The sequence below is a fragment of the Pleurodeles waltl genome, chromosome 8, assembly GCF_031143425.1.
Source record: "Pleurodeles waltl isolate 20211129_DDA chromosome 8, aPleWal1.hap1.20221129, whole genome shotgun sequence".
In the NCBI taxonomy this organism is placed as follows: domain Eukaryota; kingdom Metazoa; phylum Chordata; class Amphibia; order Caudata; family Salamandridae; genus Pleurodeles; species Pleurodeles waltl.
In genome coordinates, this window is record NC_090447.1 from 1,531,712,713 (window position 1) to 1,532,001,070 (window position 288,358).

General features: G+C 50.3%; 1 protein-coding gene and 1 long non-coding RNA gene across 2 annotated transcripts in view; one reads left to right on the plus strand and one right to left on the minus strand.

Moving 5' to 3' along the window:
- The first annotated feature begins 52,567 nt into the window (after positions 1-52,567).
- LOC138248933 (cystathionine beta-synthase-like) lies at positions 52,568-204,068 on the plus strand. Its single transcript, XM_069202963.1, has 13 exons — positions 52,568-52,779; positions 86,376-86,677; positions 108,844-108,950; positions 123,454-123,588; positions 125,250-125,329; positions 132,935-133,066; positions 140,800-140,869; positions 145,411-145,502; positions 173,648-173,773; positions 181,361-181,445; positions 187,743-187,848; positions 192,249-192,320; positions 200,342-204,068. The coding sequence occupies exons 2-12, from the start codon at positions 86,382-86,384 to the stop codon at positions 192,295-192,297; spliced, it is 1,278 nt and encodes a 425-aa protein (XP_069059064.1). The 5' UTR covers positions 52,568-52,779; positions 86,376-86,381; the 3' UTR covers positions 192,298-192,320; positions 200,342-204,068.
- A 75,678-nt stretch (positions 204,069-279,746) lies between these two features.
- LOC138248934 (uncharacterized) overlaps positions 279,747-288,358 on the minus strand; it is a 10,142-nt gene continuing 1,530 nt past the window's right edge. Inside the window, exon 2 of the long non-coding RNA XR_011194665.1 lies at positions 279,747-280,387. This is a non-coding gene — a long non-coding RNA (uncharacterized lncRNA). The remainder of the gene's footprint in view (positions 280,388-288,358) is intronic.

The following is a 288,358-nucleotide window of genomic DNA, read 5'->3' on the forward strand; positions in this document are numbered from 1 at the left end:
CGTTATATTATTTTTACAATAGCCACATTTGCGGTCTTGTTTTATTTTCTGTATCTCGCTGTTCTTTGCCTGGGCCAGCTCTGCGTTCTTAAACAAGACATTTCTTTCCGTCTGTGCTTTTCTCAAGGCTGCAGTAAGATAGGTTGCCAGCAAACGTGGTAAAGCTTTGTCTCTAGTGTTCATAGAAACATTCACACTTTTAAGTAGGGATCCTTTCTTGGAACATCAGCTGTTTTATTATAAAAACACTACTTTGACCCATGCATGTTAGAGGGAGATTCCAGACAGATGACCACAACTGTATGCTGATTGCTGAACGCTTCGCTACAGATGCTTATGCAGACTTCAGGCCTTTGCAGGTGTGGGGGATGATGTCTTCCCAGGGGGAACCTGAAGAGCAGAACTAGAGCTTATCATGCTGTGCTCTAGCATAGTTTAGATAGGAACTATCTTTAATGTTCTTAGTGACAGTATGGTAGCGTTATTTTTATGTTTTACTCTCCTTATCACAATTTTAATCCTATTGTGCTTCATCGTTCTTGTTATTGCAGTACATGCCTTATTATATAAGATGCAGTTACTTCAATAAACCTTACTGAACTATACTCTGCCTCTGATTGTCCTTACATATGTGAGACTAATGTAACTGAGAGAAACGGATGAGATTTGAGTGACCACGATTCCCCTGAGGAGTCATTTATGTCATGCGTCTGGTTGCTCGTGCGTGGAGATGAGGCACTGCTAGTTAGCAAGAACAAACCCGGATTAGGCCGACAGGTGTGACCTGCTGTGGGTTCGGACTCAGACCCCTGCAGTGCAGGTAATTCTGCCGCCCAAATCCAGTAGTCTCATTAGGATAATGAGAACCTACGCGACACACCCAGAGGGCACCTTAGAGGTGCCCCCTGATAATCCTACCAACTGCTGGTGAGCTCACTGACCTGTTTTGGCCAGTTTGCCACCAACAGATGAGAGTCTGACCTTCAAGGGTGAGAGTATTTTCTCTCTGGAGGTCTGAAACAAACCCTGCTTGGGCAGGGGTGTTGCCTATCCCTCCCAACAGGATGGACTGCGTTCCAAGGCAGGGGTCTTCAAAGAAACCCACCGCATTTGGAATGTAGATCTGACCTTCCTCAGCTGAAGATGTCGATCCCCTGCCCCAGGGCCCATCTGGCATGGCGGGAAAATTGCAGGAGGCTTGTTGCATTTCCAGGCTGGGCACACCCCTAGGGTAACCAGCCTGAAACTAACACAGCCTTAGGAATTTTGCCATCTTGTGGGTGGCTAAATTAGGAAATCTGGGACCGGGTGTTGCCCACTTCCAAAAGGAGGTGGTCATCTAGTGGGCATAGTGACCCCAGGGGTCAATAGCCCACTGGCTATAAGGCTACTACCCTACACTCCCCTTAACACCCCTAAATTGAGTATTTAGGGGGCCCTCTGATACCAGATCCTCAGATCTTTACTGGACACAAAGGAAGGAGAGGACTAGAAGCCTTCTGAACCCGAGAGCCAAGGAGTAAGACGGGATTGATGCCAACCCTGCTAACCTTCCTGCTTCACCCCACCCTTGAGGGGCAACTCACCTGTCCTGCCGTTGCAGACTCCAAGAAACCGGAAGAGCTGCCAGTGCTTCAAACATCACCAAAAAGAACTCCCTTGGAGCAGAGGAGCTGCTTCCCTGCATCTGCAGGCACCCAAAGAAAGAACGGTGATGACCTGGACCCCCAAAAACCTGCAGCCGGACATCATCACTGCACGCGAGATGCCTAGCTCAAGCTGAAGTGAGACAATGGTGTTAACATGGTTCCCAGGGCCTTCAGAGTCAAAGCCCACCTTCAGTTTGCCCACTTTGGACTTCTCGATGGCATCTGCAGCCTGATTCTGCAGACCCCCTTTTACCATGACGGCCTCTGGAGATGGAGACCCAATGGTCAGCTGAACCACTGCACCTAAATGCCCTGGACCGAGGAGAACAGGAGCACTGGTGCCCCAACCTCCCCATGCATCTCAAGAACAGCACCCTCTTGGTGGTTCACCTGGATTGGACCCTCAGTTCCCCCCAAGGTGACCTGTTGCTGTGTCCTTAGACATTGCCCCATATTTACCCCAAGTCCAGGAGAATGCTCCTGTAAGTTGCTGTACCATACCTGTATGCGGTGTTTGCTCTTCTTCCATAGGATAACATTGCCAAATCTGAAAAATGAACTGCGTCAACTTTTGCAAACTCTAAAAATTCATAACTCATAAAGTACTCACCTGATTCGAGTGATCTTGGTATTTAAATTAATGTAAAAGTATTTGTTATGTTTATAAATAGGAGTCGGATTTCTTTATTGAGTGTGTGTCTCACTTACTGTATGAGTGTGTGGCTGACATGTTTAGCACCACCCTGATTCCAGTGATCTTGGTATCTACATTTGTACAGAAATATGTGTTATTTTTATAAATTGGTGTCGGATTTCTTTATTGAGTGTACGTTTCAGTGTATAAGTGTGTGCCTTACATGCTGAACACTACTCTCTGATATGCCTAAATGTTTGATCACACTAACACAAAAGAGAGCATTTGAGATAACTTTGGGGTTTGTCATACTCGTTGCACGATGCATCTCTTTTTGGTCCACTAAGCGACAGCTTCCTGCACACTGGCCCAGCGGTCATCGCAGTACCGTAGAGGTAAACAGCATCATGGCAGTTCCCTTGAGGGAAACTTTTACAATATCTTTATTTTTCAAAAGCAAACTCCTGAACTGGGAATATGTTTAAAAAAAAAAAAAAATTAACCCCACACCTGTAGAGTTTTCTCCCAGGCTGTGGGGGTTCATTATTATTTTTTCTGTCCCTCATTACTAGTTTTTTCCTGGTGGTGATGGACAGGAAAAAAGGAGACCTGATCATCCTCCTTAAAAAGGAAGAGTTGTGTAATGCGCTTCCTCCGATGACCTCTACTGTGTTGGGTCACTGTAGGAAGCTCTCCATCGACAAAGCCAGCAGTGGCTACATGAGGCGGGAGGACCAAGAGTTTGGAGGACAGCAGTGCTTAATTTGAGCCAGTGGTTTCCAGTGCTTCACATCGGCACCTGATTGCCAACACCGACACCTTTGACAGTCTGCCACATGGTGGCGCTGACTTTGATTTAGAGGTGAGCACAACAATAGCTGTTTATTTATTCTATTTACTTTGGAAATTACTAATACCTGCCGCTCAAGCCACACTTACAGCTTTGGGGGCCTGGAAAATTCTGAATTGTCACACTTGCAAGAGTTTGATGGTCAGTAGTTGTGTTGGGTCTGTCATTTGCAGAGCTGGTGGGGATAATGAGTGGTGCAAGCTGAAATGGGCTCCTGACGAGGGGCCTGGCGCTTGGGTCCTGATTATGACTTCAGTGGATCGAAAAGCCCGTCTGCTGAAGTCCTGACGCGTAGGTTGCCGCCAGTATGGCAGCCTCTCCTCTTGGGCCATTATGAGACTCCTGTTGGGTCAGCGGGTGGAAACACAGTTTACAGCATTGTCTCCGGCTCATAATAGAGCTGGCGTCAAAGCTGTGGTGTGCAGGGTGCACCAGCAACCGTTGCAATGTTCACTGTCTGCAAAGCATTGCGACGGGGCTGGCCAGGGGGGCCCCTGCACTGCCAAGTGCATGGGCAGTGCAGGGGCCCCCTGGGGCACCCTGTACCCCGTCTCCGCCAGCCTTTTCTGCTATGAAACCGCTGCCCTGGCAAATTAGGAACACCAGCACTGCCAGACCGCCATGTAGGCGAGATCTGTCAGTGCTGGCGGTCCGTCCTCAGCGCTACCGCCACAGTCGTAATATTGTGGTCGGATCACTGCATTGGCGCTGGTCCGAATACAACCGCGACCCCGGGGGTCTAATGAGGCCTTTAATTTTTTACAAATAAAGCACTGGCGGACAGGGCACTTTATCTCACTAATTAAGGAGTACCCGGTCCATCAAACTGTAAATCAGGTGAGCAAGCTTAGTAGGTGAAAGGGGAATATATTCATTTAAAGGTTTTAGATATATGTGGAAGTGATGACTTGAGTAATAAAGAGACAGGTGTTGGCAGTTTTCTGTTCGAGTGCAGAACTTTGGAGTCACTTTACAAGGGTAGTTTATTGTTTGTGTAAAAGTATTTTTATTCTTCTCTTAAAGGCGTGCCAAAGACAAGTCAGTCTATGCCCATCTATAGCCCGTTCCCACCAATCCGTGCCCTGTTTGTGACTGTAGGCAGAACCCTTGGCCTAGTTCATACAGATCACCTGAAATATTCCTGTGATGACCTTTTATCCCTTGCCCTGTGACTGCTGGTTCTCTGGGTAGGAACCCTCATTTGCAACGCCCTTCCTTAGAGTCCTAAAAATCTAGGAGGCTGCATGTTGTCCTGCTTAAGCCTAGGGATACACAAGAGGTACTCTGTTGACGTACAAAAGAATGAATCTGTTAGTATCAAGTGGAAAAATCAAGTAACTCGTCATACATTTGATAAAGTTTAACAAATGTATCTTAAACTAACTGTACCAAATGTATATTAAACTAAGTTTAACGAACATATATTTAACTAAGTTTAGCAAATGCATATTAAAGCAAGTTTAACAAATAAACGTTTAATGAAGTTTAACAAATGTGTACGAAACTAAGTTTAACAAAAGTACATTTTACTAAGTTTAACACATGCATATTAAAGCAAGTTTAACAAATGTATATTAAATTAGGTTTAGCAAATATGTATTGAAGCAAGTTTAACAATTTTTTATTAAACTAAGTTTAACAAATGTGTAAGAAACTAAATTTAACAAATGTATATTTTACAAAGTTTAACAAATGTATATGAAACTAAGTTGAACTAATGTATATATAACTAAGTTTAACAAAAGCATATTAAAGCAACTTTAACAAATGTATATAAAACTAAGTTTGACAAATATATATGAATCTTAGTTTAACGAATTTATTTTTAACTGAGTTTAACAAATCTATATGAACCTAAGTTTAACGAATGTATGACGAGTTACATGAATTGTTCACTTGGTGTAAAGAGATTGATTCTTTTGTGTGGCAGCTGAGTATCCAGGTAAGCGAGGTAGGCATGTCTTGTGCATCAGATCATAATTTCAGGTCCAGTCTCTTCCACTCTTGGAGGAGCAGCTCTTTCTGTTTTGTTTCTTAATAGTAAGGGCCTGACACAATGGTGACGGACATCCCATCCGCAAAAATATAAATCCCATTATATCCTATGGGATATATATTTCAGTGGACAAAATATCCATCACTGTTGTGACGGAGTAACTCATCCACCAAGATGTAAATCAGTCGCTAAATTGCTTTTTCAGCACCATTATGAGATACATCAGTAGTAATCATGAGCTGGACTTCTTGTTCTTAACCCCAAGACCTGGGATAAAGACACTTCCCTGGCTGTGCTGTTCGCCGTTCCTATGGATCATAAACGTATCTATGGCACTAGGAACTCTGGCTTGGGAGGAGGGTTAGAGATTATTTATCAGCAATGCTTTAAGTCCAAATTTGATGGTGAGTGTCTACACTTCTATACATACCTGTTTGTTCCTGAGAAGTGTTATATGACATTTAGGCCTCTGCCCCTCTGGTCCCACAACTCTAAGTTTTAACATCTGAGCCCGTCTCCCTCAGCTACCAGCCACTAGCAGGATTTTGGAGACGTGTGTGGCCCTAGGCCTTGGACAATTGATAAATTACTTGGATCTACTTTTGTCCTCCAGCTATTTTATTTTTAAAGTAAAACCTCTCCCCATCCTCTGGTCTGACCATATGGTAATATTCCTGCTCTGCAGGTTGCCATCCCTACTCTGACCAATCAATCTGCCCAACTAACTCACAGCCTTAGCTTGACTTGAGTGTAGAATGATGCCTCAACTCTTCCAGACTCTTTGACCACTACTAATGCTGTGATTGCAAATCTCCGGTATAATATGAGCAGCTTCAACAACTTGCTACCAACAGCCTTTGACATTACGGCCCCAGTTAAGGAGCATATGCCACTGAGACAGATGCTCGGTCACTGGTGGCGACTAGGCATGAGTGCAAGCTTCTGGAACTGATGAGGGACAGGGATTATCCAACAGCTATGAAGTGTTAATATAATGATGCACTGACACAAGGGAAAAAGGTAATTGTCAGTTCTAGAGTTCAATATTGCACATCCTCATTTCTCTAAAGCTAACTAATCAATCAATCAGGGACTTATAAAGTGCAGTAAATCACTCATGAGGGTCTCTAGGCACTGGAGGTCCTAAATGCTTAGAGGTGATGTCCTCATTCGAAAGCTAATATTCTCTCCCAGGAAATATTTCAAATAGGGTGAGAATTTACACCTCCCCAACTGTGCTCTGAAAGCCACTTTTCAGTCTTTGGAAATTTGTCAGTTTCTTTTGACCTTATTCAGGGATGAGGCTCAGGCTAGCAATTACACTTTTTAAGTTTTTGACTCGTTGGGTGATTCTTTTTTTGATGTAGCAAGTGCTGTTCTGGATTTCGATAATTTTCTTGATGAATTTGAACTACTATCTATAGACAGCGCTCCTCATCTGATAAAAAAAGCTAAGGCCCTCAAAATGAACACAGCGGTAAACACCCCACCGGCAGAGGTGGCGGTAACAACCGCCAACAGTCGTGCAGTCTTGACCGCCAAACAATGAACCACCTTAAACACAGGCAGCCTGAAAACCACTCACCGCCAGCAGAGGAGTGTCCACAACGAGAGCAGAGCCCGCCCAGAGTCCGACGGAAAGGCCCTACCCGCCCATCAAATAAGGAAGCACTAGACCACCGTCAGTTCCGGGGTGGGAACCACTGCCACGCAGAGCCAGGTGGAAATGAACCTAATATAAGGAAACACTCACCAGAGGCCCACTCAACGCGCCAAAGCAGACATGGATAGAGAGCTGCAGATCATGCCAGCCCTGCTCCTTGCCATATACCGCCACGACTGAGACTGCCGACAAAGACGACTACGGTAAGTACCACAACCTACTAAACAAAGGAAGAAAGGGTACAGTTACATACCCACCCACTCCACCCACCCCGCAATGCACCCACAACCCTTCACAGCAGCACAAGCCATACACCCCACAGCAAGAGGTACTTGCCCGACACAAGGCAAATCCAACCTGCCCAAAGTACACACATGTGCCCAACACCCCCAAACAAAAAAACGATGAACCACGGATCCTGAGTGTGCCGTAAACAACACTGGCCATGCATTAATTTTTATTCAGCTCAATGAGCAACATAAGTGCAACATAAGGCCAATGGCCAGTCCAGAGTACATAGTCAGATGGCCCAAATTGGCCCCAACTTGACTCCCACAAGTGCAAAGGTACTCATGGGGGCAACAATGGGGCATTCAGGCACCTCAGGGAACAGGGGCAGGGGGTGGTGGGGATGGGGACTTACCACTGGGAGGGGGGGCTTGTCCTTACGTTTGGATGGTGGACGGGGCTTGGATCTGAACCTTGAGGCGGGTGGAGCAGACTTGGCCTGGGGTGCGGCAGATGTTCCAGGGCCAGCACAGGGTCTCTTGCTCATAGGGGAGGTAGCACAGGAATAGGAAGGGCGGACAGGGGCGAGCTGTGACGTGGGAGGAGTAGACAGGGCAAGGAGGTGGGCACGTTTAGGGATGAGACGGGGTGGGCCAGTGGGTTCGAATAGGTCTACGCTGGATAGGAAAAGTTTCTCAGGGACAATTGGGGTGGACCTGGAGGAAGGCATGGGAGTGGAGGTAGAGGGAGTGGTCATGACAGGTGTAGGTGTGCGTGACGTGGGTGCAGGTGACTGGACAGTATGCTGAGGTGTGGTGGATGTATGATGGGTGGGTGTTTTGGTGCATTTGAGTGTCTTGGGAGGAAGGGGGGTAGACACAGTGGGACAATCAATCAATCAATCAGTTATTTGTAGAGCGTGCTACTCACCTGCTAGGGTCTTAAAGCACTGAGGGGTAGAGGGGCGGAGAAAGTGCTACTGCTCGAACAGCCAGGTCTTGAGGTGTTTCCTGAAGGTCAGGAGGTCCTGGGTCTGTCATAGGTGGACGGAGAGGGAGTTCCAGGTCTTGGCGGCGAGGTGGAAGAACGATCTGCCGGCGACTGTAGTTCGGTGGATGCGAGGAGCGGTGGCGAGGGCGAGGTTGGCGGAGTGCAGTTGACGGTTGGGAGTGTAGAAGGTGAGTCGCTCGTTGATGTAGCCAGGGCCGGCGTTGTGGAGTGCTTTGTGAGAGTGGATGAGGAGTTTAAATGTGATCCTCTTGTTGACGGGACGCCAGTGTAGATCTCTCAGGTGGGCTGATATGTGGTTGTGGTGTGGGATTTCGAGGAGGAGGTGTGCGGAGGTGTTCTGTATACATTGTAGTTTTTTCTTGGGCTTGGCCATAGTTCCCGCATAGAGAGCGTTACCGTAGTCCAGTCTGCTGCTGACGAGGGCCTGGATGACCGTCCTTCTTGTTTTGGTGGGATCCACCTGAAGATCTTTTGGAGCATGCGGAGGGTGATGAAGCAGGAAGATAAGACGGCATTGACTTGCTGGGTCATGGTGAGCGATGAGTCTAGGATGAAACCAAGTTGCGTGTGGGGCTGGTGGGCGTTGGTGCGGTTTCTAGGGTGGCCGGCCACCAGGAGTCGTCCCATGCGGAGCGGTTGGAGCTGAGGATGAGGATCTCCGTCTTGTCTGAGTTCATTTTCAGGCGGCTATTCTCCATCCAGTTGGCGATGGCCTTTATTCCGTTGTGGAGGTTGGTGTTGGCGGTGGCGGGGTCCTTGGTGAGTGAGAGGATCAGCTGGGTGTCATCGGCGTAGGAAATGATGTTGAGGTTGTGGGATCGGACGATGTTGGCGAGCTGTACCATGTAGATGTTAATAAGGCTGAGTGAGGATCCTTGGGGAACGCCACAGATGTTCTTGGTGGCTTCAGAAAGGAAGGGAGGTAGGCGGACTCTCTGAAAAGACAGGCTGGCAGTGTAAATGTATGTTGTCTGCAAGTCTGGTGAGTGTGCTGCATGTGTCAACTAAAGTCGTTGTGGTGAGTGCAGGTGTGGTGTCTGGGTGCATGAATGGATGTGTGCTATTGTGGTGACTGCAAGAATGGGACCAACAACATCGAATGAGGGTGCAGTGCCTGTGAGTGTGCATGCAGAGGTGACAGACAGGGAGGCGGAAGAGGTGGACACACTGGGGGAAGTGGATGTTGTTGCGTGTGCATGTGGTGTATGTTGGCTGTATGTATGCTTGTGGTGGGAGGTGTGGTGCTTGTGTTTTGAAGTGTGCTTCTTGTGTGTGGAGGTGTGTGCCTGCGTGTTAGAATGTGTGTTTTGGACGGGTGAAGGGAGTGGGGTGCTGGAAGGGGTAGAGGTTGTTGGAGGGGGGCACAGAATGACCAGGGACACTGGCTGCCGTCAAAGAGGAGGCCAGAGCCTGAAAAGATCTCTGTAGGCCAGACACGGCACCGTGAATGACATCCAGATAGGCATTGGTCTGCTGCACCTCTGATGCTAGCCCCTGGATGGCATTGACAATGGTTGTCTGCCCTACAGAGATGGTTCTCAGGAGGTCAATAGCCTCCTCCGTGAGGGCAGCAGGGCTGACTGGGGCAGGGGAGGAGGTGCCTGGGCAAAGGAGACGCCCACCTTTCTGGGTGGGCGAGCACGGGCAACTCGGTGGGGATCAAATGGGAGGGCTGTGATGGTATGGGGGGTGACGGAAAGATGACACAGAATGGGTGGGCCCACTAGGGTCCGCCACCGCCAGGGAGCTCCCATCAGAGGAGGTATCAGAGTCACTACCTCCAGTGGTAGTTGCCTCCCCCGTGGTACTCCCCTCGCCCTCCAATCCACTGGTCCCCTTGGCATCGGATGACTCTGCCTCCGTGGAACCGCGGGCCGCTGCATCCCCACTCGCTAGTGCCTCAGCTCCCTCGCCTGATGATGCTGATGTACACAGACAACACAAGAGAACAGGGATGGGGAGACAAAACAGGAGAGACACTTGTAAATAGCTGAATGGAGGTACATAACTGGTTCACACCAACACCCACCCTGAAATTATTCCACCAGGCAGCACCAAGCGCTATACACGTGGCTATGCCCCTGACTAGTGGCCACAACCCTGCTCTACAGCCATCCCCCACAGCACTGAAGGGCCTGAAGTCCTGCAGACCTGACCCTTATAACCCTGCTCCACAGAGGGGCCATTATATAGATGGACATCAGTCAGAGTCCCTGCCACTAGACAGCATGCATATGACCGCACACACATCCATCAAGGAGCCAAAGTATGGTTTTTGTACTCACCCCCTTGTGACTGCTTTGTAGCCTTCAAGCGCCCATCCAGGTCTGGGTATGCCACTGCCAGAATGTGTTGCATAAGGGGGGTCAGTGCTCGACGGGCACCCCTTCCTCGTTGGGAGGACTTTCCCAGCTTGGCCTCGCAGATCTTCCTCACCGAGCACCACAGGTCCTCCACCGCTTCCTGCAATGGGTGCTCCGCTAGTTGTAGACCCCCAGGGTCTGCACATCCCTGGCGATGGCCTTCCGAAGACCCTTCTTCTGATGGGTGCTGACCTATATGGGACACACAGAAAGGGAACACAGAGGTCAGACAATGGCCATTACATACAGCTGGCTATACGTCCACTATGGAACGGACATATATGACAGCATAACAGCCTATACACATGCAGCATGTCAGGAAGCCTGGACTTTACAGTGTCACACGTGCACACATGTTTACAGCCATCTACCACCATTATACACATCCATACCCCCCAATCCTCCTACTCACCTGTACCTCTGGCCGACCATAGAGCTTGGCATACAGGGGCAGGACCCCGCCCACGAGCTTCTCCAATTCGTCGCTGGTGAAGGCTGGGGCCCTTTCCCCTGCCACACGTGCCATTTCCATGACCAGAGGCAGGACACAGCAGCACACTCAGTGGAGTACCTGCATGCACGAGATCCAGGAGTCAAGTGAAGTTAGGGTGACGAGTTAGCGTATGCACTGCGGCGGTGTGCACCGTCACCGACGGCGGCGATTCTGATACGCTAAGAATACCCCTTGACAACCATGTTAACCAATGAATTGCCGCACAGCGGTAAACACCGCCTTACGCTATTACGTCAACTGCTAGCAGTATGAGGTCACTTCCACCACAACACTTCTGGATTACAGGGGGCAGACATCATGGCCTTAACTACGCAGCTGTAAAATCCTCATCTGCACCATGCAGGCCCTATTGTCCCCAAACACCCATAGGCATGAACCAATATACATTTGCTCACCTGAACAGTCCTGATGTACCATTGTGGACATGTTGCTACAGTGCCACACATACTATGCATATGTGTCGTCGACAATCATGCCAGCAGTGCTGAATAGGAAACATTGGGTGCAGATGTATGTGTGTTCCTCACATGTGTTCTCCACTCCTCCTAGGTACCGACCCTTGTGGCAAGGAAGGGCCCCATTAGTGCACAGACCACTTGTTGATTTGCGGACCATGGTGGAGCGTCACATCATTGTCAATTACAGACTCACTCGTGCTGCTATTCATGAACTTTGTGCATTACTGTATCCAGCACTGAGACCGGCTAATCGTAATCCGCATGCCATCCCTACTGAAGTGCAGGTGTTCGCTGCACTCCATTTCCTGGCCACGGGCTCATCTCAAGTGACAGTGGGCATGGGTGCAGGTTTTTCACAGCCAATGTTTAGCATTACACTGACAAGATTCCTGAATGCATTTGTACGACACCTGCAGTCCTATGTGAGGTTTCCCCAAAGTGCTGACCTTCCTGCCATCAAGTCGGACTTCTATGCCTTTGCCAACATACCCCATGTGATAGGTGCCATCGATGGAACCCACATAGCTCTCATCCCCCAAGAGTCAGTGAACAGGTGTACAGAAACAGGAAGAACTTTCTTTCCATGAACATTCAGTTGGTGTGTACTGCAGACCAGTACATCTCACATGTGAATGCCATGTTGCCTGGATCAGTCCATGATTCCTTTGCCACACAAGATGGAAGAACTACAAGGGGACAGAGGATGGATCATAGGTAAGTGTGTCTGACACTTTTTGGCACATAGCAGACAGCCAGGCTGTCTGCCACTGAGGGTTGTCATTGACAGTCCTGTTTTGCCCCCTTTCTCAGGTGATTCTGGCTACCCCAACATGCGTTGGCTTCTGACACCAGTGAGGAATCCTAGGACAGATGCTGAGAGGAATTTCAATGAGGCCCATGGACGTACTAGGAGGGTAATAGAGCGTACTATAGGTCTCCAGAAGGCTAGATTCCGTTGCCTCCATATCTCTGGGGGATCCCTGGCATATGGCCCTGAGAAGGTGTGTAGAATAGTGGTGGCCCGCTGCATGCTGCACAACGTGGCTGTGAGGAATTCTATCCCCTCTTGGAGGAGGAGGGTGCTGTATATCCACACCTGCTTCCTCAGAGAGGGGATGAGAGTGATGGTGATGATGAGGAGGGGGAAGATGTACATTCCAGGAACCATCTGATACAACTCCACTTCCAGTAACTATGTGGGACTAATCGATGAGATTGCTGTCTGTGCAGCATACTGTCAGTGTGCCTTTTCATCTAGGGGGGTGTTGGGTAAATGAACATTGCCACTGTGACCAGGTCTGCATAGGACATGTAACATTATGGTAAACTTTTTGACAATTCTGTTGGCACTGCCACATGTTATGCGTGGGGTGCAATTCCTGCTACTCAGATAAGAATAAATGATTTAGAAGACAATTGCATCCATACTTCCGTTTGTTTCGACATAATGACAGGGGACATTGTAATTGGTGAACTGGTGTTTTATTTGGTGCAGGGATTACATTGTGCAGTTTACAGTTATGGGAGTGGGCTACTGGTGGTTGTACAATATGGCTACATGGTCGCAGCATTTGTTGGCAGTAGTGGTATTTCCATCTATCATTTCCAGTGTTTGGTGTTGTTTTTACACGGTTTGGTTGTTGGTTCAGTGGGACACTTGGAGGACAGTTCTTGCCAGAGTCACTTCTTTGAGGGAGCCTTGGTCTTGGCAGGTGTTCCTGTGCTATATCTGGGCCTGAGGGACCATTTGGGTGTTGGCCTGTACAGGTTGACATGCAGGTCTCCTGTGTGTCCTGAGATGGTGGCACAAGTCCAGTTGCTGCTCCTGATGTTGTTGTCCGGTCTGTAGGCTGGCCTGTAGTAGGGGCTTCCTGGTCTGTGGGGGCCTCAGGCTGTGTTGGGACAAGGTGCAGCAGCGCACCTGCTATGCTGGCCATTGTGGCATTGTGCAGTTTCCACTGCTCCATGGCCTCTTGGTGGTGTGCTACCTGCATCCTTTGACTCTTCTCCAGGACACTACCTGGGCCAATCTGTCCTGGGTATGGTGGTATGCTCCCAGGACCTCAGAGATCACGTCCTGGGCTGCAGCATCCATCCTGTGTCCTCCCCCCCTGGGCCACTGATGCCCTCCCTCTGGGCCTACCCCCGTGTGCCTGTGTCCCCTGCACAGGTCTGGTGGTACCACTTGTACTGGGGCCATCGTCTTCATGCCTGTTGATAGGGGGTGACTGTGGGCTCTGTCCATGTGTTCCACCAGTCTGTGGCCTGGATACACAGGTGTGGGGACGGTTGCCCTGGGCTGATGTTGTTTGCTGGGTGGTAGGGGTGTCAGTGGTGTCCTGGGTGGGGCTTCTGGATGGTGACAGTCCAGGACTGTGTGAGGGGCCACGGTGTTCGTCAATGTCCAGGGTTCCATCACCAGTGTCCTGTGAGGTGCCTCTGTCTCCCTGTGGGGGCACTGCCACTCCTTGTCCTGTCCATCAGGGTGGCATGGGTGGTGGTGCCTGTTGGGGGGAACGGACATGTCTGTTACAATTGCATGATCGGATGGAATGCACAGGTCTGGGCTGTTTTGTGCAGGTTTTTACATTTTGGGGCCATGCAGGGTGCCTTTGTGAGGTTTGCATTGCATTTTGCTTAGGATGTGGAGGTGCATTGTGGGTGGTGTAGTGCCTTTGTGATTCCTTGCAGGGGTAGGTGGCTGTGCACAGGGGAGGGATGTGGGCCTGTTAGTGGGTTTGTGGGCATGCAGGGTGACTGGGTGTTGTGAATGTGTGCTGGGAGGGGTAGTGGTCCTGGTGGCTGTTAGAGGGGTGGGGTGGGGCATGCATTACAAGTGTGATGGATATGGGGTAACTGTAGATGACTTACCCGAGTCCATTCCTCCAGTGAGTCCCTCAGGGTGCAGGATGGCCAATACCTTTTCCTTCCAATCAGTGTAGTCGGGTGGTGTTGGTGGAGGTCCTCCCCCAGTCTTCTGGACTGCAATGTTGTGCCGGGATGCCATGGACCTCACCTTTCCACGCAGGTCGTTCCATCTCTTGCGGATGTCGTCCCTGGTGCGTGGATGGTGTCCCACTGCATTGACCTTGTTGACTATTGTCTGCCATAGCTCCATCTTCCTGGTGATGGGTGTGTGCTGGACCTGTGCCCCGAATAATTGACCTTCAGGATCTCGTCCACCATGGTCCTTAGCTCCCTTTCTGTGAAGCGTGGGTGTTTGGGGGGTGCCATGGTGTGTGTTGTGAATGGTGTCTTGTGTGGATCTAGGTGAGGGTGCTCTTGTGTGGTTGGGTGTATGTATTGTGTATTGTGGTGTTCAGTGTCTGCTTCTGGGGTTCTCTGTATCACTTGTCCTAATTTCGTTGCAAAGGATTGTGGGGTGTGTCTGTGAGTGTTTTATAGTGTTGTGGATGTGTGTCAGGTGTGTGGGTTTCGAACTTGCCAATGTGTGCATTTCTTACTGTTGGGTCCACTTGCCTGGCGTGGCGGTCTGTACCGCAATGGTCGTTCGGCTTCCACTGACCGCCGCAGTGATTTGTGCTTCATTATTTGGAGGGCGGGGAGTTTGTGTGCCCAGTGGTGGCGGGGTGGGAAGTCCAGCATTTCCGCTGACAAGGTCCTGGCGGTGACTGGTGGCAGGGAGATTTTTGTTGGTTTCAGATTTTTCTATCATTACATGGTGGGTTTCTGTTCACCGCCAATGGTGGTCTTCTGTTCGCCGTCACCACAGCGGTCGACGGTGTTTACCGCCGTGTTCATAATGAGCGCCTACATCTGGCTTGCTGCATGATCTCTGTCCCACCAGAAATTTTCAGCACCACCTTAGTGACTTCTCAGATTCAAGAGTTAGTCAACTCTCGTTCCTAGCTGCTTCTGTCCCCACTGAATGAAAATTAACCTGCCCCCTTCCTTTTCTAATAACGTATCCCATCTCGCTTCTTCCATTTATTGCTAAAAATAGCAGAGAAGGAAGTCAATTCCCAACTTTCCCCCTTTATTTCTTCCATTCCCCTTCCCGAGACGGCAGAGGCTGAATTTCGTCCAGCCCACAGCTTTGAGGGGACTTCTACTGCAATACAGAAAGAGCTTTGCTTGATCGATTTGTCCACCACCATCCATGCTATACATCGTGAGATGCTGGTCTCTAGGCTATGTGAGGCTAGACTTTGGACAGTGGATAGGGTTGGACATGGCCCTTTTTGCAGGGTCATCCCCAAACTTTTTGTCTTCTTCCTCCTTTTTTTTCTGATCTGTTTTTGTTGGCTTTAGGACTCTGGACAATTTACCAGTGCTGACCAGTGCTAAAGTGCAAGTGCTCTCTGTTTAAAATGCATTGGTGATTCGTTTTTCCACGATTGGCATATCTGATTTGCTAGTAAGTCCCTAGTAAAGTGCATTTTGTGTGGCCAGGGCCTGTACATCAGCTGCTACTAGTGGGCTTGCAGCACTGATTGTACCACCCATATGAGTAGCCCTGTAAACATGGCTCAGGCCGCCACTGCAGTGTCTTGTGTGCAGTTTTAAACTACATTTCGACCTGGTAAGTATACCCACTTACCAGGCCCAAACCTTCCCTTTTACCAAATGTAAATCACCCCTAAAGTAGGCCCAAGGCAGCCCCATGGACAGGGTGCAGTGTGTTTAAAAAGTAAGATATGTGATAGTGTGTTTTACATGTCCTGATAGTGAAATACTTTCAAATTTGTTTTTCGCTATTGCAAGGCCTATCTCTCACATAGGACAACATGGGGATTGCCTTGAAATATCTCTTAAGTGTAATTTACCTTTGAGAGCAGATAGAGATTTTGTGTTTGGGGTCTCTGAATTCACAATTTAAAAATACATCTTTTGGTGAAATTGATTTTTGAACTATGGGTTTGAAAATGCCACTTTTAGACAGTGGGCATTTTCTTGCTTAAACATAATATGCCTCTTCCTGTTTGTGGAATACACGTCTGCGTCTGGATGACAGTTGAGCTGTTTGTGCATTCACTCTAGACAATAACAGAAAGGGAGCTGAGGTGTGCCCTGTATAGCCTGATGGCCCATCACCAGGCTGATGGGTCTTCCTGAGCTAGAGTGGTGGGAAGAGCTGACACTTACACCTGAATAGGGCTGCGCCTGTCCTCACACAAAGCAGTCTCCAACCCCCGGGAGTGTGTCTGGGTCCAGGGCAGGGAAGGCAAGGCCTTGTACACTACAAATACTTCTCTTTGAATTTTGCCTACTTCAAAGACAGAAATGGGTATAAGTACTGGACCTCTGACACCAAGTTAGACTATTTCTGGACTGAGGACATTCTGCCAGGAAGAAGAGCTAGATGCTGTAGGAGGGACTGCCAATCTGCCTGATGCTTTGCTGTGCTGGCCTGCTTCTTGCTGCTTCTGTCCTGGGAATGAAAAGACTGGACCTAGCTTTCTACATACTGCTTTCCAAGGTTGTCCAAGGGCTTGAACTAAGCTTGCCTCCTATTAAGAAGTCTCAGAGCCATCAGAAGCTTCACCTGCCAATACCTGGGCTCTCTGCTGAGAGTCCTGATTTGCCAAGTGGTGCCAAATCCAGATCCTGGGCCCTTGGACGTGAGCTATGGTGCAACCAAGAAGAAACTAAGCACACCTACTTCAGAGTGACTTTGGAACCAGTGTCGCTGTCTGACTCCGCACCGCTGCCTGCACCTGAGCTGTGGTCCCCACTGAGTGCAACGACCATGACCTGCAACACAGGCCCGACACCGCTGCAGTGCCTCCAAAGTCCTGTTGCCATGTGAATCCTGAGCGCCGTGTCACCAATGTCCGTGACACCCGACTCCACCGCAGCACTTGTGGCCCCATGGTGTCATTGTGACACCACAAAGTTGACGCCTTGCATTTTGACCTGCTGGATTCATTGACTCCGTCTTGTTGTAAGGAACCAATGCTTCGCCACGAATGCCGCATCACCTCCCCTGCAACCATAAGGAACCAGCACCTCACCTCCCCTGCCTAACAGTAGGGAACCAATGCCTTATCTTCCTGATAGAAGAAAGAATCTGACGCCGCACCGGCTCCAGCAACACCTCACCTTCCCTACTCCTTGCAATATCTTGTTTCCTCATTGTTTTCCAAGCCCGCACTCCCTCGCGAACGATGTCAGACTGTTGGGAACGACTCCTTCAAGACGCAGTGATAGCCCCAGTTGGAGCTATTGTGTTTCTAAGCACTTTACTAAGAGTTAATCCTTGAAAATGCGTATCTTTACTGGAGTATGTTGGATTTTTGTTGTTTTGATCATGTTTTACTCAGATAAATATTGGCTATTTTCTCTAAACTGGTGTGGAGTACTTTTGTGGTGTTTCCACTGTGTTACTGTATGTGTGTATGAATACTTTACAGATTGCCTCTGAGATAAGCCTGACTGCTCGTACTAAGCTAATAAGGGGGTGAGCAGGGGTTATCTTAGCTGTGTGACTCCGCTACCCTGACTAGAGTGAAGGCCCCTACTTGGACAGGGTGCAAACCACTGCCAACTAGAGACCCCATATCTAACAGATAGCCTCTTTGACTACTGGTTTAAAAAGTGCTTTTCTCTCCAAGAAGAAGGTTTCAGCTTTTTTGTACACCTGCCAGATGGTGTGTAGAGGTTGTATGAACTCACAGTTTCATTCGTTGGAATTCCGCTGAGTTACATAAAAACTCCATGAGATTATGTGGAGCTCTGTGGGTGGGTGGAATTCGGGCTCATCACACTCATCTTTAGCCCGGGAGCTTGTTCCACGCTGTAAAATGAGCACCACCAGCAGCATGCAATGCCCCAGAGGGTGCTGCTTCTTTCTGCCGCTTGAGTAAATATTCTACTCAAGTGGTAGCTTTCTCAATAGGAACAGCTGAAAATTGCCATGACTGCCAGCATTGAGCAATCTTGCCTGGGGGTGTTCTAGAGCCAACAATTGTAGTGAATCATAGTTTGTTTTAAATGGAAACTGGAGTTAGTTTAGCCTTTGGCTTGCAGACCCGTGCCCCCGTCACCTGGGGACTTTTACCCTACTTAGCTTGCTGTGTTTTAGCCCATTTATTTAATTGTATCTTTTCAGATGGCTGCATTGTTTTAGTTAAGGCCTGTGTTTTAGTGTACTTGATCAGTGCCACCGCGCTAAGGCATCAATATCAAGCGACAGAGGTAAACAAACTGTAGGTGTTCACATTAGGTACTTTCCCTCTTCACGCTTTCGAGGAAATTGTTTACTTAAATTACCGTCCCAAGCATGTCTTGTTATCTATTGTTTGGGAACAGAACTACGTCAGGGGTCCGGGCAGATCTGTATAAATGCACCTCATTTAGACAGATAGTCAGAGGGATTCCGACCAGATGCCATCGCTGCTATCAATGCTGCACGTTGCCTTGACGTTGACCCAGTCTTCGTGTCCCTACGTAGTCGGAGCTAGAGACCTCATTCCAAGGTAACGAGGGTTGGGGGGCTCTTCTCATGGACATGGCATCAGCAGATTAGGTTTATTACACCTAGCTCTCTTCTAGGTTAGAGGCTAGATACATGAAATTAGGGTATTAGGAAATATTTCACACTTCATGTCATTTCATGTCATTGAAAGATGTTGGGGGTCTTTGTATTAATGACTCTTGTCTTTACCATTCTGTTTCTTGCACTGTTCATTATGCTAATCATTGCAGCCCATGCAACTTATCGTAGATTGCAGTTTTGCTAAATAAAACCTATTGAAACTTTACTGCATCTCCTTCATTGCCTGTGTTTGACTGAGACATGTTGTTTATGTGAGAAAAGGGGTCATCTCTGTTTAACCACGACACTCCCTGAGATGTCGCACTCTTGAGTCCATGCGTAAAGGCTGCCACAAATCACCTTTTACTGTTTGGGTTTTTGGGGAGGTGCTGCTTGTGAGCCGGGAGGGTTGGGACGACAGTTGCAATTTGTTATAGGATTCGCATAGTCGCCTACAAACATAAGTACTGTCATCCTTAAACCAGCAGTCTTGCCTAGAGCAAGATTCAAACTACGACACAATCATACCAGGGGATGCAAATTTTTTCTCACTAAGTTAATGTTGGTGAGCCGCATGGGAGAAAAACACTCCACCACACAGCAGTTGGCAGAGTTTTTCCAGACCTTCACGCTCCAAGCAGAACGTGAAGTTGGCAAAAGCTCCGCAAATTCCGTCAGCAGAGTGGAAGTTTTCACCCACCCCAAATGTTGTGATACTTGATGGGGAAAATGACAAAGCGTTGAGGATTCTCTCTAAGCAGTCGCTCGTCCCTCACCTCCGTTTCCTTCACGCCTTCACTGAAGATGTGTTGTGCTGTCTTGGTGAGCAGTTCCCAAGTGCTGCTGAGGGTGGGCGTTTTTTCTTTATCAGTTAAAGCCAAAACCTTAGGAGGGGACAGGCTCAGTTCTTCATTTTCCACAGACAGCGGGTTGGGGGCAGAGAGTGCGTTAAGATTAATGTTTGCTCAAAAAAGCGAGGGTGAAAAAACCAGAGAACCACAACAGCAGACGCGCTGGGCAAGAAGGCCATTGAATGGACAGGCAGGGCCTGATTCTGAGTTTTTTCAGAGGGGTTTCTCCGTCACAAACGTGACAGATATCCCGTCTGCTGTATTACAAGTTCCATAGGCTATAATGGAATTGTAATATGGCGAACAGGCTATCCATCATGTTTGTGACGGAGTAACCCCTCCGCGAAACTCTAAATCAGGCCCACAGTTTTTAAAGTAAATATCCAATACGATGTCTATCCCTTTTCGTTTAACTGCGCGTGCTCAATGATGAACCTCATGAGATCCAACACGCCATGTCCATGCTCTATACAGTGGCACACAGGGTGGGTCGGTCCATGCTCTATACAGTGGCACACAGGGTGGGTCGGTCCATGCTCTATACAGTGGCACACAGGGTGGGCCGGTCCATGCTCTATATAGTGGCACACACGGTGGGTCAGTCCATGCTCTATACAGTGGCACACAGGGTGGGTAGGTCCATGCTCTATACAGTGGCACACAGGTTGGGTCAGTCCATGCTCTATACAGTGGCACACAGGGTGGGTCGGTCCATGCTCTATACAGTGGCACACAGGGTGGGCCGGTCCATGCTCTATACAGTGGCACAAAGGGTGGGCCGGTCCATGCTCTATACAGTGGCACACAGGGTGGGCCGGTCCATGCTCTATACAGTGGCACACAGGGTGGGTCGGTCCATGCTCTATACAGTGGCACACAGGGTGGGTCGGTCAATGCTCTATACAGTGGCACACAGGGTGGGTCGGTCCATGCTCTATACAGTGGCACACAAGGTGGGTCGGTCCATGCTCTATACTGTGGCACACAGGGTGGGTCGGTCCATGCTTTATACAGTGGCACACAGGGTGGGTCGGTCCATGCTCTATACAGTGGCACACAGGGTGGGCCGGTCCATGCTCTATATAGTGGCACACAGGGTGGGTCGGGTCCGTGCTCTATACAGTGGCACACAGGGTGGGCCGGTCCATGCTCTATACAGTGGCACACAAGGTGGGTCACTCAATGCTCTATACTGTGGCACACAGGGTGGGTCGGTCCATGCTCTATACAGTGGCACACAAGGTGGGTCGGTCCATGCTCTATACAGTGGCCCACAGGGTGGGTCGGTCCATGCTCTATACAGTGGCACACAGGGTGGGTCGGTCCATGCTCTATACTGTGGCACACAGGGTGGGTCGGTCCATGCTCTATACAGTGGAACACAGGGTGGGTCGGTCCATGCTCTATACAGTGGCACACAGGGTGTGTCTGTCCATGCTCTATACAGTGGCACACAGGGTGGGTCGGTCCATGCTCTATACAGTGGCACACAGGGTGTGTCTGTCCATGCTCTATACAGTGGCACACAGGGTGGGTCGGTCCATGCTCTATACAGTGGCACACAGGGTGTGTCTGTCCATGCTCTATACAGTGGCACACACGGTGGGTCAGTCCATGCTCTATACAGTGGCACACAGGGTGGGTCGGTCCATGCTCTATACAGTGGCACACAGGTTGGGTCAGTCCATGCTCTATACAGTGGCACACAGGGTGGGTCGGTCCATGCTCTATACAGTGGCACACAGGGTGGGCCGGTCCATGCTCTATACAGTGGCACAAAGGGTGGGCCGGTCCATGCTCTATACAGTGGCACACAGGGTGGGCCGGTCCATGCTCTATACAGTGGCACACCGGGTGGGTTGGTCCATGCTCTATACAGTGGCACACAGGGTGGGTCGGTCCATGCTCTATACAGTGGCACACAGGGTGGGTTGGTCCAAGCTCTATACAGTGGCACACAAGGTGGGTCGGTCCATGCTCTATACTGTGGCACACAGCGTGGGTCGGTCCATGCTTTATACAGTGGCACACAGGGTGGGTCGGTCCATGCTCTATACAGTGGCACACAGGGTGGGCCGGTCCATGCTCTATATAGTGGCACACAGGGTGGGTCGGGTCCGTGCTCTATACAGTGGCACACAGGGTGGGTCGGGTCCGTGCTCTATACAGTGGCACACAGGGTGGGCCGGTCCATGCTCTATACAGTGGCACACAAGGTGGGTCAGTCAATGCTCTATACTGTGGCACACAGGGTGGGTCGGTCCATGCTCTATACAGTGGCACACAAGGTGGGTCGGTCCATGCTCTATACAGTGGCACACAGGGTGGGTCGGTCCATGCTCTATACAGTGGCACACAGGGTGGGTCGGTCCATGCTCTATACTGTGGCACACAGGGTGGGTCGGTCCATGCTCTATACAGTGGCACACAGGGTGGGTCGGTCCATGCTCTATACAGTGGCACACAGGGTGTGTCTGTCCATGCTCTATACAGTGGCACACAGGGTGGGTCGGTCCATGCTCTATACAGTGGCACACAGGGTGTGTCTGTCCATGCTCTATACAGTGGCACACAGGGTGTGTCTGTCCATGCTCTATACAGTGGCACACAAGGTGGGTCGGTCCATGCTCTATACAGTGGCACACAAGGTGGGTCGGTCCATGCTCTATACAGTGGCACACAGGGTGGGTCGGTCCATGCTCTATACAGTGGCACACAGGGTGGGTCGGTCCATGCTCTATACAGTGGCACACAGGGTGGGCAGGTCCATGCTCTATACAGTGGCACACAGGGTGGGTCGGTCCATGCTCTATACAGTGGCACAGAGGGTGGGTCGGTCCATGCTCTATACAGTGGCACACAGGGTGGGTCGGTCCATGATCTATACAGTGGCACACAAGGTGGGTCGGTAACTTCTTAGTCTGCATTGCTGATTTATGTTCCCCCAAACCTAATCCAGAATTACTCTAGATTCTCCCTCAATCAATCAATCAGGAATTTGTAAAGTGCACTACTCACCCGTGAGGGTCTCAAGGCACTAAGGTGAGGTGGGGGGAGGGGACATATCAAAGATGGCAGGGACACAGGATACAGTATACCACGTTACCACTTCTGCAGTTTGTTACTTCTTTCAATAGTATATTGTGTCCAATGCAGTGCTAATAGTCAGTAAGAATGGTCACCTCACAGGTTCCCTTTTGAGCCTGTTGTGTAAGGTCTCATAACCTGATGTCTATGATATTGACAACAATGCCTACGTTTGTTCAAAATATAAAACAACATTTTAAAAAAGCAATGGTTCCTTTACCAGGAGTGTCACCTCCCAAAGCCCTCTGGGTAGGTGGATTGTCTCATCTGTGTACAAACTGATTTGTATCTGAGATTAGCATTTCTCCTGAATCCAAACATCCTTAATATAGGATCTTCATCGTTGGCATTATATACCAGATGGCATTAATGGCCCATCTGACTCTAATATTGAGGTTTGAATGACTAGTGACACACACAAGTTTTTCCCCTTCATGTTTATTTTATACTTGAAAGAGAGCAGTTCTGTCACAATAGTTAGCACTCCTATATGCATTTTTTATCAGCCGTTTAGGCTATCCTCTCTGTACAAGTTTACGCTTTTGCTCTTCTGAAATTTTCACACGATCCTCCATCATTCTACAGTTCCTCAGGAGTCTTTCTGATAATTCAGGTGAACACTGGAAAAGTTCACTTAGGTGCTCCAGGCCCTTAATGTGATAAACAGGTCAACATATATCTGCCCTTGTGAGCCAATGATCCAGATAGCCAGAAATTCTGCTGTGAACTTTAAATTTTGATTGCATGCATCCCATGAAAGGGATTCTGTAAGTTGTTCTGTTATTCCTTCCTCCACCATATGAACAACATATCGTCGATAAATCTCAACCAATACTCAATGTTTTCTGAAAAGGGTGCTGTGTCATTATATGTATACTTTTCTTCAAATACTCGAATAGAGATGTTCGCTAGTTTGGGAGCGCAGGATGCTCCCATACAGGTCCCTTTGAGTTGTTGGGACAGGTCTCCATTAAATTTGAAATGGTTGTTCCTTCATACTAACTCTGAACATTCAATAAGGAAGTAATTTGGCATTTCACTTGAAGTCCTCTCAAACTCTTCTCTGATAGTATCTATAGATTTTCTCTGAGATATGTTCGTTCGTTACTTTATTTCGGCAAATATTGCCATAAAAGTCAAGACATGAAATAAATACAACATACACATATACATTTCACAATTAAATATAAGATACAATACATACAATTAGCAAGAAATATATGGATGTCTCCATGATTAAGCAGTACCGCATATAAAAATATAAGTAACAGTTTATAAATTAATTAAAAGCCAGAACTAAAAAAAAAAAAATTAACTTGGATCGAAGAAACAGTGCATCATATACCTATACAAGGAAGGGAAAGATCGGGCCACCTAACAAAATATTATAGTTTGTGACCAAGTCGTTTTCTAATAAGGTACACATTGAATAAGAATCTACTCGTGCCAAACACCACTAATTGTGAAGTATTAGACTGGAATATGCGCTCTGCTTCTTTGTAGGATCTAACCCCCACATATTTACAAACGGGTTTGATCCAACAATCCCTTGGTTTCTTGTATACTGGGCAAAAGAAGAGTAGATGAACAACGTCTTCTTTAGCCCCTAAAGTACAGAGAGTGCACAATTCACAACCTTTTACCCCTCCCCAATTGCATGTGTATGCATTAGTCTGTAAGACCCCATACCTAAACTGTAAGTATAGTGTTTTTGCCAGTGGAGGACTGATCTCATCCAAAAATTGTTCGAAATAAGGTGTATCTTTTATGTTCAAAAAATTCAAAGTCAAAGTACCAATCGATGAACTATTCAGTAGCTCTCCGTTGACATAAGACCAAAAGGTGTCCTTTACATATTTCCTAGTACATGTTGTCATATTCTGAGGAACTTCCCATAGGTGTGATAAACCTAATCTCTCATACCACTTAGATACATATTTTAACCAAGGGGTATTCATATGACCATCTATCTGAGTTAATTCAGCCAATCCACTCTTGTAATCACTCAACTCCGGGGTTACCCATAACCTAACCCAATACAGCAGTGGTCTTAATAATGCTTGATAGTCTGCTCTTTTAAGGTTAATATCCAGGAAAACAGGGACTAGAGGAGTTCTTGTCGGTATTTTGAGTAGCCTTCGTACAAAGTGGTTTTCCGTTTTTCCAAAGTTATTGTTACAATAGTAGCCCCAGAGTTCAGCACCATAAAGGGCGGCCAATTGGGCCTTCGCTTTATATACTTCAAGTGCCGGTGAGATTGCTTTAGAGTAACTAGCTCCGTGTACTTTTAAAATAGGCATTGAGTTTTGTTTAAGGGATAAGATGCTTTTATCCATCTGTCCTTTCCAGGACAGGTTACTATCCAGCATTAACCCCAAATAATTAAAACTCCCTACCTGTTCCAGTTTTTGATTCTCCAAGGACAGATTATTCCTGAGGGATTTCTTGGGGTTTATGGACATATACTTAGTTTTGGTAGGATTTATTTCTAACCCCTTCCCCACACAGTACTTCTGGAAAGAATCCACCAAATTTTGCAAACCTCTCGGAGTTTGAGAAATAAGGATGGTATCATCGGCAAATAATAATGCCGTAACCGGCTCACCACCTAGCTTCGGGGAGTCATGTACACAATTCCTTAAATAGCTCGGAATATCATTAACATATAATGAGAAGAGTGTAGGTGCTAACACGCAACCTTGGCGCACACCACGGTCTACAGGTATGGCTCTTGAGGTTTCACCTTCTTTTCCCCATCTAATTTTTGCATAGTTCCCTGTGTGTAGCTTGATAAGTTCTTTAAGTAGTTCCCCAGGGACCGCCATGTTCCTTAGTGTAATCCACAACAAGTTGCGAGGAACAAGATCAAAGGCGGCCCTTAGATCCACAAATGCCACATAGAGACTACCCTTCCTTACATTTATGTACTTCCAACAGATGCACATAAACCTAAAAACCTGGTGAACCGTACTGATTTTTGTTCTAAAACCAGCCTGATATTTGGTTATTATTTTAGTCTCTTCAATCCAATCTAAAAGCCTATTTAAAATGTGTCTGGCATATATCTTTTGAAAAGTGTCTATTAAACTTATTGGGCGATAATTGCTTGGATCATAGCAATCACCTTTTTTTAAAATTGTTGTAATTTCTGCCCCTTTCCATGAATCGGGGATCGGTGTGCCTGCCGCAATGGAATTACTCAGGTAATTTATATAAGGCCCCCACACATCCACATCGTATTTTAGTAGATCGCCGGGAATTTTATCAGGGCCTGGGGCTTTGCCCATTTTCACAGCTAATAAAGCCTTATTAGTCTCTTCTAGACTAAAAGATAATGGAGCGATACTCATTTCTAAGTTTGTCTCATAGTCCCCGAAGGGCAAACTCTCCTTTTTGTTAGCATAGAGCTTAGTGAAGTGATCACACCAAGTGTTTTCATCTAAAAAAATATCCTTTGTTGATCTACCCTGCTTATTTCCCTTAGCGATTAAATTCCAGAACATGCTCTGATCCCGTAACTTAGCTGCACTCAAGAGATCCTCCCAAAGACTTTCATCCCATACTTTTTTAGCTTGGCCCATAGTGTTTTTGTAGGTTAGTCTACTGCTTTTTATATCCAAACAGTTCCCGGATTTTACTGCCTGGATCAGTCTTGATTTTGCTATTCAACAATCTTTATTATACCATGGGGTCGCTGTCTCAAGATGGTTCCTTATCCTATTACCATCTTTTTTATAAATTTTACTCACTAGTGGAGTTATTGCATCTACCAGCTTAAGATGTAAATCAAGAACACCTTGTGTTCCCACTAATGCTGACTGTAAGTCTCCTACCGTTTCAGCAAATACATTGTAAATATTTATCAGCGTCTTTTCTGTTCCCAAGATATATGGCCATCTTAGAGCACGCCTGTTATTGGTTACCTCTAGCTCCGCGACCGTGGTATTTAATAGGGTCTCTTCTTCGGATCTAATAATAAATGGTTGAGAGTCTAGCCATAGTTGGAGGGGGAAATGATCACTCTCCGTCCTATGGTCTATCTTGAAATCAGTTATTTGGTCCCATATATTCCGGGTAGCCATTACAAAGTCTATATGTGACTTGAAATTTCCCTTAAAATAGGTTGGAGCTGCTGGTCTGTCTGATCGAAATCGACCATTACAAGCCCTTAGATCATGTACCACAGTCAACTGTAAAATCTGTAAGGCGGCTTTTGTGCTTTTAGCTGGACTTGCAGATTCTAAGGGCAAGATATCATTAGCAGCATCTTGTTCATCAAGCAATTTTTCCAACCCCAAGACAGGCTCATATTTACAGTTAAAGTCCCCACCAACTAACACCTTTACATTATCTCCTAATGAATCTAAAAAGGAATCCAAGAGTTCTACCACCTCTGATTCCTTGCTAGATGAGGACGGTCTATTATATATATTTATTAAATATATAGTTTCTTTCCCTCTTGTATCAATTTTAAGGCCTAGTAGGTCCGGAGAGGGGATGGATAATTGGGTGACAACTATTTCTAGAGTCACTTTAACCCAGATAACCAGCCCCCCTGAGGCTCTACCTCTAGTTGATGGAATAGCATAAGAACAGTATGTTTTATACCCCAACCTATGGGGGGTTTCTACCATCCAAGTTTCCTGTAGGAATATGATATCATAATTTTCAATATAGGAACACCATACCACGTCCTCAAGATTCCTGGCTAAGCCAGCTATATTCCAAGATATCAGTCTAATATTTGTTTTCCCTTTTACACAGGGTGAATCTAATACTACAGGTAAGTTATATTTTTCTGTAACATCCTCTAGTTCGACTAAAGGATTTAATTCTTTGCCTTGGTTATAGTTTTTACTAACATCATTAACCTCCATTGACACTGCGAGGCACTTATCAGGTACGCCCAAACTGATTGCCTCACTCAAAATAGAATAAGGGGATTTAACGCTATTTACCAATTTAACTGTCCATGAGTTTCTGGGGCTCGAAGGTACTAAAAGTTTCGGTTCTAAATGTTCTATACTCTGTTTTTGCTCCCACTTCTGGGTATATACTAACATTTCTGTGATAGATTCCCCTGCTCGTGGGAGTCAATCGTTTTCATCCAAAGTACTCAGTACCGAAAATCTATTTTCAATTGGAATATAAAAGTTTGTGTTCCTTCTATTAGTCAAGAGTCTGTGTTTTTTAGAAAATTCTGATGTACTGGCTAGATGTCTATAAAAATAACCCAAAGGGTGCACACCCACATCAGACTCCTCTACATCCAGAGAGGCTGCTCTAAGAAGAACAGTCGCAACATGTTGAGGGTGCCTAAAATTAACAATTACACAATCCCCCTTACATTTTTTCCTCGCGTTTCCGATCCATGATACCCGTCTAGTAGACAGTATATGGTCGGATAAATGTGGGGGGAAACCACAATTTTTGTTTAGCCAAGCAACTGATTTCCGTTTGAGAGAATCATGTGATTCCTCACGGAAATTCATTGCTGTTGGGTCTAAAGGAGGAACATTCGAGAGGACTATGACATATGGTTCACAATCAGGTGGGAGATTAATATGATTTGGCCTGTTCTCGGGAGTAGTGTACCTCACGGTATTGGATGCAGCTGCTTTCATATGAGAGGTACTATCCACCATACATGGTTGCTCCCTAGATTCTGGTAAACATGGCCTCTGTGCTACAACCAATTGTGCAGAGTTACCAGATTGGACGGGTAGCTCAGGCTGTTTCATAGTCTGTTCCTTACACATCTTATCTAAAAGACCACCCAACCTAGATACCTCCGTAGATAACAATTCAATTTTTTCCATAAGAGGTTTAGTCATATGGTCTAGTTTTTCCTCAAATAGCTTAGCGATGTGACCCAAGAGATCACAATTCACATTGTCCTTATTGATTATAATCTCGTTATTAGCTACATTACTTCTATGACCATATTCTGTCGTTGGTTTAGGATGTATGTTCCCCTGCTTTATTTGCGTTTTTCTGCATTTTCTAACAGCTCTCTTAGGAGAAGAGTGAGACAATACAGACTCACTCGAGGGCTCCAATGGGTCTTGAATTGGTGGTTCTAAAACTAAGGACAAAATGGCTGAGTTTTCCAAAGGGAAAGCTTCAATATTAGGGGGATCCGCCATAATAGAACCGCTACCATCGTCTACAGAGGAAAACATTTCTGAGGTGGACTCCTTCCCTAAGGATTTCCTTCTATCAATGTTTATCTTGCTCACCATTTTAACTAAGTAATTATCCAGGGTGGAAATATTTTTAGCCATTCTACACCACCCTCACGTATATAACAACCACTACTAGTATTGATAAAATACTCAATGGACTGTCTAGTATTTTATAGCCCTGCCCTACACAGAGCTATTATATCGCAACAAAGTGTAGGGCACCTACATATATCAGTTAGTTATATATGTTAGTATAGAGAGCGTCTATGACTAAGGTGATCGCTTGCTCCTTGCAGAATGGCTCTACTTCAATCTTTTAATTGTATCTCCCTCAAACTTTGTCAGTAGTAGGTGTAAACCCACATCTATATATTAAGACAGGTGTTCTGTGTTTGCATTGATTGTCCAGGCATGGTCCTTAACGGTAGGTCCTTGTTTTTATGTGTCTTAGGGACACCATAAAATGCTAGTATAACTGGCTTATATAACATAAATTCCTTTTCACAGATATTAACCCTCTTGATTTACATTGTGTAGAAGACTTCGGTGATTCTTTCTTAGTTTTCTTGTGGTGTTCAGGTATCACCAGCTTTTCATTATATTTTGTAATAATATACTGGTTAGTATGCATGAGCAATAGTCCTCCACCCTTATCACAAGGCTTAATAGTGATATGTGTTTTATTTTGAAGGGCATCCATGAAAGATAGTCGCCTTGGGACAAATTCTTGATGGCTGTTGGTATGCACTTGATCATTTTATCCTAGAGTCTGAGTACCTCGTTCTCAAGGTCCTGACATCTCTACGTTCGGTGTAAACTTAGAAACAGGTTTTCATCCAGATCTATTTTCACCTTCCATATCTGTAGCCTCACGATGTATAACAAATTCTTTCAGGTGGTGTTGTCACTGAAAGCCGTGTACATCTTTGTATAAATGGAAGGCATTATCCTATTGACTCGGTACAAATGATAAACCTCTGGATAGTAACTTTATGTCATCTTCCATCATGGTTTACTATTGGGAATAAATACAGGTTAAGCGGGATGTTCTGTGCTCTCCAGACACACCTGTTGTGTAAAGTGATGCTTCTCACAGCAGGTACACTGGGGCTGTCTACAAGATGAAGCACCCACAACATGGGCCAAATGAAGTGCACGTTTTCTGCTTCTGGCTGTCACCGGCCATCCTGAGGCTAATCAGGGACAGATAAAAGAGCAGGTCTGATCTAGAAACTTCCACCTCCTAAAAAACATAAACTGTAGCCCTGCGCCTCACCCTTACCATCAACCACATGGCAGTGCTGAGGAAAAACTAATCAGCAACCCCTTGCTAACAAAGCCTTCATGAAATTTTTCAAGGCAGTCCTGTCTTCATTCTCCTCACTTTAGTGTCTGGATATCCACCCTGCGGCCTAAGACATACAGGCAATACGCTAACACGGGTTGGGGAAGCTAGCTTCACCCTCCATCTAGTGCCATGCTGAAAAAGGGGCATCCAAAATTGATACACACATGCGCACACACACACACACGCACACCCACACTCACACAGAAACACACACGCACACACACACACGCACACACACACACGCGAGCGCATACACACACACACACACGCACACACACACACGCACACACGCACGTGCACACACACACACATGCATACACACACAAACACGCACACCCACACACACGCACACCCACACACAAACACGTGCACACACACACATGCACACACACACGCACACACACACACACGTGAGCGCACACACACACACACGCACGCACACGTGCACACACACACAGATGCATACACACACAAACACACACACCCACACACACGCACACCCACACACAAACACGTGCACACACACACACACACACGCATGCACACACACACACGCACATGCGCACACACGCACACACACACGCACACACGTGCATACACACACACACACACACGCACAGACACACAAACACACACACGCACACACACACACTCTCTCTCTCAGTGGCTTATTTACAAGCCCCAAGGATTGTAAATAAGCCACTCAGTTTCCTACCATAATGCATGCATTAAACATAAATAGACACACACACATAAACACACCCACACACAGACACACAAACACACAGACACACATCCACACACATACAAACACACACACATACTGACAGTATCCTACTACAATGCATGTATTACACACAGAGGACACTTGACACACATATAGGATGTCAGCGCAAGTTTCTGGGTTTTAAATAATAGCAGAACTTCACAGGTGAGGGTGCAGGTCTGGTCACACTACGTAAGCACAAAACATGATACGCTGACATGACTGCTTTATGTGCTAAACCCAAGGCAGGGACAGTAGTGCTCAGACCACCATGAGGGCACACTTGGTGTGCTCTTCCAGGTCACAGGACAGGTCTTGGACCTCACATTGACAGGACAGGAATTGGCCTCTGCACCCTTGGTTAGTGTGACACTGGTCCCAAAATAAAAGTCAGAATACAAGCTACACCAGTACTCGGGCACTCCGGGTCCGTGTACATGATCACCATGCTGGGAATATACACGTCCATATATGGGAAGAAAGACCACCCATGCTCTGCACAGCACCCTCAGCACCTTAAGGCACTAGGACCTATAGGTGCTAGGTGCTGTGAAGGGTTAGAGACTGCAGTCCTTGGAGCCCATCCCTCAAGAGACTGCCACGTGTGCTTCATCTGATCAGCTGCTCACCCCTCACCTTCGGTTGTGTTACTAGTGAGCGGCCGGACCAACTCAATGTAAAGCCAGCGTTCTAGACTCTAGCAGGGCACCCCTAGCGCTCGGAGTACCCCAATATAAAGCCAGCGCTCTAGGCTCTAGCAGGGCACCCCTAGAGCTCAGAGTACCACAATATAAAGCCAGCACTCTAGGTTCTAGCAGGGCACCCCTAGGACTCAGAGTACCCCAATATAAAGCCAGCACTCTAGGTTCTAGCAAGGAATCCCCAGGACTCAGAGTACCCCAATATAAAGCCAGCACTCTAGGTTCTAGCAGGGCACCCCTAGGACTCAGAGTACCCCAATATAAAGCCAGCACTGTAGGTTCTAGCAGGGCACCCCTAGGACCCAGAGTAACCCAATATAAAGCCAGCACTCTAGGCTCTAGCAGGGAACCCTAGAGCTCAGAGCGCCCCAATATAAAGCCAGCGCTCTAGGTTCTAGCAGGGCACCCCATAGAGCTCAGAGTACCCCAATATAAAGCCAGCACTCTAGGTTCTAGCACGGCACCCCTAGGACTCAGAGTACCCCAATATAAAGCCAGCACTCTAGGTTCTAGCAGGGCACCCCTAGGACTCAGAGTATCCCAATATAAATCCAGCACTCTAGGCTCTAGCAGGGAACCCTACAGCTCAGAGCGCCCCAATATAAAGCCAGCACTCTAGGTTCTAGCAGGGCACCCCCTAGAGCTCAGAGTACCCCAATAAAAAGCCAGCACTCTAGGTTCTAGCAAGGAATCCCCAGGACTCAGAGTACCCCAATATAAAGCCAGCACTCTAGGTTCTAGCAGGGCACCCCCTAGAGCTCAGAGTACCCCAATATAAAGCCAGCACTCTAGGTTCTAGCAGGGCACCCCTAGGACTCAGAGTACCCCAATATAAAGCCAGCACTCTAGGTTCTAGCAAGGAATCCCCAGGACTCAGAGTACCCCAATATAAAGCCAGCACTGTAGGTTCTAGCAGGGCACCCCTAGGACTCAGAGTACCCCAATATAAAGCCAGCACTCTAGGCTCTAGCAGGGAACCCTACAGCTCAGAGCGCCCCAATATAAAGCCAGCACTCTAGGTTCTAGCAGGGCACCCCCTAGAGCTCAGAGTACCCCAATAAAAAGCCAGCACTCTAGGTTCTAGCAAGGAATCCCCAGGACTCAGAGTACCCCAATATAAAGCCAGCACTCTAGGTTCTAGCAGGGCACCCCCTAGAGCTCAGAGTACCCCAATATAAAGCCAGCACTCTAGGTTCTAGCAGGGCACCCCTAGGACTCAGAGTACCCCAATATAAAGCCAGCACTCTAGGTTCTAGCAAGGAATCCCCAGGACTCAGAGTACCCCAATATAAAGCCAGCACTGTAGGTTCTAGCAGGGCACCCCTAGGACTCAGAGTACCCCAATATAAAGCCAGCACTCTAGGCTCTAGCAGGGAACCCTAAAGCTCAGAGCGCCCCAATATAAAGCCAGCGCTCTAGGTTCTAGCAGGGCACCCCTTAGAGCTCAGAGTACCCCAATATAAAGCCAGCACTCTAGGTTCTAGCAGGGCACCTCTAGGACTCAGAGTACCCCAATATAAAGCCAGCACTCTAGGCTCTAGCAGGGAACCCTAGAGCTCAGAGCGCCCCAATATAAAGCCAGCGCTCTAGGTTCTAGCAGGGCACCCCCTAGAGCTCAGAGTACCCCAATATAAAGACAGCACTCTAGGTTCTAGCAGGGCAACCCTAGGACTCAGAGTACCCCAATATAAAGCCAGCACTCTAGGTTCTAGCAGGGCACCCCTAGGACTCAGAGTACCCCAATATAAAGCCAGCACTCTAGGTTCTAGCAGGGAACCTTAGAGCTCAGAGCGCCCCAATATAAAGCCAGCACACTAGGTTCTAGCAGGGCACCCCCTAGAGCTCAGAGTACCCCAATATAAAGACAGCACTCTAGGTTCTAGCAGGGCAACCCTAGGACTCAGAGTACCCCAATATAAAGCCAGCACTCTAGGTTCTAGCAGGGCACCCCTAGGACTCAGAGTATCCCAATATAAAGCCAGCACTCTAGGCTCTAGCAGGGAACCCTACAGCTCAGAGCGCCCCAATATAAAGCCAGCACTCTAGGTTCTAGCAGGGCACGCCCTAGAGCTCAAAGTACCCCAATAAAAAGCCAGCACTCTAGGTTCTAGCAAGGAATCTCCAGGACTCAGAATACCCCAATATAAAGCCAACACTCTGGGATCTAGCAGGGCACCCCCTAGAGCTCAGAGTACCCCAATATAAAGCCAGCACTGTGTGTTCTAGCAGGGCACCCTTAGGACTCAGCGTACCCCAATATAAAGCCAGCACTCAAGGTTCTGACAGGTCACCTCTACTGTAAGGCTCAGAGTACCCTAATATAAAGCCAGCACTCTAGGTTCTAGCAGGGCACCCCTAGGACTCAGAGCGCCCCAATATAAAGCCAGCGCTCTAGGTTCTAGCAGGGCACCCCCTAGAGCTCAGAGTACCCCAATATAAAGCCAGCACTCTAGGTTCTAGCAGGGCACCTCTAGGACTCAGAGTACCCCATTATAAAGCCAGCACTCTAGGCTCTAGCAGTGAACCCTAGAGCTCAGAGCGCCCCAATATAAAGCCAGCGCTCTAGGTTCTAGCAGGGCACCCCCTAGAGCTCAGAGTACCCCAATATAAAGACAGCACTCTAGGTTCTAGCAGGGCAACCCTAGGACTCAGAGTACCCCAATATAAAGCCAGCACTCTAGGTTCTAGCAGGGCACCCCTAGGACTCAGAGTACCCCAATATAAAGCCAGCACTCTAGGTTCTAGCAGGGCACCTCTAGGACTCAGAGTATCCCAATATAAAGCCAGCACTCTAGGCTCTAGCAGGGAACCCTAGAGCTCAGAGCGCCCCAATATAAAGCCAGCGCTCTAGGTTCTAGCAGGGCACCCCCTAGAGCTCAGAGTACCCCAATATAAAGCCAGCACTCTAGGTTCTAGCAGGGCACCTCTAGGACTCAGAGTACCCCAATATAAAGCCAGCACTCTAGGCTCTAGCAGGGAACCCTAGAGCTCAGAGCGCCCCAATATAAAGCCAGCGCTCTAGTTTCTAGCAGGGCACCCCATAGAGCTCAGAGTACCCCAATATAAAGCCAGCACTCTAGGTTCTAGCACGGCACCCCTAGGACTCAGAGTACCCCAATATAAAGCCAGCACTCTTGGTTCTAGCAGGGCACCCCTAGGACTCAGAGTATCCCAATATAAAGCCAGAACTCTAGGCTCTAGCAGGGAACCCTACAGCTCAGAGCGCCCCAATATAAAGCCAGCACTCTAGGTTCTAGCAGGGCACCCCTAGAGCTCAGAGTACCCCAATAAAAAGCCAGCACTCTAGGTTCTAGCAGGGCACCCCTAGGACTCAGAGTACCCCAATATAAAGCCAGCACTCTAGGTTCTAGCAAGGAATCCCCAGGACTCAGAGTACCCCAATATAAAGCCAGCACTCTAGGTTCTAGCAGGGCACCCCCTAGAGCTCAGAGTACCTCAATATAAAGCCAGCACTCTAGGTTCTAGCAAGGAATCTCCAGGACTCAGAGTACCCCAATATAAAGCCAACACTCTGGGATCTAGCAGGGCACCCCCTAGAGCTCAGAGTACCCCAATATAAAGCCATTACTGTGTGTTCTAGCAGGGCACCCTTAGGACTCAGAGTACCCCAATATAAAGCCAGCACTCAAGGTTCTGACAGGTCACCTCTAAGGCTCAGAGTACCCCAATATAAAGCCAGCACTCTAGGTTCTAGCAGGGCACCCCCTAGAGCTCGGAGTACCCCAATATAAAGCCAGCACTCTAGGTTCTAGCAGGGCACCCCTAGGACTCAGAGTACTCCAATATGAAGCCAGCGCTCTAGGTTCTAGCAGTGCACCCCTAGGGCTCAGAGTACCCCAATATAAAGCCAGCACTCTAGGTTCTAGCAGGGCACCCTTAGGACTTAGAGTACCCCAATATAAATCCAGCACTCTAGGTTCTAGCAAGGCACCCCTAGGGCTCAGAGTACCCCAATATAAAGCCAGCGCTCTAGGTTCTAGGAAGGAACCCCTAGGGCTCAGAGTACCCCAATATAAAGCCAGCGCTCTAGGTTCTATCAGGGAACCCTAGAGCTCAGAGTGCCCCAATATAAAGCCAGCACTCTAGGTTCTAGCAAGGCACCCCTAGGGCTCAGAGTACCCCAATATAAAGCCAGTGCTCTAGGTTCTAGCAAGGAACCCCTAGGATTCAGAGTACCCCAATATAAAGCCAGCACTCTAGCTTCTAGCAAGGAACCCCCAGGACTCAGAGTACACCAATATAAAGCCAGCACTCTAGGTTCTAGCAGGGTACCCCTAGGATTCAGAGTACCCCAATATTAAGCCAGCACTCTAGGCTCTAGCAGGGCACCCCTAGAACTCAGAGTACCCCAATATAAAGCCAGCACTCTAGGTTCTAGCAGGGAACCTTAGAGCTCAGAGCGCCCCAATATAAAGCCAGTGCACTAGGTTCTAGCAGGGCACCCCCTAGAGCTCAGAGTACCCCAATATAAAGCCAGCACTCTATGTTTTAGCAGGGCACCCCTAGGACTCAGAGTACCCCAATATAAAGCCAGCACTCTAGGTTCTAGCAGGGCACCCTAGAGCTCAGAGTACCCCAATATAAAGCCAGCACTCTATGTTTTACAGGGCACCCCTAGGACTCAGAGTACCCCAATATAAAGCCAGCACTTTAGGTTCTAGCAGGGCACCCCTAGGATTCAGAGTACCCCAATATTAAGCCAGCACTCTAGGCTCTAGCAGGGCACCCCTAGAACTCAGAGTACCCCAATATAAAGCCAGCACTCTAGGTTCTAGCAGGGAACCTTAGAGCTCAGAGCGCCCCAATATAAAGCCAGCGCACTAGGTTCTAGCAGGGCACCCCCTAGGGCTCAGAGTACCCCAATATAAAGCCAGCACTCTATGTTTTAGCAGGGCACCCCTAGGACTCAGAGTACCCCAATATAAAGTCAGCACTCTAGGTTCTAGCAGGGCACCCTAGAGCTCAGAGTACCCCAATATAAAGCCAGCGCTCTAGGTTCCTGTAAAGCACCCCTAGGACTCAGAGTACCCCAATATAAGGCTAGCACTCTAGGTTCTAGCAAGGCACCCATAGGACTCAGAGTACCCCAATATAAAGCCAGCACTCTAGGCTCTAGCAGGGAACCCTAGAGCTCAGAGTGCCCCAATATAAAGCCAGTGCCCTAGGTTCTAGCAGGGCACCCCCTAGAGCTCAGAGTACCCCAATATAAAGCCAGCACTCTATGTTTTAGCAGGCCCCCCCTAGGACTCAGAGTACCCCAATATAAAGCCATCACTCTAGGTTCTAGCAGGGCACCCTAGAGCTCAGAGTACCCCAATATAAAGCCAGCACTCTATGTTTTAGCAGGCCCCCCCTAGGACTCAGAGTACCCCAATATAAAGCCAGCACTCTAGGTTCTAGCAGGGCACCCCTAGGACTCAGAGTACCCCAATATAAAGCCAGCACTCTAGGCTCTAGCAGGGCACCCCTAGGACTCAGAGTACCCCAATATAAAGCCAGCACTCTAGGTTCTAGCAGGGAACCTTAGAGCTCAGAGCGCCCCAATATAAAGCCAGCACACTAGGTTCTAGCAGGGCACCCCCTAGAGCTCAGAGTATCCCAATATAAAGCCAGCACTCTATGTTTTAGCGGGGCACCCCTAGGGCTCAGAGTACCCCAATATAAAGCCAGCACTCTAGGTTCTAGCAGGGAACCCCCTAGAGCTCGGAGTACCCCAATATGAAGCCAGCGCTCTAGGTTCTAGCAGGGCACCCCTAGGACTCAGAGTACCCCAATATAAAGCCAGCACTCTAGGTTCTAGCAAGGCACCCCTAGGACTCACAGTACCCCAATACAAAGCCAGCACTCTAGGCTCTAGCAGGGCACCCCTAGGTCTCAGGGTACCCCAATATAAAGCCTGTGCTCTAGGTTCTAGCAAGGCACCCCTAGGGCTCAGAGTACCCCAATATAAAGCAAGCGCTCTAGGTTCTAGCAAGGCACCCCTAGTGCTCAGAGTACCCCAATATAAAGCCAGCACTCTAGGTTCTAGCAAGGAACCCCCAGGACTCAGAGTACCCCAATATAAAGCCAGCACTCTAGGTTCTAGCAGGGAACCCTAGAGCTCAGAGTACCCCAATATAAAGCAAGTGCTCTAGGCTCTAGCAGGGCACCCCTAGCGCTCAGAGTACCTCAATATAAAGCCAGCACTCTAGGTTCTAGCAGGGCACCCCCAGGGCTCAGAGTGCCCCAATATTAAGCCAGCACTTTAGGCTCTAGCAGGGCACCCCTAGGACTCAGAGTACCCCAATATAAAGCCAGCACTCTAGGTTCTAGCAGGGCACCCTAGAGCTCAGAGTACCCCAATATAAAGCCAGCACTCTATGTTTTAGCAGGGCACCCCTAGGACTCAGAGTACCCCAATATAAAGCCAGCACTTTAGGTTCTAGCAGGGCACCCCTAGGATTCAGAGTACCCCAATATTAAGCCAGCACTCTAGGCTCTAGCAGGGCACCCCTAGAACTCAGAGTACCCCAATATAAAGCCAGCACTCTAGGTTCTAGCAGGGAACCTTAGAGCTCAGAGCGCCCCAATATAAAGCCAGCGCACTAGGTTCTAGCAGGGCACCCCCTAGAGCTCAGAGTACCCCAATATAAAGCCAGCACTCTATGTTTTAGCAGGGCACCCCTAGGACTCAGAGTACCCCAATATAAAGTCAGCACTCTAGGTTCTAGCAGGGCACCCTAGAAATCAGAGTACCCCAATATAAAGCCAGCGCTCTAGGTTCCAGTAAAGCACCCCTAGGACTCAGAGTACCCCAAGATAAGGCCAGCACTCTAGGTTCTAGCAAGGCACCCATAGGACTCAGAGTACCCCAATATAAAGCCAGCACTCTAGGCTCTAGCAGGGAACCCTAGAGCTCAGAGTGCCCCAATATAAAGCCAGTGCCCTAGGTTCTAGCAGGGCACCCCCTAGAGCTCAGAGTACCCCAATATAAAGCCAGCACTCTATGTTTTAGCAGGCCCCCCCTAGGACTCAGAGTACCCCAATATAAAGCCATCACTCTAGGTTCTAGCAGGGCACCCTAGAGCTCAGAGTACCCCAATATAAAGCCAGCACTCTATGTTTTAGCAGGCCCCCCCTAGGACTCAGAGTACCCCAATATAAAGCCAGCACTCTAGGTTCTAGCAGGGCACCCCTAGGACTCAGAGTACCCCAATATAAAGCCAGCACTCTAGGCTCTAGCAGGGCACCCCTAGGACTCAGAGTACCCCAATATAAAGCCAGCACTCTAGGTTCTAGCAGGGAACCTTAGAGCTCAGAGTGCCCCAATATAAAGCCAGCACACTAGGTTCTAGCAGGGCACCCCCTAGAGCTCAGAGTACCCCAATATAAAGCCAGCACTCTATGTTTTAGCAGGGCACCCCTAGGGCTCAGAGTACCCCAATATAAAGCCAGCACTCTAGGTTCTAGCAGGGAACCCCCTAGAGCTCGGAGTACCCCAATATGAAGCCACGCTCTAGGTTCTAGCAGGGCACCCCTAGGACTCAGAGTACCCCAATATAAAGCCAGCACTCTAGGTTCTAGCAAGGCACCCCTAGGACTCACAGTACCCCAATACAAAGCCAGCACTCTAGGCTCTAGCAGGGCACCCCTAGGTCTCAGGGTACCCCAATATAAAGCCTGTGCTCTAGGTTCTAGCAAGGCACCCCTAGGGCTCAGAGTAGCCCAATATAAAGCAAGCGCTCTAGGTTCTAGCAAGGCACCCCTAGTGCTCAGAGTACCCCAATATAAAGCCAGCACTCTAGGTTCTAGCAAGGAACCCCCAGGACTCAGAGTGCCCCAATATAAAGCCAGCACTCTAGGTTCTAGCAGGGAACCCTAGAGCTCAGAGTACCCCAATATAAAGCTAGTGCTCTAGGCTCTAGCAGGGCACCCCTAGCGCTCAGAGTACCTCAATATAAAGCCAGCACTCTAGGTTCTAGCAGGGCACCCCCAGGGCTCAGAGTGCCCCAATATTAAGCCAGCACTTTAGGCTCTAGCAGGGCACCCCTAGGACTCAGAGTACCCCAATATAAAGTGAGCATTCTAGGTTCTAGCAGGGAACCCTAGAGCTCAGAGTACCCCAATATAAAGCCAGCACTCTAGGTTCTAGCAGGGCACCCCTAGGACTCAGAGTGCCCCAATATAAAGCCAGCGCTCTAGGTTCTAACAGGGCACCCCTAGGGCTCAGAGTTCCCCAATATAAAGCCAGCGCTCTAGGTTCTAGCAGTTCACCCACTAGAGCTCAGAGTACCCCAATATGAAACCGGTGCTCTAGGTTCTAGCAGGGCACCCCTAGGACTCAGAGGGCCCCAATATAAAGCTAGCGCTCTAGGTTCTAGCAGGTCCCCCCTATGACTCGAAGTACCCCAATATAAAGCTAGCACTCTAGGTTCTAGCAGGGAACCCTAGAGCTCAGAGTACCCCAATATAATTCCAGTGCTCTAGGTTTTAGCAGGGAACCCTAGAGCTTAGAGTACCCCAATATAATTCCAGCGCTCTAGGTTCTAGCAGGTGACCCCTAGGACTCAGAGTGCCCCAATATAAAGCCAGCGCTCTGAGTTCTAGCAGTGCACCCCCTTGAGCTCAGAGTACCCCAATATGAAACCAGTGTTCTAGGTTCTAGCAGGGCACCCCTAGGACTCAGAGGGCCCCTATATAAAGCCAGCACTCTAGGTTCTAGCAGGTTACCCCTAGGACTCAGAGTACCCCAATATAAAGCCAGCACTCTAGGTTCTAGCAGGGAACCTTAGAGCTCAGAGTACCCCAATATAAAGCCAGCACTCTAGGTTTCAGCACGGCACCCCTAGGACTCAGAGTACCCCAATATAAAGCCAGCACTGTAGGTTCTAGCAGGGCACCTCTAAGGCTCAGAGTGCCTCAGTATAAAGCCAGCACTCTAGGTTCTAGGAGGGCACCCTTAGGACTCAGAGTACCCCAATATAAAGCTAGTGCTCTAGGCTCTAGCAGGGCACCCCTAGCGCTCAGAGTACCTCAATAGACAGCCAGCACTCTAGGTTCTAGAAGGGCACCTCTAAGGCTCAGAGTACCTCAATATAAAGCCAGCACTCTAGGTTCTAGCAGGGAACCCCTAGGACTTAGAGTACCTCAATATAAAGCCAGCACTCTAGGTTCTAGCAAGGCACCCCTATGACTCAGAGTACCTCAATATAAAGCCAGCACTCTTGGTTCTAGCAAGGCACCCCTATGACTCAGAGTACCCCAATATAAAGCCAGCACTCTAGGTTCTAGCAAGGCACCCCTAGGGCTAAGAGTACCCCAATATAAAGCCAGCGCTCTAGGTTCTAGTAGGTCACCTCTAAGGCTCAGAGTTCCCCAATATAAAGTCAGCTCTCTAGGTTCTAAAAGGGCACCTCTAAGGCTCAGAGTACCCCAATATAAAGCCAGCACTCTAGGTTCCAGCAGGGCACCCCTAGGGCTCAGAGCACCCCATTTTATGGCAGCAGTAGAGAATCCAGCACTGCAGCCCTAATGCTTGAAGTACCCCACGATATGCCAGCACCCCCCTTTACATCCTAAACTATCACTTTCTCCCTTCACACACCACATGTTCCAACCGGAAATTGCAGGCTGGACTTGGAATAAATTCCATAGAGGACTCACATTATCTGTACTGGAAAGACTAGAAGAAGCCCCAGGCTCAGAAGCTACACACATGTTAAATGTGTGCTAACTAAGGAAACATCCTCAGTAAAGAAGTATCCAGAACAGTGTCCATAACAAATCAGGGAAAACAAATACTAGCCACAGGTGAATGGTCTTTAGATGCATGAATGAATCATTGCAACTCAGACTAGACAACTTGTCCCCCAACTATTTTATGAGATATTTTAATAAAGATATCTGCGAACCTGATTGATCACAGGTCAAGCCTGTTTGTGATGTACGTTGATTAAACAAACCGCTGCAATTTAATGTGTATGCATTATCTCCCTATACGTAAATTGTGTAAAAGAATGTTGAGTGTAAGCAGGTTCTCCCTATAGAGAGAATGTTTAGAAGAATGTTTAGCATATGCAGGTTCTCCCTATGGAAAGAATGTTTAGAAGATTGTTGAGTGCATCCATGTTCTCCCTGTAGACAAAATGTTTAAAAGAATGTTGAGTGCATACACGTTCTCCCTATAGAGAGAATGTTTAGATTAATGTTGGCCATGTGTAGGTTCTCCCTATGGAGAGAATGTTTAGAAGTATGTTGAGTGCATACAGGTTCTCCCTACAGAGAGAATGTTTAGAAGAATGTTGAATGCAAGCAGGTTCTCCCTATGGAAAGAATGTTTAGAAGAATGTTGAGTGCATGCAGGTTCTCCCTATAGACAGAATGTTTAGAAGAATGTTGGGCATGCACAGGTTCTCCTTATAGAGAGAATGTTTAGAAGAATGTTGAGCATGTGCATGTTCTCCCTATAGAGAAAATGATTAGAAGAATGTTCAGTGTAAGGAGGATCTCACTATAGAGAGAATTTTTCAAAGAATGGTGAGCGCATGCAGGTTCTCCCTATAGAAAGAATGTTTAGTAGAATGTTGGGCACATGCAGGTTCTCCCTATAGAGAGAATGTTTCGAAGCAGGTTCTTCCTATAGGGAGAATGCTTAGAAGAATGTTGAGCGTGTGCAGGCTCTCCCTATAGAGAGAATGTTTAGAAGAATGTTGAGCACATGCATGTTCTCCCTATAGATGAATGTTGAGTGCGTTTAGGTTCTCCATATAGAGAGTATGTTGAGTAGAATGTTGAGCAGGTTCTCCCTATAGAGAGAATATTTAGAAGAATTGTTAGAAATTGGGTCTTTGGTTGACAGTCAGGTTACCCCCTGTTCAAGCAAGGACCCTCACTCTAGTCAGGGTAAAAGAGAATCACCCTCAGCTAACCCCTGCTTACCCCCTTGGTAGCTTAGCAGAGCAGTAGGCTTAACTTCAGAGTGCAAGGTGTAAAGTATTTGCACCAACACACACAGTAACTTAATGACAACACTACAAAATGACACAACACCGGTTTAGAACAATAGGATATATTTATCTAAACAAAACAAGACCAAAACGACAAACATACGACATACACAAGTCAAGTTATGAATTTTTAAAGATTAAACTCAAAAATAGCGCTTAGAAACAAAAATGCTTCGATGAGATGTTAACACGGCGTCGTGACGGAGTCGTTCCCAACAAACCGACACCAGCGGCGCCGGACACGGAGTCGTGTAGACTCCCAAGTACAGTACCTTTGGTGAAGAGTGAAAACAAGCCGATGCGCAAAGTCGGGGATCGCGGCGTCTGTGCGAAACGTTGAATCCACGCACTTCGAGCGGCGTCGGTCACGACGTGGTGCGGAGACTTCCATGGAGTCGCGGACTTCAGCGGGGCTGCTGCGGCGTCGGGCCTGTGAAGAGCGTCACGTTCCAGTGAAGATAACGGCGTGGGGTGCAGGCGCCGTTACGGGATTCAGCAGCGGCGTCGGTCCGGAGTCGTCCGAAGTCGATTTCCTTGGATTTCCACCAGCTTTCCTTTCAAGGGCCCAGGGACTGGATAGGGCACCACTTGTCAGAGCAGGAGTCTCTCCAGAGACTCCAGGTGCTGGCAGAGAGAAGTCTTTGCTGTCCCTGAGACTTCAAACAACAGGAGGCAAGCTCTAAATCAAGCCCTTGGAGATTTCTTCACAAGATGGAAGGCACACAAAGTCCAGTCTTTGCCCTCTTACTCTGGCAGAAGCAGCAACTGCAGGAAAGCTCCACAAAGCACAGTCACAGGCAGGGCAACACTTCTTCCTCAGCTATCAGCTCTTCTCCAGGCAGAGGTTCCTCTTGGTTCCAGAAGTGTTTCTCCAGTCTGTAGATTTGGGTGCCCTTCTTATACCCATTTTAGTCTTTGAAGTCACCTTTCTTCAAAGGGGACTCACACCTACTTGTGAAATCCTGCCTTGCCCAGGCAAGGCCTCAGACACACAGCAGGGGGTTGGAGCCGGCATTGTCAGAGGCAGGCACAGTCCTTTCAGAGGAGAGTGACCACTCCACCCATCCCTCCTAGCAGAGATGGCTAATCAGGAAATGCAGGTTACACCCCAGCCCCCTTTGTGTCACTGTCTAGTGCGAGGTGAAAAACAACCCAACTGTCAAACTGACCCAGACAGGGAATCCACAAACAAGGCAGAGTCACAGAATGGTTTAAGCAAGAAAATGCTCACTTTCTAAAAGTGGCATTTTCAAACGCACAATCTCAAAATCAACTTTACTAAACAATGTATTTTTAAATTGTGAGTTCAGGGACCCCAAACTCCACATGTCCATCTACTCTCTAGGGGAATCTACACTTTAATCATATTTAAAGATAGCCCTCATATTATCCTATGAGAGAGACAGGCCTTGCAACAGTGAAAAACGAACTTGGCAGTATTTCACTGTCAGGAAATATAAACCACATTACTATGGGGGTCATTCCGACCCTGGCGGTCCATGACCGCCAGGGCCGGGGACCACGGAAGCACCGCCAACAGGCTGGCGGTGCTTCCTGGGCTATTCTGACCACGGCGGTAAAACCTCGGTCAGAAAAGGGGAACCGGCGGTTTCCTGCCGGTTTTCCCCTGGCCCAGGGAATCCGCCATGGCGGCGCTGCTTGCAGCGCCGCCATGGGGATTCCGACCCCCTTTCCGCTACCCTATTTCTGGCGGTTCTTACCGCCAGGAACAGGATGGCGGGAACGGGTGTCGTGGGGCCCCTGGGGACCCCTGCACTGCCCATGCCACTGGCATGGGCAGTGCAGGGGCCCCCTAACAGGGCCCCACAAAGATTTTCACTGTCTGCTTAGCAGACAGTGAAAATCGCGACGGGTGCCACTGCACCCGTCGCACCCCTGCAACTCCGCCGGCTCCATTCGGAGCCGGCATCCTTGTTGCAGGGGCTTTCCCACTGGGCCGGCGGGCGGGCTTTTGGCGGTCGCCCGCCGGCCCAGCGGGAAAGCCAGAATGGCCGCCGCGGTCTCCTGACCGCGGAGCGGTCATTCGGCGGTAACCGCATGCTATATGTCCTACCTTATCCATACACTGCACCCTGCCCTTGGGGTTACCTAGGGCCTACCTTAGGGGTGCCTTAGATGTAAGAAAAGGGAAGTTTTAGGCCTGGCAAGTGGGTACACTTGCCAAGTCGAATTTACAGTTTAAAAATACACACACAGACACTGCAGTGGCAGGTCTGAGACATGATTACAGGGTTACTTGTGTGGGTGGCACAACCAGTGCTGCAGGCCCACTAGTAACATTTGATTTACAGGCCCTGGGCACCTCTAGTGCACTTTACTAGGGACTTAGCAGTAAAACAAATATGCCAATCATGGAGAACCAATTACGTACACATTTTAAACAGGAGCACTTGCACTTCAGCACTGGTTAGCAGCGGTAAAGTGCCCAGAGTAACAAAAACAGTAAAATCAGAGTCCAGCACACATCAACAACCTGGGGAACAGAAGCAAAAAGTTAAGGGAGACCACGCCAAGGATGAAAAGTCTAACAAGAATGTTGAGCCTATGCAAGGTCTCTCTATAGAGGGAATGTTTAGAAGAATGTTGAGCGTGTGCACATTCTCCCCATAGAGGGAATGTTTAGAATAATGTTGAGCACATGCAGGTTCTCCCTACAGATGGAATGCTTAGAAGAATGTTGAGTGCCTGTAGGTTCTGCCTACAGAGAGAATGTTTTGAAGAATGTTGAGCGGGTGCATGGTCTTTCTGGAGAGAGGATGTTTAGATGAATGTTAGTCACGTGCAGTTTCTCCCTTTAGAGAGAATGTTTGGAAGAATGTTGAACACATGCAAGTTCTCCCTATAGAGAATGTTTAGAAGAATGTTGCGTATGAGCAGGTTCTCCCTATAAAGAGCATGTTTAGAAGAATATTGAGCATGTGCAGGTTCTCCTTATAGACAGAATATTTAGAAGAATGTTGAGCATGTGCAGGTTCTTCCTATAGAGAGAATGTTTAAAAGAATACTCAGTATGAGCAGGTTTTCCCCATAAAGAGAAAGTTTAGAAGAATGTTCAGTATAAGCATGGCCTCCCTATGTAGAGAATGTTTAGAGGAATGTTGAGCTTGTGCAGGTTTTGCCTATAGAGAGAATGCTTAGAAGAATGTTCGGTGTAAGCTAGTTCTCCTTACAGAGAGAATGTTTAAAAGAATGTTGAGCATGTGTAAGTTTGCCCTATACAGAGAATGTCTAGAAGTATGTTGAGCGCATGCAGGTTCTCTCTATAGAGAGAATGTTTAAAAGAATGTATAGTATAAGCAGGTTCTCCCTATAGAAAGAATGTTGAGTGCATGCAGGTTCTCCCTGTAAAGAGAATGTTTAGAAGAATGTTGAGCTTGTGCAGGTTCTCCCTATAGAGAGACTATTTAGGAGAATGTTGAGCATTTGGAGGTTCTCCCTATAGAGAGAATGTTTAGAAGAATGTGGAGCGTGTGCAGGTTCTCCCTATAGAGAGAATATTTAGAAGAATGTTTAGCATATGCAAGCTCTCTCCATAGAGGGAATGTTTAGAAGAATGTTGAGCATGTGCACATTCTCCCTATAGAGGGAATGTTTAGGAGAATGTTGCGCGTATTCATCTTCTCCCTACAGATGGAATGCTTAGAAGAATGCTGAGTGCCTTCGGGTTCTCCCTATAGAAAAAATGTTTAGAAGAATGTTGAGTGGGTTCACGGTCTTTCTGTAGAGAGGATGTTTAGATGAATGTTAGTCATGTGCAGGTTCTCCCTATGGCGAGAATGTTTTGAAGAATGTTGAACACGTGCAGGTTCTTCCTATAGAGAATGTTTTGAAGAATGTTGAGTATGTGCAGGTTCTCCCTATAAAGAGCATGTTTAGAAGAATGTTGAGCATGTGCAGGTTCTCCTCATAGACAGAATGTTTAGAAGAATGTTGAGCATGTGCAAGTTCTTCTTATAGAGAGAATGTTTAAAAGAATGTTCAGTTTAAGCAGGTTTTCCCTATAAAGAGAATGTTTAGAAGAATGTTCAGTATAAGCATGTTCTCCCTATATAGAAAATGTTTAGAAGAATGTTGATCTTGTGCAGGTTCTCCCTATAGAGAGAATGCTTTGAAGAATGTTCAGTGTAAGCAGGTTCTCCCTACAGAGAGAATGTTTAGAAGAATGTTGAGCACCTGCAAGTTCTCCCGATAGAGAGAATGTTTAGAAGTATGTTGAACGTGTGCAGGTCCTCCCTATAGAGAGAATGTTTAAAAGACTGTTCAGTATAAGCAGAATCTCCCTATAGACAGAATGTTTAGAAGAATGTTGAGTGCATGCAAGTTCTCCCTATAGAGAGAATATTTCGAAAAATGTTGAGCGCATGCAGGTTCTCCCTATAGAGAGCATGTTTAGAAGAATGTTGAGCGAGTGCATGGTTCTCCCTATAGAGAGAATGTTTCGAAGATTTTTCAGAGCGTGCAGGTTCTCCCTATAGAGAGAATGTTTAGAAGAATGTTGAGCACATGCAGGTTCTTCCTATGGGGAGAATGTTTAGAAGCAGGTTCTTTCTATAGAGAGAAGGTTTAGAAGAATGTTCAGTGCAAGTTCTCCCTTTAGAGGGAATGTTTAGAAGAATGTTGAGCGTGTGCAGGTTCTCCCTATAGAGAGAATGTTTAGAAGAATGTTGGGTGTATGCATGGTTCTCCCTATAGAGAGAATGTTTAGAAGAATGTTCAGTGCGTGCATGATCTTCCCACACCATGGTTCTCCAACGAGCTGCTCGTAAACTGCTGGTGGCTCTCAAGTTACCTGTAAGTAGCTCTCCTATGTAGGGTGACCACCCATCCGTAAATTTCACGGACTGTCCGTAATTTCACCCTGCTGTCCGTTGTCCGTGATGAAAGCTTTAACGGACAGCATTTGTCCGTAATTTTAGCCTTTCACATAAAGGGCATCGGAGGCAGGGCGAAATTACGGGCAGAGGAGTTTCCCCAGCTGGGCTGGAAGGCAGGGGGTCTCCTGTGCTCTGAGGGAGGGCGGGGCAGACAGATAAGAATCAGACCTTCTTGCCAGGGGGTCTCCTTCCCTAAAGACCTGCAAATGTGGGCAACTGGTAAATCTGCAAATGCAAAGGGGCTTGGAAACCTGCATTGACTTTACTAAAAGGAGTTACTTGAAGTTTTCTGGTGGCAAAGATATTTCTTTCAGAGAGGTATTTTAATGGTGTTCCAAGGTGAGCTGTGGAGTGTGTGGTTTTAATGGAGTGTTATAATTTTTTTTATCACTAGGTATAAACTGTATATTATTCAAATCTGTATTTGAGAAGCACTTTTTTTTAATTTAACCGAAATGTATTTGCGCATTTTGTAGCAGCCTTTATTATGATGTAATTGTATTTTTTCACAGTTCTTTCGGGTACCTCGATACCTCATAGTACTAACAAACATTGGCAAAGCCAACAGGTCTCGTCTACGAAAGAGTTATTGGCTTTGCTAATGTGTTTTAGCCATTAGCCATGTTATACACCAGAGTAGCTGCTGTTCAGCATGGCTTAAAGCTAGTGGCATAGTGGTGTGGAGTGGAGTAGAGTAGCATAGGAGCAGCGGCTTAGAGCCCAGTGGTGCAAAGTACAGTGCAGTGGGGTACACTGCAGTTGTTTAGAGGGCGTTAGCGTAGAGTGCAGTGGTTTAGAGTGCAGTGGCATGGGACTGAGTAGAGTGACATGGAGTGCAGTGGAGTAGAGTGGCATACAATAGAGTAGCAGAGAGAGCAGTAGTGTAGAGTGGTGCAGTGGCATAGATTGCAGAGTAGACTCACATTGCAGGGAGTGCAGTGGTGTAGTGTAGAGTGGTGCAGAATAGGGCAAAGTGCTGTAGAGTGGAGTGATGCAGAGTAGAGTGACATAGCGTGCAGTGGCATAGAATGCAGTAGTACATATTACATTGGTGTATAGTATGGTGGTGGAGAGTGCAACACTGCAGAGTAGAGTGTCAGTGCAGTGATGTAGAGTGGAGTAGAGTGGCACAGAGCAGTGGCGTAGAGTAGAGTGGTGTAGAGTGCAGAGTTGCAGAGTAGAGTGTCAGTGCAGTGGTGTAGAGTGGTACAGAGAACAGTGGCATAGAGTACAGTGGTGCAGAGTAAAGGGCAGTGCAGTTGTTTAGAGTACATTGGTGTAGAGTGCAGTTGCATAGAGTGGCATTGGGCAGAGTAGAGTGGCATAGAATGCAGTGGAATAGAGTATATTGGTGCAAAATGCAGTAGTACAGGGCAGAGTGGTGTAGAATATAGTGGCGGCCAGAGCAGTGTTGCAGAGTGTCAGCTTGCAGTGGTGTAGAGTGCACTGAACTAGAGTGCAGTGGTCAGAGTGGTATAGAGTACAGTGGCGTGGAATAGATTGTTTCAGAGTAGAGTGCAGTTGCATAGAGTGGAGAGGTGCAGGGTAGAGTGCAGTGGCATAGAATGCAGTGGCACAGAGTGCAGTGGCATAAAGTAGATTATTTCACAGTAGAATGAGGTGGCTTAGAGTGGAGAAGTGCAGGTTAGAGTGGAGTTGCATAAAGTGGCATAGAGTGTGATGGCATAGAGTAAAGTAGTGTAGAGTGCCGTGGCATAGAGTGCAGAGTAGATTAGAATGATGTACAGTGTATTGATGTAGAGTGCAGGGGCATAGAGTTGAGTGTTACAGAGTAAAGTGCATTAGCATAGAGTGTATTACCTTAGAGTGCAGTGGCGTACAGTGCAGCGTTGCTGAGTGGCAGAGAGTGGAGTTGTGCGTATTAGATTGGTGTTGCCTAGACTGGAGTGGCATGCCGTGCAGACGAGCAGAGCGCAGTGGTTTAGAGAGGCGCAAAGTGCGGTGGCTTAGAGTAGAGTAGAACAGAGTAGAGTAGAGAGGCATAGTGTGAAGTAGCATAGAGAGCAATGGCATAATGTGAAGTGGTTCCGAATGGAGAAGAGAACAGTGGCATGGAGTGGCGTAAAGTGGAGTGATACAGAGTAGGGTCAAATTCTGATATATTCTGAAGTCTATTTAAATGTTGTCATGTGATAGAAAAAACTCTTTCCTAACCCCAGTATCCAGCAAGATTGTTGCATAAATCCTCTCACTTTGAAGTCAGAGAAAGGAAAGCAAACACTAAGGTCCCACCGAAGACAGAGCCTGACATTTGACTTTGTTCTTTGAATGCACAGCAAATATGATAAGATAAGAACAAGATTTACGGGCCTGTTTACAGAAAGGAAGCACTCAGCAGGATACTGTAAATAAGGTTTTGGCAAGGGAAGGGAGGAATTCAAGCTGCATAGCCTAAAACAAATAAAGCCAGCAAATTGAAAGCAACAAATTGTGAGTTACAAACCACAAGGCCAATGGCAAGCAACGGGCAGAATGCATTCACAAGGAAGTAGTATGAATTTACTTAAAGTGACAGCTGTGGGATACTTTGTGGGGAAAGTCCGGTATTTTAGTCCATATCTTGCAGAGGTTTGGCTACATCAATCACCCAGGTAGTATGACAAGAAGACCTGGAGTGGTTTCCATTTTGCAGGATAGGTCTGTACACCCATTCTATCAGTTTGCCACCATTTCCTATGGTACAGAGCTTCTGGCACACCTCTTGTAGGGTTAGTGCTAGGTAGCAGACATGAAATAGGGCATTTAATGATTATTTAAGGTGGTTGTAAGTAAGGAGTTGACCGGGGTGAAGATGGTAGTCTGCCACAAGGGTTTGGAAATTTAGTAGCTCACTGTTCAGAAACAAAGTCCCCAATTTTAAGACACCTGCAACATGCCACTGATGGAGTTGCTCTGAGCACAGCCATCCTGTGCGAGTGGATAGTGCAGGAGCACAGGGTTTCTTCGTGTCAGTGAGTTTACAGGTTCTGGCAAGGCAAGAGAAAGCCATGCATGAGAACCCCAGATGGTGATCCATAGAATGGTCAGTAGGAAACGATGAGCAGTGCATTAAGCCTTCCTTAAACGTCTTTACTGGTAAACCCCATCTCATGCAGGGAGGTGAGCAGAAAGCCAGCGAGCCACCCATTGGACATCTGCAGCTGAATAAAAGCATTCTAAGTCCAGAAGACCTAATCCACCCGCAGTCACAGTTAGCTTTAGAGTGGAAAGAGCTCCTGATGGCGCCGCAGTGACCAAATCAGATGTGTGGCCTGTCTGAAGAAGGTATGAAGGACGAGCAGGACAAGGTTTGCAGAATAATACTATCATTGGGGTAGCACACCATCTTCACTAGTGCCACGTGGCCTCTACAGAAAGCAGAAGAGAAGACCACAAAGCAAACTGGGTTTGGAGGGACCGTTCGCTCTGCCGAGATTTTCATCCTGGAAATCAGTGTAAGAATGGTAGATATTAATCACTAGGTATCAAAAGGTAACTGGTTCCCAGTTCAATCTGAGATCTAATTGTATATAAAGGGGAAATCAGTGCCATATGTTAAAGAAACACTAATTACATTTTAAAATTAGTAAATTTTGTTTGTGCAATTTACATCCCAAATATTTTGAAGATTCTATGTGTACTTGACACGTAGGAATAACCCAGATCTCTAGTTTGGCTTTTGCTCAATTTCAAAACCATATAAAGACATGGACTAAGCGGGCAATTGCCTTGCACAACCTTGCACGGGGTCCGGCCCCTGCTCACTCTTCACAAGCATGAACAGCGAACCATTGCACCAGAAGAGTTTGCCAAGGTGGATGGGTGTTAATTGTTCAACCACTTGACAGCGCCCCTTCTGTTTTGCTCCTGTGTGCAGAGACAACTCCCCAGGTACCCAATACCTTCAAATAGTCTTGGTGGACCCATCTTGTCTGATTGTAGGAATTGTCCCACCTTGTTCTTCTCTTCTTTATTTATCCAGTTGATAGCAACAACCCTTTGAATTACTTGCCGTGGATCTCCCATTTGATCTCGATTTCATCCTCCTCTTTTATTATCTTTGATTGGTAGTCGGGCTCCCATTTCTGAGATAAATGTAGATTCCCAAACATACACTCTAGTGCAGTGAGACTACAGACAAGTTATGGGTACATCACATCCTGTCATTAGATGTGAGACTGTCACCCACACCATCTGCCCTGCCTCGTTAAAAAAAATTAGGTTGAAAGTCCATGGGTGGTTGGAGTGAGTCAGATGTTTGTGTTCAATTTGTTTAAACTAGCATAAGGTTAATTACCTTAATGTTTCCCAAACTGTTTGCCAGGGGTTTTGAAATGTTCAGAAACTAATCAAAATTTTGCTGTTACTTTCTCTTCAGGAAAGATCGGGTAGATTTGGGTAGGGGTGATGGCCTTGCCGTGAAGGGCATTAATTTACTACTGAACAAGGACGTAATGTGACACCTGAATGTAGCACACCAGGAGGCAATCACAAAAGGTCCACAGTAAATAAATAGTGCTATGTTAAAAAAGAATACATAAATGCACTGACAACATAGTGAGGCATGGCCTCTCTTGCGTGTGTCTGTAAAACTGACGTTTGTTCTTGAATTTTTGTCCTGAATTTTGACCCTTTGTCCTGAATTTTTGTCCTGAATTTTGACCCTTTGTCCTGAATTTTTTACAGTCCTGTCCAGAATTTGCCTCAATGCCAGGTGGTCACCCTACTCCTATGTCCAGCGCAGCCTCCTATATGTATGTAGCACCCTGACTCCGCCCCTTTCCAGGGCACACCCAGGGGAGGGTGGGTCCAGCCCCCTGGGGAGGGACTCCTTCCTAGCGCCTAGTGTACCTGGGAGCGGAGTGAAATCTCTTATTCCACACAGAGTGCAGAGGCAGCAGGGTGTGGGCACCGTCCTCACCCATTCCTGCCCCACCCAGAGCTCCGGTGTACACCCGTGCCCAGACCCTGCGGGCGACCGGAAGAGAAGGTCCTCCTCTGCGCAGCGCCAAGAAGTCTTCAGGGGATACAACGAGACACAGCCCACTCCAGGCGCTGTAGAGTCGAGGCAACAAGGTATTTTATTCTAATAGCACTGGGTAGTGCTTCCCTCTCACTTGTGCCGTTTCTAAGCTCTATAAAATATGCACCAGATACAGCGCTCTACAGGGTCGGTTTCACTTTATGAATAGTTCGACGTGTGTTTGATTTTATTTGGAATAACGTACCCTAGGGGGTCCCAGATTTCAGATCATTAAAGGGTGATGCGTTAATACCCTCGGGCTGTGCTCTGCGTCTTGTAGGACAAGACCTGCCGTCCAGTTTAAAGACAAAACGCTTACTTTTTGCACGTGTCCTGCTTGTGGTCACACGTTCGTGTCATCCATTTCACGGAAGAGCATTTTTTTTTTTTTTTCCTTAAGTTAAATATTCGACCAGAGAATTTTACCGGGTGCTGTCTGTAACTTTCAATAGAATTTAAATTGTGTCAAGCATGTATCGCCTTGGTTCGTGTTTTGCACGAATCCTTTTATAGCGCTGTGACGCCCGACGGGGTCGCGCTTTAGAAATCTTCGCGCATCGTTTAATTTGTAGACTTGTGGTTTGGAGTTGATATTTGTGAAACTTTGTTACTCTGTCCCATGGGTGCAGAAGTGAAGGGAGGTGTGTGTGTGTGTGTGTGTGTAGGGGGGGGGGGGTTACGTGAGGGTCGGAGGAGGACGGGGGGAGGTGGTCAGACACCGCTACATCTTGCCCTCCTGCTATGTCCAAGGTCCGCTCCTTCCATCCTAGGTGTGCGCCCACTCCTTTCACCCTGCCTGCACCCCCCTCCCCGGAGCCCCTCTCAGGGCTCCAGTCCGCGGATCCACGAAGGAAGAGGGTTTCACTCACGTGAGACGGGAGCACACGTCAGACACAGCTCGAATGGTAGCTCGGAGGGCTAAGGCACGTGCTGTAATCTGTGCACAATGCAATGTGCACCTTACGGGGGCCAACAGGGCCGATTCATACCTTCATGCTTCCGTGACTAATGCACGAAGGGTTGTGGATTTGGATAACACGGATTCCTGCACTGCACAGAAGAAGCTAACATCATGTCTGCTCGCGCACGGTTTCCAGGAGGGAACATGTAATAATTCCGTTTATTACGAGTATTTAACGAGGAATGCGGTGGACGTGGGGTGGACATAGGTTTGATAAAGTTATCCAGAGCCTAGTAAAGACCCTCATCTGTCAGCATGCAAGAGGGTGTCTGGGAGCTCAGCATGTCTGTATGTCTAGGAGCTCAGCATTACAGGGTGTCTGGGAGCTCCGCCTGCAGCAGGGTGTCTGGGGGCTCAGCATGTCAGGGTGTCTGAGAGCTCAGCATGTCAGGGTGTCTGGGAGCTCAGCATGCAGCAGTGTGTCTAGGAGCTCAGCCTGCAGCAGGGTGTCTGGGAGCTCAGCACACAGCAAGGTGTCTGAGAGCTCAGCATGTCAGGGTGTCTGGGAGCTCAGCATTACAGGGTGTCTGGGAGCTCAGCCTGCAGCAGGGTGTCTGGGGGCTCATCATGTCAGGGTGTCTGAGAGCTCAGCATGTCAGGGTGTCTGGGAGCTCAGCATGCAGCAGTGTGTCTAGGAGCTCAGCCTGCAGCAGGGTGTCTGGGAGCTCAGCACACAGCAAGGTGTCTGAGAGCTCAGCATGTCAGGGTGTCTGGGAGCTCAGCATGCAGCAGTGTGTCTAGGAGCTCAGCCTGCAGCAGGGTGTCTGGGGGCTCAGCATGTCAGGGTGTCTGGGAACTCCGCAGATGTCAGAGTGTCTGGGAGCTCCTCCTGCAGCACGGTGTCTGGGGGCTCAGCATGTCAGGGGGTCTGGGAGCTCAGCATGCAGCAGGGTGTCTGGGAGCTCGGCATGTCAGGGTGTTTGGGAGGTCAGCATGTCAAGGTGTCTGGGAGCTCAGCCTGCAGCAGGGTGTCTGGGAACTCCGCATATCAGGGTGTCTGGGAGCTCAGCATGTTAGGGTGCCTGGGAGCTCACATGAGGGTGCCTAGGAGCTCAGCTTGTCAGGTTGTCTGAGAGCTCAGCATGCAGCAAGGTGTCTAGGAACTCAGCACACCACAGAATGTCTGGGAGCTCAGCATGTCAGGTGGTCTGGGAGCTCAGCATGCAGAAGGGTGTCTGGGAGCTCAGCATGTTAGGGTGTCTGGGAGCTCAGCACGCCACATGGTGTCTGGGAGCTCACCACAACACAGGGTGTCTAGAAGCTCAGCATGCAGCGGGGTGTCTGGAAGCTCAGCAGGCCACATGGTGTCTGGGAGCTCAGCACGTCACACGGTGTCTGGCAGCTAAGCATGTAGGAGTGTGTTTGGGAGCTCAGCAAGTCAGGGGGTCTGGGAGCCTAGCATGCAGCAGGGTGTCTGGGAGCACAGCATGTCCAGGTGTCTGGGAGCTCAAAATGCAGCAGGGTGTATGGGAGCTCAGCATGCAGCAGTGTGTGTGAGAGCTCAGCATGTTAGGGTGTCTGGGAGCTCAGCATGCAGCAGTGTGTCTAGGAGCTCAGCCTGCAGCAGGGTGTCTAGGAGCTCAGCATGCCAGGGTGTGTGGGATCTCATGCATGTCAGGAAGTCTGGGAGCTCAGCTTGTCAGGGTGTCTGGGAGCTCAGCATGCAGCAGGGTGTCTGGGAGCTCGGCATGTCAGGGTGTTTGGGAGGTCAGCATGTCAGGGTGCCTGGGAGCTCACATCAGGGTGCCTAGGAGCTCAGCTTGTCAGGGTGTCTGGGAGCTCAGCACGCTGCAGAATATGTGGGAGCTCAGCATGTCAGGTTGTCTGAGAGCTCAGCATGCAGCAAGGTGTCTAGGAACTCAGCACACCACAGAATGTCTGGGAGCTCAGTATGTCAGGGTGTCTGAGAGCTCAACATGCAGCAGGGTGTCTGGGAGCTCATCATGTCAGGGTGTCTGGGAGCTCAGCATGCAGCAGGGTGTCTGGGGAGCTCAGCATGTCGGGGGGTCTGGGAGCTCAGCATGCAGAAGGGTGTCTGGGAGCTCAGCTTGTCTGGGTGTCTGGGAGCTCAGCATGTCAGGGTGTCTGGGAGCTCAGCATGTCAGGGTGTCTGGGAGCTCAGCATGTCAGGGTGTCTGAGAGCTCCTAGTGTCTGGGAGCTCAGCCTGTGAGAGTTCAGCATGTCAGGGTGTCTGGGAGCTCAGCTTGTCTGGGTGTCTGGGAGCTCAGCATGTCAGGGTGTCTGGGAGCTCAGCATGTCTGTGTGTGTGCAGGAGTTCAGCCGTTTTGGGGGTCTGGGAGCTCAGCATGTCAGGGTGTCTGGGAGCTCAACAGATGTCAGGGTGTCTGGGAGCTCAGCCTGCAGCAGGGTGTCTGGGAGCTCAGCATGCAGCAGAATGTCTGGGAGTTCAGCATGTCAAGGTGTCTGGGAACTCAGCATGTCAGGGTGTCTGGGAACTCAGCATGTCTGGCAGCTCAGCACACAGCGGAGTGTCTGGGAGCTCAGCATGTCAGGGTGTCTGAGAGCTCCTAGTGTCTGGGAGCTCAGCCTGTGAGAGTTCAGCATGTCAGGGGGTCTGGGAGCTCAGCATGCAGAAGGGTGTCTGGGAGCTCAGCATGTCAGGGGGTCTGGGAGCTCAGCATGCAGAAGGGTGTCTGGGAGCTCAGCTTGTCAGGGTGTCTGGGAGCTCAGCTTGTCTGGGTGTCTGGGAGCTCAGCATGTCAGGGTGTCTGGGAGCTCAGCATGTCTGGGTGTCTGGGAGCTCAGCATGTCAGGGGGTCTGGGAGCTCAGCTTGTCTGGGTGTCTGGGAGCTCAGCATGTCAGGGTGTCTGGGAGCTCAGCATGTCAGGGTGTCTGGGAGCTCAGCATGTCTGGGTGTCTGGGAGCTCAGCATGTCAGGGGGTCTGGGAGCTCAGCTTGTCTGGGTGTCTGGGAGCTCAGCTTGTCAGGGTGTCTGGGAGCTCAGCATGTGAGGGTGTCTGGGAGCTCAGCTTGTCTGGGTGTCTGGGAGCTCAGCTTGTCAGGGTGTCTGGGAGCTCAGCATGTGAGGGTGTCTGAGACCTCCCAATCTTAGACACGTTTTCAGAGTGTGACCCTTCAGCTGACTCACAGGAGTGGGTGGGGGCTCGTGGCTGCATCAGGAGAGCTGAAACACGACACAGTTATTCTGAGAATTACCAGTAGTTTATGTATTGCTGCAGGGGCATTAAATGTGCGTTACATCATAGCAATAACCCCACTGTAAACATTTAATAGTCCGCATACATTAGCAGTTTTGCAACGTTTCCTTTGCGAGTCTGGGAAATAAACTGGCCTTTCTGTTCACTGCCCAACCCCAGCCTAGGCTTTCAGAACCTCCCCCAGCAAACAGGGCTGTCAACTCGGGTTAAACCATGCCACCCACAGAGGGGTAGAACCGGAACTCGGGTTAAACCATGCCACCCACAGAGGGGTAGAACCGGAACTCGGGTTAAACCATGCCATACACAGAGAGGTAGAACTGGGGTAAAACCACACCATACACAGAGAGGTAGAACTGGAGTAAACCACACATACACAGAGAGGTAGAACTGGGGTAAACCACACATACACAGAGAGGTAGAACTTGAGTAAACCACACATACACGGAGAGGTAGAACTGGAGTAAACCACACATACACAGAGAGGTAGAACTGGAGTAAACCACACCATACACAGAGAGGTAGAACTTGAGTAAACCACACATACACAGAGAGGTAGAACTGGGGTAAACCACACCATACACAGAGAGGTAGAACTTGAGTAAACCACACATACACAGAGAGGTAGAACTGGAGTAAACCACACATACACAGAGAGGTAGAACTGGAGTAAACCACACATACACAGAGAGGTAGAACTGGAGTAAACCACACCATACACAGAGGGGTAGAACTGGATGAAACTATAGCATACACAGAGGGGTGGAACTGGAGTAAACCACACCATACACAGAGGGGTAGAACTGGAACTCAGGTTAAACCATGCCATACACAGAGGGGTAGAACTGGAACTCAGGTTAAACCATGCCATACACAGAGGGGTAGAACTGGAACTCAGGTTAAACCATGCCATACACAGAGGGGTAGAACCGGAACTCAGGTTAAACCATGCCATACGCAGAGGGGTAGAACCAGAACTCATGTTAAACCATGCCTTGCACAGAGGGGTAGAACCAGAACTCATGTTAAACTCAGGTTAGTGTTCCATGGTTCAGGTCCTTGCTGATGGGTGGGAAGTGTTCCATGGTTCAGGTCCTTGCTGATGGGTGGTTAGTGTTCCATGGTTCAGGTCTTTGCTGATCGGTGGGAAGTGTTCCATTGTTCAGGTCTTTGCTGATGGGTGGGAAGTGTTCCATTGTTCAGGTCTTTGCTGATGGATGGAAAGTGTTCCATGGTTCACGTCTTTGCTGATCGGTGGGAAGTGTTCCATTGTTCAGGTCTTTGCTGATGGGTGGGAAGTGTTCCATTGTTCAGGTCTTTGCTGATGGATGGAAAGTGTTGCGTTGCTCAGGTAGGGGTAATTTTGTGAACGTGTTTGTTGTGTAGATATGATGGAAAGTGCTTGAATGTAAGGACAAAGTGCTTGAATGTTTAGATGTTGATGTTTGCTGGAGCACATATCTGGTGGGGTATTCATTGATTGACTGGAAGGGTTTGGTGTCTGAGGTGTGGGATGATGGCTAGAGCACGTTTGAATGTCCTTTGGTTGGTGTTTGATTATCAGCTGTGGTTGTTTGGTGGATCACATGTCTGCTTGGGTGTTGGTTGATTGATAAGTTTGATCTCTGAGGTATGGGATGATGGATAGAGCATGTCTAAATGTTCTTTGCTTTGCCTTTAATTTATCAGCTGTTGGTTGTTTGGTGGAACACATGTCTGCTTGGGTGTTAATTGATTGATAAGAAGAGTTTGATCTCTGAGGTATGGGATGATGGACAGAGCATGTGTAAATGTTCTTTGTTTTTTCTTTGATTTATCAGCTGTGGTTGTTTGGTGGAACACATGTCTGCTTAGGTGTTGATTGATTGATAAGTTTGATCTCTGAGGTATGGGATGATGGATAGAGCATGTCTAAATGTTCTTTGCTTTGCCTTTGATTTATCAGCTGTTGGTTGTTTGGTGGAACATATGTCTGTTTGGGTATGGGTTGATTGACTGGAAGAGTTTGATCACTGAGGTATGGGATGCCGGATGGAAGGTGTCTGAAGGTCCTTTGGTTGGCTTTTGATTGCTCTGGTGGTGGCCGATATTACGGAAAGTGTTTGATCAGATTTATGAAAATGCCAGATGTTGAGGGTTTTGCTGGTACACTGGTAATTCTTTGCTTATCCTGTTATTAGATTTTGTGTTTGTGTCACTGTTCACCGGTCAGCTGCTCTCATGAAAGTGTTTGGGTTTTGAGGTGTTGGCAGATATAACATGAAATGTGGTTTCTCAGGTATTTGCTCATTTGATAGTATATGTCTGATTACTTGGGAGATGGTTCGTATTATGTAAAACAGTTTGTCTGATGTCAAGAAAATGTTTGATGGCTAAGGGCTCTGTTGATAATGTGAAAAGTCTTTGATTATTCATATGTGGCCTGAAGTATGGACTGGGATTGTTCGATTGGTCAGATACTGATGGATGGAATCATGGTGTTTGATTGGTCGGATACTGATAGATGGAATCATGGTGTTTGATTGGTCGGGTACTGATGGATGGAATGGCAGTGCTTGATTGGTTCGGCACTGATGGATGGAATGGCAGTGCTTGATTGGTTCGGTACTGATGGATGGAATGGCAGTGTTTGTTTGGTCGGGCACTGATGGATGGAATGGCAGTGTTTGATTGGTTCGGTACTGATGGATGGAATGGCAGTGCTTGATTGGTCAGGCACTGATGGATGGAATGGCAGTGTTTGATTGGTTCGGTACTGATGGATGGAATGGCAGTGCTTGATTGGTCAGGCACTGATGGATGGAATGGCAGTGTTTGATTGGTTCGGTACTGATGGATGGAATGGCAGTGCTTGATTGGTCAGGCACTGATGGATGGAATGGCAGTGTTTGATTGGTTCGGTACTGATGGATGGAATGGCAGTGCTTGATTGGTCAGGCACTGATGGATGGAATGGCAGTGTTTGTTTGGTCAGGTACTGATGGATGGAATGGCAGTGTTTGTTTGGGTACTGATGGATGGAATGGCAGTGCTTGATTGGTCAGGCACTGATGGATGAATGGCAGTGTTTGATTGGTTCGGTACTGATGGATGGAATGGCAGTGCTTGATTGGTCAGGCACTGATGGATGGAATGGCAGTGTTTGATTGGTTCGGTACTGATGGATGGAATGGCAGTGCTTGATTGGTCAGGCACTGATGGATGGAATGGCAGTGTTTGTTTGGTCAGGTACTGATGGATGGAATGGCAGTGTTTGTTTGGGTACTGATGGATGGAATGGCAGTGCTTGATTGGTCAGGCACTGATGGATGGAATGGCAGTGTTTGATTGGTCAGGTACTGATGGATGAATTGACAGTGTTTGACTGGCTACTGAAAGAAATATTCAGAACGTCTGGTCAGGTTTTAATGGAAGCAAGAAGAGTGTTTCATTATAAAATGGGAGTGTTTGATTGGTCGGTACAGATTAAAGGAATGGAAGTATTTGTTTGGTCCAAATCTGATGATGAAATGGGGGTGTTTGGATGGGTACATATGGGTAATGTAAGTATTGGGTTGGTTAGGTACTGGTGATGTAATGGGGTGTTTGGTTGGGTATATATGGGTAATGTTAATATTGGGTTGGTTAGGTACTGATGATATAAGGGGTGTTTGGCTCGGTACATATGGGTAATGTAGGTATTGGGTGGGTTAGGTACTTGTGATGTAATGGGGTGTTTGGTTGGGTACATATGGGTAATGCAACTATTGGGTTGGGTAGTTATTAGTGATGTAATGGGGTGTTTGGTTGGGTACATATGGGTAATGTAAGTATTGGGTTGGTTAGTTACCGGTGATGTACTGGGGTGTTTGACTTGTTGGGTACATATGGGTAATGTAAGTATTGGGTTGGTTAGTTATTAGTGATGTAATGGGGTGTTTGGTTGGGTACATATGGGTAATGTAAGTATTGGGTTGGTTAGTTACTGGTGATGGAATAGGGTGTTTGGTTGGGTACATATGGGTAATGTAAGTATTGGGTTGATTAGGTACTGATGATGTAATGGGGTGTTTGGTTGGGTACATATGGGTAATGTTAGTATTGAGTTGGTTAGTTATTAGTGATGGAATGGGGTGTTTGGTTGGGTACATATGGGTAATGTAAGTATTGGGTTGGTTAGTTACCGGTGATGTACTGGGGTGTTTGACTTGTTGGGTACATATGGGTAATGTAAGTATTGGGTTGGTTAGTTATTAGTGATGTAATGGGGTGTTTGGTTGGGTACATATGGGTAATGTAAGTATTGGGTTGGTTAGTTACTGGTGATGGAATAGGGTGTTTGGTTGGGTACATATGGGTAATGTAAGTATTGGGTTGGTTAGTTATTAGTGATGGAATGGGGTGTTTGGTTGGGTACATATGGGTAATGTAAGTATTGGGTTGGTTAGTTACCGGTGATGTACTGGGGTGTTTGACTTGTTGGCTACATATGGGTAATGTAAGTATTGGGTTGGTTAGTTATTAGTGATGTAATGGGGTGTTTGGTTGGGTACATATGGGTAATGTAAGTATTGGGTTGGTTAGTTATTAGTGGTGTAATGGGGTGTTTGGTTGGGTACATATGGGTAATGTAAGTATTGGGTTGGTTAGTTACTGGTGATGGAATAGGGTGTTTGGTTGGGTACATATGGGTAATGTAAGTATTGGGTTAGTTAGTTACTGGTGATGGAATAGGGTGTTTGGTTGGGTACATATGGGTAATGTTAGTATTGAGTTGGTTAGTTATTAGTGATGGAATGGGGTGTTTGGTTGGGTACATATGGGTAATGTAAGTATTGTCTTGATTAGGTACTGATGATGTAATGGGGGTGTTTTGTCAGATACTGGGAGACAGGCTGAGTTTTTCCATCAGGATTAATGTGGCTTATTTAATTTATTTATAGTTTTATTAGTGTTCGAGGCAGGAGGGCTGACAGGGTTCGTCACAGAAGGAGCTCAACTCATGGAACTTAAAAGTGAGCAGATGGTATCTATGGGGCACATCATTCTCAGACAGTATCAAGGTAACAGAACAACATCTGCATTTGGAGACAAAATTATCATTCACAGTGGATCAGACTCAAGTTCAAAATGTAAGACAGAAGTCAAAGGTGTACAAATGGGCATGGGGGGATTTCCACCTGTTCCCTGAGGACAGAAAAATCTGGTATTCTCCTGCACGAGGTTACCAGTGGGGATACCATTGGAGCATTAGGCATCTCTGTTCCTATATGAATGTCTCAAGAGTGCTGTGTGTGTCACAGGTGGAACCGAGTCTGCACTTTTCGTGCTCTTTGCTAGAACGAGTTATGGCCTTGACTTACTAACAGACTCGACGGAAATAGTGGGTGCAAATTGCACAATGACGTTTTGCAACTTGTCTGTAATTTTGAGAAATGACCTATCTAGTATGCTGTTGTAGGAAAGTACCATCTTGCCTGGCATGTTACCCCCATATTTCACTGTATATATGTTGTTTTAGTCTATGTGTCACTGGGACCCTGTCAGGCAGGACCCCAGTGCTCATAAGTATGTGCCCTGTATGTGTTCCCTGTGTGATGCCTAACTGTCTCACTGAGGCTCTGCTAACCAGAACCTCAGTGGTTATGCTCTCTCTGCTTTCCAAATTTGTCACTAACAGGCTAGTGACTAAATGTACCAATTCATATTGGCATACTGGAACACCCTTATAATTCCCTAATATATGGTACTGAGGTACCCAGGGTATTGGGGTTCCAGGAGATCCCTATGGGCTGCAGCATTTCTTTTGACACCCATAGAGAGATCTGACAATTCTTACACAGGCCTGCCAGTGCAGCCTGAGTGAAATAACGTCCACGTTATTTCACAGCCATTTACCACTACACTTAAGTAACTTATAAGTCACCTATATGTCTAACCTTCACCTGGTGAAGGTTGGGTGCAAAGTAACTTAGTGTGTGGGCACCCTGGCACTAGCCAAGGTGCCCCCACATAATTCAGGGCAAATTCCCCGGACTTTGTGAGTGCGGGGACACCATTACAGACGTGCACTATACATAGGTCACTACCTGTGTATAGCGTCACAATGGTAACTCCGAACATGGCCATGTAACATGTCTAAGATCATGGTATTGTGAGACAATTCCATGATCCCCCGGGTCTCTAGCACAGAACCCGGGTACTGCCAAACTGCCTTTCCGGGGTTTCCACTGCAGCTGCTGCTGCTGCCAACCCCTCAGACAGGTTTCTGCCCTCCTGGATTCCAGGCAGCCCTGGCCCAGGAAGGCAGAACAAAGGACTTCCTCTGAGAGAGGGTGTAACACCCTCTCGCTTTGGAAATAGGTGTGAAGGCTGGGGAGGAGTAGCCTCCCCCTGCCTCTGGAAATGCTTTGGTGCCCATATCTGCATAAGCCAGTCCACACCGGTTTAGGGATCCCCCAGCCCTGCTCTGGTGTGAAACTGGACAAAGGAAAGGGGAGTGACCACTCCCCTGACCTGCACCTCCCCTGGGAGGTGCCCAGAGCTCCTCCAGTGTGCCCCTGACCTCTGCCATCTTGGATTCAGAGGTGTTGCTGGCACACTGGACTGCTCTGAGTGGCCAGTGCCAGCAGGTGACGTCAGACACTCCTTCTGATAGGCTCTTACCTCTCTCAGTAGCCAATCCTCCTTCCTAGGTAGCCAAACCTCCTTTTCTGGCTATGTAGGGTCTCTGCTTTGGGGAATTCTTCAGATAACGAATGCAAGAGCTCACCAGAGTTCCTCTGCATCTCCCTCTTCACCTTCTGCCAAAGGATCAACCACTGACTGCTCAGGACTCCTGCAAAACCGCAACAAAGTAGCAAGACGACTACTAGCAACCTTGTATTGCTTCATCCTGCTGGCTTTCTCAACTGTTTCCAGGTGGTGCATGCTCTGGGGGTAGCCTGCCTCCTCTCTGCACCAGGAGCTCTGAAGAAATCTCCTGTGGGTCGAAGGAATCTTCCCCCTGAAACCGCAGGCAACAAAAGACTGCATTACCCATCCTCTGGGTCCCCTCTCAGCACGACGAGCATGGTCCCTGGAACTCAGCAACTCTGTCCAAGTGACTCCCACAGTCCAGTGACTCTTCAGTCCAAGTTTGGTGGAGGTAAGTCCTTGCCTCCCCACGCTAGACTGCATTGCTGGGTACCGCATGATTTGCAGCTGCTCCAGCTCCTGTGCACTCTTCCAGGATTTCCTTTGTGCACAGCCAAGCCTGGGTCCCCGACACTCTAACCTGCAGTGCACAACCTCCTGAGTCGTCCTCTGGCGTCGTGGGACTCCCTTTTGTGACTTCGCGTGGACTCCGGTTCACTTTTCTTCTAAGTACCTGTTCAGGTACTTCTGCGGGTGCTGCCTGCTTCTGTGAGGGCTCGCTGACTTGCTGGGCGACATCCTGGTCCCTCCTGGGCCACAGCAGCACCCAAAAACCCTAACTGCGAACCTTGCAGCTAGCAAGGCTTGTTTGCGGTCTTTCTGTATGGGAACACCTCTGCAAGCTTCTTCACTACGTGGGACATCCATCCTCCAAAGGGGAAGTTCCTAGTCCTCTTAGGTCTTGCAAAACACCAAGCTTCTTCCTTCAGGTGGCAGCTTCCTTGCACCCTCAGCTGGCATTTCTTGAGCTCCTGCCCACTCTCGACACTGTCGTGACTCTTGGACTTGGTCCCCTTGTCTTACAGGTACTCAGGTCCGGAAATCTACTGTTGTTGCATTGCTGGTGTTGGTTTTCCTTGCAGAATCCCCCTATCACGACTTCTGTGCTCTCTGGGGGTTGTAGGTGCAGTTTACACCTACCTTACAGGGTCTTGGGGTGGGCTATTTTTCTAACCCTCACTGTTTTCTTACAGTCCCAGCGACCCTCTGCAAGCTCACATAGGTTTGGGGTCCATTTGTGGTTCGCATTCCACTTTTGGAGTATATGGTTTGTGTTGCCCCTATACCTATGTGCTCCTATTGCAATCTATTGTGACTGTACATTGCTTGCATTACTTCCTTTTGCTATTACTTGCATAATTTTGGTTTGTGTACATATATCTTGTGTATATTTTTCATCCTCATACTGAGGGTACTCACTGAGATACTTTTGGCATATTGTCATAACAATAAAGTACCTTTATTTTTAGTAACTCTGTGTACTGTATTTTCTTATGATATTGTGCATATGACACCAGTGGTATAGTAGGAGCTTTGCATGTCTCCTAGTTCAGCCTAAGCTGCTCTGCTATAGCTACCTTCTATCAGCCTAAGCTGCTAGAAACACCTCTTCTACACTAATAAGGGATAACTGGACCTGGCACAAGGTGTAAGTACCTCTGGTACCCACTACAAGCCAGGCCAGCCTCCTACAGCTGTGGTGCATATGACCCTGGCACCGGGCACTGCAGAATGTCCCACCTCGTCGGTTTTAAATAGGCATGTAGCCACTGGTGACCCTCTGCTATCGTTCCACGTTACTGCACTCGATTCTGCACCACTACACTTCTCACCACCCCATGCCACTGCACTCTACTCTATGCCAGTGCACTCTTCACCATTTGTCTCTACACCACTGCACTCTTCACCACTGCACTGTACACTACTCTAGGCCAAACCAATCTGCTCTGCACAACTCCACTCTATGCCACTGTACTGTGTGTCACTCTTAAACACTGCACTCTATGCCACTTTACTCTGTGCCATTCAACTCTACTCTTTACCACTGCCTTCTGCACCACTCAACTCTATGCTACTCCTCTCTGCACCCCTCTGTGCTGCTGCACTCTGCACAACTCTACTCTGTGCCACTGCACTCTGTGCTACTCCACTCTGCCACTCCACTCTACACCACTCTGTGCCACTGCACTCTGTGCCACTGCACTCTGTGCCACTGCACTTTGCGCCACTGCACTTTGCGCCACTCTACTCTGTGCCGTTGCACTCTCCGCCAGTCTACTCTGTGCCGCTGCACTCTGCACCATTCTGTGCCGCTGCACTCTACACCGCTCTACTCTGTGCCACTGCACTCTGCACTACTCTACTCTGTGCTACTGCACTCTACACTACTCTGTGCCGCTGCACTCTGCCCTACTCTGTGCCGCTGCACTCTGCACTACTCTACTCTGTGCCGCTGCACTCTGCACCACTCTGTGCGCTGCACTCTGCACTACTCTACTCTGTGCCGCTGCACTCTGCACCACTCTGTGCCGCTGCACTCTGCACTACTCTACTCTGTGCCGCTGCACTCTGCACCACTCTGTGCCACTGCACTTTGCACTATTCTGTGCTGCTGCACTCTGCACTACTCTACTCTGTGCCACTGCCCTCTATGCCACTCCACTCTGCACCACTCTGTGCCAATGCACTCTGCACTACTCTACTCTGTGGCACTCCTCTCTGCACCACTCTGTGCCGCTGCTCTCTGCACTACTCTACTCTGTGGCACTTCACTCTGTACTACTGTACTCTGTGCCACTCCACTCTGTGCCACTGCACTCTGTGCCACTCTACTCTGTGCCACTGCACTCTGCACTACTCTGTTCCATTGCACTCTGCCTTACTCTGTGCTGCTGCACTCTGCACTACTCTGTGCCACTGCACTCTGCACAACTCTACTCTGTGCCACTCCACTCTGTGCCACTGCACTCTGTGCCACTGTACTCTGTGCCACTGCACTCTGCACTACTGTGTGCCACTGCACTCTGCACGACTCTACTCTGTGCCACTCCACTGTGCACCACTCTACTCTGTGCCACTGCACTCAGACCGCTCCACTCTACACCACTCTGTGCTGCTGCACTCTGCACGACTCTACTCTGTGCCACTGCACTCTACACCACTCTGTGCCACTGCACTCTGTGCCACTGCACTCTGTGCCACTCTGCGCCACTCTAATCTGTGCTGCTGCACTCTACACCACTCTACTCTGTGCAACTGCACTCTGTGCCACTCCACTCTACACAGCTCTGTACTACTGCACTCTGCACCACTCTACTCTGTGCCACTGCAGTCTGCACCACTCTGTGCCACTGCACTCTGCACTACTTTACTCTATGCCACTGCACTCTGTGCCACTCCAGTCTACACTACTCTGTGCCGCTGCACTCTGCACTATTCTACTCTGTACCGCTGCACTCTACGCCACTCCACTCTGTGCCACCCCACTCTACACCACACTGTGCTACTGCACTCTGCACTACTCTACTCTGTGCCGCTGCACTCTGCACAACACTGTGCCACTTCACTCTGCACCACTGTACGCCACTGCACTCTGCACCACTCTACTCTGTGCCGCTGCACTCTGCGCCACTCCACTCTGCACTACTCTACTCTGTGCTGCTGCACTCTGCACTACTTTACTCTGTGCCACTGCACTCTGTGCCATTCCAGATTTTGCCACTCCACTCTACACTACTCTGTGCCGCTGCACTCTGCACTACTTGTAGGAAAGTACCATCTTGCCTGGCATGTTACCCCCATTTTTCACTGTATATATGTTGTTTTAGTTGTATGTGTCACTGGGACCCTGGTAACCCAGGGCCCCAGTGCTCATAAGTGTGCCTGAATGTGTTACCTGTGTAGTGACTAACTGTCTCACTGAGGCTCTGCTAATCAGAACCTCAGTGGTTATGCTCTCTCATTTCTTTCCAAATTGTCACTAACAGGCTAGTGACCATTTTTACCAATTTACATTGGCTTACTGGAACACCCTTATAATTCCCTAGTATATGGTACTGAGGTACCCAGGGTATTGGGGTTCCAAGAGATCCCTATGGGCTGCAGCATTTCTTTTGCCACCCATAGGGAGCTCTGACAATTCTTACACAGGCCTGCCACTGCAGCCTGAGTGAAATAACGTCCACGTTATTTCACAGCCATTTTACACTGCACTTAAGTAACTTATAAGTCACCTATATGTCTAACCTTTACCTGGTAAAGGTTGGGTGCAAAGTTACTTAGTGTGAGGGCACCCTGGCACTAGCCAAGGTGCCCCCACATTGTTCAGAGCCAATTCCCTGAACTTTGTGAGTGCGGGGACACCATTACACGCGTGCACTACATATAGGTCACTACCTATATGTAGCTTCACAATGGTAACTCCGAATATGGCCATGTAACATGTCTATGATCATGGAATTGCCCCCTCTATGCCATCCTGGCATAGTTGGCACAATCCCATGATCCCAGTGGTCCGTAGCACAGACCCTGGTACTGCCAAACTGCCCTTCCTGGGGTTTCACTGCAGCTGCTGCTGCTGCCAACCCCTCAGACAGGCAGCTGCCCTCCTGGGGTCCAGCCAAGCCTGGCCCAGGATGGCAGAACAAAGAACTTCCTCTGAGAGAGGGTGTGACACCCTCTCCCTTTGGAAAATGGTGTGAAGGCAGGGGAGGAGTAGCCTCCCCCAGCCTCTGGAAATGCTTTCTTGGGCACAGATGTGCCCAATTCTGCATAAGCCAGTCTACACCGGTTCAGGGACCCCTTAGCCCCTGCTCTGGCGTGAAACTGGACAAAGGAAAGGGGAGTGACCACTCCCCTGACCTGCACCTCCCCTGGGAGGTGTCCAGAGCTCCTCCAGTGTGCTCCAGACCTCTGCCATCTTGGAAACAGAGGTGCTGCTGGCACACTGGACTGCTCTGAGTGGCCAGTGCCACCAGGTGACGTCAGAGACTCCTTGTGATAGGCTCCTTCAGGTGTTGCTACCCTATCCTCTCTCCTAGGTAGCCAAACCCTCTTTTCTGGCTATTTAGGGTCTCTGTCTCTGGGGAAACTTCAGATAACGAATGCAAGAGCTCATCCGAGTTCCTCTGCATCTCCCTCTTCACCTTCTGATAAGGAATCGACTGCTGACCGCGCTGGAAGCCTGCAAACCTGCAACATAGTAGCAAAGACGACTACTGCAACTCTGTAACGCTGATCCTGCCGCCTTCTCGACTGTTTTCCTGCTTGTGCATGCTGTGGGGGTAGCCTGCCTCCTCTCTGCACCAGAAGCTCCGAAGAAATCTCCCGTGGGTCGACGGAATCTTCCCCCTGCAACCGCAGGCACCAAAAAGCTGCATTACCGGTCCCTTGGGTCTCCTCTCAGCACGACGAGCGAGGTCCCTCGAATCCAGCGACTCTGTCCAAGTGACCCCCACAGTCCAGTGACTCTTCAGCCCAAGTTTGGTGGAGGTAAGTCCTTGCCTCACCTCGCTGGGCTGCATTGCTGGGAACCGCGACTTTGCAGCTACTCCGGCCCCTGTGCACTTCCGGCGGAAATCCTTCGTGCACAGCCAAGCCTGGGTCCACGGCCCTCTAACCTGCATTGCACGACTTTCTAAGTTGGTCTCCGGCGACGTGGGACTCCTTTGTGCAACTTCGGCGAGCACCGTTTCACGCATCCTCGTAGTGCCTGTTTCTGGCACTTCTCCGGGTGCTACCTGCTTCAGTGAGGGCTCTTTGTCTTGCTCGATGCCCCCTCTCTCTTCAGGTCCAATTTGCGACCTCCTGGTCCCTTCTGGGCCCCGGCAGCGTCCAAAAACGCTAAACGCACAATTTGCGGCTAGTAAGGCTTGTTGGCATCCTTTCAGCGGGAAAACACTTCTGCACGACTCTCCAAGGCAAGAGGGATCCGTTCACCAAAGGGGAAGTCTCTAGCCCTTTTTGTTCCTGCAGAAACCTCAGCTTCTTCTGTCCAGTCGAAGCTTCTTTGCACCCGCAGCTGGCATTTCCTGGGCATCTGCCCATCTCCGACTTGCTTGTGACTTTTGGACTTGGTCCCCTTGTTCCACAGGTACCCTAGATTGGAAATCCACAGTTGTTGCATTGCTGGTTTGTGTCTTTCCTGCATTATTCCTCTAACACGACTCTTTTGTCCTTGGGGGAACTTTAGTGCACTTTGCACTCACTTTTCAGGGTCTTGGGGAGAGTTATTTTTCTAACTCTCACTATTTTCTAATAGTCCCAGCGACCCTCTACAAGGTCACATAGGTTTGGGGTCCATTCGTGGTTCGCATTCCACTTTTGGAGTATATGGTTTGTGTTGCCCCATCCCTATGTTTCCCCATTGCATCCTATTGTAACTATACATTGTTTGCACTGTTTTCTAAGACTATACTGCATATTTTTGCTATTGTGTATATATATCTTGTGTATATTTCCTATCCTCTCACTGAGGGTACACTCTAAGATACTTTGGCATATTGTCATAAAAATAAAGTACCTTTATTTTTAGTATAACTGTGTATTGTGTTTTCTTATGATATTGTGCATATGACACTAAGTGGTACTGTAGTAGCTTCACACGTCTCCTAGTTGAGCCTAAGCTGCTCTGCTAAGCTACCATTATCTATCAGCCTAAGCTGCTAGACACCCTATACACTAATAAGGGATAACTGGGCCTGGTGCAAGGTGCAAGTACCCCTTGGTACTCACTACAAGCCAGTCCAGCCTCCTACACTACTCTACTCTGTGCTGCTGCACTCCGCGCCACTCCACTGTGTGCCACTCCACTCTACACCACACTGTGCTACTGCACTCTGCACTACTCTACTCTGTGTCGCTGCACTCTACGCTACTCTGCCCTGTGCCACTGCACTCTGCACTACTCTCTGTCACTGCACACTGCACTACTCTACTCTGTGCCACTCCACTCTGCGCCACTCCACTCTGCGCCACTCCACTCTGTGCCACTGCACTCTGCACTACTCTACTCTTCTGTGCCACTCCACTCTGTGCCACTCCACTCTACACTACTCTGTGCCGCCACACTCTGCACCACTCTACTCTGTGCCACTCCACTCTACACCACTCCACTCTGTGCCACTGCACTCTACACCACTCCACTCTGTGCCACTGCACTCTGCACCACTGTAATCTGTGCCACTCCGTGCCGCTGCACTCTGCACTACTCTGCCCTGTGCCACTGCACTCAGCACTACTCTGTGCCACTGCACTCTGCACTACTCAACTCTGTTCCACTCCACTCGGTGCCACTGCACTCTTTGCCACTCCACTCTACACCACTCTGTGCTACTGCACTCTGCACCACTCTGTACTACTGCACTCTGCCCCACTCTACTCTGTGCCACTCCACTCTGTGCCGCTGCACTCTGCACTACTCTGCCCTGTGCCACTGCAGTCTGCACTACTCTGTGCTACTGCACTCTGCACTACTCTACTCTGTGCCCCTGCACTCTGCGCCACTCCACTCTGTGCCACCCCACTCTGCACTACTCCACTCTGTGCCACTGCACTCTGTGCCACTCCACTCTGTGCCACTCCACTCTACACTACTCTGTGCCGCTGCACTCTGCACCACTCTACTCTGTGCCACTGCACTCTCTGCCACTGTACTTTGTGCCACTCCACTCTGTGCCACTCCACTCTACACCACTCTGTGCTACTGTAGTCTGCATGACTCTACTCTGTGCAACTGCACTCTGCACCACTCTGTGCCACTGCACTCTGCACCACTGTACTTTGTGCCACTCCACTATGTGCCACTCCACTCTATACCACTCTGTGTTACTGCAGTCTGCATGACTCTACTCTGTGCAACTGGACTCTACACCACTCTGTGCCACTGCACTCTGCACCACTCTACTCTGTGCCACTGCACTCTGTGCCACTCCACTCTGTGCCAGTCCCCTCGACACTACTCTGTGCCGCTGCACTCTGCACCACTCTACTCTGTGCCGCTGCACTCTGCACCACTCTACTCTGTGCTGCTGCCCTCTGCACCACTCTGTGCCACTGCACTCTGCACCACTCTACTCTGTGCCACTGCACTCTGCGCCACTCCACTCTGTGCCACTGCACTCTGCGCCACTGTAGTTTGTGACACTCCACTCTGTGCCACTCCACTCTACACCACTCTATGCTACTGCATTCTGCACGACTCTACTCTGTGCAACTGCACTCTACACCACTCTGTGGCACTGCACTCTGCACAACTCTACTCTGTGCCACTCCACTCTGTGCCGCTGCACTCTGTGCCAGTCCACTCGACACTACTCTGTGCCGCTGCACTCTGCACCACTCTACTCTGTGCCGCTGCACTCTGCACCACTCTACTCTGTGCTGCTGCCCTCTGCACCACTCTGTGCCACTGCACTCTGCACCACTCTACTCTGTGCCACTGCACTCTGCGCCACTCCACTCTGTGCCACTCCACTGTGTGCCACTGCACTCTGCGCCACTGTAGTTTGTGACACTCCACTCTGTGCCACTCCACTCTACACCACTCTATGCTACTGCATTCTGCACGACTCTACTCTGTGCAACTGCACTCTACACCACTCTGTGGCACTGCACTCTGCACGACTCTACTCTGTGCCACTCCACTCTGTGCCGCTGCACTCTGCACTACTCTGCCCTGTGCTACTGCAGTCTGCACTACTCTGTGCTACTGCACTCTGCACTACTCTATTCTGTGCCGCTGCACTCTGCGCCACTCCACTCTGTGCCACCCCACTCTACACCACACTGTGCTACTGCACTCTGCACTACTCTACTCTGTGCCGCTGCACTCTGTACAACACTGTGCCACTTCACTCTGCAGCACTGTACGCCACTGCACTCTGCACCACTCTACTCTGTGCCGCTGCACTCTGCACAACACTGTGCCACTTCACTCTGCACCACTGTACGCCACTGCACTCTGCACCACTCTACTCTGTGCCGCTGCACTCTGCGCCACTCCACTCTGCACTACTCTACTCTGTGCCGCTGCACTCTGCACTACTTTACTCTGTGCCACTGCACTCTGTGCCACTCCAGATTGTGCCACTCCACTCTACACTACTCTGTGCCGCTGCACTCTGCACTACTCTACTCTGTGCCGTTGCACTCTGCGCCACTCCACTGTGTGCCACTCCACTCTACACCACACTGTTCTACTGCACTCTGCACTACTCTACTGTGTGTCGCTGCACTCTACATTACTCTGCCCTGTGCCACTGCACTCTGCACTATTCTGTGCCACTGCACTACTCTACTCTGTGCCACTCCACTCTGTGCCACTCCACTCTGTGCTACTGCACTCTCCGCCACTCCACTCTGTGCCACTGCACTCTGCACTACTCTACTCGTCTGTGCCACTCCACTCTGTGCCACTCCACTATACACTACTCTGTGCCGCCACACTCTGCACCACTCTACTCTGTGCCACTCCACTCTACACCACTCCACTCTGTGCCACTGCACTCTGCACCACTGTACTCTGTGCCACTCCACTCTGTGCCACTCCACTCTACACCACTCTGTGCCACTGCACTCTTTGCCACTCCACTCTACACCATTCTGTGCTACTGCACTCTGCACCTCTCTGAACTACTGCACTCTGCCCCACTCTACTCTGTGCCACTCCACTCTGTGCCACTGCACTCTGCACTACTCTGCCCTGTGCCACTGCACTCTGCACTACACTGTGCCACTGCACTCTGCTCTACTCTACTCTGTTCCACTCCACTCTGTGCCACTGCGCTCTTTGCCATTCCACTCTACACCACTCTGTGCTACTGCACTCTGCACCACTCTGTACTACTGCACTCTGCCCCACTCTACCCTGTGCCGCTGCACTCTGCACTACTCTGCCCTGTGCCACTGAAGTCTGCACTACTCTGTGCTACTGCACTCTGCACTACTCCACTCCGTGCCACTGCACTCTGCGCCACTCCACTCTGTGCCACTCCACTCTGCACTACGCTACTCTGTGCCACTGCACTCTGTGCCACTCCACTCTCTGCCTCTCCACTCTCCACTACTCTGTGCCGCTGCACTCTGCACCACTCTACTCTGTGCCGCTGCACTCTGTGCCACTGCACTCTCTGCCACTGTACTTTGTGCCACTCCACTCTGTGCCACTCCACTCTACACCATTCTGTGCTACTGTAGTCTGCATGACTCTACTCTGTGCAACTGCACTCTGCACCACTCTACTCTGTGACACTCCACTCTCTGCTACTGCACTCTGCGCCACTGTACTTTGTGCCACTACACTCTGTGCCACTCCACTCTATACCACTCTGTGCTACTGCAGTCTGCATGACTCTACTCTGCGCAACTGCACTGTACACCACTCTGTGCCCCTGCACTCTGCACCACTCTACTCTGTGCCACTGCACTCTGTGCCACTCCACTCTGTGCCAGTCCACTCTACACTACTCTGTGCCGCTGCACTCTGCACCACTCTACTCTGTGCCGCTGCACTCTGCACCACTCTACTCTGTGCTGCTGCACTCTGCACCACTCTACTCTGTGCTGCTGCACTCTGCACCGCTCTACTCTACTATGTGCCATTCTAACCAATGCCACTCCATTCTACAATACTGCATTGTATGCACTGAATTCAATGCCACTGCACTCAATGCCACTGCACTCTACTTCTCTATCTACTCTTCTCAGTGGCACTCCAGTGTATGCCACTCTACGCCACTCCAATACACGGCGCACTCCACTCTGCAGCACTCGACTCCACTCTATGACCCTCCACGCACTCTCCTTTACGCTGCTTTTAGCCGCGTTGGACAGCAGCCGCGCTGGTGAACAACATGGCTGAAACACGTCGGCACAGCCAATAGCTTTTGCATAGGTGAGAGCGATTGGCTCTGCCAATGCTTGTTTACTGCTGGTTTAAAGCAGGCATGCTAGTTACAGGAACTGGTGCTGCCTAACTTTGGGAAGACATCAGTGGCAGTCGGGATTGGTTCGGCAGTAGGCACTGCTCCCCTGGACCGGTGCCCACGCCCCTCAAAGCTGGCGCATTCAATTCCCAAAGAACAGGTTTCCCAACGAGGACATCTGTGCAGATCACTTACCATCTCCTTCGAGGAGTCGGTAACTGGTCACTGGTTTGTGGCTGCGAATCAGAGAGCTTCGATCCATTCCAATTCAAATATATTAAGGGGGGACACTTTCATACCCCTGCTAGAAGAGTAATGCTGTTCCAGAATGAGCCCGTCACCCCCTTTTACTATTCGGAAGGGCTTTTCTGAATCACAAAAGATAATAGCCTCCCTGTGTTTCTCCACCTGTCCCGAAGCAACGCCAGGGCTGGGACGCCTACGGGTAGCCATGCGCTTTACAAATCCATATAGCATAGCATTGCATAGCATGGTATTGCATAGCATAGCATTGCATAGCATGGTATTGCATAACATAGCATTGCATAGCATAGCATTGCATAGCACAGTATTACATAGCACAGCATTGCATAGCACAGCATTGCATAGCATTGCATAGCATGGTATTGCATAGCATAGCAATGCATAGCATAGCATTGCATAGCACAGCATTGCATAGCACAGCATTGCATAGCATTGCATAGCGCAGCATTGCATAGCGCAGCATTGCATAGCATAGCATTGCATAGTATAGCATTGCATAGCATAGCATTGCATAGCACAGTATTGCATAGCACAGCATTGCATGGCATTGCATAGCATAGCATTGCATTGCACAGCATTGCATAGCGTAGCAGTGCATAGCATAGCATTGCATAGCGTAGCATAGCATTGCATAGCATAGCATTGCATAGCACAGTATTGCATAGCATAGCATTACATAGCGTAGCATACTACAGCATTGCATAGCGTAGCATAGCATAGCATAGCATTGCATAGCATAGCATTGCATAGTGTAGCATTGCATAGCACAGCATTGCATAGCATAGCATTGCATAGCACAGCATTGCATAGCATTGCATAGCATTGCATAGCACAGCATTGCATAGCATAGCATTGCATAACATAGTATTGCATAGCACAGCATTGCATAGGAAGCATTGCATAGCATAGCATAGCATTGCATAGCACAGCAAACCTTGTGGTTTTGTGAATCACGGGGTTTTATGACCACAAAGTGCATCGGTACATCAGGCCCATTGGTTGTTTGTCTACTTCTCTAGCCTCTGAACCCCTGTCTGCACCCCCCTCCCCCCCCCCCCCCCACCGGCAGGTTCCATTTTCTGTATCCCAAGCTGTAAAAAGTTCCCCACCCAACCTCTCTTGTCAGCCTACCATAAAACCCTCCAAGGGCTTCTCCCCAAGGACAGGGCAGGCTCAACTCTGCCCTAATTGGGCGAGTGGGAGGGCAGGAGGCGGGCCTCCCCTGCCTGGCACCTGCCCCTGCAGCGAGGAGGGCATCTTCTCAGTAAGCCATGCCAGCGTGACCTCTGTCCCTGCTCTGCGGTTTCCCATGCCTGCCCAGGTGCCAGGCAGCACACCTGGCCTCTGACACAACATAGACTATATGGAAGTTTTACTGGGTGATAAGCTTTGGACCTATGTGACGTCAGGTCAGTAAAACAGAAAAGATGTGGGGCAAAGGGACTTGCCCTCAGTGAGCAAAAACTTTCCACAGTCAACGGCAAACTGCTGAGTTTTTAAGGTGTTTTAATTTCCAATGAATACTCTTGTTTCAGAGCAGCTGGACGTAAGCTTGTCCACCCTGAACAGAGAGGCATGCTCTGTGTGGTACACTCTGCTCTGTGTGGTACACCCTGCTCTGTGCGGCATACCCTACTCTGTGCGGTACACCCTGCTCTTTCCTTCTCTGTGTGGTACACCCTGCTCTGGGTGATACACCCTTCTCTGTGTGGTACACTCTGCTCTGTGTGGTACACACTGATCTGTGCGGTACACACTGCTCTGTGCGGTACACACTTCTATGGGACGTACACCCTGCTCTATGTGGTACACCATGCTCTGTGCGGCACACCCTACTCTGTGCGGTACACCCTGCTCTGTGTGGTACACCTTGCTCTGGGAGGGACACCCTGCTCTGTGAAGTACACCCTGCTCTGTGACGTACACCCTGCTCTATGTGGTACACCCTGCTCTGGGCGGTACACCCTGCTCTGGAGGGACACTCTGCTCTATGTGGTACACCCTGCTCTGTGATGTACACCCTGCTCTATGTGGTACACCCTGCTCTGTGTGGTACACCCTGCTCTGGGCGGTACACCCTGCTCTGGGTGATACACCCTTCTCTGTGTGGTACACCCTGCTATGGGAGGTACACCCTTCTCTGAGCAGTATACCATGCTCAGAGGTTTACACCCTGCACCGTGGTTTGGGTGGTACACTGTGCTTTGGGTGGGACGCCCTGCTCTGGGTGGTGCATCCTGCTCTGTGCTATACACCCTGGTCTGGAAGGTACACCCTGCTCTGGGCAGTATACCATGGTCAGAGATTTACGCTCTGCTGTGGGTGGTACACCCTGCTCTGGGTGCTACACCCTGATCTGGGTGGTATACCCTGCTCTGTGTGGTACACCTTGCTCTGGGCGGAGCACCCGGTCTCTGAAGGTCACCGTACACCACACCTGAGATTTACATTCTACTTTGAGTGATACACCCTGCTCTGAGGGGTACAACCTGCTCTGAGGGGTACACCCTGCTCTGGGCGGTACACCCTGCTCTCTTGATGGTAGCACATTAGGAAGTCCCACTCTTGACCTGACATGCTTGGAGCAGAGGAAACCAGATCCTCTGTTCATCATAAAGTCTTATATGAAAGAGGCAAGAGACGTCTGTCACAGCCGCTTCCTGACTTAACAACCAATCCCAGAGAGCCTCTTGTTCGTGCCAGGGTGGGCCCTGCCCGAGGCCCCGCCTCCCTATCCCCTGCCAAGCTCAGGCCCTGGGGACCAGTGTCAAAGTGGGTGGGTCTGAGGGCACCATGTGCCCATACTTTTTATTTTAGGAAATACACTTCCCTTCCTTTTTACGAAAAGGCGACAGTCCGGGGGGTTAATTCAGAGTTGAAATGCTTCAGCTGAAGTGTAAGGGAGTCTCTTGTGCTGTGAAACTGCTGGAGGGGCCGGCAGCTAAACAAGCCTTCCTGCAGTGAGGTGACTGTCGGGGGGTGCGTGAGAGAGAAGCCCTCGCACGTGCCCGAAGAAATGTAAACTCCCCCACACTTGTTGCGAATCCTTGCTCTGCCCCTTGGTCAGCGGTAGAGCCATAAGTAAGAATAAAGAGGCGCGTGGCAGAGAGCGAGGCACCGGAACAGTGCAAAGCGCTACGAGGGCCGCACACGACTGCCTATTTAAACGCACCACCGTGTACGTAGTTTAATTTATCGCCGCTCAACACTACACCTGCCAGGGTGCTGCTGCCCGACAGATGTGAGTGTGCACAACTGGTTAATCTGCCAATGTCAGGGCTGCTTGGGAGCTGCTATCAGCTTTAATCAAAGGAATCACTTGAAGCTCCCAATGGCACAAATGTATTCTTTTTTAATGATACTGCAAGGGAGTTACCATCTGAGCTGTGAAGTGTCTGCTTTTAAAAATCAATTATAAAATACTTGCAGCACCTACAGTCTGGGTATTGCTGAAATGTATATTTTGGAAGCGTGTTGTTGTCTTAAACATTTTTGTACATTTGTAGCAGCCTATCTTTTAGTGTGTGTAATGTAAGTTTAAAACAATGACTTAGATATTCACAGTGCTTTCTGTCACACACTGGGGCCTCGTAGCACTAGATGTACACACGTCACTATTCGTCACTGCACCAAGTAGGATTTATTTCTGTGGCTCTCTGATCACACACAGACCTCCGCAGTGCACTAATACATGTTTCATAAGGTGGGAAAGTGCATTATTTTATATATAATCACTTGAAGCTGAAAAAGTAACAGAATATTTAGCTTTTTCTGCCAGCCACACCTTCATCCTCCGCCCCCATGCTCACTCGCCCCCACCCCTCATTGTGCGAAGCTTCACAGTCCCCAGCCTGTGTTTTTAATGCACTTCGACCCCTGCTGGTGTCAGTGGTGTCTGCAGCGACCAGGAACGCTGCTCTCCGGGCGGTGCTTCAGCGCCCCCAAGTGGAGAAGATTGAAAGAGCACGAGTGCTGTGAACAGGCAGGATGTAAACCCAGGCCACAGACCAAATTATTGCAAAAAACAGATTTTTGGCATGAACTGTAACAAAAAATGCTGCTGTTCAATCCAGCATACGTGGTGGTTTGAACTAATTAAAATAACTTGTTTTTAATGTCTATATTCAGACAGCTTTAGCGTTTTTTTGCCAATTGTTAATGTCATCTGTCAGCTATAGAGGTCAAAGGAGGAGCTACCAGTGGTGCAGCAGGTGCAGTGGCACCGGCGCCAAGAGGTCTGAGGGGACCATTTAACCTGTGATTATTGTATTGTAACAGTTGAGAGGAGGGTAGCACTTTCATTCCTTGCCCTGGGGCTCACAGCACTCATGCAATGCCAGTGATCGAAGTGGAGGTACTCTTTGTACTAGAGTACCTGTATAGCACCGAGAAGCCTCAGTAGTCCCCTATTAAAAGTAGTGAAGCTGTGCTAAAAGCCTTTTAGTACCTGCCACTTTAAAGCACTGGGCACTGCCATATCATGGATGTTCATGTGTTTACACACTGTGGGATTGGTTAAAGATAAAAACTTTCTTGTGTTATTAACTAGTGCCTACAATTTAACATGCATGGCCTCCTGGCACCATTGCTTGGCTTGCTATGTGTTTTACAGGCATGTATTCAGAATGCAAGCCTGGTGTATTACATTTGCTAATGCTTGTTTATGTAGTGCTTTACACCCCAAAGTTTTCTGTTTCTCAGTTGTTGGAAGGTGGGTCCTTAGTTGTGTGGCCTGCACAAGTAATGGGTCAGCACTCGACCACTACTGGGAACCAAACACCCCATTGTAGCGCTTGACTCTTATAGGGTAGCGTTGCCGAGCAGTCCAAGGATTAGTCCAGATCAGCAGTCCAGATCAGTCTCGTTACTAAAATAAGGATGAACAAGAAGCATGTATAGGCATATGGGAATGATTTGTGCTGTTATGATTACTCATATTACTTTCACATTACTTTCAGGTTACTCTTGATAAACATGTAGAATACCATTCTTCACCCATAAAGGGTGCCTTGTCATTTGCCCCTTTACAGGTCATACCAATGGCCTAAGGCAGCATTTCCCATTTACATTTAATGGACTGTCCCTACAATGAAAAGACAGTAAGCACACTGGCTCTCTACCCCTCACATGTGTACACCCATCTTATAAGGCTTACTCCAGGTCACCACCCACTCTGCTTACTCCCTTCTGTGCCAGGCAACCTAAGCTCTGTGCACGCCAGGAATCCTCCCTGCACAGCCCTCACACAGGTGCACACATGCATGTGCACACATGATCATGTGTACCCAGCCCTGGGCCTCTGACCCTTGCTGCATCACAGCAGCCTTTTGTGAGAAAGTAGCCTCTTTCTAGCATGGTTACCCCCACTTTTGGCCTGTTTGTGAGTGTGTGTCAGTGTGTTTTTACTGTGTCACTGGGATCCTACTAGCCAGGGCCCAGTGCTCATAGTTTGTGGCCTAACGTGTATGCCTGTGTAGTGCCTAACTGTGTCACTGAGGCTCTGCTAACCAGAACCTCAGTGCTTATGCTCTCTCTGCTTTTAAATTTGTCACTGTAGGCCAGTGACTTCATTTACCAATTTCAATTGGCATACTGGACCCCCCCTTATAAGCCCCTAGTATATGGTACCTAGGTACCCAGGGCATTGGGGTTCCAGGAGATCCCTATGGGCTGCAGCATTTCTTTTGCGACCCATAGGGAGCTCAGACAAACCCTTGCACAGGCCTGCCACTGCAGCCTGCGTGAAATAACGCACATGTTGTTTCAAAGCCATTTTCACTGCACTTAAGTAACTTATAAGTCACCTATATGTCTAACCTTCACTTGCTGAAGGTTAGGTGCAAAGTTACTAAGTGTGAGGGCACCCTTTCACTAGCAAAGGTGCCCCAACATAGTTCAGGGCCATTTCCCGGGACTTTGTGAGTGTGGGGATGCCATTACACGTGTGCACTACATATAGGTCAATACCTATATGTAGCTTCACAATGGTAACTCCAAATATGGCCATGTAACCTGTCCAAGATCTTGGAATTGTCCCCCATTCCAAATCTGGTATTGGGGAGCCAATTTCATGCATCCTGGGGGCTCCACCATGGACCCACCCCCATTACTGCCAAACCAGCTCTCTGAGGCTTGCACTGCAGCTAGAGCTACTGCCATCTCACAGACAGGGTTCTGCCCTCCTGGGGTCTGGGCAGCCCAGTCCCAGGAAGGCAGAACAAAGCATTTCCTCTGAGAGCAGGTGCTACATCCTCTCCCTTTAGAAATAGGTGTTACAGGCTGGGGAGGGGTAGCCTCCACCAGCGTCTGGAAATGCTTTGAAGGGCACAGATGGTGCCCTCCTTGCATAAACTAGTCTACACCGGTTCAGGGACCCCTTCTCCCCTGTTCTGCCGGGAAACTGGACAAAGGAAAGGGGAGTGACCACTCCCCTGTCCATCACCACCCCAGGGGTGGTGCCCAGAGCTCCTTCAGTGTGTCCCAGACTTCAGCCATCTTGCTTTGCAAGGTGTGGGGGCACGCTGGAGAACTCTGAGTGGCCAGTGCCAGCAGGTGACTTCATAGACCCCTCCTGATAGGTCCATACCTGATAAGGTAGCCAATCCCCCTCTCAGGGCTATTTAGGGTCTCTCCTGTGGGTTCTCTTCAGATTCTGCTTGCAAGTTTCATTCAGGAATCCTCTGCAACAACTTCAGCATCCTCTGACCTCGGATCAACTGCAGCCTGCTCCAAGAAACGCTGTAACTGCAACAAAGTGTCTACAAGAGACACTTTACTTCAGTAACCTTAGCTCCAAGTCAGCAACTGCAACAGTTTCCATGGTGTGCACGCTCTGGGGACTCCCTGTCTTCATCCTGCACTAGAAGAACTGAAGAAATCTCCCGTGGAGTGACGGAGTCACTCCCCTGCGCCAAGCAGGCACCTACCAAGACGACAACTGGTACCCTGGGACTCCTCTCACAATGAGGAGCATGCTCCTAAGGACACAGAGGGTGGACATCATCGACATAGACTGTCCTGAGATCCTGCTGATGCATTTTGGAGGAGGTAAGACCTTGCCTTCCCCGAGAACGATGGTATCCCTGTGTACTGTGTCTTCTTCACCTCCTGAGGCCTCTGTGCACTCTTTGCAAGATTCCTTCAAGCACAGCGTGGCCCAGGTCTTCAGCACTCCACCCTGCAACGTACAACTCACTGAGTTGTTCTCCGGAGGCGTGGGACCTTCTTTTGTTATGCTGCATCTACTGCATTTTGCACCTCCTTTGAACCTGGATCCTGCGGCTTCTGGGGGTGCCTGCTGGCATCCTGAGGGTGCTCTAAAGTGTTGAGAGCCCCCTCTTCCTCCTCACGCAGAGTTGAGGCCCTCAGGTCCCTCCTGGGTCCGTCCAGCGCCATTTTGATGAAAAACGCACCTATGTTGTAGCCAAGGCATGTTGGCGACTTCCAACATGAAATCTCATCTGCAACAATCTTCACGCCATGGGACATCTTTTGCATTATGCAGGAACCTGATGGCATCTTCCTAGGGTGCATTTCTGCTGTCTTTGACTAACCGGGGACTCTTCTTTTGCACCCTCTTCTGGGTTGGCAGGGACTCCTGTCCTTCCTGGAACTTCTTTCGACTTCTGGACTTGGTCCCCTTCCTTTGCAGGTCTTCAGGTCCAATAATCCAGCAGCTGTTCTTTGCAGACTTGGTTGGCTGCTTCAAAATCCCAAAAACGAGGTGTAGTGTGTCCTAAGAGAACTTGCAGTACTTTACTCCTGCTTTTCTGGGCTCTGGGGTGGGGTAATTTACTTACCTTTACTGTATTCTTACTCTCCCAGCGATTCCGCACACACTACACTTGTCTAGGGGGGAATTCGTGATTCACATTCCACTTTTTTAGTATATGGTTTGTGTTGCCCCTAGACCTATTTTCTCCCATTGCATTCTATAGTATTTCCTACTGTTTGCATTGTTCTATGACTATTTACTTGTCTAATGTTGGTGTCTAGTGTATATATTGTGTATAATACTTACCCCCAGAAGGAGTATTTTTGGTAACACTGAGTATTGTATTTACTTGTGTATATGTACTGTGTAACTATAAGTGGTATTGCATGAGCTCTGCATGTCTCCTAGTTCAGCCTAAGCTGCTCTGCTATAGCTACCTCCATCAGCCTAAGCTGCTAGAACACTACTACTTCACTAATAAGGGATAACTGGACCTGGTATAAGGTGTAAGTACCACAAGGTACCCACTACAAACCAGGCCAACCTTTGCATAATAAGACAGCACAGGTGGTAAACACGAGCAGTCCATTTTACCATGAGTTTACTGTGGGTGAGTCCCTAACTATGCATCTCCCTCACAGTAAAAGGTCAAAAACCAGGTGATCCAAAAGCGAAAAATCAGGGCGGACCAGATAGTCAGAACCGTCCTCTCACACATAAGTGCTCTTTTTAGCAGCACTCAATTTATTGATCTCGGAAGGAAGGCTGGATAGATTGTACTGGGATTCAAAATTGTGACCTTCAGGGCACATCAGATGTCTGCCTTGAGAGATGAACTCACATAGGACCATAGGTACAAAATTCTGTTTTTGCATTCCCCAAATAACGAACCCTAAGAAATCGCTATTTAGGAAATACAAAATAGAATGTACAAAATTAGAGATTTCCTGATAACGATTCCTACAAACTAGGAATTGCTATTAGGAAATGGCTATTTAGGAAATTGCCTTTCCAAGTTTGTGATATCCTAGCAGGTGGTTGCAGGTGGTGGCCGGTGGTTTGAGGTGATGGCAGGTGGTTTGATGGGGTGGCAAGTGGGGGCCGGTGGTGGCAGGTGGTTGGAGGTGGTGACAGGTGATAGCCAGTGGTGGCAGGTGGTTGGAGGTGGTGGTAGGTTGTTGCAGGTGGTTGGAAGTGGTGTCAAGTGGTGGCAGGTAGTTGCATGTGGTGGCAGGCAGTTGTGGGTGGTTGCAGGTTGTGGCAGGTGGTTGCAGGTTGTGGCAGGTGGTGACAGGTGGTTGCAGCTGTTGGCAGGTGGCTGCAGGTGGTGGCAGGTGGTTGCAGATGGTGGCAGGTGGTGGCCACTGGTGGTAGGTGGTTGAAGGTGGTTGCAGGTGGTGGCAGGCTGTGGCAGGCATTGGCAGGTGGTCTCAGGCAGTTGTAGGTGCTGGCAGGTGGTTGCAGGTGGTGGCAGGTGGTTGCAGATAGTGGCTGGTAGTGGACGGTGGTGGCAGGAAGAGAAGAGAGAGAGAGAGAGAGAGAGAGGAGAGAGAGAGAGAGAGAGAGAGAGAGAGAGAGAGAGAGAGAGAGAGAGAGAGAGAGAGAGAGAGAGAGAGAGAGAGAGAGAGAGAGAGAGAGAAACCTGCATGAGTGAGATAAAGAGACGGGAAGTGTTTGGTGGTGGAAGAAAGAGGCTTGAGGTGAACTCAAGACTAGGCAGCCTTGGTACTAATGAGATACCTGAGACAGGAAGTGCAGGACAATGGAAGAAAGGCATGAGGTGAAAGAAGAGGCAGCCCTGGTGCTCATGAGATAAAGATGAAGGAAGTGTGGGGCTGTAGAAGAAAGAGGTGCAAGGTGAAAGGAAGACGAGGCAGCCTTGATATGCATGAGATAAAGTGGCAGGAAGTGTACTGTGGTGGAAGAAGAGATGAGATAAAGAGGCAGGAAGTGTAGTGTGGTGGAAGAAGAGATGAGATAAAGAGGCAGGAAGTGTACTGTGGTGGACGAAGAGGTGAGATAAAGAGGCAGGAAGTGTAGTGTGGTGGAAGAAGAGATGAGATAAAGAGGCAGGAAGTGTACTGTGGTGGAAGAAGAGGTGAGATAAAGAGGCAGGAAGTGTACTGTGGTAGAAGAAGAGATGAGATAAAGAGGCAGGAAGTGTACTGTGGTGGAAGAAGAGGTACGAGCTGAAAATAATATGAGGCAGACGTGGTGCACCGGCAGTGAGAACTGAAGGAAAACTTTGGCTTCTGACATTTTTTTACAAACAAAGCACTCATTTGAAAGGTGCAAATGAGACGAAATGCGGCCGGCATGAGCCCCTTGCAGACCCAAGGGCGTAAGCGAGGTTACGCAACCTCTCATGAGGTCTTTGTAGACCCACAGGGGGAAAATCTTGGAGGTTGCAGTTTAATGGTACCTAGGAAGAGAGGCACCAGGTTGAGACGTGGCCGCGCATGGTGCCAGGCAGTGGGACACTGGAGCACACTTCTGCTTTCAGAAGGTTAGCTATTTCATGTTATGTTATGTTGATTTGTATAGTGCACTAGTGACCCAAGAGGGTATCCAGGCGCTTGGGCAGGTGTCTTCAGGTTCTTGCGGAACTCAAAAAGTAAGGAAGAGACCATGATGGGTTGCGAGAGGGTGCCCCATGTCTTGGGTGCGGTGTTGGAGAATGAGTGACCTCCAAAATTACTATTGCGGGAGTGGGGAATGTGTGCGAATGAGAGTCAGACTGAGCGTCAGTGTCTGGTCGGTTGGAGAAAGTGTAGGTGGCTGTCCAGGTATTCTGGTCCTGCGTGGTGTAGAGCTTTGTATGTGTGCTTGAGACATTTAAATTGGCTCCATCAGGACATTGTGGCTGCTATGCCAGACAATGAAGTAGAGGTGAGAAAAGCACAACAGCCTGGCATTTCCTAAAGCACTGGCAACAAATAGCATCTTACGTAGAGGCAGAAATGGCCTCTGCTGTAGGACAATCATCACCGAACACCCGAACACTTATGGTCAGATTTACCAAATCTGCTGTGCAGCAGTGAAAACTGCTACGCTGCGTCGCACTGTGTGAGACGCAGAGAGCAGGAGGGCGCCAGATCTACAGAGATATGGCTTTCTCCTCCCCTCTCCCTAGCGCCGGCGCAGATTTCTGCTGCCATGCGTCACGCACACACCTTTGCACGTTAGTTCAAAGTTGTCTGTGTGAGTCTAGCATAGGTTTTGTACTGGACAAAACACCCTTCCAGTACAAAATAGCATGCTTAGACTAACTTTAAAGCTGTTCCCACTGTGTATGGGTTCTGTACAGTGCAGCACACATGCAAAGTCGGAAAAGAAATGAGAAATAAAAGCATTTCTCTGTGATAGCGCCTAGTTGGAATAGGATCTATTTTATTAAACAAAACTCTTTTTCCTTTTTTCAGTAAATAGGGGTTTGCATCAAAAACCTTGGGTGGTTGCATGGGAACGCCCACACACCACCCATGGAATGTCCTCTTGGCGCTAAGTAATAAAAAGCAGCGCCATGCACTGCTTTGTTTTACTCTTTAGTGATTTTCCAGTGCAAAACAAGTTTTGCGCTGGAAAGTAAATAGATATAAAAAGATTTTGCATCGATTTGCGTCACTTTCGTCACGTGAACACAGTGCAAAACCTTAGTAAATATACCCCTTGGACTCTTGTTTCTTCTCTGTCCTTTCATTGTCCCCTGTCTCCATCTTCTCCTCTCCGCACCTCCAGCTTCTCACATCCCTTTTCCTTCTTCTCCTCTAGTCTCTCCTCCTTTTTGCCTCCTCCTGCTCTGTCTCACCCTTTCTCTCCATACTTTGCCCCTAGGCCCCCTCCCTGCTCCATCCACTCACTCTGGTCATGACCACCTGACATCTGCTTGTTCTTGTGTTTTGATGTCTGCACACCATTCTCTTCTCTTTCAGCTGGACATGCTATCTGCCACCTCACTGAGGCGCAACTCCACCCCACCAGAGTTCTGTCCGGTTCCTGTCCTTCAACTCATCAACCAATGGGAGGAGACCCTCAACCCAGACCCCCTGGCGCAGGAGCCCACACACCCCAAAGTCACCAGGGCTCGGTCACACGGCGCGTCATGGAAGACAGCAGGAAGGTGCCCGATGCAGAATGGTGACGAGTGGGTCCCACCCAGTGCCCCCAGCAGGTGCACCTGGAAGGCGGGGAGACCCCTGTCAGACTCGCCCCACCACTACCAGAAGAAGGCGCTGTAAGTATCTCACTTGGGGACCAGCTGTCCACAGGTCCCATGTTGTGGTGACATCTTACCTTCCTCAGTGCCCAGCTAGGTCCCTCTGTACTGATCAGCGTTTTGGATGTGCCAGCTTCACCCATCCCCACCCGTTCACTCAGAGTCCTGCCCATCACAAGAGGTGCCATTTTAAAGGTAGGGCCGGCCCCTCTGCAGCCAAACACACATCTCTCATACACACCCATTTACTAAACACATAGATGCCAATTTCCGTAAATTCCAGAGGTAGTGAAAGTGACATCAAGCACACTTTGACCCGGTGCTTAATTTAAGCCAGTGGTTTCCGGTGCTCTGCACTGGCACTTTATTGTCAACATCGGCTCTTATAACAGCCTGCCACATGATGGTGCTGTTTGTCTAATTTTGTGAGACGTACAACAACAGTTGTTTAATAATTGAATATGCTTTAAAGCCACTAACACCTGCCACCCAAAGCTGTAAGAATGGCTCGCCTGGAATGTATTGCTCATTTTAATGTATATTTGAAGCCTGAATTGTGTCACTTGTGTGAGTGTGATGGTTAGTGGTGATGGTGCAGTCATTGGCAGTGCTAGTGGGGCAATGGGTAGTGCAGGCTGTAGTGGCCCCTGACAGGGCCCTGGCACTTCTATTTTTTTTTACAAATTAAGGACTGCTTTGACCTACAATGACACCAGAGAGTTGACCCCCTCTCCTACTCTTATCCCCACAATGACCTTGTTGCTGTTGACAAGACAAGGGGGTGACGCAGAGAGTAAAACAGACATAAAACAGGCCCCCTAGAGATGCCCCCTTTACCTGAGAGACAGGTGCCTCAATGGGACCACTAGTGGGCCTAAAGGGGCAAAATGTAGGACCCCTGGCTGACCCTTCGTTACTATAGAAACTCCTAGTGGTCCATAGGCCAACAGGTTTAATTGAAAAGAAAGGATCACTTCCTCTCTCTAACGCCCCCTTCCAGGGGCTACAGCTTCACTTTGGGGATCAGAGGTCACACAGGCCCATCCAGGCTGGCTCAGCGAAGCACATGCATATGCAAACACACAGGTCTATCCAGTCTGCCTCTACCAGGCATGTGCATACGCAAACACACAGGCCCATCCAGTATAACTCTACCAGGCACGTGCATACGCAAACACACAGGCCCATCCAGGCTGCCTCTACCAGGCATATGCATACGCAAACACACAGGCCCATCCAGTATACCTCTACCAGGCACGTGCATACACAAACACACAGGCCCATCCAGTATACCTCTACCAGGCACATGCATACGCAAACACACAGGCCCATCCAGTCTACCTCTACCAGGCATGTGCATATTCAAACACATAGATCCATCCAGCCTGCCTCTACCAGGCACGTGCATATGCAAACTCACAGGCCCATTCAGGCTGCCTCTACCAGGCACGTGCATATGCAAACACACAAACAGGCTGCCTCTACCAGGCATGTGCATATGCAAACACACAGGCCCATCCAAGCTGCCCCTAATGGAATGTGCATACGCAAACACACAGGCCCATCCAGTCTGCCTCTACCAGGCATGTGCACGTGCTAACACACAGGCCCATCCAGGCTGCCTCTGCCAGGCACGTGCACATGCAAACACACAGGCCCATCCAGGCTGCCTTCATGCATGTGCGTGTACAAACACAAAGGCCTATCCAGGTTGTCTCTGCCAGGCACATGCATGTATAAACACACAAGTCCATCCAGGCTGCCTTTACTAGGCATGTGCATATACAAACACACAGGTCCACCAATGCTACCTCTACCAGGCACATGCATGTAGAAAAGCAGAGGCCCATCCAGGCTGCTCCTACCAGGCACATGCATGTACAAACACTCAGGCCCATTCAGGCTTCTGCTTCCAGGCACGTGCATGTACAAATGACTAGGCCCATCCAAGCTGCCCCTAGCAGGCACTTGCATATGCAAACACACAGGCCCATCCAGTATACCTCTACCAGGCACGTGCATGAGCAAACAGACAGGCCCATCCAGGCTTCCTCTACCAGGCACGTGCATTTACAAACACATAGACTCATCCAGCCTGCCTCTACCAGGCATGTGCATTTGCAAACTCACAGGTCCATCCAGGCTGCCTCTACCAGGCATGTGCATATGAACACACAAACAGGCTGCCTCTACCAGGCACCTACATATGCAAACACACAAACAGGCTGCCTCTACCAGGCATGTGCATATGCAAGCACACAGGCCCATCCAGGCTGCCCCTAAAGGCACGTGCATATACAAACACACAGGTCAATCCAGGCTGCCTCTACAGGGCACATGCATATACAAACACACAGGCCAGTCCTCACTGCCTCCACCAGGCACGTGCATATACAAACACAGAGGTCCATCCAGTCTGCGTCTACCAGGCATGTGCATATACAAACACACAGACCCATCCAGGCTGCTCCTACCAGGCACATGCGTGTATAAACACACAGGCCCATCCATGCTTCTCTTAAAGGCACGTGCATATACAAACACACAGGTCCATCCAGGCTGCCCCTACCAGGCATGTGCATATACAAACACATAGACAAATACAGGTTGCCTCTGCCAGGCATGTGCATATACAAACACACAAGCCCATCCACGCTGCCTCCACCAGGCACGTGCATATACAAACACAGAGGTCCATCCAGTCTACCTCTACCAGGCATGTTCATATACAAACACACAGGCCCATCCACGCTGCCTCCACCAGACACCTGCATATACAAACACAGAGGTCCATCCAGTCTGCCTCTACCAGGCATATGCATTGACAAACACACAGGCCCATCCAGGCTACTTGTACTAAGCAGATAAACCCCCCACGCCATCTGACTTGACCATGCAGATAAGAATCCGACACCCATAAGTTCTGCCCGTTTTTAAAAAAAAGCTGCAAGCATGTTCACATTTATGAGTTGTAGTATCTGGTTTAACAGAAATAAATATTTAAGAGAGTACAGCATATCAGAATCTAAAAGTTCAAATAACTTTGTTTTATAAGTACTTTTATTAGAATGAAGCAAATTTTTAGAATAGAATTTTGATGCTGACATTTGATGTATGTCATTTATCTTGTACATTTTGGGGGAAATAGCTAAAATGGTTTCTCAGAGTGGCATTCTAGAGGCTTTCAAGAGGCCATTCACACTCCAAGGCCCTGGTGCCACCACACCCTTGTGTGGACCGTACAGAAGGATGGGAAGCAGGGCTTTATGTGGGATGAAAAAAACTTGCGTGGGGGGGTGTCTCTCTTTAGCAGAGGTCTTCAAACTTTTTAATGCCTTGTCCCCCCTGTAGAAAATGAAAATCATAGGGCCCCCGTCCAAGCTTGTCTCAATTATTCTATTAAATTGGCAGTGTTTAAACATGTGTAGACTTATTTAAACATTGTAGTTAAGTTTTGTTACTGGTTTAAAAATGCAGTCAAACCCATGATGCCAAACATACTATTCTGGTCAGGCACCCCTTGCTAACGTGTAAAAGTATCCACAGTGTGATTATTAAAAGTGTGGGTTTTGAAGAGTATTTGGAGTCCCTCCCCTTTTGACACATACTCCCAGATTGGATATAAATGACAAAACTTGTCAGTGATGGCTTATTGCAGAAGAGTTCCTGCTGCACACATTTTTCAGCTTAAAAAAAGCCCTGTTAGCAGCACAATGCCTTCCTTGCTAGAGCCTGAACTCCCTGCCTTTCCCCCACCCCTGGATCACTTGAGGTCCCTCTAGGGGAGCCCGTCCTGTAGGAAAGTACCATCTTGCCTGGCATGTTACCCCCATATTTCACTGTATATATGATGTTTTAGTCTATGTGTCACTGGGACCCTTCCAGCCAGGGCCCCAGTGCTTATAAGTGTGCCCTGTATGTATTCCCTGTGTGATGACTAACTGTCTCACTGAGGTTCTGCTAACCAGAACATCAGCGGTTATGCTCTCTCTGCTTTCTAAATTGTCACTAACAGGCTAGTGACCAATTTCACCAATTCACATTGGCATACTGGAACACCTTTATAATTCCCTAATATATGGTACTGAGGTACCCAGGGTATTGGGGTTCCAGGAGATCCCTATGGGCTGCAGCATTTCTTTTGCCACCCATAGAGAGCTCTGACAATTCTTACACAGGCCTGCCACTGAAGCCTGAGTGAAATAACGTCCACGTTATTTCACAGCCATTTACCACTGCACTTAAGTAAATTATAAGTCACCTATATGTCTAACCTTCACCTGGTGAAGGTTGGGTGCTAAGTTAAATAGTGTGTGGGCACCCTGGCACTAGCCAAGGTGCCCCCACATCGTTCAGGGCAAATTCCCCGGACTTTGTGAGTGCGGAGACACCATTTCACGCGTGCACTATATATAGGTCACTACCTATGTATAGCGTCACAATGGTAACTCCGAACATGGCCATGTAACATGTCTAAGATCATGGAATTGTCACCCCAATGCCATTCTGGCATTGGGGAGACAATTCCATGATCCCCCGAGTCTCTAGCACAGACCCGGGTACTGCCAAACTGCCTTTCCCGGGGTTTCACTGCAGCTGCTGCTGCTGCCAACCCCTCAGACAGGTTTCTGCCCTCCTGGGGTCCAGCCAGGCCTGGCCCAGGAAGGCAGGACAAAGGACTTCCTCAGAGAGAGGGTGTTACACCCTCTCCCTTTGGAAAAAGGTGTCAGGGCTGGGGAGGAGTAGCCTCACCCAGCCTCTGGAAATGCTTTGATGGGCACAGATGGTGCCCATCTCTGCATAAGCCAGTCTACACCGGTTTAGGGAATCCCCCAGCCCTGCTCTGGCACGAAACTGGACAAAGGAAAGGGGAGTGACCACTCCCCTGACCTGCACCTCCCAGGGGAGGTGCCCAGAGCTCCTCCAGCGTGCCCCAGACCTCTGCCATCTTGGAAACAGAGGTGCTGCTGGCACACTGGACTGCTCTGAGTGGCCAGGGCCAGCAGGTGATGTCAGAGACTCCTTCTGATAGGCTATTACCTGTGTTACTAGCCTATCCTCCTTCCTAAGTAGCCAAACCTCCTTTTCTGGCTATTTAGGGTCTTTGCTTTGGGGAATTCTTCGGATACCGAATGCAAGAGCTCACCAGAGTTCCTCTGCACTTCTCTCTTCACCTTCTGCCAAAGGATCGACCGCTGACTGCTCAGGACGCCTGCAAATCTGCAACAAAGTAGCAAAGACGACTACTGCAACCTTGTATCGCTTCATCCTGCCGGCTTTCTCGCCTGTTTCCTGGTGGTGCATGCTTTGGGGGTAGCCTGCCTCCTTCTTGCACCAGGAGCTCTGAAGAAATCTCCCGTGGGTCGACGGAATATTCCTCCTGCAACCGCATGCAACAAAAGACTGCATCACTGGTCCTCTAGGTCCCCTCTCAGCACGACGAGTGTGGTCCCTGGAACTCAGCAACTCTGTCCAAGTGACTCCCACAATCCAGTGACTCTTCAGTCCAAGTTTGGTGGAGGTAAGTCCTTGCCTCCCCACGCTAGACTGCATTGCTGGGTACCGCGTGACTTGCAGCTGCTCCGGCTCCTGTGCACTCTTCCAGGATTTCCTTCGTGCACAGCCAAGCCTGGGTCCCCGACACTCTAACCTGCAGTGCACAACCTTCTGATTTGTCCTCCGGCATCGTGGGACTCCCTTTTGTGACTTCCGGTGGACTCCAGTTCACTCCTCTTCTAAGTGCCTGTTCTGGTACTTCTGCGGGTGCTGCTTGCTTCTGTGAGGGCTCCCTGACTTGCTGGGTGCCCCCTCTGTCTCCTCATCCAAGTGGCAACATCTTGGTCCCTCCTGGGCCACAGCAGCACCCAAAAACCCTAACCGCAACCCTTGCAGCTAGCAAGGCTTGTTTGCGGTCTTTCTGCGTGCGAACACCTCTCAAGCTTCTTCACTACGTGGGACATCCATCCTCCAAAGGGGAAGTTCCTAGTCCTCTTCGTTCTTGCAGAAACCAAAGCTTCTTCCATCCAGTGGCAGCTTCTTTGCACCCTCAGCTGGCATTTCCTGGGCATCTGCCCACTCTCGACATTGTTGCGACTCTTGGACTTGGTCCCCTTATTTCACAGGTACTCAGGTTCTGGAAATCCACTGTTGTTGCTTTGCTGGTGTTGGTCTTCCTTGCAGAATCCCCCTATCACGACTTCTGTGCTCTCTTGAGGTTATAGGTGCACTTTACACCTACTTTTCAGGGTCTTGGGGTGGGCTATTTTTCTAACCCTCACTGTTTTCTTACAGTCCCAGCGACCCTCTACAAGCTCACATAGGTTTGGGGTCCATTCGTGGTTCGCATTCCACTTTTGGAGTATATGGTTTGTGTTGCCCCTATACCTATGTGCTCCTATTGCAATCTATTGTAACTTTACACTGCTTGCATTACTTCCTTTTGCTATTACTGCATATTTTTGTTATTGTGTACATATATCTTGTGTATATTTGGCATCCTCATGCTGAGGGTACTCACTGAGATACTTTTGGCATATTGTCATAAAAATAAAGTACCTTTATTTTTAGTATATCTGTGTATTGTGTTTTCTCATGATATTGTGCATATGACACCAGTGGTATAGTAGGAGCTTTGCATTTCTCCTAGTTCAGCCTAAGCTGCTCTGCTATAGCTACCTTCGATCAGCCTAAGCTGCTAGAAACACCTCTTCTACACTAATAAGGGATAACTGGACCTGGCACAGAGTGTAAGTACCCCTTGGTACCCACTACAAGCCAGGCCAGCCTCCTACACGTCCTCCAGGCTGAAGACCCCTGCTCTAAGGGGCGTGGCCTATGTAATTAGGGGCGTGGCTTAAAAACACGTAAGCAAGCATCGTGTGCTACTCGACTAGTATTTTGCTGCTTCTTTCTGTTAGGTCATCCAGATACATCATACATCTGACATTACTCCTAAAACACGCTAGTATTATTGGCTTTGTCTATGGTTGTTAATTGCTTAAGATAAACAAGTAGAACAATGGCTTTCGTATATATAATATTGAACATGCTTCGTTCTGAAATGATGAGACCATGAAATAACTATAATGAATCTCTTTGAAGTTACATCAGAGGCAGCACTGGGTGGTCTTGTTGTCGAGTTAAGATTTTCTTTTTCACCCTGAGTGTGGGGGCAAAAATGAAGAGGCCGATAGGGCCTAGTTTAAGCACCTGCTTTTTAGAACTTGCAGTGCTGAGCACCGGCAGGACTCGGCCCACGTAAAAGCCCTATGAGAAGTGAGATGCATGAATATGTAGATGGCGATGGACGGGCAAATGTGTCCGAGTAGTGCAAGGCATCATGGGTCCTTGATGCTGTCAAGGCAAGATAGCCTAGTGTTCCTTGGAGGGGGTCCTCTGGAGGCAGATGCGGGGTCTTCAGGGCCATCGGGATGGCTTGGATTGGGGGGAGGGGCCTCTTTTTGACATGATTTCCCCCCACTTTTTGCCTGATGTTTGATGTAGTCTTGAAATTGTAGTGCCCAGGGCTGATGCTAACTAGGTTCCCTAAAACTGTTGTGACACCTTGGCACAATTAGAAACACCTTTGGCTGCCACCATAAGTCCCTAATAAATGGTACTCAGGTACTCAGGGCAGGAGGCACTAAGGGCGGGTCCCTGAGGGCAGCAGCACTAAAAAATGGTGCTAACACCAGAGCCCCATATTTATCCCCCGCGTAAAAATGACGCACGGGTGGAAGGAGGGGCTAAATAATGGTGTAAAGCCACCTGGGTCGGGCAGGCGTTAGGGGCCCTCTGGACCCATTTCCATGGTCAAACACCATGGAAAGAGCCCACAGGTGCCTCCCTAGCCCCCAGGGACACCCCCACCCACACCAGAGGGACACCAGGGGATGGGGACACCATCCCAGGTAAGTAGTTTTTAAGATTTTTAAAGTGCCATTGGGGGCCCTGAAATGGGCCCCCCACTACAAGGCACTGGGTGCAGTGGCCATGCCCAGGAGACCCTTGTCCCCTGTGCTGGCCATTTGGGTATAGGGCATGACTCCTGTCCTTTATAAGACAGGAGTCATGTCGTATGGATGGTTTTCCATCAGGAAATGATGCTCGGCTGGTTAGAGGCATTTTTTTTGCCTCTAACCAGCCTAACGTCATTTTGTGGTGCAAAACCCCTTCTCCCATACCACTACCCCCACCCGGCTAACGTCATTTTTATTGACGCTACATGTAAGGAAATGCCTCCTTGGCATGGTTACCCCCTGACTTTTTGCCTTTGCTGATGCTATGTTTTGAATTGAAAGTGTGCTGAGGCCTGCTAACCAGGCCCCAGCACCAGTGTTCTTTCCCTAACCTGTACTTTTGATTCCACAATTGGCACACCCTGGCATCCCGGTAAGTCCCTTGTAACTGGTACTCCTGGTACCAAGGGCCCTGATGCCAGGGAAGGTTTCTAAGGGCTGCAGCATATCTTATGCCACCCTAGGGACCCCTCACTCAGCACAGACACACTGCTTGCCAGCTTGTGTGTGCTAGTGAGAACAAAACGAGTAAGTCGACATTGCACTCCCCTCAGGGTGCCATGCCAACCTCACACTGCCTATGCAGTATAGATAAGTCACTCCTCTAGTAGGCCTTACAGCCCTAAGGCAGGGTGCACTATACCATAGGTGAGGGCACCAGTGCATGAGCACTGTGCCCCTACAGTGTCTAAGCCAAACCTTAGACATTGTAAGTGCAGGGTAGCCATAAGAGTATATGGTCTGGGAGTCTGTCAAACACGGACTCCACCGCACCATAATGGCTACACTGAAAACTGGGGAGTTTGGTATCAAACTTCTCAGCACAATAAATGCACACTGATGCCAGTGTACATTTGATTGTAAAATACACCCCAGAGGGCACCTTAGAGGTGCCCCCTGAAACCTAATCCAACTACCCGTGTAGGCTGACTGGTTCTAGCAGCCTGCCACACTCAAGACATGTTGCTGGCCACATGGGGAGAGTGCCTTTGTCACTCTGTGGCCTGTAACAAAGCCTGCACTGGGTGGAGATGCTATCACCTCCCCCAGGCAGGAGCTGTAACACCTGGTGATGAGCCTCAAAGGCTTACCCCCTTTGTTCCAGCACCACAGGGCACTCCAGCTAGTGGAGTTGCCCGCCACCTCCGGCCATGGCCCCACTTTTGGCGGCAAGGCCGGAGGAGATAATGAGAATAACAAGGAGGAGTCACTGGCCAGTCAGGACAGCCCCTAAGGTGTCCTGAGCTGAAGTGACTCTAACTTTTAGAAATCCTCCATCTTGCAGATGCAGGATTCCCCCAATAGGGATAGGAATGTGACCCCCTCCCCTTGGGAGGAGGCACAAAGAGGGTGTACCCACCCTCAGGGCTAGTAGCCATTGGCTACTAACCCCCCAGACCTAAACACGCCCTTAAATTTAGTATTTAAGGGCTTCCCTGAACCTAAGAATTTAGATTCCTGCAACTTACCGAAGAAGAAGACTGCTGAGCTGAAAACCCCTGCAGAAGAAGAAAGAAGACACCAACTGCTTTGGCCCCAGTCCTACCGGCCTGTCTCCTGCCTTCTAAAGAAACCTGCTCCAGCGACGCTTTCTCCAGGACCAGCAACCTCTGAATCCTCAGAGGACTGCCCTGCTTCCAAGAGACCAAGAAACTCCCGAGAACAGCGGCCCTGTTCAACAAAGACTGCAACTTTGTATCCAGAGGGGCAGATTTAAAGACCCCTGCAATCCCCGCAAGAAGCGTGAGACTTGCAACACTGCACCCGGCGACCCCGACTCGACTGGTGGAGAAACAACACCTCAGGGAGGACCCTCCAGCGACTCCGAGACTGTGAGTAACCAAAGTTGTCCCCCCTGAGCCCCCACAGCGACGCCTGCAGAGGGAATCCCAAGGCTCCCCCTGACCGCGACTGCCTGACTCTAAAATCCCGACGGCTGGAAAAGACCCTGCACCCGCAGCCCCCAGCACCTGAAGGATCGGAACTTCAGTGCAGGAGTGACCCCCAGGAGGCCCTCTCCCTTGCCCAGGTGGTGGCTACCCCGAGGAGCCCCCCCTTGCCTGCCTGCACCGCTGAAGAGACCCCTTGGTCTCCCATTGATTTACATTGCGAACCCGACGCTTGTTTGCACACTGCACCCGGCCGCCCCAGTGCTGCTGAGGGTGTACTTTTTGTGTGAGCTTGTGTCCCCCCCGGTGCCCTACAAAACCCCCCTGGTCTGCCCTCCGAAGACGCGGGTACTTACCTGCTGGCAGACTAGAACCGGGGCTCCCCTTCTCTCCATTGAAACCTATGCGTTTTGGGCACCACTTTGAACTCTGCACCTGACCGGCCCTGAGCTGCTGGTGTGGTAACTTTGGGGTTGCTCTGAGCCCCCAACGGTGGGCTACCTTGGACCCCAATTTGAACCCCGTAGGTGGTTTACTTACCTGCAAGAACTAACATTACTTTACCTCCCCCAGGAACTGTGAAAATTGCAGTGTGTCCACTTTTAAAACAGCTTATTGTGTTTTATGTAAAAAGTATATATGCTATTGTAATTATTCAAAGTTCCTAAAGTACTTACCTGCAATACCTTTCAAATGAGATATTACATGTAGAATTTGAACCTGTGGTTCTTAAAATAAACTAAGAAAATATATTTTTCTATAACAAAACCTATTGGCCTGGATTTGTCTCTGAGTGTGTGTTCCTCATTTATTTCCTGTGTGTATGTACAACAAATGCTTAACACTACTCCTTTGATAAGCCTACTGCTCGACCACACTACCACAAAATAGAGCATTAGTATTATCTCTTTTTGCCACTATCTTACCTCTAAGGGGATCCTTGGACTCTGTGCATACTATTCCTTACTTTGAAATAGTGCATACAGAGCCAACTTCCTACATTGGTGGATCAGCGGTGGGGTACAAGACTTTGCATTTGCTGGACTACTCAGCCAATACCTGATCACACGACAAATTCCCAAAATTGTCATTAGAAATTGATTTTTGCAATTTGAACTATTTTTCTAAATTCTTAAAAGTCCTGCTAGGGCCTTGTGTTAGTCCCTGTTTAGCATTTCTTTTAGAGTTTAAAAGTTTGTGAAAGTTTGAATTAGAACCTAGAACTAGTTTTAGATTCTTAAAAAGTATTCCAACTTTTAGAAGCATAATGTCTAGTACAGATGTGAATGTGATGGAACTCGACATCACCCCTTACCTCCATCTTAAGATGAGGGAGCTAAGGTCACTCTGTAAAATAAAGAAAATTACAATGGGCCCCAGACCTTCCAAACAACAGCTCCAGGAGCTTTTGGCAGAGTTTGAAAGAGCCAACCCCTCTGAGGATGGCAACACAGAGGATGAAGATAGTGACTTAGAGGGAAATTCCCCCCCTCCAGTCCTACTTAGGGAGAACAGGGCTGCTCAAGCCCTGACTCCAAATATTATAGTCAGAAATGCAGTTTCCCTCACAGGAGAGACCAACATCTCTGAAATCACTGAGGATAACTCCAGTGAAGAGGACATCCAGTTAGCCAGGATGGCCAAAAGATTGGCTTTGGAAAGACAGATCCTAGTCATAGAAAGGTAAAGACAAGAGATGGGCCTAGGACCCATCAATGGTGGCAGCAACATAAATAGGGTCAGAAATTCTCCTGACATGTTGAAAATCCCTAAAGGGATTGTAACTAAATATGAAGATGGTGATGACATCACCAAATGGTTCACAGCTTTTGAGAGGGCTTGTGTAACCAGAAAAGTGAACAAATCTCACTGGGGTGCTCTCCTTTGGGAAATGTTCACTGGAAAGTGTAGGGATAGACTCCTCACAGTCTCTGGAAAAGATGCAGAATCTTATGACCTCATGAAGGGTACCCTGATTGAGGGCTTTGGATTCTCCACTGAGGAGTATAGGATTAGATTCAGGGGGGCTCAAAAATCCTCGAGCCAGACCTGGGTTGATTTTGTTGACTACTCAGTAAAAACACTAGATGGTTGGATTCAAGGCAATGGTGTAAATGATTATGATGGGCTGTACAATTTATTTGTGAAAGAACACCTGTTAAGTAATTGTTTCAATGATAAACTGCATCAGCATCTGGTGGACCTAGGACCAATTTCTCCCCAAGAATTGGGAAAGAAGGCGGACCATTGGGTCAAGACTAGGGTGTCCAAAACTTCCACAGGGGGTGACCAAAAGAAAGGGGTCACAAAACCTCCCCAGGGGAAAGGTGGTGAGACAGCCAAAAATAAAAATAGTAAAGAGTCTTCTACAGGCCCCCAAAAACCTGCACAGGAGGGTGGGCCCAGAGCCTCTTCACAAAACAATTTTGGGTACAAGGGTAAAAACTTTGATCCCAAAAAGGCCTGGTGTCGTAGCTGTAATCAGCCTGGACACCAAACTGGAGACAAGGCCTGTCCCAAGAAAAGTACCACTTCAAACTCCACTCCAGCTAAAACTGGAATGGCCAGTCTCCAAGTGGGATCAACAGTGTGCCCAGAGCAAATCAGGTGTCACACTGAAGCTACATTAGTCTCTGAGGGTGGGGTGGATTTAGCCACACTGGCTGCCTGGCATACTAACATGCAAAAATACAGGCAGCAGCTCTTAATTAATGGGACAAGTGTAGAAGGCCTGAGGGATACAGGTGCCAGTGTCACCATGGTGACAGAGAAACTGGTTTCCCCTGGTCAATACCTGGCTGGACAAACTTATCCAGTCACCAACGCTGACAATCAGACTAAAGTACATCCCATGGCTATGGTAACTTTAGAGTGGGGAGGGGTCAATGGCCTGAAACAGGTGGTGGTCTCCTCAAATTTCCCAGTAGACTGTTTGCTTGGAAATGACCTGGAGTCCTCAGCATGGGCTGAGGTAGAACTGAAAACCCATGCAGCCATGCTGGGTATCCCTGAACTGGTGTGTGTCAAGACAAGGGCACAGTGCAAGGCACAGGGTAAAAAAGTAGAGCTGGAGTCTGGAAAAAGGGCCCAGCCTACCAAGAGAAAAGGAAAGTCAGCTGGGAAACCAGCTGAAACACAACAAGAAAAAGAGAACCTCTCTTCTCAGGAAGAAGTTCTGCCCTCTGAGGGAACTGAGCCTATGGAGTTAGAACCTTATCAGGTTGAGCTCTCAGGCCCAGGGGGACCCTCAAGGGAGCAGTTGTGTAAGGGGCAAGAAACCTGTCCCTCTCTTGAAGGCCGTAGGCAGCAAGCTGCTGAAGAGTCCAATGGCAAGAAAACTGGAACACATAGGGTCTATTGGGAAGATGGGCTCCTGCACACTGAGGCAAGAGATCCCAAACCTGGTGCCACTAGGAGAGTGGTAGTGCCTCAGGAGTTCAGAGAGTTCATACTGACCTTAGCCCATGATATTCCCCTTGCTGGGCATTTGGGACAAACCAAGACGTGGGAGAGACTAGTTAACCACTTCTACTGGCCCAATATGTCCCAGAAAGTTAAGGAGTTTTGTGTCTCCTGTACCACCTGTCAAGCCAGTGGTAAGACAGGTGGACATCCAAAGGCCCCCCTCATTCCACTTCCAGTGGTGGGGGTCCCCTTTGAAAGAGTGGGTGTGGACATAGTGGGTCCACTTGAACCTCCCACAGCCTCAGGAAATATGTACATCCTAGTAGTAGTGGATCATGCTACTAGGTATCCTGAAGCTATTCCCCTTAGGTCGACTACTGCCCCTGCAGTAGCCAAGGCCCTCATTGGTATCTTTACCAGAGTGGGCTTCCCTAAGGAGGTGGTGTCTGACAGAGGTACCAACTTCATGTCAGCATACCTGAAACACATGTGGAATGAGTGTGGAGTGACTTATAAATTCACTACACCCTATCATCCACAAACTAATGGCCTTGTTGAGAGATTCAACAAGACATTAAAGGGCATGATCATGGGGCTCCCAGAAAAACTCAAAAGGAGATGGGATGTCCGCCTGCCATGTCTGCTCTTCGCTTACAGAGAGGTGCCTCAGAAGGGAGTAGGATTCTCACCCTTTGAACTTCTGTTTGGCCACCCTGTAAGGGGACCACTAGCTCTTGTGAAAGAAGGCTGGGAGAGACCTCTTCATGAGCCTAAACAAGACATAGTGGACTATGTACTTGGCCTTCGCTCAAGGATGGCAGAGTACATGGAAAAGGCAAGTAAAAACCTTGAGGCCAGCCAACAGCTCCAGAAGTTTTGGTATGACCAAAAGGCTGCACTGGTTGAATTTCAACCAGGGCAGAAAGTCTGGGTTTTGGAGCCTGTGGCTCCCAGGGCACTTCAGGACAAATGGAGTGGCCCTTACCCAGTGCTAGAGAGGAAGAGTCAGGTCACCTACCTGGTGGACCTGGGCACTAGCAGGAGCCCCAAGAGGGTGATCCATGTGAACCGCCTTAAGCTCTTCCATGACAGGGCTGATGTGAATCTGTTAATGGTAACAGATGAGGATCAGGAAGCTGAGAGTGAGCCTCTCCCTGATCTTCTATCATCAAACCCTAATGATGGCTCAGTAGATGGAGTGATCTATTCAGACACCCTCTCTGGCCAACAGCAATCTGACTGTAGGAAAGTCCTGTAGCAGTTTGCTGAGCTCTTTTCCCTAACCCCTGGTCAGACACACCTGTGTACCCATGATGTGGACACAGGAGACAGCATGCCTGTCAAAAACAAAATATTCAGACAGTTTGATCAAGTTAAGGAAAGCATCAAGGTGGAAGTCCACAAGATGCTGGAATTGGGAGTAATTGAGTACTCTGACAGCCCCTGGGCCAGCCCAGTGGTCTTAGTCCCCAAACCTCACACCAAAGATGGAAAGTGAGAGATGAGGTTTTGTGTGGACTACAGAGGACTTAATTCTGTCACCAAGATAGATGCCCATCCCATTCCTAGAGCTGATGAACTAATAGACAAATTAGGTGCTGCCAAATTCTTAAGTACCTTTGACTTAACAGCAGGGTACTGGCAAATCAAAATGGCACCTGGAGCAAAAGAAAAGACAGCATTCTCCACACCTGATGGGCATTATCAGTTCACTGTTATGCCCTTTGGTTTAAAGAATGCCCCTGCCACCTTCCAAAGGTTGGTGAATCAAGTCCTTGCTGGCTTGGAGTCCTTTAGTGCAGCTTATCTTGACGATATTGCTGTCTTTAGCTCCAACTGGCAGGATCACCTGGTCCACCTGAAGAAGGTTTTGAAGGCTCTGCAATCTGCAGGCCTCTCTATCAAGGCATCCAAATGCCAGATAGGGCAGGGAACTGTGGTTTACTTGGGACACCTTGTAGGTGGAGGCCAAGTTCAGCCACTCCAGCCTAAGATCCAGACTATTCTGGACTGGGCAGCTCCAAAAACCCAGACGCAAGTCAGGGCATTCCTTGGCTTGACTGGGTACTATAGGAGGTTTGTGAAGGGATATGGATCCATTGTGACAGCTCTCACAGAACTCACCTCCAAGAAAATGCCCAAGAAGGTATACTGGACTGTAGAATGCCAACAGGCCTTTGACACCCTGAAAGAAGCAATGTGCACAGCACCAGTTCTAAAAACTCCAGATTACTCCAAGCAGTTCATTGTGCAGACAGATGCCTCTGAACATGGGATAGGGGCAGTTTTGTCCCAAACAAATGATGATGGCCTTGACCAGCCTGTTGCTTTCATTAGCAGGAGGTTACTCCCCAGGGAGCAGCGTTGGAGTGCCATTGAGAGGGAGGCCTTTGCTGTGGTTTGGTCCCTGAAAAAGCTGAGACCATACCTCTTTGGTACTCACTTCCTAGTTCAAACTGACCACAGACCTCTCAGATGGCTGATGCAAATGAAAGGTGAAAATCCAAAGCTGTTGAGGTGGTCCATCTCCCTACAGGGAATGGACTTTATAGTGGAACACAGACCATGCCAATGCAGATGGCCTTTCCAGGTTCTTCCACTTAGAAAATGAAGACTCTCTTGGGAAAGGTTAGTCTCATCGATTATATGACGGAACACTGAATTAAAAACAACTACTAACCTTAACAACGAGGTCAGAACACCGACCTCGTCCTTACTACTAATGATTTTACCACGAATGCCTTAACAACGATATTTCGTTGTAAAGGCATTCCTGATAAAATCATTAGCAATAGGCACCATTCACCCTACATCCCTCACCCCACCCCCCCAACCCCACCCCAAAACCTAAAACCCCCTGACCCCCCACCCACTCCCCAAAACCAAAAACGCCCCACCCCCCCAACCCCACCCTAAAACCTAAAACCCCCTGACCCCCACCCACTCCCCAAAACCAAAACGCCCCAACCCCCCAACCCCACCCGAAAACCTAAAACCCCCTGACCCCCCACCCACTCCCCAAAACCAAAAACGCCCCACCCCCCAACCCCACCCCATAACCTAAAACCCCCTGACCCCCCACCCACTACCCAAAACCATAAACGCCCCACTCCCCCAACCCCACCCCACCCCAAAACCTAAAACCCCCTGACCCACCACCCCCTCCTCAAAACCAAAAACGCACCACCCCCCAACCCCACCCCAAAACCTAAAACCTCCTCACCCCCCACCCCCTCCCCAAAACCAAAAACTCCCCACCCCCCCAACCCCACCCCAAAACATAAACCCACCACTTACCTTCGCCAACTCCCTTCTTTGTACCTTAACCACGCATGTTCGTGGTTCAGAACATACGTAGTTAAGGCACAAAAATACGAAGTCGTGGTTAAAAAAAGCGTTGTTACGCTTTCGTTAACCACGACTTTCGTAATAAAAAAGTCGTAAAAAAGGATGTTTCCCAGTCTCATCCTCTTTCGTTTGGGGGGGGGTTGTGTAAGGAAATGCCTCCTTGGCATGGTTACCCCCTGACTTTTTGCCTTTGCTGATGCTATGTTTTGAATTGAAAGTGTGCTGAGGCCTGCTAACCAGGCCCCAGCACCAGTGTTCTTTCCCTAACCTGTACTTTTGATTCCACAATTGGCACACCCTGGCATCCCGGTAAGTCCCTTGTAACTGGTACTCCTGGTACCAAGGGCCCTGATGCCAGGGAAGGTTTCTAAGGGCTGCAGCATATCTTATGCCACCCTAGGGACCCCTCACTCAGCACAGACACACTGCTTGCCAGCTTGTGTGTGCTAGTGAGAACAAAACGAGTAAGTCGACATGGCACTCCCCTCACGGTGCCATGCCAACCTCACACTGCCTATGCAGTATAGATAAGTCACCCCTCTAGTAGGCCTTACAGCCCTAAGGCAGGGTGCACTATACCATAGGTGAGGGCACCAGTGCATGAGCACTGTGCCCCTACAGTGTCTAAGCCAAACCTTAGACATTGTAAGTGCAGGGTAGCCATAAGAGTATATGGTCTGGGAGTCTGTCAAACACGGACTCCACCGCACCATAATGGCTACACTGAAAACTGGGAAGTTTGGTATCAAACTTCTCAGCACAATAAATGCACACTGATGCCAGTGTACATTTTATTGTAAAATACACCCCAGAGGGCACCTTAGAGGTGCCCGCTGAAACCTAATCCAACTACCCGTGTAGGCTGACTGGTTCTAGCAGCCTGCCACACTCGAGACATGTTGCTGGCCACATGGGGAGAGTGTCATTGTCACTCTGTGGCCTGTTACAAAGCCTGCACTGGGTGGAGATGCTATCACCTCCCCCAGGCAGGAGCTGTAACACCTGGCGGTGAGCCTCAAAGGCTTACCCCCTTTGTTCCAGCACCACAGGGCACTCCAGCTAGTGGAGTTGCCCGCCCCCTCCGGCCACGGCCCCACTTTTGGCGGCAAGGCCGGAGGAGATAATGAGAATAACAAGGAGGAGTCACTGGCCAGTCAGGACAGCCCCTAAGGTGTCCTGAGCTGAAGTGACTCTAACTTTTAGAAATCCTCCATCTTGCAGATGGAGGATTCCCCCAATAGGGATAGGAATGTGACCCCCTCCCCTTGGGAGGTGGCACAAAGAGGGTGTACCCACCCTCAGGGCTAGTAGCCATTGGCTACTAACCCCCCAGACCTAAACACGCCCTTAAATTTAGTATTTAAGGGCTTCCCTGAACCTAAGAATTTAGATTCCTGCAACTTACCGAAGAAGAAGACTGCTGAGCTGAAAACCCCTGCAGAAGAAGAAAGAAGACACCAACTGCTTTGGCCCCAGCCCTACCGGCCTGTCTCCTGCCTTCTAAAGAAACCTGCTCCAGCGACGCTTTCTCCAGGACCAGCGACCTCTGAATCCTCAGAGGACTGCCCTGCTTCCAAGAGACCAAGAAACTCCCGAGAACAGTGGCCCTGTTCAACAAAGACTGCAACTTTGTATCCAGAGGAGCAGATTTAAAGACCCCTGCAATCCCCGCAAGAAGCGTGAGACTTGCAACACTGCACCCGGCGACCACGACTCGACTGGTGGAGAAACAACACCTCAGGGAGGGCCCTCCGGCGACTCCGAGACTGTGAGTAACCAAAGTTGTCCCCCCTGAGCCCCCACAGCGACGCCTGCAGAGGGAATCCCAAGGCTCCCCCTGACCGCGACTGCCTGACTCTAAAATCCCGATGGCTGGAAAAGACCCTGCACCCGCAGCCCCCAGCACCTGAAGGATCGGAACTTCAGTGCAGGAGTGACCCCCAGGAGGCCCTCTCCCTTGCCCAGGTGGTGGCTACCCCGAGGAGCACCCCCCTTGCCTGCCTGCACCGCTGAGAGACCCCTTGGTCTCCCATTGATTTACATTGCGAACCCGACGCTTGTTTGCACACTGCACCCGGCCGCCCCAGTGCTGCTGAGGGTGTACTTTTTGTGTGCGCTTGTGTCCCCCCCGGTGCCCTACAAAACCCCCCTGGTCTGCCCTCCGAAGACGCGGGTACTTACCTGCTGGCAGACTGGAACCGGGGCACCCCCTTCTCTCCATTGAAGCCTATGCGTTTTGGGCACCACTTTGAACTCTGCACCTGACCGGCCCTGAGCTGCTGGTGTGGTAACTTTGGGGTTGCTCTGAACCCCCAACGGTGGGCTACCTTGGACCCCAATTTGAACCCCGTAGGTGGTTTACTTACCTGCAAGAACTAACATTACTTTACCTCCCCCAGGAACTGTGAAAATTGCACTGTGTCCACTTTTAAAACAGCTTATTGTGTTTTATGTAAAAAGTATATATGCTATTGTAATTATTCAAAGTTCCTAAAGTACTTACCTGCAATACCTTTCAAATGAGATATTACATGTAGAATTTGAACCTGTGGTTCTTAAAATAAACTAAGAAAATATATTTTTCTATAATAAAACCTATTGGCCTGGATTTGTCTCTGAGTGTGTGTTCCTCATTTATTGCCTGTGTGTATGTACAACAAATGCTTAACACTACTCCTTTGATAAGCCTACTGCTCGACCACACTACCACAAAATAGAGCATTAGTATTATCTCTTTTTGCCACTATCTTACCTCTAAGGGGAACCCTTGGACTCTGTGCATACTATTCCTTACTTTGAAATAGTGCATACAGAGCCAACTTCCTACACTACACCACGGCTTGTGGGATTCCATAAATTTGGCACCTGGCTGGCGCCCTGGATTCACACAAGCCGGCGCTATACTTTTTGACGCAAAACTGCGTTTGCGCAGTTTTGAGTCAAAAAGTATAAATATGGGCCTGAGTGCTCTGATTAAAACCTAAAATGGAAGCCAGACAGGGCACACTGCTGTGTGTTCTGACCACTAAACACTGCATACACTATGGGTAAGTCACCCCTCTAGCAGGCCTTTCAGCCCTAAGGCAGGGTGCACTATACTGTATGTGAAGCCATAGCTGCATGAGCAATATGCCACCACTCTGTCCTTGCCAATTATTGGACATAGTGAGTGAACAGAGCAGCCATTTTAAAACATGTGCTGGACACTGGTCAACATGAGTTTCACAGCTACATGATGGCCACTCTGAACCCTGGGCTGTTTGGTATCGAACAACTCAGAATGATAAATCCAACTTGGTACCAGGGCTGGATACATTATAATATGTACCCAGGGGTCACCTTAGAGGTGCCCCCACAAAAGCTAACTACTCTGGCATAGTTGCTGAGTGGTTCTAACCAGCCTGCCACTTCCAGACAACAAGTCTACAACCTTGGGGTGAGAGATACCTCTCTCCGGGTTGCAGACAAAGCCCTTCCTGGGTGGAGGTGCTAACACCCCCTCCCTCAGGAATGTGCACGGTCCTGGTGGCGAGCTTCAAAGGGCCTACCACCTTTGAGACCCACCCTCCAGGCCTGCTGCTAGCAGCAGATGGCCACCCTGATGCAAACCCCCACTTTTGGTGAGAGCAACGGTGGGAGATTAAAACTTAGCCTAGGGGAGTGGCCCTACCTAACATGTACCACCGCTAAGGTGTTGCCTGCGAGGTGAACTCTCTATTTCAATTTGATCCATCTTGGATAGAAGGAAAACAGCCAATCAGGGACAGGGATGTGGCCTCTGCCTCCGGAAGTGGTCACTTAGTGGGTGTAGTCACCCTAAGGTAGATGAGCCATTCGTCACTACCAGGTTTCCCCTAAAACGCCCCCTAAATACAGTATTTATTGGGCATCCCTAGATCAAGAACTCAGATTCAATGGACAAAAAGAAGACCAGGACAGAGAAGAACCGATGCACGAGAGCTGTGGACCTGCTGCATCAAAGGAAAGGCGCCAAACCCTGCCTGCTGCACCCAGGACCCGACAATCGTGCTGAGGAGCAGATGGACTACTGCACAACTCTACAAAAACCCCAGAGGACCTCCAGGCTTTGAAAAACACGAGAGAACACACTCCAGAGTGGAGGTACCACTCCAAGACCAAAGAAGAACCAGCAAGCCAGTGAGGGTCACCTTACTGACCAGCCACTAACTCCTGAGCCGGACACTGCAGCTGGACCAAACTTCATCCTGATGATTATGAGGACAAACCTGCCAAGTTTGGTGGCACTGCAACCTCCAGCAGCTAACCCGTGCCAATACCAGGGGTATTGGTCAGTCCACGTCAGACATCAAGAAAAACAGCCTGTCTGGGGCTGCAACAGGACCAGAAGGATGCCCAAGTCAAGGGACTTCAGAAGCAACCTGGACCTCCTTCCAGAGTGGCCCGTTGTCCTGTAAGTGACCCTTGAACTGACCTACCTCCTTCTCCAAGGGATATTTTTGCGCACAGCTTCTGGCTCACCGATTTGCTCTGCACCTGGCTTCCCTGTGCCCTGCACTGAAGAACCAGCTGTGTCCTAAGGGTCCCCCACCTGTTGCGATCTCGACACTCCAAGGGAACCCCAAGGATTTGTCTTTAAACATACCCATGCAGTGCTTTTCTAAGTGGTCCCTCGCAGTGCTCCAGAGACTTTCTCCCGCTGCTCCTGCCGAAACCGGGAGCCGCCACAACTCCTTCAGGTGGTCCAGTGTGTCCACTAATGACATCGACCAACCTGCAACAGAAGGACTTGGTAAACTAATTGTACGATTTTATATGTATTTTTAAAGGTGATCCTCCATTGATCATGGTGCGTACTTATACGTAAAAACTATTTGTATTAAACTTCAAAAATTCAGATATGTAATGATCTTGGTCTTCAAATGTATATAAAAATCTGAAGTATTTTTATAAATTGGTCTCAAGTTATTCTTTTGAGTGTGTGAGTTGCAAGGTGGATGCTGTGATTACAACAAATGATTTGCACTTATCCAGGATTGGCCTAACTGCTTGACAAAGCTACCATAAAAATTAGAGCATTGGGTGGTCTAGTTTGTACCCCTGTAAACCAATGTGTGGTTGCCTGGACTCCCTGCACAGTGTGCCTAGCTTTGCACACTACATAGAGAGCCAGTTTCCTACAAGGAGGGGAGGATATTCAAGAGGTTGTCTTACAAGAGGGGTCTTCAAGGGCTACTAATGAACTGAATTGGAAATTGGCACCCTCTTAGGGTTGCTATATTACTAAAGAATACTATGAATTGTACTCAATTTCTTTTCACTGACAAGCACTTGACCCTTCTGCATAGCAAGGCTGAAACAAATGACCATTGAGAAAGGTGGCCATCCTGCACAATGTGTTTGGAGGTAAAGAGGGTTTGTGGGACTATGGGCCCTAGATGGTTCCTGGGGTGTGTGTGTGTTTGGGGGGTGTTGTTGTTCAGTGCCCCCATCACAGCCTAGTCCATCTGAAGCATGATCTGATTTAATGTGCTTTTTCTTCTAGGTCAAAGGAACTGAAGATTTCCTCAAGTATTCTCTCTCTGGTGGGGGAAACCCCCCTGGTCCGAGTGACCAAGATTGAGAAGGCCTTCGGCCTCCAGTGTGAACTCTGTGAGTATGGGGGGGGCACTATGGGTCCAGTGTAACCGGGGGCTTTAATACCACTCATTAGTGGGGAGGAGAGGGGAGCTGTAATAGGGCACTGTGATGGGGTGGGAGAGTGACGTGGGATGGAGGGAAGAAGCACTGTGACAGGGAGGGGATGGGCTATGTGGTCCCAGGGAAGCGGGTGTGGTGCAAGAGGCCAGAGCTGCCCACTCTGGAACTGGGGAACCAGGTTCAAGTCTCGACATCGGCTCAACATCCTGTGATTCCGGAAAAATCACTTAATCTCCCTGTGCTACCAAGAAATGAATCTGTTCTTGTGTAAAGCAACTGCTGCTCATGTAAAGTAACCTTTGGGTTGAGTTCACAATATAAAAAAATAAAACTGCAGAAAAAGAAAAACTTGGGGCTTTAATACCAAGGATGGTGTTAAGGCCTGTAAGAGGCTGGCCTGGTTTGTAGTGGGTACCACAGGTTCTTACACCTTAAACCAGGTCCAGTTATCCCTTATTAGTGAAATGCAGTCAGTGTCTAGAAGCCAGGCTGTCTAGGGGTAGCTGTAGGCAGAGCAGCCAAGGCTGAACTAGGAGACATGCAAAGCTTATGCAATACCACTGTAGTCACACAGCACTCACACATATGAAAGACAATACTTGGTGTTACCAAAAATAAAGGTACTTCATTTTAGTGACACAAGACCAAAAATAATTTGGAGACTGTACTCCCTTAGGAGGTAAGTAAATTACACAATATATACACTAGTAACCAAAAACAGGTAAGTAAACAGTCAGAAAATAGTGAAAATAGTGAAAATCGCCATAGATTGCAACGGGCATAGGGGGCACACAGACCATATACTAAACTAGTGGAATGCAAAATTATGTTTCCCACCTAGGCGTGTGTAGTGTGTAGAGGGGCACTGGGAGTGTAAGAAAACACCAAAGGTAAGTAATAGAACCACCCCAGACCCCAGGAAAGCAGGAGTAAAAAACAGCAAGTTTCCTAAAACACACTAGAAGTCGTGATAGAAGACAGTGCAAGAACCAGAAGAGACTGCAAGACACCAACAATGGATTCCTGGACCTGAAGACCTGTGGAAGAAGGAGACCAGGTCCAAGTAGCACTGAAGAGTCCAGGGAGAACAAGAGCCCATGGATGAAGGTGCAAAAGAAGAACCACCGGTGAGAAGACAAAGTCAGTATTGCACCAAAGAAGATAGATGCAGGTTCCTGGCTGATGCAGAAGATGTCCCACGCCGGATGGATAAATGCAGTCTGGGTTTCATCACTGGATTCCATAAGCAAGCCTTGGTAAATGAAAAACTTGCGTTTTGTAGAAAATGGTGCTGTCCAGGCTCAGGAAGGACCAGGTCTACTCTACCCAGGAGGGGGAGGCTGAGAGGGCTCTCAGCAACTCACAGAGCCCTCACAAGACCTGGGAGCATGCACCAGAGTCCCACAGCACGGGGACAAAGGAGTTGCAAATGGTGGTCATTGCAGCACTACTCAAAGGGATCTCACACCGCTGGAGAACAACTCAGAGAGTTGAGCATCACAGGTTAGAGTGCTGGGGACCTGGACTAGGCCGTGCACAAAGGAATTCTTGGAAAAGCGCACAGAATCCCTACAAACCGCAAAACATGCAGTGTACAGGGTACTGTCTGGCACAAGGAGGCAAGCTCTTACCTCCACCAAATTTGGACAGCTGGACCTTTGGACAGTCAGGGTTTCTTTAGTCCACCACCTGTGTTCCAGGATCTATGCTTGTCATCGGGAGAGGGGACCCAGAGTGCCGGTCATCGCTGCAGAGAGGTGCTGCTGAAGCAGGGAAGTGACTCCGTTACTCCACAGGAGATTCCTTCGGTTCTTCTGGTGCAGGATGAAGACAGGCAGTCCTCGCAGCATGCACCACCTAGAAACTGTTGCAGTTGCTGGCAGGACCTGAAGTTACAAGGTCGCAGAAGTCGTCTTTGCTTCTTTGTTGCAGTTTTGTAGCGTTCCTGGAGAAGTTAGTAGTCGATCCGTTAGTAAAATATGAAGTAAAGGATACAGAGGATTCTTGCTGGAGTGTTGCAATCCAAATCTGAGGAAACACCCAGAGGAGAGACCCTAAATAGCCCTGAGAGGGGGATTGGTCACCTAACCAGGTAAGCACCTATCAGGAAGGGGTCTCTGACGTCACCTGCTGGCACTGGCCACTCAGATGCCCCCAGAGTTCCCTGACCATCCTGAAAACAAGATGGCAGAACCCAGGGACACTCTGGAGGAGCTCTGGGCACCACCCTGGGCTGGTGATGGACAGGGGAGTGGTCACTCCTCTTTCCTTTGTCCAGTTTCACGTCAGAGCAGGGATTGGGGGTCCCTGAAGCAGTGTAGACTGAATTATGCAAGGAGGGCACAATCTGTGCCCTTCAAAGCATTTCCTGAGGCTCTGGGAGGATACCCCTCCCATGCCTGTAACATCTATTTCCAAAGGTAGAGAGTGTAACATCCCTCTCCTGAAGAAAATGCATTGTTCTGCCTTCCTGGAATTGAGCTGCTCAAGCCCCAGGAAGGCAGAAGCCTGCCTGTGAGGTGGCAGCAGCTGGAGCTGCAGTAAAAACCTCAGAAAACTGGTATGGCAGTACTGAGGGTCCAATAGTGGAGCCCCCAGGGTGCATGGAATTGGACCACCAATATTGGAATCAGTATTGGGGTACAATTTCCAGTTGTTAGACACCTCACATGGCCATATTCAGAGTTACTACTGTGAAGCTATGTATAGGTATTGACCTATATATAGTGCACACTTATAATGGCGTCCCAGCACTCACGAAGTCCGGGAAAATGGGCCTGGATGATGTGGGGAAACCTTTGCTAGTGCAGGGGTGCCCTCACACATAGGTACTCTGCACCTGGCTTTCAGGGTCCGAAGGTAAGACATATCGGTGACTTAGAAGTGACCTGGTGCAGTGAGAATGGCTGTGAAATAGTGCTTACACTAATTCACTCAGGCTGCAATGGCAGTCCTGAAGAAGTGTTTGTGTGAGCTCCTTATGGATGGCAAACAAAATACTGTAGCCAATAAGGATCTCCTGGAACCCCAATGCCCTGGGTACCTAGGTACCATACACTAGGCTAGGGACTTATAAAGGGGGTCCAGTATACCAACTTGGAGTGGAATACCGGGTTACCAGTATGTAAGTACAAATTTGGAACCAGAGAGAGCATAAGCACTGGAGTTCTGACTAGCAGGATCCCAGTGACACAATTAAAACACACTGACAACCAGGCCACAAATGGGGGTAACCATGCTAGAAAGAGGCTACTTTCTCACAAATGTGCTGTAGAATACAAGACATATCTCCTAAGAGCCAACGGAGGGATGGATGGCCAAATACCCGATTCAGCCCAGAACGTATCCCACCAGTATAGGTAGACTAAATAGCTTGTGCGTTTCTCTATTCACACAATCAAGCATTGAGCTGATGGTTCACTCCTGGGCTTGACAGGAGACAGAGTGGAGGTGTTAAATACCAAGGATCACCTCTGAAGTAATTGTTCTTCTTCCCGCAGTGTCTGACTATAAGGGGCATCATTCCCACCCCAGACCAGGGGCCGCCAGCCCTTAACGTTTAGGGTAAGAGCAAGAGCATCTCCATGAACTATGAGGTTGAGTGGATATAATGAGCAACAACGACAGGCACACAGCCGCAAGCATGAAGACCTGCATGCTTTGTGATATCGTTTGTGGATATAATGAGCAACAACGACAGGCACCACAGCCGCAAGCATGAAGACCTGCATGCTTTGTGATATCGTTTGTGGATATAATGAGCAACAACGACAGGCACCACAGCCGCAAGCATGAAGACCTGCATGCTTTGTGATATCGTTTGTGGATATAATGAGCAACAACGACAGGCACCACAGCCGCAAGCATGAAGACCTGCATGCTTTGTGATATCGTTTGTGGATATAATGAGCAACGACAGGCACCACAGCCGCAAGCATGAAGACCTGCATGCTTTGTGATATCGTTTGTGGATATAATGAGCAACAACGACAGGCACCACAGCCGCAAGCATGAAGACCTGCATGCTTTGTGATATCGTTTGTGGCTGCAATTTGGCACCTTTGTTTGCAGTGGGTTGCTGTGTTTATCACTAGACGTGTTTACGTAATCAGTAATCAGCATGCTAAAAATAGAGCAATTCCTATGAAGCAGCAGCTTTAATGTATTCTGTCTCCCATTATGTTCAGGTAACCTCAACCTTTCAAGAACAATTTGGATGTGAGTTAAATTTTCTCAGTAGTAGGATAGAATAGGATACACCTCATGTACAGATAGGGATCTCTGGCCCTGAAGAATGCCCCTGACCAGTTATGGCTCAGCATGAGGGCAGAAACATATTGGCCTAAATGATTGTTTTGACGGAGTGAGTCATTCTACTAATAAAAACCGTCCAATTTTGTTTTTATCCTTACCAACAGACACCGCTATTAAAGGTGTAATCAACACTGGTTATCTGTTGGGTACTTTTAAAAGATGACTGGATCCCTGTATTATCCAGAATAACTTTATCTAAGAACTCCCTCTGGGTGTATTTGACCATGAGGGTGAGTCCGCCCGGGTGGCATTGTCCTGAAGCATGACACTACTCTGTGTGAGACCACCTATTCCATAAGGAAGAGTCCCCAACATAGCTTCCAATCAGACGGTCTTCATGAATTACCCTAGAGGAGACTGATGGGATCACAACCAAAGAGGTTGTGTTTGACAGGTTTCTCTTTTTTTCCTCCACGTCTGTTGTGTTGACACAGCCTGTGTGCCGCGTCCACAATACACTGCATGCACTGTAGGTAAGTCACCCCTCTGGCAGGCCTTCCAGCCCTAAAGGAGGTTGCACTATACTGTATGTGTGGGTATAGATGCATGAGCAATATGCCCCCACTGTGTCCTTGCCAAACCTGGGACATAGTAAGTGAACAGAGCAGACATTTTAGTACCAATGCTGGACACTGGTAAATATGAGCTTCCCAGCTACATGACGGCTACTCTGAACCCTGGGTTGTTTGGTATCAAACAACTCATAATGATAAATCCAATCTGGTACCAGCATTGGATTTGTTCTAAAATGTTCCCAGAGATCACCTTAGAGGTGTCCCCTGAAAAAGCTAACTACCCTGGCATGGTTGCTGGCCAGTCACATCCAACCTGCCACCACCAGACAAGATTCTGGAACCCTGGGGTGATACATCCTGCTCTCTGGGTCCCAGAACAAAGCCCTTTCTTGGTGGAGGTGTAAACACTCCCTCCCTAAGGAATGTGCATTGCCCTGCTAGTGAGCTTCAAAGGGCTTACCTCCCATAAAGCACGACCCTCATGCCTGCTGCTATAAGCAGATGGCTGACCCCCTTTGCAAACTCCCCCATTTTGCAGGAGCAGCGGTGGGAAAACACACAAAGGACAGGAGTAGTAGTCAGCCCCAGCTTGCAACAACCCTAAAGTGTTGCAGGCGAGGTGATCCGTAAATTTCATTTTCTACCATCAAGCATGGAAGGAAAATGGCCAATCAGGTGTAGGGAAGTGACCTCTGCCCACAGGAAATGGTCACTTAGTGGGTGAAGCCACCCTAAGGCAGGTGACCCATTGGTTACTACTTGGTACTCCCCTACACACCCAGTAAATACTGTATTTAGTGGTCATCCCTTGACCAGAGAATCAGATTCCAAGGACAAAAGAAGACCAGCAACAAAAAAGACCCAAGGCTTGAGAACTGAAGTCCCGGTACACCAAGAAAAAGGTGCCAAACCCTGCCTGCTGCACCTAGGACTTGACAGTCACCGCCGAGGTGTTGTTTGGATACTGGATGAACTCTACGAACCCGCAGAGGCCCTCAAGACTTTGAAAATTGCCCAAGATCTCCCTCCAGAGTGAAGGCACCACTCTATTGCAACAAAAACCAAAGACCCAGTGAAGTCCACTTCACTGACCGGCTGCTGACCATGGAACCGGACATTGCAGCCAGTCCAAACTCTACCCAACAGAACGTGAGGACAAACCCTGCAAGGGTGCCATGATATGGTGGCATTGTGCCCTCCTGCGGCCGAACCGCAACATTGGCCCAGGTAGTGGTCACCTAATGCGGACACCCAAAGGGACCAGGAGAAAGCCCCAGTCGAGGGACTTCAGAAACTACCAGGCCCTCCCACCAGAGTGCCTCTGCTGACCTGCAAGCTACCCTCCAAGTGACCAACCTCTGGCTTCCAAGGGCACCTTTACGCACAGCTCCTAGCTCACCGATTCACTCTGCTCCCAGCTGCCCTGTGCCCTGCACTGAAGAACCAGCTGTGCCTGTAGGGTCCTCCACCCCTTGCGACCTCAACATCCAAGGGGACCTGCTGGACTTACCTTTAAGTTCACTTGTGCAGTGCTTTTCCAAGTTGTCTCCCGCAGTGGTCTGGCACTGACTTTCTGCAGGTGCTCTCGCCAAAACTTGGAGAAGCGCAAACTTGTCCAGCTCACCCATTATGCCCACTGTCGACTTCAACATACTTGCAAAAGGAGACATTGGTAAATGCATTGCCTGATTTTATATGCATTTTTTAAGTATTTCTCCATTGATGTCTGAGGTGCGTAATTACGCACAAAAAGACTATGGGCCTGATAATGAGTTCGGCGGATGGGATAACTCCTCCACCGAACTTCTGACGGGGAGGCTGCAGCCATGCTGGCTACCTCTCCACTGGGCCCATTATGACTTTCCCGCTGGGCTGATGGGTGGAAACCAAGGTTTCCGCCCATCAGCCCGGCGGGAAAGTGTCTGAAGCATTGTCGCCGGCTCTGCTGCCGCCCACCGGGTGCACCAACACCCTCGCAATGCTCACTGTCTGCACAGCAGACAGTGAGTATTGCGAGAGTGCTGGGCAGGGCGAGCCCTGCACTGCCCCTTCCCCCCTGAGGCCCCCTGCACTTCTTCTCTGCCGCCTTTTCATGGCGGTGAAACAGCCATGAAAAGGCTGGTGGAAAACCAGGTCGTAATCAGCAGAGCGGTGCTGACTTCAGTGCTCCCCTGGCTGATTCCAACCTCCGCCACCATCAACCCATCGGAGATCCTGGCGTAGACGGAGCTTCCCGCCAACTCCGTAATGTGGCAGTCAGACCCCCACAACCTTGGCGGTTTGACAGCCACCGCGAGTGTGGCTGTCCGAGGATCACCACACTCGTAATCAGGCCCAATTTTTGCTAATTTATTTTTAATTTATAACTTAAAAAGTACTCATCCAAATTTCATGATCTTGGTCTTACAAATTGTATAAAAATCCGAAGTATTTTTGTGAATTGGTTTAGAGTTATTCTTTTGAGTGTGTGTCTTGCTTTATTGACACTGTGAGTACAAGAAATGATTTGTGCTTCTCCAAGATTAGTCACATTACTCGACCAAACTACCATAAAAATTAGAGCATTAGGTGGCCTCGTTTTTACCTCCGTAAACCAAAGTGTTGTTGCCCAGACCCCCTGCACAGTGTGCCTGGTTTTGCACATTACATAGAGGGCCAGCGTCCTACAGTAGACATTATTACATGAAGGAGACCCTCCCTCTTGTATTACATGAAGGAGACCCTCCCTCTTGTATTACAGGAAGGAGACACTCCAACTTGTATTATATAGAAGAGACCCTCCCTCTTCTATTATATGGAGTAGACACTCCCTCTTGTATTACATGAAAGCAACACTCCCTCTTGTATTACATGAAAGCAACACTCCCTCTTGTATTACATGAAGGAGACAGTCTCTCTTGTATTACGTGAAGGAGAAACTCCCTCTTGTATTACTTGAAGGAGGCACTCCCTCTTGTATTACGTGAAGGAGACACTCCCTGTTGTATTACTTGAAGGAGACACTCCCTCTTGTATTACATGAAGGAAATACTCCCTCTTGTATTATATAGAAGAGACCCTCCCTCTTCTATTATATGGACGAGACACTCCATCTTGTATTACATGAAAGCAACACTCCCGCTTGTATTATATAGAAGAGACCCTCCCTTTTCCATTACACGTAGGAGACACTCCCTCTTGTATTACATGAAAGCGACACTCCCGCTTGTATTACGTGAAGGAGACACTCCCTCTTCTATTACTTGAAGGAGACACTCCCTCTTGTATTATATGGAGGAGCTCTTCCTTCTTGTAGTACATGAAGGAGACCCTATATCTTATATTACATGAAGGAAACACTCCCTCTTCTATTACATGAAGGAGACACTCCCTCTTGTATTACATGAAGGAGACCCTCCCTCTTGTATTGCATGAAGGAGACACTCCCTCTTGTATTACATGAAGGAGACACTCCCCCTTGTATTACATGAAGGAGACACTCCCTCTTCTATTACATGAAGACGACACTCCTCCTTGAATTACATGAAGGAGACACTCCCTCCTGTATTATATAGAGGAGACAGTCCCCCTTGTATTACATGAAGGAGACACTCCTTGTTGTGTTATATTGAGGAGTCCCTCTGTCTTGTACTATATGGAGAGGACCATCCCTCTTGCATTATATAGAGGAGGCCCTCCCTCTTGTATTACATGAAGGAGACACTCGCTCTTTTATTACATGGAGGCAACCCTCCCTCTTCTATTACATGGAGGAGTTCTTCCCTCTTTTATTACATGGAGCAGATACTCTTGTATTACACAGAAGAGATACTGCCTTATGTATTATATGGAGGAACTGCTTACTGTTGTATTATATGGAAGAGATACCCCTTCTTGTATTACAAGGAGGAGCTCCTCCCTCTTCCATTACATGGAGTAGATGCCACCTCTTGTACTGCACATACCAGACACCTCCTCTTTCTTTCCCCTGTGTCCTAAGGGCACCATCCACACCGCTTGTGCACTTAACGTGTCTGGGCTCACACCACCTACCACAGCTCCCTACATACAGACAGAGGGTCGAGGATCACAGCTATGTAGTCCTAGGGCTCCTCATGCAGGGGCACGGGCCAGGCAGCTTGTGCCTCTGACAAGTCCTCAGGTGCCACCTATGGTCACCCCCTAAAGCTTGGTGAGTGGCCACTAGCCATGCTCCTCTAGGGCTGAGGTCCTTGGGCAGCAGAGCAAGTGCTTTGCTGATAAGGTGTTTACAATCTCATGGTGCCCCTCAATGAGCACACAGATTGTCGACCACCCTCAAAGAACAAGCATTGGCAAAGCCAATAGAACTGAGTTTATCAATGCTTGTTTTGTTTTGTCACGGTTTTCACAAAACGTTATTGTTGGAAAAGCTGTGGGGCCTTCGTCAATTTAACAAAAGCATTGGCTGAAATCAAAATTATTTTTGGTCTCATAAAGCCCACATTGCCATGGTATTCCCCGGCACTTAAGGGAACTACTTGGTGTGTGAATGTGCTCCTTGTTAAAGGTAGAATATTGTCACTCACAGTGAAGTTAACCAATGGCTGAGGGAGGCTCACACATTGCCCCATGCTCTATGCTGTAGTAGGCGGAAGAGAAATGTGAATGACACAATAACGGACCAATGGATAAAGAGGACTGTCTGAATGCCCCTGTAAATAATTGTATGATGTATAAAATGTTAGTAAACCAAAGGTCCTGGGTAATGCCAGACCTAAAAACACAGGACAAAAGAGTCAGACAGGGTAGGTTTTCACACTTCTCAAACACAGGGCTGGGCAAAAAGAACTGGGGCAGCATGGCATGGTCCCCTAATACAGAACAAGTCAGAATGAGTCAAACGGTAGGATGGCACAGTTCTCAAACAGAGGGTGCAAAGGGGCCAGGACAGTATCACACGGTTCTCAAACACAGGGCAAGGCAGGAAGAGTTGAACAGGGCAGGATGGCACAGTTGCCAATCAGAGGACAGATCAGAAAGAGTCAAACTGTGCAGAATGAAACAGTTCTCAAACACAGGGCATTAATATTTAAACAAGTCCTCTTGCCACAGTTCTCCCTGGCTTGCCAGGACTTTATTCTCTACAGTCAGTTAGCAGAGCAGGTGAGTGGGACAGGTGTGCAGCAGACGAGTGGCGCTGGTGTGCATCTGGTGAGTGGCACAGGTGTGCAGCAGGTGGATGGCACATGCATGCAGCAGGTGAGTGGGACAGGTGTGCAGCAAGTGAGAGGGACAGGTGTGTAGCGGGTGAGTGGGACAGGTGTGCAACAACTGAGTGGCACAGGTGTGCAGCAGGTGAGTGAGACAGGTGTGCAGGCGATGAGTGGGACAGGTATGCAGCAGGTGATTGGGACAGGTGTGCAGCAAGTGAGTGGAACAGGTGTGCAGCAGTTGAGTGGCCCAGGTGTGCAGCAGGTGAGTGTGGCATGTGTACAGCAGATGAGTGGGGAAGGTGTGAAGCAGGTGAGTGGGGCAGGTGCACAACAGGGGAGTGGGACAGGTGTGCAGCAGATGAGTGAGCAGGAGTGCAGCAGCTAATTTTGGCAGGTGTGCAGCAGGTGAGTGAGGGCAGGTGTGTAGTAGGTTAGTGGGGGAGGTGTGCAGTAGGTGAGTGGGACAGGTGTATAGTGGGTGAGTGAAACAGGTGTGCAGCGGGTGAGTGGGACAGGTGTGCAGCAGGTGAGTGAGACAGATGTGCCACAGGTGAGTAAAACAGGTTTGCATCAGGTGAGTGGGGCAGGTGTGCAGCAGGTGAGTGGGACAGGTGTGCAGCAGGTGGGTGGTACAGGTGTTCAGTAGGTGAGTGGGGCATGTATGCAGCAGGTGAGTGGGACAGGTGTGCAGCAGGTGAGTGGGACAGGTGTGCAGCAGGTGAGTGGGACAGGTGTGCAGCAGATGAGTGGGACAAGTGTGCAGCAGGTGAATTAGACTGGTGTGCACGTGGTGTGTGGGATAGGTGTGCAGCAGTTGAGTGGGACAGGTGTGCAACAATTGAGTGGCACAAGTGTGCAGCAGGTGAGTGGGACAGGTGTGTAGCGGGTGAGTGGGACAGGTGTGCAGCAGGTGAATGGGACAGGTGTGCAGTAGAAGAGTGGGGCAGGTGTGGAGCAGGTGAGTGGGACAGGTGTGCAGCAGGTGAGTTGGACAAGTGTGCAGCAGGTGAGTGGGGCAGGTGTGGAGCAGGTGAGTGGGACAGGTGTGCAGCAGGTGAGTTGGACAGGTGTGCAGCAGGTGAGTGGCACAGATGTGCAGCAGGTGGGTGGGACAGGTGTGCATCAGGTGGGTGGGACAGGTGTGAAGTAGGTGATGGGGCAGGTGTGCAGTAGGTGTGTGGGGCAGGTGTGAAGCAGGTGAGAGGCAGGTGTGCAGCAGGTGTGTGGTTTAGGGGGGGCAGCAGGTGAGTCGGACAGGTGTGCAGCAGATGAGTGGGACAAGTGTGCAGCAGATGAGTGGGGCAGGTGTGCAGCAGGTGAGTGGGACTGGTGTGCAGCAGGTGAGTGGTACAGGTGTGCAGCAAGTGAGTCGGAGAAGTGTGCAACAGGTGAGTGAGACAGGTGTGCAGCAGGTGAGTGGGACAGGTGTTTAGCAGGTGAGTGGGACAGGTGTGCATCAGATGCAGGTGCTCTGGGACAGGTGTTTAGCAGGTGAGTGAGACAGGTATGGAGCAGGTGAGTGGGACAGGTGTGCAGTAGATGAGTGGGACAGGTGTGCAGCAGATGAGTGGGATAGGTGTGCAGCAGGTGGAAGGGACAGGTGTGCAGCAGGTGAGTGTGGCAGGTGTTTAGCAGGTGAGTGGGACAAGTGTTCAGCAGGTTAGTGGATCAGATGTGCAGCAGATAAGTGGGACTGGTGTGCAGCAGGTGAGTAGTGCACGTGTGCAGCAGGTGAGTGGGACAGGTGTGCAGCAGGTGAGTAGTACATGTGTGCATCAGGTGAGTGAGACAAGTTGGCAGCAGGTGAGTGAGATAGGTTTGCAGCAGGTGTGTGGGACAGGTGTGTAGTAGATGAGTAGGGCACTTGTGCAGCAAGTGAGTGTGACAGGTGTGCAGCATATGAGTGGGACAGGTGTGAAGCAGGTGAGTGGGGCAGTTGTGTGGGGCAGGTGTGCAGCAGGTGAGTGAGGCAGGTGTGCAACAGGTGTGTGGGACACGTGTGCAGCAGGTGAGTGTGGCAGGTGTGCAGCAGGTGAGTGGGACTGATGTGCAGCAGGTGTGTGGGACTAGTGTGCAGCAGGTGAGTGGGACAGGTGTGCAGCAGATGAGTGGGAGAGGTATGCAGCAGGTGTGTGGGACTAGTGCGCATCAGGTGAGTGGGACAGGTGTGCAGCAGGTGAGTGGGACTGGTGTGCAGCAGGTGAGTGGAACAGATGTGCAACAGGTGAGAGAGACAGGGGTGCAACAGGTGAGCGTGACAGATGTGGAGCAAGTGAGTGGCACAGGTGTGCACCAGGTGAGTGAGACAGGTGTGCATCAGGTGAGTGGCACAGGTGTGCAGTGGGTGAGTGAGATAGGTGTGCAGCAGGTGAGTGTGACAGGTGTGCAGCTGGTGAGTGAGACATGTGTGCAGCAGGTGAGTGGGGCAGGTGTGCAGCATGTGAGTTAGACATGCGTGCAGCAGGTGAGTGAGACAGGTCTGCAGCAGGTGAGTGGGAAAGGTGTGCAGCAGATGAGTGACACAGGTGTGCACCAGGTGAGTGAGTCAGGTGTGAAGCACATGAGTGGGGCATGTGTGAAGTAGGTGTGTGGGACAGGTGTGCAACAGGTGAGTGGGGCAGGTGTGCAGCACGTGTGCGGGACATGGGTGCAGCAGGTGAGTCAGGCAGGTGTGCATCAGGTGAGTGCCACAGGTGTGCAGCAGGTCAGTGGGACAGGTGTGCATTAGATGCAGGTTCTCCTGGACAGGTGTGTAGCAGGTGAGTGGGACAGGTGTGAAGCACGTGAGTGGGACAGGTGTGCAGCAGGTAAGTGGGACAGGTGTGAAGCACACGAGTGGGACAGGTGTGCAGCAGGTAAGTGAGACAGGTGTGAAGCACGTGAGTCGGGCAGGTGTACAGCAGGTGTGTGGGACAGGGGTGCTGCAGGTGAGTGGGACAGATATGCAGCAGATGAGTGGGACAGGTGTGCAGCAGAGAGTGGGACTGGTGTGCAGCAGGTGAGTGGGGCAGGTGTGCAGCAGATCAGTGACACAGGTGTGCAGCAGGTGAGTGGGACAGGTGTGAAGCACATGAGTGGGGCATGTGTGCAGCAGGTGAGTGTGGCAGGTGTGCAGAATGTGAGCGGGGTAGTCGTGCAGCAGGTGAGTGGGACAGGTGCGCAGCAGATGAGTGGGGCAGGTGTGCAGCAGGTGAGTGGGACACGTGTGTAGCAGATGAGTGGGACAGGTTTGCAGAATGTGAGTGAGGTAGTCGTGCAGCAGGTGAGTGGGGCAGGTGTGCAGCAGGTAAGTAGGACACGTGTGTAGCAGATCAGTGACACAGGTGTGCAGCAGGTAAGTGGGACAGGTGCGCAGCAGATGAGTGGGGTAGTCATGCAGCAGGTGAGTGGGACAGGTGCGCAGCAGATGAGTGGGGCAGGTGTGCAGCAGGTAAGTAGGACACGTGTGCAGCAGATCAGTGACACAGGTGTGCAGTAGGTGAGTGGGACAGGTGCGCAGCAGATGAGTGGGGCAGGTGTGCAGTAGGTGTGTAGGACAGGGGTGCAGCTGGTGAGTCAGGCAGGTATGCAGCAGGTGAGTGGGACAGGTGTGCAGCAGATGAGTGGGACAGGTATGCAGCAGAGAGTGGGACTGGTGCGCAGCAGGTGAGTGGGGTGGTTGTGCAGCAGGTGAGTGGCACAGATGTGCAGCAGGTGAGTGGGGCAGGTGCGCAGCAGATGAGTCGGGCAGGTGTGCAGCAGGTGAGTGGGACAGAAGTGCATCAGGTGAGTGTGACAGGTGTGCAGCAGATGAGTGGGACAGGTATGCAGCAGAGAGTGGGACTGGTGCGCAGCAGAGAGTGGGACTTGGGTGCAGCAGGTGAGTGGTGCAGGATTGCAGCAGATCAGTGACACAGGTGTGAAGCACATGAGTGGCACGGGTGTGCAGTAGGTGAGTGGGACAGGTGTGCAGCAGGCGAGTGGGACAGAAGTGCAGCAGGTGAGTCGGTCAGGTGTGTATCAGATGAGTGGCACAGGTGTGCAGTAGGTGTGTGGGACAGGTGTGCAGCAGGTGAGTCAGGCAGGTGTGCAGCAGGTGAGTGGGACAGGTGTGCAGCAGATGAGTGGGACAGGTGTGAAGCACACGAGTGGCACGGGTGTGCAGTAGGTGAGTGGGACAGGTGTGCAGCAGGTGAGTCGGACAGGTGTGCAGCAGGTAAGTGGGACACGTGTGTAGCAGATGAGTGGCACAGATGTGCAGCAGGTGAGTGGGACAGAAGTGCATCAGGTGAGTCGGGCAGGTGTGCATCAGGTGTAGGCGCTCTAGGACACCACAGTCAGATGTCCCTTTACACATCATTCGAGGAGTATTCTCCTAATCTCTCAACCCTTCTGCTCCCCGGAGACGATCATACACTAGTGATGTGCAGCTGGACAGGGTGTTTTAACCCTTGCCTAAATGTTTTGTCGTAGTGGCGAAGTGTGAGTTTTTCAACCCGGGGGGCAGCGTGAAGGACCGGCCCAGCCTGAGAATGGTGGAGGAGGCAGAGAGAAGAGGCATCATGAAGCCGGGAGACACCATCATTGAGCCAACTTCAGGGAACACAGGTAAGTGAGACCTAAAATGGGACCTGTTGGCGCCTAATGTTGCATCAGCGCTGCAATGGACTAAGAAGCACCTCTAGGCACTGGCGATTTCTTCCATAAGCATTCTACTTAGTCCCGACTGTCACTGACCAACTCCGTTTGAGCCAAGTTGTTCCAGATCATGAATGCTGGCAGCACGCCTTGATTCCATGTAGCGCCAATAGTGTCAAAGCTGGGAGCATGCCAGGCTGGGAACTTGGAGCATATCCAGAGAGCCTTCCCGGCTAATCACCACGGCTCCTCTCTCAGTGTTTCGTATGTACTATTCACTCGCAAAATAGTTAGAACAATTTGCGATTAGTACTTTTGCTACCAATAAATAATTTTCGGAACTGACGCATGTACTAATAGGTCGCTTCCGAAAATTCACAATCCGATTGGTTTTCAATTTGACCTACTTCATTAATATTCATGAGGTAGGGCACGATTTGCAACTCACTCTGACTTGAGGCCATCACAGGGATTGTGGCCCACTGTTCTTACCAGATCACCATATCTGTGATAACCTTTCAATAAAGTGAACTTTTTAAAAAAATACATCCCATTTTCCCTAAATGAAACAGATTTGTGTTTAAAAAGAAATGTTTGTTTATTTTTTTGTTTGTTTGAGAGTTGGCAGTGCTCTCGTGGACCACAGCCAAGTTTTATTTTTTATATTCACAAGGGAAGAGTTTCTAATGGGGCCCCTTCCCTTTTGCAAATGGGTTACCACCCCAACTTGTGTGTCAATTATTTTTCAATGGTTTACAACCGCTATTTTGGTCATTAACCATTTATACATTTGCTTAGGAATCTCTTTTTTGAAGGGAAGCCCACAACACGCCCCTTTTAAATAGCGATTCCTTATGCATTTGTAAACCCATTGCAGGGGTTAGAAAAAAATGACTGACTCCTACAATGAGCTTACTGCGTTGCAAAAAGCATTTTGTGATCACAGTCTCCGAAACGAAGCAAAACAATGCTTTGTATATATGGCCCCTGTCCTACCATACAGACTGGATCTCTGTAGTCCTTGTTTAGGAGCCTGGCACTAAGCTCTTCATAGGAGCCCACCTTTCCAGACGAAGGAAGTTTGGCGGGTCTATGGGGGCATTTGGTAGATTTCTTCTCAGGACGTGTCTCTGATGGACTGGAAAAAGTGAGACAGAACCCATCTGATGCCCTCACCCTCCTGCAATTCAGAAAGGAATTGAGACATGTCTCCTCAAAGAGCTCTAACTCTCCACAGTATAGGAACTCTGTAGAGCCTGCCTCTTGTAAACAGCCTGAATTGTATCCCAGGGCTCACACATACGGTGCACAGGGATGTAACGCAGGCACCGTGAGCCCCTGCAGAGCAGTGTGGCCCCCATCCATTCAGCCTGAGGTCTGTGAATGCCTGTGAGCCTTGGAGTCTCAGGGGCTCCTCATCACATTCTACAGAAGGGCCCCATCCTTTTGGGTCCCACCACTCAGTGCATGGTCCACCTCCATAGATCCTTTAGGGAGAGTCTTCTAGGGTGCTGCCTGTGTCCTACTGTCTGACTTCCTGGTTTGGTCTCACACCATGGTGCTCTAAGATTGTTTTCGGGCAGAGTTACTAAGGATGCCCAGCTTCTAACCCTGCTTGTGTGTCTCTGCAGGAATTGGGCTTGCTCTCATCGCAGCAGTGAAGGGGTACCGCTGCATCATCGTCATGCCGAAGGCCATGAGCCAGGAGAAGGTAAGAGGTGCGCTGAGGTGAGATGAACTTTAAGAGCGGGGATCATAGAGTAGAAAGCATCCATTGGTGGACAGGAGTGGTGCACTCAACGGTGTGTGAACTGCACTGGTTGCACTGTATGTGGTTATTGGCAAGTGTGTGTGAGGTGTGTGTTTACAGGCACACTCATAGGTGTGTGAGGCTGCTAGCACATTTGGGTGTGATGGCTAGTAGATGTGGTCCTGCATAGTATGTAAGTATTAGAACACCCATGGGTGATTGGTGATTAGTACATGCTGCATGGTGTGTGGTCACTGACACACTCTTTCGTGTGTAATGAGTAGTATGTACTACACGGTGTGTGATTTTGGCACACTCATGGGAAAATTCAGAAGTTGGTGTCATATTTCGCACAAGACATAGAAATTATTGGTGCCACACACTGATGTGTGTCACAAAGTTGTATAGTCAGAGGGATTTGTTATTTGTGGCACTTTCACCAGTGGTTCTGCCTTCTGTTAGACTTTTCATAGGTAAATATGATGTATGGTACATTCACAAAAGATTAGAATTTAAGAAACATTTAAAGGGGCTGTGGTTTGTGATACATTCTAAGGTGACTGTGATTTGTGGTACATTCTAAGGTGGCTGTGATTAGTGATACATTCTAAGGTGACTGTGATTTGTGGTACATTCTAAGGTGGCTGTGATTAGTGATACATTCTAAGGTGGCTGGGATTTGTGGTACATTCTGAGGTGTCTGTGATTTGTGGTAGATTCTGAGGTGTCTGTGATTTGTGGTAGATTCTGAGGTGGCTGTGATATGTGGTAGATTCTGAGGTGGCTGCGCTTTGTGGTACATTCTAAGGTGGCTGTGATTTATGGTAGATTCTGAGGTGGCTGTGACTTGTGGTACATTCTAAGGTGGCTGTGACTTGTGGTACATTCTAAGGTGTCTGTTTTTAGTGGTACAGAATGTTTAACTTAGCTGCATATGGACAGGACACGTTGGCCAGGGGATTCTTTCTTGTTCCTGGGTGGACCGTAGAGGGCATTAATACTGGCTGTTTGTGAGCGGTGCTTGCCCACGGGCTGTTCCCTTGTGGCAGTGGGGGAGACTTTAATCAGGAGCGGCATGTTGTTGTGGGAAGAGGAGCCCCACCGACCACCTTTTTCCAACCTATGAATAGTGTTTGTCAGGCTGAGCAAAGGTCAGTATGATGGACACTCTTCTTGCTCGGGTCAGATAGCCAGGAGATAGACGTACACTAAATGTGCAAGCCAGGCCTTAGATTTCAAAGCCCTGTGTTTTTGATCTCTTCAGCCCGGCAAAGCTCTGTGAGGTCCTGCCCCTCACGATGAGGGGGTGCTTCATTAGTAGACTCTGCCTTGGGTGCTTTAGTCTTAAGCCCTGAAGTGCCCAGGCTGAGGGCCCATCAGTGATGCTTGTCACAGAGTGGGGTGGGGTCAGCAAGTCCCACTAACCCCCATCCCACTCTGTGATGAGAAATTGGTAGGTCCTCCTCTCTGGCTGACCCATGACAAGGTCCACCCATGAGAGGAGATGGCATGATCTTCCTGTTTTCGCTTATCTGAAGCCTTCAGGAACCAGCCTGGTTTTCCATCTGCCATCCAAGATCACTGCCGGACCAGTATTTTGTTTAATTGTTTGGTGCATGCGAGTGTGTATGAAGCTTTGTGTATTTGTGCTTGTGTGCTGTGAATGGGTGTGTGTGTCTGTGTATGTGCTTGTGATTGGTGGGTGTATGTCTGCCTGCTTGTGAATTGATGGCTGTGAGTGAGTGTGCACGTGGATGGCTGTGAGTTTGTGTCTGCACATGTAGAAGAGAGTGTTCATGCCCTCCTCCACGATTCCACATTACTGTCCACCACCGACTGTAACTAGCAAAGTCTGAAATGTGCCTGGAGTTGCTAATGTCTTGATGACAAACAGGTGAATACTACTTAAACAAGCGGAGCATTTCCCTCACTCCTCTACGCACCATCACACACAGGTGCAATGACCTAAGACAGGATAGGAGCACCACACACATAACACAACAATGCTTCCCACACAGGTCACATGAAAATGCAACGCTCTTTCAACCAATCACTCCCTCATGGTTTAGTGCTCTTCTCTCTTAACAGTGCCGTTCGGTGCCTCATCTGTGATTTGAAGCTTTATAAACACACAATTAAAGTACTTTCTTGGACAGCTGTGATTTTTGGTACTTTCTGATGTTGCTGTGATTTGTTGGTCATTTGAAAAGTGGCTGTGATTTGTGATACATGGCAGTGGTTTTGATTTATGGTAAACTCTTGGGTGGCTGTAATTTGTAGTACATGCAAGCATAGCAGTGATTGTAAACGCAGTCTATGTTCAACTCCAGAATCGCATTCATGCTATGTCCTGCACGACTACCAGTCGGGCTTCAGATGACTCAACTGCACAAAGACTCTTACTGCTACCTTATGCATCACCGTACTGACCACACACGATGACCTATGCTTCCTGATATTTCTGTGCCTTCACACAGTCGACCATCCCAGGTTCATCCCCACCCTTGAGTCTCAAATGGGATTCACAAGCAATGACCTTTACGGGTTTTACTCCAACCTATTGAACTTGTTTTTCACACGGGCACTTCCAGGTCACAAAAGATCCCGCTCTCCTGTGGAGTCCTCCAGAGCTCCACTCTGGTCCCTGACATCTTCAACCTCTACCTGGAGCTTCTTGGTACCCTACTCACAGACAACAGCATCGAGATTCACCAATAGTCCAATGATACACAGCTCTGCTTGAAAGACTCCACTGCTTCATCATCCAGGCTCTATGTCCATCACCTATCCGAAGCTTAATCCAACAAGGGCAGAATTAAGGTTATTTGTCAAGAGCAACAAACAAGAAAAAGTACAAATCTAGCTCAATGATTTGAACCTTCATGGTTTCTGGCCCCAACGTTTACCAAATACCAAGCCACTTGCATTCACTCTTGACACCAGCCGCACCCTGGAGGACTATATTGCAAAAAACAAAGACAGTTTGGTACAAGCTCTCTTCTTACAAAAGTGAAATAGTTTCTTCTGGAAAACAACTTCAGAAATGCTGTTCAAGCATTTGTGTTCTTGCATTTGGATGATTGTACTGCCCTACTCCCTGGCCTCCCCGACTCCACATTGGCACACCTTAACCCCTCTAGTGCCCTGGATGAGCTGGTCTCACCCTCGGCCACGGCTGCCGTGTGCCGAGGACGAGACCAGCTACTCCTGCACCCGGCACACAGGGGGAGTGCTAGCGCTCCCCCTGTGGTCCTCCTACCCCCCTCCCATGGGCAAGGATGAAAGGGGAATTCAACCCCGATCGCGAGCTGACCTCATCAGAGGCCGCCCCCATTGTGCTGGAAGCTCAGCCTATTTTTGGAAGGCCCACCTGCCCCCAAGGGGGGCAGAACGCCCAGCAGAGATCAGGGAAGATTGTTTTTCAAAAAAGTGCTGGGGGTATGGCCATAACCCCCCCCCCAAATAAATGGGAACCAAGTTGTTCTGCCCACCAGTGGGTGGATGGAGGAATTATCCCCGATCTACTCCCTGGGGGGGGGGAGGGCAGAAAGCCTACTAGATGCTAGGGAATTTAAAAAAAATAAAAATTAGTGGGGTGGTGGCTACCAACCAGTATGGGCATGGCTATGCCCCCACCCCAACTAAAGGGGGTAACAGTCTTTCAGCTCTCCCCTGCACACTAAAAGATCTTATCCCAATGGCAAGCAAGAGGACATTTGATTATTTTGGGTTTTGGATTTACATTTGGGCCATGAGAGCTTGGCTAACTCTCAAAATCATCCCACTTGGAAAGGTGAGAGCTGCACTTTTGGACTTTGGGACGCTGCCATGAAGAAACATCTACGAGACCCATACACATCTGAAAATTAAACATCTGGGTGAGTCCAGGTTGGTGTGCTTCACATGCACCCGCACCATGTTCCTACCCACAATGCCCTGCAAACTTCCAACTTTGCTTGAAATCACACATTTTCCCCACATTTTTGTGATGGAACCTTCCGGAATCTTTAGAAATCCACAAAATTCCTACCCCCCAGCATTGTCACATCTATACCACAAAAATTCTGTCCCACTTGTCGGCCTAAAAACATTTTTTTCCAAACTGCCCTTTTGGACCCCCTTTGGTTCCCCCTCATTTTCAACATGTTTTGGCTATTCCCTGTCACAGGCACTTGGCCCACCTACACAAGTGAAGTATCATTTTTATCTGGAGACTGAGGGGAACGTTGGGTGGTAGTAAATTTGTGCTGGTGTGGTGAGCCCACTCAGAAATATGGGAACATTAGATTTTGTAGCTAAATTTGAGGTTTGCTGAGGATTCTGGGTAAGAAAACACTGGGGGATCCATGCAAGTCACACCTCCCTGGACTCCCTTGGGTGTCTAGTTATCAGAAATGTCTGGGTTTGGTAGGTTTCCCTAGATGGCTGCTGAGCCAAGGACCAAAAACGCAGGTGCCACCCCCTTAAAAACAGGTAGTTTTGTATTTGATCATTTTGATGTGTCCACGTACTGTTTTGGAGCATTTCCTCACAAGTGAGGTACCATTGTTATCAGGAGATCTGGGGGAACACTGAGTAGAATGAAGTTTGTGGCTCCTCTCAGATTTCAGAACTTTGCAGCACCAAAACGTGAGAAATAAGTGTTTTTTTGGCCAAATTTTGAGGTTTGCTAAGGATTCTGGGTAACACAACCTGGTGAGAGCGCCACAAGTTACCCCATCCTGGGTTCCCCTAGTTGTCTAGTTTTCAGAAATGCACAGGTTTGGTAGGTTTCCCTGGGTGCCGGATGAGCTAGAGGCCAAAATCCACAGCTAGGCACTTTGCCAAAAAAAAATGTCAGTTTTCAATGTAAAAATGTGATGTGTCCACGTTGTGTTTTGGGGCATTTCCTGTTGCGGGCACTAGGCCTACCCACACAAGTGAGATACAATTGTTATTCGGAGACTTGGGGGAATGCTGGGTGGAAGGAAATTGGTGGCTCCTCTTAGATTCCAGAACTTTCAATCACGAAATGTGAGGAAAAAGTGTTTTTTGGCCAAATTGTGAGGTTTGCAAAGGATTTTGGGTAACAGAACCTGGTGAGAGCCCCACAAGTCACCCCATTCTAAATTCCCCTAGGTGTTTAGTTTTCAGAAAGGTCCACGTTTGCTAGGTTTTCCTAGGTGCTGGTTGAGCTAGAGGCCAAACTCCACAGCTAGGCACTTTGAAAGAACAGGTCAATTTTCTTTGGGAAAATGCGATGTGTCCACGTTGTGTTTGGGGCATTTCCTGTCGTGGGTACTAGGCCTACTCACGCAAGTGAGGTACCATTTGTATTGGGAGACTTGGCGGAATGCTAGGTGGAAGGAAATGTGTGGCTCGGCTCAGATTCAAGAACTTTCTATCACCGAAATTTGAGGAAAAGGTGTTTTTTTGCCAAATTGTGAGGTTTGCTAAGCATTATGGGTAACAGAACCTGGTGAGAGCCCCACAAGTCACCCCATCCTGGATTCCCCTAGGTGTCTAGTTTTCAGAAATGTACAGGTTTGGTAGGTTTCCCTAGGTGCCGGCTGAGCTAGAGGCCAAAATCCACAGCTAGGAACTTTTAAAAAAACACGTCAGATTTAAATGTAAAAATGTGATGTGTCCATGTTGGGTTTCTTGTTGTGGGCATTAGGTACCATTTTTATTGGGAGACTTGGGGAAACACAGAATTGAAGAACAAGTGTTATTGCCCCTTGTCTTTCTCAACATTTTTGCCTTCCAAATGTAAGACAGTGTGTAAAAAAGAGGTCTATTTGAGAAATGGCCTGTAATTCACATGCTAGTATGGGGACCCTGGAATTCAGATATGTGCAACTAACCACTGTTTCTCAACACCTTATCTTGTGCCCATTTTGGAAATACAAAGGTTTTCTTAGTACCTATCTTTCACTCTTTATATTTCCCCATACTGTATACCTGGAATTGTTGTATACCTGGTATACAATGAAAGCCCATTGCAATGTGCAACTCATTTATTGGCTCTGGGTACCTAAGGTCCCTGATGAAACTGCAAGCCCTATATATCCCCACAACCAGAAGAGTCCTGCAGACGTAACAGTATATTGCTTTCAAACATCTGCCATAGCTGGAAAAAGTTATAGAAGAAAATGTGGACAGAAATGGTTCTTTTTTTCACCTCAATTTCAATATTTGTTTATTTTAGCTGTTACTTTCTGTAGGAAAACCTTGAAGGATCCACACAAATGACCCCTTGCTGAATTTAGAATGTTGTCTACTTTTCAGAACTGTTTAGCTTTCTGGGATCCAACATTGGTTTTACACCCATTTCTGGCACCAACTGGAAGGGGTCTGAAAGCACAAAAAATAGTAAAAATGGGGTATGTCCCAGTAAAATGCCAAACTTGTGTTGAAAAATGTGTTTTTCTGATTCAAATCTGCCTGTTCCTGTAAACTGGGAAGATGGTGATTTTAGCACCGCAACCCCTTTGTTGATGCCATTTTCAGGCAAAAAAAACCCAAGCTTTCTTCTGCGGCCCTTTTTCCCATTTTGTTTGAAAAATATGACATTTTTGCTGTATTTTGGCTAATTTCTTGGTCTCTTCCAGGGGAACACACAAACTCTGGGAACCTCTAGAATCCCTAGAATGTTGGAAAAAACATGATGCAAATTTGACGTGGGTAGCTTATGTGGACAAAAAGTTATGAGGGCCTAAGTGCAAACTGCCCCAAATAGCCAAAAAAAGGCCTGCCACCTGAGGGGTAAAAGGCCTGGCAGCGAAGGGGTTAAGGGCATCCTGTATGCTGCAGCACAGGGCCAGAAGAAATATGATCACATCACCCCCATACCAGTAGATGTCTCCCCTTGCCGGTCCACACCATCTTCAAAACCAGTGGTTCTCAGCACACCAGCAGCCAGGTGGCACCAGACTGCGGACTAATAAGTGCACAAAAGACAGCGGGTCATTTACATCAATCACTGAGTATCTGGAACAACATCCCTGTAACCATAGACACGCTACAACGCTGCTCCAATTTAGGAAAGAGTTGAAGACTCATCTCTTTGAAGGACACTACATTACAATGCATTATCCATCTACAACCCAGCTTCCTCTCCCATCATTCGTTGGCTTTGTGCTTGCCTTACATCTTGTACAGGGCTCCACTGCCTTGGCTAGGTGTGCACACATACTCTGCAGTGGATCTGATTTGTGGTAAACTCTAAAGTTGCAGTGATTTGTGGTATACTCTGGGTGGCTGTGACCTGTGGTACACTCTGTGGTGGCTGTGATTTATGGTACTCTGCGCTGTGGCTGTGATTAGTGGTACACTCTGTGGTGGGTTTCATTTATGTTAAAAGCTAAGTTGGCCATGATTTTTGGTACTCCTCTGGTGGCTGTGATTTATAGTACACTCAGTGAAGGTTGTGATTTCTGGTGAACTTGGAGGGGGCTGTGATTTGTGGTACGCTCTGTTGTGGCATTGGTTTGTGGTAAACTCAAAGGTGACCGTGATTTATCGTACATTCAGGGAGGCTACCCTCAGAATGGTCATGGTAATTACAAATGTTATTCCCATGTCTAGGTGGATATCCTGCGGGGACTCGGAGCGGAAGTGGTGCGAACCCCTACCAACCTGTTAGAAGATCCTGAGTGCCACATCCGGGTGGCTGAAAGATTAAGGCGGGAAATTCCCAACTCCCACATCCTTGACCAGGTAAAGCCAGGGTACGACCCTGCGGGGGAAGAAGGTTAAGCAGGTGGGCATGCAGCAGAAGATGGAAGGAGACGTAGTGGACGAAACTGGCATACGAAGGCATGCAAGAGAATAGAGTGGAGCCGAGAAGGACGTGACACAGGAAAGAAACAGAGAGAGACAAAAGGAAGAGGGTAGAATGGAATAGACATGAGAGTGGAACGGGGAAACGCACAGCTGGGATAAATGCAAAGCCCTTTAGCGTACTGTTTCTTTCAAGCTTTTAGATTTTCTTTTTGAAAAAGAAAATTGAAAATTCCCCACCATGCAGTGTTTTCCTAAAAAAATTCTGCTGCAAATATTACATTGATATTATTAGCGATGTTGTCAAAGATGTCATAAGTGCCGTAATTTGTGAGGTAATTAGCAGTGCATGGCTAACGCATGAGGTATAGTTATCTTAGAGCACAAGGTATAGTTACTTGAGGTAACTCTAACTATAAAAGGTGAATATCTATGGTTTGATATGTTTAAAATATGATCCTAAGTATAACATCCCTGTAACCTTTGTTTTTTAAGTGAATTTCTATGTTTTTTCATTCTGTTTCCTAACTATAACGTACCTGTACCCTTTGTTTTTTTCAGTGAATTTCTATGGTTTTTCTAACGTAAAGTTATGCTCATTACCATACGTTAGTCCAAACACTACCACGCACGGCCTTTGGCTATGCGTGGAGGCGGTTGGCCGCAAGGCCTGGCCTGATGCCAGACCTTGCAGTCAACCCCCCTAACCACCCAACCCATGCTGTGCATGGCCCTTTGGCTATGCACGTTGGGAGTTGGCCGCGGCCTGTCTCTCTGGGTGTGAGAATACGTGTGAGAGGGTGTATCTGGGTGTGAGAGTGGTTGTGAGAGTGGGTGCATCAGTATCTTAGTGGGTGCGTCAGTTTCTGTGTGGGTCTGTGAGTGGTATATGAGGTTTCAGTGGGTTTGTGAGTGGGAGTGTGAAAGTCTGAGTGGGTCTGTGAGTGGGTGTGTGAATGTTTGAGTGGGTCTGTGAGTGGGTGCGTGAGTGTCTGAGTGGGTCTTTGAGTGGGTGCATGAGTGTCTGAGTGGGTCTGTGAGTGGGTGTGTGAATGTTTGAGTGGGTCTGTGAGTGGGTGTGTGAATGTTTGAGTGGGTCTGTGAGTGGGTGCATAAGGGTTTGAGTGGGTCTGTGAGTGGGTGTGTGAATGTTTGAGTGGGTCTGTGAGTGGGTGCGTGAGTGTTTGAGTGGGTCTGTGAGTGGGTGCATAAGGGTTTGAGTGGGTCTGTGAGTGGGAGAAAGAGATTGAAAAAGAAAAATTGAGAGCGAGAGAGAAAGAGAGTGAGAGGGAGAGAGATAGAAAGTGTATTAAACTTTGATGAATGATATACTTAGAATTAGATATTTCTGGACACATTGAAAAGAAAAATGTATTAGTCAATTAAAAAGAGTGAGATCACCTTTCAGTATGAACCTTTTAAGCTTTTGAAGTTTAAAAGAAATTAAAGAAGGAAAATGACCAGGGTCACAGCTGGAGTAGAACCCTCAACTTTCAGTGTGAGGGTCTGTGACCATAACTTTTAGGCCGTAGGTGACTACTTAATGTGATGCTTCCAGACATGTCTATGACAGTCAACCCAGGCAAGTGAGTGGAAAGAAAAGTAAATGTTCCATCACTAGGAAGCTTGAACGGTCAAAACACTACTAAATAAATAAACACACTGCCAAGCGATACTAAGATTTGAACCTTCAGTACAGAGTGATAGTACAAGAGGTTGACCATTAGGCCAGAAGTGACTCTGATCTGCTCTGCATCCAAACATACGTATAACATTCATCCCAAACATCTTGCTAGTTTGACACTTTGTAGTCATTGCATGGAGAGATCATTGCAATGATAATCTCTCTCTCTCTCTCTCTCTCTCTCTCTCTCTCTCTCTCTCTCCCCTATGGAATCGAAGAGAAAGACTGACAGGACCGAGGAGGGAGCCTCTAGGCATCCCTGGTCCTAGCTGGCTCCCCATGTCCTCTGGGAGCCAGCATTGCTCCCCCAAGCAGAGAGCTGCTTTTAATAGCAGCTCCCTGCTTGCAAGAGCAATGTTTTCATCTGTCTTCCCGCATGCGTATTTGCGTGCAGGGAAACAAATGAAAGCTCCGCTTTCTGACAGTGGGATCTGTTTTACAGTTCCCAGTGTTGGAAGGCGGACTTTGTTCGCAGGAGCTGGGCAAGGGGAGTGGTGGTTCCCAGGGCCTTCATTGGCTCCTCGAGGGGGGCCTTGGCCCCCCTCATATGAGCATTGTCTTGGGGAGGTGATGGTCCATGTGGTGGACTCCCTTTTGTTTTTTTCATGTTTGCCCTGGGGAGTTGGTGGTCCCCAGGGCTGCAGTGGGGCTGCACACCACCTCCGCATTGAAACACAATCAAGCCCCGGGGAAGTGCTGGTCCCCAGCACTACCAGGGGGCCCCCACGCATTAAATGAAAAATAAGTCTCAGAGAGGTGATGGTCACTAGACACTGAATAGCCCAGGAGGGGGGCCCTGTGCTCCCCCTTTTTATTTTTTACTTTGCCCCCTGGACCTGGCCCACCCGCTGGTTTAAAAAAAAAAAACAAGTGCAAGAACCCACGCTTGTTTTTTTAAAAAATGTTTGCTGTGAATTTGCTGCAAATTAATTTTTTTTAAAGCTGTTTTTGTGCTGTCAGGTCCCTCTGGGACCCCACCACCAAAGCTAAGGGGTCAGCATGTCTTTATCCTGGCCCCTTTTCTTTTTTTCACATCTATTTGGAGGGACTTGGCTGAAGCCGAGTCCCAAGATGGCTGCCAACATTTCCTGGTTGAAGTGTTGGCAGCTAATCAGAGGAAATGTTTTTTTTGTTTTGCCAATAACTTTGGAACCGGTTGATAAATCTTCACAAAATTTTCAAAACTAGTTCACACCTGAGTTCAGCTGTTGTCTTGAAAGTTTTGGATTGGCTCATCAAGCGGAGGCTGAGAAAAAGTAGGGACCCAAAATGCATTTTCCTCATGCAATTTTCGAAGGGGAATTTAGACACCACTACAGCTCGAACCGCTGGATGGAATTACACTAAATTTGGCAGAAAACTAGCCCTTGGTCCAAATTTTTGTGATTTTGTCTACATCCATTCAGTAGTTTTTTTGAGTAACTAAAGTAAACACAATCTCTAGGCTGGCAGATCCTCCGCAGATCAAACAGATCTCATGCTAAGTTCTGATTGGCTGACAACTGCTGAAGTGTTGGCATCCATTTTGATACTGAGCCAAATCCCCCCCGCAAAAAGCAAAGGGAGCAGGATAGGAATAACCTGACCCCCTAGGCCTGGTGGTGGGCCCAACCTGGGCCAAAAAGCCTTATTTTTTACATGTTTGCGGTGAAAATCGTGGAGAATCTGTAGATCCTCGAAGTTTTTTTTAAAAAAAAAGGCACGGTCTCCTGCGATTGTTTAAACATCCGCCCTCAGATGAGATATATAATAAAACTTATATAATTAAGTTGGAGAATGGGGTCACACAGCCCCCCTCCCCATGGTCTATTTCTGCCCCGGGGACCGCCTCCTCCCTGTGGCAGGCCACAGTTCATTAATGTGTAGGGGGTCGTGCGGACCCCTCCTAAAGCTGTTTCCTGCCCCAGGGACTTCCACCTCTTTGGGGCAACCCCAATCTGAAAAATTGGATGGGGCCACTCCTTGGCCCATTACGGCCCAGGGACCACCTCCTCCATGGGGCCAGGCTAGCTTAGCAAAAAGGGGAGGGGACCATACAGCACTCCTCTAGAGCAATTTACGAACCCAAGGACCACCACCTCCCTAGGGCTATTCCTAATTTTTAATGGAGAGGGATGCTGAGTGGGCCCCCTCCAAGGTCGTATACAACCTCAAGGACCATCCCCTTCCCAGGGCAGGCCCTGCATAAAGAAAGGATAGGACCCCACAGTCCCCCTCCTGGAACCATTAATGACCCTGGGGACTGTCACCCGGCAGGGCCAGCTCCTTATGTCACGAGGTACCCACCCTATGGACATAGTTGTTTGCCATAGCTTGGCGGGAGCTTTGACAGCTCTCACCAAGCGAGAGCAAGCAGTAATTTTGCACCCAACGGGCGGGTGCAGGAAAACTGCTTCTGCTAGCTGGGAGTAGACTTGTCATCTGTTTTCCTGCCCACTGCCCTGCCCCCTCCCCGAGCCTCCTAAGGCCCCAGAGGCCCCATACCTTAGGGTCAGCTGCACTGTGGTATTCCAGAGAACCCACTCCCAGGGCATCATTGTCCTGCCTGCAAGAGCTTGGGCAGGGAATCTTCTTGCTTCCATCCGGGGGGAGCTTAAAAAATGGCACTTCCAGGGGCAGCAGACATTTGTTTCCCTGCCTGCGCTCCTGCGGGCAAAGAAACTTAGATTGCCCCTGCCTAGTGGGAGAAGTGAAAAACACTTGCTCCTAACAAGCAAGAACACTGCCAGGTCTCAAAGCACCCAGGATGGGTGCATGCCGGGTGCCAGTGGGGCCACTGGACCCTTGTGGCTCTCACCACACCACCCAAAGATTTTTGATGTGGGTGCTCTGGGTGAGGACCAGGGCACCCACTTTAGGTCTCGAGCAAGGGGGTCCCTGGGGCCATACAGGCTCGGGGAGCAGGGTCACACATCTCTTCCCTTTACAACCACCCATTAAAATATTAGGTCCCCATAGCCATAAAGGCTCGGGAAGGTGAGACACGCTCCTCCTCCACTTAAAATAAAAAAGACTCCAGGGGATGGGGTCCCCAGAACCTAAAAATGGTCGTGGGGATGGGTTCCCTGAGGCTTGTAAAGTTTTAGAGAGTGGGGGGCTGTACACCCCCCTTCCCAATCGTTAGAACAAAGGATGTCCCAAGTGGGAACCAGGACACAAAAATGAGTAATAAATGAGGAGCAGGAGCCACTCATTTATTATTAATTGCTCCTTAAAGGAACAACCCATAATGTCATGCAAGGGCTTTTTTGTTTATATTTTTTGAGCTTGGTGGTGACTCCAGTATATGAAGGGCCACCACCAAGCCTTTTTAAGCGCTGTGGGGGTCCGAAGGGAGTGCAGCAGCCCCCAGCAACATTTAAAAAAATTGTACATCTCCTGGTTCATGTAACCCAAGAAGAGAATATCATATTTCTTAAAGCTTTCCAAATTTGAACTCTATGCTTTTTAGCTGGAATGCAAGGGCCTCTTCTGGTTTTTTTTTTCCATTACATTTTGTAGGGTAAAAAATTTTAAAAGAAAGACTCAGGGGCATGTTGGTTTTACTTTAAAAAAACAAAAACAAAAGGAAAACAATATGTCTCTAAGGTCCGTATTTATTCTTTTTTAGCGCCGCATTTGCGACGCTTTTTGACGCAAAAACAGCGCAAACCTACAAACTACAATTGTATTTTGCAACTTTGCGTCGCTTTTGCGTAAAAAAATAACGCAAATGCGGCGCTAAAAAAGTAGAAATATGGGCCTAAATCTTTCTTTTAACATTTTTCAGCCCACATAAGCATAAATAAAAACTGTACTAAAAAAGACTCACAGACATGTTGTTTTTAAAGAAAACTTTAATAATCATTTTTATAGACTCACTACGATCAAACAATTATGAATTATTGAAATATTTATCCGAATAAAAACATTAGTGATTTTTGGAGAAAGATGATAGATCTGCTTTATATATTTTGGTGCCCTCATCCTTAAATAAAGCCAATTTTGTTTATATTTTGGTAGTGTAACTCTTTGAAAAAGTCAGGAGGTTTGCCTGAGTGTGGACAGGACCTCATAGTTATCTCAAGTAATTATATAACTCGGGCCCCAAGTTAACTATTACTCACGTCCTCACCATGCCCTGATAATTACCGCACATATGACATCATCTATGAGATAATCTTTGACATAATTGATAGCATGACAGCAAAAGCTGAAATGACATCATTGATGACAAGACTGTGCTGGGCAGGGGTACCAATTATAGTTACCATAGGGCACAAGTTATAGTTACTAAAGGTAACCATAACTGGTGAATTCCAGTTTTTCTTAAGTTTAAAATGTTACGTTGTCACTGAAATTTTCATCTAATTACAATCTTACTTTAACCTTTGTTTTTTCAGTGAATATAGACACAGGCATACAGAGAGGGTTTGGCCAGAAGCAGCAGGAATCAGGTGTGAGAAATGGAAAGAAAGGAGAGAGGGACAGAGATGGGAACTCTACTAAAGGTAGAAATGGCCTCTGGGGAGGAGACAGAGGAAAGAAAGTGAATAGGAGGGAAAAGAGAACAGGGGAGAAAGTTATGGGGAGAAAGGAACGGAGGATAATGGATAAATGAGAAAGGAAAAGAGAAAAGGGTCCAATGGGATAGAAGGTGAAATGGGAAGAGAAAGCAAGGAACAGATGGAAAAAGGGAGAATAGAGGAAAGGATAGAAGCAAATAGAGAAGGGTGGAGAAATAACGATGAATGAAGGGACGGACAGGCAAAAAGAACAGAGGGGGGAGTGCAATGGGAAGGAAGAATGGGGATAAGGATAGAGGGAAGAAATAACACAAAGAAGAAGAGGAGAGTGTGGAGGAAGGGGCAGAGTGAAGAAAGACGAGTGTGAAAGGACTGATGGGTGTTAGGTGAAGAGAGGAGAGAGAGGCAGAAATAAAGCATGGTATGGAGAAAAGGATAGAAGGGTTAGAGGGTCTGAGAAGGAAAACGGGATGAAGGAGAAAGAGAAGAGCTGAGGGGTAGATGAAGCAGAGACAGTGGAGTGGGTCAGAGGCGAAGGATGGAAGTCGTCTACTAACAGGGAATAACAAAGAGAGAGGGTGGATGTGTGAGGGGGAGTGAGGAGAGGACAGATGTGCAGGGGAGGAGTGAGTAGGGGTGGATGGGCGAGGGTAGGAGTGAGGAGCGTGCAAGCGTGTGGGGGAGGAGTGAGGAGAGGGCAGACAAGGGGGGGCAGAGTGAAGAGAGAGTGGATGTGCAGGGAGGAGTGAGGAGAGAATGGACGTGCAGGGAAGGAGTGGGAGGAGTGAAAGGGAGGAGTGAGGAAGGGGCAGACCTCCGGGGAGGAGTGAGAGGGCGGACGTGCAGATGAGGAGTGGGAGGAGTGAGAGAGGAGTGAGGAGAGGGCAGACATGCATGGGGAGGAGTGAGGAGCTAGTGGACGTGCGGGGAGGAGTGCAGGGGGAGTGAGGAGCGGGCGGACGTGTGGGGGAGGAGTGCAAGGGGAGTGAGGAGCGGGCGGACGTGTGGGGGAGGAGTGCAAGGGGAGTGAGGAGTGGGCGGACGTGTGGGGGAGGAGTGCAAGGGGAGTGAGGAGTGGGCGGACGTGTGGGGGAGGAGTGCAAGGGGAGTGAGGAGCGGGCGGACGTGTGGGGGAGGAGTGCAAGGGGAGTGAGGAGCGGGCGGACGTGTGGGGGAGGAGTGCAAGGGGAGTGAGGAGCGGGCGGACGTGTGGGGGAGGAGTGCAAGGGGAGTGAGGAGCAGGCGGACGTGTGGGGGAGGAGTGCAAGGGGAGTGAGGAGTGGGCGGACGTGTGGGGGAGGAGTGCAAGGGGAGTGAGGAGTGGGCGGACGTGTGGGGGAGGAGTGCAAGGGGAGTGAGGAGCGGGCGGACGTGTGGGGGAGGAGTGCAAGGGGAGTGAGGAGCGGGCAGACGTGTGGGGGAGGAGTGAGCAGAGAGAGTGCATTAAATCCCATGTGCCCATTTTCTTTGTCTTCTCACAGTACCGTAACCCAGGCAACCCGCTGTCCCACTACGATACCACAGCCGAGGAATTGCTGCTGCAGTGTGGAGGTAATGAAACATTACACCGCTAATCCTGCTCCAGTACAGCGTAGAGGTGGGCAACCCAGAGAATTAAAGGAAAGAGCGGTGTCAACGGTCTATCTTGGCTCTAAGGGACATATTTATGAGAGCATTGCGTCAGATTTGCAGCATGCAAAGTGGCACATGCTCGACTCTGTGCATGGCTTTGAGTGGCCTCATAAATGTGGAATAAGGCAATGCAGTACAAGTCGCTGCATTGCGCTAGTCTGCCCTGGGTAGGTGTTCTATGGGTGTTGCGGTGGGTGTTCCCACGCAACACCCATGAAGTTTGACGCATGCACAGATTTACGCAGCACCCATGAAGTTTGACGCATCCACAGATTTACAAGGCCATGTAAACCTGGGGATGCACCAAAACCTTACACCTCCCCAGGGGAGGTACAATAAAGGGAAATATCTCTATTTCACCTTGTTTTGTCCTCTTTTTATATGTGTTGCATTCTGCAGCAGACATAGAAAGAGGAAAAAGCCTCCCGTGATTGTGATGTACCGGAAGGTGCCCCTTCCTGCACAAAAACAATCCTGCATGCAACGCAGACATCCTTGCACCACGGTGCCTGCGTTGGTGCTAGGCAGCTAAACTGTGCACCAGCGCAGGGGGAACGGCAACAATGCACCGTATTGCGTAGATACAGCGCACTCCTGTCTCTTTCCTTTGGTGCAGGGCAGCGCAGCGAGGTGAATTGGCTGCTGCTACGAGTAAAGTTAGACTTTTGGCCTAAGGTTAGACTTTTGGCCTAAGGTTAGACTTTTGGTCTAAGTTTACCTGTGTCAATCGGACCCTCTTTTTTCGCTCTCTTTTTTAGATTCTTTTTATCTTCTCCGCCCCACTCAACCTCTTTCTGACTCACCCACTTTACATCTTTCCCTCACTTTCTCTGCCTTGTTTTCCTGTATCTTTCTCTCTCACTTTTTTGCCTGACCCCATCTCTCTTTCTTTCTCTTCTCTGACCCCTCTCTCCACTGACTCTGGAACTGGGGGTGTGTGAGGTGCCGCAGCACCCCCAGCGTTTAGATGGAGAATAAACTATGAAGCAGCCCCTTAAAATGTAATATTCTGACAGCTTTTGTTGTGTTTTCAAAGAGAGCCTGCCGCACACCCCTTGTACCCTTTATAGCCTAGCGCCCCTAAACATTGCTCCAGTACCCCTGGATCTCTGGCCTCTTTACATCTTGCCCCTACTTCCAGCGAATCAGTGAGATACAAAAACAAACACTCCTCTGGGGCTAACACACACCGGCAGGAGAACTCTAGAGGGGCCATGTCTGCGCAGGATGAGAAGCAAAGCAGGCCCTGCATTGTGTCTTCCTGTGTCACACGCCTTCCAAGTGTTTGATAGACGTCTGCAGACCGGGGGGGGCTCCAAAGTGGGAGCCGAGGAGGATCTGGACAGGGACACGGACTTTTTGCATTTTGAGAACCCCAAAATAAAGTGCTTAAGACCGCAGCTCCGCTCGTTTTTGGCCCGAGAGTCCTAGAGGACCTCGGGCCGAGCCAGATACGTGGTTCAAGCCTTTAGTGACTCCCCGAAGGCTACTGTGGCGGTGATGCAACCTGCACCCTCATCCTGTAGAGAGATAAAGGCACCCTGTACCCCAAACTCTGCCGCAGTGAGCGGTAATGTCATGCTGCACCCCCAAGCTATTTCACTGCAGAAGTAACGACACTGTGCACTTCAAACCCTGCTGCAGTGCAGAGGTAAGGCCACTTGTGCCCCTCACCATGGTGCAGTGCAGAGGTAAGGTCACTTGTGCCCCTCACCATGGTGCAGTGCAGAGGTAAGGCCACTTGTGCCCCTCACCATGGTGCAGTGCAGAGGTAAGGTCACTTGTGCCCCTCACCATGGTGCAGTGCAGAGGTAAGGTCACTTGTGCCCCTCACCATGGTGCAGTGCAGAGGTAAGGCCACTTGTGCCCCTCACCATGGTGCAGTGCAGAGGTAAGGCCACTTGTGCCCCTCACCATGGTGCAGTGCAGAGGTAAGGCCACTTGTGCCCCTCACCATGGTGCAGTGCAGAGGTAAGGTCACTTGTGCCCCTCACTATGGTGCAGTGCAGAGGTAAGGCCACTTGTGCCCCTCACCATGGTGCAGTGCAGAGGTAAGGCCACTTGTGCCCCTCACCATGGTGCAGTGCTGCCTTGTACCCCTAAACCTTGCTGCACTGTGAAGGTAACCAACCCTGAAATGCTAACACTGCTCCAGTGTGAAGGTGAACCAACCCAGAACTGTCACCGTGTGACGGTAAAACCAACCCTAATCTGTCAACACCGCCACAGTGTGACGATAAAACGAACCCTAAACTGCTAACAATGCTGCAGTGTGAAGGTAAACCAAACTTAAACTTCTAACAATGCTACAGTGTGAAGGTAAGCCAACTGTGAACTGTTAACACTGTCACAGTGTGACGGGAAAACCAACCCTAAATTGCTAACAATGATGCAGTGTGAAAGTACGTCAACTGCGAACTGCTAACAATGCTGCAGTGTGATGATAAAACCAACGCTAAATTGCTAACACTGCCACAGTGTGACGATAAAACCAACCCTAAACTGCTAACAATGCTGCAGTGTGAAGATAAGCCAACCTTGAACTGCTAACACAGCTACAGTGTGAAGGTAAACCAAACCTGGACTGCTAACAATGCTGCAGTGTGACGGTAAAACCAACGCTAAACTGCTAACACTGCCACAGTGTGACGGTAAAACCAATGTTAAACTGCTAACACTGCCACAGTGTGATGGTAAAACCAATGTTAAACTGCTAACACTGCCACAGTGTGACGGTAAAACCAATGCTAAACTGCTAACACTGCCACAGTGTGACGGTAAAACCAACGCTAAACTGCTAACACTGCCACAGTGTGAAGGTAAACCAAACCTGGACTGCTAACAATGCTGCAGTGTGACGGTAAAACCAACGCTAAACTGCTAACACTGCCACAGTGTGACGGTAAAACCAATGTTAAACTGCTAACACTGCCACAGTGTGACGATAAAACCAATGCTAAACTGCTAACACTGCCACAGTGTGACGGTAAAACCAACGCTAAACTGCTAACACTGCCACAGTGTGACGGTAAAACCAACGCTAAACTGCTAACACTGCCACAGTGTGACGGTAAAACCAACGTTAAACTGCGAACACTGCCACAGTGTGACGGTAAAACCAATGCTAAACTGCGAACACTGCCACAGTGTGACGATAAAACCAATGTTAAACTGCGAACACTGCCACAGTGTGACGATAAAACCAACCCTAACCTGCTAACAATGCTGCACTGTGAAGGTAAACCAAACCTAAACTGCTAACATTGCTGCAGTGTGAAGGTAAACCAACCCTGAAATGCTAACACTGCTCCAGTGTGAAGGTAAACCAACCGTGAACTGCTAACACTGCCAAAGGGTGAAGGTAAACGAACCCTGAACTGCTAACAATGCTGCAGTGTGAAGGTAAACCAACCTTGAACTGCTAACACTGCTACAGTGCGAAGGTAAAACCAACCCTGAACTGCTAACACTGCCATAGTGTGAAGGTAAAACCAACTGTGAACTGCTAACCCTGCTGCAGTGTGAAGGTAAACCAACCCTGAACTGCTAACACTGTTGCAGTGTGAAGGTAAACCAACCCTGAACTGCTAACAATGCTGCAGTGTGAAGGTAAAGGCACCTTAAAACGCTAACCTTGCTACAGTGCGAAGTTAAAGACACCCTAAACCCCTAACCCTTTTCCACTGTGAAGGTAATGCCATCCTGAACTGCAAATCCTGCTGCTATGTGAAGGTAAAATCACCATAAACCGATAACACTGCTGGAGTGTGAGGGTAAATTCACCATTTACTTCTACTGAAGAATGAGTTTAGGTATAGACCATGGGATTAGAATATTTACAGTCACCTCTTTCTCCTCCATTGAAGCTGTTTCCCTTTATAGTGGTGACTTGAGACTTTTGTCAGCCGAGCTGCAGACAGAAGAGGCCCATAAGGAACCCCTCCCCGCAGTGCTTAATTTAAGCCGGAGGTTTCTGGTGCTCGGCACCTGCACTTAATCATCAACACAGGCACTTACGAGAGTCTGCCACATGGTGGTGCTGTTTGTGTAATTTAGAAACGAGCAGAAGAACAGTTTATTAATCCAATAGACATTGAAAGGACTAATATCTGCCGCCCAGGCCGTTCTTACACCATCGGGAGGCTTGAAAAGTCTGGATTGTGACACCTGCATGAGTGTGAGGTCAGTAGTTGTGTTAATGTTGTCATTGGCAGTGCAGGCCAGGCCAAAGGGTGCTTCAAGCGGCAGTGGTCTCACCAGGGCCCTGGCACTTTTTCTTTTTAATAAGCTAAGCATTGCCGCCCCCGCTGTATCTGCTGAAGCGGGGTTCAGGGCGCCCCTGTCTCCAGCTGCAAGAGTGTTAGAAGGTGTGATCCTTGCATAGGAGGGGCTACGAGGGTCTGATACCTGTTCCTGGGTGGGTTTGAAATAATCATTTTTATTATCTTCTCTGAACACAGGAAAGATAGACATGTTTGTGGCTGGCTCTGGGACCGGTGGCACAATCACGGGCAATGGGCGGAAGCTGAAGGAGAAGTGCCCAGGCTGTAGGGTGAGTGTGCCTGACGCCAGGCACTGTGCAGTGTCCGGGAGGTGACATTGTCTCACTGCAAACTATCCAAAGTGTGAGATGTGCGGCCAGTGCAGAGGCCTTGAGTTATGTAGTGCCAGGTGTGAGATGTGCGGCCAGTCCAGAGGCCTTGATGTGTCTGATGTCAGGTGTGAGATCAGCGGCCAGTCCAGAGGCCTTGAGGTGTCTGATGTCAGGTGTGAGATCAGCGGCCAGTCCAGAGGCCTTGAGGTGTCTGATGTCAGGTGTGAGATGTGCGGCCAGTGCAGAGGCCTTGAGTTATGTAGTGCCAGGTGTGAGATGTGCGGCCAGTCCAGAGGCCTTGAGGTGTCTGATGTCACGTGTGAGATCAGCGGCCAGTCCAGAGGCCTTGAGGTGTCTGATGTCAGGTGTGAGATGTGCGGCCAGTCCAGAGGCCTTGAGGTGTCTGATGTCAGGTGTGAGATGTGCGGCCAGTCCAGAGGCCTTGAGGTGTCTGATGTCAGGTGTGAGATGTGCAGCCAGTCCAGAGGCCTTGAGGTGTCTGATGTCAGGTGTGAGATCAGCGGCCAGTCCAGAGGCCTTGAGGTGTCTGATGTCAGGTGTGAGATCAGCGGCCAGTCCAGAGGCCTTGAGGTGTCTGATGTCAGGAGTGAGATGTGCAGCCAGTCCAGAGGCCTTGAGGTGTCTGATGGCAGGTGTGAGATGTGCAGCCAGTCCAGAGGCCTTGAGGTGTCTGATGGCAGGTGTGAGATGTGCAGCCAGTCCAGAGGCCTTGAGGTGTCTGATGTGAGGTGTGAGATGTGCAGCCAGTCCAGAGGCCTTGAGGTGTCTGATGTCAGGTGTGAGATAAGCGGCCAGTCCAGAGGCCTTGAGGTGTCTGATGTCAGGAGTGAGATGTGCAGCCAGTCCAGAGGCCTTGAGGTGTCTGATGGCAGGTGTGAGATGTGCAGCCAGTCCAGAGGCCTTGAGGTGTCTGATGGCAGGTGTGAGATGTGCAGCCAGTCCAGAGGCCTTGAGGTGTCTGATGTGAGGTGTGAGATGTGCAGCCAGTCGAGAGGCCTTGAGTTATGTAGTGCCAGGTGTGAGATGTGCAGCCAGTCCAGAGGCCTTCATGTGTCTGATGTCAGGTGTGAGATGTGCAGCCAGTCCAGAGGCCTTGAGGTGTCTGATGTGAGGTGTGAGATGTGCAGCCAGTCCAAAGGCCTTGAGTTATGTAGTGCCAGGTGTGAGATGTGCGGCCAGTCCAGAGGCCTTGAGGTGTCTGATGCCAGGTGTGAGATGTGCGGCCAGTCCAGAGGCCTTGAGGTGTCTGATGTCAGGTGTGAGATCAGCGGCCAGTCCAGAGGCCTTGAGGTGTCTGATGTCAGGTGTGAGATCAGCGGCCAGTCCAGAGGCCTTGAGGTGTCTGATGTCAGGAGTGAGATGTGCAGCCAGTCCAGAGGCCTTGAGGTGTCTGATGTGAGGTGTGAGATGTGCAGCCAGTTCAGAGGCCTTGAGTTATGTAGCGTCAGGTGTGAGATGTGCAGCCAGTCCAGAGGCCTTGAGGTGTCTGATGTCAGGAGTGAGATGTGCAGCCAGTCCAGAGGCCTTGAGGTGTCTGATGGCAGGTGTGAGATGTGCAGCCAGTCCAGAGGCCTTGAGGTGTCTGATGGCAGGTGTGAGATGTGCAGCCAGTCCAGAGGCCTTGAGGTGTCTGATGTGAGGTGTGAGATGTGCAGCCAGTCCAGAGGCCTTGAGGTGTCTGATGTCAGGTGTGAGATAAGCGGCCAGTCCAGAGGCCTTGAGGTGTCTGATGTCAGGAGTGAGATGTGCAGCCAGTCCAGAGGCCTTGAGGTGTCTGATGGCAGGTGTGAGATGTGCAGCCAGTCCAGAGGCCTTGAGGTGTCTGATGGCAGGTGTGAGATGTGCAGCCAGTCCAGAGGCCTTGAGGTGTCTGATGTGAGGTGTGAGATGTGCAGCCAGTCGAGAGGCCTTGAGTTATGTAGTTCCAGGTGTGAGATGTGCAGCCAGTCCAGAGGCCTTCATGTGTCTGATGTCAGGTGTGAGATGTGCAGCCAGTCCAGAGGCCTTGAGGTGTCTGATGTGAGGTGTGAGATGTGCAGCCAGTCCAAAGGCCTTGAGTTATGTAGTGCCAGGTGTGAGATGTGCGGCCAGTCCAGAGGCCTTGAGGTGTCTGATGCCAGGTGTGAGATGTGCGGCCAGTCCAGAGGCCTTGAGGTGTCTGATGTCAGGTGTGAGATCAGCGGCCAGTCCAGAGGCCTTGAGGTGTCTGATGTCAGGTGTGAGATCAGCGGCCAGTCCAGTGGCCTTGAGGTGTCTGATGTCAGGTGTGAGATCAGCGGCCAGTCCAGAGGCCTTGAGGTGTCTGATGGCAGGTGTGAGATGTGCGGCCAGACCAGAGACCTTGAGGTGTCTGATGTCAGGTGTGAGATGTGCGGCCAGTCCAGAGGCATTGAGGTGTCTGATGTCAGGTGTGAGATGTGCAGCCAGTCCAGAGGCCTTGAGGTGTCTGATGTCAGGAGTGAGATGTGCAGCCAGTCCAGAGGCCTTGAGGTGTCTGATGTGAGGTGTGAGATGTGCAGCCAGTTCAGAGGCCTTGAGTTATGTAGTGCCAGGTGTGAGATGTGCAGCCAGTCCAGAGGCCTTGATGTGTCTGATGTCAGGTGTGAGATGTGCAGCCAGTCCAGAGGCCTTGAGGTGTCTGATGTCAGGTGTGAGATGTGCAGACAGTCCAGAGGCCTTGAGGTGTCTGATGTCAGGTGTGAGATCAGCGGCCAGTCCAGAGGCCTTGAGGTGTCTGATGTCAGGTGTGAGATGTGCGGCCAGTCCAGAGGCCTTGAGGTGTCTGATGTCAGGAGTGAGATGTGCAGCCAGTCCAGAGGCCTTGAGGTGTCTGATGTCAGGTGTGAGATGTGCGGCCAGTCCAGAGGCCTTGAGGTGTCTGATGGCAGGTGTGAGATGTGCAGCCAGTCCAGAGGCCTTGAGGTGTCTGATGTGAGGTGTGAGATGTGCAGCCAGTCCAGAGGCCTTGAGTTATGTAGTGCCAGGTGTGAGATGTGCAGCCAGTCCAGAGGCCTTGATGTGTCTGATGTCAGGTGTGAGATGTGCAGCCAGTCCAGAGGCCTTGAGGTGTCTGATGTCAGGTGTGAGATGTGCAGACAGTCCAGAGGCCTTGAGGTGTCTGATGTCAGGTGTGAGATGTGCAGACAGTCCAGAGGCCTTGAGGTGTCTGATGTCAGGTGTGAGATCAGCGGCCAGTCCAGAGACCTTGAGGTGTCTGATGTCAGGTGTGAGATGTGCGGCCAGTCCAGAGGCCTTGAGGTGTCTGATGTCAGGTGTGAGATGTGCAGACAGTCCAGAGGCCTTGAGGTGTCTGATGTCAGGAGTGAGATGTGCAGCCAGTCCAGAGGCCTTGAGGTGTCTGATGTGAGGTGTGAGATGTGCAGCCAGTCCAGAGGCCTTGAGTTATGTAGTGCCAGGTGTGAGATGTGCAGCCAGTCCAGAGGCCTTGATGTGTCTGATGTCAGGTGTGAGATGTGCAGCCAGTCCAGAGGCCTTGAGGTGTCTGATGTCAGGTGTGAGATGTGCAGACAGTCCAGAGGCCTTGAGGTGTCTGATGTCAGGTGTGAGATGTGCAGTCAGTCCAAAGGCCTTGAGTTATGTAGTGCCAGGTGTGAGATGTGCAGCCAGTCCAGAGGCCTTCATGTGTCTGATGTCAGGTGTGAGATGTGCAGCCAGTCCAGAGGCCTTGAGGTGTCTGATGTGAGGTGTGAGATGTGCAGCCACTCCAAAGGCCTTGAGTTATGTAGTGCCAGGTGTGAGATGTGCGGCCAGTCCAGAGGCCTTGAGGTGTCTGATGCCAGGTGTGAGATGTGCGTCCAGTCCAGAGGCCTTGAGGTGTCTGATGTCAGGTGTGAGATCAGCGGCCAGTCCAGAGGCCTTGAGGTGTCTGATGTCAGGTGTGAGATCAGCGGCCAGTCCAGAGGCCTTGAGGTGTCTGATGGCAGGTGTGAGATGTGCGGCCAGTCCAGAGACCTTGAGGTGTCTGATGTCAGGTGTGAGATGTGCGGCCAGTCCAGAGGCCTTGAGGTGTCTGATGTCAGGTGTGAGATGTGCAGCCAGTCCAGAGGCCTTGAGGTGTCTGATGTCAGGAGTGAGATGTGCAGCCAGTCCAGAGGCCTTGAGGTGTCTGATGTGAGGTGTGAGATGTGCAGCCAGTTCAGAGGCCTTGAGTTATGTAGTGCCAGGTGTGAGATGTGCAGCCAGTCCAGAGGCCTTGATGTGTCTGATGTCAGGTGTGAGATGTGCAGCCAGTCCAGAGGCCTTGAGGTGTCTGATGTCAGGTGTGAGATGTGCAGACAGTCCAGAGGCCTTGAGGTGTCTGATGTCAGGTGTGAGATCAGCGGCCAGTCCAGAGGCCTTGAGGTGTCTGATGTCAGGTGTGAGATGTGCGGCCAGTCCAGAGGCCTTGAGGTGTCTGATGTCAGGAGTGAGATGTGCAGCCAGTCCAGAGGCCTTGAGGTGTCTGATGTCAGGTGTGAGATGTGCGGCCAGTCCAGAGGCCTTGAGGTGTCTGATGGCAGGTGTGAGATGTGCAGCCAGTCCAGAGGCGTTGAGGTGTCTGATGTGAGGTGTGAGATGTGCAGCCAGTCCAGAGGCCTTGAGTTATGTAGTGCCAGGTGTGAGATGTGCAGCCAGTCCAGAGGCCTTGATGTGTCTGATGTCAGGTGTGAGATGTGCAGCCAGTCCAGAGGCCTTGAGGTGTCTGATCTCAGGTGTGAGATGTGCAGACAGTCCAGAGGCCTTGAGGTGTCTGATGTCAGGTGTGAGATGTGGAGACAGTCCAGAGGCCTTGAGGTGTCTGATGTCAGGTGTGAGATCAGCGGCCAGTCCAGAGACCTTGAGGTGTCTGATGTCAGGTGTGAGATGTGCGGCCAGTCCAGAGGCCTTGAGGTGTCTGATGTCAGGTGTGAGATGTGCAGCCAGTCCAGAGGCCTTGAGGTGTCTGATGTCAGGAGTGAGATGTGCAGCCAGTCCAGAGGCCTTGAGGTGTCTGATGTCAGGAGTGAGATGTGCAGCCAGTCCAGAGGCCTTGAGGTGTCTGATGGCAGGTGTGAGATGTGCAGCCAGTCCAGAGGCCTTGAGGTGTCTGATGGCAGGTGTGAGATGTGCAGCCAGTCCAGAGGCCTTGAGGTGTCTGATGGCAGGTGTGAGATGTGCAGCCAGTCCAGAGGCCTTGAGGTGTCTGATGTGAGGTGTGAGATGTGCAGCCAGTCGAGAGGCCTTGAGTTATGTAGTGCCAGGTGTGAGATGTGCAGCCAGTCCAGAGGCCTTCATGTGTCTGATGTCAGGTGTGAGATGTGCAGCCAGTCCAGAGGCCTTGAGGTGTCTGATGTGAGGTGTGAGATGTGCAGCCAGTTCAAAGGCCTTGAGTTATGTAGTGCCAGGTGTGAGATGTGCAGCCAGTCCAGAGGCCTTGATGTGTCTGATGTCAGGTGTGAGATGTGCAGCCAGTCCAGAGGCCTTGAGGTGTCTGATGTCAGGTGTGAGATGTGCAGACAGTCCAGAGGCCTTGAGGTGTCTGATGTCAGGTGTGAGATCAGCGGCCAGTCCAGAGGCCTTGAGGTGTCTGATGTCAGGTGTAAGATGTGCGGCCAGTCCAGAGGCCTTGAGGTGTCTGATGTCAGGAGTGAGATGTGCAGCCAGTCCAGAGGCCTTGAGGTGTCTGATGTCAGGTGTGAGATGTGCGGCCAGTCCAGAGGCCTTGAGGTGTCTGATGGCAGGTGTGAGATGTGCAGCCAGTCCAGAGGCCTTGAGGTGTCTGATGTGAGGTGTGAGATGTGCAGCCAGTCCAGAGGCCTTGAGTTATGTAGTGCCAGGTGTGAGATGTGCAGCCAGTCCAGAGGCCTTGATGTGTCTGATGTCAGGTGTGAGATGTGCAGCCAGTCCAGAGGCCTTGAGGTGTCTGATGTCAGGTGTGAGATGTGCAGACAGTCCAGAGGCCTTGAGGTGTCTGATGTCAGGTGTGAGATGTGCAGACAGTCCAGAGGCCTTGAGGTGTCTGATGTCAGGTGTGAGATCAGCGGCCAGTCCAGAGACCTTGAGGTGTCTGATGTCAGGTGTGAGATGTGCGGCCAGTCCAGAGGCCTTGAGGTGTCTGATGTCAGGTGTGAGATGTGCAGCCAGTCCAGAGGCCTTGAGGTGTCTGATGTCAGGAGTGAGATGTGCAGCCAGTCCAGAGGCCTTGAGGTGTCTGATGTGAGGTGTGAGATGTGCAGCCAGTCCAGAGGCCTTGAGTTATGTAGTGCCAGGTGTGAGATGTGCAGCCAGTCCAGAGGCCTTGATGTGTCTGATGTCAGGTGTGAGATGTGCAGCCAGTCCAGAGGCCTTGAGGTGTCTGATGTCAGGTGTGAGATGTGCAGACAGTCCAGAGGCCTTAAGGTGTCTGATGTCAGGTGTGAGATGTGCAGACAGTCCAGAGGCCTTGAGGTGTCTGATGTCAGGAGTGAGATGTGCAGCCAGTCCAGAGGCCTTGAGGTGTCTGATGTGAGGTGTGAGATGTGCAGCCAGTTCAGAGGCCTTGAGTTATGTAGTGCCAGGTGTGAGATGTGCAGCCAGTCCAGAGGCCTTGATGTGTCTGATGTCAGGTGTGAGATGTGCAGCCAGTCCAGAGGCCTTGAGGTGTCTGATGTGAGGTGTGAGATGTGCAGACAGTCCAGAGGCCTTGAGGTGTCTGATGTCAGGTGTGAGATCAGCGGCCAGTCCAGAGGCCTTGAGGTGTCTGATGTCAGGTGTGAGATGTGCGGCCAGTCCAGAGGCCTTGAGGTGTCTGATGTCAGGAGTGAGATGTGCAGCCAGTCCAGAGGCCTTGAGGTGTCTGATGTCAGGTGTGAGATGTGCGGCCAGTCCCGAGGCCTTGAGGTGTCTGATGGCAGGTGTGAGATGTGCAGCCAGTCCAGAGGCCTTGAGGTGTCTGATGTGAGGTGTGAGATGTGCAGCCAGTCCAGAGGCCTTGAGTTATGTAGTGCCAGGTGTGAGATGTGCAGCCAGTCCAGAGGCCTTGATGTGTCTGATGTCAGGTGTGAGATGTGCAGCCAGTCCAGAGGCCTTGAGGTGTCTGATGTCAGGTGTGAGATGTGCAGACAGTCCAGAGGCCTTGAGGTGTCTGATGTCAGGTGTGAGATGTGCAGACAGTCCAGAGGCCTTGAGGTGTCTGATGTCAGGTGTGAGATGTGCAGCCAGTCCAGAGGCCTTGAGGTGTCTGATGTCAGGAGTGAGATGTGCAGCCAGTCCAGAGGCCTTGAGGTGTCTGATGTGAGGTGTGAGATGTGCAGCCAGTCCAGAGGCCTTGAGGTGTCTGATGTGAGGTGTGAGATGTGCAGCCAGTCCAGAGGCCTTGAGTTATGTAGTGCCAGGTGTGAGATGTGCATCCAGTCCAGAGGCCTTGATGTGTCTGATGTCAGGTGTGAGATGTGCAGCCAGTCCAGAGGCCTTGAGGTGTCTGATGTCAGGTGTGAGATGTGCAGACAGTCCAGAGGCCTTGAGGTGTCTGATGTCAGGTATGAGATGTGCAGTCAGTCCAAAGGCCTTGAGTTATGTAGTGCCAGGTGTGAGATGTGCAGCCAGTCCAGAGGCCTTCATGTGTCTGATGTCAGGTGTGAGATGTGCAGCCAGTCCAGAGGCCTTGAGGTGTCTGATGTGAGGTGTGAGATGTGCAGCCAGTCCAAAGGCCTTGAGTTATGTAGTGCCAGGTGTGAGATGTGCGGCCAGTCCAGAGGCCTTGAGGTGTCTGATGCCAGGTGTGAGATGTGCAGACAGTCCAGAGGCCTTGAGGTGTCTGATGTCAGGAGTGAGATGTGCAGCCAGTCCAGAGGCCTTGAGGTGTCTGATGTGAGGTGTGAGATGTGCAGCCAGTTCAGAGGCCTTGAGTTATGTAGTGCCAGGTGTGAGATGTGCAGCCAGTCCAGAGGCCTTGATGTGTCTGATGTCAGGTGTGAGATGTGCAGCCAGTCCAGAGGCCTTGAGGTGTCTGATCTCAGGTGTGAGATGTGCAGACAGTCCAGAGGCCTTGAGGTGTCTGATGTCAGGTGTGAGATCAGCGGCCAGTCCAGAGGCCTTGAGGTGTCTGATGTCAGGTGTGAGATGTGCGGCCAGTCCAGAGGCCTTGAGGTGTCTGATGTCAGGAGTGAGATGTGCAGCCAGTCCAGAGGCCTTGAGGTGTCTGATGTCAGGTGTGAGATGTGCGGCCAGTCCCGAGGCCTTGAGGTGTCTGATGGCAGGTGTGAGATGTGCAGCCAGTCCAGAGGCCTTGAGGTGTCTGATGTGAGGTGTGAGATGTGCAGCCAGTCCAGAGGCCTTGAGTTATGTAGTGCCAGGTGTGAGATGTGCATCCAGTCCAGAGGCCTTGATGTGTCTGATGTCAGGTGTGAGATGTGCAGCCAGTCCAGAGGCCTTGAGGTGTCTGATGTCAGGTGTGAGATGTGCAGACAGTCCAGAGGCCTTGAGGTGTCTGATGTCAGGTGTGAGATGTGCAGACAGTCCAGAGGCCTTGAGGTGTCTGATGTCAGGTGTGAGATGTGCGGCCAGTCCAGAGGCCTTGAGGTGTCTGATGTCAGGAGTGAGATGTGCAGCCAGTCCAGAGGCCTTGAGGTGTCTGATGTCAGGTGTGAGATGTGCGGCCAGTCCAGAGGCCTTGAGGTGTCTGATGGCAGGTGTGAGATGTGCAGCCAGTCCAGAGGCCTTGAGGTGTCTGATGTGAGGTGTGAGATGTGCAGCCAGTCCAGAGGCCTTGAGTTATGTAGTGCCAGGTGTGAGATGTGCAGCCAGTCCAGAGGCCTTGATGTGTCTGATGTCAGGTGTGAGATGTGCAGCCAGTCCAGAGGCCTTGAGGTGTCTGATGTCAGGTGTGAGATGTGCAGACAGTCCAGAGGCCTTGAGGTGTCTGATGTCAGGTGTGAGATGTGCAGACAGTCCAGAGGCCTTGAGGTGTCTGATGTCAGGTGTGAGATCAGCGGCCAGTCCAGAGACCTTGAGGTGTCTGATGTCAGGTGTGAGATGTGCGGCCAGTCCAGAGGCCTTGAGGTGTCTGATGTCAGGTGTGAGATGTGCAGCCAGTCCAGAGGCCTTGAGGTGTCTGATGTCAGGAGTGAGATGTGCAGCCAGTCCAGAGGCCTTGAGGTGTCTGATGTGAGGTGTGAGATGTGCAGCCAGTCCAGAGGCCTTGAGTTATGTAGTGCCAGGTGTGAGATGTGCAGCCAGTCCAGAGGCCTTGATGTGTCTGATGTCAGGTGTGAGATGTGCAGCCAGTCCAGAGGCCTTGAGGTGTCTGATGTCAGGTGTGAGATGTGCAGACAGTCCAGAGGCCTTGAGGTGTCTGATGTCAGGTGTGAGATGTGCAGACAGTCCAGAGGCCTTGAGGTGTCTGATGTCAGGAGTGAGATGTGCAGCCAGTCCAGAGGCCTTGAGGTGTCTGATGTGAGGTGTGAGATGTGCAGCCAGTTCAGAGGCCTTGAGTTATGTAGTGCCAGGTGTGAGATGTGCAGCCAGTCCAGAGGCCTTGATGTGTCTGATGTCAGGTGTGAGATGTGCAGCCAGTCCAGAGGCCTTGAGGTGTCTGATGTCAGGTGTGAGATGTGCAGACAGTCCAGAGGCCTTGAGGTGTCTGATGTCAGGTGTGAGATCAGCGGCCAGTCCAGAGGACTTGAGGTGTCTGATGTCAGGTGTGAGATGTGCGGCCAGTCCAGAGGCCTTGAGGTGTCTGATGTCAGGAGTAAGATGTGCAGCCAGTCCAGAGGCCTTGAGGTGTCTGATGTCAGGTGTGAGATGTGCGGCCAGTCCCGAGGCCTTGAGGTGTCTGATGGCAGGTGTGAGATGTGCAGCCAGTCCAGAGGCCTTGAGGTGTCTGATGTGAGGTGTGAGATGTGCAGCCAGTCCAGAGGCCTTGAGTTATGTAGTGCCAGGTGTGAGATGTGCAGCCAGTCCAGAGGCCTTGATGTGTCTGATGTCAGGTGTGAGATGTGCAGCCAGTCCAGAGGCCTTGAGGTGTCTGATGTCAGGTGTGAGATGTGCAGACAGTCCAGAGGCCTTGAGGTGTCTGATGTCAGGTGTGAGATGTGCAGACAGTCCAGAGGCCTTGAGGTGTCTGATGTCAGGTGTGAGATCAGCGGCCAGTCCAGAGACCTTGAGGTGTCTGATGTCAGGTGTGAGATGTGCGGCCAGTCCAGAGGCCTTGAGGTGTCTGATGTCAGGTGTGAGATGTGCAGCCAGTCCAGAGGCCTTGAGGTGTCTGATGTCAGGAGTGAGATGTGCAGCCAGTCCAGAGGCCTTGAGGTGTCTGATGTGAGGTGTGAGATGTGCAGCCAGTCCAGAGGCCTTGAGTTATGTAGTGCCAGGTGTGAGATGTGCATCCAGTCCAGAGGCCTTGATGTGTCTGATGTCAGGTGTGAGATGTGCAGCCAGTCCAGAGGCCTTGAGGTGTCTGATGTCAGGTGTGAGAAGTGCAGACAGTCCAGAGGGCTTGAGGTGTCTGATGTCAGGTGTGAGATGTGCAGTCAGTCCAAAGGCCTTGAGTTATGTAGTGCCAGGTGTGAGATGTGCAGCCAGTCCAGAGGCCTTCATGTGTCTGATGTCAGGTGTGAGATGTGCAGCCAGTCCAGAGGCCTTGAGGTGTCTGATGTGAGGTGTGAGATGTGCAGCCAGTCCAAAGGCCTTGAGTTATGTAGTGCCAGGTGTGAGATGTGCGGCCAGTCCCTGAGGCCTTGAGGTGTCTGATGCCAGGTGTGAGATGTGCAGACAGTCCAGAGGCCTTGAGGTGTCTGATGTCAGGAGTGAGATGTGCAGCCAGTCCAGAGGCCTTGAGGTGTCTGATGTGAGGTGTGAGATGTGCAGCCAGTTCAGAGGCCTTGAGTTATGTAGTGCCAGGTGTGAGATGTGCAGCCAGTCCAGAGGCCTTGATGTGTCTGATGTCAGGTGTGAGATGTGCAGCCAGTCCAGAGGCCTTGAGGTGTCTGATGTCAGGTGTGAGATGTGCAGACAGTCCAGAGGCCTTGAGGTGTCTGATGTCAGGTGTGAGATCAGCGGCCAGTCCAGAGGCCTTGAGGTGTCTGATGTCAGGTGTGAGATGTGCGGCCAGTCCAGAGGCCTTGAGGTGTCTTATGTCAGGAGTGAGATGTGCAGCCAGTCCAGAGGCCTTGAGGTGTCTGATGTCAGGTGTGAGATGTGCGGCCAGTCCCGAGGCCTTGAGGTGTCTGATGGCAGGTGTGAGATGTGCAGCCAGTCCAGAGGCCTTGAGGTGTCTGATGTGAGGTGTGAGATGTGCAGCCAGTCCAGAGGCCTTGAGTTATGTAGTGCCAGGTGTGAGATGTGCAGCCAGTCCAGAGGCCTTGATGTGTCTGATGTCAGAGAAGAGATGTGCAGCCAGTCCAGAGGCCTTGAGGTGTCTGATGTCAGGTGTGAGATGTGCAGACAGTCCAGAGGCCTTGAGGTGTCTGATGTCAGGTGTGAGATGTGCAGACAGTCCAGAGGCCTTGAGGTGTCTGATGTCAGGTGTGAGATCAGCGGCCAGTCCAGAGACCTTGAGGTGTCTGATGTCAGATGTGAGATGTGCGGCCAGTCCAGAGGCCTTGAGGTGTCTGATGTCAGGTGTGAGATGTGCAGCCAGTCCAGAGGCCTTGATGTGTCTGATGTCAGGTGTGAGATGTGCAGCCAGTCCAGAGGCCTTGAGGTGTCTGATGTGAGGTGTGAGATGTGCAGCCAGTCCAGAGGCCTTGAGTTATGTAGTGCCAGGTGTGAGATGTGCAGCCAGTCCAGAGGCCTTGATGTGTCTGATGTCAGGTGTGAGATGTGCAGCCAGTCCAGAGGCCTTGAGGTGTCTGATGTCAGGTGTGAGATGTGCAGACAGTCCAGAGGCCTTGAGGTGTCTGATGTCAGGTGTGAGATGTGCAGTCAGTCCAAAGGCCTTGAGTTATGTAGTGCCAGGTGTGAGATGTGCAGCCAGTCCAGAGGCCTTCATGTGTCTGATGTCAGGTGTGAGATGTGCAGCCAGTCCAGAGGCCTTGAGGTGTCTGATGTGAGGTGTGAGATGTGCAGCCAGTCCAAAGGCCTTGAGTTATGTAGTGCCAGGTGTGAGATGTGCGGCCAGTCCAGAGGCCTTGAGGTGTCTGATGCCAGGTGTGAGATGTGCGGCCAGTCCAGAGGACTTGAGGTGTCTGATGTCAGGTGTGAGATGTGCGGCCAGTCCAGAGGCCTTGAGGTGTCTGATGTCAGGTGTGAGATCAGCGGCCAGTCCAGAGGCCTTGAGGTGTCTGATGTCAGGTGTGAGATCAGCGGCCAGTCCAGAGGCCTTGAGGTGTCTGATGGCAGGTGTGAGATGTGCGGCCAGTCCAGAGACCTTGAGGTGTCTGATGTCAGGTGTGAGATGTGCGGCCAGTCCAGAGGCCTTGAGGTGTCTGATGTCAGGTGTGAGATGTGCAGCCAGTCCAGAGGCCTTGAGGTGTCTGATGTCAGGAGTGAGATGTGCAGCCAGTCCAGAGGCCTTGAGGTGTCTGATGTGAGGTGTGAGATGTGCAGCCAGTTCAGAGGCCTTGAGTTATGTAGTGCCAGGTGTGAGATGTGCAGCCAGTCCAGAGGCCTTGATGTGTCTGATGTCAGGTGTGAGATGTGCAGACAGTCCAGAGGCCTTGAGGTGTCTGATGTCAGGTGTGAGATCAGCGGCCAGTCCAGAGGCCTTGAGGTGTCTGATGTCAGGTGTGAGATGTGCGGCAAGTCCAGAGGCCTTGAGGTGTCTGATGTCAGGAGTGAGATGTGCAGCCAGTCCAGAGGCCTTGAGGTGTCTGATGTCAGGTGTGAGATGTGCGGCCAGTCCAGAGGCCTTGAGGTGTCTGATGGCAGGTGTGAGATGTGCAGCCAGTCCAGAGGCCTTGAGGTGTCTGATGTGAGGTGTGAGATGTGCAGCCAGTCCAGAGGCCTTGAGTTATGTAGTGCCAGGTGTGAGATGTGCAGCCAGTCCAGAGGCCTTGATGTGTCTGATGTCAGGTGTGAGATGTGCAGACAGTCCAGAGGCCTTGAGGTGTCTGATGTCAGGTGTGAGATCAGCGGCCAGTCCAGAGACCTTGAGGTGTCTGATGTCAGGTGTGAGATAAGCGGCCAGTCCAGAGGCCTTGAGGTGTCTGATGTCAGGTGTGAGATGTGCAGCCAGTCCAGAGGCCTTGAGGTGTCTGATGTCAGGAGTGAGATGTGCAGCCAGGCCAGAGGCCTTGAGGTGTCTGATGTGAGGTGTGAGATGTGCAGCCAGTCCAGAGGCCTTGAGTTATGTAGTGCCAGGTGTGAGATGTGCAGCCAGTCCAGAGGCCTTGATGTGTCTGATGTCAGGTGTGAGATGTGCAGCCAGTCCAGAGGCCTTGAGGTGTCTGATGTCAGGTGTGAGATGTGCAGACAGTCCAGAGGCCTTGAGGTGTCTGATGTCAGGTGTGAGATCAGCGGCCAGTCCAGAGGCCTTGAGGTGTCTGATGTCAGGTGTGAGATGTGCGGCCAGTCCAGAGGCCTTGAGGTGTCTGATGTCAGGAGTGAGATGTGCAGCCAGTCCAGAGGCCTTGAGGTGTCTGATGTCAGGTGTGAGATGTGCGGCCAGTCCAGAGGCCTTGAGGTGTCTGATGGCAGGTGTGAGATGTGCAGCCAGTCCAGAGGCCTTGAGGGGTCTGATGTGAGGTGTGAGATGTGCAGCCAGTCCAGAGGCCTTGAGTTATGTAGTGCCAGGTGTGAGATGTGCAGCCAGTCCAGAGGCCTTGATGTGTCTGATGTCAGGTGTGAGATGTGCAGCCAGTCCAGAGGCCTTGAGGTGTCTGATGTCAGGTGTGAGATCAGCGGCCAGTCCAGAGGCCTTGAGGTGTCTGATGTCAGGTGTGAGATCAGCGGCCAGTCCAGAGGCCTTGAGGTGTCTGATGTCAGGTGTGAGATGTGCGGCCAGTCCAGAGGCCTTGAGGTGTCTGATGTCAGGTGTGAGATGTGCGGCCAGTCCAGAGGCCTTGAGGTGTCTGATGTCAGGAGTGAGATGTGCAGCCAGTCCAGAGGCCTTGAGGTGTCTGATGTCAGGTGTGAGATGTGCAGCCAGTCCAGAGGCCTTGAGGTGTCTGATGGCAGGTGTGAGATGTGCAGCCAGTCCAGAGGCCTTGAGGTGTCTGATGTCAGGATTGAGATGTGCAGCCAGTCCAGAGGCCTTGAGGTGTCTGATGTCAGGTGTGAGATGTGCGGCCAGTCCAGAGGCCTTGAGGTGTCTGATGGCAGGTGTGAGATGTGCAGCCAGTCCAGAGGCCTTGAGGTGTCTGATGTGAGGTGTGAGATGTGCAGCCAGTCCAGAGGCCTTGAGTTATGTAGTGCCAGGTGTGAGATGTGCAGCCAGTCCAGAGGCCTTGATGTGTCTGATGTCAGGTGTGAGATGTGCAGCCAGTCCAGAGGCCTTGAGGTGTCTGATGTCAGGTGTGAGATGTGCAGACAGTCCAGAGGCCTTGAGTTATGTAGTGCCAGGTGTGAGATGTGCAGCCAGTCCAGAGGCCTTGATGTGTCTGATGTCAGGTGTGAGATGTGCAGCCAGTCCAGAGGCCTTGAGGTGTCTGATGTCAGGTGTGAGATCAGCGGCCAGTCCAGAGGCCTTGAGGTGTCTGATGTCAGGTGTGAGATCAGCGGCCAGTCCAGAGGCCTTGAGGTGTCTGATGTCAGGTGTGAGATGTGCGGCCAGTCCAGAGGCCTTAAGGTGTCTGATGTCAGTTGTGAGATGTGCGGCCAGTCCAGAGGCCTTGAGGTGTCTGATGTCAGGAGTGAGATGTGCAGCCAGTCCAGAGGCCTTGAGGTGTCTGATGTCAGGTGTGAGATGTGCAGCCAGTCCAGAGGCCTTGAGGTGTCTGATGTCAGGTGTGAGATGTGCAGCCAGTCCATAGGCCTTGAGGTGTCTGATGTCAGGTGTGAGATGTGCAGCCAGTCCAGAGGCCTTGAGTTATGTAGTGCCAGGTGTGAGATGTGCAGCCAGTCCAGAGGCCTTGAGGTGTCTGATGTCAGGTGTGAGATCAGCGGCCAGTCCAGAGGCCTTGAGGTGTCTGATGTCAGGTGTGAGATCAGCGGCCAGTCCAGAGGCCTTGAGGTGTCTGATGGCAGGTGTGAGATGTGCGGCCAGTCCAGAGGCCTTGAGGTGTCTGATGTCAGGAGTGAGATGTGCAGCCAGTCCAGAGGCCTTGAGGTGTCTGATGTCAGGTGTGAGATGTGCAGCCAGTCCAGAGGCCTTGAGGTGTCTGATGGCAGGTGTGAGATGTGCAGCCAGTCCAGAGGCCTTGAGGTGTCTGATGGCAGGTGTGAGATGTGCAGCCAGTCCAGAGGCCTTGAGTTATGTAGTGCCAGGTGTGAGATGTGCAGCCAGTCCAGAGGCCTTGATGTGTCTGATGTCAGGTGTGAGATGTGCAGCCAGTCCAGAGGCCTTGAGGTGTCTGATGTCAGGTGTGAGATGTGCAGACAGTCCAGAGGCCTTGAGTTATGTAGTGCCAGGTGTGAGATGTGCAGCCAGTCCAGAGGCCTTGAGGTGTCTGATGTCAGGTGTGAGATGTGCAGCCAGTCCAGAGGCCTTGAGGTGTCTGATGTCAGGTGTGAGATGTGCAGCCAGTCCAAAGGCCTTGAGTTATGTAGTGCCAGGTGTGAGATGTGCAGCCAGTCCAGAGGCCTTGAGGTGTCTGATGTCAGGTGTGAGATGTGCAGCCAGTCCAGAGGCCTTGAGGTGTCTGATGTCAGGTGTGAGATGTGCAGCCAGTCCAGAGGCCTTGAGTTATGTAGCGTCAGGTGTGAGATGTGCAGCCAGTCCTAAGGCCTTGAGGTGTCTGATGTTAGGTGTGAGATGTGCAGCCAGTCCAGAGACCTTGAGGTGTCTGATGTCAGGTGTGAGATAAGCGGACAGTCCAGAGGCCTTGAGGTGTCTGATGTCAGGTGTGAGATGTGCGGCCAGTCCAGAGGCCTTGAGGTGTCTGATGTCAGGTGTGAGATGTGTGGCCAGTCCAGAGGCCTTGAGGTGTCTGATGTCAGGAGTGAGATGTGCAGCCAGTCCAGAGGCCTTGAGGTGTCTGATGTCAGGTGTGAGATGTGCAGCCTGTCCAGAGGCCTTGAGGTGTCTGATGGCAGGTGTGAGATGTGCAGCCAGTCCAGAGGCCTTGAGGTGTCTGATGTGAGGTGTGAGATGTGCAGCCAGTCCAGAGGCCTTGAGTTATGTAGTGCCAGGTGTGAGATGTGCAGCCAGTCCAGAGGCCTTCATGTGTCTGATGTCAGGTGTGAGATGTGCAGCCAGTCCAGAGGCCTTGAGGTGTCTGATGTCAGGTGTGAGATGTGCAGACAGTCCAGAGGCCTTGAGTTATGTAGTGCCAGGTGTGAGATGTGCAGCCAGTCCAGAGGCCTTGAGGTGTCTGATGTCAGGTGTGAGATGTGCAGCCAGTCCAGAGGCCTTGAGGTGTCTGATGTCAGGTGTGAGATGTGCAGCCAGTCCAAAGGCCTTGAGTTATGTAGTGCCAGGTGTGAGATGTGCAGCCAGTCCAGAGGCCTTGAGGTGTCTGATGTCAGGTGTGAGATGTGCGGCCAGTCCAGAGGCCTTGAGGTGTCTGATGGCAGGTGTGAGATGTGCAGCCAGTCCAGAGGCCTTGAGGTGTCTGATGTGAGGTGTGAGATGTGCAGCCAGTCCAGAGGCCTTGAGTTATGTAGTGCCAGGTGTGAGATGTGCAGCCAGTCCAGATGCCTTGATGTGTCTGATGTCAGGTGTGAGATGTGCAGCCAGTCCAGAGGCCTTGAGGTGTCTGATGTCAGGTGTGAGATGTGCAGACAGTCCAGAGGCCTTGAGTTATGTAGTGCCAGGTGTGAGATGTGCAGCCAGTCCAGAGGCCTTGATGTGTCTGATGTCAGGTGTGAGATGTGCAGCCAGTCCAGAGGCCTTGAGGTGTCTGATGTCAGGTGTGAGATCAGCGGCCAGTCCAGAGGCCTTGAGGTGTCTGATGTCAGGTGTGAGATCAGCGGCCAGTCCAGAGGCCTTGAGGTGTCTGATGTCAGGTGTGAGATGTGCGGCCAGTCCAGAGGCCTTGAGGTGTCTGATGTCAGGTGTGAGATGTGCGGCCAGTCCAGAGGCCTTGAGGTGTCTGATGTCAGGAGTGAGATGTGCAGCCAGTCCAGAGGCCTTGAGGTGTCTGATGTCAGGTGTGAGATGTGCAGCCAGTCCAGAGGCCTTGAGGTGTCTGATGGCAGGTGTGAGATGTGCAGCCAGTCCAGAGGCCTTGAGGTGTCTGATGTCAGGAGTGAGATGTGCAGCCAGTCCAGAGGCCTTGAGGTGTCTGATGTCAGGTGTGAGATGTGCGGCCAGTCTAGAGGCCTTGAGGTGTCTGATGGCAGGTGTGAGATGTGCAGCCAGTCCAGAGGCCTTGAGGTGTCTGATGTGAGGTGTGATATGTGCAGCCAGTCCAGAGGCCTTGAGGTATGTAGTGCCAGGTGTGAGATGTGCAGCCAGTCCAGAGGCCTTGATGTGTCTGATGTCAGGTGTGAGATGTGCAGCCAGTCCAGAGGCCTTGAGGTGTCTGATGTCAGGTGTGAGATGTGCAGACAGTCCAGAGGCCTTGAGTTATGTAGTGCCAGGTGTGAGATGTGCAGCCAGTCCAGAGGCCTTGATGTGTCTGATGTCAGGTGTGAGATGTGCAGCCAGTCCAGAGGCCTTGAGGTGTCTGATGTCAGGTGTGAGATCAGCGGCCAGTCCAGAGGCCTTGAGGTGTCTGATGTCAGGTGTGAGATCAGCGGCCAGTCCAGAGGCCTTGAGGTGTCTGATGTCAGGTGTGAGATGTGCGGCCAGTCCAGAGGCCTTAAGGTGTCTGATGTCAGGTGTGAGATGTGCGGCCAGTCCAGAGGCCTTGAGGTGTCTGATGTCAGGAGTGAGATGTGCAGCCAGTCCAGAGGCCTTGAGGTGTCTGATGTCAGGTGTGAGATGTGCAGCCAGTCCAGAGGCCTTGAGGTGTCTGATGGCAGGTGTGAGATGTGCAGCCAGTCCAGAGGCCTTGAGGTGTCTGATGTCAGGTGTGAGATGTGCAGCCAGTCCAGAGGCCTTGAGTTATGTAGTGCCAGGTGTGAGATGTGCAGCCAGTCCAGAGGCCTTGAGGTGTCTGATGTCAGGTGTGAGATCAGCGGCCAGTCCAGAGGCCTTGAGGTGTCTGATGTCAGGTGTGAGATCAGCGGCCAGTCCAGAGGCCTTGAGGTGTCTGATGGCAGGTGTGAGATGTGCGGCCAGTCCAGAGGCCTTGAGGTGTCTGATGTCAGGAGTGAGATGTGCAGCCAGTCCAGAGGCCTTGAGGTGTCTGATGTCAGGTTTGAGATGTGCAGCCAGTCCAGAGGCCTTGAGGTGTCTGATGGCAGGTGTGAGATGTGCAGCCAGTCCAGAGGCATTGAGGTGTCTGATGGCAGGTGTGAGATGTGCAGCCAGTCCAGAGGCCTTGAGTTATGTAGTGCCAGGTGTGAGATGTGCAGCCAGTCCAGAGGCCTTGATGTGTCTGATGTCAGGTGTGAGATGTGCAGCCAGTCCAGAGGCCTTGAGGTGTCTGATGTCAGGTGTGAGATGTGCAGACAGTCCAGAGGCCTTGAGTTATGTAGTGCCAGGTGTGAGATGTGCAGCCAGTCCAGAGGCCTTGAGGTGTCTGATGTCAGGTGTGAGATGTGCAGCCAGTCCAGAGGCCTTGAGGTGTCTGATGTCAGGTGTGAGATGTGCAACCAGTCCAAAGGCCTTGAGTTATGTAGTGCCAGGTGTGAGATGTGATGCCAGTCCAGAGGCCTTGAGGTGTCTGATGTCAGGTGTGAGATGTGCAGCCAGTCCAGAGGCCTTGAGGTGTCTGATGTCAGGTGTGAGATGTGCAGCCAGTCCAGAGGCCTTGAGTTATGTAGCGTCAGGTGTGAGATGTGCAGCCAGTCCTAAGGCCTTGAGGTGTCTGATGTCAGGTGTGAGATGTGCAGCCAGTCCAGAGACCTTGAGGTGTCTGATGTCAGGTGTGAGATAAGCGGACAGTCCAGAGGCCTTGAGGTGTCTGATGTCAGGTGTGAGATGTGCGGCCAGTCCAGAGGCCTTGAGGTGTCTGATGTCAGGTGTGAGATGTGTGGCCAGTCCAGAGGCCTTGAGGTGTCTGATGTCAGGAGTGAGATGTGCAGCCAGTCCAGAGGCCTTGAGGTGTCTGATGTCAGGTGTGAGATGTGCAGCCAGTCCAGAGGCCTTGAGGTGTCTGATGGCAGGTGTGAGATGTGCAGCCAGTCCAGAGGCCTTGAGGTGTCTGATGTGAGGTGTGAGATGTGCAGCCAGTCCAGAGGCCTTGAGTTATGTAGTGCCAGGTGTGAGATGTGCAGCCAGTCCAGAGGCCTTGATGTGTCTGATGTCAGGTGTGAGATGTGCAGCCAGTCCAGAGGCCTTGAGGTGTCTGATGTCAGGTGTGAGATGTGCAGACAGTCCAGAGGCCTTGAGTTATGTAGTGCCAGGTGTGAGATGTGCAGCCAGTCCAGAGGCCTTGAGGTGTCTGATGTCAGGTGTGAGATGTGCAGCCAGTCCAGAGGCCTTGAGGTGTCTGATGTCAGGTGTGAGATGTGCAGCCAGTCCAAAGGCCTTGAGTTATGTAGTGCCAGGTGTGAGATGTGCAGCCAGTCCAGAGGCCTTGAGGTGTCTGATGTCTGTTGTGAGATGTGCAGCCAGTCCAGAGGCCTTGAGGTGTCTGATGTCAGGTGTGAGATGTGCAGCCAGTCCAGAGGCCTTGAGTTATATAGCGTCAGGTGTGAGATGTGCAGCCAGTCCTAAGGAACTTGAGGTGTCTGATGTCAGGTGTGAGATGTGCAGCCAGTCCAGAGACCTTGAGGTGTCTGATGTCAGGTGTGAGATAAGCGGCCAGTCCAGAGGCCTTGAGGTGTCTGATGTCAGGTGTGAGATGTGCAGCCAGTCCAGAGGCCTTGAGGTGTCTGATGTCAGGTGTGAGATGTGCAGACAGTCCAGAGGCCTTGAGTTATGTAGTGCCAGGTGTGAGATGTGCAGCCAGTCCAGAGGCCTTGAGGTGTCTGATGTCAGGTGTGAGATGTGCAGCCAGTCCAGAGGCCTTGAGGTGTCTGATGTCAGGTGTGAGATGTGCAGCCAGTCCAAAGGCCTTGAGTTATGTAGTGCCAGGTGTGAGATGTGATGCCAGTCCAGAGGCCTTGAGGTGTCTGATGTCAGGTGTGAGATGTGCAGCCAGTCCAGAGGCCTTGAGGTGTCTGATGTCAGGTGTGAGATGTGCAGCCAGTCCAGAGGCCTTGAGTTATGTAGCGTCAGGTGTGAGATGTGCAGCCAGTCCTAAGGCCTTGAGGTGTCTGATGTCAGGTGTGAGATGTGCAGCCAGTCCAGAGACCTTGAGGTGTCTGATGTCAGGTGTGAGATAAGCGGACAGTCCAGAGGCCTTGAGGTGTCTGATGTCAGGTGTGAGATGTGCGGCCAGTCCAGAGGCCTTGAGGTGTCTGATGTCAGGTGTGAGATGTGTGGCCAGTCCAGAGGCCTTGAGGTGTCTGATGTCAGGAGTGAGATGTGCAGCCAGTCCAGAGGCCTTGAGGTGTCTGATGTCAGGTGTGAGATGTGCAGCCAGTCTAGAGGCCTTGAGGTGTCTGATGGCAGGTGTGAGATGTGCAGCCAGTCCAGAGGCCTTGAGGTGTCTGATGTGAGGTGTGAGATGTGCAGCCAGTCCAGAGGCCTTGAGTTATGTAGTGCCAGGTGTGAGATGTGCAGCCAGTCCAGAGGCCTTGATGTGTCTGATGTCAGGTGTGAGATGTGCAGCCAGTCCAGAGGCCTTGAGGTGTCTGATGTCAGGTGTGAGATGTGCAGACAGTCCAGAGGCCTTGAGTTATGTAGTGCCAGGTGTGAGATGTGCAGCCAGTCCAGAGGCCTTGAGGTGTCTGATGTCAGGTGTGAGATGTGCAGCCAGTCCAGAGGCCTTGAGGTGTCTGATGTCAGGTGTGAGATGTGCAGCCAGTCCAAAGGCCTTGAGTTATGTAGTGCCAGGTGTGAGATGTGCAGCCAGTCCAGAGGCCTTGAGGTGTCTGATGTCAGGTGTGAGATGTGCAGCCAGTCCAGAGGCCTTGAGTTATATAGCGTCAGGTGTGAGATGTGCAGCCAGTCCTAAGGCCTTGAGGTGTCTGATGTCAGGTGTGAGATAAGCGGCCAGTCCAGAGGCCTTGAGGTGTCTGATGTCAGGTGTGAGATGTGCGGCCAGTCCAGAGGCCTTGAGGTGTCTGATGTCAGGTGTGAGATGTGCAGCCAGTTCAGAGGCCTTGAGGTGTCTGATGGCAGGTGTGAGATGTGCAGCCAGTCCAGAGGCCTTGAGGTGTCTGATGTGAGGTGTGAGATGTGCAGCCAGTCCAGAGGCCTTGAGTTATGTAGTGCCAGGTGTGAGATGTGCAGCCAGTCCAGAGGCCTTGAGGTGTCTGATGTCAGGAGTGAGATGTGCAGCCAGTCCAGAGGCCTTGAGGTGTCTGATGTCAGGTGTGAGATGTGCAGCCAGTCCAGAGGCCTTGAGGTGTCTGATGGCAGGTGTGAGATGTGCAGCCAGTCCAGAGGCCTTGAGTTATGTAGTACCAGGTGTGAGATATGCAGCCAGTCCAGAGGCCTTGATGTGTCTGATGTCAGCTGTGAGATGTGCAGACAGTCCAGAGGCCTTGAGTTATGTAGTGCCAGGTGTGAGATGTGCAGCCAGTCCAGAGGCCTTGAGGTGTCTGATGTCAGGTGTGAGATGTGCAGCCAGTCCAGAGGCCTTGAGGTGTCTGATGTCAGGTGTGAGATGTGCAGCCAGTCCAAAGGCCTTGAGTTATGTAGTGCCAGGTGTGAGATGTGCAGCCAGTCCAGAGGCCTTGAGGTGTCTGATGTCAGGTGTGAGATGTGCAGCCAGTCCAGAGGCCTTGAGGTGTCTGATGTCAGGTGTGAGATGTGCAGCCAGTCCAGAGGCCTTGAGTTATGTAGCGTCAGGTGTGAGATGTGCAGCCAGTCCTAAGGCCTTGAGGTGTATGATGTCAGGTGTGAGATGTGCAGCCAGTCCAGAGGCCTTGAGGTGTCTGATGTCAGGTGTGAGATGTGCAGCCAGTCCAAAGGCCTTGAGTTATGTAGTGCCAGGTGTGAGATGTGCGGCCAGTCCAGAGGCCTTGAGGTGTCTGATGTCAGGTGTGAGATCAGCGGCCAGTCCAGAGGCCTTGAGGTGTCTGATGTCAGGTGTGAGATGTGCGGCCATTCCAGAGGCCTTGAGGTGTCTGATGTCAGGAGTGAGATGTGCAGCCAGTCCAGAGGCCTTGAGGTGTCTGATGTCAGGTGTGAGATGTGCAGCCAGTCCAGAGGCCTTGAGGTGTCTGATGGCAGGTGTGAGATGTGCAGCCATTCCAGAGGCCTTGAGGTGTCTGATGTCAGGTGTGAGATCAGCGGCCAGTCCAGAGGCCTTGAGGTGTCTGATGTCAGGTGTGAGATGTGCGGCCAGTCCAGAAGCCTTGAGGTGTCTGATGTCAGGAGTGAGATGTGCAGCCAGTCCATAGGCCTTGAGGTGTCTGATGTCAGGTGTGAGATGTGCAGCCAGTCCAGAGGCCTTGAGGTGTCTGATGGCAGGTGTGAGATGTGCAGCCAGTCCAGAGGCCTTGAGGTGTCTGATGTGAGGTGTGAGATGTGCAGCCAGTCCAGAGGCCTTGAGTTATGTAGTGCCAGGTGTGAGATGTGCAGCCAGTCCAGAGGCCTTGATGTGTCTGATGTCAGGTGTGAGATGTGCAGCCAGTCCAGAGGCCTTGAGGTGTCTGATGTCAGGTGTGAGATGTGCAGACAGTCCAGAGGCCTTGAGGTGTCTGATGTCAGGTGTGAGATGTGCAGTCAGTCCAAAGGCCTTGAGTTATGTAGTGCCAGGTGTGAGATGTGCAGCCAGTCCAGAGGCCTTGAGGTGTCTGATGTCAGGTGTGAGATGTGCAGCCAGTCCAGAGGCCTTGAGTTATGTAGCGTCAGGTGTGAGATGTGCAGCCAGTCCTAAGGCCTTGAGGTGTCTGATGTCAGGTGTGAGATGTGCAGCCAGTCCAGAGACCTTGAGGTGTCTGATGTCAGGTGTGAGATAAGCGGCCAGTCCAGAGGCCTTGAGGTGTCTGATGTCAGGTGTGAGATGTGTAGCCAGTCCAGAGGCCTTGAGGTGTCTGATGTCAGGTGTGAGATGTGCGGCCAGTCCAGAGGCCTTGAGGTGTCTGATGTCAGGAGTGAGATGTGCAGCCAGTCCAGAGGCCTTGAGGTGTCTGATGTCAGGTGTGAGATGTGCAGCCAGTCCAGAGGCCTTGAGGTGTCTGATGGCAGGTGTGAGATGTGCAGCCAGTCCAGAGGCCTTGAGGTGTCTGATGTGAGGTGTGAGATGTGCAGCCAGTCCAGAGGCCTTGAGTTATGTAGTGCCAGGTGTGAGATGTGCAGCCAGTCCAGAGGCCTTCATGTGTCTGATGTCAGGTGTGAGATGTGCAGCCAGTCCAGAGGCCTTGAGTTATGTAGTGCCAGGTGTGAGATGTGCAGACAGTCCAGAGGCCTTGAGTTATGTAGTGCCAGGTGTGAGATGTGCAGCCAGTCCAGAGGCCTTGAGGTGTCTGATGTCAGGTGTGAGATGTGCAGCCAGTCCAGAGGCCTTGAGGTGTCTGATGTCAGGTGTGAGATGTGCAGCCAGTCCAGAGGCCTTGAGTTATGTAGCGTCAGGTGTGAGATGTGCAGCCAGTCCTAAGGCCTTGAGGTGTCTGATGTCAGTGTGAGATGTGCAGCCAGTCCAGAGACCTTGAGGTGTCTGATGTCAGGTGTGAGATAAGCGGCCAGTCCAGAGGCCTTGAGGTGTCTGATGTCAGGTGTGAGATGTGCGGCCAGTCCAGAGGCCTTGAGGTGTCTGATGTCAGGTGTGAGATATGCGGCCAGTCCAGAGGCCACGAGGTGTCTGATGTCAGGAGTGAGATGTGCAGCCAGTCCAGAGGCCTTGAGGTGTCTGATGTCAGGTGTGAGATGTGCAGCCAGTCCAGAGGCCTTGAGGTGTCTGATGGCAGGTGTGAGATGTGCAGCCAGTCCAGAGGCCTTGAGGTGTCTGATGTGAGGTGTGAGATGTGCAGCCAGTCCAGAGGCCTTGAGTTATGTAGTGCCAGGTGTGAGATGTGCAGCCAGTCCAGAGGCCTTGATGTGTCTGATGTCAGGTGTGAGATGTGCAGCCAGTCCAGAGGCCTTGAGGTGTCTGATGTCAGGTGTGAGATGTGCAGACAGTCCAGAGGCCTTGAGTTATGTAGTGCCAGGTGTGAGATGTGCAGCCAGTCCAGAGGCCTTGAGGTGTCTGATGGCAGGTGTGAGATGTGCAGCCAGTCCAGAGGCCTTGAGGTGTCTGATGTCAGGTGTGAGATGTGCAGCCAGTCCAAAGGCCTTGAGTTATGTAGTGCCAGGTGTGAGATGTGCAGCCAGTCCAGAGGCCTTGAGGTGTCTGATGTCAGGTGTGAGATGTGCAGCCAGTCCAGAGGCCTTGAGGTGTCTGATGTCAGGTGTGAGATGTGCAGCCAGTCCAGAGGCCTTGAGTTATGTAGCGTCAGGTGTGAGATGTGCAGCCAGTCCTAAGGCCTTGAGGTGTCTGATGTCAGGTGTGAGATGTGCAGCCAGTCCAGAGACCTTGAGGTGTCTGATGTCAGGTGTGAGATAAGCGGCCAGTCCAGAGGCCTTGAGATGTCTGATGTCAGGTGTGAGATGTGCGGCCAGTCCAGAGGCGTTGAGGTGTCTGATGTCAGGTGTGAGATGTGGAGCCAGTCCAGAGGCCTTGAGGTGTCTGATGGCAGGTGTGAGATGTGCAGCCAGTCCAGAGGCCTTGAGGTGTCTGATGTGAGGTGTGAGATGTGCAGCCAGTTCAGAGGCCTTGAGTTATGTAGTGCCAGGTGTGAGATGTGCAGCCAGTCCAGAGGCCTTGAGGTGTCTGATGTCAGGAGTGAGATGTGCAGCCAGTCCAGAGGCCTTGAGGTGTCTGATGTCAGGTGTGAGATGTGCAGCCAGTCCAGAGGCCTTGAGGTGTCTGATGGCAGGTGTGAGATGTGCAGCCAGTCCAGAGGCCTTGAGGTGTCTGATGTGAGGTGTGAGATGTGCAGCCAGTCCAGAGGCCTTGAGTTATGTAGTGCCAGGTGTGAGATATGCAGCCAGTCCAGAGGCCTTGATGTGTCTGATGTCAGGTGTGAGATGTGCAGCCAGTCCAGAGGCCTTGAGGTGTCTGATGTCAGGTGTGAGATGTGCAGACAGTCCAGAGGCCTTGAGTTATGTAGTGCCAGGTGTGAGATGTGCAGCCAGTCCAGAGGCCTTGAGGTGTCTGATGTCAGGTGTGAGATGTGCAGCCAGTCCAGAGGCCTTGAGGTGTCTGATGTCAGGTGTGAGATGTACAGCCAGTCCAAAGGCCTTGAGTTATGTAGTGCCAGGTGTGAGATGTGCCACCAGTCCAGAGGCCTTGAGGTGTCTGATGTCAGGTGTGAGATGTGCAGCCAGTCCAGAGGCCTTGAGGTGTCTGATGTCAGGTGTGAGATGTGCAGCCAGTCCAGAGGCCTTGAGTTATGTAGCGTCAGGTGTGAGATGTGCAGCCAGTCCTAAGGCCTTGAGGTGTCTGATGTCAGGTGTGAGATGTGCAGCCAGTCCAGAGACCTTGAGGTGTCTGATGTCAGGTGTGAGATAAGCGGCCAGTCCAGAGGCCTTGAGGTGTCTGATGTCAGGTGTGAGATGTGCGGCCAGTCCAGAGTCCTTGAGGTGTCTGATGTCAGGAGGGAGATGAGCGGCCAGTCCAGAGGTCTTGAGGTGTCTGATGTCAGGTGTGAGATGTGCAGCCAGTCCAGAGGCCTTGAGGTGTCTGATGTCAGGTGTGAGATGTGCAGCCAGTCCTGAGGCCTTGAGTTATGTGGTGTCAGGTGTGATATGTGCGGCCAGTCTAGAGGCCTTGAGGTGTCTGATGTCAGGTGTGAGATGTGCAGCCAGTCCAGAGGCCTTGAGGTGTCTGATGTCAGGTGTGAGATGTGCGGCCAGTCCAGAGGCCTTGAGGTGTCTGATGGCAGGTGTGAGATGTGCAGCCAGTTCAGAGGCCTTGAGGTGTGTGATGTGAGGTGTGAGATGTGCAGCCAGTCCAGAGGCCTTGAGTTATGTAGTGCCAGGTGTGAGATGTGCAGCCAGTCCAGAGGCCTTGAGGTGTCTGATGTCAGGTGTCAGATGTGCAGCCAGTCCAGAGGCCTTGAGGTGTCTGATGTCAGGTGTGAGATGTGCAGCCAGTCCAGAGGCCTTGAGTTATGTAGTGCCAGGTGTGAGATGTGCAGCCAGTCCTAGGGCCTTGAGGTGTCTGATGTCAGGTGTGAGATGTGTAGCCAGTCCAGAGGCCTTGAGGTGTCTGATGTCAGGTGTGAGATGTGCAGCCAGTCCAGAGGCCTTGAGGTGTCTGATGTCAGGAGTGAGATGTGCAGCCAGTCCTAAGGCCTGGAGGTGTCTGATGTCAGGTGTGAGATGTGCAGCCAGTCCTAAGGCCTGGAGGTGTCTGATGTCAGGTGTGAGATGTGCAGCCAGTCCAGAGACCTTGAGGTGACTGGTGTCAGGAGTGAGATGTGCAGCCAGTCCTAAGGCCTTGAGGTGTCTGATGTCAGGTGTGAGATGTGCAGCCAGTCCAGAGACCTTGAGGTGTCTGATGTCAGGTGTGAGATGTGCAGCCAGTCCAGCCGCGTTGAGGGTTTTGAGGTGTGTAGTGTCAGGTGCAAGAAGGCCTGGTTTGTATCAGCCTGGTCTGAGTCTCCCTGGTCTGAGTCTGCCTTCTCTGTACCTGCAGAGTCTGTGTCTGCCTGCTCTGTGTCTGGTCTGTTTCTGTCTGGTCTGCATCTGCCTAGTCTGTGTGTAACTGGTCAGTGTTGCCTGGTCTGTCTCTATCTGGTCTCTATCTGCCTGGTCTGTAGCTGCCTGGTCTGTAGCTGCCTGTCTGTGTCTGCCTGATCTATAACTGCCTCATCCGTATCCACCTAGTCTGTGTCTGCCTGGTCTGTATCTGCCTTTAGCTCGGTTGTATGCTAGAGATCTAGTAGCCTGCCTGGTCTGTGTATGCCTGGTCTGTGTCTGCCTCGTCCATATCCACCCGGTCTGTGTCTGCCTGGTCTGTATGTAGCTGGTCTGTATCAGCCTCTGTCTTCTGGTCTGAGTCTGCCTGGTTAGTATCTGTGTGGTCTGTGTCTGCCTGGTCTGTATCTCTCTGGTCCATATTTCCCTGGTCTGTATCCACCTGGTCTGTGTCTGCCAGGTCTGTATCTGCGTGGTCTAAGTCTGACTGCTCCGTATCTGCCTGGTTAGTCTCTGCATCGTCTGTGTCTGCCTGCCCTATACCTGTCCGGTCTGTATCCACCTGGTCTGTATCTGCATGGTCTGTATCCACCTGGTCTGTGTCTGCCTGGTCTGTGTCTGCCTGGTCTGTATCTGCATGGTCTGTGACTGTCTGGTCAGTGTTGCCTGGCCTGTGTCTGCCCTGAGTCGTCCCAGCCTGCCCGGTCTGTATCTGCCCGGTCTGTATCTGCCTGGTCTGTGTTTGCCTGCTCTGTATCTGCCTGCTCTGTATCTGCCTGGTCTGTGTGTGGTCTGTATCTGCCTGGTCTGTGTCTTTCTGGTCTGTATCTGCCTGGTCTGTGTCTTCCTGGTCTGTATCTGCCTGGTCTGTGTCTGCCTGGTCTGTATCTGCATGGTCTGTGACTGTCTGGTCAGTGTTGCCTGGCCTGTGTGTGACTGGTCTGTATCCGCCTGGTCTGTATCCGCCTGGTCTGTGTGTGGTCTGTATCTGCCTGGTCTGTGTCTTCCTGGTCTGTATCTGCCTGGTCTGTGTCTGCCTGGTCTGTATCTGCATGGTCTGTGACTGTCTGGTCAGTGTTGCCTGGCCTGTGTGTGCCTGGTCTGTATCTGCCTGGTCTGTGAGTGGTCTGTGTCTGCCTGGTCTGTATCTGCATGGTCTGTGACTGTCTGGTCAGTGTTGCCTGGCCTGTGTGTGCCTGGTCTGTATCCGCCTGGTCTGTGTCCGCCTCGGGCTCGCTTGTATGTCAGTCACCCAGTGGCAGGCTCGAGCCTCACCTCTGCCCCCTCTCCCCCTCACTAGATCATCGGAGTAGATCCCGAGGGATCCATCGTGGCGCTGCCCCCGGAGCTCAACAAGGGCGGCCTGCAGAAGTTCATCGTGGAGGGCATCGGCCATGACTACATCCCCACCGTGCTGGACCGATCGGTGAGTACCGAGGACCCCGGGCCCAGGGCTGAGGTCACACAGCCTCTAGGAATGATACACTCAGCGGCAGAGAGGAGAAGAGAGTCATTCATTCATGCAACCTCAGAATAAGATACTGAATGATGCCCTCACCGGCAGAGAGGAGAAGAGAGTCATTCATTCATGCAAATCAAGATACTGAATGATGCCCTCACCAGCAGAGAGGAGAAGAGAGTCATTCATTCATGCAAATCAAGATACTGAATGAAGCCCTCACCAGCAGAGAGGAGAAGAGAGTCATTCATTCATGCAAATCAAGATACTGAATGATGCACTCACCAGCAGAGAGCAGAAGAGAGTCATTCATTCATGCAAATCAAGATACTGAATGATGCCCTCACCAGCAGAGGGGAGAAGAAAGTCATTCATTCATGCAAATTCAGAATTAGATACTGAATGATGCCCTCACCGGCAGGGAGGAGAAGAAAGTCATTCATTCATGCAAATTCAGAATTAGATACTGAATGATGCCCTCACCGGCAGGGAGGAGAAGAAAGTCATTCATTCATGCAAATTCAGAATAAGATACTGAATGAAGTCTTCACCGGCAGGGAGGAGAAGAAAGTCATTCATTCATGCAAATTCAGAATTAGATACTGAATGATGCCCTCACCGGCAGGGAGGAGAAGAAAGGCATTAATTCATGCAAATTCAGAATTAGATACTGAATGACGCCGTCACCGGCAGGGAGGAGAAGAAAGTCATCCATTCATGCAAATTCAGAATAAGATACTGAATGATGCCTTCACCAGCAGAGAGGAGAAGAAAAAAGTCATTCATTCATGCAAACTCAGAATAAGATACTGAATGATGCACTCACTAGCAGAGAGGAGAGGAAAGTCATTCATTTAAGGAAACTCGGAATGAGATACTGAATGATATACTCACCAGCAGAAAGGAGAAGAAAGTAATTCTTTTATGCAAATTCACAATAAAATACTCTATTTAGGAGCAGAAAGTTAAAACACACATATTGCCAGATGTGGACATTTAAACCAATTTAAACCATATCTGTGACTGCTTCTCAATGAAGAAATCATTTTTTTTTAAACGCAGCCCGTTTTCCTTAGCAGGCTGCGCTTATAAAAAAAAAAAAGGAAGTTTTCTTTTCATTTTTTAAGAGTAGGCAGTGGTCTGTGAAATACTTCTAAAGAGATTCAGGAAGGGGTCTCTTGCGTATGGGTTACCACCAATTTGGAATTGGTGGTAATCTGCAAACGTTTTGCAACCGCATTTCGGTTGCAAAACATTCAAACCTTCTACTGCGAGTCAGATTCAGGAAGGGACGCCCTAAACTCGCCCCTTCCTAATACCGAATTGCAATTTTGCATTGGAACATGCCAAACAGGCTTTTAGCATTCGCTGACGGCCCGATTCTGCGAATCGGAGCATTTGCGACCGCAAACAAGCTTTGATCATCTGTCCCTTAGTGTCCAGTCCAGAATTTTTCTTTGCATTCTGAGACTCCTGGTTCTTGCAGAGCCCTCCCTCCCCTGCACCAGCACTCTGAGGGCAGAGCCCTCCCTCATCTACACCAGCACTCTGAGGGCAGAGCCCTCCCTCTGCTGCACCAGCACTCTGAGGGCAGAGCCCTCCCTCTCCTGCACCAGCACTCTGAGGTCAGAGCCCTCCCTCCCCTGCACCAGCACTCTGAGGTCAGAGCCCTCCCTCTCCTGCACCGGCACTCTGAGGTCAGAGCCCTCCCTCCCCTGCACCAGCACTCTGAGGGCAGCGCCCTCCCTCCGCTGCACCAGCACACTGAGGGCAGAACCCTCCATCTGGGGGCAGAGCCCTCCCTCTGCTGCACCAGCACTCTGAGGGCAGAGCCCTCCCTCCTCTGCACCAGCACACTGAGGGCAGCGCCCTCCCTCCTCTGCATCAGCACACTGAGGGCAGCGCCCTCCCTCAGCTGCACCAGCACTCTGGGCAGAGCCCTCCCTCCGCTGCACCAGCACACTGAGGGCAGAACCCTCCATCTGGGGGCAGAGCCCTCCCTCGTCTACACCAGCACTCTGAGGGCAGAGCCCTCTCTGTTGCACCAGCACACTGAGGGCAGAGCCCTACCTCCCCTGCACCAGCATACTGAGGGCAGAGCCCTCCCTCGTCTACACCAGCACTCTGAGGGCAGAGCACTCCCTCTGTTGCACCAGCACACTGAGGGCAGAGCCCTCCCTCCCCTGCACCAGCGCTCTGAGGGCAGAGCCCTCCCTCAGCTGCACCAGCACTCTGAGGGCAGAGCCCTCCCTCTCCTGCACCAGCACTCTGAGGGCAGAGCCTTCCTTCCGCTGCACCAGCACTCTGAGGGCAGAGCCCTCTCTCTCCTGCACCAGCACTCTGAGGGAAGAGCCCTCCCTCTGCCGCACCAGCACTCTGAGGGCAGAGCCCTCCCTCTCCTGCACCGGCACTCTGAGGTCAGAGCCCTCCCTCCCCTGCACCAGCACTCTGAGGTCAGAGCCCTCCCCTTAAACGGCAGAGCCCTCCCTCTGCTGCAGCAGCACTCTGAGGTCAGAGCCCTCCCTACTCTGCACCTGCCCTCTGAGGGCAGAGCCCTCTCTCCGCTGCACCAGCACCCTGAGGGCAGAGCCCATCCTCTCCTGCACCAGCACTCTGAGGGCAGAGCCCTCCCTCCTCCTCACCAGCCCTCTGAGGGCAGAGCCCTCCCTCCACTGCACCAGCACCCTGAGGGCAGAGCCCACCCTCTCCTGCACCAGCACTCTGAGGGCAGAGCCCTCTCTCTCCTGCACCAGCACGCTGAGGGCAGAGCCCTCCTCTGCACCAGCCCTCTTAGGGCAGAACCCTCCCTCCTCCTCACCAGCACTCTGAGGGCAGAGCCCTCCCTCAGCTGCACCAGCACACTGAGGGCAGAGCCCTCTCTCTCCTGCACCAGCACGCTGAGGGCAGAGCCCTCCTCTGCACCAGCCCTCTAAGGGCAGAGCCCTCCCTCCTCCTCACCAGCACTCTGAGGTCAGAGCCCTCCCTCCACTGGCAGCACCAACTGAAAGGTTTGAGTATCATTTGCACCCAGAGCAGGGCAGGAGGCAGCACATGTGCTTAGCATGATCAGGGGCACACGGCTGCAGCTGGTTACATGTACTCGGTTAGGGACCCTCTGCACAGTGCAGTCCAACTCCTGCAACTTGACCTCAGGATGTGGAGGTTATTGATGCAAACTTTATTGGAAAAAGTCCCCCTCCCCTCATCCTGCAGCAGCACATTCTGTCCCACGGGTCCATCTCCTAAGAGATCACCTGACTCTGTTTGTCAGATCACAGCTGGACCCAGGTTTTTCTTGAGTCTGGCTGCCCTGTGCTTCCTAAGGTTTGTTCAGGGTGACTTGATGTCATTCTTTGACCCCTAGGGATCAGTTTTTCCAGGCTTTTGGTAAGGCTGCCAGCTCTTTGTTTTGGATTTCATACATACACACCTTCCAAGAAGTGATGTTTTTGTTCCTCCTTCACTCCCTGTAGTATTTTTTGCATTATTTTCTCTCTTCTGCACCAGACCTGTGTTCCAGTTCTCTGCCAGAGAGCCTTTCCTTAAGTATGTTTGCTCCTCTTTGCTCTGAGTGTCTGTTGTCTTCATTGAGAGGGGCCATGTGGCATCCCTTGAGGGCTCCCACAGACTTGTCCCCTGAACCAAGGCACTTCCTGTCCGAAGACCACAGCTCCGTCCACAACTTTATACTTAAGGTGAGTTCAGAGAGCTCCACATCTTCTCCATAGAGGGGGGTTATGGTGAAGACGTTCACTTACAGGATCTGCCTGACAAGATGGCCTCACCCGTCGCACAGCTTCAATGAACTGGTCCCTGCTGCTGGGTCAGGCAACGGGCCTCTGGAGTTTGTGCTGCAGAGGGATCCACAGGCTCACCCAGAAGGTCATCCACAGGGTCACCCATGGGGCCATCCAAAGGGTCATCTACAGGTTAATCCACAGGGTCACCCAAAAGGGCATCCAAAGGGTCATTTACGGCCATCCACAGGGTCATCCCCGAGATCATCCTCAGGTTCATCCATGGGGTCATCCACATGTTCACCCACGGGGTCACCCACAGTGTCATCCACAGCGTCATCCACAGGGCCATCCACAGGTTCATCCACAGGTTCACCCACGGGGTCACCCACAGTGTCATCCACAGGGTCATCCACAGGTTCCCCCACAGGGTCACCCACTGGATCATCCACAGGTTCACCCATAGGGTCGTCTAGGGTGATCCACGAGGTCACTCACAGGGTCACCCACAGATTCATCCACAGGTTCACCCACAGGGTCATCCACAGATTCATCCACATGTTCACCCACAGGTTCATCCACAGGGTCACCCACAGGTTCATCCACAGGGTCACCCACAGATTCACCCACAGGGTCACCCACAGGGTCACCCACAGATTCATCCACAGGATCACCCACAGGGTCACCCACAGGTTCATCCACATGTTCACCCACGGGGTCACCCACAGTGTCATCCACAGCGTCATCCACAGGGCCATCCACAGGTTCATCCACAGGTTCACCCACGGGGTCACCCACAGTGTCATCCACAGGGTCATCCACAGGTTCCCCCACAGGGTCACCCACTGGATCATCCACAGGTTCACCCATAGGGTCGTCTAGGGTCATCCACGAGGTCACCCACAGGGTCACCCACAGATTCATCAACGAGGTCACCCACAGGGTCATCAAGGGTCACCCACAAGGTCACCCACAGGTTCACTCACAGGTTCACTCACAGGGCCACCATGGGTACATGACCGCTCTGCGTTGCGAGGGCGCGTGGCCTCCATGCGGGGCCCCCGCCCTCTTCTGCAACTGGATGAAAGGTGCACAGGGGGGGCTCTGACGAGCTCACGGTGCTTCTGTGGGTGTCCTACTGAGACCCCGCTTACCTTGTCTGCCCTCTTCAAGCAGATGTGTCATTCTCAGTTCACCCCCTTCTGAAGTAGATGTAAATGGGCGGGCATTGCTGCAGCCCCTCTCTCGGGCATCGACTCCTGTTGCATGAAGGTGGTCAGGGCTCCCTGGCACGTCCGCTCTCTCCCTCCCAGGTCAAGAGCCTCCTACCCACCAGTGGCATCTCCCCATCCCTCCCATGTCTGCCCTCTTCTCCCTCCCTGACCCCTGTCCACCACCGACCGCTCCAACAGGGGGCAGTGCATCTCCACAGGAGTGGATGTCTGTAGTGCCCCCGGTGCCCCGCCTGCCCCCTGTCTGTGCCACGCATTGATTGGCAGCCACTGATGGTGATTTTTGGAATGCGTCACATACGTGTGCTTGTGCGATCACTTGTGTCACTGGGCGTGCGCCTAGACCCTGGTGCACAAGCGCCTCACTGTGAGCTTAGAACACGCAGGCCTGTCCACGTGTGAGGGCAGGTCCCCCCTCTGCCCCTCTGAGCTGGACAGCAGGGTGCAACCGCTGGAACAGTAGCAAGGTTGTTCTTCTGGACACAACTTTAGCGCCTATGTCCCATTCTTGTAGGATGGGAATTGTGGCTCCCAGGCTTCCTATTGCTTTTGTGTTTAATACTTTAAGAACACAAAGCTGGAAGTTTGGGAACACCGGCGCCTCGTACTGTCCTGAGGAGGCCATCAATGAGCCGAACGCGTTGACATTGTGTTTTTTAAGGAGCCCATGATTGAAAGCAGAAAGTATTAAAAAAAAAAAACTTTTATTGAGAGACCCTAGATGATTGAACTATCTATATAGCGCGTCTCTTTTCGAAAATATTGCTATATAAGGACTGGGGTTCATAAGGGTATGGACATTTATGGACATTTGTATGTTTTGGTGTTGTTTTTCAACGAATGTACATGCTTAATGAGACAATAGGATTGTTCCTTTTCCACTTAAGAAATGTTTACATTTGCTTGATGCATAATAAAGTAGGCTTGATATAATTTTCACAAACTCCTCCAGTATTAATTAAGTGATTACTGTAGAGGTATAAGTTGTTGAATTCATCCCTCTGGACTCTGTTGATTTAGGTATATCGGGCTCTAGTTACAGCACACAGTGGCAAGTAGACGGTGCCAAAGTGTGACTAGCGCCTAGAGTGCTGAGGAACACCAAGCGCTGATGCTGCCATCAGAGACAAGCGTAAAGCGACAGAGGTGTCTAGTTTATCATACTCACTCCGTGACTGACATTATACTGCCGCAGGGTATCTCAAGTGGTGAAATCAACCCATGCATCCTAGAAAGAAGTGCTTCGAAGACTTACACACACGCTCTGCGCTCCCTAAGCTCTGATGCCGCAGCTCACCACGGCAGAAAGACCCCAGGAGCCTGGTTTAAAATGTGGGACCACGTCAACAGGCACGAAGCCTTCTCTGGGGGTCTCAGTCACTAGAACTGTCCTGCTCTGGGGGTCTCAGTCACTAGACCTCTGCTGCTCTTAGGGTCTCAGTCACTGGACTTCTCCTGCTCTGGGGTCTCAGTCACTAGACCTCTGCTGCTCTTAGGGTCTCAGTCACTAGACCTCTGCTGCTCTGGGGGTCTCGGTCACTTGACCTCTGCTGCTCTTAGGGTCTCAGTCACTGGACTTCTGCTGCTCTGGGGTATCGGACACTAGACCTCTCCTGCTGTGGAGGCCTAGGTCACTAGAACTGTCCTGCTCTGGGGGTCTCAGTCATCAGACCTCCCCTGTTCTGGAGGTCTTAGTCACTAGACCTCCCCTGTTCTGGGTGTTTCCGTCACTAGACGTCTGCTGCTATGGGGATCTCGGTCACTAGACCTGTCCTTCTCTGGGGGTCTCGGTCACTAGACCTCTGTTGCTCAGGGGTCTCGGTCACTAGACCAGTCCTGCTCTGGAGGTCTCAGTCACTAGACCTGTCCTGCTCTGAGGGTCTCGGTCACTAGACTGCGCCTGCTCTGGGAGTCTCAGTCACTAGACCTGTCCTGCTCTGAGGGTCTCGGTCACTAGACTGCGCCTGCTCTGGGGGTCTCGGTCACTAGACCGCGCCTGCTCTAGAGGTCTCAGTCACTAGACCTGTCCTGCTCTGGGGGTCCCGGTCACTAGACCTCTGTTGCTCAGGGGTCTCGGTCACTAGACCGCGCCTGCTTTGGGGGTCTCGGTCACTAGACCTCTGTTGCTCAGGGGTCTCGGTTACTAGACCTCTGTTGCTGAGGGGTCTCGGCCACTAGACCGCGCCTACTCTGGAGGTCTCAGTCACTAGACCTGTCCTGCTCTGGGGGTCCCGGTCACTAGACCTCTGTTGCTCAGGGGTCTCGGTCACTAGACCGCGCCTGCTCTTGTGTCACCCATAGACACTCTTCCCTTCCTCGCATCTGGTACCATGCCACTGATATAGCAGGGGTGGCACGGACCCTAATGCAAGAAGGGACGTTTGCCTTTTTTCTGCTTGTTGGGTAACACATGTTTCCATCATTGGAGTGCACTGGGCCCCTCACACTCTGGGCCCTGGTGGCACTGCACCTGTTGCACTAATGGTAACTAGTTCCCTTGCACCATGATTTCTTTGAATGAAAAGCCTCCTCAGCTGTGTGTGTTGTGCCCACCCCAGTCTGAGCGGATTCGTCTTCCTCCGCAGGTGGTGGACCAGTGGTGCAAGGTCAGCGACAAGGACTCCTTCCTCATGGCGCGGCGGATGATCCGGGAGGAGGGCATCTTGTGTGGTGAGTACACCCAGCAGTGGCAATAATGACTAGTGGCACATGGGGAACAACGCGGAGAAACATGACAGACCATAACTGGTACTGAGGGGTCTCACCAAAGGGAGGCGTGCCAATGAGCAGTGTGCCAGACCATACCCAGTACTGAGGGGTCTCACCCAAGGGAGGCGTGCCATTGGGTAGAGTGCCAGACCATAACTGGTACTGAGGGGTCTCACCAAAGGGAGGCGTGCCAATGAGCAGTGTGCCAGACCATACCCAGTACTGAGGGGTCTCACCCAAGGGAGGCATGCCAACATTAGTGTGCCAGACTAAAACTGGTACTGATGGGTCTCACCCCAATGAAGGTCACCTAGGTCCTACCTAAGCAAAAAGCACCAGTGGGGAGAGTACCAGACCAGGACTGGTACTGCGGTGTCCAACCCAAGGTGAGGCTGCCAATGGAGAGAGACAGAACATGACTGGTCCTAATGGGTCTCACCCAGCAATCTTGGCCGGGGAGAGGTGCCAATGGGGAGACCATGGCTAGATCTCTCTCAAGGGAAACCTGCCAATCGGGAGGGAGACTGACCATAACAGGTGTGGGGGCTCACCCGAGGGACTCTGCCAATAGGTAAGGTCCAGGCCATGACCCAGAGAAGAGTCCCGAGGGTCTGACGTAGGAGGTGTGTGCTAATGAGAAGAGCGTCAGACCATGCCTGGGATTGAAGGGTCTCACCCTAGGAAGGTGTGCCAGTGGGGAGCAAGGCAGATGGTGCCTGGTGATGTGGGGTCTCACACAAGCGAAGGATATCAATGGGGAGAGAGTCAGACCATACCTGGGATTGGAGGGTCTCACCTCAGGGAAGTTTGCCAATTGGGAGATAGGCGGACTGCGCCTTGTGCTGAGGGGTTCCACTCAAGGGAAGGGGATCAATGGGGAGAGAGGGAGACCAAGCCTGACTCAAGGGGGTCTCCTTTTGTGGCTAGAGGCACACCACAACTCATATTGAGGGGTCTCACCCATACAAAGGCTGCCAGTGGGGAGAAAAGCAGACGATACCTGGTGCTGAGACGTCTCACCCAAGGAAGCTGTGCCAGTGAGGAGAGAGACAATGTCTGATGTAGGGCAGTCTTACGACGCAGGAAGATGCCAACAGGGCCAGTGGCAGTATATGTCTGGCACAGAGGGGTCTCCTTCCAGGGAAGTGAAAGTGAACTAATGAGGCGAGAGGCAGACCATGACTCATACTGAAGACTGTCACTACAGAGAGAGGGAGGCCATGACTCACGCTAAGACTGCCAATGGGAGGAGAGGTAGACATTCTCTCATGTTGAAGGCTGCCAATAGAAGGAGAGGTAGGCCATGACTTATACTGAAGGTAACAAATGGGGTGAGAAGTAGACCATGTCTCATACTGAAGGCTGCCCAGGGGAGAGAGCTAGACCATGACTCACACTGAAGGCTGCCAATGGGAGGACAGGTAGACCATGTCTCATACTGAAGGTCGCCAATGGAAGGAGGGGTAGACTATGACTCATACTGAAGGCTGCCAATGGGAGGAGAGATAGACATTGTCTCATACTGAAGGCTGCCAATGGGAGGAGAGATAGACATTGTCTCATACTGATGGCTGCCAATGGAAGGAGAGATAGGGATGTTTCATACTGAAGGCTGCCAACGGGGGAGAGGTAAACAATGTCTAATACTGAAGGCTGCCAATGGGGGGACAGGTAGACATTGTCTCATGTTGAAGGCTGCCAATGGGGTGAGAGGTAGAATTGTTTCATACTGAAGGCTTCTAGTAGAAGAAGTAGACCATGACTCATACTGAAGGCTGCCAATGGAAGGAGAGGTAGACATTGTCTCATACTGAAGGCTGCCAATGGGGGTAGAGGTAGACCATGACTCATACAGAAAGCTGCCCATGGGGGAGAGGTAGACTATGACTCATGCTGAAGGCTGCCAATGGGGGTAGAGGTAGACCATGACTCATACAGAAAGCTGCCCATGGGGGAGAGGTAGACTATGACTCATGCTGAAGGCTGCCAATAAAAGAAGAAGTAGACCATGACTCATACTGAAGGGTGCCAATAGGAGGAGAGGTAGAAATTGTCTCATACCGAAGGCTTCCAATTAAAGGAGAGGTAGACCATGACTCATATGGAAAGCTGCCCATTGGGGAGAGGTGGACTATGACTCATGCTGAAGGCTGCAAATGGGGGGAGAGGTAGACAATGACTCATACTAAAGGTACCGAATGGGGGAAGAGGGAGACCACGCCTCATACTGAAGGCTGGCAATGGGAGGAGAGATAGACATTGCCTCATACTGAAGGCTGCCAATAAAAGAAGAAGTAGACCATGACTCATACTGAAGGCTGCCAGTGGGTGAGAGAGGGAGACCATGACTCACACTGAAGAGGCTACCATGTGGTGGAGTGGAAGACTGTGACTGACACAGAGGGGTCTCCTTCCAGAAAACTGGCGAGAGGCAGACCATGACTCAAAGTGAAGTCTTTCAACACCTAAAGAGGGAGATCATGACTGACGCTGAATGGTCTCACCCAACAGGTGACCCTTGTAGGCTGTGATGACGAGATTCAGTGGACAAACAACTGTGTTGCCTGTCTTCCCAAGAAAGCAGTTTGGTAGTTACAGAAGTGTGGAAAGTAGATCCCACCAAGGTTATTTTTCAGTTTAGGCTTGGTAAGGTTATATTTGCACCAAATTAGTTTAGAGGTAGCCTTGTCTAGTCTTTTGAAGAATTTGTCTAATAGCTGGAGGGGGGTGGAGCCTCAGTAAGGTGCAATGAACAATAGGTCAGACGATGATCTTCACAACTTGCGTTCTGTCCCTCCAAGTGAGGAACTTTGGGGACCATTGAGCAACCAATAAATGTACCTTTGAAGTGTGATATTTCCATTCATAGCATCCTCAAGGTCATCCAAAATGAGACGATTTAGATACTTTATTCATTTGCTCTCCCATGGCAGTCCTCAGTTATGAACAGTGGATGCTTCAAAGTTAAAATTTGGTTGGTGGATGTTTAAAAAGTTCAGCTTAGACTACTATGAATTACAGCAAATTCAACACTGAAAAATGTGTTAATGACATTGTCTGCATAAACAGTGGCTTTAAAAGACTTGATACCAAGCTTGATCCTGCTAACTGTTGGAAAGGGGTGTTACTGGGTAGGAGAAATCAAGAACAGGGAGAAGGGACATCCATGTCCTTCTTTGTAGGTCATCAAAATGATGGCAACAACATTAACTCTAGCTTTGGGTTGTACAATAAATTTAAAAGATTCACGATTACAGACAATTGGGGGCGCTAACAGGAAATGTGTGTCTTCTGTTGTAACTTGCATTCGGTAAAGTTAAGTGTGGTAATGGAACTATGACACACAAATGGTACAGTTTAGCTAATTAGCATGCTGAACAAGAACTGTGTGAAACATACAAGAACAGTGAACTTGTTGTACAATCTAGGCCTAATATACCATTTAGATCACAGAGTTTCAAAGCAATGTTCATATTAACTACTGAAGTTTAGAACATATAGTCAATGCATTATGAAGAGATATAAAGGTGTGGCATGAGTCTACCTCTCTACAGGCCTATAACATGTCCATTTCTTTGACTAGAAAATACAAGTACTAGGAGTAGATTTCGCAACAAGTTCAGGAGTTTGTAGTTAAAGATTCTTGTTTAAGTTAAAGATCCTATTCAAGTCAAGGATCCTTAGCCAAGATAATGATTCTTAGTCATGTTACAGATCCTTGGTCAAGTTAAAGATCATTGGTCATTCTTAATATTCTGGGTCAAGTTTAAAAATCTAGGTCAAGTTAAAGATACTTGATCAAGTTAAAGATCCTAGGTTAGGTTAAATATCCTAGTCCAAGTTTAAGATCCTTGGTCAAATTAAAGGTCCTAGGTCAGGTTAAAGATCATAGGTCAAATTAAAGATCCTCACTAAAGTTTAAAATCCTAGATCAAGTTAAAGATAATTGGTCAAGTTTGCAATCCTAGGTCAGTTTTAAAAATATAGGTTAAGTTAAAAATCCTTGACCAAGTTAAAGATCCTATGCCAGGTTAAAGATTCTAGGTCAAGTTAAAGATTCTTGGTCAAATTAACTTAAAGATATTAGGTCAGGTTAAAGATCCCTTGTGAAGTTTAAAACCCTAGATCAAGTTAAAGATCTTTGGTAAAGTTAATACTCATAGGTCAAGCTGAAGATCCGTGGCCAAATTTAAACTTCTAGGTCAAGTTAAAGATCCTAGGTCAAGTTAAAGATCCTTTGTCAAGTTAAAGATTCCTAGTCAAGTTGAAGATTCTTCGTCAGATTAATGACCCTATGTCAAGCTAAAGATCATTGGTAAAGTTAAAAATCCTAGGTCAAGTTAAATATTCTTAGTAAAGTTAAAAATCCTATGTCAAGTTAAAGATCCTTGGTCAAATTTAAGATTCTATGTCAAGTTAAAAATTCTAGATCAAGTTAAAGATCCGTATTCAATTTAAAGATCTTAGGAAAAATTAAAGATCTTTGGTCAAGTTAAAGATCCTTGGCCAAGTTAATGATTCTAGGTCAAGTTAAAGATAATTATTCACTTTAAAGATTTGAGGCCAAATTAAAAATCCTTGGTCAAGTTAAAGATCCTTGGCCAAGTTAAAGATTCTAGGTCAAGTTAAAGATCCTTATTCACTTTAAAGATCTTAGGCCAAATTAAAGATCCTTGGTCAGGTTAAAGATCCTTGGTCAAGTTAAAAATTCTAGGTCAAGTTAAACATCCTTATCCAATTTTAAGATCTTAGGCCAAATTAAAGCTCCTTGGTCAAGTTAAAGACTCTTGATCAAGTTAAAGATTCTAGGTCAAGTTGAAGATCCTAGGTCAAATCAAAGATTATAGGTCAAGTTAAGGTTCCTAGGCCAAATTAAAGACCCTTGGTTAAGTTAAGGATCCTCGGTCAAGTTAAAAATTCTAGGCCAAGTTTAAGATCCTTATTCCATTTTAAGATCTTAGGCCAAATTAAAGATTCTTGGTCAAGTTAAAGATTCTTGGTCAAGTTAAAGATCCTGGGCCAAGTTAAAGATTCTTGGCCAAGTTAAAGATTCTTGGTCAAGTTAAAGATTCTTGATGAACCTAAAGATTCTTGGTGAACATGAAGATTCTAGGTCAAGTTAGCGATCCTAGGTCAAGTTAAAGATCAAGGTCAAGTTAAAGATCCTTGGTCAAGTTACAGATTTGTAGTCAAGTTAAAGATTCTTGATGAACTTAAAGAATCTAGGTCAAGTTAAAGATCCTAGGTCAAGTTAGACATCCTAGGCCAAGTTCAAGATACTTGGGACAATAGTAAATTTAAAACACAGCTCTAATGAGACAGAACGTAGAATAGCTACTTGTCCTGCTCCGGAAGTATCATTCACAGATGCCATTGAAACTGAGGTTTCATCTATGACATTCAGCTATTTTGAGCTTGTGATAGGTGCTCCTTTTGGGGTGGGGGTAGCTATTCCAGTAGGTTTATTTACTGTACAGCATGCTGTACTATTGTGAAACGTAATAAAGTAATTAGATTGTTATATGCAACATGTGGGTGGTACTTTCCTGGAGAAGGTAAATGTAACTGAAAGGAGTGGCCAGGGGACACTGTGCAACATACTTTGACTACTGTGAACTCGCTATGTTCACATTGTCATTGTGAGATTCCAGATCCTTCCTTTGAAGTGGTGGAAGTTTTAAGTGTCAGGAGGGTAAAAACTATTTTTAATGTTAAGCATGTTCAGTCTTCCAAGTACAAGGGGAGCGTTGACATGTATGCTACAGTTTTTGAATTTTGAGCAGCTAATTCTGCATTTTCTCTCCTGAAGTTCCCAGTGGCCAAGTGACGGTGTATAAATACCCACTGTTTTCAAATTACTTTTAAAGCTGCTAAGTTGGTTTGCCCTCATTTGTAGCAGTTGAGGTGAAGTGAGTTAGATGGAGATGAAGGTATTACCCTGAGATCTGATGATTTGGTTGCGCAAGGAAGCCAGCATTCATTCTCAGGTATCTTAAGTGATAATTGGTCCCTAGGCTGCACCAGCATCAGAGCTGGTATCGTGATAGGAGGTCGCCATGATTGTTGGGTAATGGTTCCAGGTTGGTTTGAAGCTTCTGGGCTTTTGTTAGCTGGTAAAGAGTCCATGACTGGTTGGGTGGGGCAGTCAGTGACCACTCCGGTGCTCAGTGGACACAGAGCCAAGCAGTGCCTATGAACCTTACCTTTAGGTATGGAACAGCTTCACCCATGGCTCATGCTTTTGCTCCTTTCTTACAGGTGGGAGCTCCGGCACAGCCATGGCTGCTGCGGTGAGGGCGGCTCAGAGCCTGAAGAAGGGTCAGCGGTGTGTGGTCATCTTACCGGACTCGGTCAGGAACTACATGTAAGAGATGTCTGCTGTGTCCTGGCCGGTCAGATCCCATGGTGCTGCAGACACATACTCAAGGCCTAACCAAACATGTTTGTCCCTTGTGGGCTAATATTGTCCTCACAGGAATCAAGGTTTAAAGTTAAAAACGTTTAGTCAAAGTTTTTAACTGCCAACTTATTTTACATTTAATTCTAAATCGATTAGTTTCAGAAAGTCAGAAAAATTGTCTTTTTTAGATCCTCATCCTAGCTGTTGCCTTTACCAGGACATTATCTGGACTTGCCACTATGTCCGCAGGGGGGATTTACTCTTGTCATGGTGGCACATCCAAAAAGCAAAGTAAGGCAGCTGCCTTACAGCCCCACCAGCCACTCACAGGAAAGAGCGCTGCAGCTTGGAGTTGTGAACTAGGTCATTAGCTGGGAGGTGGGGTCACCACAGGCAAAAACATGTTTTTTCACATTATTCCTGACTTCCCGAACACCAGCTCTCTTGGGTGATAGGACCAAGGTGTGGTGGTGAAGTGTTGAGGCAACGGTCTTACTTTGAATTTTTAACTTAGACACATGACACCTCAGCCCCACCTTAATCACGTGTCACATGACACCTCTGCCTCACCCTAATCAAATGTCACATGACCTGTCTGCTCCACCTTCATCATGTGTCACATTAGACCTCAGCCCCACCCTACTCTTGTGTCACAGGACACCTCAGCTCCACCCTAGTGACATCATCTGAGGCCTCAAGTCCACCCTAGTGATATTAGGACATCTGTGCTCCACCCTAATGACATAACATGACACCTCAGCTCTCCTAATGACATCACATGACACCTCAGCCCCACCCTAATGACACCACAAGACACTTCAGTTCTACCCTCATGATGTCATATGACACCTCAGCTCTACCCTAATGACATCACGTGACATCTCAGCTCCACCCTAGTGACATCACATGACACCTCAGCTCCACCCTAATGACATCACATGACACCTCAGCTCCATCCTAATGATATCACGACACCTCAGCTCCACCCTAATGACATCACATGACACCTCAGCCCCACCCTAATGACATCACAGGACGCCTCAGCTCCACCCTAGTGACATCACATGAAACCTCCGCTCCACCCTAGTGACATCACATAACACCTCAGCCCCACCCTATTGACGTCAAATGACACCTCAGGTCCACCCTAATGACGTCACATGACACCTCTGCTCCACCCTAGTGACATCACATAACACCTCAGCCCCACCCTAATGACGTCACATGACACCTCAGCTCCACCATAATGACATCACATGACACCTAACCTCCACCCTAGTGACATCACATGACACCTCAGCTCCATCCTAATGACATCACATGACACCTCAGGTCAACGCCATATGAGGCCTCACGTCCACCCTACTGACATTAAGACATCTGTGCTCCACCTTAATGACATCACATGATACCTCCGCTCCACCCTAATGACATCAAATGAGACCTCAGCTCCACCCTCATGACATCACATGACACCTCAGCTCCACCCTAGGGACATCATGTGACACCTGAGCTCCACCCTTGTGACCTCACATAACACCTCAGCCCCACCCTAATGATGTCACATGACACCTCAGCACCACCCTAATGACATCACATGACACCTCAGCCCCACCCTAATGACACCACATGATGCCTCAGCTCCACCCTAATGACATCACATGATGTCTCAGGTCCACCCTAGTGACATCACATGCAGCTTCAGCCCAACCCTAATGACATTCCATGACACCTCTCACCTCCACCCTAGTGACATCACATGACACCTCTCACCTCCACCCTAGTGACATCCTATAACACCTCATCCCCACCCTAATGACGTCACATGACATCTCAGCCCCACCCTAATGACGTCACATGACACCTCAGCTCCACCCTAATGACATCACATAACACCTAACCTCCACCCTAGTGACATCACATGACACCTCCGCTCCATCCTAATGACATCACATGACACCTCAGCTCCACCCTAATGACATCACATGACGCCTCAGCTTCATCCTAGTGATATCACGTGACACCTCAGATCCACCTTAGTGACATCACATGATGCCTCAGCTCCACCCTACTGACATCACATGACACCTCAGCTCCACCCTAGTGACATCACATGATACCTCAGCTCCATCCTAATGACAAACACATGACACCTCAGTTCCACCCTTATGATGTCACAATTCAGCTTTAGCCCGCCCTCTACATCAATAGCATGATGCCTCAGTAACAACCACAGCAGATATCATGTGACACCTCAGGTTCACCCTTATGACATCACATGACTCCTCAGCTCCACCCTAATGCCATCACATGACACCCCAGCTCCACCCTAATGACATCACATGACACCTAACCTCCACCCTAGTGACATCACATGACACCTCAGCTCAACCCTAGTGACATCATATGAGGTCTCACGTAAACCCTACTGACATTATCAGTGTCACCCTAATCAGTGCTCCACCCTAATGACATCACATGACATCACAGCTCCACCCTAACGACATCACATGACACCACAGCTCCACCCTATTTATATCACCTCAGCTCCACCATAGTGACATCACATGACGCCTCAGCTCCACCGTAGTGGCATCACAAGACACCTCATCTCCACCCTAGTGACATCACATGACACCTCATCTCCATCCTAATGACATCACATTATGCCTCAGCTCCACCCTAGTGACATCACATGACACCTCAGCTCTACCCTAATGACATCACATGACACCTCAGTTCCACCCCTACGATGTCACAATTAAACTTTAGCCCACCCTCTACAACAATAGCATGATGCCTCAGCAACAACCACAGCAGATATCATGTGACACCTGCACCCTAATGACATTACATGACTCCTCAGCTCCACCCTAGTGACATTACATGACACCTCGGCTCCACCCTAATGACATCAAATGACGCCCTGCCCCACCCTAATGACGTCCACCCTCTACATCAATAAAATGATGCCTCAGCAGCAACCATAGCAGATATCACATGACACCTCATCTGCCAACCTCCTATGTGGCAACAACTCAGCCCCATCATTATCACATGTTTTGTGACATGTCAGCCTCCCTTTCGACCTACATGACACTGTAACTCAACCCACCTTCATTGAACATCACAGGGCATTTACTTTCAAGCTTCATCATGTCTTGTGCCATCTGAACCCCTCCCTCATCACATAGCATGACACCTCAGACACACTATCATTGTGTAGCAGGTGACTTGTCAATCCCAACCTCATCATGTCACTTGACCCCTAAACCCACCAATCATACATCACTTGACAGTATCATGCTATCACAACCCAACCCTTATCATGTCACATTACAACGTCTCATTAATCATGTGACACCTCAACTCCAACCTCATATTTCACATGACTCCACCTCGTTATATCCATGACACCGTAAGTCCACCCTAGTTGTACGTCACAACACTTCAACTTCTTCCCACAATATATTACATTATCCTGCAACCACAACCTCACCGCATTACATCACATTTCAACCCCACCATCATCATGCATCACAGCCTCTTCTCTCCACCCACAACTGTGACATGACACGTCATCCTCACCCCATCTCACATGGCATCTCATCCCAACCTCATCATGTCACATCCCTCCTAAGCCCTATGTTAATTCGTCATATGATGCCTCAGCCCTATTCTCATGTCACATTCCACCTCACCTTACCCTCATGTTACATCCTACCCTTATATGTAACAAGATGTCTCAGCCCCACCATCACCATGTCACTACCACCTCGGCTCTAGCACCTCATCCCACCCTCATATGTCACGTGATACTCCAGCCTCACCCTAACCATGTCACATCTCACCTTAACCCTATCCTCATATGTCACATGATGTCCCAGCCCTACTCTCATGTCAAGTTCTACCTCACCTTACCCTCATGTCACATGGCATCTCATCCCCACCCTCATCATACCACCTCAACCCTACCCTTATATGTCACAAGATGTCTCAGCCCGCCATCACCATGTCACTACCACCTTGGCCCTGCCACCTCGTCCCACCTTCATATGTCACGTGATACTCCAGCCTCACCCTAACCATGTCATATTCCACCTCAGCCGCACTCTCATATGTCACATGACATCTCCGCCCCACCCACACATCACATAACACTCTCTGCACACACATTATGATACCTTACCTCATCATATTGCAAATATGTCTGCTCCCCCATCTAGTGATGCTGAGCACAGGCCCATCCTCTTTCAAGAATGCCCTTTACTGACCTCTCCTTCTCACCCAACATGACCTTGCTTTGGAAGCACTCACCTTGCCCCTGCTATCAGGCACCTGTGTTAACTCTGCTGCCATTGCAGGTCCAGGTTCCTGAGTGACGCGTGGATGGAGGAGATGGGGTACCTGTGAGCTGTGCACAAGGACACGGCCTGGTAAGTGATGACGCAGGTTGGGCACTCCACACATCACACCTGAAGACGCCACCGAGTGGCTTCTAAAGTCAAAGTACAATTCCATCTTGTCAGTCAAATTCAAGCTGTCATTTTTGCAGATATAATCTGATGAGGACATGCCCTCAGCACCACGTTCCCCAAGTCCCCTGAGCACTGGGTACTTATTTAGGGAGGATCTTTTTTTTACGAATTGGCAGAGCAATCTCTGCTCTATATTGGCCCATATGTACAAAACGACACATTAGGCCCAATGCCTCCATTTTTGTCGGCCTGCATCAAATATTACCTGCACTGGAACCGGATGCACAACCCAGTTTATAATCTATTCAAAGTAGGTGTTTCCTCATAAAAGCCCACTTAGAACTGAGACAGGGATTTTTACACGTTTTTCAGTGTGTGACGCATCTTTGAGATGCGTCATACTAAGCCTGGAATGCGTAAAAATTCCTATGCCTCTTCACCACAGTCGTAGGAAATGACGCAGTGGCTTATCAATAGGAAGCTGACCAGCTGAAGCCAATTTACACGCTGGAATAAGTTATCTAGGGCCAGATGTAGGAAAAAAGCAATTTGCGACTTGCAAATTGCGAGTCCCTGCGACTCGCAATTTGCATGTCGCAAATTGCTATGCAGTACGGTGTCTCAGACACCGACTGCAACTCGCAAGGGGGTCGCAATGACCCACCTCATGAATATTCATGAGGTGGGTCGCAAATTGCGGCCCCATTGCGAGTATAGGAACTCGCTAACATGGAGGCCTGCTGACGTCAGCAGACCTCCATGTTAGCGAACTGCTTTTAAATAAAGCAGTTTTTTTTTTTTGAAGTGTAGCCCGTTTTCCCTGCACTTTAAAAAAAAAAGAAACCTTTAGTTTCGGTTTTTTTCAGGGCAGGGAGTGGTCCCTTGGACCACTCACTGCCCTGAAAAAATATTTTGGGCTCCAGTCACAAACTGGAAGGGGTCCCATGGGGACCCCTTCCAATTTGCGATTGGGTTACCATCCACATGAAGTGGATGGTAACTGCGATGCCATTTGCGACCGCATGTATTGCATCCCAATGCGACTCGCAAATAGGAAGGGAACACCCCTTGCTATTTGCGAGTCTGAAATACATTTTGCGAGTCGGTAACGACTCGCAAAATGCATTTCTGCATTGGGATACGTGTTTTGCAACTCGCAAACGGCAAATTTTGCCGTTTGCGAGTCGCAAAATGTTTGCTACATCTGGCCCTAAATCACATCCCCTTTACTAGTAGTAGGTCTACACATGTGACAGATATATTGTAGGACCTCTTGACCAACTTGGAACCACAGCACCTCTCATATCATCATCCACTGCAGTAAGGCCATACAACATTGTATACTTCGTGTAGGGGACAGGCCAGGATTGGCACTTATCCATAGAGGAATGGGTCCCCAAGGCCAGGCCAGGGTACTTCAAAGGGCAACAGATAAGTGCACAGATAAGGTAGGTAATCAATCCATTGCCACTTAACATTACGACATATACTTGCATTCACTCACATTACACTGTCGCTCACTATGTCACAAATACTCAGATCTCTACATACACATAAGTAGAGTATGCCCACTGTAAGTGACACAGATCCATGCTGCATACATTACATACAGGATCAATGTAAGTTGTACAAGGTGCTATTCCATTATTTTACAGTCTTTTACATTGGTGTCCACACAAAAGGCTACCTGCGTCAGTCAGAACTGATACATCACCTATGATTTTGACGCATTGCTAAAGTTGCGTCAGTCCTAAGGGCAACTTTAGCAATGCACCACTTTTGAGGCTGATGCATTGTGGCAGAGTTCCCACTGATACGTCAGAATTTCTAATGCATCCTTGGGTACTACGCCATTGGGCCTCGTATTGTAAATATGGCGTCATAACCTGTAGTGATGCAGGGCAAGACGTTTTGATGCAGCTATGCCGCAAAGCAGTGATGCGTCAGTCCTTCTAAATGAATCCCTGGGTTTGGCCAGGTACAGTGAATTGTGGACAAAAGACCCTACTTTTAGTTGCTGCTCACAGCATTTGGCCAAGTCTTCAGGGAATGAACTTGACTCAAAAGTATTGGAACACTTTACATGAGCGCCAGTTACATTCCACAAGGTCACATTCATTTATTAAGGCACAGGAAGATTAAGGGCCTGATTTAGATGTTGACGATAATGGTCCAGCTGTCGATTGTTCAATAGAAAACCAATCCGCCAGTTTAGCGGTCCGCCTGCCTGATTTAGATGTTTGCGGTCACATAGGCAATAGACCGCCTGAGTCCTGCAGACTCCTCCAAGGATTCTAACCTAGGTCAATGGCACCAGTGTTGCGTATATGTGCACCAGTACGTGTATGTGTGTGTGTGTGTGCAATTGTATTTGCTGAGTGAGGTGGAGGAAGTTGTAGTGGGTGATGTGGTTGTGTCAGATTGTGTGCCATTTGCATATGGGTCTGCTGTTGTGTATGTTTGGTTGTGTGTTGTATTGCTGTGTGTGACATTCCTGTGAGTGTGGTTGTTGTGTCAAAATCAAATCATTAACATTTATAAAGCGCGCTACTCACCCGTGCGGGTCTCAAGGCGCTAGGGGGAAGGGGTTACTGCTGCTCGAAGAGCCAGGTCTTGAGTAGTCTCCGGAATGCGGAGTTGTCCTGGGTGGTCCTGAGGATGGTGGGGAGGGTGTTCCAAGTCTTGGCCACCAGGTAGGAGAAGGACCTCCCACCCGTCGTGGAGCGGCGGATGCGAGGGACGGCGGCGAGAGCGAGGCTGGTGGAGCGGAGAAGACGGGTGAGAGCGTAGAAGCTGAGGCGACGGTTGAGGTATTCTGGTCCCTTGTTGTGGAGGGCTTTGTGTGCGTGGGTGAGGAGACGGAAGGTGATCCTTTGGCTGACGGGAAGCCAGTGCAGGTGTCTCAGGTGTGCGGAGATGTGGCTGTTGCGGGGTATGTTGAGGATGAGGTCCTTGTCGTGATGTGTGTAGTTGTGATGTTGTGTGAGTGTGTGTGTGTATAGATACGTGTGTAATTGTGTTTGGTGTTGTGGTTGTGTTGTGTGTGGGTGTATGTATGTTGTATCATTGATGTATAGCAATGTGCGTTTTCAGCATTTACGTGTTGTGGTGGACTGGCAATGGCTAACAGTGCTATGTAGTGTGCTGTGTAGTGTGTTGTGCAGGGGGGCACATATAGATAGGGCACAGTGTGTGTGTGTCTGTGTGACTTACCTGTATTCCACACTCACTGCCATTGTCCGATGTCCATTGGGTCCCATGACTTACTCCCCCGTCAGCAATCTGCCACCAGTACTCTGCCTGTAGAACCGTAACATCTAAATATGACCGATGGGAACCTGCCAGTCTGACGGCTGGGAATAGCACTGTGTCGTGGCAGTTGACGGCTGAGCCGCAATACATCTAAGTACAGCGGGCTGACCGCCGTGGGTTTGATGGAGTACTCTGGCCTGCCGCTGCAGTGGCTTGGCAGTAATACCGTGAAGATCCAAATCAGGTGTGAAGTGGTTTGCCCAGAATCACAGGATGTTGAGCCGACACCGAGACTCGAACCTGGCGCTCCAGCCCCACAGTGGGCGGCCCTGGCCGTTATGCCACTTCCTGCCCGACTTCCTAAGATTTTTCTTAGGGGGCCGCCACCACTTCCATCTGTGGTGCAGGACGTTAATTCATATGAACTTTCATTGATTGTTACTAAAGTGGTACTTTGGTTGTGGCTGACTTCAAGGCACTTTGTACAATCAGCCACAACCAACGTACCTTGTTGGTCACACATGGAGGCCGCTTCTTTGGCACTGTATTTTTTTAATTAGTAAACTGCAGCTTTAAATTCCACCACAAGGTGGCGAAAGATTCTCATAAGAAATCTCTGTTTACCAATGGCTTTGTTTTTATAATCTTTGAAATCGTGACTGCCTCCCGGCGGACGATAATAAGGGCTTTGTTTATTTATTTTTGCATTTTTATATAACGCGGACATGACCCAGAGGTGAGAGAGCACTTTAGGATAGAAATGGAACCTTACATAAGGCACAAAATTACATAATGCAAGGAGTAGGTGCATTTAAAGAAGCCAAGAGCGCTGGGGTGTAGGAATAGAACATTACATAAGACACAAGATGACATATCCGAGGATGGTATAAATTATAAACTGCAGCTGTCATAAATATTGAGAAACAGTGTGTGGACTGGTGCCAAGTACAAGACAGAGTCTGGCAGTCCTGGGAGAGAAGTACGCCTCAAGGCCCCGTTCAGTGTGGGGACTAAAGCAGAATGGCAACAAGCACTGGCAATGCCAACTGGTCTGGCTTTAAAGGAATGTGTATGACTTGCCATCCTAGGAAACTGAACCCAGGCAAAACTGAATTCCTTCTGATTGAAATCACGACTTTCAATACAATCCTGTACGGACACATTCAACATCCTTAAGAGTAAACTGACTGTTGTCGGCAATGTCAAAATCCTAGGAGTCATCCTAGACAAAAGGGCTCCACTTACAATCTCAATTCAGCACCGTGGCCAGAGAGGATCCTTTCAACTGCGTCTTCTCTGGGCAATTCACCACTTTATTCCAGAACAAGGGGCCAGATGTAGCAAAGGTTTTTACCCATTCTGTGTCTATGGGAAAAAGCGTTTGTACATATGGCCCAAGATCCCAAAACTCTTATTCGATTGCTTGTGCTATTGAGAATCGGCCACTGTAACTCTCTTGCAACTTGTCGTCCCAGGAGTCATCTCCCTCCACTTAAATCAGTGCTACATTCAACAGCATTTGTCTCTGGGGCCAAAAGGATTGACCATATTTCACTGATACTAGTTTCAGTTCATTTGGTGCTCACTGAAGCTAGATGGCTTGTACCGCTCACAGTGCCCCACACACTGGATGGCTGTCAAGGGCTGGAGGTCAGTATGGCTTCTGATCCCTGACCGCTGGAGCATCACAGGGAGGCATCCATCCAAGCAGCCATCTTGCATGAAGTGTCCAATACCCTGAATATAAGTGACAGCAGTGACCACTAGCAACCACCGCTCAGATCATGTGCTTCCTACATCTAGCAGCCTCACCGCTAATGCCATCTGGGCAGTCTTCATCGGAGCCCAGCGGGTCATGGGAAAAGGGAGTGGATTTCAGCCAAGCAGTGCCCCCACTCCCCTCTTCTCTGGTGCCTGCTGGGCGTGGCTTTTGACCTCCAGTACTGACTGTCCATAGTACTGAGGTAACGTTCTTGTAATGTCCTCCCCAGTGAGCCAGGGGCATGTAACTGTTTAGGATGAACACAAATGGGCAGGTTCCATTTTTGGAAGGTTACATGTGGATATGCCTCAGAAGACCAAACATAAAACCAGTCCCAAAATATCTTTTATGTAGCTGAAGCCAACAATAATATGTACCAGTGTCCACTTGTACCGGGGAAAGAGAATGTTTTGAGGAGATCCTCAAGAACAAATTTTCAAGGATGACCACCACAGATTTCATGGAAGTTCTCAACATCATGGGAAAGCACAAAAAGGTGGATGGACCAAAATATGCACTTCCACACAATCAGTCGGGCTCACTCTCCATCCGTTTGTCCTTTCCATTGGGCATTATCACTCACCCAGTGATCCTATTCTGAGAAAGGGCTACCTTCAGGCCAAGGTTGATGCAGTTCCATTCAGCGGAGAGTAAAACGTCCTATGGGATATGAAAGCGAAAATCAGTATCTCCCCTAATACTTGCTACCTCCACCCCCATCTGCACAGACTAAGAAATGAACAACCCCAGCTAAACTAGCCAAAAGTTTGCCAAACTTTGTGCAGGTTCATGAAACAGTGCCAAAGTTATTGGTGAAACCACAGACATAGATCAGCCTCTTCTACTGATGAACCCTCTTGGGTTCCATTTCCCAGGCTCTAGGATGAACTAGGGAGAAATTCATTCCTACCCAGGCCCTGGGCCAGCTACAAAGGGGCCAGAATAGTTTGTTAACAAACCCCTCCCCAGTCACCATTTTTTGAGAGCAGTGGGGGGGTAGAGGGTGAAAAGAGACACATTTTCTCTGCATATGGTTTGTGAATCCTTGTCCCCGGGCCACACTGCAGAACACAATTTGTTCCCTTCACTAGTTACATTTTTCTCACCTTCAGTTAGGGGTGAACAGAAATTGTGCTGTCCTCTGAAGAGGAGTGGGGATTGGTGAACTGTGAAATAGCTGTCAGGATTAAAATGTCAGGTTTGTTAACCAGTTCACCAGCCCTTTAGCACTGATGGCACCTGGTGCAACAGCCTTTTATGGCCTCTGCCACCCACCGTGGCCCCCACCATGGACTCCCCCATTACAACCCTCCAGCAGTGCCCCTCATCTCTCCACAGCTCCTCTCTCGCATGCATTTCATTTATTTTATAGCGCCTCTCATACCAGTGTAGGGTGTCGAAGCACTTTACATTATACAGAGACGTTCAATCATACGTGTGTAAACCAGTGTATAGAAAATGTTACACATGACAGTGAGGAATGCACGGTGCAGGAACCACATGTCTGAAGTACAAATTCAGCATTTAAAACATGACACAGTGGTTGGGGTTTGTTTCACTAATAAGAATGTATTTCTACCCACATGAATCCTATTTAGCTACATTAGGCTAATCAAAGCCTGGGAAAACATAGGGGTAGGTTTACTAAAATTTTACTCTGTGTTTGCATCCTAAAAGTGACGCAAATCAATGCAAAATCTGTTTTTACCTATTTACTTTCCAGTGCAAAACTTGTTTCATGCTGGAAAGTACGCTAAAAGTTACGCAAAGCACCACAAAGCACTGCTGTGCATTGCTTAGCATTACGGGGGTGTTCCATGGGTGGTACATGGACGTTCTCATGCAACCACTCATGTTTTTTTACGATAAACCCTATGTACTAACATTAGTTGAACGTGTTTTGCGCCAAGAATTAACGCCACTGAAAAGCAGGCGATAAAAGGAGAAATGTTTTCATTTCTTCTTTCTTTTCCGACTTTGCATGCGTGCTGCACTTTGCAGCGCACATACAACGAAGGAAATGTTTTAAAGTTTGTCTACGCATGGAATTTTGTACTGGAAGGGAACCCTTCCAGGTCAAAACCTATGCTAGACTCATGCACACACCCTAGCACTATAGCGCTAGGGTGTGTGCATGACGCTCGGCAGCTAAAATCAATGCCAGTGCTAGGGAGAGGGGAGGAGAGTGCCGTATACCTGCAAATATGAAGTTGTCCTGCTCTCTCCTTCTCACGCAGCGCAGACTTTTTTGGCTGCTGCTCTGAGTGAGAATCTAGTAAATCTGGGCCATAATGTTCTAACCTATTCCATGCAGTTTGCGTGCAGCTCTTTGATGGAAGTTCATAGCTCACTGCTCTATAATAATCATCTAACTTAAGATCTGCTGGTAACAAAAGGATGTCAGTGACAAAAGCAGTAACCCACTGAGCTATCCACATAAAATACAGTTCTGTGATCTCTATGGTACACGTTCTTTGCAGCAGGCACATTAACCCTCCGTGCTACTTCATGATGAGTCGAACCGCCACCAGACAACACTCTGCTCTTTCTGGCAGCAACATGAACTACCAGGGTTACCTTGACATCTTTATTGTTGGTGGCTGAAAACTGCTTTTACATACAAGGAACTCTACAGCAGGTGCCTTAAAACTCATGAGTAGTTTCCAGATACAGTGCCCTCAGAGCTCAGCCCCAGGTGCAGCTGCACCGGTCGGAGAGCTCAGCCCCAGGTGCAGCTGCACCGGTCAGAGAGCTCAGCTCCAGGTGCAGCTGCACCGGTCGGACCGCCCTAAAGCCGGCCCTGACAGATAGCATCAAAGCATTCTATGGGAAATGTTAGAAAGAAACTCCGGCTGAACATACACAAAATCTAGAAATGCACCTAAAAGTCACCTCATATAAGCAAACTATAATTTCTCATTGTATTTACTGATGTAGTTGTCTTGGTTATATCCATTCTCTGCAGGGACGTGGCCAAAGGTACCGCTGGAGATACCAACAGAGACAAAATACCCTTTGCAATTATCCACCAACAAAGAGAGGCGGTGGATTGTATTCTGCACCAGCATTCACCCTGATCCAGTTATCACCACAGAAGAGACCACAGAACTACTACACCATCAACAAGACCAAAAATATCTCTAGCACTAGAGACAAAATCCTTTAGCCAGCATCCCAACATCAATCGGCAACCAATCACCATTGCAGAAATAAGACCAGAACTGTCACCTCATAAAGATGCTGTTCAGCCATTGCTCTAACAGAGATCTGAAACCAATCAACCCTGCAGAAGCAATACAGAAATATCACATCCACTAGTTGAATGGAGACCCTTCAGCCATCAAGCTGAAACTAATCAATCTTGCAGGCACATGCTATCACATCACAGATGGAAAGGGCAGTCTTAAGCTTTTATTGTAATCTGAAACCAATCATCTCTGCCGAGACAAAGCCAGAAATAATTCTGCTGGACTAGAAAACAAATCCTTAATCCATTAACTCAACATCAATCTGAAACCAATCACTACCGCAGAAAAAAAGAACTAAAACATGACATCAAGCATTGGAAAGGAAATTTGTAAGTCATTAAAATAATCAAAAAATAAAACAATCAGCACCGAAGAAGCAAGGCCAGAAATATCACCTCCACCTCTTGAATGGACACAGTCCAACTGCTGATCTGAATCCAATCAACCCCTGCAGACAAGAGACCTGAGACATCACATCAACCGCTAGAGAGGACATTGTTAAATCATTAACCCAACATTGATCTGGAACCAATCACCATTGTAGGCACAAGGCCAGAAATATCACCTCATCCACCACAGGACAAAGTCCATGGCCGCAACCCTAATACTGATCTATAACAGCAATCGCAAGACCAAAGAAGCCACCTTGGACCTACAGTCTCAGGTTAACCAGCAAAGCATGGACAAAGCAGACCCTAAAAAGGAAAAGACACTATTGACTTCAGTCTGGTCTTTCAGACCTTTGTATTATGGTGGAATATATGACATGGTTAGCTCTTGTGAGTGTAGATTTCCTCCTCTAATGAGATGAGTGATTTTGATTTTACAAGAAGGACGTCAGCCGCTTGTCATACTCGCGTCTTGTGTCACCATCCATTTCTGACACTGTCCCTTATACGTCTTTATCCTACGTATAATTATGGCTTTTTTATGGTTATAATGAGAGCTTATTGTTTGAGAAATTTAAACCAGAACATTGCCAAAATTGGAAGATTGCTGCATGTGTGAACCATGCACACACCAACCAGGAGATCAGTCTAGTGTCAAAGATCACAGTTGCAAAGTTTGTTACAGGAAATATCATGATTGACATTGACACTTCCTGGACGATGGGTCACACTCTTTGTGTAAGCATCACTTTGTTTAAATAAAGTTTTTATTGCAAGCAGTGTTCCAAAGTTATAGTCCATTTAGACCAACAGAACTAGAAACAGTTGTCAAATCTGGAAGTATCAAGTTTATCGGCTCAATCTCTTTCTTTTTGGAACTTAGGGTAGGGTCTCCGATACATTTCACAACTTAAGGCCTGAGGTACATGCCAGAGCAACTGGATTACATGAGTTCTCAAAGCTTCGGTTCACTACTGCTCACCAACTCAGGAGGATTGACTGATGACGCTGGTGGATTGCCCATTAGGGGTCTCTTGGTGCCTAACAAGCATGCTTTGTGTGCTTTCAACTTGCATCAAAATATTCTTGGAAGATGTCTACCAAATCTTTAGAGGTGGACAGGTCTACATCCACGTTACTTAGATGTCAAATTGTTGCTCATCAATGGGTGCAAGTTTAGAGGAGAGAACAATATGCAGGAATGTGTTGTTCCTGCCCAGGGTGCGGCTCTGTTTCTTAATGGAAACTTTCAAAGAAATATAGGACCCCAACATACTAGTCTTCTGGGTGCAGGTTGTATCCATGCTCTGCAAAATTCTTAATTGCATTGATTTATTTATATTAGTTTTGTAGAGGATAAGCAGTTTCCCAGAAGAGAGTGTCCTGGCCTTGTAAACACACAAACGTGAGAAGAGAGCTATGAGAACTTAGGGGCAGATATACTAAAGAGTTGCCACACATCCACCCATGGATTTTGGCGCATTCCCAGATTTACTATTAGTGGTAGACTTGGGGATGTGTCAAAATGCTACGCCTCCCCAGGTGAGGCGTAAGAAAGAGAAATATCTTTATCTCAGAATGCAGCACACTTAAAAATAGGAGAATGCCTCTCACGATTAAAAACAATTGTGCTTACAACACAGGTGCCATTGCATGGTGCAAGGGTGCTTGCGTTGGCGCTAGGAAGCACATTGCGAGCAAGCGCAGGGAAAGACAGCTATGCGTCATATAATGTTAAGTACAACGCATTCCTACCCTTTCCCTATTGCAGTAGTCCAGTCGGCTGGAGATGAGGGCCAGGGTGATGGTGCGTCTTGAGCTTTGGGGTAACAACCTTTAGTGGACAAATGCCTGCGCCCACGTTAGGCGTGGACATAGTACCAATCTTTAAAGAAAGGGTGCCAAGGAACAGGCCTGATAGAAAATTTCCAGAAAATCTTCTGCCCTGTGCCATTCCAAGGTATTGAGGTCTGGATTGAAAAGAAAAAGGTCCCCTCCCACTGCCAGGTGGCCTTCAAGAAAAGCATCTGCACTGTTTATCAAATGCTTGGATTTAACTTGTTAAATAAACAAATATGTTGCATTAAAGAGGGAATCTCTCTGTGGTTTTCTTGGACTTAAAGCCATCATTCAATGGAGTCCCTGGTAATCAATTCTGGGCTGCCTCGTCAACTCTTGGCGTCTCTGAAGATTAGCTGTCTATTCTGATTTGGTTGCACAAACAAATTTGCCTGAGTATTTTGGGGTTCCCGATGATGAAATAAAAAAAAATAAAGGTAAATGAACCTGTTTGCCAAGGTTGTGTTTTAGCACCTAGTCTGTTTACGTTGCCTATTGATGGTGAAGTTCATTGGCTCAGTAAATTCACCAGTGATGCCCCTCAGTGGGGAGGGGGTGGGAATGTTTACTCTTTTATTTGGTGATGACGTTTTACTAGTTTCATAAACCCCAGTGGTTGCACAACATGTAGAAGATAATTTGGAGTCTTATTGCAACCGTAAAGATTTTTACTCCTCATAATTTATTCTGTGACAAATTGGCTGTGAATGATGTAACAACTGATAGTGTTTTGTATTTTGATTACCTGGGTGTGAGACTTAGTTTAAATAGAAAACAAATAAGCACATTAAAAAAGAGTGACACAAAGCTTTCACAGAGGGCTGGCAATGTAATTGGATTTGCCTGGAATGCGGATGGCAGAGCTGTTTCTCCAGGAATATATTTTTAGAATACTTGGAATTCTGCAATCCACTAGAAAAGCCTGTCGCTAATTGCTTTATAATCACTGACTTGGGACACACCCAGTGGCCCTTATAAAGAAATGAGCTAGCCACTCAGCTGTAATAACTTATTACAGTTGAGTCCTGACGTCACAGTGCCTGCTGCTAGAGCCAGCCGCCCAGGGGAAAGGCAGGCTAGGTCATAATTACAGCAGCTATTTAAAGAACGAAAACCAAATATGTGCTGTGACCAGAAGAAGCAAGATATTTGGCAACATGTTTATTTTTTGCAATTCACAGGTAATTATAGAAAAGTTAAAATCTTTCTGCATGTTTATACACATTCTGGTCTTTGGCACCTTTAAAAAAAAAATGTATTAAAAGAAATTAAAGATATTAAAGGTATTAAAATTGAAAGATATTAAAGTATCTTTGTGTTACAAATATCTAACCACGTTGTGTAATTTTGCACTAGGCCATCTATTTTTATTTTTCATGCTTGCAACCACACTCTCCATTTCATATGAAAGTGCTTACTACCAACGATTTCAGTGGTTTGTGGGAAGGTGATGGTGTGACCATGTATTATAAGGAATAAAACACCCCTTCCATACATGATGCGGGTATTGCAAGTCACCTCAAAGTTCTGTAACTTTATAAAGGAAGATACCTTCAGCCTTTTTCCTCTATGTGCTCATAGAACTCCTCTGTGACGAACAATATCCTTATAATTACAGCAGGGAGTACTTTATCCTGTATATAAGGCACAGGAGGTTTCCACATCATGCTATGAGGAGAGCTATGGGTGCATGGTAACATCACACAGGACAGAAAATAAATACATTTTTACCTCAAATACAGGGACAACCCGCTAAAATCCATACATTTCTCCTCTAGTGTGGTGGATATCAACTAGGGGTATCCCAAATTTATGTGATTTGTTTTTGTGAAATTTTGGCAAAATTACACATAATTACTCAAAATGCAAATCTATCATTTTGTGCTATATTTTAGCATAAAATGAGTCCTCACGTAAATTTTTGCCACAAGAATGCATTAAAAAAAGCACCACAGGCATCTGTTCATGCTCTGTTGTGCGAATGCGTTCACTTTAAATTTTTACTGCAGATGGTTCATTTCACAGTAAAGTTTTACAATCAATGGTGCTAGATTACGCAAAGCAGTGTAATGGTATAAGTTTAGGAAGTTTGCATAACAAGCATAACAAGAGTGACCTCTGACCTGTTTTTGGTCTAGAGCTCGCTCCCCCAGGCATGCAGCACCACCAAGCTGTGCCCATGGCCCTGACCGCCGCCCGCGCTGCTTCGCGTGTACAAGGCCCTTCACCACCTCATCCCTGGTGTCTAGTGGTAAGCGTTCCAGTTGTGCCTTGTTTTTTTGTATTTTGCTCTGTTTATTCTTATTGTGCCTAAATTCCCTTGCTGTACCGCTTTTGCCCCTTGCGCTGTGTTTTCAGCTCCCCCGAGCCGTCCTGCTTCCCGCCGCTGCGTCCCTGCGGCCCTGTCCACCTGCCCCCCTCGTGCCCCCATTCGCTTTCCCCTCCCGCCTCCCAGCTGCTTCTCCCTCCCACCTCCACTTCTTAATGGTGGTCGCGCCACTGGCACGCCGGAGGAGCACCAGAGGCAAGCCTGTCTGCGCCCGTCTGCGCCTGGACCGCGCCCAGCGCCAGTCCCCCAGGCCTGCGGGGCCCCCGCACCACCAGATGCCGCTACACTGCCAGTGACCTCCAAGCCCTCAATCCAGGACACTCCTCCACCTGCTTCCAGTCCACCCTGATGAACACCAAGTGGCCCTTCTCCTGCCGAGCCTGCTACTTCACCTGCTCCCTAAAGCACCACAACAGACCTGCCAAAACCACCTCAGCTGCATCCTACTCAACACCCGCTCCGTCCACAAACATGCGAACTCTGGGACCTTCAGACCTCAACATCACAGGACATCACCTTCCTCACCGAAACCTGGACAAACTCGGCCTCGGAACCCGACGTAGCCATAGCCATCCCAGAAGGCTACAAAATCACCAGAAGAGACCGCATCAACAAACCAGGAGGAGGAATCGCCGTAGTCCACAAAACACCACCAAAGTCGGGACCAGCACCCACGACACCCTCAACCTCTCCGAGCACCTCCACTTCAAAATCCACGTCAACGCCAACACTACCCTCAAAGGAACACTGATCTACAGACCCCCGGGCCCCCGACTGCAATTCTGCGATGCCATCGCCAACATCGTCAGCACCCAGGCCCTCTCCTCAACAGCATACATTCTCCACGGCGACCTGAATTTCCACCTAGAAAACAACAACGACATCAACAGCACCAACCTGCTCGACAACCTCGCCAAACTTGGCCTCAAACAACTCGTCACATCGCCCACTCACACCGCAGGCCACACACTCAATCCCATCTTCTCAGCCAGCAGCCACATCACCTTCAGCCACACAACCCAACTCAGCTGGACAGACCACCGCTGCATCCACTTCTCCTACCAGAAACCTGTCACTCACCATCATCACACACAACCCCCAACGCTACTGGAGCAAAATCTCAACAGAACAACTGCTCTCCACCCTCGCCCAGGCCCCTCCCCCTGGGACCCCGGACCCTGACACAGCCGCCACCAACCTGCATTGATGGATAGATGATTGCGCCAACATCCTCGCACCACTCAAAAAAACCCTCAGACACCCTCCACAGCACCAAGGCCAGCTGGTTCACCCCGACCTACAGGATTCCAAACAGGAATGCCGCAGAATGTAGAGAACCTGGCGCCTTGAACCTACCAAATCCAACCACATCGCACTCAAGACTGCCACCCGCAAACAGCACCAGCTGATCAAGCACCAGCAACACCAAGAGAACCTACTTCAAAAGCCACATAGACACCAACGCTCACAACAGCAAAGAGCTCTTTGACATCATCAAAGAGCTCTCCAACCCCAGGACCTGCACCAACGAACCCCCGCCATCACAGGAGTTTTGCAACTGCCTCGTCTCCCATTTCTGTAGAAAGATAGAAGACATCCACAACAGCTTCAACCCCCAGACCCACCAGCAGACCACAGACGCCCACGAACCCAACGCCACAAACAACAACAACCTCCTTCACGCCTGGACCCTTGTCAACAAAGAAGACACCGCCAACACCATGGCTTCCATCCACTCCGGCTCCCCATCAGACCCTTGCCCACACAAGATCTTCAATAAAGCCAGCAACATCATCGCTCCCCACCTCCGCGACATCATCAACAGCTCCTTCGAGTCAGCCACCTTCCCTGAAAGCTGGAAACACGCAGATGTCAACGCCCTGCTGAAAAAATCCAAGACGGACCCAGACGACCCCAAGAATTACGGGCCGATTTCCCTCCTCCCCTTCACAGCAAAGGTCATCAAAAAGATCGTGAACAGCCAACTCTCCCACTTCCTGGAAGACAACAAGGCGCTCGACACCTCCCAATCCGGATTCCGCAAGAACCACAGCACTGAGACCGCACTCATCGCTGCCACAGATGACATCAAGACCATGCTTGACGAAGGAGAAACTGTGGCACTCATCCTCCTGGACCTCTCCGCAGCCTTCGACACTGTATGTCATCCCACCCTCCGCTCATGCCTCCACAACGTCGGAATCCACGACAAGGCTCTCGACTGGATCTCATCATTCCTCACTGGCAGAACCCAGAGAATCTGCCTCCCGCTGTTCCTGTCCGAAGCCTCCAAGATCATCTGTGGCGTCCCCCAAGGATCCTCCCTCAGCCCAACACTTTTCAACCTCTACATGGCCTCTACATGGCCCCACTCGCCAACATCGCACGAACCCATCACATCAACATAATATCCTATGCAGACGACACCCAGCTGATCCTCTCCCTCCCAACAGACCCTACAACTGCAAAAAACAACCTCCACAATGGACTTCACGCCATCGCTGGCTGGATGGAATCAAGCCGCCTCAAGTTAAACACAGACAAGACAGAGATCCTCATCTTCGGCATCAACCCCTCAGCATGGAACGACTCCAGGTGGCCCACCTCCCTAGGAACTGCACCCTCACCCACCACCCACGCACGCAACCTAGGATTCATCCTGGACTCTACTCTCAGCATGACTCAGCAGGTCAACGCAATCTCTTCTTCCTGCTATAACACTCTTTGCATGCTCCACAAGATCTTCAAGTGGATCCCCGTCGAAACCAGGAAAACTGTCACCCACGCCCTGGTCTGCAGCCGACTGGACTACGGTAATGCACTATACGCAGGAACAACGGCCAAACTCCAAACAAAGCTACAAAGAATCCAGAACACATCCGCCTGCCTCATTCCTGACGTTCCACGCCGCAAACACATCTCACCCCACCTCAACAACCTACACTGGCTACCCGTATCGAAGAGGATCACCTTCAAACTCCTCACCCACGCACACAAAGCCCTCCATAACACAGGTCAATCCTACCTCAACGATAGACTCACCGTCCACACTCCCACCCGACATCTCCGCTCCGCCAACCACGCCCTCGTCTACGTCCCCCGCATCCGCCGCACCACTGCCGGAGGAAGATCCTTCTCTTACCTCGCTGCCAAGACCTGGAACTCCCTACCGCTCCACCTACGCCAGACCCAAGACCTCCTGACATTCAGGAAACGCCTCAAGACATGGCTCTTCGACCAGCAGCTGCCCCCCCCAGCGCCTTGAGACCCTGACGGGTGATTAGCGCGCTTTAAAAATCGATTGATTGAAATTCCCAAAATTAACACAAAAAGAGCCTAGTAAACACTGAAAACACTACGTCTTATCATCCCATACCTTGCGTACCAGCATGACCTGCAAGCCAACATCACACTTATATTCTCCAAGCTTGACTACACAAACAGCCTATACATTGGTGCATTCCTATTCATCATAAACAAAATACAATTCATCCTACATGCTGCAGCAAAGATTTTCAACCATCTTCGCCCAAGAGAACGTGTGACTCTAGTCCTGCAATCACTTCACTGGTTACCTGTAGCTAGAAGGCCAACGTTTAGGGCACTTTGCATTGTTCACAGAGCCTCCCAGGGAAAAAGATAGTTATGCCTGCAAATTAAATTCATGCAATACAAACCAGGCAGAAGGCTGCGCTCTACGCTTGCATCACTTATCATCAGACCACCTTACCACAAGAAATCCATAGGAGGCACTGCTTTCTCAGTGCAAGCTGCCAAGATCTGGAGCTGACTACCGGCCAACATTAGAAACCCCCAGAAGCACATGTACTTCTGAAGATGGTTGAAAACATGGCTATTTCCTGAATAACTGTACGACCATACATCTCAGCAACAGAGCCCAGAAAACAATTGCACCCTCATGGGCAATCCTCAGCTTATAACCCACAAACGGGAAAAAAAACTCACCCAGCAAACTGCTTTAAATATGAAGGGTTGATCAATGGTCCGTTGTGGCATTATGCAGTTACTTACCTGCATATGACACTCAGATATGGGGTGATAATAAGATTGCCAATCCCTGCTGATCTCTACACTTCTCTCCCTCCAAGCATAACACGGAAGAACCACAAATATACACAACATCTCAGATTGGATATCCCAGTCAGTAACCAGCCGCGCAGACTGTTTCATATGAAGTACCATAGATGGACCTGCAGAGCTGTTCAAAGCTGCCAGCGTACCGAAAACCATAAAACTGGGTGTCTGTCATCATCCTCCACACTGCTATGCGCTGCCTCCCATAACATGATAACCATACGTGGACCACTCACCCTACATGGTGTAGCTTGTCACACTAGAGTAGTAAACATGATATAAATGCTGCAAAGCAACAATGTCCTTTTCCAGCTGCACCTCTTACAAGTGGAACCCTGCTAAGGGATCAGCCTGGGACCACCATCCCCAAACAGAGATGCACCCACTGGACACCCCCTGGACATGGGCAAGTGCTCCTCGCTAGGCACGACAGTATATCTGCCCCAGGGGGATAGGGCACAACTGTATAACTGCCCAGGGAGGGATGCAGAAAGCCCACTAGACACCAGGGAAAAAAGATTTAGAATAATGGGTGAGGCACCAGGACCTGCGTTTGGCCATAGGTGCCTCTTAGGCCCAAAATTACATAACAAATTCCAGTGCCAGAATTGTTCCATTAGTGCCGTCTGTGTACTGAGTGTCCTTAGTTCAAAGATTACCTCTAGTATGTCAGGGCCAGGATTTTGTAATGGTTACCCCACTCCCATATGCCATGGTTGTCCCCCATTATGCCAAGAAAGATGTCAACTGTGCCGACATCTGCATGTTGAGCCTGGGAGTTCGAAAAATTCTGTTAGAAGAACCAAATGAGGTTCTGCCACCTGAAACCCAGCAATTCCCCCACCTCTCAAGGGTACGGGGGCATGCTGGTTTGTGGATGTGGGATTCCCACTCCTCCAACCCCTAATGACCTCCTGTGATGCATTCGTATTTGTATCCATAGTGGTAGAAGCCAGTTCTGACCATGTCATAGAGGCCGGCCCAGATTTAGTAAGAAGTAACACAATGCTATGAAGCAAGTCAAGTTTCTGCGCTGTGTTGCATGAAAGGAAGAGAGCAGAACACAGACCTCTCTACTAAGAAGTGGCGCTGTTCTCCTCCGCCTGCGCTGGTGCACTTTAGGCTGCCAATCACCAACAATGACAGCTTGGTGCCATGGTGCAACGCTCTCTGCGTTGTCTTGGGCTGCCTTGCCTTACTCCATACCTATGAGGCCCTTCAAAGCCATGCACACTGGCTTTGTGTGGCCTCAGAGTTGGGAGGTCTGCGCTGCCGGAGTGTCAGATAAAGTGGCGCTCCTGCAGCGCAAGCCTCTCGTAAATAAGCCCCTTACGCCCATAGTTATACTTTTTTAGCGCCGTATTTGCATCATTTTTTTACGCAAAAGCGGTGCAAACTTATAAAATATAAAATATAATTGTATTTTGTAAGTTTGTGCCGCTTTTGCGTCACAAAATGACGCAAATACGAAGCTACAAAAGTATAAATATGGTCCTTAGTGTCTGGTTTGTTTTAGGACAGTAACACAAACCTGAGGCCAAGCATTTGTAATTCTGGGCGACAATGAGACTGTGGTTAAAGGGTTTTGTGTAATTAAAGAACATTTTGTTACAGAATATGACCAGATGAAAGTTTGAAAGGGCACAGTCTGGTGTGGAGGAAGATCTAGGGTAGAAGGCTGAAACATGTTAAAATGTTTAAGATCACTTTGAAAAATGAGGCAATGAAAAGAAAAGGAAGTGATTTCTGGTTCTTGATTTATGACGTCACCAGGTGTGATGCAATGAACTGAGCCATAGATTCAATACATAAAAGAAATGTGTTGAGGCAGGACTCCGGTAGAGAGTTGCGAACCAGGCCTGATGCACCGTTAGCATTAAAGGATGTCAAAACTCTCAATGTTTATTAAACAATATGAACCTTAAAATTGAGGCACCAGCTGTATGAACCGGATGGTCAGCGGTTGGTAGGAAGGGTCTGGGAATAGTTCAGATGCCAACCCCTCCCCCGCCACCCGCCTCTCCCATTGGCAGGCATAAAACTCTGACAGTCCTCTGTCAAGACTGTACCAACTCTAAGCCCAGATCAGGTGCACAGGGGGTGTCCATTGGGGTGATGGTGTAACGGCACCCTTGGACACACTGATGCAATGCTTGGAGTCAAAGTTCTTGTTAGAAATTAGGCTTCTGGTTGGGAGAGGTGTGCACCCTGTCCAAGCAAGAACCACAATCTTAGTCACAGTAAGCAAAATACACACTGCGGGCCTGATTTAGATATTGGCAGATGGGTTACTCCCTCACAACGGTGACTGATATCCCATTCGCAGAATTTAAATCCCTTAGGAAATAATGGATTTAGATTTCAGTGGACAAGATATCCATCACCGTTGTGACGGAGTATACTGTCCGCCAATATCTAAATCAGAACCTAAAAGTTAACTTGTCCTCAACCTTTAGTAACTTGGCTTGGCAGAAAGCAGTAGGGCGTAACTTGAGAGGCAATGTGTAAAATATTTGTGCAGCACTTCAAAAAGTAAAACAGTGAAAACACTACACAAAATGACACAACACCTTGATAGGAAACAAATATGAGTAAAACAAGACCAAAATGATAAAAATCCAATAAGTAGAAGTCAAGATATTAATTTGTAAAGAATAGACTGAAATGTAGTGCTTAAAGGCATAAAGCATCAACTAGGGCTATCTGGTCACGCTTGACTGGGTTAAATCCAAATGTTCAGGCCAACCACGGTGGAGCATGGGCCAGATCCAGTCCTAGGTAAGTCACACTGAAGTTTAACCTTCTCAAATTTGAGCCAAAAGTCCTATTCGTGGGGAAAAGGCTTGCTGAGAACAAGGTGAGCATTGCTGGCAGTGGTCAGCCGGTGCGAAAAGTCAGCCGGGTGACCCGAACAGGTGGACTGGAGCCTCTGGGTCGAGAATTGTAATGATTACTATGGGAAGAGTTGAACTTGCTGTAGCTAGTGCTGAATCTTAGTTTGTGTGGTGCGGTTCAGGTGCAAGCAGGCAGCGGTCGTGAAGAGCCCGAAAGCTGGATTTCAAGAGCTGTAAAACCACTTTCAAGGGCCAAGGACTGAAGAGGTGCCTCTTGGGGGTCAGGAGCTGGCTGAAGGTGGTTCCAGGAGCTGTAGCAGGTGTGTTGGAAGTATTTGGTGTCCCTGAGACTTCAGAAGAACAGGAGGCAAGCCAGCAAGCCTTTGGAGTCCCTCTTGTTTCAAGTGATAATAGTCCAGACCTTCCACAGCAGGGCAGAGGGCAGCACATCAGAATAGCAGTTCTTCCAGGGCAACAGTCCAGAGTCACAGTCATTGTAGCAGCTGAGCAGTCCTTCTTCCTGGCAGAGTTATTCACAGGTCTGGCAGTGTACTGGGTTCGAGGTGTCAGAGACCCAGTACTTATACCCAGTTGTGCCTTTGAAGTGTGGGAGACTTCAGAGAAAGGTATATGAAGTGCACAGAGGTTCTCCCTTCCTGCCCAGGCTCCACAGTCACTACATGCAGGTATGCAGCCCTTGGTGTTTGGCAGGACACTGCCCACTAAGGTATAAGTGTCAGCCCCTCCCTCTCACCCTGCCCAGGATGGCCCATCAGGATGTTGATGGCTTATCAGTCACACTAAAGCTCCGTTTGTTTGTGGCTGTCTAGAAGGAATGCACAAGCCCAGCTGTAACCTCACCCCTTACGTGTATTGGAGGCAGACAGGAGGCACCAAATGGCTAAAGTAAGAGAATGCCAACTTTCTACAAGTGGAATTTTCAGAAATTCAATTTAAAATCTGACTTCACCAAAAGTTGTGATTTTAAATTGTGAGTTCAGAGACACCAAACGTGGGGGTGCCATCTCTACCCAATTGGAAATTACACTTTTAAAATGTAACAAGGCAATTCTGATGTTATCCTATGTTATCATATAGCCCTTGCAGTAGTGGAAAAAACTATAAGAGTTTTTCACTACTAGGACATGTAAAATCAAAAAGTACATGACATACTTTTTTAAATAAAAAATGCAACCTGCTTTCGGGCTGTCTAGGGCTTACCTTATGGGTAGCTTATATATATTAAAAAGGAAGGTTTGGGCCTGGCAAGAAGGTTAACAGGTCAACATAGTAAGCTGCAGTGGCAGGTCTGAGTCATGTTTGAAGGGCTACTGAAGTGGGCAGCACAATCAGTGCTGCACGCCCACTAGTAGCATTTAATTTCCTGGCCCTGTGTACAGGTGGTGCAGATCACTAGGGACTTATAAGGAAATTAAATATGCCAATTGTGGATAAGCCAATGTCACCATGTTTTAAGCAGAGAGCACATGCACTTTAGAGCGGTAAAGTGCCCAGACTCCTAAAGCCAACAAAAATGAGGTCAGAAAAACAGGAGGAGGAAAGCAAAATGTTTGGGGATAACCATGAAGAAAGGGCCAGGTCCAACAGTCTTTATCGGAATCACCTTTACTGGGCATCACACTTTCTTAAAAGTCAAAGTAGATGCAGTCCTGCAGGTCTACTCTGAGCAGGTGCATCCGCGTCTGGTACGGTGCTGGGAGAAGCTGGTGATCACAGACAACTCATAGTCCTTAGGTTGCATTTCACCTTTGGACAAGAGTTTGGCTGCCACAAGACAAGCTAATGACCAAGAGGCAGAATAGGTCAGCAGAGGGAGGTGTCACAAACTGGAAAGAGAATATAAATGATAAAAGGGGCTGCCAAGAAAACTATAGTGCTTGGTTACTCTGCTTTAACACCACTGCTTTCAAGCCACACTTAAAATTTACCACATCCACTTCAGTCCATGAGGAGGTACCCACTACTCAGCCGCACATCGAATCATCCACGGACAAAGAGGGGGCGTACAAGCACACTCCTCTTCCTGCCACTCCAGTGCTTTCTTTGAAACATGCCTTCTACACTTCTTCCAGCTTTCCCTCACCGAGCCAAATCTCAGATATCTTCACATCCACGTCTCACATTCATCTTTCTCCACTCTAACCCTCCTGAACCTTTCTGCAGCTTATGACACCATCAACAACCAAAACATGGTAAGGTCTCAAACCTTCTGAAGCCTCATAGTCGAGAGTTAGACCATCATAGCATAGCAATGACAACAAGCCTCCCGAAGCCTCATAGTAGAGAGTCACACCATCATAGATTAGTAATCACGACAAGCCCTCCGAAGCCTCATGGTAGAGAGTTAAACCACCATAGCATGGTAAGGTCTCAAGACTTCTGAAGCCTCATAGTAGAGAGTTAAACCATCATAGCATGGTAAGGTCTCAAGCCTTCTGAAGCCTCATAGTTGAGAGTTAGACCATCCTAGCAAGATAAGGACTCAAACCTTCCTAAGCCTCGTAGTGGAGAGTTAAATCTCCATAGCATGGAAAGGACTCAAGCCTTCTGAAACCTTAAGGTCAAGAGTTGGACCACCACAGCAAGTTAGGGACGCAAACCTTCTGAAGCCTCACAGTCTAGAGTTAGACCACCATTACAAGGTAAGGACTCAACTTAAGCCCGCCGAAGCCTTGCAGTCGAGAGTTAGGCCACCATAGCAAGGTAAGGACTCAAGCTTTCCAAAGCCTCACAGTCAAGAGTTAAATTAGTTGAGCAAGGTAAGTTCTCAAGCCTTCTGAAGCCTCACAGTAGAGACTTAGACCTCCATAGTATGATAGGGACTCAAGCATTTCGAAGCCTCACAGTAGAGGGTTAGATCACCATAGCAAGGTAAGGACTCAAGCCTTCCAAGCCTCCCATGCGAGAGACCACCATAGCATGGTAAGGACTCAAGCCTTCTGAAGCCTCACAGTCGAGAGACCACCATAGCAAGGTAAGGACTCAAGCCTTCCAAGCCTCCCAGGCGAGAGACCACCATAGCATGGTAATGACTCAAGCCTTCTGAAGCCTCACAGTCGAGAGACCACCATAGCAAGGTAAGGACTCAAGCCTTCCAAAGCCTCAGTCGAGAGTTAGACCACCATCGCAAGGTAAGGACTCAAGCATTTCGAAGCCTCGCAGTCTAAAGTTAGACCACCATAGCAAGGTAAGGACTCAAGCCATTTCCCCGCCTCACAGTCGAGAGTTAGACCACCATAGCAAGGTAAGGACTCAAGCCTTTCCAACGCCTCACAGTCAAGAGACCACCATAGCAAGGTAAGGGCCCAAGCCTTCTGAAGCCTCACAGTAGATCAGGGGTCTTCAAACTGTGTGGCGGGCTCCCCTAGGGGGGCCTCATGTGATCCCAGGGGGGGATACAGGTTCTGGCTAAAAGAAAGATTATGCAGATAATAGTGCTTTGTTTTAAGCAGAAAAATGTTCATTATATTTGTAAAAAAAAGTAATAGATCTAAACTGCAATGTTTAAATAAGTCTAGACGTATTTAAACATTGCAAACCTAATAGAATAGTTTTGGAAAATTCTGAAGGGGGGGCCCAATGATTTATTTTTTCCCACAGGGGGAAGGGAGGGGCAGCATTAACAAGTTTGAAAACCATTGAAGTAGATAGATAGACCACCATAGCATGGTAAGGACTCAAGCCTTCCGAACCCTCACAGTGGAGAGTTAGACCACCATAGCAAGGTAAGGACTCAAGCCTTCTGAAGCCTCACAGTAGATCAGTGGTCTTCAAACTTTTTAATGCCACGCCCCCCCAGTTGAAAAATAAAAACCATTGCCCCCCCCTCAGAATTTTTCACAATTATTTTAGAAAGATGGCAATGTTTAAATATGTCTAAACCTATTTAAACATTGCAGTTAAGTACTGTTACCTTTTTAAAACTGCAATAACATGCTTCTGCTTAAAACAAGGCATGTTATCTGTATAATATTTTTTTTGGCCAGAGTTTGGCGCCCCCCCTGGGATCACTTGAGGCCCCCCTAGGGGGGCCTGCCCCCCAGTTTGAAGACCTCTGCAGTAGATAGTTAGACCACCATAGCATGGTAAGGACTCAAGCCTTCCGAAGCCTCACAGTGGAGAGACCACAATAGCAAGGTAAGGACTCAAGCCTTCCGAAGCCTCACAGTGGAGAGTTAGACCACCATAGCATGGTAAGGACTCAAGCCCTCTGAAGCCTCACAGTTGAGAGAGCACCATAGCATGGTAAGGACTCAAGCCCTCTGAAGCCTCACAGTAGATAGTTAGGAACTGTTCTCCTACTTTGCTAGCTGCAGTCGCATCACCAACAGTGCTTTAAATGGGCCGGTACTTTTTTATTTTGAGAGGGTGAGTACCGGCACATCTCAGGAAAAACGTAATACTTTTAATTGGAGAGTACCAGCACTTCTCTACTCTGGCACAGAGTACCTGCACTTTAATTTTTCCATTTCAAGCACTGATCACCAACACTCCCCACCCCTCTCCACCCCTGCAAAAGTGTTCCTCTCCTGCATGGTTTACACGTCGCTCAAACTCAGAGCTGCAGAGAAACACACTATCGCTTCACTGGCAGACACGACCCTGGCCTGAGATGTTTAGGGCTTCTTAATGGTGCACTGATGGGAGATGAATGAATATATGTTGTCAACTTTTTCTGAGCCAAAAACACCATTGGTTACTTCCAAAGACAAAAGCAGCAAGAGATTGCACAGTTGTTGCATTGTTTGCTGGACAATGAACGCACTGCTGGTGCCTCACATTGTGAAAGATAACATAACCAAGGGAGTGTGGCACCCGCCCCCCGCAGCGCTCTACCGTGAAAGCAGAGGCTGCCCTCATAGCACTTCACACACCAGGGCTCACTCTAGGCACAGTCCACCCCAGACAGCTTGCTTGGCTTGAAAGCAGATTTCAAGTGCGAAGGCAGATGCAGTTCTTGGAGTGCCAGGGCCCAAGGTGTGGCTAAGGGGGCACCTGCCGCTTGCACCACCCATCGCCTGCAGCAGTGGGCAGCAGTGCCATGGGCGCCCCGCTATTACTAATTTAAGTGCATATTAAATTGTTCAGCTGATGTGCTCTGATGAAACTAGGCAAGCATCGCCAGCATGTGGTGGAGCGTCATACAAAAGCACCGGTGCTATGAATTAAATGCTATACCGAGCACATGCCGACACAGGCACAAATTAAGTGGTGAGCAGACGCAGTTTCCAGACGTGTGTGCACTCCCTGCTTCTGTGTGTGCAGTGTTAACGGAGCGGGCTCAAGGCTGCCCAAGCACACACTCTGGAGGGAGCGCAGGGCGGGAGCGGGGAAGGTGGGGCCGAGAGTAGCCATTGCCTGTAGCCCCAGAACACTGTTCACACTTGTATAGTGCACTACTCACCCATTAGGGTCTCAAGGTGCTGTATGCATACCACTATGGAATCCCTCCTGACTTTTTCCTGTGAGGTGCCCACTCCTGGGCAGGCACCCCCAGGCATTTTCCCTGTGAGGTGCCCACTCCTGGGCAAGCACCCCCAGGCATCCAAGCACTGTTGTGGAGATGAAGCAAGCTATTGGCCAGAGTTAGAGAGTGAGACCCATTAATTAGATTAGGCACCGATGCGAGAATTATCTGGTCCAAGGGAATTAAGCCCAAGACCCGCTGAGGTGGGAATTAAACCCTGGTCCGGGCCAGATCTCTGCATCAGGGTCTGCCGCTCTAACCATTGTGCCACACTTCTCCACTGTACACATCAGGGTCCAGTGTCTTCTGGCCCAGAATAACCGTTTTTGGAATTTGCAGGCCTGGAATGATCAGGTCTGGCATTTCAGACCTGATAATTCTGGGCCCAGACATACTTCACACGTTGGTAAGACCTGGATCCCTCTAAGGATACCGCTCCCGGCCCCTCATGATCAGGGCCCGGGGCCATCACAATTTTAAGAGAGTTTACCAACCACCTGGTAGCCCTGCACTAAAACCCACCACTGATGAGATGCGCCTCTGCAATGAGGAATAAGAATACAGATTCATGCCTGAATAATTGGTCCTCTGCAGCAGTTGTTTTCATTTCTTAGAGCGGGTGGAAAATGCCGGCAGGAAGGCTGGTGCGGATAAGGCAGTGCTTAATTTGTGCATGTTGTTCCCGGTGCTGAGCACCGGCACTTATTTTTGAGGGCCGGTACTTATGTTTCTGCGTAAAGCATTTCCTGCGAGCAAAAGACACATCTGGGAAAGACGGAGGAAGAGAAAGACGAAAAATCGTCACAAAGGGAGAAAGCAGAAAGCTGCAAGAGTGAGCTGAAGGGGCAGGGAGTGCCTGTAAATGGATTGAAGAGGCCCGAGATGGCCTGTGGATTACGCTGCCTCAGATCAGGTCGGTCAGGGCAGGGGCAGGCAGTCTCAGGGGAGGTGGCGTTGCCTGATCTCCCCGAGTTGCCTGAGTGTACCCAGCCACAGTCCTCTGCCTCTGGGGTGCCTACCTCAGGAGTGGGGACAGTGTGCTCTGCCCTGTGTGTAAGTGATGAGGCAGGCGAGGGCCCTATCCATCCCTGGCCACCGCCTCTAGCCCTGGGCTGTGGACGGGGCCGGTGTGGCCTCACACCTGGTATTACTGATTGGGGCTGGGGAAGGTCTGGGCATTGCATGTCCCCCCACGGTGCTGCAGGCGCCAGGCAGGCCCACAGCCTCTCTCCCAGACCATGCAGTGGTTCCACGGAGTGCATTCCTGCCCCAGTGGAGGCAGGCCGGGTGTCTCTGGGCCAGAGGTTACCAGGTCCCTTTGTGTGGACCAAGCACCGGACCAGGCTGCTTGAAATCACCCATGGGGGTGTCACCCCTCCCCTGTGCACACGGCCTGGTGGGATACCGCCCCTCGGAACGATGGCACTAGTGACCAGTGTCTACCCAGTGTGTCCTTCCGAGGAGTCCGACCGCTCTGGTCCAGGCCGGTAGGTGTCCCTTCCGTGCTCTGGATTAACACGGGAGCGCTGGGAGTGTGCACTGCCCTGACCCCGCACTGCCCTGACCCTGCACTGCCCTGACCCCGCACTGCCCTGACCCTGGAATGCCCTGCACTGCCCTGACCCTGCACTGCCCTGACCCCGCACTGCCCTGACCCTGGAATGCCCTGCACTGCCCTGACCCTGCACTGCCCTGACCCTGCACTGCCCTGACCCCTGCACTACCCTGCCCTGACCTTGCACTGCCCTGTCCTTGCAATGCCCTGACCCTGCACTGCCCTGCCCCTGCACTGCCCTGACCCTGCACTGCCCTGACCCCGCACTGCCCTGACCCCGCACTGCCCTGTCCCTGGAATGCCCTGCACTGTCCTGACCCTGCACTGCCCTGACCCTGCACTGCCCTGTCCTTGCAATGCCCTGACCCTGCACTGCCCCTGCACTGCCCTGACTCTGCACTGCCCTGACCCTGCACTGCCCTGACCCCGCACTGCCCTGTCCCTGGAATGCCCTGCACTGCCCTGACCCTGCACTGCCCTGACCCCTGCACTACCCTGCCCCTGCACTGCCCTGACCTTGCACTGCCCTGTCCTTGCAATGCCCTGACCCTGCACTGCCCTGCCCCTGCACTGCCCTGACTCTGCACTGCCCTGTCCTTGCAATGCCCTGCCCCAGCACTGCACTACCCCTTCACTGCCCTGACCCTGCACTGCCCTGACCCTGCACTGCCCTGACCCCGCACTGCCCTGACCCCGTCACTGCCCTGACCCTGCACTGCCCTGACCCCTGCACTGCCCTGACCCTGCACTGCCCTGACCCCTGCACCGCCCTGACCCCGCACTGCCCTGACCCCGGAATGCCCTGCACTGCCCTGACCCTGCACTGCCCTGACCCCGCACTGCCCTGACCCCGCACTGCCCTGACCCTGGAATGCCCTGCACTGCCCTGACCCTGCACTGCCCTGACCCCGCACTGCCCTGACCCCGCACTGCCCTGTCCCTGGAATGCCCTGCACTGCCCTGACCCTGCACTGCCCTGACCCCGCACTGCCCTGTCCCTGGAATGCCCTGCACTGCCCTGACCCTGCACTGCCCTGACCCCTGCACTACCCTGCCCTGACCTTGCACTGCCCTGTCCTTGCAATGCCCTGACCCTGCACTGCCCTGCCCTGCCCCTGCACTGCCCTGACCCTGCACTGCCCTGACCCCGCACTGCCCTGACCCCGCACTGCCCTGTCCCTGGAATGCCCTGCACTGTCCTGACCCTGCACTGCCCTGACCCTGCACTGCCCTGTCCTTGCAATGCCCTGACCCTGCACTGCCCCTGCACTGCCCTGACTCTGCACTGCCCTGACCCTGCACTGCCCTGACCCCGCACTGCCCTGTCCCTGGAATGCCCTGCACTGCCCTGACCCTGCACTGCCCTGACCCCTGCACTACCCTGCCCCTGCACTGCCCTGACCTTGCACTGCCCTGTCCTTGCAATGCCCTGACCCTGCACTGCCCTGCCCCTGCACTGCCCTGACTCTGCACTGCCCTGTCCTTGCAATGCCCTGCCCCAGCACTGCACTACCCCTTCACTGCCCTGACCCTGCACTGCCCTGACCCTGCACTGCCCTGACCCCGCACTGCCCTGACCCCGTCACTGCCCTGACCCTGCACTGCCCTGACCCCTGCACTGCCCTGACCCTGCACTGCCCTGACCCCTGCACCGCCCTGACCCCGCACTGCCCTGACCCCGGAATGCCCTGCACTGCCCTGACCCTGCACTGCCCTGACCCCGCGCTGCCCTGACCCCGCACTGCCCTGTCCCTGGAATGCCCTGCACTGCCCTGACCCTGCACTGCCCTGACCCCACACTGCCCTGACCCCGCACTGCCCTGTCCCTGGAATGCCCTGCACTGCCCTGACCCTGCACTGCCCTGACCCTGCACTGCCCTGTCCCTGGAATGCCCTGCACTGCCCTGACCCTGCACTGCCCTGACCCCTGCACTACCCTGCACTGCCCTGACCTTGCACTGCCCTGTCCTTGCAATGCCCTGACCCTGCACTGCCCTGCCCTGCCCCTGCACTGCCCTGACTCTGCACTGCCCTGACCCCGCACTGCCCTGACCCCGCACTGCCCTGTCCCTGGAATGCCCTGCACTGCCCTGACCCTGCACTGCCCTGACCCCGCACTGCCCTGTCCCTGGAATGCCCTGCACTGCCCTGACCCTGCACTGCCCTGACCCCTGCACTACCCTGCCCCCGCACTGCCCTGACCTTGCACTGCCCTGTCCTTGCAATGCCCTGACCCTGCACTGCCCTGCCCCTGCACTGCCCTGACTCTGCACTGCCCTGACCCTGCACTGCCTGTCCCCGCACTGCCCTGTCCCTGCAATGCCCTGCCCCTGCACTGCCCTGTCCCTGCAATGCCCTGTCCCTGCACTGCCCTGCCCCTGCACTGCCCTGTCCCTGCACTGCCCTGACCCTGCACTGCCCTGTCCCTGCACTGCCCTGTCCTTGCAATGCCCTGACCCTGCACTGCCCTGTCCTTGCAATGCCCTGCCCCAGCACTGCACTACCCCTGCACTGCCCTGTCCTTGCAATGCCCTGCACTGCCCTGACCCTTCACTGCCCTGACCCTGCACTTCCCTGATCCCTGCAATGCCCTGACCCCTGCAATGCCCTGTCCCTGCACCGCCCTGACCCCTGCACTGCCATGACCCTGCACTGCCCTTACCCCTGCACTGCCCTGACCCTGCACTGCCCTGACCCTGCACTGCCCTGACCCTGCACTGCTCTGACCCTGCAATGCCCTGCCCTGACCCCTGCACTGCCCTGACCCTGCACTGCCCTGACCCTGCACTGCACTTGCAATGCCCTGCCCCTGCACTGCCCTGACCCTGCACTGCCCTGTCCTTGCAATGCCCTGCCCCTGCACTGCCCTGCCCCCTGCACTGCCCTGTCCTTGCAATGTCCTGCCCCTGCACTGCCCTGACCCTGCCCTGTCCCTGCAATGCCCTGCCCCTGCACTGTCCCTGCGCTGCCCTGACCCTGCACCGCCCTGACCCCTGCACTGCCCTGACCCCGCACTGCCCTGACCCCGCACTGCCCTGTCCTTGCAATGCCCTGCCTCTGCAGTGCCCCTGCACTGCCCTGTTCCTGCACTGCCCTGACCCTGCACTGCTCCGACCCTGCACTGCCCTGTCCTTGCAATGCCCGTCCCTGCACTGCCCTGTCCTTGCAATGCCCCGTCCCTGCACTGCCCTGTCCCTGCAATGCCCTGACCCTGCACTGCCCTGACCCTTGCACTGCCCTGACCTGCACTGCCCTGACCCTGCACTGCCCTGACCCTGAACTGCCCTGACCCTGCACTGCCCTGCCCCTGCACTGCCCTGTCCCTGCACCTCCCCTCCTTCTGATGGGGTATTATATGCAGGCATGAAGGGGAAAGGGGGGGAGGAGAGAGAGATAAAGTGAGAGAGAAAAGGAGAGAGACTTTGGGCCAGACTAACTGAAAAGTGGTGCAGCGCGGAGCTGTACCAAAATTGGCAGCGCAGTGCTGCATCACTTTAGAAATGCAGGGATGCGCCATATTTACTAGAATAGGGCTCACCCCTGCACTTCCCCATGTGCTGGCACTAAATTGAGCTGTCTAGCAGCAATGCAGGCACGCTAGTGCAAGGATGTCTGCGTTGAGGGGTTTGATTGTCTATGTGCGGGAAGGTGCTCCTCCCTGCACATAAACAACCACTAATGGTGATTGGACACTTCTGCAGAATGCAGCACACATAGAAGTGCCAAGGCGTCATTTTCAAATTATTCTTTTATGTGCAGGAAGGGACACCTTCCTGCACATCAACAATCATTTTTGGCCTTTTGCTCTTTCTATGCGTGCTACAGAATTCAGCTCACATACAAAAAGCAAAAAACAAGGAGGAATAAAAGTATTCCTCCTTGTTGCGCCTTGCTAACGCCACCTTTAGGGTGGCATTAGATTTTGTTGCTGCCTCAGGTTTACTAAAACACGTAAATCTGGGTCAGCGTCAAAATGCAATGGGTGTTGCTGTTGCTGTGGCACGCCCACAGCAACACCCATTGCACGTCCCTTCCATGCAAAGTGCTGCGTGTGAAGGGGCCGTGGTACATATTTATACTTTCTGGTGCAAAACTGCACTAACACAGTTTTGCATCAAAAAGTTTAGCACCCGCTTGCGCCATTCTACAGCGCCAACCTGGCTCCATATTTAAGGAATGGAGCAAGCTGGCGCTAAGCTTGGGCTAGCGTAAAATAAAGACGCTAGCAGGGTGGGGGTGGCGGTATCGGAAAAGGAGGTTGTGCGACAGAAAATTACGCTAAGCTGGTTAGCGGCAAAAATAATGCAGCTAATCAGCCTAGCGTCATTTCCTGACGCACAACCACCCAAATATTACTTCTGTCTTAATAAAGACAGGAGTCATGCCCACCACCCCAATGGCCAGCACAGGGGACCAGTGTCCACTGTGCATGGCCATTACACCCAGTGCCAGGCAGGGGGCCCCATGTAAGGGCCCCCAATGGCACTTAAAATAAAATATAAAAAATACTTACCCTACTCACCTGGGATAGGGTCCCCCATCCTCTGGTGTGGGTGGAAGTGTTCCTGGCGTTTGGTGTGTGCACCTGTGGGCCCATTTCATGGTGCTTGACCATGGAAATGGGTCCACGGGTACCTTAATGCCTGGTCGGACCCTGCCGTTAAATAATGACACTAAGCAAGCTTAACGTCATTATTTGGGTCCGCCTCCCACCCATGCTTCATTTTAGCACAGGGGATAAATATGGCGCTAAGGCGATAGCGTAATTTTTGGGATGAGAACGCCTACCTTGCTTCTCATTGACGCAAGGTGGGTTCACGCATCTAAAAAATGACCCAAACTCCAATATTTTGACACTAGACGGGTCTAGCGTCAAAATATAAATATGGAGTTAAGTTTGAGGCGTTTTAGCAGAAAGAAATGACTCTAAGACAGTGCAAACAAAGTATAAATATGTCCTCGAATAAACAAGGTGCTGTTAAGTTACAAAAAGTGGCTTAACACCATCTTTTAAATACAGCGCAGGGCATAGCGCCAATGGAGCATCATGTAAATATGCCCCTTAGAGAGAAAGGGAGAGAGAAAGAGGAGAGAGCGAGAGAAAAGGGGGAGAGAGAGAGTGAGAGGAGAGAGTGAGAGGAAAGAGAGGGAGAGGAGAGAGAGAGGAGAGGGAGAGAGAACGAGAGACAGAGAGACAAAGGGAGAGAGAAGGGGAGAGAGGGGCAGAGAGAGAAAGAGAGAGAGAAAGGGAATGAGAGGAGGTGAGAGAGAGAGGGAGAGGAGAGACAGTGTGAGAGGAGAGAGAGAAGATTTTGAGTGAGGGCTACGCAATAGAAGTGACGTGTGCTATGTCTGTGTTGGTTTTTCTCCTGGTTCTCATTAAACTAAGAGGTATTAACTTGTTAATTTTCTGGATCTGATCTTAAATATATAGTGAGCACTTTGCCAAAAGAGTAGTAAATCTGCAGCCATGGAAATACCCCTTGAGTGGCTGCAAATTTACCATTGTTTGGAATTCACGAACATTGGCAGTAGTAGGCTTGGAAATCTGCACCAGTCGCACATTTCGAGGTGTATTATTGGCAATGCCACACACAGATGTGATTAGATAAATGCTTGTAAATGATCTAACCAGTGGCAATTGCTTGAGGCCACATTCCGAACCCATCATTTTTTGCCAACTCTGCAACTCCAGACAGAAGTCCAACTAATGCAAATCAGTACATCATGGAAACAGTTCAGCCCAAACCGTGGCCATCTCCCCCCTCCGCCCTGCAGCCCACTGCAGGTGAGGTCTGATACCCCCCCCTTCACACTCAGAGTCATCACTTCACATCATGCACTTGGCGTCCAACCAGACCACATAAACTCACACGATGTAAAAACGCCATTTTGAAAAATGGTGGCATCAGTTAGATGAAGGCCAGCACGCTGTAAGGCTGGATGGGAAAGGCACCATCACCATCACCGCTGCCCCCGCTGTGGGCGAACCACTGAACTTCAAGAGTGAGTCAGGTCTGCCAGCCTTTTATTCCAAAACCATGGACATAGGAGACACTTCTGATGTCTGAGGCAGGTCCCTCATGCCAAGGAGTACAGCGGACGTGTTGTCACTTTTGTACTTTCCAAATACAAGAGCCAAAGCCGAGGTCTTTTTTCTGATCGGTGATGGTCAGTTTGACTTCCTCCAAGGTGGTGATCATTCCCAGGGTGGTCGCTTACAGCCCCTCACTGAAACATACAGGGAGGGAGCTCATGAGCTGCTTCACTGGTACGGGGGGGCTCATGAGCTGCTTCACTGATAAAAGGGGGGGCTCATGAGCTGCTTCACTGATACAATGGGGGGCTCATGAGCTGCTTCACTGATACAAGGGGGGCTCGTGAGCTGCTTCACTGATACAAGGGGGGCTCAGGAGCTGCTTCACTGATACAAGGGGGGCTCATGAGCTGCTTCATTGATACAAGGGGGGGCTCATTAGCTGCTTCACTGATACAAGGGGGGGGCTCATGAGCTGCTTCACTGATACAAGGGGGGGGCTCATGAGCTGCTTCACTGATACAAGGGGGGGGCTCATGAGCTGCTTCACTTATACAAGGGGGGCTCATGAGAAGCACACTGAAACATAAGGGGAGGGAGCTCATGAGCTGCTTCACTGATACAAGGGGGGAGCTCATGAGCTGCTTCACTGATACAATGGGGGGCTCATGAGCTGCTTCACTGATACAAGGGGGGCTCGTGAGCTGCTTCACTGATACAAGGGGGGCTCAGGAGCTGCTTCACTGATACAAGGGGGGCTCATGAGCTGCTTCATTGATACAAGGGGGGGCTCATTAGCTGCTTCACTGATACAGGGGGGGGGCTGATGAGCCGCTCCCTGAAACATAAAGGGAGGGAGCTCATGAGCTGCTTCACTCATACAAGAGGGGGGGCTGATGAGCCGCTCACTGAAACATAAGGGGAAGGAGATCATGAGCTCCTTCACTGATACAAAGGGGGGGCTCATGAGCTGCTTCACTGATACAAGGGGGGCTCATGAGCTGTTTCACTGATACAAGGAGGGGCTGATGAGCTGCTTCACTGATACAAGGGGGGCTGATGAGCTGCTTCACTGATAAAGGGGGGGCTCATGAGCCGCTCCCTGAAACATAAAGGGAGGGAGCTCATGAGCTGCTTCACTCATGCAAGGGGGGCTCATGAGCCACACACTGAACCATAAGGAGAGGGAGCTCATGAGCTGATTCACTGATACAAGGGTGGGGCTCATGAGCTGCTTCACTGATACAAGGGGGGCTCATGAGCTGCTTCACTGATACAAGGGGGGGCTCATGAGCTGTTTCACTGATACAAGAGGGGCTCATGAGCTGCTTCACTGATACAAGGGGGGCTGATGAGCCCCTCACTGAAACATAAGGGGAGGGAGCTCATGAGCTGCTTCACTGATACAAGGGGGGGCTCATGAGCTGCTTCACTGATACAAGGGGGGCTCATGAGCTGCTTCACTGATACAAGGGGGGGAGTTCATGAGCTACTTCACTGATACATGGGGGAGCTCATGAGCCGCTCACTGATACAAGCGGGGGGGTCATGCGCTGCTTCACTAATACAAGGGGGGGCTCATGAGCTGGTCACTGAAACATAAGGGGAGGGAGCTCATGAGCTCCTTCACTGATACAAAGGGGGGGCTCATGAGCTGCTTCACTGATACAAGGGGAGGCTCATGAGCTGCTTCACTGATACAAGGGGGGCTCATTCGCTGCTTCACTGATACAAGGGGGGGGCTCATGAGCCACACACTGAACCATAAGGGGAGGGAGCTCATGAGCTGCTTCACTGATACAGGGGGGGGGCTGATGAGCCGCTCCCTGAAACATAAAGGGAGGGAGCTCATGAGCTGCTTCACTCATACAAGAGGGGGGGCTGATGAGCCGCTCACTGAAACATAAGGGGAAGGAGATCATGAGCTCCTTCACTGATACAAAGGGGGGGCTCATGAGCTGCTTCACTGATACAAGGGGGGCTCATGAGCTGTTTCACTGATACAAGGAGGGGCTGATGAGCTGCTTCACTGATACAAGGGGGGCTGATGAGCTGCTTCACTGATAAAGGGGGGGCTCATGAGCCGCTCCCTGAAACATAAAGGGAGGGAGCTCATGAGCTGCTTCACTCATGCAAGGGGGGCTCATGAGCCACACACTGAACCATAAGGAGAGGGAGCTCATGAGCTGATTCACTGATACAAGGGTGGGGCTCATGAGCTGCTTCACTGATACAAGGGGGGCTCATGAGCTGCTTCACTGATACAAGGGGGGGCTCATGAGCTGTTTCACTGATACAAGAGGGGCTCATGAGCTGCTTCACTGATACAAGGGGGGCTGATGAGCCCCTCACTGAAACATAAGGGGAGGGAGCTCATGAGCTGCTTCACTGATACAAGGGGGGGCTCATGAGCTGCTTCACTGATACAAGGGGGGCTCATGAGCTGCTTCACTGATACAAGGGGGGGAGTTCATGAGCTACTTCACTGATACATGGGGGAGCTCATGAGCCGCTCACTGATACAAGCGGGGGGGTCATGCGCTGCTTCACTAATACAAGGGGGGGCTCATGAGCTGGTCACTGAAACATAAGGGGAGGGAGCTCATGAGCTCCTTCACTGATACAAAGGGGGGGCTCATGAGCTGCTTCACTGATACAAGGGGAGGCTCATGAGCTGCTTCACTGATACAAGGGGGGCTCATTCGCTGCTTCACTGATACAAGGGGGGGGCTCATGAGCCACACACTGAACCATAAGGGGAGGGAGCTCATGAGCTGCTTCACTGATACAAGGCTGGGGCTCATGAGCTGCTTCACTGATACAAGGGGGGCTCATGAGCTGCTTCACTGATACAAGGAGGGGCTCATGAGCTGCTTCACTGATACAAGGGGGGCTGATGAGCCGCTCACTGAAACATAAGGGAAGGGAGCTCATGAGCTGCTTCACTGATACAAGTGGGGGCTCATGAGCTGCTTCACTGATACAAGGGGGGCTCATAAGCTGTTTTACTGATACAAGGGGGGCTCATGAGCTGCTTTACTGATACAAGGGGGGGAGCTGATGAGCTGCTTCACTGAAACAAGGGGGAGCTCATGAGCCGCTCACTGATACAAGCGGGGGGTCATGAGCTACTTCACTAATACAAGGGGGGGCTCATGAGCTGCTTCACTGATACAAGGGGGGAGCTCATGAGCTGCTTCACTGATACAAGGGGGGGCTAATGAGCCGCTCACTGAAACATAGGGGGAGTGAGCTCCTTCACTGATACAAGGGGGGGCTCATGAGCTGCTTCACTGATACAAGGGGGGGGCTTATGAGATGCTTCAATGATACAAGGGGTGCTCATGAGCCGCTCACTGAAACATAAGGGGAGGGAGCTCATGAGCTGTTTCACTGATACAAGGTGGGGCTCATGAGCTGCTTCACTGATATAAGGGGGGGCTCATGAGCCGCTCACTGAAACATAAGGGGAGGGACCTCAGGAGCTGCTTCACTCATACAAGGGGGGGAGCTCATGAGTTGCTTCACTGATACAAGGGGGGGCTCATGAGCTGTTTCACTGATACAAGGGCGGGCTCATGAGCTGCTTCACTGATACAAGGGGGGGCTCATGAGCCGCACACTGAAACATAAAGAGAGGGAGCTTATGAGCTGCTTCACTGAAATAAGGGGGGGCTCATGAGCTGCTTCACTGATACAAGGGGGGCTTATGAGCTGCTTCACTGATACATAAGGGGAGAGAGCTCATGAGCTGCTTCACTGATACAAGGGGAGGCTCATGAGCTGCTTCACTGATACAAGGGGGGGCTCATTAGCTGCTTCACTGATACAGGGGGGGCTGATGAGCCGCTCCCTGAAACATAAAGGGAGGGAGCTCATGAGCTGCTTCACTTATACAAGGGGGGGGCTGATGAGCCGCTCACTGAAACATAAGGGGAAGGAGATCATGAGCTCCTTCACTGATACAAAGGGGGGCTCATGAGCTGCTTCACTGATACAAGGGGGGCTCATGAGCTGCTTCACTGATACAAGGGGGGCTCATTAGATGCTTCACTGATACAAGGGGGGACTCATGAGCCACACACTGAAACATAAGGGGAGGGAGCTCATGAACTGCTTCACTGATACAAGGGTGGGGCTCATGAGCTGTTTCACTGATACAAGAGGGGCTCATGAGCTACTTCACTGATACAAGGAGGGGCTGATGAGCTGCTTCACTGATACAAGGGGGGCTGATGAGCTGCTTCACTGATACAAGGGGGGGCTCATGAGCCGCTCCCTGAAACATAAAGGGAGGGAGCTCATGAGCTGCTTCACTCATGCAAGGGGGGCTCATGAGCCACACACTGAACCATAAGGAGAGGGAGCTCATGAGCTGATTCACTGATACAAGGGTGGGGCTCATGAGCTGCTTCACTGATACAAGGGGGGCTCATGAGCTGCTTCACTGATACAAGGGGGGGCTCATGAGCTGTTTCACTGATACAAGAGGGGCTCATGAGCTGCTTCACTGATACAAGGGGGGCTGATGAGCCCCTCACTGAAACATAAGGGGAGGGAGCTCATGAGCTGCTTCACTGATACAAGGGGGGGCTCATGAGCTGCTTCACTGATACAAGGGGGGGCTCATGAGCTGCTTCACTGATACAAGGGGGGCTCATGAGCTGCTTCACTGATACAAGGGGGGGAGCTCATGAGCTGCTTCACTGATACATGGGGGAGCTCATGAGCCGCTCACTGATACAAGCGGGGGGTCATGCGCTGCTTCACTAATACAAGGGGGGGCTCATGAGCCGGTCACTGAAACATAAGGGGAGGGAGCTCATGAGCTCCTTCACTGATACAAAGGGGGGGCTCATGAGCTGCTTCACTGATACAAGGGGAGGCTCATGAGCTGCTTCACTGATACAAGGGGGGCTCATTCGCTGCTTCACTGATACAAGGGGGGGGCTCATGAGCCACACACTGAACCATAAGGGGAGGGAGCTCATGAGCTGCTTCACTGATACAAGGCTGAGGCTCATGAGCTGCTTCACTGATACAAGGGGGGCTCATGAGCTGTTTCACTGATACAAGAGGGGCTCATGAGCTGCTTCACTGATACAAGGAGGGGCTCATGAGCTGCTTCACTGATACAAGGGGGGCTGATGAGCCGCTCACTGAAACATAAGGGGAGGGAGCTCATGAGCTGCTTCACTGATACAAGGGGGGGCTCATGAGCTGCTTCACTGATACAAGGGGGGCTCATAAGCTGTTTTACTGATACAAGGGGGGCTCATGAGCTGCTTTACTGATACAAGGGGGGGGAGCTCATGAGCTGCTTCACTGATACAAGGGGGAGCTCATGAGCCGCTCACTGATACAAGCGGGGGTCATGAGCTGCTTCACTAATACAAGGGGGGGCTCATGAGCTGCTTCACTGATACAAGGGGGGAGCTCATGAGCTGCTTCACTGATACAAGGGGGGGCTCATGAGCCGCTCACTGAAACATAGGGGGAGTGAGCTCCTTCACTGATACAAGGGGGGGCTCATGAGCTGCTTCACTGATACAAGGGGGGGGCTTATGAGATGCTTCACTGATACAAGGGGTGCTCATGAGCCGCTCACTGAAACATAAGGGGAGGGAGCTCATGAGCTGTTTCACTGATACAAGGTGGGGCTCATGAGCTGCTTCACTGATACAAGGGGGGGCTCATGAGCCGCTCACTGAAACATAAGGGGAGGGAGCTCATGAGCTGCTTCACTGATACAAGGGGGGGAGCTCATGAGTTGCTTCACTGATACAAGGGGGGGCTCATGAGCTGTTTCACTGATACAAGGGCGGGCTCATGAGCTGCTTCACTGATACAAGGGGGGGCTCATGAGCCGCACACTGAAACATAAAGAGAGGGAGCTCATGAGCTGCTTCACTGAAATAAGGGGGGGCTCATGAGCTGCTTCACTGATACAAGGGGGGCTTATGAGCTGCTTCACTGATACATGAGGGGAGAGAGCTCATGAGCTGCTTCACTGATACAAGGGGAGGCTCATGAGCTGCTTCACTGATACAAGGGGGGCTCATGAGCCGCTCACTGATACAAGGGGGGCTCATGAGCCACTCACTGATACAAGGGGGGGCTCATGAGCTGCTTCACTGATACAAGGGGGGTCATGATCTGCTTCACTGACACAAGGGGGGGCTCATGAGCTGCTTCACTGATACAAGGGGGGCTCATGAGCTGTTTCACTAATACAAGGGGGCTCATGGGCTGCTTCACTGATACAAGGGGGGTCATGAGCTGTTTCAATGATACAAGGGGGGGCTCATGAGTTGCTTCACTGATACAAGGGGGGGCTCATGAGCTGCTTCACTTATACAAGGGGGGGCTCATGAGACGCACACTGAAACATAAGGGGGGGAGCTCATGAGCTGCTTAACTGAAACACAAAGGGAGGGAGCTCATGAGCTGCTTCACTGATACAAGGGGGGGGCTCATGAGCTGCTTCACTTATACAAGGGGGGGCTCATGAGACGCACACTGAAACATAAGGGGAGGGAGCTCATGAGCTGCTTCACTGATACAAGGGGGAGCTCGTGAGCTGCTTCACTGATACAAGGGGGGCTCAGGAGCTGCTTCACTGATACAAGGGGGGCTCAGGAGCTGCTTCAATGATACAAGCGGGGGCTCATTAGCTGCTTCACTGATACAAAGGGGGGGCTGATGAGCCGCTCCCTGAAACATAAAGGGAGGGAGCTCATGAGCTGCTTCACTCATACAAGGGGGGGGCTGATGAGCCGCTCACTGAAACATAAGGGGAAGGAGCTCATGAGCTCCTTCACTGATACAAAGGGGGGCTCATGAGCTGCTTCACTGATACAAGGGGAGCTCATGAGCTGCTTCACTGATACAAGGGGGGCTCATTAGCTGCTTCACTGATACAAGGGGGAGCTCATGAGCCACACACTGAAACATAAGGGGAGGGAGCTCATGAGCTGCTTCACTGATACAAGGGTGGGGCACATGAGCTGCTTCACTGATACAAGGGGGGCTCATGAGCTGCTTCACTGATGCAAGGGGGGGCTCATGAGCTGTTTCACTGATACAAGAGGGGCTCATGAGCTGCTTCACTGCTACAAGGAGGGGCTCATGAGCTGCTTCACTGATACAAGGAGGGGCTCATGAGCCGCTCCCTGAAACATAAAGAGAGGGAGCTCATGAGCTGCTTCACTCATACAAGGGGGGGCTCATGAGCCACACACTGAACCATAAGGAGAGGGAGCTCATGAGCTGATTCACTGATACAAGGGTGGGGCTCATGAGCTGCTTCACTGATACATGGGGGGCTCATGGGCTGTTTCACTGATACAAGGGGGGCTCATGAGCTGCTTCACTGATACAAAGGGGGGAGATCATGAGCTGCGTCACTAATACATGGGGGAGCTCATGAGCCGCTCACTGATACAAGCGGGGGGTCATGCGCTGCTTCACTAATACAAGGGGGGGCTCATGAGCTGCTTCACTGATACAAGGGGGGAGCTCATGAGCTGCTTCACTGATACAAGGGGGGGCTCATGAGCCGGTCACTGAAACATAAGGGGAGGGAGCTCATGAGCTCCTTCACTGATACAAAGGGGGGGCTCATGAGCTGCTTCACTGATACAAGGGGGGCTCATTAGCTGCTTCACTGATACAAGGGGGGGGGCTCATGAGCCACAAACTGAACCATAAGGGGAGGGAGCTCATGAGCTGCTTCACTGATACAAGGCTGGGGCTCATGAGCTGCTTCACTGATACAAGGGGGGCTCATGAGCTGCTTCACTGATACAAGGGGGGGCTCATGAGCTGTTTCACTGATACAAGAGGGGCTCATGAGCTGCTTCACTGATACAAGGAGGGGCTCATGAGCTGCTTCACTGATACAAGGGGGGCTGATGAGCCGCTCACTGAAGCATAAGGGGAGGGAGCTCATGAGCTGCTTCACTTATACAAGTGGGGGCTCATGAGCTGCTTCACTGATACAAGGGGGGCTCATGAGCTGTTTTACTGATACAAGGGGGGTTCATGAGCTGCTTTACTGATACAAGGGGGGGAGCTCATGAGCTGCTTCACTGATACAAGGGGGAGCTCATGAGCCGCTCACTGATACAAGCGGGGGTCATGAGCTGCTTCACTAATACAAGGGGGGGCTCATGAGCTGCTTCACTGATACAAGGGGGGAGCTCATGAGCTGCTTCACTGATACAAGGGGGGGATCATGAGCCGCTCACTGAAACATAAGGGGAGGGAGCTCATGAGCTGCTTCACTGATACAGGGGGGGGGCTCATGAGCTGCTTCACTGATACAAGGGGGGGCTCATGAGCCGCTCACTGAAACATAAGTGGAGGGAGCTTATGAGCTGCTTCACTGATACAAGGGGGGGAGCTCATGAGTTGCTTCACTGATACAAGGGGGGGCTCATGAGCTGTTTCACTGATACAAGGGGGGGCTCATGAGCTGCTTCACTGATACAAGGGGGGGCTCATGAGCCGCACACTGAAACATAAGGAGAGGGAGCTCATGAGGTGCTTCACTGAAATAAGGGGGGCTCATGAGCTGCTTCACTGATACAAGGGGGCTTATGAGCTGCTTCACTGATACATAAGGGGAGAGAGCTCATGAGCTGCTTCACTGATACAAGGGGAGGCTCATGAGCTGCTTCACTGATACAAGGGGGGCTCATGAGCCGCTCACTGATACAAGGGGGGCTCATGAGCTACTCACTGATACAAGGGGGGGCTCATGACCTGCTTCACTGATACAAGGGGGGTCATGATCTGCTTCACTGACACAAGGGGGGGCTCATGAGCTGCTTCACTGATACAAGGGGGGCTCATGAGCTGTTTCACTAATACAAGGGGGCTCATGGGCTGCTTCACTGATACATGGGGGGTCATGAGCTGTTTCACTGATACAAGGGGGAGCTCATGAGCTGCTTTACTGATACAAGGGGGGGCTCATGAGCTGCTTCACTGATACAAGGGGGGGGGGCTCATGAGCCGCTCACTGAAACATAAGGGGAGGGAGCTCATTAGCTGCTTCACTGATACAAGGGTAGCTCATGAGCTGCTTCACTGATACAAGGGGGGGTGAGGCTTATGAGCCGCACACTGAAACATGAGGGGAGGGAGCTCATGAGCTGCTTCACTGATACAAGGGGGGAGCTCATGAGCTGCTTCACTGATACAAGGGGGGCTCATGAGCTGCTTCACTGATACAAGGGGGGCTCATGAGCTGCTTCACTGATACAAGGGGGGGCTCATGAGCTGTTTCACTGATACAAGAGGGGCTCATGAGCTGCTTCACTGATACAAGGAGGGGCTCATGAGCTGCTTCACTGATACAAGGGGGGCTGATGAGCCGCTCACTGAAGCATAAGGGGAGGGAGCTCACTTATACAAGTGGGGGCTCATGAGCTGCTTCACTGATACAAGAGGGGCTCATGAGCTGTTTTACTGATACAAGGGGGGTTCATGAGCTGCTTTACTGATACAAGGGGGGGAGCTCATGAGCTGCTTCACTGATACAAGGGGGAGCTCATGAGCCGCTCACTGATACAAGCGGGGGTCATGAGCTGCTTCACTAATACAAGGGGGGGCTCATGAGCTGCTTCACTGATACAAGGGGGGAGCTCATGAGCTGCTTCACTGATACAAGGGGGGGATCATGAGCCGCTCACTGAAACATAAGGGGAGGGAGCTCATGAGCTGCTTCACTGATACAGGGGGGGGCTTATGAGATGCTTCACTGATACAAGGGGTGCTCATGAGCCGCTCACTGAAACATAAGGGGAGGGAGCTCATGAGCTGTTTCACTGATACAAGGTGGGGCTCATGAGCTGCTTCACTGATACAAGGGGGGGCTCATGAGCCGCTCACTGAAACATAAGTGGAGGGAGCTCATGAGCTGCTTCACTGATACAAGGGGGGGCTCATGAGCTGTTTCACTGATACAAGGGGGGGCTCATGAGCTGCTTCACTGATACAAGGGGGGGCTCATGAGCCGCACACTGAAACATAAGAAGAGGGAGCTCATGAGCTGCTTCACTGAAATAAGGGGGGCTCATGAGCTGCTTCAGTGATACAAGGGGGGCTTATGAGCTGCTTCACTGATACATAAGGGGAGAGAGCTCATGAGCTGCTTCACTGATACAAGGGGAGGCTCATGAGCTGCTTCACTGATACAAGGGGGGCTCATGAGCCGCTCACTGATACAAGGGGGGCTCATGAGCCACTCACTGATACAAGGGGGGGCTCATGAGCTGCTTCACTGATACAAGGGGGTCATGATCTGCTTCACTGACACAAGGGGGGGCTCATGAGCTGCTTCACTGATACAAGGGGGGCTCATGAGCTGTTTCACTAATGCAAGGGGGCTCATGGGCTGCTTCACTGATACAAGGGGGGTCATGAGCTGTTTCACTGATACAAGGGGGGGCTCATGAGCTGCTTCACTGATACAAGGGGGGGCTCATGAGCTGCTTCACTGATACAAGGGGGGGGGCTCATGAGCCGCTCACTGAAACATAAGGGGAGGGAGCTCATGAGCTGCTTCACTGATACAAGGGTAGCTCATGAGCTGCTTCACTGATACAAGGGGGGGTGAAGCTTATGAGCCGCACACTGAAACATGAGGGGAGGGAGCTCATGAGCTGCTTCACTGATACAAGGGGGGAGCTCATGAGCTGCTTCACTGATACAAGGGGGGCTCATGAGCTGCTTCACTGATACAAGGGGGGTCATGAGCTGTTTCACTGATACAAGGGGGGCTCATGAGCTGCTTCACTGATACAAGGGGGGGCTCATGAGCCGCTCACTGGAACATAAGGGGAGGGAGCTCATGAGCTGCTTCACTGATACAAGGGGGGGGAGCTCATGAGCTGCTTCATTGATAAAAGGGGGGAGCTTATGAGCTGCTTCACTGATACAAGGGGGGCTCATGAGCCGCTCACTGATACAAGGGGGGGCTCATGAGCTGCTTCAGTGATACAAGCGGGGCTCATGAGCTGCTTCACTGATACAAGGGGGGGCTCATGAGCCGCTTACTGAAACATACGGGGAGGGAGCTCATGAGCTGCTTCACTGATACAAGGGGGGTTTATGAGCTGCTTCACTGATACATGGGGGGCTCATGAGCCGCTCACTGATAAAAGGGGGGGCTCATGAGCTGCTTCACTGATACAAGGGGGGCTCATGAGCTGCTCACTGATACAAGGGGGGCTCATGAGCTGCTTCATTGATACAAGGGGGCTCATGAGCTGCTCACTGATAAAAGGGGGGGCTCATGAGCTACTTCACTGACACAAGGGGAGCTCATAAGCTGCTTCACTGATACAAGGAGGGGCTCATGAGCTGCTTCACTGATACAAGGGGGGCTCATTAGCTGTTTCACTGATACAAGGGGGGCTCATGAGCTGCTTCACTGATACAAGGGGGGAGCTCATGAGCTGCTTCACTGATACAAGGGGGGGCTCATGAGCTGCTTCACTGATAGAAGGGGGGCTCATTAGCTGCTTCACTGATACAAGGGGGGGCTCATGAGCTGCTTCACTGATACAAGAGGGGAAGGGGCTCATGAGCTGCTTCACGGATACAAGGTGGGCTGATGAGCCACTTCACTGATATACGAGGGGAGGGAGCTCATGAGCTGTTTCACTGATACATGGGGGCTCATGAGCTGTTTCACTGATACAAGAGGGGGCTCATGAGCTGTTTTACTGATACTTGAGGGGAGGGGGGCGCATGAGCTGTTTCACTGATACAAGCAGGGGCTCATGAGCTGTTTCACTGAGACAAGAGTGAGGGGCTCATGAGTTATTTCACTGATACAGGAGGGGAGGGCACTCATGAGGCACTTCTCTGATTCAAGAAGGGAGGGGCTCATTAACTGCTTCATTAGTTCAGGAGGAGAGGGGTTCTTGAGCTGCTTCACAGATACCGAAGGGGAGGGGGCTCATGAGCCTTTCACTGATGGATGACTGGCGTGGAGGGTCATGAGCCACCTAACTTATCTAGGACCGGAGGGGCCCGTGAGGCTTTCACTGATGAGTGACTGCGTGGAGAGTCATGAGCTGCGTCACTTATCTAGGACCGGAGGCGCTCGTGAGCCTTTCACTGATGGATGACTGGCGTGGAGGGTCATGTGCCACCTCACTTAGCTAGGAGCGTAGGGGCTTGTGAGCCTTTCACTGATGGATGACTGGCGTGGAGGGTCATGAGCCACCTCACTTATTTAGGACCGGAGGGGCCCGTGAGCCTTTCGCTGATGGATGACTGGTGTGGAGGGTCATGAGCTGCCTCACTTCTCTAGGACCAGAGGGGCCCGTGAGCCTTTCGCTGATGGGTGACTGGCGGGGAGGGTCATGAGCCACCTCACTTATCTAGGACCGGAGGGGGCTCGTGAGTCTTTCACTGATGAATGACTGGCGGCGAGGGTCATGAGCTGCCTCACTTATCTAGGACCGGAGGGGCCCGTGAGCCTTTCACTGATGTGTGACTGGCAGGGAGGGTAATGAGCCACCTCACTTATCTAGGACCGGAGGGGCTCATGAGCCTTTCACTGATGGATGACTGGTGTGGAGGGTCATTAGCCACCTCACTTATCTAGGACCGTAGGGGCCCGTGAGCCTTTCACTGATGGATGACTGGTGTGGAGGGTCATGAGCCACCTCACTTATCTAGGACCGGAGGGGGCTCGTGAGCCTTTCACTGATGGATGACTGGCGTGGAGGGTCATGAGCTGCCTCACTTATCTAGGACCGGAGGGGGCTCGTGAGCCTTTCACTGATGGATGACTGGCGTGGAGGGTCATGAGCCCCCTCACTTATATAGGACCAGAGGGGATCATGAGCCTTTCACTGATGGATGACTGGGGGGGCTCATGAGCTGCTTCACTGATACAAGGGGGGATCATGAGCAGCTCACTGATACGAGGGGGGGGGCTCGTGAGCTGCTTCACTGATGCCAGGGGGGGCTCGTGAGCTGCTTCACTGACATAAAGGGGGGCTAATGAGCTGCTTCACTGATACAAGGGGGGCTCATTAGCTGCTTCACTGATGCAAGGGGGGGTGAGGCTCATGAGCCGTAGACTGAAACATAAGTGGAGGGAGCTCATGAGCTGCTTCACTGAGGGGCTCATGAGCTGCTTCACTGATACAAAAGGGGGGTCATGAGCTGTTTCACTGATACAAGGGGGGGCTTATGAGCTGCTTCACTGATACAAGGGGGGGCTCATGAGCCGCTTACTGAAACATACAGGGAGGGAGCTCATGAGCTGCTTCACTGATACCAGGGGGGGCTCATGAGCTGCTTCATTGATACAAGGGGGGCTCATGAGCCGCTCACTGATAAAAGGGGGGGCTCATGAGCTGCTTCAGTGATACAAGCGGGGCTCATGAGCTGCTTTACTGATACAAGGGAGGGGCTCATGAGCTGCTTCACTGACACAAGGGGAGCTCATGAGCTGCTTCACTGATACAAGGAGGGGCTCATGAGCTGCTTCACTGATACAAGGGGGGCTCATGAGCTGTTTCACTGATACAAGGGGGGCTCATGAGCTGCTTCACTGATACAAGGGGGGGAGCTCATGAGCTGCTTCACTGATACAAGGGGGGGCTCATGAGCCGGTCACTGAAACATAAGGGGAGGGAGCTCATGAGCTCCTTCACTGATACAAAGGGGGGGCTCATGAGCTGCTTCACTGATACAAGGGGGGCTCATTAGCTGCTTCACTGATACAAGGGGGGGCTCATGAGCTGCTTCACTGATAGAAGGGGGGCTCATTAGCTGCTTCACTGATACAAGGGGGGGCTCATGAGCTGCTTCACTGATACAAGAGGGGAAGGGGCTCATGAGCTGCTTCACGGATACAAGGGGGGCTGATGAGCCACTTCACTGATATACGAGGGGAGGGAGCTCATGAGCTGTTTCACTGATACATGGGGGCTCATGAGCTGTTTCACTGATACAAGAGGGGGCTCATGAGCTGTTTTACTGATACAGGAGGGGAGGGGGGCGCATGAGCTGTTTCACTGATACAAGCAGGGGCTCATGAGCTGTTTCACTGAGACAAGAGTGAGGGGCTCATGAGTTATTTCACTGATACAGGAGGGGAGGGCACTCATGAGGCACTTCTCTGATTCAAGAAGGGAGGGGCTCATTAACTGCTTCATTAGTTCAGGAGGAGAGGGGTTCTTGAGCTGCTTCACAGATACCGAAGGGGAGGGGGCTCATGAGCCTTTCACTGATGGATGACTGGCGTGGAGGGTCATGAGCCACCTAACTTATCTAGGACCGGAGGGGCCCGTGAGGCTTTCACTGATGAGTGACTGCGTGGAGAGTCATGAGCTGCGTCACTTATCTAGGACCGGAGGCGCTCGTGAGCCTTTCACTGATGGATGACTGGCGTGGAGGGTCATGTGCCACCTCACTTAGCTAGGAGCGTAGGGGCTTGTGAGCCTTTCACTGATGGATGACTGGCGTGGAGGGTCATGAGCCACCTCACTTATTTAGGACCGGAGGGGCCCGTGAGCCTTTCGCTGATGGATGACTGGTGTGGAGGGTCATGAGCTGCCTCACTTCTCTAGGACCAGAGGGGCCCGTGAGCCTTTCGCTGATGGGTGACTGGCGGGGAGGGTCATGAGCCACCTCACTTATCTAGGACCGGAGGGGGCTCGTGAGTCTTTCACTGATGAATGACTGGCGGCGAGGGTCATGAGCTGCCTCACTTATCTAGGACCGGAGGGGCCCGTGAGCCTTTCACTGATGTGTGACTGGCAGGGAGGGTAATGAGCCACCTCACTTATCTAGGACCGGAGGGGCTCATGAGCCTTTCACTGATGGATGACTGGTGTGGAGGGTCATTAGCCACCTCACTTATCTAGGACCGTAGGGGCCCGTGAGCCTTTCACTGATGGATGACTGGTGTGGAGGGTCATGAGCCACCTCACTTATCTAGGACCGGAGGGGGCTCGTGAGCCTTTCACTGATGGATGACTGGCGTGGAGGGTCATGAGCTGCCTCACTTATCTAGGACCGGAGGGGGCTCGTGAGCCTTTCACTGATGGATGACTGGCGTGGAGGGTCATGAGCCCCCTCACTTATATAGGACCAGAGGGGATCATGAGCCTTTCACTGATGGATGACTGGGGGGGCTCATGAGCTGCTTCACTGATACAAGGGGGGATCATGAGCAGCTCACTGATACGAGGGGGGGGCTCGTGAGCTGCTTCACTGATGCCAGGGGGGGCTCGTGAGCTGCTTCACTGACATAAAGGGGGGCTAATGAGCTGCTTCACTGATACAAGGGGGGCTCATTAGCTGCTTCACTGATGCAAGGGGGGGTGAGGCTCATGAGCCGTAGACTGAAACATAAGTGGAGGGAGCTCATGAGCTGCTTCACTGAGGGGCTCATGAGCTGCTTCACTGATACAAAAGGGGGGTCATGAGCTGTTTCACTGATACAAGGGGGGGCTTATGAGCTGCTTCACTGATACAAGGGGGGGCTCATGAGCCGCTTACTGAAACATACAGGGAGGGAGCTCATGAGCTGCTTCACTGATACCAGGGGGGGCTCATGAGCTGCTTCATTGATACAAGGGGGGCTCATGAGCCGCTCACTGATAAAAGGGGGGGCTCATGAGCTGCTTCAGTGATACAAGCGGGGCTCATGAGCTGCTTTACTGATACAAGGGAGGGGCTCATGAGCTGCTTCACTGACACAAGGGGAGCTCATGAGCTGCTTCACTGATACAAGGAGGGGCTCATGAGCTGCTTCACTGATACAAGGGGGGCTCATGAGCTGTTTCACTGATACAAGGGGGGCTCATGAGCTGCTTCACTGATACAAGGGGGGGAGCTCATGAGCTGCTTCACTGATACAAGGGGGAGCTCATGAGCTGCTTCACTGATACAAGGGGGGCTCATGAGCTGCTTCACTGATAGAAGGAGGGCTCATTAGCTGCTTCACTGACACATAAGGGGAGAGAGCTCATGAGCTGCTTCACTGATACAAGGGGAGGCTCATGAGCTGCTTCACTGATACAAGGGGGGCTCATGAGCCTCTCACTGATACAAGTGGGGCTCATGAGCCACTCACTGATACAAGGGGGGGCTCATGAGCTGCTTCACTGATACAAGGGGGGTCATGATCTGCTTCACTGACACAAGGGGGGGCTCATGAGCTGCTTCACTGATACAAGGGGGGCTCATGAGCTGTTTCACTAATACAAGGGGGCTCATGGGCTGCTTCACTGATACAAGGGGGGTCATGAGCTGTTTCACTGATACAAGGGGGGGCTCATGAGCTGCTTCACTGATACAAGGGGGGGCTCATGAGCTGCTTCACTGATACAAGGGGGGGGCTCATGAGCCGCTCACTGAAACATAAGGGGAGGGAGCTCATGAGCTGCTTCACTGATACAAGGGTAGCTCATGAGCTGCTTCACTGATACAAGGGGTGCTCATGAGCCGCTCACTGAAACATAAGGGGAGGGAGCTCATGAGCTGTTTCACTGATACAAGGTGGGGCTCATGAGCTGCTTCACTGATACAAGGGGGGGCTCATGAGCCGCTCACTGAAACATAAGGGGAGGGACCTCAGGAGCTGCTTCACTGATACAAGGGGGGGAGCTCATGAGTTGCTTCACTGATACAAGGGGGGGCTCATGAGCTGTTTCACTGATACAAGGGGGGGGCTCATGAGCTGCTTCACTGATACAAGGGGGGGCTCATGAGCCGCACACTGAAACATAAGGAGAGGGAGCTCAGGAGCTGCTTCACTGAAATAAGGGGGGCTCATGAGCTGCTTCACTGATAGAAGGGGGGCTTATGAGCTGCTTCACTGATACATAAGGGGAGAGAGCTCATGAGCTGCTTCACTGATACAAGGGGAGGCTCATGAGCTGCTTCACTGGTACAAGGGGGGCTCATGAGCCGCTCACTGATACAAGGGGGGGCTCATGAGCTGCTTCACTGATACAAGGGGGGTCATGATCTGCTTCACTGACACAAGGGGGGGCTCATGAGCTGCTTCACTGATACAAGGGGGGCTCATGAGCTGTTTCACTAATACAAGGGGGCTCATGGGCTGCTTCACTGATACAAGGGGGGTCATGAGCTGTTTCACTGATACAAGGGGGGGCTCATGAGCTGCTTCACTGATACAAGGGGGGGCTCATGAGCTGCTTCACTGATACAAGGGGGGGGGGCTCATGAGCCGCTCACTGAAACATAAGGAGAGGGAGATCATGAGCTGCTTCACTGATACAAGGGTAGCTCATGAGCTGCTTCACTGATACAAGGGGGGGGTGAGGCTTATGAGCCGCACACTGAAACATAAGGGGAGGGAGCTCATGAGCTGCTTCACTGATACAAGGGGGGGAGCTCATGAGCTGCTTCACTGATACAAGGGGGGCTCATGAGCTGCTTCACTGATACAAGGGGGGTCATGAGCTGTTTCACTGATACAAGGGGGGCTCATGAGCTGCTTCACTGATACAAGGGGGGGCTCATGAGCCGCTCACTGAAACATAAGGGGAGGGAGCTCATGAGCTGCTTCACTGATGCAAGGGGGGGAGCTCATGAGCTGCTTCATTGATAAAAGGGGGGAGCTTATGAGCTGCTTCACTGATACAAGGGGGGCTCATGAGCCACTCACTGATACAAGGGGGGGGGCTCATGAGATGCTTCAGTGATACAAGCGGGGCTCATGAGCTGCTTCACTGATGCAAGGGGGGGCTCATGAGCCGCTTACTGAAACATACGGGGAGGGAGCTCATGAGCTGCTTCACTGATACAAGGGGGGTTTATGAGCTGCTTCACTGATACAAGGGGGGCTCATGAGCCGCTCACTGATAAAAGGGGGGGCTCATGAGCTGCTTCACTGATACAAGGGGGGCTCATTAGCTGCTCACTGATACAAGGGGGGCTCGTGAGCTGCTTCACTGATACAAGGGGGGCTCATGAGCCGCTCACTGATAAAAGGGGGGGCTCATGAGCTGCTTCACTGACACAAGGGGAGCTCATAAGCTGCTTCACTGATACAAGGAGGGGCTCATGAGCTGCTTCACTGATACAAGGGGGGCTCATGAGCTGTTTCACTGATACAAGGGGGGCTCATGAGCTGCTTCACTGATACAAGGGGGGAGCTCATGAGCTGCTTCACTGATACAAGGGGGGGCTCATGAGCTGCTTCACTGATAGAAGGGGGGCTCATTAGCTGTTTCACTGATACAAGGGGGGGCTCATGAGCTGCTTCACTGATACAAGAGGGGAAGGGGCTCATGAGCTGCTTCACGGATACAAGGGGGGCTGATGAGCCACTTCACTGATATACGAGGGGAGGGAGCTCATGAGCTGTTTCACTGATACATGGGGGCTCATGAGCTGTTTCACTGATACAAGAAGGGGCTCATGAGCTGTTTTACTGATACAGGAGGGGAGGGGGGCGCATGAGCTGTTTCACTGATACAAGCGGGGGCTCATGGGCTGTTTCACTGAGACAAGAGTGAGGGGCTCATGAGTTATTTCACTGATACAGGAGGGGAGGGCACTCATGAGGCACTTCTCTGATTCAAGAAGGGAGTGGCTCATTAACTGCTTCATTAGTTCAGGAGGAGAGGGGTTCTTGAGCTGCTTCACAGATACCGAAGGGGAGGGGGCTCATGAGCCTTTCACTGATGGATGACTGGCGTGGAGGGTCATGAGCCACCTAACTTATCTAGGACCGGAGGGGCCCGTGAGCCTTTCACTGATGAGTGACTGCGTGGAGAGTCATGAGCTGCGTCACTTATCTAGGACCGGAGGGGCTCGTGAGCCTTTCACTGATGGATGACTGGCTTGGAGGGTCATGAGCCACCTCACTTATCTAGCACCGGAGGGGCTTGTGTGCCTTTCACTGATGGATGACTGGCGTGGAGGGTCATGAGCCACCTCACTTAGCTAGGAGCGTAGGGGCTTGTGAGCCTTTCACTGATGGATGACTGGCGTGGAGGGTCATGAGCCACCTCACTTATTTAGGACCGGAGGGGCCCGTGAGCCTTTCGCTGATGGATGACTGGTGTGGAGGGTCATTAGCCACCTCACTTATCTAGGACCGGAGGGGGCTTGTGAGTCTTTCACTGATGAATGACTGGCGGCGAGGGTCATGAGCCGCCTCACTTATCTAGGACCGGAGGGGCCCGTGAGCCTTTAACTGATGTATGACTGGCAGGGAGGGTAATGAGCCACCTCACTTATCTAGGACCGGAGGGGCTCATGAGCCTTTCACTGATGGATGACTGGTGTGGAGGGTCATTAGCCACCTCACTTATCTAGGACCGTAGGGGCCCGTGAGCCTTTCACTGATGGATGACTGGTGTGGAGGGTCATGAGCCACCTCACTTATCTAGGACCGGAGGGGGCTCGTGAGCCTTTCACTGATGGATGACTGGCGTGGAGGGTCATGAGCTGCCTCACTTATCTAGGACCGGAGGAGGCTCGTGAGCCTTTCACTGATGGATGACTGGCGTGGAGGGTCATGAGCCCCCTCACTTATATAGGACCAGAGGGGATCATGAGCCTTTCACTGATGGATGACTGGGGGGGCTCATGAGCTGCTTCACTGATACAAGGGGGGATCATGAGCTGCTTCACTGATACAAGGGGGGCTCATGAGCAGCTCACTGATACAAGGGGGGGGGCTCGTGAGCTGCTTCACTGATGCCAGGGGGGGCTCGTGAGCTGCTTCACTGACATAAGGGGGGGCTAATGAGCTGCTTCACTGATACAAGGGGGGCTCATTAGCTGCTTCACTGATGCAAGGGGGGGTGAGGCTCATGAGCCGTAGACTGAAACATAAGTGGAGGGAGCTCATGAGCTGCTTCACTGATACAAGGGGGGCTCATGAGCTGCTTCACTGATACAAGAGGGGGGTCATGAGCTGTTTCACTGATACAAGGGGGGGCTTATAAGCTGCTTCACTGATACAAGGGGGGGCTCATGAGCCGCTTACTGAAACATAGAGGGAGGGAGCTCATGAGCTGCTTCACTGATACCAGGGGGGGCTCATGAGCTGCTTCACTGATACAAGGGGGGCTCATGAGCCGCTCACTGATAAAAGGGGGGGCTCATGAGCTGCTTCAGTGATACAAGCGGGGCTCATGAGCTGCTTCACTGATACAAGGGAGGGGCTCATGAGCTGCTTCACTGATACAAGGGGGGCTCATGAGCCGCTCACTGATACAAGGGGGGCTCATGAGCCACTCACTGATAAAAGGGGGGGCTCATGAGCTGCTTCACTGACACAAGGGGAGCTCATGAGCTGCTTCACTGATACAAGGAGGGGCTCATGAGCTGCTTCACTGATACAAGGGGGGCTCATGAGCTGTTTCACTGATACAAGGGGGGCTCATGAGCTGCTTCACTGATACAAGGGGGGGAGCTCATGAGCTGCTTCACTGATACAAGGGGGGGCTCATGAGCTGCTTCACTGATACAAGGGGGGCTCATGAGCTGCTTCACTGATAGAAGGAGGGCTCATTAGCTGCTTCATTGATACATAAGGGGAGAGAGCTCACGAGCAGCTTCACTGATACAAGGGGAGGCTCATGAGCTGCTTCACTGATACAAGGGGGGCTCATGAGCCGCTCACTGATACAAGGGGGGCTCATGAGCCACTCACTGATACAAGGGGGGGCTCATGAGCTGCTTCACTGATACAAGGGGGGTCATGATCTGCTTCACTGACACAAGGGGGGGCTCATGAGCTGCTTCACTGATACAAGGGGGGCTCATGAGCTGTTTCACTAATACAAGGGGGCTCATGGGCTGCTTCACTGATACAAGGGGGGTCATGAGCTGTTTCACTGATACAAGGGGGGGCTCATGAGCTGCTTCACTGATACAAGGGGGGGCTCATGAGCTGCTTCACTCATACAGGGGGGGGGCTCATGAGCCGCTCACTGAAACATAAGGGGAGGGAGCTCATGAGCTGCTTCACTGATAAAAGGGTAGCTCATGAGCTGCTTCACTGATACAAGGGGTGCTCATGAGCCGCTCACTGAAACATACGGGGAGGGAGATCATGAGCTGTTTCACTGATACAAGGTGGGGCTCATGAGCTGCTTCACTGATACAAGGGGGGGCTCATGAGCCGCTCACTGAAACATAAGGGGAGGGAGCTCATGAGCTGCTTCACTGATACAAGGGGGGGAGCTCATGAGTTGCTTCACTGATACAAGGGGGGGCTCATGAGCTGTTTCACTGATACAAGGGGGGGCTCATGAGCTGCTTCACTGATACAAGGGGGGGTTCATGAGCCGCACACTGAAACATAAGGAGAGGGAGCTCATGAGCTGCTTCACTGAAATAAGGGGGGCTCATGAGCTGCTTCACTGATAGAAGGGGGGCTTATGAGCTGCTTCACTGATACATAAGGGGAGAGAGCTCATGAGCTGCTTCACTGATACAAGTGGAGGCTCATGAGCTGCTTCACTGATACAAGGGGGGCTCATGAGCCACTCACTGATACAAGGGGGGACTCATGAGCTGCTTCACTGATACAAGGGGGGTCATGATCTGCTTCACTGACACAAGGGGGGGCTCATGAGCTGCTTCACTGATACAAGGGGGGCTCATGAGCTGTTTCACTAATACAAGGGGGCTCATGGGCTGCTTCACTGATACAAGGGGGGTCATGAGCTGTTTCACTGATACAAGGGGGGGCTCATGAGCTGCTTCACTGATACAAGGGGGGGCTCATGAGCTGTTTCACTGATACAAAGGGGGGGGCTCATGAGCCGCTCACTGAAACATAAGGGGAGGGAGCTCATGAGCTGCTTCACTGATACAAGGGGGGGTGAGGCTTATGAGCCGCACACTGAAACATAAGGGGAGGGAGCTCATGAGCTGCTTCACTGATACAAGGGGGGGAGCTCATGAGCTGCTTCACTGATACAAGGGGGGCTCATGAGCTGCTTCACTGATACAAGGGGGGTCATGAGCTGTTTCACTGATACAAGGGGGGCTCATGAGCTGCTTCACTGATACAAGGGGGGCTCATGAGCCGCTCACTGAAACATAAGGGGAGGGAGCTCATGAGCTGCTTCACTGATACAAGGGGGGAGCTCATGAGCTGCTTCACTGATACAAGGGGGGCTCATGAGCCGCTCACTGATACAAGGGGGGGCTCATGAGCTGCTTCAATGATACAAGCGGGGCTCATGAGCTGCTTCACTGATACAAGGGGGGCTCATGAGCCGCTTACTGAAACATACGGGGAGGGAGCTCATGAGCTGCTTCACTGATACAAGGGGGGTTTATGAGCTGCTTCACTGATACAAGGGGGGCTCATGAGCCGCTCACTGATAAAAGGGGGGCTCATGAGCTGCTTCACTGATACAAGGGGGGCTCATGAGCTGCTCACTGATACAAGGGGGGCTCATGAGCTGCTTCACTGATACAAGGGGGGCTCATGAGCCGCTCACTGATAAAAGGGGGGCTCATGAGCTGCTTCACTGACACAAGGGGAGCTCATAAGCTGCTTCAGTGATACAAGCGGGGCTCATGAGCTGCTTCACTGATACAAGGGGGGCTCATGAGCCGCTTACTGAAACATACGGGGAGGGAGCTCATGAGCTGCTTCACTGATACAAGGGGGGTTTATGAGCTGCTTCACTGATACAAGGGGGGCTCATGAGCCGCTCACTGATAAAAGGGGGGCTCATGAGCTGCTTCACTGATACAAGGGGGGCTCATGAGCTGCTCACTGATACAAGGGGGGCTCATGAGCTGCTTCACTGATACAAGGGGGGCTCATGAGCCGCTCACTGATAAAAGGGGGGCTCATGAGCTGCTTCACTGATACAAGGGGGGCTCATGAGCTGCTCACTGATACAAGGGGGGCTCATGAGCTGCTTCACTGATACAAGGGGGGGAGCTCATGAGTTGCTTCACTGATACAAGGGGGGGCTCATGAGCTGTTTCACTGATACAAGGGGGGGCTCATGAGCTGCTTCACTGATACAAGGGGGGGTTCATGAGCCGCACACTGAAACATAAGGAGAGGGAGCTCATGAGCTGCTTCACTGAAATAAGGGGGGCTCATGAGCTGCTTCACTGATAGAAGGGGGGCTTATGAGCTGCTTCACTGATACATAAGGGGAGAGAGCTCATGAGCTGCTTCACTGATACAAGTGGAGGCTCATGAGCTGCTTCACTGATACAAGGGGGGCTCATGAGCCACTCACTGATACAAGGGGGGACTCATGAGCTGCTTCACTGATACAAGGGGGGTCATGATCTGCTTCACTGACACAAGGGGGGGCTCATGAGCTGCTTCACTGATACAAGGGGGGCTCATCAGCTGTTTCACTAATACAAGGGGGCTCATGGGCTGCTTCACTGATACAAGGGGGGTCATGAGCTGTTTCACTGATACAAGGGGGGGGCTCATGAGCTGCTTCACTGATACAAGGGGGGGCTCATGAGCTGTTTCACTGATACAAAGGGGGGGGCTCATGAGCCGCTCACTGAAACATAAGGGGAGGGAGCTCATGAGCTGCTTCACTGATACAAGGGGGGGTGAGGCTTATGAGCCGCACACTGAAACATAAGGGGAGGGAGCTCATGAGCTGCTTCACTGATACAAGGGGGGGAGCTCATGAGCTGCTTCACTGATACAAGGGGGGCTCATGAGCTGCTTCACTGATACAAGGGGGGTCATGAGCTGTTTCACTGATACAAGGGGGGCTCATGAGCTGCTTCACTGATACAAGGGGGGCTCATGAGCCGCTCACTGAAACATAAGGGGAGGGAGCTCATGAGCTGCTTCACTGATACAAGGGGGGAGCTCATGAGCTGCTTCACTGATACAAGGGGGGCTCATGAGCCGCTCACTGATACAAGGGGGGGCTCATGAGCTGCTTCAGTGATACAAGCGGGGCTCATGAGCTGCTTCACTGATACAAGGGGGGCTCATGAGCCGCTTACTGAAACATACGGGGAGGGAGCTCATGAGCTGCTTCACTGATACAAGGGGGGTTTATGAGCTGCTTCACTGATACAAGGGGGGCTCATGAGCCGCTCACTGATAAAAGGGGGGCTCATGAGCTGCTTCACTGATACAAGGGGGGCTCATGAGCTGCTCACTGATACAAGGGGGGCTCATGAGCTGCTTCACTGATACAAGGGGGGCTCATGAGCCGCTCACTGATAAAAGGGGGGCTCATGAGCTGCTTCACTGACACAAGGGGAGCTCATAAGCTGCTTCAGTGATACAAGCGGGGCTCATGAGCTGCTTCACTGATACAAGGGGGGCTCATGAGCCGCTTACTGAAACATACGGGGAGGGAGCTCATGAGCTGCTTCACTGATACAAGGGGGGTTTATGAGCTGCTTCACTGATACAAGGGGGGCTCATGAGCCGCTCACTGATAAAAGGGGGGCTCATGAGCTGCTTCACTGATACAAGGGGGGCTCATGAGCTGCTCACTGATACAAGGGGGGCTCATGAGCTGCTTCACTGATACAAGGGGGGCTCATGAGCCGCTCACTGATAAAAGGGGGGCTCATGAGCTGCTTCACTGACACAAGGGGAGCTCATAAGCTGCTTCACTGATACAAGGAGGGGCTCATGAGCTGCTTCACTGATACAAGGGGGGCTCAGGAGCTGTTTCACTGATACAAGGGGGGCTCATGAGCTGCTTCACTGATACAAGGGGGGAGCTCATGAGCTGCTTCACTGATACAAGGGGGGGCTCATGAGCTGCTTCACTGATAGAAGGGGGGCTCATTAGCTGCTTCACTGATACAAGGGGGGGCTCATGAGCTGCTTCACTGATTCAAGAGGGGAAGGGGCTCATGAGCTGCTTCACGGATACAAGGGGGGCTGATGAGCCACTTCACTGATATACGAGGGGAGGGAGCTCATGACCTGTTTCACTGATACATGGGGGCTCATGAGCTGTTTCACTGATACAAGAGGGGGCTCATGAGCTGTATTACTGATACAGGAGGGGAGGGGGGCGCATGAGCTGTTTCACTGATACAAGCGGGGAGGGCACTCATGAGGCACTTCTCTGATTCAAGAAGGGAGGGGCTCATTAACTGCTTCATTAGTTCAGGAGGAGAGGGGTTCTTGAGCTGCTTCACAGATACCGAAGGGGAGGGGGCTCATGAGCCTTTGACTGATGGATGACTGGCGTGGAGGGTCATGAGCCACCTAACTTATCTAGGACCGGAGGGGCCCGTGAGCCTTTCACTGATGAGTGACTGCGTGGAGAGTCATGAGCTGCGTCACTTATCTAGGACCGGAGGGGCTCGTGAGCCTTTCACTGATGGATGACTGGCTTGGAGGGTCATGAGCCACCTCACTTATCTAGCATCGGAGGGGCTTGTGTGCCTTTCACTGATGGATGACTGGCGTGGAGGGTCATGAGCCACCTCACTTAGCTAGGAGCGTAGGGGCTTGTGAGCCTTTCACTGATGGATGACGTGCGTGGAGGGTCATGAGCCACCTCACTTATTTAGGGCCGGAGGGGCTCGTGAGCCTTTCGCTGATGGATGACTGGTGTGGAGGATCATGAGCTGCCTCACTTCTCTAGGACCAGAGGGGCCCGTGAGCCTTTCGCTGATGGGTGACTGGCGGGGAGGGTCATGAGCCACCTCACTTATCTAGGACCGGAGGGGGCTCGTGAGTCTTTCACTGATGAATGACTGGCGGCGAGGGTCATGAGCCGCCTCACTTATCTAGGACCGGAGGGGCCCGTGAGCCTTTCACTGATGTATGACTGGCAGGGAGGGTAATGAGCCACCTCACTTATCTAGGACCGGAGGGGCTCATGAGCCTTTCACTGATGGATGACTGGTGTGGAGGGTCATTAGCCACCTCACTTATCTAGGACCGTAGGGGCCCGTGAGCCTTTCACTGATGGATGACTGGCGTGGAGGGTCATGAGCCCCCTCACTTATATAGGACCAGAGGGGATCATGAGCCTTTAACTGATGGATGACTGGGGGGGCTCATGAGCTGCTTCACTGATACAAGGGGGGATCATGAGCTGCTTCAATGATACAAGGGGGGCTCATGAGCAGCTCACTGATACAAGGGGGGGGGCTCGTGAGCTGCTTCACTGATGCCAGGGGGGGCTCGTGAGCTGTTTCACTGACATAAGGGGGGGCTAATGAGCTGCTTCACTGATACAAGGGGGGCTCATGAGCTGCTTCACTGATACAAGAGGGGGGTCATGAGCTGTTTCACTGATACAAGGGGGGGCTTATGAGCTGCTTCACTGATACAAGGGGGGCTGATGAGCCGCTCACTGAACCATAAGGGGAGGGAGCTCATGAGCTGCTTCACTGATACAAGGGGGGGCTCATGAGCTGCTTCACTGATACAAGGGGGGCTCATGAGCTGCTTCACTGATACAAGGGGGGGAGCTCATGAGCTGCTTCACTGATACATGGGGGAGCTCATGAGCCGCTCACTGATACAAGCGGGGGGTCATGCGCTGCTTCACTAATACAAGGGGGGGCTCATGAGCCGGTCACTGAAACATAAGGGGAGGGAGCTCATGAGCTCCTTCACTGATACAAAGGGGGGGCTCATGAGCTGCTTCACTGATACAAGGGGAGGCTCATGAGCTGCTTCACTGATACAAGGGGGGCTCATTCGCTGCTTCACTGATACAAGGGGGGGGGCTCATGAGCCACACACTGAACCATAAGGGGAGGGAGCTCATGAGCTGCTTCACTGATACAAGGCTGAGGCTCATGAGCTGCTTCACTGATACAAGGGGTGCTCATGAGCCGCTCACTGAAACATAAGGGGAGGGAGGTCATGAGCTGTTTCACTGATACAAGGTGGGGCTCATGAGCTGCTTCACTGATACAAGGGGGGGCTCATGAGCCGCTCACTGAAACATAAGGGGAGGGACCTCAGGAGCTGCTTCACTGATACAAGGGGGGGAGCTCATGAGTTGCTTCACTGATACAAGGGGGGGCTCATGAGCTGTTTCACTGATACAAGGGGGGGGCTCATGAGCTGCTTCACTGATACAAGGGGGGGCTCATGAGCCGCACACTGAAACATAAGGAGAGGGACCTCAGGAGCTGCTTCACTGAAATAAGGGGGGCTCATGAGCTGCTTCACTGATAGAAGGGGGGCTTATGAGCTGCTTCACTGATACATAAGGGGAGAGAGCTCATGAGCTGCTTCACTGATACAAGGGGAGGCTCATGAGCTGCTTCACTGGTACAAGGGGGGCTCATGAGCCGCTCACTGATACAAAGGGGGCTCATGAGCCACTCACTGATACAAGGGGGGGCTCATGAGCTGCTTCACTGATACAAGGGGGGTCATGATCTGCTTCACTGACACAAGGGGGGGCTCATGAGCTGCTTCACTGATACAAGGGGGGCTCATGAGCTGTTTCACTAATACAAGGGGGCTCATGGGCTGCTTCACTGATACAAGGGGGGTCATGAGCTGTTTCACTGATACAAGGGGGGGCTCATGAGCTGCTTCACTGATACAAGGGGGGGCTCATGAGCTGCTTCACTGATACAAGGGGGGGGCTCATGAGCCGCTCACTGAAACATAAGGAGAGGGAGATCATGAGCTGCTTCACTGATACAAGGGTAGCTCATGAGCTGCTTCACTGATACAAGGGGGGGGTGAGGCTTATGAGCCGCACACTGAAACATAAGGGGAGGGAGCTCATGAGCTGCTTCACTGATACAAGGGGGGGAGCTCATGAGCTGCTTCACTGATACAAGGGGGGCTCATGAGCTGCTTCACTGATACAAGGGGGGTCATGAGCTGTTTCACTGATACAAGGGGGGCTCATGAGCTGCTTCACTGATACAAGGGGGGGCTCAGGAGCCGCTCACTGAAACATAAGGGGAGGGAGCTCATGAGCTGCTTCCCTGATACAAGGGGGGGAGCTCATGAGCTGCTTCATTGATAAAAGGGGGGAGCTTATGAGCTGCTTCACTGATACAAGGGGGGCTCATGAGCCACTCACTGATACAAGGGGGGGGCTCATGAGATGCTTCAGTGATACAAGCGGGGCTCATGAGCTGCTTCACTGATACAAGGGGGGGCTCATGAGCCGCTTACTGAAACATACGGGGAGGGAGCTCATGAGCTGCTTCACTGATACAAGGGGGGTTTATGAGCTGCTTCACTGATACAAGGGGGGCTCATGAGCCGCTCACTGATAAAAGGGGGGGCTCATGAGCTGCTTCACTGATACAAGGGGGGCTCATTAGCTGCTCACTGATACAAGGGAGGCTCGTGAGCTGCTTCACTGATACAAGGGGGGCTCATGAGCCGCTCACTGATAAAAGGGGGGGCTCATGAGCTGCTTCACTGACACAAGGGGAGCTCATAAGCTGCTTCACTGATACAAGGAGGGGCTCATGAGCTGCTTCACTGATACAAGGGGGGCTCAGGAGCTGTTTCACTGATACAAGGGGGGCTCATGAGCTGCTTCACTGATACAAGGGGGGAGCTCATGAGCTGCTTCACTGATACAAGGGGGGGCTCATGAGCTGCTTCACTGATAGAAGGGGGGCTCATTAGCTGCTTCACTGATACATGGGGGGGCTCATGAGCTGCTTCACTGATACAAGAGGGGAAGGGGCTCATGAGCTGCTTCACGGATACAAGGGGGGCTGATGAGCCACTTCACTGATATACGAGGGGAGGGAGCTCATGAGCTGTTTCACTGATACATGGGGGCTCATGAGCTGTTTCACTGATACAAGAAGGGGCTCATGAGCTGTTTTACTGATACAGGAGGGGAAGGGGGCGCATGAGCTGTTTCACTTATACAAGCGGGGGCTCATGGGCTGTTTCACTGAGACAAGAGTGAGGGGCTCATGAGTTATTTCACTGATACAGGAGGGGAGGGCACTCATGAGGCACTTCTCTGATTCAAGAAGGGAGTGGCTCATTAACTGCTTCATTAGTTCAGGAGGAGAGGGGTTCTTGAGCTGCTTCACAGATACCGAAGGGGAGGGGGCTCATGAGCCTTTGACTGATGGATGACTGGCGTGGAGGGTCATGAGCCACCTAACTTATCTAGGACCGGAGGGGCCCGTGAGCCTTTCACTGATGAGTGACTGCGTGGAGAGTCATGAGCTGCGTCACTTATCTAGGACCGGAGGGGCTCGTGAGCCTTTCACTGATGGATGACTGGCTTGGAGGGTCATGAGCCACCTCACTTATCTAGCACCGGAGGGGCTTGTGTGCCTTTCACTGATGGATGACTGGCGTGGAGGGTCATGAGCCACCTCACTTAGCTAGGAGCGTAGGGGCTTGTGAGCCTTTCACTGATGGATGACTGGCGTGGAGGGTCATGAGCCACCTCACTTATTTAGGACCGGAGGGGCCCGTGAGCCTTTCGCTGATGGATGACTGGTGTGGAGGGTCATTAGCCACCTCACTTATCTAGGACCGGAGGGGGCTTGTGAGTCTTTCACTGATGAATGACTGGCGGCGAGGGTCATGAGCCGCCTCACTTATCTAGGACCGGAGGGGCCCGTGAGCCTTTAACTGATGTATGACTGGCAGGGAGGGTAATGAGCCACCTCACTTATCTAGGACCGGAGGGGCTCATGAGCCTTTCACTGATGGATGACTGGTGTGGAGGGTCATTAGCCACCTCACTTATCTAGGACCGTAGGGGCCCGTGAGCCTTTCACTGATGGATGACTGGTGTGGAGGGTCATGAGCCACCTCACTTATCTAGGACCGGAGGGGGCTCGTGAGCCTTTCACTGATGGATGACTGGCGTGGAGAGTCATGAGCTGCCTCACTTATCTAGGACCGGAGGGGGCTCGTGAGCCTTTCACTGATGGATGACTGGCGTGGAGGGTCATGAGCCCCCTCACTTATATAGGACCAGAGGGGATCATGAGCCTTTCACTGATGGATGACTGGGGGGGCTCATGAGCTGCTTCACTGATACAAGGGGGGATCATGAGCTGCTTCACTGATACAAGGGGGGCTCATGAGCAGCTCACTGATACAAGGGGGGGGGCTCGTGAGCTGCTTCACTGATGCCAGGGGGGGCTCGTGAGCTGCTTCACTGACATAAGGGGGGGCTAAAGAGCTGCTTCACTGATACAAGGGGGGCTCATTAGCTGCTTCACTGATGGAAGGGGGGGTGAGGCTCATGAGCCGTAGACTGAAACATAAGTGGAGGGAGCTCATGAGCTGCTTCACTGATACAAGGGGGGCTCATGAGCTGCTTCACTGATACAAGAGGGGGGTCATGAGCTGTTTCACTGATACAAGGGGGGGCTTATAAGCTGCTTCACTGATACAAGGGGGGGCTCATGAGCCGCTTACTGAAACATAGAGGGAGGGAGCTCATGAGCTGCTTCACTGATACCAGGGGGGGCTCATGAGCTGCTTCACTGATACAAGGGGGGCTCATGAGCCGCTCACTGATAAAAGGGGGGGCTCATGAGCTGCTTCAGTGATACAAGCGGGGCTCATGAGCTGCTTCACTGATACAAGGGAGGGGCTCATGAGCTGCTTCACTGATACAAGGGGGGCTCATGAGCCACTCACTGATAAAAGGGGGGGCTCATGAGCTGCTTCACTGACACAAGGGGAGCTCATGAGCTGCTTCACTGATACAAGGAGGGGCTCATGAGCTGCTTCACTGATACAAAGGGGGGCTCATGAGCTGTTTCACTGATACAAGGGGGGCTCATGAGCTGCTTCACTGATACAAGGGGGGGCTCATGAGCTGCTTCACTGATACAAGGGGGGGAGCTCATGAGCTGCTTCACTGATACAAGGGGGGGCTCATGAGCTGCTTCACTGATACAAGGGGGGCTCATGAGCTGCTTCACTGATAGAAGGAGGGCTCATTAGCTGCTTCACTGATACATAAGGGGAGGGAGCTCATGAGCTGCTTCACTGATACCAGGGGGGCTCATGAGCTGCTTCACTGATACAAGGGGGGCTGATGAGCCGCTCACTGAACCATAAGGGGAGGGAGCTCATGAGCTGCTTCACTGATACAAGGGGGGGCTCATGAGCTGCTTCACTGATACAAGGGGGGCTCATGAGCTGCTTCACTGATACAAGGGGGGGAGCTCATGAGCTGCTTCACTGATACATGGGGGAGCTCATGAGCCGCTCACTGATACAAGCGGGGGGTCATGCGCTGCTTCACTAATACAAGGGGGGGCTCATGAGCCGGTCACTGAAACATAAGGGGAGGGAGCTCATGAGCTCCTTCACTGATACAAAGGGGGGGCTCATGAGCTGCTTCACTGATACAAGGGGAGGCTCATGAGCTGCTTTACTGATACAAGGGGGTCTCATTCACTGCTTCACTGATACAAGGGGGGGGCTCATGAGCCACACACTGAACCATAAGGGGAGGGAGCTCATGAGCTGCTTCACTGATACAAGGCTGGGGCTCATGAGCTGCTTCACTGATACAAGGAGGGGCTCATGAGCCGCACACTGAAACATAAGGAGAGGGAGCTCATGAGCTGCTTCACTGAAATAAGGGGGGCTCATGAGCTGCTTCACTTGCAGAAGGGGGGCTTATGAGCTGCTTCACTGATACATAAGGGGAGAGAGCTCATGAGCTGCTTCACTGATACAAGGGGAGGCTCATGAGCTGCTTCACTGATACAAGGGGGGCTCATGAGCCACTCACTGATACAAGGGGGGGCTCATGAGCTGTTTCACTGATACAAGAGGGGCTCATGAGCTGCTTCACTGATACAAGGAGGGGCTCATGAGCTGCTTCACTGATACAAGGGGGGCTCATGAGCTGCTTCACTGATACAAGGGGGGGCTCATGAGCCGCTCCCTGAAACATAAAGAGAGGGAGCTCATGAGCTGCTTCACTCATACAAGGGGGGGCTCATGAGCTGCTTCACTGATACAAGGGGGGCTCATGAGCTGTTTCACTGATACAAGGGGGGCTCATGAGCTGCTTCACTGATACAAAGGGGGGAGATCATGAGCTGCTTCACTGATACATGGGGGAGCTCATGAGCCGCTCACTGATACAAGCGGGGGGGTCATGCGCTGCTTCACTAATACAAGGGGGGGCTCATGAGCTGCTTCACTGATACAAGGGGGGAGCTCATGAGCTGCTTCACTGATACAAGGGGGGGCTCATGAGCCGGTCACTGAAACATAAGGGGAGGGAGCTCATGAGCTCCGTCACTGATACAAAGGGGGGTCTCATGAGCTGCTTCACTGATACAAGGGGGGCTCATTAGCTGCTTCACTGATACAAGGGGGGGCTCATGAGCCACACACTGAACCATAAGGGGAGGGAGCTCATGAGCTGCTTCACTGATACAAGGCTGGGGCTCATGAGCTGCTTCACTGATACAAGGGGGGGGCTCATGAGCCACACACTGAACCATAAGGGGAGGGAGCTCATGAGCTGCTTCACTGATACAAGGCTGGGGCTCATGAGCTGCTTCACTGATACAAGGGGGGCTCATGAGCTGCTTCACTGATACAAGGGGGGCTCATGAGCTGTTTCACTGATACAAGAGGGGCTCATGAGCTGCTTCACTGATACAAGGAGGGGCTCATGAGCTGCTTCACTGATACAAGGGGGGCTGATGAGCCGCTCACTGAAGCATACGGGGAGGGAGCTCATGAGCTGCTTCACTTATACAAGGGGGGGCTCATGAGCTGCTTCACTGATACAAGGGGGGCTCATGAGCTGCTTCACTGATACAAGGAGGGGCTCATGAGCTGCTCACTGATACAAGGGGGCTCATGAGCCGCTCACTGATAAAAGGGGGGGCTCATGAGCTGCTTCAGTGATACAAGCGGGGCTCATGAGCTGCTTCACTGATACAAGGGAGGGGCTCATGAGCTGCTTCACTGATACAAGGGGGGCTCATGAGCCGCTCACTGATACAAGGGGGGCTCATGAGCCACTCACTGATAAAAGGGGGGGCTCATGAGCTGCTTCACTGACACAAGGGGAGCTCATGAGCTGCTTCACTGATACAAGGAGGGGCTCATGAGCTGCTTCACTGATACAAGGGGGGCTCATGAGCTGTTTCACTGATACAAGGGGGGCTCATGAGCTGCTTCACTGATACAAGGGGGGGAGCTCATGAGCTGCTTCACTGATACAAGGGGGGCTCATGAGCTGCTTCACTGATACAAGGGGGGCTCATGAGCTGCTTCACTGATAGCAGGAGGGCTCATTAGCTGCTTCACTGATACATAAGGGGAGAGAGCTCATGAGCTGCTTCACTGATACAAGGGGAGGCTCATGAGCTGCTTCACTGATACAAGGGGGGCTCATGAGCCGCTCACTGATACAAGGGGGGCTCATGAGCCACTCACTGATACAAGGGGGGGCTCATGAGCTGCTTCACTGATACAAGGGGGGTCATGATCTGCTTCACTGACACAAGGGGGGGCTCATGAGCTGCTTCACTGATACAAGGGGGGCTCATGAGCTGTTTCACTAATACAAGGGGGCTCATGGGCTGCTTCACTGATACAAGGGGGGTCATGAGCTGTTTCACTGATACAAGGGGGGGCTCATGAGCTGCTTCACTGATAAAAGGGGGGGCTCATGAGCTGCTTCACTGATACAAGGGGGGGGGCTCATGAGCCGCTCACTGAAACATAAGGGAAGGGAGCTCATGAGCTGCTTCACTGATACAAGGGTAGCTCATGAGCTGCTTCACTGATACAAGGGGTGCTCATGAGCCGCTCACTGAAACATAAGGGGAGGGAGCTCATGAGCTGTTTCACTGATACAAGGTGGGGCTCATGAGCTGCTTCACTGATACAAGGGGGGGCTCATGAGCCGCTCACTGAAACATAAGGGGAGGGAGCTCATGAGCTGCTTCACTGATACAAGGGGGGGAGCTCATGAGTTGCTTCACTGATACAAGGGGGGGCTCATGAGCTGTTTCACTGATACAAGGGGGGCTCATGAGCTGCTTCACTGATACAAGGGGGGGCTCATGAGCCGCACACTGAAACATAAGGAGAGGGAGCTCATGAGCTGCTTCACTGAAATAAGGGGGGCTCATGAGCTGCTTCACTGATAGAAGGGGGGCTTATGAGCTGCTTCACTGATACATAAGGGGAGAGAGCTCATGAGCTGCTTCACTGATAGAAGGGGAGGCTCATGAGCTGCTTCACTGATACAAGGGGGGCTCATGACCCGCTCACTGATACAAGGGGGGCTCATGAGCCACTCACTGATACATGGGGGGGCTCATGAGCTGCTTCACTGATACAAGGGGGGTCATGATCTGCTTCACTGACACAAGGGGGGGCTCATGAGCTGCTTCACTGATACAAGGGGGGCTCATGAGCTGTTTCACTGATACAAGGGTAGCTCATGAGCTGCTTCACTGATACAAGGGGGGGTGAGGCTTATGAGCCGCACACTGAAACATGAGGGGAGGGAGCTCATGAGCTGCTTCACTGATACAAGGGGGGGAGCTCATGAGCTGCTTCACTGATACAAGGGGGGCTCATGAGCTGTTTCACTGATACAAGGGGGGCTCATGAGCTGCTTCACTGATACAAGGGGGGAGCTCATGAGCTGCTTCACTGATACAAGGGGGGCTCATGAGCTGCTTCACTGATAGAAGGGGGGCTCATTAGCTGCTTCACTGATACAAGGGGGGCTCATGAGCTGCTTCACTGATACAAGAGGGGAAGGGGCTCATGAGCTGCTTCACGGATACAAGGGGGGCTGATGAGCCACTTCACTGATATACGAGGGGAGGGAGCTCATGAGCTGTTTCACTGATACATGGGGGCTCATGAGCTGTTTCACTGATACAAGAGGGGGCTCATGAGCTGTATTACTGATACAGGAGGGGAGGGGGGCGCATGAGCTGTTTCACTGATACAAGCGGGGGCTCATGAGCTGTTTCACTGAGACAAGAGTGAGGGGCTCATGAGTTATTTCACTGATACAGGAGGGGAGGGCACTCATGAGGCACTTCTCTGATTCAAGAAGGGAGGGTCTCATTAACTGCTTCATTAGTTCAGGAGGAGAGGGGTTCTTGAGCTGCTTCACAGATACCGAAGGGGAGGGGGCTCATGAGCCTTTCACTGATGGATGACTGGTGTGGAGGGTCATGAGCCACCTAACTTATCTAGGACCGAAGGGGCCCGTGAGCCTTTCACTGATGAGTGACTGCGTGGAGAGTCATGAGCTGCGTCACTTATCTAGGACCGGAGGGGCTCGTGAGCCTTTCACTGATGGATGACTGGCTTGGAGGGTCATGAGCCACCTCACTTATCTGGCACCGGAGGGGCTTGTGTGCCTTTCACTGATGGATGACTGGCGTGGAGGGTCATGAGCCACCTCACTTAGCTAGGAGCGTAGGGGCTTGTGAGCCTTTCACTGATGGATGACTGGCGTGGAGGGTCATGAGCCACCTCACTTATTTAGGGCCGGAGGGGCTCGTGAGCCTTTCGCTGATGGATGACTGGTGTGGAGGATCATGAGCTGCCTCACTTCTCTAGGACCAGAGGGGCCCGTGAGCTTTTCGCTGATGGGTGACTGGCGGGGAGGGTCATGAGCCACCTCACTTATCTAGGACCGGAGGGGGCTCGTGAGTCTTTCACTGATGAATGACTGGCGGCGAGGGTCATGAGCCGCCTCACTTACCTAGGACCGGAGGGGCCCGTGAGCCTTTCACTGATGTATGACTGGCAGGGAGGGTAATGAGCCACCTCACTTATCTAGGACCGGAGGGGCTCATGAGCCTTTCACTGATGGATGACTGGTGTGGAGGGTCATTAGCCACCTCACTTATCTAGGACCGTAGGGGCCCGTGAGCCTTTCACTGATGGATGACTGGTGTGGAGGGTCATGAGCCACCTCACTTATCTAGGACCGGAGGGGGCTCGTGAGCCTTTCACTGATGGATGACTGGCGTGGAGGGTCATGAGCTGCCTCACTTATCTAGGACCGGAGGGGGCTCGTGAGCCTTTCACTGATGGATGACTGGCGTGGAGGGTCATGAGCCCCCTCACTTATATAGGACCAGAGGGGATCATGAGCCTTTAACTGATGGATGACTGGGGGGGCTCATGAGCTGCTTCACTGATACAAGGGGGGATCATGAGCTGCTTCACTGATACAAGGATGGCTCATGAGCAGCTCACTGATACAAGGGGGGGGGCTTGTGAGCTGCTTCACTGATGCCAGGGTGGGCTCGTGAGCTGCTTCACTGACATAAGGGGGGGCTAATGAGCTGCTTCACTGATACAAGGGGGGCTCATTAGCTGCTTCACTGATGCAAGGGGGGGTGAGGCTCATGAGCCGTAGACTGAAACATAAGTGGATGGAGCTCATGAGCTGCTTCACTGATACAAGGGGGGCTCATGAGCTGCTTCACTGATACAAGAGGGGGGTCATGAGCTGTTTCACTGATACAAGGGGGGGCTTATGAGCTGCTTCACTGATACAAGGGGGGGCTCATGAGCCGCTTACTGAAACATACAGGGAGGGAGCTCATGAGCTGCTTCACTGATACCAGGGGGGGCTCATGAGCTGCTTCACTGATACAAGGGGGGCTCATGAGCCGCTCACTGATAAAAGGGGGGGCTCATGAGCTGCTTCAGTGATACAAGCGGGGCTCATGAGCTGCTTCACTGATACAAGGGAGGGGCTCATGAGCTGCTTCACTGATACAAGGGGGACTCATGAGCCGCTCACTGTTACAAGGGGGGCTCATGAGCCACTCACTGATAAAAGGGGGGCTCATGAGCTGCTTCACTGACACAAGGGGAGCTCATGAGCTGCTTCACTGATACAAGGAGGGGCTCATGAGCTGCTTCACTGATACAAGGGGGGCTCATGAGCTGCTTCACTGATACAAGGGGGGAGCTCATGAGCTGCTTCACTGATACAAGGGGGGGCTCATGAGCTGCTTCACTGATACAAGGGGGGCTCATGAGCTGCTTCACTGATAGAAGGAGGGCTCATTAGCTGCTTCACTGATACAAGGTGGGCTCATGAGCTGCTTCACTGATACAAGAGGGGAAGGGGCTCATGAGCTGCTTCACGGATACAAGGGGGGCTGATGAGCCACTTCACTGATATATACGAGGGGAGGGAGCTCATGAGCTGTTTCACTGATACATGGGGGCTCATGAGCTGTTTCACTGGTACAAGGGGGGGGGCTCATGAGCTATTTTACTGATACAGGAGGGGAGCGGGGCGCATGAGCTGTTTCACTGATACAAGCGGGGGCTCATGATCTGTTTCACTGAGACAAGAGTGAGGGGCTCATGAGTTATTTCACTGATACAGGAGGGGGTGCACTCATGAGGCACTTCTCTGATTCAAGAAGGGAGGGGCTCATTAACTGCTTCATTAGTTCAGGAGGAGAGGGGTTCTTGAGCTGCTTCACAGATACCGAAGGGGAGGGGGCTCATGAGCCTTTGACTGATGGATGACTGGCGTGGAGGGTCATGAGCCACCTAACTTATCTAGGACCGGAGGGGCCTGTGAGCCTTTCACTGATGGGTGACTGCGTGAGAGTCATGAGCCGCTTCACTTATCTAGGACCAGAGGGGCTTGTGAGCCTTTCACTGATGGATGACTGGCTTGGAGGGTCATGAGCCACCTCACTTATCTAGGACCGGAGGGGCTTGTGTGCCTTTCACTGATGGATGACTGGCGTGGAGGGTCATGGGCCACCTCACTTAGCTAGGAGCGTAGGGGCTTGTGAGCCTTTCACTGATGGATGACTTGCGTGGAGGGTCATGAGCCACCTCACTTATTTAGTACCGGAGGGGCCCGTGAGCCTTTCGCTGATGGATGACTGGTGTGGAGGGTCATGAGCTGCCTCACTTCTCTAGGATCGGAGGAGCCCGTGAGCCTTTCGCTGATGGGTGACTGGCGGGGAGGGTCATGAGCCACCTCACTTATCTAGGACCGGAGGGGGCTCGTGAGCCTTTCACTGATGAATGACTGGAGGGGAGGGTCATGAGCCGCCTCACTTATCTAGGACCGGAGGGGCCCGTGAGCCTTTCACTGATGTATGACTGGCATGGAGGGTCATGAGCCACCTCACTTATCTAGGACCAGAGGGGCTCATGAGCCTTTCACTGATGGATGACTGGTGTGGAGGGTCATTAGCCACCTCACTTATCTAGGACCATAGGGGACCGTGAGCCTTTCACTGATGGATGATTGGCGTGGAGGGTCATGAGCCACCTCACTTATCTAGGACCGGAGGGGGCTCGTGAGCCTTTCACTGATGGATTACTGGCGTGGAGGGTCATGAGCCGCCTCACTTATCTAGGAACAGAGGGGGCTTGTGAGCCTTTCACTGATGGATGACTGGCGAGGAGGGTCATGAGCCCCCTCACTTATATAGGACCAGAGGGGATCATGAGCCTTTCACTGATGGATGACTGGAGGGGCTCATGAGCCTTTCACTGATGGATGACTGGTTTGGAGGGTCATAAGCCGCCTTACTTATCTAGGACCAGAGGGGGCTCGTGAGCCTTTCACTGATGGATGACTGGCGTGGAGGGTCATGAGCCGCCTCACTTTTCTAGGACCGGAGGGGCGCATGAGCCTTTCACTGATGGATGACTGGCGTGGAGGGTCATGAGCTGCCTCACTTATCTAGGACCGGGGGGGCTCGTGAGCCTTTCACTGATGGATGACTGGTGTGGAGGGTCATGACCCTTTTCACTTGGCCGTAGGGATAAGCTGATCTCACTGTGTGCACTTCACACGACAGGTCTCTGGAAAGCTGAGTCTTGTGTAAGAGAGCTCTTGCTTATCCAGGGCCACATTTCTTCTGGCCCTGGTGCCTGTGACACTCACTTCTGTATCTTAGTGACATCTCCGGTCCACACTTCAGGATCCTGTACCATAGTGTGGTAACCCAGGGGTGTCTCCCACATTCCCTGGGGGCAATGTACAATAAGGACTGGGAGAAAGGGGGGCACGTGGGCTGCTGTGAGGGTCCAGCCTTCCTGAAGCCCCCAAGGGTTCAATTATATTCAAGTGTGGATGGAGTTTCTGGCCAAGACTTGGCTTAGCTCACTCCCTTGGCAACAGATTGGGGGTCTGACCTCTTCCCACCTCATGTGCTGTTCCAATTGGTGGACCCCACAAGTGATGTACTGCTGAACATCACACTCAATGCTACTGGGAGGTCCTTCAGTTCAAAGCTAATGGGTTTACAGCTCAGATAGGGCTTGAAGCACAATGCCAAATGTAATGTACAGTCAGAGCAGTATCTTTGAAAAAGAATAAATGTTTGATATATACACTGAGAAGGCAAGCTAAGGACATACGAAAATCCTGAGGACCCAGTAGCTTCATGTACCGAGGGTGTTAGATTCTGTAATTCGCCCAGTTTACAAACACCAAAACTCTTTTTGAAACATACTAATCCCATTTATTGAAAGGAAAAGTTTTTCTGAATCGTTAAATAGGTTTAGGAAACCTTAGGAATACGTATGTGAAAGGGGCGTTTTAAAAGCATCCTTTCAAAATACCGATTTCCTGTGGTATGTATTAATGCTTTGTGACCGAAATCCGGGTGCAAAACACTGATTTTTTACCAGCACCTCAAAGGAAGTGGTGACCCATTGTGTATGTCAACAAAAAACATGTTTAGGAGGGGGCAATTGCCTGCTGCTAAAGGGATCTTTGTTAAACTTTTCATTTCTTTTAAAGCATCTCATTTTCCTTTAAGGGAAGCAGGCTGCATTCCATCCCAGTGAGGGTAGCCAGTCTTATTGGGCTGCACTTTACGCAATGATGGGAGCCTCCCTTGGGGGCCTTTATGACATGGTGGAATTTCCACCCACACATATTGGGCATTGGTAATGCACCCCTAAGTCGGGGGAGTTGGAGGGCATGTTGCCAGGACACACATTACACGTGTGTTTATCGTCCTGGGAGTTTCTCCGAGCACACCAGGGACACTTTCGAGGGTGTTTCAAGAAAGAGAGCCAGGATTATATTGGGCATCAGTTTTGGCACAATTTTGAGCAATGCCTACACAACTTCACCTGCTGCTACTGTCACAATAGCTCAGAAGAATGTCAAGGAGGGTGGACCAGGCTCCCACACTTTTCACGCTGTTACCTCCCCTCTGGTAACCCTGCCCAGGCCTGGGGTTGGATATGACAGGTCTGTGCTCTTTCCCAGTGTCTTCACAGCCCTGGATGAAGCACTGGACAAGTCAGTGTGCTTGAGTTTCTGTGGATGAGTTACAAAAGAAAACCAACCCCAGAAACAAGAGACACCCAAAAGCAGCACCCAAAGTGGAAACAGAAACCAGCCCAAGGCCATATTCTTTTCAGTGGTTGTTCGACTCCAGGAATCTGGTAATTGGAGTCCACACTGCACAGATGTCAGGGGGGACCATTTAGGGGGTTCCCGGTTAAAGTAGAGGCTGGGTGCTAGCACCCACAATAACCCCCCGCTATCAAACTTCGGGGAGTTGGCACTGGTGGTGACTTTGGTGTCTGTAATCTCAGGTGTACTCAAGAGAACCACGGGCTGAACCAACCGGGGCACTGGGGTGAAGGGCTGCGAACCAACTGTGGTTAAAATGGCTGTGAGAATAGGGGGAATGGAGACCGCCGGCAGGGCACCACCCCTCAACCAATGAAGAAAGTGTGTGTGTCCCTCAGGCCTGGACACTGGGGTCCCAGGCTCCTCTGGGAGCAGGGGTGGCCTTGGGTGGGAGGGATGGTAAGTGCTTAATTTGTAAAGGAATGAGTGCCAGGGCCCCAGTCAGGAGGATACTGCAGCGTCCACCACCCACCCCCGCCAGCTCTGCCAGCCACAGCACCAACACAACTACTAACTTCAGACGGCTACAAGTGTGACAATTCATATTATTCCAGGCCCACCTGGTGGCAGACCTAAAAATAAATGACTTAACTCCAGGCCAATTGTTTTTATATAGCAAAAATGGGACTTTATTTCTAGAACCACAAGGTCCAATTTGCAGGTAAGTATCCAACATAGGTATCAATATCACTTTGTTTCACATTGGCAAGTTAAATGTTTTTTGAGAAAATAGAGAATATCTATTTTAAAAGTTGATTGTGCAATTTTTAGAAGCAGTTCCAGGGGTAAGAAAAGAAAGTACAGTTTTAAAGTACCAGACTTACAGTTCCAGTCTCCGGGAGTTAGAATGTACTTTGGTCGAGGTTCAAGTTAACCTCAAGCACCCACCACCAGCAACCCGGGGCTGGCCGGGTGCAGAAGTCAAAGTTGCAGCCGGGTTTACAATGGGCTCCTATGGAGACTGGGGCACTCAGATTCAGGCCTGCCTGCAGGTAAGTACCCGTGTCTTTGGAGGGCAGACCTTGGGGTTTAGAGTAGCACCGGGGGGCCACAGGTCAGCACCGAACACACACCCTCAGCAGCACAGGGCGGCCGGGTGTAGGGTGCAAACACAGCGACGGGCTCCCAATGCTTTCCTAAGAGGGGGCCCCAGGGGCCACAAAGAGGCTGCAGGTGAAGTCCTGGGGTTCGATACTGGGAAACCAGAGGCTGGACAAGGTGGAGGGCTGCCTGCTGGATGCTGCTGCACTGAAGATCAGATTCCCCAAGGTCAGGGAATCTTCGTCCAGTTCTGTTGCAGTCGGGGGATGGGGGTCCTCTGGATTCATGCTGCAGGCGTCGCTGTGGTGGACAGGAGGGGTCAAATCAGGGTGGGCACGTGCTCAAAATCGCCTGAGGATCAGTTCTAGTCACTTGAGCCACCTCGAAACGGGCCGTGGGCATCGGGTGAAGAGTGGACGTGACTCGCAGATCCGGGGAGGCTCTGGAGTCCTTAGATGGAGTTTCTTCTTGGACAGGGCTGCTGTACTTGGGAGATCTTAGTCCTCTGGGGTGCAGGCAGTCCTCGGGAGGCTTTTCAGAGATCGCTGGTCATGCAGGATGCGTCGCTTTCTTTTTGCTGGGCTTTTAAAGCTGGAGACAGGGCAGTAGGGCTGAGGCCAAGTCGGTTTGCATCTTCAGTCTTCTCTGCTGGGGTTTCAGCTTAGCAGTCCTACTTCTTTCTTATTGTGAGTTCGCCAGGAATCTGACTACTTAGGTTCAGGGGAGCCCTTAAACCCCGGATTTAGGGTCGTTACACAGGTAAGAGGCCACTTTAACTTGTTTACAGCCACTCTCTGCCCCTTCAGCTCACTCTTGCAGCTTTCTGCTTTCTCCCGTTGTGACACTTTTTCGTTTTTCTCTTCTTCCGTCTTTCCCATTTGTGTCTTTTGTTTGCAGTAAATGCTTGAGGCGGAAAAATAAGCCCCGGCCCTCAAAAATAAGTGGCGGTGCTCCGCACCGGAAACAAGCACAAATTAAGCACAAGTATGTGTGTGTGAGACACAGAGTGTGTGTGTGTGTCATAGTCTGTATGAATGTGTATGTGTGTGAGTGGTTGTGTGTGTGTGTGGGTGTGTTCTGCGTGAATGTGGTAACTGTGTGTGTGTGTGTGAATCTCTGCCGGTTACTTGAGTGTGTGTGTGTGTGATCGCGTGTGTATGCGAGTGTCTGCTTAGGTGAGCGTGTCTGTGTGCTTGCGTGTGTGTGTATGTGTGCCCGCGATAGTGCGTGTGTGTGCTTGTGAGTGTTTTTGCCAGTGCCTTCCTGTGTGTCTGGGTGTGTGATTCTTTAAGAGTAAGTCTGTGAGTAGGTGTGTGTGAATCTGTGTGTGTCTGAGTCTCTGCGAGTTTGACTCCGTCATTGTTTTGTGAATCTGGGAGTGTGTGTGATGCTGTGTGTGCGTGTGGGCGCGTGAGCTTCGGAGCGTGTTTGAGTCTGTGTGACCGCACGTGCGAGCCTGTGTTTTTATGCGCGTGTGTGGAGTACTCAAACCAAACCGGAGTAATACACTAGGGGCCAGATGTAGGAAACTCCCAAATTGCGACTTGCAATTTGCGAGTCCCTGCGACTCGCAAATTGCAAGTCGCAATTTGGGATGCAGAAAGGTGTCTCAGACACCTTCTGCGAGTCGCTATGGGGTCGCAAAGACCCACCTCATGAATATTCATGAGGTGGGTCGCAAATTGCGGCCCCATAGCGAGTAAAGGCACTCGCAAACATGGAGGCCTGCTGTAGTCAGCAGACCTCCGTGTTCGTGACTGCTTTAAATAAAGCAGTTTTTTTTTTTAAGTGTAGCCCGTTTTCCTTCAAGGAAAACGAGCTGCACTTAAAAAAAATAACCGAAACCTTTAGTTTCGGTTTTTTTCAGGGCAGGCAGTGGTCCATTGGACCACTACCTGCCCTGAAAATTTAATATCTGGTCCAGGCACAAAGGGGAAGGGGTCCCATGGGGACCCCTTCCCGTTTGCGACTGGGTTACCATCCACTTCAAGTGGATGGTAACTGCGAGTCCATTTGCGGCCGCTTTCGCGGCCGCAAATGGAATTGCATACCAGTGCGAGTCGCTAATAGGAAGGGAACACCCCTTCCTATTAGCGAGTCGGAAATGCATTTTGCGAGTCGGATCCGACTCGCAAAATGCATTTCTGCATAGCAAACCCACGTTTGCGAGTCGCAAACGGCGATTTTCGCCGTTTGCGACTCGCAAACGGGTTGCTACATCTGGCCCTAGTATTTTTGTAATTTACAAACTGTACAGAGGAAGGATTCTGTCATCGGTGTTACAAGTTAAGCTCCCCAGAATGGAGAATAAAATGCAGAACAGGGACCCCAGGGGTCCTCACCGCAGGCGGGCTCCTGCTTCCAGGCGCTTTCAGCGAACATCCTCCAGCTGCTCAAGACTTAAGACCTGATCAGAGTTTGATTAATTCCAATATTTCTTCTTCAGACACCTCATTGATATATTGAGGTTCACAAGTAACACCACAAGGGTGTGCTGTTAGACGGGACTGTCCGGGTTTGGCTCTAGTAATTTCCAATTTCACAGTTACATCCACCTCCCAGGTGGACCAATCAGGGACGAGAACAACTGCTGTCCGCGCTGGGTGGACACACCAGAGCACCATAACTCACCAATGAGAGCGCCTTGAAATCTGAGAACCAAGCACGTCGGCTGCTCTGCTTCCTAGCACGCTCAGTGAGATTAAAAAGACACAACGGGGGTTGTTTACACGGAGCGCGCGGAGTTCTACTCCGCGGAATTCCGCGGAGTTGGATAAAAACTCTGGAATTCCGCGGAGTGCCATCTGCCCCAGCACTGGGGCTGAATGCGCCTCGGGCTCATTCAGGCCAGGGTAGCCACCCTCACAATCAGATAAAACATGATTGTCAACGTTCTGATTCCCATCACCATAGTCTTCATCATGTTACCAAAAACTGGTGAAAACACAGAGCCACTGAAACATCTGTGAGTAAACAAGTTCCGTGGTGTGGGAAAGGCGCGAACAGCATGCAAGCTGCCTGAAGCAAACATTTTAGCTGTCAATGGACCCCAACAACACAAAAATAAAGTTTTCAGGACTAACAATTCTTATGTAAAGCTTGTAAGGCCGATCACGAAAGGTTTACTGAACCAGGAAGGTGATTACAAGTGTGACAAACATTGCAATGAGGTCACAGTTGTAAGAACTCTTACCCACACTTAGAACTGTATTTTATGTAGATAGCTCAGTGGGTTACTGCTTTAGTCTTAGAGATTTTCTTGTTATTTGCATTTCATATGCTGCAGTCCTAATATCACACAGTAAGCTATAAAGTGTCATCAAAGTGCTGCATGCAAACTGTAAGGTGTTTTTGCCCAGTCTTTTATTATTTTAATGTTACTAACAAGGGTTCATTTGGGTAAAAATAAGTTCTTATAAGTAACGCCAACCTCAACCACAGTGTTACTTTTTAAACCCTGCGTTTGTGCCTCTCCAGACCAAGCGCTCTCAAACCATACCGTTTACCAGTGTGCACGCCATGTGACTACTACACATTGTGCTCCTCATTGTCTTATGCAATAGTTCATGTACACTGAGCTACATACATATGATTAGTTGTATCTTTATAATGCGTGAGATGTAAAGTGCTTTGACACCCTACACTGGTATGAATAGCGCTATAAAACAAATGAAACACATATGACACAGGAGCTATGGAAAATTGGGGGGCACCAGTAGAGGGTATAATTGAGGGAAACTGTGAAGCAGGGAGTCATGGGGGGTGCCAACAAAGATTGTGGTATGGGGCGTCACCAGTGCTAACGCTGGCCATAAACGTACCCCCCATAGGGGTTAAATCGGCCCCCGTAGAGGTAGAGGGGAAGCAACCCTCTGTGGTCCAGCACTCGAAAGCAATAAACAGTGAACCATCATGCCGCTCTTCAGCACTGTTAAAGGGCGGGCAGGGTAGCTCATTTACGGGGAACTGGCATAAGGCAGTGCCACAAGTCTTCTTGCTGTGCTGCCCTGCGCCAGTGTGAAAGGGCAGGAATGCACCGTATTTATGCAACATGGTGCATTCTTGTCCTTCCCCTGTGCTGGTGCATAACTGGCTGTCCCGCACGAATGCAGGCACCCTCGCACCATGGCGGCACCTTCCTGCACAAAACGATCCCGAGAGGTGCTTTCCTGTTTCTACGTGAGCTGCGGAACGCACCACACATGGAAAGAGGAGAAAACGGGGAGAAATGAAAATATTTCTCTTTGTGACGCCTGCTCTGGGGAGGCGTAAGGTTTTGCCGGCACCCCAGGTTTACGTGATTTTGTGAAAACCACTGCCGCGCCCATGGAATAGCAATTTGTGATGCCTTACCTTACCCCATATATGGCAAAGTGGCTTTTCGTGGCCTCGTAGATATGGTTGAGAGGCGTGCGACGACGGAGTATCAAAAATGTGACAGTCCGGTGGTGCACACCTCTCATAAATATGCCCCAAGGTTTTTATAAGGCCAAAACAATGCCCACTGAAGATGGCAAAGTGTCTGCCAGTGGTAGGCGTTGGCCCGTGCACCTACCTGCCTCCATCTCTGCGTGCTGCCAGCTGCAGAACAACCCCGTCATGAGCAATGCACAGTGCTGGAGGTAGTGCTGGCACGAAGCCACTTCCACGTTTGTGGGGCTCTGCACTTGTGACATCACGTTTAGCATCATATAATGCCACTAGCATCAAATGTGGACCAGTCCAGGCCTGGCTTTAGGGTGGTGCGACCGGTGCCACCCCACCTGGCGCCGAGCTCAGTAGCGCTGTGCTATGAAATGTCTTATAGGATTAAAAACACTCACTGCAGAGTTTGTTGCGCGTCCAGCAATTTTCATGCAATAATAAAAATGTCAAGATAGCTCTTATTGTGCCTGGTGGAGGGAGATGGAGTTCTGACTCTCCATAAAGTAGCGCAGAGGGTTAATGTGCCTGCTGCAAAACACGTGCACCACGCAGATCACGCAGTTGTTTTGTATTTAGATAGCTCAGTAGGTTGCTGCTTTTGCTACAGACCCATTTGTTATTTGCAGTTCATAAGTTACAATCCTACTATGGCACAGTGAGCCATGAACCGACATCAAAGAGCTGCAGGCAAACTGGGTTAGAAACCTACGCCTTTCCCCAGGCGTTCATCATCGTAGGGTTGCTACAAAAAGCTGCGTCTGGGTAGAAATAATTTCTTATGAGTTGAGCCAACCCCAGCCACTGTAACATTTCAAATCCTGAGTTTGTGCATCTCCAGACCAAACACACTTTAAATATACTGCCTGCCAGTGTGGATGTCATGTGATTTGTACACCTTGTGGCCCTCATTGTCTTATGTAATAGTTCATGTACACTGATTTACACAGGTACAGGTCAATGTTTCTGTATAATATGTGTGTGATTTAAAGTGCTCTGACATCCTAATGTGGTATGAGTAGCGCTATAAAACAAATAAAATACACATGAGAGAAGGGGTACGGACAGTGAGTTTTTTGGGGGAAGCCAGCAGAAATTCAATGATTAATGCAACAGGTGCCACCAGCAGGGATATCTTAATGATTTTGGGGGCCTGGGGCCAAATGTATTTTAGGGGCCTGTGTTCGGATCAGCTTTGAATTTATGATCCACTTTCAGCTCTTTCATACCCTCTTTGGACAGGTTACTGACAGTGCACAGGGTCATCGGTCCAAACTATTCATTTGTTTACATCTAATATTCAGGGATAGTGACATGTGTTTTCATTATTGTAATAGCAGCAGTTCACTAATATCACTGCAAATATTCTATGTGACCCCCTCCCATTACCCATGTGTGAGATCCTGTTTTCAAGTAAAAAGATTTTTTAATGGATGTTGCATGAAACATAAACACATTTGTCTGCAAAATATCTGTAAAGGACTCTCACATCACCCACATTAAAAATACATTAAAGGAAATCGATATTTAAAGCATTCTGTTTAAGAATTATTCAAAGCCATTAGGTCAAGACTCTCTACAGAAGAGAGCTGGCTCTATCAGGGGCCCCTGAAAGGTTGGGCCCCAGGGCCAGAGCTCACTTTGCCCAGGCCTTGAAACGTGAAGATACAGAGAGATGTCATTGTCAAAGATCAAAGTTCGAAATAATAATAATATTGAAGAGGGTGATATCCACCCCAACGTGGAACCAAACATATAACTAGTTGTGCTAAGGCGGCTTACACAGATGTAAGATCTATAATGTGGCAGCAATATATTGTCCATAGAATCTATAATTACCCTCTTTCCATTGTGTAAAAATCAGGTGAGGACTTGAAGGTACCGATGGGATAGAGATTGCCTCCATTATACACATTACACATCTCTAAGCTACGCCATCATAACCGGTCATACACTCTGCTTGACATCAGGTAATTGTCTACTTTGACTTTTGACAAGGACACCTCTCTCATCAATCAATCAATCAATCAATCAATCAAGGATTTGTAAAGTGCGGCTCATCGCAGTGTTTCACAAGGGTCTCCGTTAAAGGGGGCGGCACAGAGGGATAGCTGAAGTCCATGGCTTAACTTGTACTTCTGTTACAAGGGTTTCCCTATTGAGTTGAGATCCTATTGTCGTAAGCCCTGATTTGTTGGTACAAAAGGATATAGAGCGTCTAGCTCGGGGTTCTCCAACCTTTTCTATAGTGAGAGCTACTTCCGATCAGTGAAAATCATCATGAGCTACTGAAAGCTAAACAACGCGCGCAGTGTTACCAGACTCCCCCACCGCCAGCTTCATAGACTTTAAGCCTAATGTCCACAGAGCCAGATCCTATGGTTTGAACAAAATACCTTCATTTGGGGAGCCATGACGGGGCTGCCATATGTGTCAGTGAGAGCGTGGTCTGTGGGGATGCATGATCATGTGTGCATATAAACAGGATGTATGGGTGACTGAAAGTCTGTGTCATATATAGCTGTGGCACACAACATACCATTCACCATGTATGGCACCGTTGTATATATAACGCAACAATGCAACCATATTTTTTAAATGGGGGAAATTTAATGTGCAGACAATGTTCTGCAAAAATAGAAAAAATATGGAATATTTTCTGCACTTTGAATTTCTCCATTTAAAAACAAATACTGTATTTGACAGTTATACATATGTACAGTGTCTACTGGCCATTGGGAGCAAGAGGCCTGCTGTTTGCAAATGTGACACTTTGAAATGGCAGAAAATGAAAATGAAAAGTTAACTTAATCATTAAGGTAACTTTCTATATTAATTTTCTTCCATTTAACAGGATTCAGATACATCATTTTGTTATCACACTCCAATATTGAGTTGACAAGGAACTTTATTCAAGAGATAAATACCGTAGTTCTTCAGTTCTTCACCTCGGTGCCATGGGTCATAAATCTGACCAAGCAATGCTCCTTATCAGGCCCTGCTATCTGCAGCCTGATCATAATAATAATGTAAAATAAACACAGCTTTCCCTGAACTTTAAAAGGAAAATGTGACCCTGTGCTAATTTTAAAATGAACTCCAGGCTGTGAGCCACTCTAAAGGGGTTTGGGAGCTACTGGTAGCTCGCGATCGACTGGTTGGAGACACTTAAGCTATTCGATGCCCTGTGTACAGGGTTGGTCCTAGTATGATGCTGGTAACGTGGCGTGACGCTATGATGTGACTTCACACACACATCACCATGCCAACTTGGGAGTGGCTTTTAACAACCACTACTCCCAGAATCCTTGTCCTGTTGTTGTTGCCCCAGGACGGAGGCACGTAGGAACATCGGCTAGCACCTACCGTTGAGAAAGTAAAGAGTACACTTGGTCCCCGCTGCATCTTAGAACGGTGGTATGTCTGAAATGACTGCTGTCAGTTTGTCTTTTCACAGTGTTTGACTATGAGATGTCCTTCCTTTCTTCTTCTGTGGGGTGTGATTGTTGCCCATATGTATGGTACGTTAGGTCCTCTGTTCTGCCTTTGCACACTAGAAGTGGAATGCACCTTGCCCGGTTTGTAATAGTACACGTGTGAATGCACACACTTCTCGCATTTGTGGTGCATTCTTTGTTCCTTCAGAATTGGGACATTGAGCTTTCTTTTTTTCACAGGCAGTATCTGATTCTCCTCATGGACCATCACAAGTATATTCTTTTATTTTGTGTGGTTCATGTAACCCTGCACCTGACACAACATACAACTTTGGTCAGGTTGAGTCAGTGTTAAGGATCTCAATTCCTGAGGAAGACCACTGACCCATCTGTGCTTTGATGCTGATAGAAACATGTTGCCTTAAGAATGCTGGAATAACTGACATTGCAAAACATTCTCTTGCTCTTTTTAGAGGTCTTTTTGTCTTACAAGAGACACCACTATTACATTTTCTTAGGTGACCCACTAGGTAATTGCACATTCAATGTCTCAGTCTGATCCATTATAGAATATTGAATACATAGAAGCTCTCAATTTTGGTTGACTCCATTTAATCAGAAATGTGGCTGGAAAACCATAGAAAGGGCCTGTTGATGAAATATGCCAATACATGTGCATTCACTATTGCTTGTGATTGGTATAGGTCTATGTTTGAGAGGGTGTGCTAGTTAACTTGTAATCCTTTCTCTCCCAGTTGTAGGGATTGAGCCTGTTAGGACAGTATGTAAGGGCTCCATTGAAGCCAGACACATTTTATGTCCTGAAGAAGGAAGCCACAATTTTGCTGTGTGCTGAAACATCAACTTTGGACCGGGAAGGCTGACTGTCAGGAATTATCGCCATATTTGTGCTAAAGAAGGGTAGAGGAATTAATAAATGTACTTCAAATAGTTAGAGCCCTTTATAGCCTGTGTAACATTGGGTCAACCCTCAATAGCCTCTTACTTAAGTATTATGTGTGATTTATAATTTAGACCCTTACGTTTGTTTTTCATTGTCTTTTATTTTTCTCCTTTACATTTCCTTTTTATCAGCTGTCTTTCTAAATGTATGTTGTAGTGTTCGGAATGCTTTCACTTATTAAATAAATGGAGATAGTTTTTATTGTCTGGTGATTATTGTGCACAATTCAAGAATTATTTTATTTCTTTCTAATCATTGGATGATTTCTTGATTCATTCCCTAACAGCGTTTGTGGGGCAACCATCACACGGGGGGTCTCATCACCTGCCTACCAATCAATTTAGGACCTAACTTGTCTGGGGAGACAGCTGATAAAAACAGCCCCAAAAATCAGAGGCGCTAGAGTGCCACCGCCCCAGCACAGAGTAAAGCTTCGAGCAGCGGAAACGAAAACACAAACTGACAGGTGTGTCAATTCTTCTGTTTACCATACCAGACTTAACCTGTAGCCCAAAAATGCATATAGTCCATGTGCAACATTGCGCACAAGTTTGTGCTAACAAGTTGGAATTTCACACAAATGCAGTAGACACATAAGTTATTAAAACTGAGGGGCATATTTAGGAGCCCCTTGTGCCGTTGTTGCGTCACTTTTTGTGACGCAACAGCAGAGGAACCCTTTAAATCATGGGCTTCATTTACGAGGCCCTAGCAGCACACTGTAGCGTCATTTTTTCTTACGCTCTGATGGCGCAATGTGCCGGCCCATATTTCAAAGGCCACACAAAGCCACCTTGTGTTGGTTTTCATGGTCTTGTAAATATGGACCCCTTTCATGCATAACAGGGACCCAAAGGAATCTGATGCATTCCCAGATTTACATGTCTGGGAATGCGTCAGAGGCCTACGCCACCTCAGGTGTGGGGTTAAAATGAATTTTTTTCCTCTTTCTATGTGTGCTGCATTCTGCACCTCTTGTGATTGTTTCTGTTCAGAAGGGTGTCCCTTACTGCACAAAATTAATCACCCCCACTATGCAGGCACCCTGGCATCACGGTGCAAGATCATCTATATTGCGCATGGCAACAATTTCTGTGCCAGTGCAGGGGAAAGGACAAAAATCAGCTGTATCTTGTAGATACAGCACATTGCGGGTGGTGCACGGAGGCGCAGCTAGGCACTTGCTGTGCCACCTTGTGCCATGGGCCTCGTAAATAAGACCACTTTGTGTGGTTTTGAATGGCCTCATAGATATGGAGTAAGGCAAGGCGCTGCACTGCCTTACTCTACGCAAGCTAAGCGTTCCATGGGCGCTGCAGTGGGTCTTCTCAGGCAACACCTATGGATTTTGATGCATCCCCAGATTTACAAAACCTTGTAAACTTGGGAATGTGTCGAACCCTTACGCCTTTTTTTCTTTCAAGGCAGCACACATCGAAAGAGGAAAGACCTTCCAGGATTGTTTTTGTGGTGGAAGGTGCCTGTTCCTGCACAAAAGCAATCCTGCATGCAACGCAGGCACCCTTGCACTAAGCAATCAACAATGGCAATTTGGCACTTCTATGTGTGCTGCAGAACGCAGCACACATACAAGTACCAAATCGTTATTTTTGAATGATTGTTTATGTGCAGGAATTAATACCTTCCTGCACATAAATAATTATTCATGGCCTTTTGCTCTTTTTTTGAGTGCTGCAGAATGGAGGACGCAGCAGACATAGAAAAAGCAAAAAAAAAGAGAAGGAATAAAAGTATTCCTCCTCGGTGTGCCATGCTAACACCACCCCTGGTGCTGCCACAGATTTATGCCATCTAGTGAAGCGTCAAAAGCAATGAGGAGGAACGCCCACTGCAACACCCATTGCACGCCCCTCTGACGCAGAAAACTGCATTGCAGGGGCCCACATTTACAAGGTGGTTTTAAGCCACAAAAAGTGGCTTAGTGCCGCCTTGTAAATGTGGTGCACTGCACATTGCCAATGGAACTCTCCACTAAAAGTGACACTCCGTTGGTGTTAGGGCCTTGTAAATATGGCCCATAGTGTTTTTTTTTATTCAGACCTTTTCGGCACCACGTTTTTGCTGCTTTTGGTTTTCCGTGGGCAGTCACACCTCAGGGTGGCAGACTCCTACTGTCACTCGGCAGGCAGATTGGCTTTTAGGTGCTTGAGGGCAGGTAATCTGCTCTTGCAGGTAGGGGTGGACTCAGGTGAGGTTGCACTTAGCTCTAGGAAGAAGGCTGATAGGGAGAAACCAGCTCTGGTTGCACAACAGTCCTCTGAGTACTTCCAGAGCCCTCCCTTCTGTGGCCGAAGCAGAGCAGACACATTTTCAGTTTGCTTATGTGTGACATTTCAATTCCTTAAGTGTGGCATACTAAGTGACACTTTTTGATGAACAGAACAAAGCTTTTATCTCTTTGTGACTGGAACACGTACAGAGAGTAACTCTTTTATGCAATATAAAGGAGCAGGAACTACCCCAGACCAGCTCGCAGAGCGAGTATGCCGGGCTGTAAAGCGGGGATGGGACCGAAACCTCAAACATACAAGGCACAGCACATGTCTTCTCTCCTCCCTACCTCGCCCAGCAGACAGCCCTCTCTCTCACAGAATGAATCACTTTTAAATTAAATGAAATCAAATTATATGACCTGATTTAGATTTTAGTGAATGGCATCAGTCCTGTCGCCATGGTAGAGTACTTTACTCCCACCATGGCAAAGTTTCAAAAACAAAATTCCAAAGTGGGATCTTGTTTTTGAAAATAAAAAAAGCAAAAACCACCTTGTGATAGGAGTTTTCTCCCATGACATGTGGGTCGTTTAAAAGTTTTTACCCTGTTTTGGGTGACGGTTTGTAAAAGTAAAAACTGGCTTTGTGTAGGCCACCATAGATCGGGCGGGCGGACACATGGCCAAACCTCTGTCGCTCTCACTCGGTCAGGTCACTGGAGAGTTATGTAGGTGGCGGAGACGGGGCAGTCTAAGGTCCAGCCGCATGTAAGTCAGGTGGTCGGACCTTCACTTTGGCAGAGTAAACAGCTTAGGCAGCTGCAGGTCATAGTAACTGTTGCCTGGAGCATCATCGCACATCAAGCGCAATCGCTGCTGTGGATACCCCGCAGAGCTGCAGCACCCAATCGCAGATAGTGCAGTGATGCTGACACCAGCACTAAAATGTGTTAGCCTAACCCATGATGGGCTTATAGCCTGTATCAGCCCAGCTGCGGTTGAACCTTCTGCGTTGATGACATGAGCGCAATTGGGGCTATCACAGACTGCATCGGCCCGGTCGGGGCTGCATCTGCCATGTTGATGACATTGGCCCAATAGTGGCCCTAAAGCCGGGTCTGGTGGCTTAGTGGACTAATGCGTCCACTGTAGGGGCCTGTGTTTGACCTCATGGTCCTAGGTTCAAATTGCGGTGGTTCCACTCAGCCTTTCATCCAAAATTCCGAGGTCAATGAAATGAGTGCCATTGAGTTGGGTAACAATAAACATCTGTTATTCAGCGCCAAGAGGCCTACGTGTGGTTTACAAATGCACATGTTATGTTATGTTTATTGACTGAATGGGCCCGGTCTGGGGTGCAACTGGCAGTATCTGCCCAGTTCGGGTGGCACTGCTGCGTCAATGACATCCACCAGATCAGGGCTGCATCTGCCATGGTGACCGGCATGGCCCGCCTGGCGGTGCTTGGTCAAGCTCCGCCATCAGATGGAGCCACAGTAATCCAGCCCACACTTGTGCTGCGGGGTCCGGGCTTGTGCACTGGTGAGGTAATCCAGGGGGCCTCGCATGTAAGAACGAAGACGTGTCCAGCTCACACCGCAGCCCTTGAGACGCCTCCATTTGCTGAGGGAAGAGTTATGAGGCTGCCAGTTGTGTCCTGGCCTTTCCACCTTCAGTTTCTGCCTTTAGTGCTTGGGTTGAAGAAACTCTGTGTGTCTCAGGTGCTGGGGTGGGCACTATGGGCTTGAGGGAATGTGTTATCCCTGTGGGAGGAAAGTACAATAAACTTGCATGTGTCAGGTTGACCCTGTGTACTGTGGAACACGAAAGTGCCTTGCACACGGGTGGGGAGAAACCTCTGTCATTTCTCTTTGATTATGATCATTAGAAGTGATGAAGGTTGGGCTCCTGGGTTGGTAGGTGAACCACTGACTACGTTCAATATGTAAATATATACACAACCAGGAGGCTGTTTACAATGAGGCCCGGAGCATTGGGAAGCTGGATATGGCCCTGTGGTTTGTGAAGGAGCCCAGTGTGGTGGTTTGACACAACAGCACAATACCAGTGACAAAGACCGCACCATCCCACCCAGAGCCTGACGGCGGAGTACATGAAGACAGGAAGCAGTGACTTCTCTCTGACCTTTATTGCATTCTTATACATTATCATCATTTTCACAAGGTTCTGCAGAAGCTAGTTACTGGTAGAAGGTCCACAACCCTACATAGCTCTTTCACAGTGTTGCATTGCATGGCACAGGCATCTTCTCAGCGGGGGTTCTGCACATTGCTTCCAGTCATCTGCGGACTGCTTTGTGGCTTGCAGTCAAGCGGGTTAGGGCTGGTAAGGGGTATTTTCACAGCACGGCAAGGGAGTATGTAGTCATCTTCTCGTCTAGGGGTCTACGCACTGCAGGCAGCCGTCCGCGGGCTGCATTGTGCGCTTGCAACCAGGAGGGATCTCAGGACAAGGGATGGCCTCACACTGGAGCTCCAGGTTGCAGTTGCAAGTACACCGCGTATGGCCAAAATCTCTGTAGACGCTGTCTCCCAGAGGAACCAGGCCATTCTTAAATTGGTCGCATCCTGGATACAGCTGTCGATCGCAGGGGCAGCCGACGTATTGTTTGCAGCACTGCTTATTCGCGTCTTGGCACCTGAATGTCTGAAGACCACAGTTCTGCTCTGAACACTCTTGTGAGCTGACCTCAGGGACCAGGACGGTGGCCAACCAGAGGCAGAGCCAGGGCACCACCAGCGCTTGAACCAGTTTCTGAAAAAGAGGAGACGAGGCATCGTTACCAGAGATGTCCTGGGAATAATAAAGCACGTCTAGTGTGACTATGCGCAGTACCAACATCTCTTGAATATGAAAAATCTACAAGCCAAAGATGAGGAGGCCACATAGGACATGCATGTAATAGATCTAAATGTCACATACAGTATGTCTTTATCATAACATTTCTCATTGAAACATTATTTATGTGCGATGTGTAAGCAAAGAGGGTGAAATCATCCAGCATGGCAAACCTCAAAAGCTTCCAGAACATCTCTTCCGGTAACATCACCCAATTATCTTGTTAGCAAAGAATATTATGTTACCTCCAAGATCAAAAAACACCCAGGGGCAGATATACTAACATTTTGCACAAGGTATATACCCGCAGAATATGTTTATTTGGGATTTATTTTCCAGTACAAGATGCCTGAAAGCTATGCAAAGGAACACTGTCTGCTGCTTTGCAGTACTTTGCATGAAGAGGCTTCCCATGGGTGGTACATGGGCATTCCAAAGCCACCATGCATAGTTTGGATGCAAAGGCCTATCTTCAAATAAGGGTAGACTGGACTTTGCATTCCAAAGGAACGCCTCTCGATGCAGGCGTTAAAAAGGAGAAATGTTTTTATTTCTCTGAACGTTTGTGACTGTGTATATGCGCACATGAGTTGCACCGTACAACACATGTCCAAAGTTTTAGAGTCTGTCTAGGCATAGTATTTTGTACTGGAAGGACACCCGTTCCAATATCGTGTAAGGTGTGCGTGGCACCAGGCAGCCAAGTTGTGCACCCATGCCAGGAAGAGACCAGGACCGTGCAGTAGGTTAGTGGATGTAGCGATGTCCTGATCTGTTTACTAAAACATCATGCAATGCAGCACCCATCGGCTTTGTGAGGGATGTTGAAGTGTAGGAGATCCAAGGAGCGAAAAGAGGGTGCTGAGGAGGAAAGAGATGGGGTGTGAGATATGCAGATGGAGGATTTCAGAAAGATGTGAGGAGAAAAATGGTGTTAAGTATCTAAGAGAGTGAGAGACCGCAGAGGAAAGTGGAGTGAAGGGGAGAAGGGGAGGGACCGAGACCCTGCGAAGACCCCTCCCCCTTCACAGACCTCGGTAATGTTGAACTCACTGCCTCATATTTTTGGAATTGACATTTTTTCAATTCTAATTATTCAAACAAAGTCGATGTTTTTCATTTATCTGATAATGCCCACAATCACACAATCATTCATCTGATAATGCCCACAATCACACAATCATTCATCTGATAATGCCTATAGGTCAGCTTCTTTAGGTGCATGTCCGTTACTGTGTTAGGTGTCTGGATGCATTGAATAAATTAATGAATTAAAATTACTTCTACAGTGCAGCTACTCAGGTCGAGTGTCCTGGCTCTTAAGGTACTCAAAAGGGAGAAGAAGCTGGGTACCAAGACATTACTCACTATTGCTTAAACAAAAATGTTGTAGCTCTTTTTTAAATTTGTCTTCCACCATAATAGATCTTATATGTGTGGGAAGCTGACTCCACAACTTGGCAGTTAGGACCATGGAGGAGGAACCACCACCCTGCTGCCTTTAAAGTGAGGAACCACAATTAGGCCGGCATCACTGGACTGAAGTGGTCCTGCCGTACGGGACTCCATCACCATCGCATTAAGGTAGCTTGGCCCCTTATTATAAAAAGCTCGGTGGACAATTGTGAAAGCTTTGAAGGTTATGCGTTGCTGCACTGGCAACAAATTAAGTTTTTCTGGAAATGGGGACACCGTGGAGCACCTAGGAAGTTTAAACAAAAGGCAGACCGCCATGTTCTGCATCACTTGTAATCGTTGGGTTAGATAATCTGGCATACCCAAATAGAGAACATTGGCATAGTCCAACCTAGAGAGAATCAATGACATCACCACTGTCACCTGAGCGAAATGTGGAAGGAAAGGGAGAACATTGTTCAACAATGTGAGAGATCCGAAAGCAAGATTAACTCCAGCTGACTCCTGAGCCCCAGATGAAAGTTGGGTGTCAAATATAACCACCAAGTTTCTCACCACTGTTGTAGATGGAGAAGGGGGAGGATCAGCCTTGGGCCATGTTCTAGTCCACCCCGGAAGGGGATTACGACCAGACAGTAGAACTTCTGTCTTATCAGGGTTACGTTGCGATTTATTGTCTCTGAACCAATCCAACACTGCTGTCACACAACTCACAAAAGCATCTTTGACATCTGAAGAATCCCCATCATACGTGAGCAGGAGTTGAGTGTCATCCACATACGGGATGACTCTGATATTGAAGGATTCCACCAAGTATGCCAAAGGTGACATATAGATATTAATGAGTGTAGGGCTGAAGGAAGAGCCTTGTGGCACTTCCCACCTCAGGCCCTTAGCATCTGAGGCATACGGTTTCATCCAAACTCCCCGTTCCCGTTGCACCAAGAAGGAACATAGCCAGCCAAGCGTCGAACCCAACACTCCCAGGTCACTAGCCTGTACAGCAAGACATTATGGACAACCATGCTGAATGCTGCAGACGGTCCAAGGACCGCCAGTCTTGCGGTGATGGTTGGACCGACGCACTCCAGGTGGCCCGACCTCAACCCGCCAGGGGACCGCCATCATCGCCAAGAACATGGTTCTCTATGGGCTAACTGCGGTCTGAGTTGTGGTCAGCCGCGGCGGTGCTGCACTCAACACCGCCATGCTGATTACAACTGAACTTTCGACTAGACTTTTCATGGCAGGGACCCCACCGTGAAAAGGCTGGCGGAAAGCCAGTGCAGGGGCCCCCGTGGCCAGCACCTTTAAAATGTGCACTAACTGCCATGCAGACAGTATGCATTTCGAGGGTCCTTGTGACCCCCTGTGTGTGGTGCCATTGGCCTTGGCTCCATGAGGAGCCGGGAACAATGCCGCCGCACAGTTTCTACTAGGCTGGGGTTTCCGCCGGTGAGCCCAGTGGACAGCTCCTAAGGGGCTCTGCAGCAGGCTCCTCTCCAAGGCTTGGCGGTCCGCTTTTAGTCGCCAAAGTTGTAATGAGGGCCAAAACCTAATGGAGTCTGAAACCTCAAGTAGAGCGGACTCGGTACTGTGTCGGGCTCTAAACCCCGATTGAAAGGGGTGAAGCAAGTTGTTCTCGTCCAGGAAAGCGGTAAGCTGTTGGTTCACCAATCTTTCTAGGACCTTTGCTGCCCCTGCAAGTAAGGAGACACGTCTGAAATTGGCCAGGGATTCTGGGTCTGCATAGGCCCTTTTGAGAAGAGAGATTACATTAGCTTGCTACCATCCCTTCGGTAGTATCTCCTCATGAAGAAAAGTACTGAACAGACTTTGGTAAGCCGGGCCAATAATATCTGCCATTGACTTCAGAATGTAATGAGGCATGGGCTCCAAAGGAGATCATGACTTGTATATTGATAAGGCAGAAACCACCTCGTCAACAGGAGGAACCACAAACGATGACAATTTAGGACCACTAGGGATAACAGCTACAATTCCCAATTCAGATTTTCTGGAAGAGTATTTTGTTCCAAATATCTTAGCCTGTATTTCAAGGATTTTATCCTCAAAAAAGTCACTAAGGTGGGCACAGAGCACCTGACTAGGCTCTGACAGGGGAGATTATGTTTTTGGATCAGTGAACATGGTGACAATTTAAAAAGTCTCCCTACTATCCTTGCCTGCTTCTTCGATGCATTGTGTGTAGAAAATGCCACAGACTCTCTTAATATTTTTACGATAGTTACGTAAGGCCCTTTTAAATTAGGCCTTACCTTGTTCAAGATAACACCTCCGCCAAGTTCTCTCCAATTTCTTGCATGCATCCCTTCCCTGAGCTAAATCCACAGAAAACCAGCGAGCGGACCGAGTCCTAGAAGGTTTCTTACTTCTTCCTTTAGGGGCTACTAAATCAGCTGCTTTCCCAGGCCACCTCTTAATAGCCACACCCCTCTGCATAGCAGCCTGAGCATTCCTAGGATCCTCCAAGGCAACCCTCCCCCATGCCCTGTCCTCACTCAAAGGCACAGGTGGCCGAGGATCCTTCACTTGATCAAAATGTCCTGAAAGGGGCAGGATATAATGGTCCGACCATGGCACAGGAAAAGGGTCTCCCATTTCAAAGGGACATTCAATAGTATCCCATCAAGGGCATGACCATCTCTAGATGTGACCCGTGGTGACTCGGGCCTGGTTAAATGAGGCCAGGGTTTCCACCAAACGATTCACAAAGGGGTCCTCAGACGTGGCTAAGCCAATATTAAAATCACCAAGCATAGTAAAATTGGCCTAAGAAACACATTTAGGAATCAGTGCTTGGTCAAGGGAGGCTAAAAAGTCTTCCGGATGCCCTGGGAGATGGTGAACAAGCAAAGGAAAGTTGCCCAATAATTGATATGTTGAATCCCAAAGCTTCTTCTCCCTGCAACTCATCTATTTTAAAGCTATTACACCTCAAAATCTTCTTGTAGATAATGGCTACTTCTAACCCCTTTTTCAACCCTGTAAGTGAGCACATGTACATGCCTCTGGTAGGGTGACATGCAGGTCTGGACAAGAGGCCTCATTCAGCCAAGTTTCTGTTAAAAAGAGAAGACCAATACTCTCATCCTTTAACAAGTCAGACATATCCAGGGCATGTTGATGCAGGGAGCGATCATTCACTAATATTGCCTTCACCCCCCTCAGGCACTCATTCAAGCTAATCTTCCCATTAGCAGGTATCTGGTTGTGAAAGATCTATTGTGAATTTACAGTGGGCTATGAGCCCTCCCATTCCGTACCATTGGTTGATTTTATTGTCACTGTCAATTCGCTCTTGTTTCCCTACTGTTTGTTCAATGCCTTCATCATCATGTGTTATCCCTCCACTGGAACATAGCCTCTTTACAAGCCTTCTGATTGGCTGACTTGTACCCTCCACTGCTCACATTTAAGGGACTTCTTTTTCTTTTTCATTCACCACTCCTTGAGAGTGTATGTGTTTGCTAGCTCTCTACGTCTTATACTGATTCATGCCTCAAATATCCCTCCCACCCTCTGTAACACCCCAGCTCTGCCAACTTATCCGCAAAAGTACAGCAACAGGGATATTTTTGCTGAGGTACAGCTGAAAGCAGACTTAAAGGGTAGTTTTTGTTTTATCTCTTGCATTACACATATTGTATGACTGCACAAGCTTTGGCACACAAAGGCTTTGATGGTGCTGGGGACAGGCCTTCTGCTGCACTGGCTCGGCTGGCCTCTGAGGCAGAAGCTGTACTTAGCATGACACTTCTCCTGGAGGCCCATAAATCTGGCCCTGGGCTACTGCAGAGGAGCAAATGGCTGAATCCTGTGGAAAGTAAATTAGTCCTTTGGAAGTGTTTCCCTTTATGTTTTGAAATGTCCTTAGGGCCCGATTACGAGGCTGGTGGACAGCAGACCCGCTAACCTACAGCCATCCCCACCAGGATGTCAGATCCCGGCGGTCTGATGGCGGTGAAGGCTGTAATCAGCCAGGGTGGTGCTGAACTCAGCACAGCCTGTTAATTACAACCTTGTTCTCCAACAGCCTTTTCATGGCGGTTCCACCTCCATGAAAGGGCTGGTGGAGAACAAGTGCAGGGGGCCACAGGGGGGCCCCTGCACTGCCCATCCTAATGGGCAGTGCAGAGTTCCCCTTGCCCAGCACCCTCGAGCACTTTGGTGGGAGAGCCCCCTCCTTACCTACCACCCATCACTCTAACCCCCCAGCGTACCTCTTGCCACAGCAGGTAACGGCAGATGATTGGTCACACTGTTGAAGTCCAGCCAGCCAGGCTCCACTCACCCACTTGGAAGGGGCCGCCAGTGTCATGGAGGTGGCTCCTGGGAGTGGGGTCCGCCTGAGACCCCTTCTCTCCACCGCTCAACTTTTCATTATAACATCATTAGCGAGAAGGTCTCTCACTGGCTAGCAGGATGCGGAGGAAACGCCCAATCGGGGGTGGGCTGGGGGGGGGTGGAGGGCAAGGGGTGGGGCTTGGCGCTACTTCACCTTCTAGGAGCTGCTCTAAGTTCAGCTGTCACTGGTGCAGACGCACTGCATCAAGCGGCCTACACTTCCCTCCACTATCAGTAGAGCACTCACAGTTCACCCTGTAGAGGACTGAGTGCACCCCACATGGCACCCAGAGCAGAAGCACCTCCAAAGAGCACTGTGCGTACATCCGGGACACTGTCCCTAGAACTGATTTTCACCTGTCTGCACACTCAGAGCACATGCACCTGGCGATGAGCACTGTGCGTACATCAGGGACACTGTCCCTAGCACCAGGATTCACCTGTCTGCACACTAAGAGCACGTGCACCCTGCGAAGAGCACTGGGCGTACATCAGGGACACTGTCCTTAGCACTGGGATTCGCCAGTCCAAACACTTAGAGGATGCACATAATGCGAAGAGCACTGTGTAAATCCGGGACACTGTCCCTAGCACCGGGATTCACCTGTCTGCACACTCAGAACATGCGTACCCTGAGAAGAGCAATGTGTGTACATACTGGGCACTGTCCCTAACACTTGAGTTTACCAGTCTCCAGTTCAGAGTACGTGCACACTGTGAGGGACACTGTGCGTACATCTGGGACACTGTCCGTAGCACTGGGATTCACTCGTCTGCACACTCAGAGCACGTGCACCCTGAGCTCTGTATGTACATCCTGGACACTGTCCATAACACTTGGATTCACCTGTCTGCACATTCAGAGCACGCACACCAGGCGAAGAGCACCATGCGTACATCAGGGACACTGTCCCAAGCACTGGGATTCACCCACCTGCACACTCAGAGCACGCACACCAGGCGAAGAGAACTGTGCCTACATCAGGGACACTGTCTCTAGCACTGACATTCCTCTGTCTGTACACTGAGGGCACGCACACCATGCGAAGAGCACTATGTGTACATCCTGGACACTGTCCCTAACGCTTGAGTTCACCAGTCTGCACACTCAGAGCACATCCACCCTGCGAGGGGCACTGTGCCTAGTACTGGGATTCACCTGTCTGCACACTCAGAGTACGCACCCCGTGTAGAGCACTGTGTGTACATCCGGGACACTGTATCTAGCACTAAGATTCAACTGTCTGTACACTGAGGCACATCCTGGACACTGTCCCTAACGCTTGAGTTCACCAGTCTGCACACTCAGAGCACATGCACCCTGCGAAGAGCACTGTGCGTACATCCAGGGCACTGTCCCTAGCACTGGGATTTGCTTGTCTGCACACTCAGAGCATGTGCACCCTGCGAAGAGCACTATGCGTACATCCGGGACACTGTCCATAACACTGGGATTCACCTGTCTGCACACTCAGAGCACACGCACCATGCAACAAGCACTGTGCGTACATCTGGGACACTGCCCCTAGCACTGAGATTCAGCTGTGTGCACGCTTTGAGAACGCCCACCCTGCGAAGAGCACTGTGCTTACATCTGGGACACTGTCCCTAGCACTGGGATTCACATGTTCTGCACAAACAGAGCATGCACACCCTTCGAAGAATAGTATGCGCAGCTGGGACACTGTCCATAACACTGGTATTTACCTGTCTGCAAATTTCGAGCACACACACCCTGGAAAAGCAGTGTGTACATCCGGGACACTGTCCCTAACACTGGGATTCACCTGTGTGCACACAGAGCACACGCACCTTGAGCACTGTGTGTACATCCAGGACACTGTCCCTAGCACTGGGATTCACCTGTCTACACACTCAGAGCACGCGCACCCTGAGCACTGTGCGGACATCCGGGACACTGTCCCTGGCACTGGGATTTACCTGTCTGCACACTCAGAGCACGCGCACCCTGAGCACTGTGCGTACACCTGGACACTGTCTCTAGCACTAAGTTTCAGCTGTCAGTACTCTGAGGGCATGCACACCATGCGAAGAGCACTGTGTGCACATCCTGGACACTGTCCCTAACACTTGAGTTCACCA

Bases quoted from the DNA above. Each gene is read 5' to 3' on its own strand.
- LOC138248933 (XM_069202963.1), top strand. From the start codon at position 86,382: ATGCTATCTGCCACCTCACTGAGGCGCAACTCCACCCCACCAGAGTTC. The intron at 123,589-125,249 runs GTAAGTGAGACC...GTGTCTCTGCAG, and splicing joins GCCAACTTCAGGGAACACAG to GAATTGGGCTTGCTCTCATC. The intron at 140,870-145,410 runs GTAATGAAACAT...CTCTGAACACAG, and splicing joins ATTGCTGCTGCAGTGTGGAG to GAAAGATAGACATGTTTGTG.